The sequence below is a fragment of the Carassius carassius genome, chromosome 41 (assembly GCF_963082965.1).
Source record: "Carassius carassius chromosome 41, fCarCar2.1, whole genome shotgun sequence".
Classification (NCBI taxonomy): domain Eukaryota; kingdom Metazoa; phylum Chordata; class Actinopteri; order Cypriniformes; family Cyprinidae; genus Carassius; species Carassius carassius.
In genome coordinates this window covers 24,094,332-24,344,427 of record NC_081795.1, presented here as the reverse complement: position 1 = coordinate 24,344,427, position 250,096 = coordinate 24,094,332, and the positions used below count along the sequence as shown (strand labels likewise).

The window sequence follows — 250,096 nt, the reverse complement described above, 5'->3', positions numbered from 1 at the left end:
GTCCATATCGATATTTGATTCATTTTACAGCCCTAGTGTAGATGTATTCATTCAAAAATAGCCATATTCCGTGACGTTCTGTTTTATATAGCCAGGTCCATTTGTGACTGGATTCTGCGATTCTATCCGTGTCGCTTCGCAAACACAGACGGGGTGAATTTATGAATGAAAGTGTAAAAGTTCAGACACAAAACCAAGTTGTTATGTATCCTCACACTTTTTTAATGGGTATACGGAAATCCTTGGTCTTTTCTAGTGGTATCACGTAGACTACAGCTCTTATCAGACGTGTTTTCATGCGAGTTTAGGTTCGACACTAGGCAAACGTTACATAGTTTTGCTTCAGGTAGAATAATAAGGCTAATTATATATGCATGCCACTTTCTGAAACAACTTTACACAGTTTTGATAACGTTATAATGAACACAATGTTAATATAGCCTGTCTGTGATGAATGCCGACTGCACACATACACATTAGTCTTGGGATTCCACAACTTCCCTTGATCATCCTCACAATTTATTGTTTGTAGCCATTTTGTCCTCCTTTCCGGTTCTGTATGTTTATTAGGAAGGATGTAGAACTTTAATTAATAATTTGTTAGTTTATTGGAGGTACAGAAAACGACACAGCAACTCTTCGGCATGATTGTCACATGTATTTCAATTGGCGCCAAGGCAATGTTTTCCCCCACGGGCTAAATTCACATCACGTGACGGGGCGTTCCCAGGGGCGTTCCCAGACCGAAAGCGAATCTTTGAAAAACATTAAAAAAGAATGAAGCATATTTGAAGAGACTGTTAAATTTGTGCGACTAAGTTAATTTTTTTTTCATTTTCAATGTGTTTTTCTTCTTTTGTAATGGCATATTTTTAATAGTTTCTGAAAAAGTTACGTTCAGTTTTATAAAGTTTCGTTCATTATTATTAAAACAAATGTAAGTCCATATTTTCCTAAAAGAAGTGGAAAACTATTTGAATGTAATCTCAGTATCTACTAATAAGAAGGCTATAAGGACTGATAAGAATTTGCTTTGCCTTTGATCTCATTTTGTTTAGATTTTTGCCCTCTTTTCTTTTTTCTTTAGTTCTATTTTATTCTTTATTGTGTTTTTTATTATTATTATTTTTATTTTATTTTTTGTGGTTGATATTATGTTTATACTTTTGTATGTTTTTGTTTTCTGCATTAATAAAAAAAAAAGAAGAAAGAAAATAAACTGCGGCGGCTGAGTCAGTAGCTGCTCTCGAAACACTCTCGCGGTACTTTGATGCCACGCGTGACGGTCATGTGGCGTCGGTGCTGTCTCAAGTCGGACAAAATTTCTAACCGGCATGCACTGCTTTATGGAAGCATATGGGTAGCGATATTCAATTTGGGATGTAATATGCAAAATGACAATGCAATATGTAAAATGACAATGCATTTCTGTATTTACATTTACATTTTCCAATACATTTGTGCAACGTTTGGTGCAAAATGAAAATGAAAATTAAATTACATAATTTTTATTTGCCATTTCATACACCAGTTTTAATATGTAAAATGAAAACTAATTTTAACGCTTTATAAGTTGCAAAATTAAAATGAAAATGTATTACAGAAATGATTAGATATGTGTAACATGTTCAAGCAAAAACTGTGGCAAAATTATAATTTAAATGCTATTTTTCTTAAATGCATTAACACTCACAGTTAAGACACTTACGATAGCATTTTCATTCAATGTCCCGCAATGAATGTAGCAAAATTCAATGTGCACATTGAAAATGCATTCCGAGCCGATCACGTGACCACCCCCCCCGCCCCCCTCGCGCCGCGTCAATCACTGCGTGAACAAGGCGGGGCTTGCAGAAGGTCTGAGACTCAAATCTCAAGAAGAGGATTCAAGTGAGAGAACATGGACAAGACAGTTGGTCCATGTACGTTTAGATCATTTCAGTTTATGGCTTTAATATTTCATTCACACTGGTGGGCGGAGCTGAAACGCTCCTTTCATCTGATTGGTCGAATCGCTCCAGCTTCAGCTCGGTCTTTTCATTCTTTCAGACAGAATAAGAGTCAGTGCGAGTGAAGCACTGTAATGTCTGAAACCACCGCTCACTGTTAATTAGCATAATATTTGAATCAGATGATGCTGGGCACATAATTCGTGCTGCTGAGACCTGCAAATTATTTCTAGGTTGTAGTATTGTATGAATATTGTTCCACTGATAAATACAGTGCAAATAGTTCTGTCTCTTTGGATAAAAGTGAAGTGGAAATAAAAATCAATAATAGACTGAACAGTTCCATGTCTGTAACATTTACCACTCTCATCTTTTAAGTCATAAGGCACTAGGTATGTGTGTGTGACATTAATAAATAATTGTAAAAATTAATATTGTAACATTTCTGAAATAAAAATAGTAAAATTAGCTCTATGCTGCTCAGTGCTCCTGTAGCCTACCCCAGAGCGCCCTCTCGCGGCTGTAGACGGTAATGTTTTCTCTTGGTTCTGAACAAATGCGACTTAATAGTCCAATGCGACTTATATATGTTTTTTCCTCGTCATGACGTATTTTTGGACTGACGCAACTTATACCGAAAATACGGGTAACATTATTATTATTATTATTTATTATGAGAGTAATTGACACAGACTAGAACTTTAATGTTTCACCAAATTCAGCTCAGATCTTCAGACTCGTCTGACTCGTGTTGCTGTATAACTGGCCAGACTTACCTTCCCAAAAAATCCTATTTAATTGTATTTCATAAATTTAACTATATTTATTTCCACTTCACTGTTATCCAAGGAGACAGAACTATTTGCACTGTTTTTATCAGTGGGACAATATTTATACAATCAATACTATAACCTAGAAATAAATTAATGGGGTCTCTTGCAAGTCGCAGCAGCACGAATTATGTGGCCAGCATCATCGGATTCAAATATTATGCTAATTAACAGTGAGCGGTGGTTTCAGACATTATAGTGCTTCACTCGCACTGACTCTTATTCTGCCTGAAAGAATGAAAAGACCGAGCTGAAGGTGGAGCGATTCGACCAATCAGATGAAAGGAGCGCTTCAGCGCCGCCCACAAGTGCGAATGAAATATTGAAGCTATAAACCGAAATGATCAAACCGTACATGGACCAACTGTCTTGTCCATGTTCTCTCACTTGAATCCTCTTCTTGAGATTTGAGTCTCTGACCTTCTGCAAGCCCCGCCTTGTTCACGCAGTGATTCCCACTGGGCAAAGTTATGTCCAGTTGACGTCTTGTGGACGTCTTTTTATGTCTTTGCAGACGTTGAAAAGACGTCCACTGAGGAGCCAGAATGAAAGTTTTTATGACGTCTTTTTTTGACGTCTTCTGTACGTCCGATTTAGACATTCACAGAACCTCCTTACAAGGTTAAAAACTAGTTCAAAAGTGGTCAGTGGAAATATTTCAACATCATTTAAGGTTCATTTAGGCATAATTTATACTGTTTCTGGACCAAATCAACAGTCTCAGGATGCATTAGATTTAGACTCATGTTATTTCAATGTAATTTCCAGACACTGTGTTTGTCCTAAAATCAAGAAAATAAAATATTCTTCATGAAATAATGAAATAACTGATGATTGAGCATGTGGTCAAATCAACTGCAAATCAAAGACATTAAATCTCTGAAGATCTCAGCAGAGGAGGATCAAACATCTCCACAAACATTGAATCATTAGATTGACTTTATTTCTGTCAGATATCTAGAGAAGCTCTTATTGAGAATTAACAGAGGTTTAAATGTTAATATTTGATTCATTTGAAGTCACCATTGTGGTGGACAGTGTTTGGTTTAGTTGGGATCTTGGTCCTCATTCTTCTTGTGTTAGCTTGTCTCTGGCTGTCATAACTGTGTGTTTGTGAAACACTGTTGTTGTAGCAAAGAAAGACAAATTTAATAAAGTCATCACATTACAAGTATCTGAGGTCATGAAATAAGTGTTGTTTTGTTTGTATATATCTCCTAAACCATTTGACTCTTGACAGTACAGGCACCAAGAGCAAAATACTTATTTTGAAGTTGGACAAAATGCATGCGTTTGAAATATTTTGAGCAAAATACTTATTTTGAAGTTGGTCAAAATGCATGCGTTTGAAATATTTTGAGCAAAAGCATCATGTACTCACACACAGACATCTAGATTTAGCATATGCATCACAACAATGGTGACAAACAAAACTGCTTCATAGCACAAGCTCATCCTTATTTTCCAGACTTTTGTTTTAATTGTCACCATTGATGTGATGCATATCCACAATCTTGATGTCTGTGTGTGACTAAATGATGTTTTTCTTAAAAATAAGTACATTCTTTTTTTCTACAAGGTGTCTGTCCATGCAAACAAATACATAGTTGCAACAAAACATTAATAACTTATTGTGCTGTAGTTTAATCACCATGAAAAGCAAGATGATAACACTTGATTTTAATGCTCTCTGCCACAATAAGAGTGTTTTATAACACACAGTTACAACAGCCAGACACAAGCTGACACAAGTAGTATGAGGACCAAGATCCCAACTAAACCAAACACTGTCCACCACAATGGTGACATCAAATGATGTTGATGTAAATGATGTAAATTGATCCTCCTCTGCTGAGATCTTCAGAGATTTAATGTCTCAATCATCAGTTATTTCATTATTTCATGAAGATTATTTATTTTCTTGATTTTAGGACAAACATAGTGTCTGGAAATTACATTGAAATAACATCTAAATCTAATGCATCCTGAGACTGTTGATTTGGTCCCGAAACACGTGATCGGCTCGGAATGCATTTTCAATGTGCACATTGAATTTAGCTACATTCATTGCGGGACATTGAATGAAAATGCAACCGTAAGTGTATTGACTATGAGTGTTAATGCATTTAAGAAAAATAGCATTTAAATGATAATTTTGCCACAGTTTTTGCTTTTTTTTGTATTAATTTTACATATTAAAACTGGTGTATGAAATGGCAAATGAAAGTTATGTAATTTAATTTTAATTTTGCACCAAACGTTGCACAAATGTATTGGAAAATGTAAATGTAAATACAGAAATGCATTGTCATTTTACATATTGCATTCCATATTGAATATCGCTACCCATATGCTTCCATACTGCTTCCAGTCCGACTGCGATCGGTTTGCGCAGTGCTGCGTGAAGTCGAACGCGCCCTGCTAAAGGTTAAGAGATTGAAGAATATGACAAATTTAAACGTCATATGAAACATAAAGGAGGACAAATAAAATAAATTATCTTGCTCTATCAGTGCAGTGACAAGTGAAACTTGTTAAATTAGTTTATACATTTGAAAATATATAGTGATAGAGACTCGAACATGTATGGTCATTTTTTATTTTTTAAACAGTGCTCATTAATATTACATGATCTTCATACATTAATATTTAAAATAAACGATTTATAATAACGGTTTAACTAAAATTGCTTGTGTGTAATAGATAAATAATAACAATCACAATAATTAGATCATAAAATGACTCAGTATTTATCATTAAAGCTAGTCTTCTTCTATATATATATATATATTATTTTTTTTTTTTTTAGCATAAGTGACCTTTTATTTTGGAGCAAGATAAACTGGAGTGACTTTTTCAGACATGTGTCACTTCTCTCACATCTGATTGGTCCAGCTTCAGTTTGAGATCTCTAACCCAGAACATAACCTGCCCCAGAGCAGGTCAGCCGTGGACTGTATGTTACTTTTACAATTAACTTATTACAATTAATTTATTTATATAAATGAATACCACTTACGTGGTACTTAAAACCCAGGGTTGGTGCAAACTAACCTGAAACTTACCTGGCTAGCCAGCTAATCTAGCTTCATGATACAGGCCCCAGGTCTTCTCATCCTGATAACTGGTCTCTGGCTAATTTGGTTCTTCAAACGATTTTGCGGATCTGATTAAAATATCTGAATTAAAAGCGAATTTTCACAATCAGCAATCCAGCGATTGGCTGGCAACGTAATGACATCATATAATTAAAAGACATCTGACGAAACTTGGCACATTTCTGGACCTTTAAGGAAACAGCCAAGTGAACAAAACTACATAAATGTTGCAATAGATAACTTAAATGTGCACTTGTTTTATTTTACTTATTACGTGATTCCCAATAACTTATATTCATAATTACTAGTATTTGTACGGTCTTTACATTTTTAGTTCAATGTTGTAATTAGCAATTCATGTAATTTTATCTTTGAAGCAGATTAGTTATGACAGGATTAATAAAAGTGTATTTAGTATCTGTGTCTCCTGTACTCCCATTATAGCTGTCACCACTCAAATTAATACACGACTCAGATTAATTATTCAATCATAAATAAATCTTTCAATGAGTAAAACTGTCTGTGTATATAGTATGATAGATTACACATCATTATAATATTGTTTTCAAATTAATTTATTTAATGATTATTTTAAATGATTGTCCCCAGATTGGTAGGATACTCTTGTAATAGTTTGAGAGCGATGAAGACCGAGCCCTGATCTGATGCACTTATGTCAAGTAGATTTACAATCTGTTCAATTCACATTAAGTAATGGTCTACATAACCCAGTACTTATAATGATCGAATCTGCAGTGCTGCTGAAATGATTTACCTTTTTATTAAATAGATCACGGTTTGATAAATGGTAATATTAATAATACCATGTTTTTAAACCTTGATTTTTTTCTTCTAGACCACACCACACCACACCACAGGTAACCAAAATTATATGTTTATATATGTATACATGTACATACAGTTACATTGCAAACCAAAATTCATTAGTTCTATTGGGTTGAGTTGGTTTAAAATGGCGACCTGAGTGGATCAGGACAGTTTCCTTTCCATCTGCCACACTCAGTGTGAACAAAACCTCACATCTCTCACACAAGACTACATCTCCCAGCATGCAACATTCAGATAGTGACTGGCAGCTATCTGAACCCAGAACAGCAGATACAACCATCCATCTTTTATTATCCTTCAACTATTGTGATGAATGACCAGGAATCAACTATACAATACAACAAATGACATTGAATCAAGCTATATAAAAAAAAAGAACATTTTTTTTCATTTTTTTTTAAATGCATGGATGTAAATTCCCTCCAGACGGTGAACAGTAAGATCAGGACGTTGCTTTCCGATCCCTAGGAGGAGAAAATAAAGTGGCACTAGCCCACTGGACTACACAGATAGTCATATTCAAATATGACCGAAATAAATACATTTTTGGGAAGGATTTGAACGTCTCTCTGGGTAGGGAGCAGAGAAGAGTAGTACAGTGAGATGACTCTCCTCCACGGCTGACCCACGGCTCGCTAGCCAAAAAGCACCACAAAAATACAGTAACCCGTCTCCCCCAGAACCAAAGACTCCTGGCGTTTGTGCCAAACTGGGAAAGAGGAAGAAAGAGATGATGAGGGAAGCTAAAAATATGGTAAGATAGAGAGGAGTGGCAGCTTATTTCCTGTGTGGGGTTTCCTGCTCGGGATCACTCTGGGGAAGAGGGATCGTCTTCATCATCCTCCTCCTCTTCCTCGTTGAAGGAGCTGGGCGTCTGGCCGCGGGACTCTGAGGTGTGTGACGGGGCAGTGCTGCTGTGACTGTGAACAGAGACAGAGTCAGCTCAACCACTGCAGCCTGATTTCAGAAGATGCTCTGCTGACTGACATACCTTGTGAGGCTCAGAGGTTTCCTGTTGGAGTTTGTGGCCATGGCTGTAGGGACCGAATCACAGGCTTTATTTAGAAACCGTATTAAAGACAGCAACTCAACTGACAAGCAACACTGCTTTATTTGAACAGGAAGGAAGTCTGTGACTGAAGGGTAAAACGGAGACTGATGCAGACGATGATACGACAGAGCAGGTTTTATCAGAACATAGATGTGTGTCATGAGTTACTCACTGGTCACATACGCTTCCAGAGATTTGGGCACCAGAGATCTGGCCACGCTGAGGTTCTCTGGAGAGCACGTGCCGTTCTCCAGCCCCAGAGACATGCCCATCCGCTTCAGGATCTCAACGTCATCATGGATTTCAAACGTGTTGTCAAAGTTAAAGAGGTATTCACACCTGTTTGAAGGAACCAGTTCGTTTTACGTCAGAGATACTATTATTACAGCTGATGCATAAGATGTAGGTAAAGTAAAAGTCCAATAACAATTTGAATGTTCAGCAAGAATGCATTCATTTGATCGGAAGTGACAGTAAATCAGCATATTAGAATGATTTCTGAAGGATCATGTGACTCTGAAAACTGGAGTAAAGATGCTGAAAATTCATTATTTCTTTATTTCATTTTTAATTTGTTTATATAAAACGGAGAGTTCCGCTCCTTGATTCTGATTGGTTGAGCCGCGTTTGAAGCTGATGTAAATTACTCCACAAACACACACCTTTGTTTTTTTCTGTGTGTTGCTCAGCAACCACTTTTTTGGAACCACAACTGTTTCTAAGGAACTACATTGTTTGGTGGAAGAATACTAGTTTTATTCAGATCATTACACTTTGTTTGCTCTGTTTTATTGTGTGAAACCTTATTAGGTGTATGGAATAACCATTTTATAAAAGCAATAACCCCCATGAAACTGTGGTTTATAGTGAATTTATAACAGCCTTACAACGCCCCTTAGCTGTTATAAATTCCCTGTAAACCACGGCTTCTTGGGGCTTATTGCTTTATTAAACTAAAGTATGAATTATATGACCCATTTTAGTTAAGCAAAAATCTGTTTACCAGGTTTATTTATCGATTTTACTAGATTTACTAGACCTGAGCAATGATGTTGAAAATCCAGCTTTACTGTCAGAGGAATTCAATTTATTTATTCATTTATTCCTGTGATGGTTAAGCTGGATTTTACCATGAAATAAATAAATAAATAAATATATATATATATATATATATATATATATATATATATATATATACACACACACACACATACATATTCACATAGAATAAATCTGTTTATTTTACTAGGTTTATAAAATCAGTGGAGGATATTTCTACGAAAGAGAGAAAGGGAGCGAGAGACTCGAGAGAGAGAGAGAGAGAGAGATCTCGTACTTATCACTGGAGATGGAGCAGTCGATGACGGTGCGGACGTCAGTGTTGAGGATGATAAAGGGAAGCTGAATGACAGATCCTGGAGGAGGAGCTGACTGGGACGAGGCTTCGCTGGCCTGGTTCCTCTGCACCAGATTCTTAAAGGCGATCTGCTGCTCACGGAGAGAGACGCACAAATCAGCACACGTATACACAGAGTGTTTCATCCCTTTAGGCTCCACTCATTAACCTTAAATCAGTCAGCATGTTGATAAATAAAAGCTTAGTGTGGTCCTAGCACTAACACATGCACACAGATTCTAGCTGGGTTCAGTCTCGGGACGTGTGGGGGTGGAGCCAAGCCAATGCATTTAATTAAGCGATGCTGCAGAAGGCCTCCCAGCTTGAGGACAAGTCCTGATCGATGTCCCTGAAGGACCAAAGCCTCTTCTGATCCCTCCACACATCTACAGCTTCATCGCTGTTATCGGTTTCACTGCATGCCGTATCATTTACAGTCATCTATAGTAACGTCACACAGTGATTTCCTGAGATTCTGTGTGTGGGCTTTCATTTGACTGCATGAGATGGATGGTGTTCTCATCTCGCTTCAGAAAGAAAAATCTATCAATATTAGTGGTTTGCTGCTTTTCCACAGCTGGCCACAGTTAATGAGACCCTCCCACTCTCATCCGCTGTTTTCACTCATCCTTTGCCACTGATTTTGCAGCACATTGGCCATAAGGATCAATGGTTTGAATTGTGTAAAATGACACAAACTAATCATAGACTCACAAACTAAATCAGCCCGAGTGATTTTCATCATAGTCAATCATTACTTTCTTCATTCTCAACTAGAAATGAACCAAAAAATGTACTTATATTGGTGGGTGTTTACTCAAAAGCACTAAAATAAATAGATAAACAGTACCAGGACCACTAAGTGGAATCAGAATGATGTAATTCCTTTTCTACAGATGATTCCCATGTGTAGTGCTGTTTGGGAGTTTGGGTGAGAAAACACACACAAAAACACAAACAGGTGTGGCACAAACCTGTAATATTAGCTCCTCTAGCTGAGCTCTTTTCTGTCGGATTCTTTCCAAACGCTTCTGTTTTTCCAGCTGAAACATGACCAGACACATACATGAACAGCATTAGATGGTTTGAAGGTGTGTGAGCTTCCTCTCCATCATCATCCGTCACAGATGTGACACAAACAGATGCTGTCAGAGGCTCTTCAAACACACATTGTGCCCTCATTAACACAAAGCAAGGCTAGTATTAAAGCATTTACTTGTGTCTCACATTTGATCAAACAAATCAGTGGTCTAGTATTTAGTAAATCATGATTTTCATCAGTTGATATGTTCACATGCATTACAATACATTTTACAGGTTTACATGCAAATCAATAAACTGGCAAAGAACATCAGTATGTGAATGTGATTTTTAAATGATCAGGTTATTCCACCTGTTGCACGGTCAGACCTGCAAAAAAAATAAAGAGTTCACTTGTTAAGCACAGTCTGTGCATTAACTTAAATATACCCCAGTTAAACAATATTCTGGTTCATCAAAATCTGAATAAGATATGCTTGTATGAATCTGGATTATTTAAGATGAACCAGTCAAGCATGACTTTTGTTTGTTCATTGATTAGGAATATGTTGAGTATGTGTTGAACAGCAGATAAGAGAGATTTGATTGCCCTGCTAATGTTTTTACTGGCCCCACTACAAAAAATTATTTTATTTGTACTTTATTTTGTATTTAATATATTTACTTATATGAGAAAATAAGTAGATATAGAAAAAAAGTGTTTCTCATGTTTGAAATCTGGAGATTTCTCTTACATAAACACATGGATTCACTACAGTAGGCCTTTATTCACCCCACAGAGGCGTGTGAGGGAGGTTTTATTAGATGGACGCACTTTATGTCTCGTCTTCTGAACGGTTGATAACAAACACCCGCTTACCCCCATCGAAAGGTTTGGAGGGCCAGGACAATTTTTTTAATAACTCAGATTGGATTTGTCTGAAAGAAGAAGTTCATATACACCTAGGATGCTTTGAGGCTCATTTTCATTTTTGGGTGAATTAACCCTTTGAAAGTCTGGGCTCTGATGAGGCCATGCAAGGACATGCAGCTTTTTCTCCTTCCACCACTGTGTGCTCAGTTGTACTGTGTGCTTTGAGTCATCGTCCTGTTGGAAGGTAAACCTTCTTCCCATTGACAGCAGAATTTCCTCAAGAAACACCCCAGAACAGGGACATCAGCAGCTCCATGGTTTACTGGAGGAATGCTGTTATTTGGATGGTGAGCTGAATTTGATTTCTGCCTTACATATCGTTTGGTGTTGAGGCCAAATAATTTTATTTTATTCTCATCTGCCTGGCTATTTTGATTACACTTTACAGTTAGTGCTATCATACAAACAGACTTACTTGTAGGTTTAAAACTCTATATACGTCACATTTATTGTCCAACTACAAATATTTCAGCAAAGTGTTATTTTAGTCAGAGTTATTGCGCTCCTATTTCATTGAGCTCTGTCTGTTTTGCATGCATGTGCGCGGCTCTCGTTCTAAATGAAGTCCGTAGAGTTTAGCGGAGAATCCCTAAAGCAGAAACTTATGCACTTCTGACAGCAAAAAGGATATATTTCCATGGATATATTTTTCTACAGATGGAGAATATACCTGTGAAATCTAAGTTATGCATTAAGGAATAAAGCATATCTCAAACACATTAAACAGCAAGTTTCTTTCAGCCTCAGAGCATCTGACGTGGCGAGTGCGAGGCGCTTTGAACTGAAACTATAAACTATAGACTACTGGGAGAGAAATAAAATGCAGAAATTATTTAAATGCAAAACCAAAAAAAATTAAAAAAAACACCCGATAACCGATTGGTTGATCTTTTGACAGTGCCTTGCCACCCATAGTTGATTGTTTGCTTCAGCTGCACTACCTGAAAGACTGAAATGCTCCAGGAAAGCTCTTTTCATGCTAAACAGATCAAAATGAGCACAGCTGAAAGTCAAATGGCTTTGTGTGACATTGAGAAGGAGATCAGCTACACCTGACTGAGTTTACTAATCATTTTTTGGAGGGGGGTGATCCTTTATCCAAATCAGATTAGGTTTATTTTTACAATTTTTTCTGACATGTTGGTGTTTTATCTTTCACTTGGATATTATGGTTTGCTTTGCTTTAAATACATCTGGATAAAACAAAAACTATACTATACATACATTTTTTTTTTTTGACATTCTGCAAGATGTACACTATGTAACCTTTGGATCTCAAGTGTATATGTGAATATTGCAGTTGTTTTCAGATGTTTTCTTGACACCTGCGAAAGTGAATTTGTCTTTCACCTCTAAGCTGTGGCACTCTTGAGCTGAGTTAGTGGGCAGGCCGATCCAGCGGATCTCCTTCTTCTCTTTGGAGATGATGTTCATGGCCATCAACACGTTGAGTGCGTCGTACACACGTCGACGGATGTTCTTCTGGTCGTACACCTGCTGCAAGTGCAAATACATCACCTCTGTTAATGACACAAAGCACATGGAGACGAGCCATCTTCCTCCCAAACCCCTGCATCTGTGCTAATGTCGCTTTTAATTAACCTTTTAGCATTCCACCAGGGTCGAGAGATTAATACATCAGGTGGACTGTCAGAACTAATAGCGGAAAATATTCACATCAAGCAGCGCTCACTCCAGGTAGAAACAGTCCTTATGAAATGATCCAAGGCCAGCGTCCAAACCCGAAGTCTCATTATAAAAGAGAAATTATCTGAGAACAACATTAAGAGTCTGTTCCAGTTTAGGGTTTTGGGACACAGCCAGACGAGAGCTGGACATTGAGCAGAACTACAGGAAGTGCTCAACGTTCTTCCTAAACCACAGACAGATAAATCACAGCTCATATTAACATGAGAAGCTGCAGGAGGAACCTGGGGAACTTTAACATCTTTTACCGCTCCAGATCGGTTTTATTCTGCTGTCTGAACAGACACAGATTAAGAGATGGCATAATGGTGACTATATGCATATTTCATATCTGAAAGACCACTCCGAGACCATGAAAGTCTTAGTAACTCAATAGCAAATGATACTCTAAGAGAGCATTGGGTAAAATCTATTATGACTTTTAAAAGCTTTAAATGCGAGTCGTGAAATTGAATTTTATGGCTGGGTATTTAGACAAATTCAGCGGTTCAATTTCGATTCACAAGCTTACGATTCAAATCAATTTATTAATATAATTTGATTCAACATCCATTTATTTGGATATATAGGCAATCAGGTACAGTACACATCAGTTTTTTCCCCAATGAACAAAATCTCTCTCAGCTAATGCTGTAAACCATACAAAAACCCTGTCAGTTGGTACAATACTATATTAAACTGATTTGTATATTTAGCAAAATACTCCTTTTGTAGAGGTTTAAAACACTAAGTGTTGAAACACTAAGCAGTTACATGACATTTCTTTCATGTTTATTCAGTGCTGTAGCTAGTAGTAAAGAAGAAAAGATGATCAGTTCACATCACAGCACATTAAAGAGTGCCAAAACTGCATTTATTGGTTGAATTTCATAATGAAATAGACATCATTTAAAAGCTGATAATTTGTTTCCTTTTTTGGATGGGAGGCACGCTACAGGTGTAGTTTCATTAAGTTTTGTTCATGCATCAACTGAAAAGAGCATAGATCGATTCTTGGGATTTAAAGAATCGATATTGCTTCATCAAAATTAGAACAGATTAAAACCAAGATATCAATATTTTCAACCTAGCCCTATTAAGTGTAATGCTTCTTTCTATCTCAAAGTAAGAGCAACAGTAGAACTGTAAGGGATCCCATCAGGGCTGTGTTATTGTGTGGCACTCACCGAGTCGGTGGGCATCAGGCTGCTGGCGTGAGTGAACTCCGTCACCAGCTCATCTGCCACCTCGTTGTAGGACGTAGTGCCTTTCTTTTGTACCTTCTCACACACCTTCATGGAGAAGTGCCTGAGGCCTTTACCGTTCTTATCTGCCCTCTTCATTCTCTTACTGCACACACACACACAGAAAGACAAGAGGTTTCATTTCTGGACCATACGTGTCGTTTTTAGGGTAGTTTTTTCTTCACTTTTAAGAAAAAGATTTTAAAAGAAAATTGAGCAAAAATGAAGATAGTTAAGATTAGTAACATGAAGATTTAATGCATTATGTGCATGATTTTTGTGACAATTAAACGCCTTCCAATTCTCACTACTGTAATCTCATTACTGTCATGATAAAACAAGCCAACTGTCAAAATGTGTATATTAATATAGCCTTGGCTATACTTTTTTAATTTAGGTTGATTTGATTTTTAATTAAAAATGAAAATGTTGCAGCAAAAGAAAAAATTAAAAATCTATATTGCAGCAACTGGATTACTATTAAGAATTAAAATAATGTCACAACGCAAAACAATCATAATCATAATAAAATAAGATTAATTTCTTCATGTAAAATTTAGTTTTTTGTTTTTTTTCTTGGTAACACTTTACAATTAAGTCCATTAGTTAATATAATTAACATTAATAAATAATAATATTAATAGTAATAATTAATATATTAACTAACATGAATAAATAATTATTAGTAAATGTTGAGATTAACATTAGCGAAGATTAATAAATGCTGCAGAAGTATTGTTCATGCTTAGTTCATGTTAACTGAAGTAGTTAACTAATATCAACTAATGAACCTTATTGTAAAGTGTTTCCTTTATTTCTTAATGTTTTTCAGGTTTGGGATGAACATCTTGCAAATATGTGTCCAAGAATAACCAGCTGGTAAAATGTGTATTCCAAACACACGTCTGGGATAAAGATTAAGGGGTTTCCATGAATTCGATCTGAGTTCTCGTATACACATCCACACACTCTCTCTCAGGATGTTGTTAAAGTGGCTCTGTGAAGCAGCAGACTGAGCTCTGTTCTCTGTAACTGTAGATGACACGTTTCAGAGTAGTTTACATCCATCATCTACATGTGCCATTCGTTAATTCCATTGTGTGATTCTTTCTCTGAGAAAGACACACAGCATGTCTGGAGTGTGAGGTTAGTGAGTGTATTTGTGCTCCCAGCATGCACACGCGTGTGCACACATCTTCATGTGTGTTTTGTGTTTGACTGGGTCTGTGGTCCGGGGTCATGTCACTGTAGCTTTACTGCAGGATGTGTCGAGTTAGACACACACCAAGAGTGTTCGAGAGAAAGTGAGTGACTCAACATGACGTCAATGCACGGATACAAGCTCATCCATTCACTCGATTCATTCATCTCTGCCACCAACAGAATAAAACACATAGAAAGGGATGTGAGAATAAAGCACTAGCCTCTAAAAACACAATAAAACCAGACAAATCTAAAGCTAGACTCCAAAATTAACTCGTTTAAATAACTGGATAAGTCTGACATATGTATATTATCAATAAGATCTATAACCTGCATTTACAAAATTTACTTATATGACCGCCATCAGCTCGTAGCAGTGAATGAAGATGTATCCTATCGATCACAAGTGCAGTATGGAGTACCTCAAGGCTCAGTACTAGGGCCGCTACTCTTCACGCTTTATATGTTACCCTTGGGAGATATCATCAGGAATAAATGCTTGTAATAAACTAGAACACTGTCTAAGACTTGATGGTTGCTCTGTCAATTCTTCGTCATCAGTTAGGAACCTAGGTGTGCTATTTGATCGCAATCTTTCCTAAGAAAGCCACGATTCTAGCATTTGTAAAACTGCATTTTTCCAACTCAAAAATATATCTAAATTACGGCCTATGCTCTCAATGTCAAATGCAGAAATGTTAATCCATGCATTTATGACCTCAAGGTTAGATTATTGTAATGCTTTATTGGGTGGTTGTTCTGCACGCCTAGTAAACAAACTACAGCTAGTCCAAAATGCAGCAGCAAGAGTTCTTACTAGAACCAGGAAGTATGACCATATTAGCCCGGTCCTGTCAACACTGCACTGGCTCCCTATCAAGCATCGCATAGATTTTAAAATATTGCTTATTACTTATAAAGCCCTGAATGGTTTAGCACCTCAGTATTTGAATGAGCTCCTTTTACATTATAATCCTCTACGTCCGCTACGTTCTCAAAGCTCAGGCAATTTGATAATACCTAGAATATCAAAATCAACTGCAGGCGGCAGATCCTTTTCCTATTTGGTGCCAAAACTCTGGAATAACCTACCTAACATTGTTCGGGAGGCAGACACACTCTTGCAGTTTAAATCTAGATGAAAGACCCATCTCTTTAACCTGGCATACACATAACATACTAATATGCTTTTATTATCCAAATCCGTTAAAGGATTTTTAGGCTGCATTAATTAGGTAAACCGGAACCGGAAACACTTCCCATAACACCCTATGTTCTTGCTACATCATTAGAAGAATGGCATCTACGCTAATATTAGTCTGTTTCTCTCTTTTTCCGAGGTCACCGTGGCCACCAGATCCAGTCTGTGTCCAGATCAGAGGGTCACTGCAGTCGCCCGGATCCAGTACGTATCCAGACCAGATGCTGGATCAGCACCTAGAAAGGACCTCTACATCCCTGAAAGACAGCGGAGACCAGGACAACTAGAGCCCCATATACAGATCCCCTGTAAAGACCTTGTCTCAGAGGAGCACCAGGACAAGACCACAGGAAACAGATGATTCTTCTGCACAATCTGACTTTGCTGCAGCCTGGAATTGAACTACTGGTTTCGTCTTTTCAGAGGAGAACTGGCCCCCCAACTGAGCCTGGTTTCTCCCAAGGTTTTTTTCTCCATTCTGTCACCGATGGAGTTTCGGTTCCTTGCCGCTGTCGCCTCTGGCTTGCTTAGTTGGGGAAACTTCATCTACAGCGATATCATTGACTTCATTGCAAATAAATGCACAGACACTATTTAACTGAACAGAGATGACATAACTAAATCCAATGATGAACTGCCTTTAACTATCATTTTTGCATTATTGACACTGTTTTCCTAATGAATGTTGTTCAGTTGCTTTGACGCAATGTATTTTGTTTAAAGCGCTATATAAATAAAGGTGACTTTGACTTTGACAAAACAGGTAAAAACCTTGAAAGGGTTTTATCGCACTAATTAGTTTGTCAGCATCATTTTCAGTGTCACATTTCACCTTAGTTTAAACGATTACGAATACATTTTTATTGCTCATAGCATCTGGAGAGAAATACAAAGCTGAAACGTTCTAGTGTGCACATGTCGAAAGTTGCAGTGTGCATACATAGGAGTCTGCGTCAAAAATGAAGTATCCTTTGGGCTTTATATGCACCAGTGGCCTACATAATCCAACTGTGATCACAAGTTAGTGTGCCGCACTTACTGGAATTACACTATTGTTACAGATGTCATATGCATCTGTGGTGCACACAAACACTTGTGAGAGTTAAAACAAAGTGCTGGCTCAGGGTTCAATGGTGTGCCAAGTACACAAACGTGAATGGTCTGTTCATTCTCTCTCTCTCTCTCTCTCTCACACGCAAGCAGCAGAAATGCAACTGCACTGTGGGGTGAATTATATAACCAGCATTCAATGAAGGAGAGAGGTGCGGACAAACAGGAGGAACACGGGGAGAGAGGGGAGGGTGCAGCACTGGCTGATTGGGGTTTCAGTCGTCAGGACAAATTAGTTCCAGACCCCCAGCTTACCACAATTTGCCCCTAATTGACTGAAAGTACTGCAGTGTTGTACGAGGGCCGCTCACGCAACTCTGTGACAGAGAAGAGCGCATGCATTCACACACACACACACACGCCAGCGGGTCCTCGTGTGTAACATACATGCACACACTCTGATTTCTGCTTAGCAACACTGCCAAGATGTGATCCCCCCTGTGAAGAGTGCTTCAGCATCACAGAAATGCAGTCTCACGACAGAAAACAGAGAGAGAGAGAGAGCGAGGGAAAGATGGAGGGGGGGCCGGGGAGGGAGATTCATCTGACCTTTCGCAGAAGACGACACATCTGCCAGAATGCAGCAAAAACGAGAAGAGGCTCAGGAGAGTCACAGAAGGGTAACGATGTGTGTCTGTGCTTGTAACTGTGACTGACTGCAAAGCAAAGCTATTCAGAAATTATGGGGACCTAAAGAGGAAATGACTATATTAAATCAGAATACAAAAATGCTAATTTAGTTTTTATTGAAGAAGTGTAATTTCTGCTCCATTAAGCCAAAGTGTAAAATGAACAACTGTTTTCAAACAGGTTTCCTGAGCACCCCCTCGTCTGCATAGATCACAGAGAGTATGTAGGGCAGCTCAGAGTCCCCACAGTGACTCATCAAAATGACTTCTGGGTTATAACCTGAAGTAGAAGACAGAATTACAAAATTAATTAATCTTTAGTTATTCAAAAATATGAGTAAAATATAGGAAACTGTAACAATAAAAGAGGGTTTAAACCATGAAAAAGCAAAAGAAAAAAAATCGTAAAAGTCTAAAATATTATAGAAAAGGTGATTGAGTTAATTACACTTAAAAATCAATACTTTAGGTAGGTGTGCTTGAGAAACTATTTAAATAAACTCGCTCATGGGCCTATTTACACTCAGCAAGCACTGAGATCGCATAAAAGCAAGTATATTTACCCTCCGAAACAGATCCAAGATGGATTGCAACAATACACACTACCGTTCAAAAGTTTGGGGGTCGATACACTTTATATGCCTTTTTTTTGAAGGAAACAAATACTTTTATTCAGCAACGATATGTTAAATTCATAAAAAAAATTTAACTACAAGTGATAAAGACTAGACATTTTTAATAAATGCTGTTCTTTTTAACCTTTTTTCATTAAAGAATCATGAAAAAATGCATCACAGGTTCAAAAAATAATATTATATATATATCCACGACATTATCATCAGGGACACAGGAGCCTCCTGAATCAGAGTGAGACTACAGCACCCTCACACACACACACACACACACACACACACACACACACACACACGTCCATGTGTGGCTACTTATCCAAGCGTCCCCAACTCAACTCATTTACCTGGACGAGGAATCACTCGAACACAGTCTGTCCCTGCAAAACACAAAATAAGCATTTTTTTAATATGATTTTGTTTTTTTTATGTAAAATGCAGCTTCAAATGTATTTCAGTTTGAAAGCAGATGCCCACCTGTCCGAGTAATAGGAATCAATGTAGTCATGTGTCCTTTTTTTGTTTCTACGAAGAAAAGGCCACAATTAGACAACTACACAAGGTCTGAGTTTGTCAAAATATTAGCATTTTTATTCTGCATAAAATATCGATGGCTTATAGAAGGTTCATTATCCCAATGTTCTCCAAAACTAACGCAAAAACATCTTTTGATTTTAAACTTTCACTACAGAGTCATAAAAACAGAATTGACAGTACAACACAGAAAGTCACAGGATTTGGGTGAATAAATCCTCCGTAGGGCTGTGATTTGATAAAGATGGACTAATGTCTGTCGAAATTAAACTATGAAAAGACTGTTCTTTAAATATGAAGTGTTTGTTCCGTGTTGTGCTTGTGTTACACATACTCAAGCGTTCGTGGTGTTTTCAGCATTATTCATTAAAGGACTTAAACTTTTTTATAAGCTAAATCACAGTTTTACTTTCAAGTTTTAACTTCAACAGTAACCCCCTAAAAAAGTCACTGCAAAAAATTCATTTGATTCTATTTTAAATAAAAATAAAACAATAACTCTCTCTCTCTCTCTCTCTCTCTCTCTATATATATATATACACTGTAAAACCCGACAAGTTAACTTAACTCAAACCGTTTGAGTAAACAGATTGCCCTGATTTAAACCATGTAAGTTTTAAAACTTTGCATTCAAGTAATTAAGTGATTAACTAAGTGCTGATTGAGAATTAGTGATGAACAGCTGCTGTTAACAAACAGAATCACTGAAGAAAAGAGAAACACAAGAACTACTACAACTGACTTCAGACACAGTCTTAGATGAAATCAACTGAAATAAAATACATGAAATCTCTCAAGATCTGATTAAACAACCCCACAAACAGCATCACCAGCTCCACTTATTAATAACCAGACTGACTTTATTTCTGTCAGACGTCTACAGAAGATCTTATTGAGAATGAACTAAGGTTTAGATGTTGATTTATTGTTTCATTTGAAGTAACCATGTTAGAGATCAGTGTTTGCTTTAGTTGGGCTCTTGACCCTTGATTTCTGTCTTAGTCTTTTCTCTGGCTGTTATAACCATGTGTTTCTAAAACACATTTGTTGTAACTCAAAAGCCCAGAAGAAATGCCATCAGGTGTTAACCTGTACCTAGGTGTAGGTTATTATACTTTATATTGGTGATGATAATCATCAATTATTGAACTGTACTGAGTCTAATCTCCGATGAAATAGGTGTTATGTAATTTGATTGATTATAGTAAATGGATGCTAAGAGACAGTGGTTCTGTGATAATCAGATAATACAAAGACTTTCCAAACAGTTTGGACTTCTGTGGTGTCTATTAGTCACACACAGACATCAATAATCAGCATATGAACCTCAACAATGGTTACCATAAATAAAAAATGCTGCAGAGCATGCTGGGAGCCATGGATGAGTTTTGTACTACAATAGTACCCAGCATGCATTGCAGCATGTTTTTTTGTCACCATTGTAGAGGTTCATATTCTGATTATTAATGTCTGTGTTTGACCAACTACTGGCATAGAAGAAAAATGTATGTGTACAAAATGTTTAGAAAGTCATTTTTATATTAATTGATTATCACAGAACCACTGGCTCTTAGTGTCATTTTTTACTAGAACCACTTCTACAAATTACACTACACCTACTTCGTCAAAGATTAGACTCCATACGGCTCAATAATTGTGAATAATAATGAATAATTATCATCACCAATATAAAGTATAACAACCTACACCTAGGTACAGGTTAACACCTGATGGCATTTCTTCTGGGCTTTTGAGTTACAACAAATGTGTTTTTAGAAACACACGGTTATAACAGCCAGAGAAAAGACTTAGATGGAAGTCAAGGGTCAAGAGCCCAACTAAAGCAAACACTGATCTCTAACATGGTTACTTCAAATGAAACAATAAATCAACATCTAAACCTTAGTTCATTCTCAATAAGATCTTCTGTAGACGTCTGACAGAAATAAAGTCAGTCTGGTTATTAATAAGTGGAGCTGGTGATGCTGTTTGTGGGGTTGTTTAATCAGATCTTGAGAGATTTCATGTATTTTATTTCAGTTGATTTCATCTAAGACTGTGTCTGAAGTCAGTTGTAGTAGTTCTTGTGTTTCTCTTTTCTTCAGTGATTCTGTTTGTTAACAGCAGCTGTTCATCACTAATTAACAATCAGCACTTAGTTAATCTTAATTGCAATGTACATCTTTCAGTGAACTCAACTGAATTAAGTTCAGAGGACTCATAACTGTTAGTTTTTTCAACTTAAATGGTTTAAGGCAATCGGTTTCCTCAAATGGTTTGAGTTAACATAACTTGTCAGGTTTGAGTGAGGCTGTGTCTGAAGTCAGCTGTAGTTCCTTTCTCTCTTTTCTTCAGTGATTATGTTTGTTAACAGCAGCTGTTCATCACTAAACTCAATTATCACTCAATTAATCACTTAATAACTTAATTGCAATGTACATCTTCTTTAAGTGAACTCAACTGAATTAAGTTCAGAGTACTCATAACTGTTAGTTTTTTCAACTTAAACGGTTTAAGGCAATCGGTTTACTCAAACGGTTTGAGTTAAGTTAACTTGTCGGGTTTTACAGTGTATATATATATATATATATTTTCATTATCATTAAAATGTAATAAAACCATAAAAACAGATTGCAGAAAAATTTCAATTGAACACAGAATAAAAAAAAAATACAATTTAAAATAAAATGGTTTTCACATGGCTTTAAAACCATAATTTTAATTAAACTCCCAATACATTTTGGTTAAATTGAATAAGTTTGATGATTTCAATTAATTAGATGTGTTTTGCTTTTTAACAACATGTACTTGAATCATTAAAATAAGAAAATACAATAAAAAGAAGAAAATAAAAATAATAATATAGATTTTGCCAGGTAAGAGAAGCGTGTGTGTGTTCTCTCACCCCGGGGTGCACTCGTCGCCCTCAGGAGGGTGCGCTGGAGTAACCATGGCCAGCGGTGTTGTGTGCGGCGTGAACGGGCTGCCGATGAGGATACCTCCAGGATGAGACACTCTCTGTGGTGTGCTCAAAATCTGCAGAAAGAGGAAAAAACACTGCCAGGTTATGCAAATGATAACTGCAGTTTGTTTGATGACGAGTTAACCCTGTTGAAAGTGGTTAGGTGTGTTTTGAAGCATGGCAGCTGGTCATGATCTGCTCCAGATGCTGGTTAAGGACCAGCTCAAACCAGCTGACATGCTTCAAAACACACCTAACCAGTATATGCTGCTTTTTCAACAGGGAGCACTAGGAGAGCGCTTTATTGGGCTTGGCTGATTAGTTTCAGCAGTCGCCCCCTCCTGGCGGATGCTGTAACCGGTTTCTCTCCAACAGTTCAAAGATGGCAGTGTCCAGGCAGTGCACTTCCAGTGAATGGGAATGGGACTGGGGCTCTAGTGTTGCACTGTCCTGTTCTCATGCAGGAGTACAGATGAGCTATTCTGGGGTACGAGGGCCTGCCTGAGTGCATTTATATCCAGCAGTCTCTGCTAACCTGAATGTGTGCTGCAGCCCCGGGGGACAGCGAGGACATCCTCCTCATCCATCAGCACTGCCTCACAGATCATTTATCCTCCTGCTGTCTCTCTGGATGCACTGGGAATGGCACGTTCCCACACTACTGCTAGCATTTCTGCACTTATGCAGTGCATAGTAGGCTAATTTTGTGGTACATCGGATTATCTGCTATTTCTGCCAAAATGTGCTGTATACAGCATACAGTATTGCATTGAATACTGTATCCCACAATGCAGCATGGTCAAACTGATTTCAGTCTGTTTGCAGTGAATAATGAATCGTCAGGAAAGCCATAATTTGTAACATTTATTATTAATTCAACTTATTATAAAAAAAAAAAGAATTAAAATGCAAATATTTACACATAAATTGCATTTAAATATAAAACGGTTTCATTTATAATGTTAGAACCAACTGATTTGACATAAATTGAATAAAGCATACCGTGTAATGTGGTCACATAAATATTTTACCATTATTAATGTATTATTGTATCATTTTTGGAATATAATTGATATATTTTCAGTTTTCAATTTGATTTTAGCATAGGTTGTTAAAATGTTCTTAAGTGCTTTTGTCAATTTATTTATTTATTAACTATTTCTATATCGCTTTATGTACAGAAACGGTCAGTCTATCTCCACAATCAATACGCAATTAAAGTACAGACACAATTCTCAACATTATTAGATCAAATTGATTTACATTTATTAAATGAATCGTTATTGTTATTATTATTATGATTATTTAAATTAAAAAAAATATTCAAATAAAAAGTTAAAACATTTATGCATGAATTCCATTGAAATTTTATATGCTAACTTCGACAAATTATATAAGTTATGCAGCATAATACTGACAGACAAGTGTAATTTTAGAATTATTTGTATTTACGTATTAGTAGTTTTATTTTTTATATAGAGTATTTATATTATTATTATAGTATTTATTTTATTTTGAAATAGCTTTTACTTTTATATTTTCATTTTAGTAATTTTACGCTTGTGTGTCATTTTGTCCATTTCTAAATATATTCTAACAGTTTAATGCATTTAATTGAATTATTCAATGTTATTTAATTCACTTTTATTTTAGTTTTTGTCATTTTACTACTTAAACTTATTTTAGTACTGAATAGTATTTTCCGTCACTGGATCACGCAGCATCCTACTCTTTGAAAAGTGTCTCGCTGCATATGGTTTCACTAGATTTAGTGTAATCACAGCATCCTGTTACTGTGCTCTTCATGTTAATGGCTATTCATGTGACATTGAGAGTGGAGGATGTGATTGTGTGTGAGAAATAATCAATCAGAAAGGAATCTGTATGCATCTAAACAACGAGCCACACATCTCTGTAACGAGTGAGAGAGGGTCTTAACGAGGGTTTCTCGTGCCATCCAGTCGATAATAAACTCATTAGCAGAGGTGCAGCACAGTGGCGCTCTGTTCTCCTCTCTCCTTTGACAGCCCTTCTGCTCTGCCATCAACATCCGTCCATCACTGGACTCGCAGAAATAATGGCTGCTTCCAAACAGGTTTCCCCAAACACTCCTACTGCCATTTCTAAGACTAACAGGTCACGGTCTAAACTCAGCATCACGTGAGTAGTGCATGCAGACTAGTGGTCGACTGATATTGGTTTTTCGACAGCCGATGCAGAAATCTTCATAATTTGAAATCACGAGTTTACAGTTTACAGCATTCAATTCATAGGGACCGACCGTCACAGAGCACATGCGATCAGGCTGGATACACACTTCACAAGATCTCACAGCTGGATTCCACTAAGTTTGCGAAATTAAATGTTCATTAGTCATTCAAAGATTTGTTTAAATGATATAAATGCATATTTGCATGAATGTTTGTCTTTCTATTACTAATAAAATAAAGGCAATAATACCTTTAATAATACTTTCTGTATAGATCTGTTAAACCGTTCTATCTGATTATTAGACAGACTTCTGTCTGTATTAGACAGAACTGTTAACAACGACAGTAAACAAGAGAGAGAGTGTGAGCACTGTGTGCCGCTCTCAACGCCGTCAAAATAGAAATCCTGCCTCGAACACGTCGGCCAATCAGAAAAAAATTTCGGCCAATGCCGCTATTTGGAAAAAGACAAACATCGGCCGATATATCGGCCTTGGCGATATATCAGTCAGCAACTAACGCAGACAAAGCATGAAAGATTAACAAGTGAACATTATTTAGGAAGTCGACTTTAAATTGGCTTACTTGTAGTTTGTTACAGGATGAAACAGTGTAGCACAAAAATACACATTTGGCCTTAACAAAAAGATACTTCCTGGCAGGTATTGTGTTGTTAAGCTTCAGTTCATCAAGGTCTCCTCAAACTTCCTTCCCTCACAGCAATCCTTCTTTCTCTCCCTTTAAACCCATCTTTTCTACATTCCTCTCTTTTGTTACGCTCAGTGCAGCCATACTGACCCATAAACACCCTGCTCTCTCCATCTACGGTCTATGTACAGCGGACGAGCACATGCAGTAAAGTCAGTCTAGCACTGTCAGGATTTCACTGCCGACTACTGGATACAGCATGAACCGCAGCACAACCGTCCCATCTGCAAACATAACTCACACAAGCAGCTAGAACTTGTGAACTTTGCTAGAATGGGTGTTTATTATAAAGCACATATTATTGTCTTATTCTGCATGATCATATTTTAGATCAAATTTAATGTACTGAGTGAGAAAATGGTCCCCAAACTAAAGCGTGACCGTCATTATTAAACTGTTAAAGTTAGTTAATAAAAATAAGGGGGGAGAAATATATATACACACCGGTACACACACAGTTGTGCACATAAGTTTACATACCCCTTGCAGAATATGCTAAATGTTCATAAGTTTAACAAAATAAGAGGCATCATGAAAATTGCATGTTATTCTTTTATTTAGTATGGTCTTGAATTAGCTTCTTTTTTTAATGTACTGTTTTAGTAAATATCCTAAAAAGCCCTACTTATTATTAGCTCATGTTCGCTCAGGTCCATTAAATAATATTCACTTAATAATGTGCTAGCAAATGTTAAAATGAACATCTAAACCTGAAGATATTAATATCTAAAGCTGAGATGAATAAATGCTTTATTAAGAAGTATTTCAAGTTCAAGTTAAAAAGGAGCTTTATTGTAAAGTGTTAATATTGATTTATTTTTTGTGCATGATGTTGTCATTTTATGTTGCAATTATATCATAAAAATTCAAGCGGTGCATTTCAGTGAATCAGTTCACTGATAAAACAAACTTAAACATACCGGTACTCACTGAAGAATTTTAGATACATTTATGCTTTCGTGAAATATACATTGATAAATATAGATGTTTATTACAATGTTTCCGTAGATCACAGCATTTCAAATAAATATTCCTACTTGTGTTCATCAGATTTACAGCATTCCTTTGAGCATTTACTTGCATTCTAGATTCTCAAACATTGTTCATCTGAATCATTTCAAAGCTTTACCAAACAACCAGAAATGCTTATGGAATAAAATGTGATGAAAAGTTTTCCAGACTGATGTCAATGGTGAATACATCAAGTTGTTTTTACTTTTTTGTTCATTTTGTCACTTTGGCGACCATTTCAGTCAGTCATGAGCCAGCAGCCTGAGTTTAAAGTGTGAAGTGCATGTGTGCCGTGTGTGTTGGTGTGACACTAACCATCTGGGCTCCCACATTAGAATTGACCATTCCTAGTGTGATCTTGGTGACTGGGCTGTAGCTGGACGGAGTTACCAGGGAAATGTTGCCTGCAAACACAAACACAGTCAAATTGATGCTCATAAATAAGAGCTGAGAGTTTCTGAAAGGAAAAACACATTTCACCATCCGGCAGAGGCGTGAATGGATTACAGAATTGACAGAATGGAAATGGTGACTTGTTCACAAATCTCAAGGTGATTAAGTTTTACAGCCTGTTAGCAAAGCATGAACGCAATTCAGATGCTTTGCTATTTCAATGCATCACTGAGAAAAATTGGCGAATCATGCTAGTTACTCATTTAAAGGCTAAAAAACTAATAAATCACATTCTGATGAAATTGCACAAAGTTGCATGTACAACTTTTATGATGTGAAGTATGTTCTCAAACTCTATGAGGCAAGTTGTCAAGTGAAATGTTGTTGTTTTTTACTTAAAATATGATGTATGACTATATCAATAATCAAAATGATGATTTTTTTTCATATTGGATGTCTCCATACAGGCTGTGTGCCTTCCAGGTGTTTTCCACTAGACAGTACCAGTGAACTTGATTGAACTTTAGCTCGGTCTTATTTTGACATCTGGATCTCTGCTTCCTGAACTTCATTTACTACACTGAGAAGACCACTGTTTGCTCCATGACATAAAACCTGACATCAATCCGTCCTTTACAGGGTTTGCAGTAAAAAGTCAAACAAAACTACTAAATCATAACACTGGTCAGTGTATCAAATCTAATTAAATTGGTCTGAATTGACAAAAAATGCTTTTAAAACTAAAATGATTTGCAATTTCCCAGATTCAGATTTTCAGTCATTTTCAAAGATAAATGTGTGGCCCAAAAACATATCTGTCATTTAAGCCAATTAGAAGTATGAATAATGTTGATTTAGATAATAAAGCTATCAGTTTTTGATTTTATCTTAAATGTGTTTTTGTTGATTATAATATTTGACACATGAGGCTTTTTGGCTCATATAGCATGACGCAAGATAATACGGAGGTCATACTCATTCATTCTGAGGCCCAAATTGAGTAAAAATGTGCAATCTGGTGCAGATGCTGATATTTAGGAGACTAAAAAATAAGATTCTGATAGCTTGTAATGAAAGTCAGTGAGCTCTTTATGAAAGATTACTTGCATCAAATGCATATAAATATTAGTCATCACTCTATAGCTCCTAATAAAATGTCTAAGATTATATTTAAACACTTAGCTTCATGATCAAAGCTGTGTAGTTTTAATGTGGGGAGCAAAACATATAATGCAATACAATAATGATTGAGAAAAGCCTGATGGATCGTGAAAGTTGTTTTAGTCCAGTAAGTGTTCATCTTCAAATATTACTAACAATATCAAAGTTATTTTTAGACAACAAAAAGACATGTGAACCACAAGCTGAAGGAAGGCATTTTTATAATGATACTAAAAGGCATGCAAAAAAAAAAAAACCTATCAATCAGACGACAGAAAGCATGCAGTAGATTGTTTTTCAGAACAGGTTTGAACAGGTTTTCCCTTTAAAAATGCACATCAAATATGATAAATCAGGTTTTATTGGGTAAAAGTAATTCTCTACATGTGTGGTTCCTCTAGGACTCCTGTGTGAACACATCCTCTAAAATCACTGCAGCATCCGCCAGTTAAATCTCACTGCAAAACGTTTCTAATAAGTGAAGCTCTAGTATAATGTATTTACACTTAAGTATGTCACTTAATTTTATCTCTTGCAGCGACATGTTTAGGTGTAGCTGAAGTGACTGTTGTGTATGTGTGAGAAGGTTACAGTATGGTGATCGAGGCCGAGACACTTGAAACGCTAACTTTGAATTCTGTGGTGTTTTCTGAATGAAAATGCAAATCATGTAAAAGGTTGTGGCATACCAGATGCAAAACCATGCAAATGGCCTCGCAATCAGGCACAAACACGCAATAGTGAACACACCCAGTACTGTCTGAATGAGACGACACATGCCAACAACTCCCACTCCACACATGCCTGTGTCCCGTCCCACTCACACAGCCCAAACGACTCGGTCCTGAACATGCTCAGATCATCCAGCAGTCCGTGACACTCACAGTGTGTCTTTGTCTGTCTTCAGCTGCAGTCGAGATGTAGTACTGTGTTTACAATGTTCGACTGACATTATAGACCAAACACCAACACTAAAAGTAGTTCTTACTTTTCATGAAGTATATCAGCAGATGCGGTCTTGACTCACTGAAATAAATGAAATGTGGTCATGATGACTGCTACTGAAAGTGACCAAACATAGCACGGCATACCACACACATGATTATGCTATAAGCTGTTAAATACTTTACTGAATACATCCAGACACATCTTTCTATCTACTTTACTGATCATTCATCAATGTCCTTTACTTTCATTCTAGACACACAAGATTCAAAGCTGTCTGGCATTAATGCAGTCAAACCTGGTGCTATACAAGAACATTCCTGTCGCATGTGCAAATATAAACAAATTATGAAGAAATTATGATGGTTCTTTCACGGGACGGAACTCGGTTTTGTTTCTCAGGAACTGACTGGATCATTGTTTCCTAGTTGTGATTGTCTCATGTGCGTGTGACTGCTGGAGGATAATGACTGAAACTCGTCTGGCTTTTAGAAAGCCTTATTGTTCTGCACTCAGGTTGGTGCACACGTCCTCTTTAAAAGAGGGGACTTGCACATTATTATTTTCGATTTATGATTATAATGGCAATGGCAGATGTGCACAGATAAATCATTTACAATAAATAGGGATGTCCCGCGCCGATCTCAAGGTTCGAGATTGGGACCAATCATAGAATCTTTTTAAGTGATCGGTATCAATCTGGCTTTGGATTTGACTGATAGACTGGTGTTATGACACCATGGGCTTCATGCTTTCTAAACATATCTCCCCTTTTCAACCTTTATATTGCAATTATTTAGCTAAATGTATATACAAAAAAACAAGTTTACATCAGTAGTCCCATAATCTTTCAATATCTTTATACAGGAAGTGCAAAGATATGCATAGAGAGACACACACACACACACACACACACACACACACACATTACTTTTACTCTCAGCAAAACTCTGTATACATTGGATTAAATTGCTTTAATGTATTTGAATTGTGCATCAAATTCTAGTAATATATAGAAGTATCGGATCGGGACTCTGTATCGGCAGATACTCAATATTCAATGACTCGGATCGGAAAGAAGCAAAAAAAACCTGATCGGGACACCCCTAAAATAACTGCAACATTCTATGAAAACGATAAGATTTGTCCATTTTGATGATGATAAATGATATAAAAACTGAAATATTTTCCCATATTTAAGCACTTTTCTATAATGGGACATCAGTTCTGTAGTCAGAGCCACCAATAAAAGCACCATATTTGAGTGTTTTGATAACTGCCATTACAGCTGTTCACAGCTAAAGATACTTGCTTCAATTAATAAACATTATTTAACATAACAGCCATTAATGCACAAATGAGATGTGTTACATAAACACTCTTTAGGTAGTTTAAGCTTGAGAAATAGAGACAAACTCGCTCACGTAACCCGTCAGCTTTATATGAATTAATTAAAACAGCCTCGAATGAGTGCATGTTGGAAATAAAACTACTTTATTTAATTCTCTCTCTGCTCTCTATGCTCATAATTATAGTCTCTTATTGTCCCAACCACTCACCAGGTTCATGCTCAGAGATGTCCCAGCATGGCCACCATATGTAGCATTTAAGAAGATCCACTAATTCAAAACTCCCTAAATTACATAAATATTTACTATACCATCATTTTTTTTAAATTTGTACAATCTTGCATTTAAACAGTTTTTTTTTTTTAGTTCAGTGCTGTTTTTAATCGCTGTGACCAAAATAATAAATAAATATCGTTTCTGCATATCGGTTTTTAAATAATCGGTATTGGTTAAAAAATTAAATCAATATTGGTCGATCTCTTTTTAGAAGCTGCACTGGAGTCTGCAACAAATTTCATTCCGTTCCTCAAACAGGTATTCAGAAGACTTATTTAAATTATGATTTTTACTCTTTTTGGAGCTTGACAGCTTTCGTTTATGGAAAAGAGTGGTTCAGTAATCCGTTCTGTGGAAGTCAGTCATAAATGACTGTGAGAATGTACAGAGAGTAATTTTATTCTGCAAAATTTCAAAAGCAGTTAAGTGTTTCATACTGAAAGGTAGGGAAGTGTCAGTGTAGTCTGAATGAATCTTCACAATCTGCTCCAGATGGTGTGTGTACAGCAGAAGGACTGGCTGCAGTCTGAAGGGGTTTTGTGCGAGGCCCAGAGCAGAAATGCCGCAGTACCACAAGCTCTTTACAGCAACAATGAGCAAAGCCACATTAGAATACAGCTGAGCAGTGGCCCGGGACACACACACACACACACAAATATTGAGCCCAATGTGTGTGCTATATTTTATAAACCACACACTTAGCGTGCTCAGTGTTACACAAATGCCTGATACACACAGATAAATGCAAGTGCATAACGGAAAACATCAAAAAGAAAACACTGCTACACAAGGGCCAAGACAACAGGAGGAAAACACACAGTTACTTCCTGGGGCAGCCCAAACAGACTCCAGCACTCGCTCAACACGACTCGAAACCACATCAGTGCTTGAGAAACATCAGAGAGAATCTCACCAAAGACCAAACACAACAACCCAGCTCTGCAGCAACAAACACACTTGCTTATGCACATATTTGCTCTCTGGAATCACATTACGCTTAAAAATAAAGCTTTCATTTTTGGGCTCCCAAACAGTTTTTAAAACAACAACAACAATTATTATTACTATTATTATTATTATTGTTGTTGTTGTTGTGAAGAACACTTAAAAAAAAATCAAATAACCTTTTTGAATGCTGAAGAATATTTAGTGCATTTGAAAGGTTCCATTGATGTTAAAGGTTCTTTTAGAACCATCGATGCAAATAAAGAACCTTTACTTTTAAGAGTGTAGAAAGAAAGAAAAAACACCTCTTTATAAACCTATTTGAAAAGTTATTATAAAATGATACCACATAAGTTTGTACCTTCCTCTTTACCTGTTTGTTTACGAAGCGGCACGACAAGCACTTCCATACTTCACCTTTAACTATTCCTTTCCTTACAAAAATGCTCAAGTTCTAGTCCCGCACATAGACTGGGACGTCCACTTCACCCCTCCCCCTGAACACAGAGCTGTGGAGGAACGTCCACAGTGACCCAGAGCAAGAGAGAGAGTGTGTGTTCCTCTCAGCATGCCGTCCCGACACACGTGCAGCCTTCCCAGCTGCTCCGACACAATCCCTGAATGCGCGCAACAAAGAAAGCACCAGAACGAGAGAAAAAAAATAGGGGTGCAGAATTTACCTGAAGAGGAGTGACGAGCATGTTCCCAAAGCAGGCTGGGACCTGGTGTTCCTCTCTTTCCCTGAGTGTCCCTTTTGTTACTATTCAGTGGAAACTTGAGAGGCTGGCCAGGCATTGCAGAGCGAACACAGAGGGAGTCCACCCGCCCGCGCTCAGACTTTCACCCGTGCTGAGTGGAAAACGCGCTCACAGCAGCCGCATTCAGTGAAAGCGTAAGAGCACCTGCTGCAGAACTTCCTCCCACAGTACGTGCACAGACGCCAGCTTTCTCACAGCTCCTGCGGGCCGCTCAAAGAGCAGGTGGGCGATTACTCTGGCCTGGACTGATCTGACAGCAGTGGGAAGCCCCAGAGAGCAGGAGAACTGAATAGATGCTTGGCTGCACAATGGAGAGGCCTGAACACATGTTGTCACGCTGAGCTTGCGCTGTACGACCGGTAGCAACAGTGGAAAGCACAACTGGATGTGCGCACAAGTTTTATTAGCCAACCGAGTGACACTGGAAACTCACAACTGGATGAGTGCCAATGACAATTAAAAAGTGTTCAATCACACACTGACTTGAAAAGACTTGACTGATGTTAAACAAATTGTTGTCTTCAGACGCTCCAACAGAAACGCTTCTTACTGTAACATCAGTTGTATTAATGGGCAGCTGAAGAGCACCATTAGTTGTACCATAAGTCGCACAGGGTCAAAACAGCGTTTCATAAAGTGAAAAACATCAGAGTATTATTTGCATTTCTTATTAGATTAAGAAGTAATGTACAAATAAACATTCATTAAAGGGGTCATATGATGCGATTTCAAGTTTCCCTTTCTCTTTGGAGTGTTACAAGCTGTTCATGAATAGATAAGATCCCTAAAGTTGCAAAGACTAAAGTCTCAAACCCAAAGAGATATTCTTTTTAAAAGATAAAACTCATCCACGCCCCTCTAAAATGCCTCATTTAAACACGCCCCCATGTTTACATAATGATGTGAGAAGATTTGTATTACGCCGCCCAAATGTTCACGCAAAGAAAGAAGTCGTAGCTTTATTGTTGCTGCCACCGCCGGCACCATGTTGTAGAGATGCTGTGTGTTTGATTGTGAAAGCAAAACTACTTTGTTTGGCCTTCTAAGAGAGGACACAACTAGAAATCAGTGGTTAAGCTGTATTTACAACACTGTTCTAGAACAGTTCAAACCAAATATTTAGAATTGTGCAGCGAATTTTTACAGAGGACTGTTTCCTGATCCTGGGAGAGTAGACTAAAATGCCGTCTCTATGTTCTGACTCACAGACTGTAAGTACATTTTCATATTTAAAGAATTTGCCCATGATGGTTCTGATGGTTGTAGAATAGTGCTTGTTACTTGTAGTTTCTCAGATCATGTTGTTTCTTTGATGTTGTCAAAAGACCCAGTACTTCGATACCAAGTTGGTACTAAAAAAAATGTAATGTTACGGTACCAGTTTTTTAGCGTGTACCCGGTCAACCCGGTTCTTGACCCGCTTTTCAAAAGGTGCGCAGATGCGCTCTCTTCATAAAAGCACTGAGAGATGGCAACATCAAAAGGAAGAAACACACCAAACTAATAAAACACTTGTCACAAACATGATACTTATACACATGTAAAATGAGATATAGCTTACACTTCAAAAGGCTATGGTTTAATTGACTAAATATGAGCGCTGCAAGTTTCAAAGTCAGGTGTTGCGCTGCTTTTTGTTTACTGCGGTCATTGGGAAAATGGCTATATTTCTGCCGAAAAGCACCAACTGCTGTCAGAGAATGAATTTGCATTTTTCAATAAGCCCTTCTGCTCTTTGTTTTAGGCCGAAGCCAGAAACGACGCAGAGAACATGCAGTTGTAAATGTTAAAATGTAAAAAACAAGAAGACAATGAATTATAAAACTCTAAAGATGTAGCCTACTGTTCACAAAGATATATTTTTGTTACTAAATGAATATTGTTACTAATTCTTTAAACTAATATAAAAGTAATATAAACATTTTTACTTGTGACTTTTGAAATTGGAAAAAAACAAATCAATATTTCACAGTATTCATACAGTTAGTACTGAGGGAAAGTCTCAACAGTTAATTAAACAAGTTATTGTATTGTATAAGTATTATGGTAACAGGAGCTAATCATATATATTTTAGGTGTCACTGTTAATTTGCTGTCACATGACATAATTAAACCTACGAGTCTCAATCAGTCACTTAACGCTTGTCCGTGTAGTGCAATTCTTGAATGTGTATTGTTCAATGCCCGGACCCCTCCTTTTCACTTTGAATGCAGCCGTTTCAAGACACTGGTATGTAGTACATAAAAGTTTACTGCCTGCCAGTAATTGAATGTAATTTATTTTACTGCCAAACTGAAAAATGAATGCATAAATAAATGGTTTACTGCACTCGGAATGAACCTGCGCTTGAAGAACCAGCCCTTGTACTAAGATAATTCATTAACTTGTTCATTTCTGATCTTATATTTATTTGCAGACACATTTGTGTGAAGTATATGTTATATTTTACCTTTGGAGAGGTTTTGGTTCAGAAAAGCCTTCAGATCTCCACACAGAGCTGCTGCGCCAACCTGAGTGGAGAAGAAAGTAGGGAAGCGTTCAAATGAACTGAAATATTAGTTTGCAATATACAGTGACTCCAGAAAGTGCATGTATAGTTAAGTCCAATGTTTGAATGTCATTGTATTTGGTAGCAAAATATCAAACCTATTAGTTATTTACTTCAAAGAAAGACAACACCTTTCAAGTAACACAAAAAAACATGATCACTTAATGATGATTTCAGGGTGTTCAAGATATCCCCGACCCCTACAGTAATCCTGTAATTGTTGTTTAAACGATACGTGATTTGACATGGAGTATACCGCAAAAACAACATGCCCACATGCACTATGAGATGAAGCTTAGACAACTGCACAAGTCCACACTTCTACTGTGTGATTTAGTCTATTAAAATACTTCTAGAATGTAATCAATCAGCTGCTTGAACGAATCGATTGAATGAATGGCTCACTCATGCAGTCATCATTTTCCCTTTTTTCCTCAAATTACTTCAAATATCAGAAGCCTATTCAAGTTTTTTTATTATTATTATAGAAGTTACTTTCTGTTATCCCTGCAAACTAATCAAGAATATGAAAAACACACTCAGCAAAATACTGTCTGATTATCGCTAGACAAAATTCTAGAAAATATTAAGATATCATTTTTTATCATTATCGCCCACCCTAACTCTCACATCTAATCATGATTGTGATTGAATGAATCATGACATGTTTATTATATTGTTATTGGTTGGCAATAGCCAAATTTAACAGATATTCTGTTCAAAATTCTGAATAAAAGTGTCTGAAACCTTAAATGACACAATAATGCATGTCACCACATTGTAAAATCAAACTATGTGGCATCTGCAGACAAATGATGTTAGGCATGTTCTCAACTAACTTCACTTTTCTAACAACTTATTTTACTGGATGAAGTCAGTTCTCCCCGCAGGTGTCTAGCAGAGTAACCTTGAGTAGTTTACCACATTAATAATAAACAAGATCCACTCTTGACAACCACATGTTGATTCTTTTATTTTCTTTTTGAACAGCACATTACATCTATTGTTTTATCTTTTTAATCCAACAAACATTTTTGTGAAATGCTTTGCTTAAGTTTTTCAAATTACAAACTTGCATCCAAAGAGAAACGTAGAGTATTCAAATAAAAAGAGGTTTTTTTTTTTCTTATAATTTGCACATTTGTCTGAAGTGTCAGTACTGTGAGCCAACTGTATTTGGACAGCGGGCTGTTTCTGAACTGATAGTGTGATATCTCACTGCAGCAGCTGCTTCTGCAATAGCTCACAACTTTAGAGAAAAAACAACAACTCCAAGCTCCAGCATATAGGATACATCTGACTTTATCCACCTTTTTCCTCAACGCGGAAGTAAGCCTATGGGTGAGACTTCCGTTTCATTAACCGCTACAGGTAAATAACGAGGAGAATAACAATGTGCAGTAAACGGTAAAACTGTTTCCAGTATAAACCAGTGTGTTCTTAATATAGATAACAGATTAAAATAATATGATAGGACACATCAATTGTCAATATCAAGCAGCAAACAAACTGTTTTGTACAGCTAAAAATAGCTGGACGCAAATGAGACCGGAAGCTACACCCATAGAATTTACAAATGCGACGCCTATTTTAACGTCAGGAAAAAGGTGGATAAAACGGAGAGTTCCGGTCCTTGATTCTGATTGGTTGAGCCGCGTTGGAAGCTGTTGTAAATTACTCTACAAACACACACCTTTGTTTACTTCTGTGTGTTGCTCAGCAACCACTTTGTTGGAACCACAACTGTTTCTAAGGAACTACATTGTTTGGTGGAAGAATACTGGTTTTATTCAGATCATTCCACTTTATTTGCTCAGTTTTATTGTGTGAAACCTTACTACATATATGGAATAACCGTTTTATAAAAGTAATAAGCCAACAATGGTCCTTAGGGGTTATATATTCACTGTAAACCACAGCTTTTTGGGGCTTATTGCTTTATTAAACTGGCTAAAACCAAAAAAAATTTCAACGATTTCGTCACCATGTATGTGGCACCATTAAAACACTCGGTCAGAGGGCTACATCAAATCAGTAGTGTTAGCCAGTGAAAGACTGCCCAAATCTATAGCATGAAAGGCTTTAAACGGACAAGTAAACAGATGTCATTGGAGTTTACGGAGACGTCTATTCAAAGGGGTCGGAGGTCATGGAGCATGTCACCATGATTTAATCAACAAGACATCACTGAGGCATTTAAACTAAATGAGAAATGTTCTCTCAGGGAGCACTAGATAAAGGTCAGACAAAGTTTCATACAGGTCGAGATCTGGAAATGTTTTTGAAAGGAAAACTTAATCAATGGCCTGATAAACTGTTCTAGCACCTCACATCTTCATGCCATCACATGTAGTTTAACAGAAGCAGATTCTCCTAACAGCGGGGCTCTAATTTGCGACTAAATAGTTGCGTTTTGCAAACCTATTCTCTACCAGACTAAAGTGTGTTAGACATCACACATGTGCCACTATGGCTGGGGGGTATGATGGTATATATCGTTACTGCGGTAAAAAATGGCAACTGTAATAGATTTTTTGTTTTATTCTGTGTAGAGCCCGACCAATACGGGCTTTTGAGGGCTGATGCCATTACCGATATTAGCAAGTAAAAAAAAAAAAAAAAAAGGTTGATATCAATATATAAGCCAATATTCTTTATGTGTACAGTCAAAAATTTGGACACTTTCCCATTCATGTGTCCAAACTTTTGACTGGTATTATATAGAATGCAGTATACACAAACACATTTTTTGCAATGATCACTCAAATGTGGTAATGAAACACTTATAATGACGTGACAAAGATATGTAATGGAGGCAGGACATTTAACAATTTAACAATAAACCTTATTATCCAAAATTAGTCTGACATCAGTGCACTGACCAGTAAAGCTGAAGTTTATTCGACTTTATTTCAATTCCATTCAACTTTATTCAGTAGAAGTTTATTTCACTTCGGAACATTCATGCGGATTTGCACTATGCCACGGTCTTCTCTAGGGATGCATGGATCTGATATTGTGCCTACAGTATATTATTCTGTGTTATTGTTAAGCCCCATGAAAGCACAAACACATTATAAACTCTGTCTGTCATCCTCCATTCAGCATTCAAACTGTGTGTTGCGTTCGGTTACGACAGTTAAGACCATTATACTCTCTGCAAGAGCGCTCAATAACTGAGATTTAAGATTGTTAAAAGAAAAGGCTCAATATACGATCATACAGATTTAATAAACTATGCATCAGTATCTCTTTCCTTTGTGCTTTGAACTTCTCTATACGGAGCTGCGCACTGTAACTCTATGTTGCTTCAAGCGCATCATTCTGTGCACGGGATGCGCAAAAGCACTTTCTGCCACTCTCTATTGGAGCTTTTCATATTATATAATACTTTTGCGCAATGACAGTTTCTTGTTTTGTCCTATAACTCTTTAATTAATAATCTAATGTATAGCACAGTAATGGAGGCAGATAGGACTCCTCTATCTATCATATGTTGCTGCCTTCATAACTATGCTATACATTTAAAAGAAATGTCTTTTAATTTTATAGTTTATATTTAAATATAAATACATTTACTTGTTTTCATTAATGTATTTTACAACAATACAGAAAACAATGTATAACATTTTACCAGATTTAGTCCTACACCTATTCACTTTTATTAGTTCCCCACTAAATAATTTTATTTCATTAAAGGTGCTATAGAATGCAAAAACCATTTTTAGAAGGCAACTGAACACAGTTGTGTTGCCGCAGTGTGTGAAAACAACCAGCTTATAATGGTAAAAATCCACTCACTCTGTTTTATAATCCCAAAAAGCTAATAAACAGTCTCTCCACACGGGCAGTTCCAGACTATGACGACAGAGTCGGTGAAAGTCCCGCACATTTGTGACGCTCTCTGCTCTATTATCATATACACAGCCCTGAGTGAGAAGCTGCGGTCCACCATTACTGTTCTCTTGCTGTAGCTGCTGGAGGTATAATGTCAGCACCAAAGAGCCATTAAAAGTGTTGTGTGTTGGGATGCCCCAACAAACAGAAGAGTCTCCATAGAGCGCTGAGGACACGGTGGCTAGCTTTCATTTTAGAAGGAATTGTCCCATAAAAGTCCTATACTATACGGGTCAAACGATGTTCAGTTCAGCGCTGGAGTTTGACATGGAGTATAAAAAAAGAATGTAAAATAATGTAACAAAAATTATTCAGAAACACCTTATTTAAAGTTTAATTGCACCTGCAATTTGCATTTAATATTGATCAGTTGGGGGCAGTTAAGATGAGTGTTTTAAATAAATAACTTACCAAAAAAAATAAAAATAATAATAATAATAATAAATCAGACAAGGTGAAGTACTTTTCATTTATTATATAAAGCTCATTTTGTCAATTTTCTAAATAACTACATGTATAAATAACTATATTGTAAAATATATATATATATATATATATATATATTAGGGGTGTAACGATACGCGTATTCGTATTGAACCGTTCGGTACGAGGCTTTCGGTTCGGTACGCGGTACGCATTATGGACCGAACGGTTCGTTGGACTAATTAATTATATTTGGAAAATAAAAAAAATTGTGAAATATAATGATATGCTTTCAACAAGGTAGCCCAATAACCCAAACGACGTAACAGGCAATGCCCCTGACACCCCCGAAGAAGAAAAAAACACCAACTTATATGTTTATGTTAGGCTACTCAGTCAGGCGCTCGCTCACTCAGTACGCGCTGAAGGCTCGTTGCAAAATGGCCAATGCGTTTAACAGACCAGAAATAGAAGATCCTCCAATAACTAACAGGTCTGGTGTTTGGGTGCACTTTGGATTCCCTGTAAGCTATAATGGTGATGGCAAGAGAGTGGTGGATAAAAAAAACAACGATATGTCGCATCTAGGGTACACCAGCGGGAATAAAAAAAAAAAAAAAAAAAAAATTCCACCAGCGGGAATACTTGAAACATGTCTCATTTACTCATTTACGCCGACATCACCTTAGTGTGTCAGTATCTGGGAAAAGACGGAAAAAAGGAGAAACATACACGCAACAAACTATCCCCACAGCATTTAGACAGACATTTCCAACGGATTCAAACAGGGCAAAAGACATCACCACGGCGATTGGTAGGCTACATTTACGTTATAGCCGCGGATATGAGACCTTACTATTTACCATTGATTCTATCATCACCATTATAGCTTACAGGGAATCCAAAGTGCACCCAAACACCAGACCTGTTGATTATTGGAGGATCTTCTATTTCTGGTCTGTTAAACGCATTAACCATTTTGCAACGAGCCTTCAGCGTGTACTGAGTGAGCGAGCACCTTACTCTGTAGTGGAAAACGTAGGTTTTAAGAACATGCTTAATGTAATTGAGCCCCGTTACAATATTCCTTCACGAGCCCATTTCAGACAGACCGTAATTCCTGCTTTGTTCCAAAAAACATAAGCCCTATAGAGAACCAATTGAGTAAAAACACACTCAATATAAAGAGTTATAGAGTTCCATATAAAAAGTTACGTCTTTGTATTTGTTCATAACTAATATAACATTTTAATTTTTTTTTTATAAGGAGCTGTTTTTGTTTTATACAGTATGCTGCTAAGAAAACACCATAGAAGATGGGTAAAGAATAGCTCCATCATTGTTCAATGTAAAAAACAAAACAAAAAATAAAACATTTTTTAAAAATCAAGGAAATTTATCTGCCAACTTTTTCTTTTTGCTGTATCTAAAACGTACCGAACCGAACCGTGACACCAGTGTATCGTATCGAACCGAACCGTGAATTTTGTGAACCGTTACACCCCTAATATATATATATATATATATATATATATATATATATATATATATATATATATATATATATATATTTAATATATATCATTATTGTTAAATAAAATTAGTCATATTATTAGTCATTTTTGCTCCTAAGTGAAAGCTGTAGAAACCAGACCAGTAAGTGTTGTTTTAAACTACTCTTTAAGTTCAGAACATGACAAACACTTCACATTTTTGAATTGTTTATTCTTTTCCAGTCATTTGTCATTAACATAATGAATATTTTAATAGAAAAAAAATATCCTTAGTTTCTGCATGTTCTAATGAGTGATATTTTTCCAATCATGGAACAGCTTTCTGTTGCTTTTGACGATGTGTATCTTCAGCACAGTTTGTAGTGCAGTCTGCGATATTATATTTTCTTGTCTCTTAGAAATGCACATTTGTGACCTGTATTGGCAAAATGAGTCGGAATGAGCTAATTAAAAATTAGTTATCTTCATTTTCACATTCTACATTAAAGTACCTTCAATAATAATAATAACAATAATAATAATAATATAGCTTCTTGTAATTCGGACAAAAAAAAATGGCTGAGCTAAAGCTGTTTGAAGGCGATAGAGTCAGCAAAGTCAATTTTGAGAAAAATCGAGTTAAAGTTCTCTGAAGATACCAAAACAATATCACCAAGCAACTTTGCATATCTATTTTCTTAATAATTATTACTATATTATTCAAGCACAATATAGCCGTTTTTTATTTTATCTTTGTTATTAAAAATAAGTACAAAGACGCAAACAAACTGTAGTTTAATCAAAAGCAACAAATGATTCTGTCTTTTCTTTTAAAGGTCCCATGACATGAAAATTTCACTTTCACATTTTCACAATGTTTTTTAACTTATGGCCACCCAGTTGATAGGTGTAAACCCAGCCCTGGGTGTCCTGCTCTGCCTGTCGTCATACGGGAAAGGTTACCTCCCCTTTCTCTGCTTTGCCTGCCTAAACATTTACATTTAATTCAGTCGCAATGTCAGCACAGGCGTAACAAACAGTCTTCTACGATATGGATTCGACAGCACCTCCACAAACAGTGAGTAACAGTGTTCATTAATGCCTGATCTGTGATCAGTGATTTCTGATGTGTAGATCATTATTTAAGTTCACACAGACTTTCTTTCTAAATCGTTTAATACTATTTATGCATCAGTGAATCAAGCCAGTGACTAAACGATCAACTTCACGTTGTTTCTCTTAGTAGCATGAAACAAATCTGTTATTTAAATTGTGATTAAACTACAGAGAGCGATCAAATAATGCTCCCTTTATATTGTTCGCAGCTGTCAGTCACACATCGTGAGTATATGTACAGCTGTAATAGTAAAAAATTAAAAAATTAAAAACCTTGTAAAAGTATTTGAGAGGGGTTCCACATGTAATAGGCTTTTCGAATGCAAAGATGTCAGCCAATCACAACAGTTCTCCGAGTCTCTTCAAACAGAGCATTCAAGCCAGAGGACTAAAATTAGGATAGAAAAATACATTTCTAAATTTTCAATGTAAAAATCATACTAACAATATAAGTACACCTCAGGAAACATTAAAAAATCATAAAAGAAAAGAAAATAATCCACGTTATGGGACCTTTAATGTTTGATTAATATCAAGACAGATCAATATATTGACTTGCTGTAGTGCATGGATCTAATACAATGCTACACGTCAGATTGTTCCCCAAACAATAACTAAATGTTCATGTAAGACAAAACTGATCATGTTTGTGTGAATCTCACCAAGACATATTTTGTAATAATGTCCTCTATAGGGAAATCGTGCGCTGTTGGAGAGACGCGTCTTATGCAAGCGATTTGCAAATTTCAGTCAGTTTCCATAAGCATGGGTTTGAAACTCATACATTATTTTACTTGTTCAGACTCATGTCATACAGAATTCACTATGAATATTCATAAAGCTGGAATGCTGCGCTTTGAATTGCAATAGCATTATTAATGTCACAAAGTGATATGTGTGTTAGTAGTGCTATATGAGCAGAATTCAGCAGCTCAAAAGCCCATTTTCAAAAGAACTCTTCTGCTTTACTTTTTGACAACAGTGGAAACAAAGTGATTTTAACATGTGGACAGTCGCTCTGTAACAGACTTGACAAAGACCTGAATGTCCTTTTAATTATATAACTTGATGTTCACACATTACCAAAACGCACTCACCGTGTCGGCCATCATACTGACGATGACGGGCTCTTTCTGGTCAGATCCCCTCACGCTCAGAGCTGCACGGCCCCTGTAGACAGACACACACACACACACACACACACAGGTGGTCAGGTATGTGTGCACTGTGGCAAACACACACATTCAGCCTGTCCTGGTGGCCATGAAGAAGACCGTTAGAGGAGAGGCAAGCTCTGGATGATGATGATAATGATGGGGATACACTGATGAGCAGAGATGACAAAGACAGGGAGGATGGATGAAAGTTTTTCCCCACTGGAAAGTGTGTGTGTGTGTGTGTGTGTGTGTGTGTGTGTGTGTGTGTGTGTGTTCTATATAGTACTGTGGCCTCATGGGACAGTAAAGTGTCCATCAGAGGCACTACTTCATTGGAACTAGTACGACATCCAGGTACATTTTATTTTTTACAATGAATTTTACTTATTTACATAATTTTATACTGTTTGTCTACTGGATGCTGGGCATGAGTCTATGAAAGCATGTTTGTTTGGAGATTTAGAAGTTTTTATTTTTTTTAATTCATTTTAATGGGGGTTCAGTGCCTTGCTCAAGGGCACTCCAGTCATGAGTATTGAGGGTGGAAGAAAGCACTGTTCATTTACTCCCCACCACCACCTACAACTCCTGCCAGCACCGAGACTCAAACTGACAACCTTCAGGTAACTAGTCCGTCTCTCTTACCATTAGGCCGTGTATATGACAATACTATATCAAATGAACTGCCAGTGAAGTGACTCTCTGAGCAGCTCTGAAGATGAAGTTCATGAGGAGTATCTCCATACAGCGAGACGGAAGATGCTGAAAACATGAGCAAGTGAAACATAACCCGTTCATTCACACAGAGACACACCTCCGTCCTCAAGGGGGTCCATCAAATGGATGCGTTATGATCTGATCAGCGAGCTATAAACATGTTGATAATTTAACTTTAGGAAGATTCAAACTACTTCACTCCATCAATATAGATGCTGCTTCTATTACATTATATTTTCTCACTAACACGCAGTGTTGGGAATGTTACTTTGGAAATGTAATAGGTTACAGATTACAAGTTACCCTGTTTAAAATGTAATAGTAGTGTAACTTTTTCAATTACTTTATTAAAGTAATGTAACTAATTACTTTTGAGTACTTTTTGATTACTTTTCTAAATTTGTGAAATTTAAAGAATAATAAATAAAAGCATATACATCAACTCAAATACAGTTATCTAATAAGCATGTGACGTATTCTGTGTAATAAACTCCTGAAACATTGGTGTTTTTTAAACTGCTGTCTCTGTATATGATGATAGTTTTCTCAAAATAAGTAAAATGCACATGAAGTGACACAAAGCAGTTCTAGGAATTATGTTTATGTGCTCGTGTACTCCTATATTGAGGCAGCAGAGGTTGAAAACACTGCGAGCTTCAGTAGGCCTATGTGTAGTAAATGAAACCATGTCTTTGCCATTAATTTACAGGAGGGGCGGACTGGGAAAAAAATTCAGACTGGAAAATTCAAACTCATACAAACAAATTCATGGACAAAACTATTTTTTGTATGGACCTGACATAAAAAAAGTTTAAATCTTTAATTTGGGGACATGCAAAATAATTAAAAGATCTCTCCTGAACTGCACCTTCACTTCCATTTTTCTCTTCAGTCTCTTTATTTTGCCCTGTTATCCATCTCTCTCATGACTTTAATACTCAAGATTGAACAAAACTATACTTTACAATACAATACTCTACAATACTACAATATCTTTATAGAAAAATCCTAATGTACTGTACACGAGTCATGTTTTTCCCTTACAAAAATTAACCTTGCTTTTATTAGCCTATATAAAAGTAAAATAACCTTGTTTTGTTTTTGTTTTTTTGCAAATGGATTTGTATTTATTTTTAAATAAATACATTTGTAAAATAATTTTACATTTTTGGTTATCACATTTAAACAATATTAACCATCTCTGGATTTATAGTTAAATATTAAAATGTTAATTTAAAAAGGAATTTTTTTCAGCTAAATTCCTACTGTAACATTACAACAGATAATAATGATGTCCTTTATACAGTATTTTGAGTGATGACTGATGAGCAACGTGCTGCTGCTTGATTAAATAAATAAAAAAACAAAGACAAAAAAGCATCTTTACAGATGAAACTGACCTGAAACCCTGAACACTAGTTCTGCTTCTCTGCTCCAGCAGTCCACTCTATTCTCTCTCTCTCTCTCTCTCTCTCTCTCTCTCTCTCTCTTCTCTCTCTCTCTCTCCCTCTCCCTCTCCCTCTCTCTCTATTCTCTCACTCTCTCTCTCTTCTCTCTCTCTCTCTCTCTCTCTCTCACTCTCTCTCTCTATTCTCTCTCTCTCTCTCTCTATTCTCTCTCTCTCTCTCTCTCTATTCTCTCTCTCTCTCTCTCTCTCTATTCTCTCTCTCTCTCACACTCTCTCTCTCTCTCTATTCTCTCTCTCTCTCTCTATTCTCTCTCTCTTCTCTCTCTCTCTCTCTCTCTCTCTATTCTCTCTCTCTCTCTCTCTCTCTCTCTCTCGCATTGATTACTCGGAGTCTGATCCAAACCGTTTGGCGGAGGCGCGGAGAGCGCGCGAGTCATGACTAACACTTCATGACTTATTAGAGATTTAATTCTCTAATGATTTCCACAGACACGCAGAATGTGCAAGTCATATATTGCATTTTTGGGGCTTAATATTCACAGACACTAGTCGATGTCATGTTTTGATTCAAGTGTACTGACCTACTTTTGATTTAGTCATCCAAAATGTGGGCTATTCCGTCCGCGTTAGGCATTTCGTTTTTATGACTGGATTCTACGAACCAGACTGTATTTCCGCATCCCGGAAATTATTAGGGCGGTATGTCTCAGAATAGTCAGTGCAATTTGGGAAAGAAATCAGTTAAATCTGTATGTGGATGTGTGTAAATATTCAAATGTAATCCCCTTTGTAATCTTTAAAAATTTCATAAGTAACTGTAATTTAATTACTCATTTTTTCGTAGTAACTGTAACTAATTACAGTTACAATAATTTTGTAATTAAATTACGTAACGCCGTTACATGTAACTAGTTACTCCCCAACACTGCTAACACGGCCCCTTAAAAACTTGGTGCTTAAAGAAAGTTTGGAGTTTCCCAGTCGTAATTACAACACTGTGGTAGCATCAATTCAACAACTTGAATACAGAATGTACTGAGCATGCTTGTGTAGTCTTATTGCAAAATATTGCAGTGTTACACCAACATACTGGAAGCATTTCTTCGCACCACTAGAAACTTTATACACTAGAGTTCTTATGTGTGTAGATCAGGGCTATTCAAATCTTGTTCTGGAGGGCCACAGTGCACTGCAGAGTTTAGCTCCAACCCTGATCAAAACCACCTACCTGTGATTTTCTAATGATCCCAAAGACATTGATTAACAGGCTCACGTGTGTTTGATTAGGGTTGGAGCTAAACTCTGCAGTGCACTGGCCCTCCAGGGCAAGATCTGAATAGCCCTGGAGGAGATGAATGCAACACAGTTGCCAAAATAAACCTCTTCAACACGATTCACTTTTTTTGACCCTGCATAGACATTGCATTATATATGACTTGCATAACTGTGACAAATGTTTATGCAAACACATTGGCAAAAGTAAACCAATGTATGCAAGTGCGCAAAGGTCACACCACAAATTGAAGGTCAACCACTGTGAAAGCGCTTTGATGTTTCTGTTATCATGCTATATGCACTCAATGGTCTCATGCATGGCTCCATAAATCTCCTTTAAGCCTTGGGTCCAATAAGTATGCTAATGCCTGCGCCCATATGATGTGTGTATGTCTTTGTGGCCGGGCTGGAGAGGCGTAGAGCAGACAGCTGGTAAGCCTGGCTCTGGTGGAGGGGGTGAGGCAGAAAGGACTGTGCAGATCAATAGACGAGGGGGGGATCTAGCCCTGCCGCCCACCGCCCCAGTCCCACAATACCCCCTACAGCCCCCGCCTGAGCCACATATAAAGGCCTTTTGTCCCACGGGGGAGAAGCCCAACACAGGAACCAGAGAGAAGCTTCAAAGTGGCTGGAGGTCTCTCCTTTTCTGGGTCATTTGGCCTCCCCCAATCTCTATTTCTCTTTTCCTGGGGGAGGGACAGGCCACCCAGTAAATTTAAGGGAACTTGGGTCACCGTGGTCCGCACATTGCTCCGGTGACATGACACTAAAGAGACAACTTGTTGCTGAGTAAGAGTAGACAGGAGTGGAGAGGGGCAGCACAGCACAGTGAAAGAGTTCACTTACGCACTGTAAATCAAGTCATGCTTTTTACCCATTTTGTGGGATGGTCCTCTTGAGATCTCGGGCAACTTATTGAGGATCTTCCTCATTGGGCTTTATCGCCCTCCATTTAATGAAACCTATGTGCCTGCTCTCAATCAGAACAAATGGTTTGTTTGTCTAATTAGTGTTGCTTGCGAAGGAAAGCTTCACCGTTTATAATACTCATACTTGAGTTCAAATGGTTCAAATGTTTAACCCTAAGTATTGAACTTAAGTATAGACAAGAACGATGCTGCAAATCAAGTGGTGCGCTGACGAGAGCTGTGCTTTTTGCTTTTCTAAGCAATCTAACTTCCGACGGAGTATAGTGAAGGAGGGACCACATATCTAAAGACACACAAAACCCAATAAATCCTACTCTATCATATCCAATACACACTTTTCTAAAGTAAATTATTTTTTATTTTTCTGGTTAACCACTGTACCAACACCATGACAATCTCTCCTCCCACTAGTGGGCGGTTTCAAGTGTCATATTACAAAATTTACTACAATACTCAAGGTTCCATAATAGTTTCCATATTTTGTGATAGAAGTAATTTTGTGACAGAAATGTATAGTCTTGTGAAAGGAATAGCGCCTAAATAAAATCCCACAGGAACCTGTTTTTTTATCAACTTCAAATTTGGAACATAACTTTATTAGAAGTTTTTTTTTTACTCCAAAGAGTTCATCATTTACAACAATTTAAGGATTGTGCATTTCTATGTTCAAAAAGGATTTCTTAATTTCGGGGTTCTGGAAAATTTAGCAAATAATATTAAAGAGACTTAAGATGGGCTTCTTTGACTTGGGCCAACAAACAGCCATCTAGAAAACACCATACAACAGCCTGACAACTATATAGACTACACAGAATACTTTTGCAACTGCACAGCCCTTGCAACCACCAGTACAGACTACATTTCCTTGAAAATGTAAGTGTTAAGTTCTCAATGCACCACAATTCCCTCAAACCCATAATCAGATGTAACAGCATTTACACATGTTTGAAAATGGCACTGTAATTGCTTCATGTTGATCTTTTACAAGCTTTGATTAATAGGTTGGATTAGGTATTCGTCCAAACTATCAGTCAAATGACTCTAGTCCTATCTAATTGAACTTTCTGCATTGTTGTGCTGTTTTCTGCACAGTCATGTTGTGGTTTCCACATGTTTGAATGCGCAGCAGCAGAACGGTTATGTGCAGGATAGCGTGATGCATTGAAAGCAGAACACTAAACAGATGAGGCGGCATTTAAATGTAAACATGCATCATTGCTCTGCGGTGTCGAGCTGCTCACTGGCTGAATGCAAAATCATCACTGAGAAAGCACATAAATGTCACACAAATATCGATTGCATTCTGAATGTAAAATTCTCACCGTTACCGTTAGGGTCCTTTTACTTAGTAATAAACTATGACCAGGCTGATCAATCAGATCAAGACCTTGCAGCATTACCCTACCATCACAGTGTCAAGTTCTGCATGGGCAGTATATAAACCTACAGCACATACATCTGCATTATATGCTTATCATCCTCCTCGTTTCTAGATTTCTAGAGTTCAGTGGATCTCTGCTAGCAGAAAATGCAGTTCTTCCCATCCACACAAGTGGTCTTTAGACACAGTCACCCTCCCTGACTCCTCTCTATTGTCATTCTCTTCCATCCCTCAGCTGGCCTGCCATAAATCCCCAAGCTCTTCATCCGTCAGCCTGACCTCTGATTCTCCCGTCTTTCATCCTCTTTTCTCTCTCTGCTCGTCACTGTCCTCTCTTCCTTCTCTCAAACTCTATCATCGATAGACTGAAAAGCACTGACCTGGAAGCGGTGATCCAGTTTGAGGCTCACACAGTAGTGGGGGGGGCCTAAAGAAACAGGCCGGCTTTAATAGTTTTAGGGTAGTTTAGGGGGATGGGGGGGGTCATCGACTCAGAGAATGAGGTTTATGAAGCACAACAAATCACAGTTTTTCTGTACTCCAGGTTGCATACTAAAGCACAGTGATCATGTTCCTAAACATCTGTTACTCAACAGGACCCAACGGTGCAGGATAAATATATAGAATTTTTTTTTCTTTCTTAAAATAAAAAAAACTTTTCTATCAAACGATACCAACCTTTTGCTTCACCTTGCTACGGTTTTGGGAGTTAGGAGTCATTATTTTTGTGTATGTCACACCTTCAGGGTCAAAAATGCCTTTTGGGCTTAAAAACAAAGATATTCCAACGCTGTTTAGTGCTAAGTTGAGGAAAAACACAGTTTTTGCATTGCTTCCTTCTAGAAGTCGACCGATATATCGGGCCGATATTTGTCTTTTTTAATATATATCGGCATCGGCCGATATCTGTGTTTCGTGGCGCTGATTTAAAGAAAGGCACATCCGCGGGCAGCCCCGTTTTTTTTTATTGCTTGTTTAATACATTTAATAATTGGTCAGTTTATTGATTTGTTTGGTTAACTTTGGATTTTTATTTTATTTTAATACCGTGCAGTGCACAAAATTAAGATTTGAGAGATGGTTCAAGTCAGTGTTCAATAAATTATGATGTTAAGTTTAGAAATGTTGCACATCCACTTATTATTAGTGTGACATTTTAGCATGCAAATGAAGGGGAAAACTTCAAGATATTGGCCCTAAAAATAGGCAGCACATATCGGCCATCGGCTGACCCGGACCTCTAAACATCGGCATCGGTTATAGAAAAACCCATATCGGTCTATCTCTACTTCCTTCCGATCCCAACTAGGGATGTTGCGGTGACGGATTTTTTCCACCGGTTAATCGACGTGTAAAAAAACCGGTAATCCCGGTGTCACCGGGGTTGCGTGTCGGGGATTTCGGGAGGCCGAAAATGCGGTCGTGCAGACGTGCACACGTCTCAATTTACTTTCACTTTAATTAGTGGCAATTCAGTAGCATTTGTTTGAATTAATCATGGGTTAATTTATTTTATTCTTAATAAAAATACACAAAACAATAAGACACTCGCTTTTATTACACACATCTTTATTGCAAAATGAATAATAACTTAACACACCATGCAAAAACTAAACGAAAGCACTTATGAAACACCTTTAAAGTGCATTTATTAACAAAACTAACCACTGCACACATCGTGCAAGTATCAAACAAGACTCGTTAAATAATTATAAATATTCGTTAAATAAAGTGCCTGCCTTTTTCAGCCAAAAAAAAAAAAAAAAAAAAAAAAAAACACCGCACAACCATCGAATATGAAACGAACGAACATCAAAAACTTCGTTAAATAAGGTAGCCTACCCGAATAATCACTGGACACTTAAGTGCAAAAAAAAAAACTAATATAAAAGTTAAACTCACGTTAAGCTGTTAAAAAAAGAGGTAGGCCTATTAACTGCATACATCGTACAAAAAAAAAATATAAATAGGCTAAATGAGAAACAATAAACGAAAAACCTTCATTTTACATTGCAACAGTTCGCTTTGAAACCAGATCTTCTGCCATCCTTTGCCAGTTAGCTCGCCTCACTCTCCTCAAATGATAAATGAAATCGGACACCTGCTGCTTTACTGCGGCGCTCGTTCCGCTTACGCTAAATTACGAAGGCACGTAGTCACTAACTGAATTAAGTGCTTTATCGCTATAGGCTAAAACTTCAACACGATGGGGACGGTGCCGGTGGTCAAGTGCTATGACCGGTAGGTGGGTTAAACACCGTGTATCACCTGTAACACCGACTATCGCAACAAGCCTAATCCCAACATTAGGAAAGAGTGGATGAAGTTTATTTTTAATGATGTTCCAGATCGCGTCAGTAAGAACTCTGTAAATTCATTTACAAACAAGGCACAATTTGATCCATTTTTATTTGTTTTATTTTCAGAAAGACTGAAACTAAAAGACAATGCTGTGTGAATATATTGATTCAGACAGTAATGTCACATGACAAGTGTGAGTAAAGTAGATTTTATTATGTGGACACTGTTGTCTTGTCTGTTATTAAAAGATAGTTCGTATGGTACGGTGTATTTAAGCATTTTTTTGGATTGGTCCCGTCACGTCAGGACACTTTTACTGGGCGGGTTTGGGCTATAAGCTTCAAATGCCTGTTCAGACCTGCAGTCCTGCTCAAGGACTGGGCTTCACACCGCAACAGCCCTCGTACTTCAAGGATTGGGAAAGTGCAAGTCACAATATGTTGAGCTGACGGTATTACATCGGTTTAATTAGTGGTTCATTGTTCAAGTGAGTTCAGTTATGAGATCTGCTGCCTGGTAGAAGCTGCCGAGCTCTAATCCACCAGCACAAGCCGCATGTTTCACAGATCCACTTTACAGGACTTCCCGATGGTGTGGTGGGGGTTTAGTGTCCTCGAAGACAGACAGACCCCCCCCCTTCGTCCTCCATGACCCCCTCCATCTGTCACTCGTGCGTCTCCATGGCAACAGCGAGGTCATCCACCATTTATTGTGGGACAGGGACTGAGAGGTGCACAGCGGCTAAGCAAGATGATATTAACGTCCCAAGTACAAAATAAGTTTGACACTGCAGATCTGCATCCCCCATCAGTCCTTCGGTCAAAGCTATAAGAGCAGCTCTCTCCAGGAGGCCTCTGCGACTGATTAGCGTGGGCTACGCCGAGGACAAGAGGAGGAGGAGGGTGACATTTGGTCTTCTGAGGGAGCGTATGTGTGTCTGAAATACAAACAACCCGGCTCATGCTGTCATGTAAGGTCACTGAAAAGAGCAAGCACTCACAAATACACTGTGTGACGCTATATTCACAACACAAGTTAGCCTCCACGAAACACTGCCTCTATTCTTGAACACAAAGAACTACAGGTGTACAACTACACCTCTGCAGAGCTAGATTTCATGAACTGGTCACGATAGCTGCACAGCATCACTGAAGACTTCCTCTAAGGTCAGTGTTTTCAAGTCTACTACCGTAATAGTAAAAGGAAATAATACATCAAAATATAAAAATAATACCCAAAATACATCAAAAATAAATAAATACATTATATATATATATATATATATATATGAGATAAAATATAGTATTTTTAATATCTGCATTGTACAAATACAGAAACTGGATTTTTTTTATGTCAAACATTCCATATTTCAGATGCCAAGGATTCCTACAACAGGAAATGCAGGAAGTTCTAGGCTAATTAGTCTCTCCTTCATACAAACACAGTCAGTGTTCTTTAAACTTGTAACGTTCTGACAGAAACATATTGACTGCTTATGTGTTTATCTCTTGGATAAAACATGCAGAAGAAGTTCTGCAGAATGTTCAAGATGCTCTTTTCCACACAACAAAATCAAAAAGTGACCACAAGCGGTCAAAGATGCAAGCACATCTTTTGAAGCCATTTGATTCATAACTAATTATAATAATAATTACATTTAAATGTATTTATGTCCATGTTGGATCTCGAAGTTCCCGCATTCAAAGTTCTCCTTTCTGTGGCCCACAGAGAAAAAAAAAAAAAAGTCACAAGGGTTTGTAACAACATGGGTGGGTACACAGACTTTCATCAGATTTGGAGAAATGTAGCATTACGTCATTTACCCACTAATGGATCCTCTGCAGTGAATGGGTGCCGTCAGAATGAGAGTCCAAACAGCTGATAAAAACAGTCCATCAGTTAACATCTTGAGAAGCCAAATGCTGTGTGTTTGTAAGAAACAAATCCATCTTTATGACATTTTTAAACTCAAACCGTTGCTTCTGACTAAAATACTCTTTCCAATAATATTGCCAAGAGAGAAATATACACAGATCAAGAACCGTTTACAAGCAAAAACAGGCTGAACCAGTTCAAAACAAATATGTGGGTAGAGTCTGATATGAGAGGACAACAGATAGACTTTTTCACTGGAAGAAGCATTATTATGGATTATAGCTGGAAGCAATGGTTTGTTATTGAAAACTCGCTGATGGATTTGTTTCTCACAAACATGCAGCTTTTCATGTGTGTGTGTTCATATTCAGATTCAGAAACCAATGAAACAGGAAGTGAAGTAAACAGAAGAGAGTGTCAAAATAAGGGTCCACATGACAGAACTGTTAATTGTCAGCCTATAGATATCAGTTAGTTCTGATCCTCTGACTGGACGGGAGTGTTTCTGTCCATGTTTCACCTGTGAGTTGTAGACGGGCTGTCAGTCAGTGCAGTTTGTTACGACACAAGCTGAAATCATTTTGACTTTGAGCACCACTTTAGTAGGCTCAGCTGACCAGCAATGCATAGATGCGAAGACAGAGGTTTCACTCTCTTTGGACATGACAACCTTTTTCATGAATATGACTCGACCTGAAGGATCTGTTTAGGATTGTTAAACGCAAATATCTGAAGCCTTTGCTCAAATTAGCATGTTACACATGTGTTATAATTACTCATTTATTTGATATTCAGTACACATAGACGAAGTGTAAAACGAGAATGGCATAACCTTACGAAAACAAGCAAATATTGCAGTATCGCATTTATCGCGACAGCTGTAAAATGACATAATGCTACATTTCTCCAAATCTGTTCTGATGAAGAAACAATCTCAACTAGTTTTTGGATGGCCTGAGAAATGTTCATTCTGGGGTGAACAATTTCTTTAATTTATTTATATCAATGCTCTCAGTTAATATATATATATATATATATATATATATATATATATATATACACACACATATATGTTTGAAAACATTCAGCTTTGTCATGATTGATGACCACATCAACAGGTGCCTTTGAATCAAAAGGACTGAGATCCACCGCCTCACTCTGAGCAACTAGTGAAGCTACACATGAAACTAAATGTAAAAATAAATTCTGACATGAAAGTGACTCAATCCAAAGTGTGAATAACCTCCTGTGAATAAATGCATCCTTGAAGCGATCCAGAAACCTGACGCTGAGTCTCCAGCTTCCTGGAATGGAAAGTGCAGTGCTGCAACACGAATGGAGAAGGTTAAGTTTAGTCTCCCTACACACACACACACACCTATGCTCTGTGAACACACACCGGCGGCGGAGCGCTGACTGTACGAGCGTCCCGTGGGACATGTTACAGTGACACTGAGCACACACCAGCGAGAAAGACAGCTGGGAAATGGTGCCAAAAAGGATCCGTGGTGTGTGTTTTCTCCGTCCTTCCACTCTCTTTTGTGCGTGTGCAAATCCAAACACACAAAGAGAGATCGCAGCCTCTCACGTGACAGCTGCGTCACAACAGAGATCAATACATCTGAACTCCACATTCAAGAAGCGCGGCTGCTTCATTAGCTGACGTTGAGTTTTTCTCCAGCACGCCAGCAGAGATGCAACCACAGACAGAAAAACACACACACAAAAGCCTCCACTTCTCACACACACACACACACACACACATACACACAGGAGAAGTAGTTTGAGGTGCTGAATGGCACGGGGACACCTGTCACAAAAGCTGTGAGCTCTGGGACGGGGGTCTCTTTCCCTCCTCCTCCTCCTCCTCTGGAAGGATTAAATATCCCGAGCGTTTGTGCGGGACAACAGATGTCTGCCTGGCCAGATCTCAGCACACCAAGCCAGCAAAACGCCCACGGCTCTCTAGTCCACACAATAAACACATCTCTGTTTCAGCCTCTTCTTGCATATTTCCTTCAATGTTTACGACACAACCGAGTGAACAAGCCTCAGGTGTTTCTACACAAAACAGTGCACTGCACCACAAAAACAGACCGTCTCAAAGGAGAAAGAAACCACAGACAACACAGAGTGTTCAAAAATGCTAAATATTCTCAGAAAAGTAACAAAAGTAAATGGTACTGCTATATTGTGTTTCTGGACCTGTACATTGCTAGTACCATGTTTTTAAATACATGCTACCATGGCAAAATTATGTTGTTGTTGTTTTGTTTACACTTAACCTATCAATAAGATGATTTTTTGTACAGTATGGTACATGGCACATGATTATTGCAGTCTCTCAGCACCTGACACATCACTTTACCATGGTACTCCTCTTTGGTTTCACAGTTTGAGAGATTATTAAGAGGATTCTCACCGCACTGTTGTTATATTTGATTGTTTTACACATAAACACACGTTCAAATGTATCACTGGCAGGTAACAGTTATATAAACACTGAGGTAAAACCGCTCTGACATTTTCGCCTTTAGGCAAAGGTTTTATGACGTACCTGACTATACCTAAAACCTTAATTTGAAACGATGTTAGAAAAAAAATAAAAAATTATTTAGTACTTCGCACCGAAACGCGACGATGTTCTCGCCTGAACCGAGTTTTCGGGGCAGCGGAAATGTGCAGAAATCTGCAAAACAAGCCCGAAGCACCACAGAATGACAACTTCACACGTTTTTTAGCTTCGGACGGGAAAAGTACATACTATTCTCTACAGTTTATTAGTTGATATTATACTTATTCACATAAATGTTTCCAGCAAACTACATGCTGCAGTCAAAAGACAACGCTTTGGGGGTTGTTAACTGTCAATTCCTCAAACCTAATTATGAAAGTGAATAATAAAAGTACTTTCTAGGACACGTAAACACTTGTCAGAATATGTCTACAACGCACTTAATCATGATATACTTCAAGTTCAGCATTTTTTAATCACACATTAGTAACTTATCTCGAACAGGGGAGCACCTTACCTTGAACTTCGGGGCAGAAAGCGTCGAGCTGCTCCGTCAAAGTGAAAACAAACCGTTCGTGAGTGATGAAAACAGCTCGGCCGCGCGCACTTCCTGACTGCCGCTCAACTCCGCACACAAGCTTGGCGGTGGCAGACAACCGCCGCCTCTGATTGGTCACACCTGCCCGTGACGTCAGACGCCGGGCGGAAGGTGATTGGCTGTCCTGAGGGAAATGTAAAGTAGGCGTGCATAAACGATGCTTGCTGTGCTGGTTAATGAGAGGAATATAAAGTAAGTTCAAGGCTTTACACTGACTTTAATTAGTGCACGCAGACAAAAGAGCACAATGGGAGTTGCTGTGCTGTTTTTGTGGCGTGGTGCGACTTCGGTTCGCCATCTGGAAGGAATCACGTGTTGATGACGTATATTAATGTGACATTTAAATTTTAAATATGCGTTTTGGTAAAAAACGATAAAGACGCACTTATAAAGCTCCTCGAGGACATTCCCCGGTTTAGCCGAAGAGTGGACCGCAACAGCTGTTTAAAAGTTACTCAATTATTATTGAAACAAGCCATGGGCGATTTCCTGTGGAAAGTTTTTGTTTCTATCGAAGACATCGAAAGCACATTACCACACTGCACATAATTACACATTACACAGTGACTGGAAGGAAGACGATGTGACAACAGCTTTACATCCCTAAAATGTGGCCTTAAAAAGGTTTAGTTGCTTATCAGCCATATCCCTGGATCAAATAACACGAATCATAAACCTTTATGACTTTATAGGTCACACTTCTATGAAATATATGAGTTTAAGTGTGACCAGGGCTTGCTGAAACACTCTGAGATATACAGTATACAATATTGCATTATTTGTAAGTCTCTCTCTTTCTCTCTCTCTCTCTCTCTCTCTCTCTCTCTCTCTCTCTCTCTCTCTCTCTCTCTCGATAGATAGATAGATAGATAGATAGATAGATAGATAGATAGATAGATAGATAGCTCAAAGTCAAAGTGTCAGTTGCTCATTTGAATGTGCAAGAACTACAAAACTGTGCAGATTGGAGTTTGCTAAGAAACGGTCAGGACAAGCCCTCTGCATCACTCCGGGGACACACCTGCTCTCTGCACATCTGCACAAGCTGTTAAACAGCCACCACACATGCGTGTCATGACAAACATTCATTCATTTGTTTGTGAAAAACAAATACTGTCAGCACTGTCAATGCACATTTCACATCTTGCAGGAAACTTGAGATAAAACTTTTGGAACATCACTGATGTTTCATTTAACACTTTTAGCTGAATTAGCAGGGGACCATCTGTGAGGTTCATTCGTGTCTGAAAACGTGGCACTTGAAGAACAGCGAATGAATGATAAGGCAAAGCCTCATGGGACGAGCTCACAGCAGCACATCCTCTCACACAGGGCTGGAGAGGATTTCCTGTGAAGACAAACCCTGATCTTTACAGGGCGTACACCCTCGATGCAGAGCGGGCTGACATCTGGCACCTCTTGAACTTATATAAGCCAATCTGACACTGTTTTCATGTGACTGGTCAGTCTATGACTGTTACTGTTTCCAATAGTATGTTCTTTAGCGCCCACTCATGTTTATACACATTATATATACACACACACACACACACACACACACACACACACTGTATCCTGCTAAATTTCGAATGCATTGCATTCACAGCACAAGCTGCAGACCAGTTTCCCAGAACAACACTTACATCAGATGTAAATAAAGAACTTGTGGTTTAAACATGCAGTCTTTGATCTTTTTGACCTGAAACCAAAGAAGAAGCAATTGCTGCAAAACATTACATCAGACAGCCACACTATTAAAAATAATCATCTTAATAGAGCAGCAAGAGGAAATGATCAGGGTCAAGTATTCTCAGTGGAGAAAATTATCATTTGGCAAATTTAAAAGGACACAATGTATGGCTATTCCTGTTTTAATGGACAATCTCTTTAATGGATGGTTGAAATTGAATATGAGAGGTATGTGTAAATCACTTTTATATTGTATATATAATACTTCCAGCTGTATTTTCTCAATGCAACGTATAACATCCAAGTGAAAGATATAACACCTACATGTCAAAAAAAATAATAATAATTACATATATAAATAATCACTGAATTTTAAAAAGGTTTACCCCCTTCTGTCAGTATTTTGTTAAACCACCCTTTGCTTTATTGACTGTCTTTGCACATCTAGACTTTGCAATATTTGCCCACTCTTCTTTGCCGAACTGCTCAAGTTCAGTTCAATCTGATGGTGAGTGTTTGTGGACTGATGTTCAGTTGGTTTCAGTCTGGGCTCTGATGAGGCCATGCAAGGACATGCAGCTTTTTCTCCTTCCACCACTGTGTGCTCAGTTGTACTGTGTGCTTTGAGTCATCGTCATGTTGGAAGGTGATTCTTTTCTATATACTCTTTTAGTAATGGCCACAATTTTTTTATTATTTCAGTTGTTTTATTTTGTAGTTATGTGACTTTAATAGACTCAATGTAGTAGCAAATTACTGTTCTTTTATTGAAATTGAGTCTTGCATTGACATATAACTTTAGATAACCTTGATATGATGTCATTCTGTTAAACATTTAAACATATTTAGAACTGGATGTAATAACATGTCAGATGACACATGCTACACGTTCCTTATCACATGCTCTTCGTGGGATATCTGCTTGATTTTTGAAATCCTGACCTCTGACTAGACTTGACTTGATACTCTTGCCCAGCAAGTTAGAGAATAAAGCACATCAGCAGTGTGTTAAAGGAATAGTTCACTTAAAAACGACTGTTTTGTCATCATCTACACACCCTCACTTCATCCCAAATCCCCATGACTTTCTATTCTTTAGGACACAACAGGAGAAATTCTGAAGACAGCCTTGCAATTTGCAGAAGCATCACAAAATCACAAAAACGTATTGTAAAAGTGGTCTAAAGGGCCCTAAACATCACCCGTTATAGATTAAATGTGGATTTGATGGTGTTCATGTAATACTTTTTGAAAATGTTGAAATGCAAGATAAGTAACCTCTGAACCTACATTAAACACACAATAACTTGACAGTTTATGCTACTGTTAGCATTCTGCAGCAGAGCAGTGATAAAGAGAGGAAGTGAGAGAAAACGAGACGCTCCTGACATCTGTACAACAGGACAGAAAAGTGAAAAATACAGAAAATACAGAGGCATAAAACAACAACAACACCAGTGTCCCAGTTCCTCATCTGAGTCAGAACAGTCTGCAATAAATCCATCTGTATTTCACTTCAGATGCCGCTTCTGTCCAACATCTGCAGGGCAGTAATGCATTTACCTTTTATTTGATCAAATCTGTTGCTTTTTTTTTTTAAACATCCTTACTTTAAAGTATAAAGTGTTTAAAGGTTTGCACAGTGCTGAATCTGCTGCAAGATTTGGTGTATCTTGGAGATGCAGTTCAGCTCTCTTATGGATCTCAGTTGCTTCTGAATCCAGACTGACTCCACAGGACTCCTTGTTCAAGGAAAGAAAGAAAAAATCCTAATGCGTTTAAGACTTTTGCATAGCACTGAATATCAGAAATATGAAATATTAGATTTGACAAAGCTCTTAAAAGTCTTATTTTGCTGATCTGAACTACTGAGGCAGAGATCTGATATGGCAAGGCACATCACGTGTGGATAATGATAATGATAATAAATTAAGATCACGTGCACTGTCACAGTTGGTTGGGGTTCATTTTTAATCCACACGAGGTCACTGTGAACCTTGATGTTCAGAAGATCTCTTTCATTCAGAATAGGACTTCTGCATTATATTCATAAATACAGTTAGGATTAACATAAAAACAAAAAATGTTAGGATCGAATCTAAGCTGTTAAAATGTCTTCAGATTATTAAATAGATTTATATTGAATGCAATAATGATTAAAATGCTAAAAAATGTTTAAAAGTGAATAATAATAATTCTAACAACGGAATCAAAATCTGTGCTTTAGACTAAAGCTAATCTAATAATTCACAACTCACACTTCACTGTGTTTATGTAAATATGTAAAAATGTATTTTGTTTGAAAATGAACAAGAATGCCACATTGTTAGCAGAACCAGAGTGTTTCAGGGTTGAAGGCCCGGTGTCGAACAGCTTCGTCATGCTTCTGCACGTGTACTTGCTTTATTACTCAATAACAACACCCGTCTCGTGAGAGTCCTCGGTCCTCTGACAGAAACACGAACGAGCCGCGGGCGCGCGCAAACCGCTTCCACAGACAAAACAACCAGACAAACATGTTGGAAATATATTTTAATACAAAAAATATATTTATTTTACAACAAACAACAGCCATTCTATGGATGTAAAATATCTTTTCAGTTCTAAATAAGAAACTGAGGCTGGTTCAGGCAGTTAAACACATCAGTCCTGAAAGTGAAAGCGTTCCCTTCTTCATATTCACATATCAAACATTAACAGGACTGACAGCATTGATGATTCCTTGAACGACTATCAAAGGAAACTATTTCACAGTGACACTAAATCATGTTTAAGTCATCCAAAAGTCTTTCATTTAAGCAATGTTAGGTTTTTATTAGCTCCTCTTGCTCTTGAGATTTAAATGCAGATGTTTTTTGAAGAGCCACACTTTATTTATTTATTATTATTACTACATTTATATTACTTTTCTCTTTGGTGATGGCGATTCCTGGAAAACTCTTAAGGCAACCCCGAGGAAGAAAAAAAAAAGTTGGCAAGCCTTATAAAACGAACAAACATACAGTGTTGGGGAAAGTTACTTTTAAAAGTAATGCATTACAATATTGGATTACTCGCTTAGTAACCGACTTAATATACACACACGATGCGATTAAATGCATCAAGTATATTTGTGTTATTAAAGATAATTATTAGAGGTTTTGCATGTTCTAAGATTGCATCTCTCTGTTTTAATGCATTTTGAGGAATAATGAATGCTTCAGTGCAAGTGAATGTTCTGATTCAGTCTAGATCTACAGCTGCATCATGTTCACACAGCGCTCAGTCTGTGTGTAATGAATGAATATATTATACATGTTTCACTTTTTGAATGCAATTAGTGAAATCAACTTTTTGATGATATTCTAATTATATGACCAGCACCTGTATTTTTAGTCGTTTAGCAGACGCTCTTATGCAAAGAGACTTACAAATGAGTACCAAAGAAACAATCAAAAATAACAAAAGAGCAATGATATAGAAGTGCTATAACAAGTCTCAGTTAACTTTAACACAGTACACGTAGCAAGGGCTTTTAAATAATATAACAACTAAAAAGAAAACAGATAGAACAGAAAAAGAACAGAAAGCTAATTATTTTTTTAAAGAATAGAATTAGAATAGTGAGTGTTAAAGTTAGAGGGTCAAATAAAGATGGAAGAGATGGGGTTTAAGACAATTCTTGAACATTTAATTTAAACGTCTGTAAAATGACTTTGTGCTTCTTTGTGATGGCACAATCAAGAGGATTTCTCTCAACATGGCGCCCGGAGAGATGCCAGTCATCCATGGGAAAACAAAGTAATGCAGATATTGTCTTATGAATTAAAACGTAAGTAATCTGATTACATAACTCACGTTACTCGTAATGCTTTACCCCCAACACTGTGTGTGTGTATATATAAAATAAAAATGCTTCACCCTAATGTCATTCCAAGGCTGTATTTTTAAAAGGAGATATTAGAATGTTCAAGCTTCCAGCTTCTATACAATTAAAGCAGATGGTGAATTAAACTACAAAGCTCCACAAAAGAACAAATAATAATGATAATAATTCTTATAAAAGTCCACAGGACCTGTTCGCTGATGAATTCCAAGTCTTCAGAAATCATTTCATCTCATATTTCAAATCTCATTTACAGTCAGATATATTAACTTCCTACATAAGTCGCAAAACATGCCTCACATGTGTCAAACCTCGTGTATAAGGCATCTACAGACAACACGAGCCTGAATGAAGTTGATGAAGTATATTCTGTGTGTGTGTGTTTCTTAACAATATATAAATCAGAAACCATGAGATTGGAGTGACATGAGAGTGAATAATTCCTGTGAGGTACTGATGTTAAAGACTCCTAACTAAGAACAGAACTAGTCAATGCTGATCAAGTTGAAAAGCTTGAGGGAAGAGAGGCGCTGGTGTTTATTAGCAGGCCTTTACTGGTCCAGTGAGGCACTGGTGAAGTGAAGAAGAGGGTCCTCCGCTGATGAGGCTAAAGTGCTGCTAATGCAATCCCTGCAGGAAACTGAAACACCCCCTTCACATTCCAGCTCGACTTATTTTTCACACCAAAAACAAATGTTGGATCTAATTTGTTGGATCAAGGTTTGTCTGCATGAAAACATATTCTTGACAGTCATGACATGGACTGGGCCAGATCTGGAGAGATTGATCAGGTGAAGTCGGACAGGGCTGGAATGAGAATCAGTTCGGTTTACACCATCCACGCTTCCAGAAGGCACACTTTAGAAGTTACTTGAAGAAAATTAAACTGAAGCCAGTACAGTTGTCACTCGAGAGATCTTATTTGCTATTGTGTAAAGTGGCACAAGATAACCGTGCATGAATTAAAGGCCACCTGATGGTTTTCTACAGTAAGGATTGTGGGAGTGGAGAACGGCTCTTGATGCTCAGGATCTGAACACGTGCACTGCTCGCACCACGTACTGTCGGCAGATGGGACACTCGCTCATGCGCTTGCCACACTTTGTGCACGTGACCATGTGTCCGCACTCCAGAAGAACACAGTCGATGGGCGAGTCCATACAGATCTTACACAGGCTCTCGTCCACGGCCGGCCCAGCGCCAGCGTCTGCACACAACACACCACCAATAACAGTCAGCAGGAAAACACGTAGTGTCATGTTTGTCAGGACATTACACACGCAATTTATACGTTTACTTCAAAACCTCTTTAGTTTTTGTTTTTATATAATTGTGATATTTTTGGGAGTGAGTTAAGTCAAAATGTCCTCATTTGAAAATGAAAAAAAAAAAAAACCTAGTTTGGCATAGTCTTTTATTATGTCTTTAAAATAATAATAATAATAATAATAATAATTCATTCAGGGTTAGGGATCGTCATTAAAATCATGTGGCACAACCAACATGCAAAAATGCAGTGCATACAAAATAAATAAATGACTACATTACACACAGACACAGACACACACACACACACACACTATGGGGATGACGAATGCTTGACTCTGATTGGCTGAGGAATGCTTGACTCTGATTGGCTGACGAATGCTTGACTCTGATTGGCTGACGAATGCTTGACTCTGATTGGCTGACGAATGCTTGAATCTGATTGGCTGGGGAATGCTTGAATCTGATTGGCTGACGAATGCTTGAATCTGATTGGCTGACGAATGCTTGAATCTGATTGGCTGACGAATGCTTGAATGTGATTGGCTGACGAATGTTCTAAGGCATGCGATTATTTTCAGGGAGACGCACAGCTGAAGTAGTTCCAGGCAGGTCTCAACCGCATTACATTTCACTTCGCCAAACGATTTCGGTTATCACAGCCTTTGAGTGCAGAAGAACCAAACACACAAATACACTGAGCAAGCTAATAAATATAATAAACAAGGTAAAAACTATTTCCATTCTTTTGTCACAAAATTACATTGTATTATTATGAAAAACTCGTACTCTCTTCCCCCGGCTCTCTCTCACACACACACACGCGCAGACACACACACACACACACACGCAGACACACACACACACGCAGACACACACACACGCGCAGACACACACACACACACACACGCAGACACACACACACACGCAGACACACACACACGCAGACACACACACACGCAGACACACACACACACACACACGCAGACACACACACACGCACACACACACACGCGCAGACACACGCGCAGACACACACACACGCACGCAGACACACACGCAGACACACACGCAGACACACACGCAGACACACACGCAGACACACACGCAGACACACACGCAGACACACACGCAGACACACACACACGCAGACACAGAAACGTGTCATCAGCAATGCTCTGATGATTTTATCATTAAAGCTCAATAACTTCACAGACAGTTAAAGGCGCAATATGTAATTTTTCTGCTTTAAAAATAGCAGATATCACTATATCTATGTTATATATATTTTTTAGTTGTGTACTTACATTATCCCGAAAGTTTCCACGAACTTTCAAATCCAGAGAAAATTATAGTTTAATTAGAAGACACGGCACGTTTCTTTATTTCCGTTTTGTCGCCCGTCTATGGCGTCATATAAACTTTGACCCCTCTAGTTTATCTAACTTTCTGCGGAACCGCCAAATACAAAGGTGAACAGAAGCAAAGACGAGACGAAGAAGAAAAAGTAGTAGCTAGCCTTGATCGAGACTATTATATTTTATATTTATATTGTTTATATTCATATTTATACCTCAATCAATAACTTAGTTATGGGTCATGATTATGCTTTGCCTGCACGTTCTGTGAAGCGCAAACGTACGGGTGAAATAAATGACCTGAGAAGGTTTTGGGACGAGAGAAGAAACGAGACACGGGTAAATATTGGAGTTGCATTTCCAAGATAGAGAGAGCTTCGTGACAAGCTGAAACTACAGAGAGATGCTTGCATTCTAATAAACAGGTATGCATCCATTCAGCTAACTATATCTATCCGTATATTTTGTGAAACGATGATGTCGTGTGTAAAATGCAGACGGACTAGCTCTCATGTAGAGTATAATGTAAATCTACATGTGTTCTATATCTAGCTGGATAAAGTAGCTTCAAATGCAGTTCACTATCTTGTTCGATATCATAGTATAAACGTAGCCTAATTATAATTATTAACGAAAGGCAACCGTGTTTTTTTAAACATATATTACTACTAGCTAAATGGAATATTGATTTGATAGGGGTCTGATAATTCATATATCTCTCCGTTCGAAAATACGTGATTGTCAAAATACCAAGGCCGGTGACACACTGGCTGCATGGCGTCTCTGCTGCGTGCCAGAAGCGTCGCGTCTCTGCTGCTGCTGTAGATGACACAGAGGGAGACCGCTGACAGACCAGGCTCTTGTCTTCATGACAACAATATCTATACTTCATGTTGAACATAAATATAAAGCCTACTGATAAAGGACACCGTCAACAGTATTGACGGCAAAATAGACTATGTTTGACAGGTGCAATATTTGAAAATCGATAATTATTATTTTTTTTAAATTACATTTATATCTGAATTTATGTCAACCTATAGACTTCAAACATCAAAATGTCATGAATTAATATGTATTTGTGTACAAAATTACATATAAACATATTTTCCTATTATATTTTGCCTGGAAACGCTTCCAACACGCGTGCGTGTCGCGTGAAAAATAGGCGTCGCTCTAGCAAGCACGCGTTTTCCGCGCGGCTCACACAGGCAGTCTGCAAGCTCTAACCTGTTAACATGGGAGCCGAATTAAAAACTGACACGCCACGCAGCTGAGACGCTTGCGCCACGCATCCAGTGTGTCACCGGCCTCAGTTAAAATAAGTGAGGACAGGGGGAGCGACAGAGCGCGTGTTCCAATGAACAACAACTCCCATGAGCCTACGCTCTTTCCCGACATCATCAAAGTACGTCTCATGTTATTATTTTGATTGATGACCCCTGGTGGCCAAAAATTCCATACTGTGCGTTTAAAGTCTGTCTACACTGGGGGCAATGCGACTCTTTCAAATCTATTGAATTTCGTGTCAGTACGTCATGAGGCACTGTATATTAATGAAAACTATTAACTTATCTTTGAGCTCATAAGAAATCAACCCACCTGTGCCTTCTGTGGCGTTAGACACTGTAAAAACAAAATACAGTCCATGTTAATGTCATCAACAGTAATACTACAACTTTCTACTTCACTTCAGACGATGTGGTCATGTCTGCCCAGGGCACTAACTGAAATGGCACTTAGCAGGAAGAACCACATCACTGAAAAACAGCAGAAACCAAACATCAGCGTCAGAAGTGCTCCATCTGATCACACCAAACTCTTTACCCATGTTCTGCAGGTCCTTCTGGTCGTGGTACAGACGCGTCACTCTCTCCATCAGCTCCCATTTCTCACAGCAGCCCTTATAGTCCACGAAGTTCCTGGCCAGGATCTCCTTCAGCTGCCGGACGCTCAGATCCTCGATGTCCTCCACTGATCGGAGGTCAGAGAGAGATGCCCGTCGCCCCGGAGCCAGCACTTCCTCCGAGTCTGAGGACTGACACAGAGACAGACAGCACGCAAACATCAGAGACCTCACAGAACAACAATCTGACAAATCATTGTCATTATTTTCACTTTACTGATTTAAAACCGGTTTAACCGGTTCAAATCAAATCCAAGATCTTTTTGTTTTTTGTAATGCACGTCACAAGATCTGTTGCTACTTCCATTTATTGTTGTTTTCCACACCAGGACTGTTAGCTCCATCAGTGCTGAGTTGAGACCCGGCACATTCTCTCAAGATCAGACTGAATTGACCAAGGAACGAATCGTTCATTTGAGCCACAGCTTTCAAACGAATGTCTCATTTGCTGCGTTCACTGAGAATGGATTAATCCAGATCTTTAACTAGTTGACAGAATCGTTTATGCATGAACTATGTGAAAAGATTAGACTCAAAGCAGCAGTAATTCATCCCAGCCTGCAGCCAAGCTTCTTCCCTCGCTCAGAGCAGCCCAAGAGGCAGAAGACATTTTCTAAACTGACTCATGAATCACCAAGAGGCCAAATCTTTCACTGCAGATGAGCGACAGAGACTCCTCTGCCCCAGACAGCGCAGCAGCAAGAAGAGGAGGAGAGGTACCTGCGACTCCTGCTCCTCCTGCAGCTCAGCGTCCGTCTCGCCTTCAGCTGTCGCCTCAGCCAAGCTCTAAGGGTCAAAGGTCACAGCCAACAGTTTAACACCGCTGCGGTCTCTGTCTAACTCACTTGAAGCTACAACAGATATTATGCACACTCTGTAGTGTTCTTAAGAGACAGTCTGTGTCAAAAGTGACTCGAGATGAGAAAACAAGAAGAGTTAAAATAGTTTCAAAAATAGACGAACGGTTTCCAAAAAAAATTATGTTTTCAACATTGGTAATAATAGGAAGTGTTTCTTGATCAAATCAACATATTCAGTGACACTAATGATGCTGGAAATTCAGGAATAAATTAGATTTTACAATCCATTGACATAGAAAATGGTTATTTTAAATTGTAATAATCTCTCACAATATTACTGCTTTTACCGTCACGTAACGATACGATATCGATTCTCATTACCAGCGATATTACTTTTTATGATTTTTTTTTTTTTTTTCAGATAACCAAATTACAAGCAATAGCAGAAAATGAATACAACACAACAAAGACACAAGTTCAATAAACAGTTCTTTTCAGGTTTTTCAGCTCCGTCTAAAATACATTTAAGGTACGCTACAGAAATGTAATACATGTAAATTAACTGCAGTCTTCACTGTATAAATTAAATATAGATTAATAATTTTTTGATGTTACAAATGTTACTTAGTCAGGTGCAGTGAGCACTTGTATTTTTCTTTGACAGCATTAGATTTATCATTAGTTTGCTTTCACTTTAAGAACAAAGCATGGATTTAATATACTGACACCCATGCCTTTTCTTTCTGAACTGTTTATGTTAAGACACATAACCGACACATAACGCCTAACCGACTGTGTTCACTAGGATATTCGCCAAAACGTGCATTTTGATGTAATTTTGTCTGTATTTCTTCATCCATGCACAAAAAAGTGGAAGAGAGCTCAATGTAGTATTTGCGTGGTGCGGCTGTCTGTGTGTGTGCGCGTGCTGAAGATGTGTGCGCTGAAGACTTCACACGGTTCCTCAAACAATCCCGAGCGTCTTTTATGCTCACCTTGTGTCTTCAGGCAGTCCTTATACTGAGTCCTGAAACATGAGTTTGAGCGAGAATGCACGCGTTGGCGGTAATGCATAGACGGACATTGTGAAAATGTGGACCGTGCCAAATAAGGTTCCTATTTACATTGCAGACATCGATATTTTACATGTGACATCGATGCATCGTATCATCATCGTTACACCCCTAGCTTTTACTATATTCCTTAATCAAATAGATCAAATAAAAAACAACAACATTTAATTATTCCAAACTACTGACCAAGTAATAAGTAGTGTATGTGGGACAGTTAGTTTGTCACTGATAGAGTGTTTACCTGTGCATCTTCCGCCGCTCGAGTCCAGAGGTGGGTAGTAACGAGTTACATTTACTTCGTTACATTTACTTGAGTAATTTTTTGGGGTAACTAATACTTTTCGGAGTATATTTAAAGATGGGTACTTTATACTCTTACTTGAGTAAATTTTGTGGGAAAAATCTGTACTTTTACTTCGTTACTGTGGGCGACGCTCCTCTCGTTACTTTATCTTAATGCAATAAATGTTATAAATGCTTCAGTTTATTCCAAACGCGCCGTCTATTTTTCTCTGGACAATTAGCGATTCCCATTCGCGAATGATTCATTCTTTTGAGTCAATTCTGTTCAAAGGCTTGATCAAACCAATTGGCAAACGAGTGAATTGGTTCATGAATCAGTTTGAATGAGTCGTTCAGTTCCCTGCCGCACGCGCTGAGAGTCTGAAGTGGTTCACTCGGAGTTGTAACGTTTAAGAACAGAAAGAGCGTTGAAAACGTGGCTGGAACTGCACTGAATTGAAAGCAAATCTGCAAAGGCTATTATTTGCTTGCGATGGAGATCCTTATTAGATGAACACCGCGTGTGCTGTCTACTGTTTAACAGGTAATAACTTGGGCTACATTCGATTACAGTACACGATAGCACTGTGACATTAGTTTGTTGTACGTGTGTGGCTCATAACAGAGGGGAGTCAAGTTGAATGCAGCTTCCAAAAGACAAAAAATAGCCGATTAAGATTTTATTAATTTTAATACAATCACACCTGTGCGAGTAGGCTACGTTCAGCATATCATAACATCAGCTGATAAATTCAGATCTGTGATCGCTTGCTGGCGCTGAGCCAGAGATAGATGCGTTTATACAGCGCTGGGCATTATAACAAATCACACATGATTCTTTTGAGCTTATTAAAGCATTGGCCAATCAGAGGCGTTCAGATGAGTCATCCTAAAATGCCGGTTGTTCCTTCACTCGCTCGCTGACTGAATACCTCTTTCTGGCGAATTCTCTCGTCAGAAACAACAAAGTCCAGATGTGTGTACGAATCTTTAATTAAGATATTGATTTCACAGTGTTAACAGTTTCAGTGATTTTAATGGGAGTTTCTGAGAGTGATTGAAATCTAGACTGTCAGTGAAAATGATCTTTAATAATGTAAATGTTATTTGCTCTCTTTCTGAACAATGAAAGATTAGTAGCAATATTTATATCACATTAACTTTCAATGTTAAATTCACATTTAATATAAAGTCAGTCGTATTAAAAATATGTTATGGCATGACACCTATATCTGTTACTTAAGTAAACAGACTGGGTTTTATAATAAATTACATAAATTGGAGTAAAGGCTGATGAAATATATACATTTATACACACACACATACATTACATACATTTTATCTATATATCTAAATAAAAATAGGCTCAGTATATATGACCCAAAGTAACTAGTAACTAACTACTTGAGTAGATTTTTTATCCGATACTCTTTTACTCTTACTCAAGTAACTATTCAAGACTAGTACTTTTACTTTTACTTGAGTAAATGTTTCTAGAAGTACTTTTACTTTTACTTGAGTACAGTTTTTGGATACTCTACCCACCTCTGCTCGAGTCCGAGGTCCCAGTTCAGTAGTGCTGTTGTCCGCCAGCGGGCTCACGGTTATGACTGGGGTGTCAGGGGGTCCCTGTGTGCTCACTAGGGGTGGAGGAATGTGTGTGTCAGATATAGGCGTCTGCTGGCCGAGGACCAGCTCCACCAGCTCCTCTTTCTCGCGGCACATCTGCGTGGGGATCCCGTGCAGGTGGAGGTAGTCCCTCAGATCCTTCACCTTGAGCTTCATCAGCTCGCCGCGCTCGAACAGGATCCCCCGGAAACGCTGGCATGTGGGGCATAGCCATGGCTGGAGGTCCTGCTGCGTGGAGCAGCGGCTGCAGAAGCTTTTCTTGCAGTCCATGCACATGTGCTGCAATGAATAATGGGAGGGGGAGTTTTACAGCCAGGTTAAGACTGGAACACAATGTCTAATCCTCCTTAAGGAGTGTATAACGCTATCAAGAACACTGCATTTTACAACTGACCAAGACAGCTGGGTCAGAAGCTACACTCATCTACATCATCCTCTGTTTACATCATTATGTACGACAAACACAGAGTTGTACTGGATAATGCCAAAGGAGTCTGGGAAGCTTCTTCAGGAAATATAAACATGTGACTCAAGTGTTCTGGAAGTCACAATGCCAATCAGTCAGAGCTGTTACGCAATGGACTGTGCACATGCTCAGGATACGCAACAGCTGCTGGCTCAAGTCCCGATCTCACCCTCCTCCTCTCACTACTATTTACTGCACCAAATCCTGAAAAACAAATGCCCCCGAAATCATTCTCTTTCATTCAATATTCAATTTCACGGAGAGAGTAAAGTCGGTCTAAACATTATGTTCACATAAACTTTAAAAGTGCAGTAAGTGATTTCTGAGAAACGCTGTTGATGACCAAAACAAACACACTCCTACTAAATAATAAAAACACCTCTATCTTGATAGCTCCGCCCCCTCATGGACGTGCCTCTTACTGTTGATTGGCTACAACTTTGTTTTGGTGCTTCCAATTCACTGTCAGCAGCTTTTCTCAGAAATCGCTTACTGTTTCAGGCCATGACTCGAGTCGGCCAACATTGGTCTGTCTCTGAGCATCTGTCGGCCTAGTTTTTGCGGTTTTTGCCACCAGTTCTTTCATGTTGGTTTGGTGCGCAACAGCCTTTACGTACTGTAGGTGAAATGTTTTCTGAGCTCTAAGCCTGTGGAAGCAATACATCATTGGAACATTCCGGCTCCATTAATAGAAAATGGTTTTAATCAGCAAATTACTGGTGAAGCACTACACCACCCACAATTTTAAAGTGTAATCCTCCTGAATGCAAAAAGAAGTAAAAAAAAATGCCATTGATTTTCTCAACAATAGGCGAACAGATTTTTTTATGAAAGCCTACAGAACAAACTATTAAATACAAACCTACTGTGAGTCCCAAGGTTGTTGATCAATTGTTTTGTTGAAGCCATGAAGCTACATTATTTCATTATTTCAGAAGCCATGAGAAAAAACTACATTGCCCATGATTCCACAAAGAGATCTCCAACAATGGAGTAAATCTCAATAATCAAATGTCTGTGTATAATTTGGAATACATTTAAAATACATAATTAACATCTGTAAATCAATAGTTTTATATTTCTCCTTTGTTTTTGTTTTGTCATTTGCAATGCTTCATGGGATAGTAGTTTGTTCCCTCATTTAATCCATTAACTACAGTGCTGAACCTTCAAATTCTTGTCCACTTTTGACATACTTCTTTAAATCAAAGTTTGTAATGTTGTGATTCATGTAATGTAATGGCATATAATGACTTATGGGATGAATAACTAAATTCATTTAGCTGATTTTCAAATACTTTCTTCAAATCAACTGCTGTAATATTAGTTAATTGTGGAACCAGTTGGTTTGGTTTAAGGCTTGGAAACTTTGTGAAATATGTATTGACACAAGCTGAAAAGCTGGGTGGTCACTATTGAGCTCTAGTAACAATACTGGATTGCTTTGTAGATGTCCTACCCACTAGTATGCATTCAAACATCAAAAACTTCCAACCTGATAATGTCAAAACACACCTGCTTGGGAAACCAGATCCCAATGTGTCAGGTGTGTGTGCGGGAATGGCATGAACGTGACGTGACAGCAGCACTACAGTAAGGAAGTGGTTCAATGGCTGTGGCATCAACATGCAGCATCATGCTGTCATTCGAGCCACAAAGAGCATTCTGGATAATTCTCCTCGCGAGGCGGCCAGGTATCACGCTGGATGCGAACGCTCACACAATGCCTCCTGGATGTATGGCAGCTTGACAATGTTAATAATGTTTTCTCAGCGACATGAGGATGATGTTAAATGCAATGCATCAAAATGGCTCCAGAAGGCTCCAATAAGTGCATTAACAATAAAGTACATTTGTTCCCGTATTTGACAGCACTGCATAGAATTTAAAGTGCAGCATTATTTTACATTTAGCAGATGCTTTGCTCCCAAATATCAAAAACATATTGGACTTTTAGAGTTCTCTCTGGCGGTCTTCTGTTTTACAGTGTATTCAGGTCAGAAAGGCCCTACAGTGCTTTAAGATGCTGCCTTAGTAAGCCGCTCACAAGGTGTAGGAGATGTGTGTCTAGCAAATTCAGATTCTCAGTAGGTTAAGACCGTTGTGGTTTTTTATAACACTGAACACAGGGGAATCTACAGTGAAACCACTTGAGCACAGCCTTATGATCTTCACCATCACGGCCAGTTAGAACTGGAATAACCTCGACCAGACATTCTGACCTGAATAACTGAACCTTCACATGTGAACATCTAGACCTGTTTACAGGCTTGCTTTAGTGTGTTGCAATTGGATTCAACTTCAAATTTAATTACTTATAGACTTTCATACACTATGTTATCAGTGCGATTTATGTGTGCTAAGAGGATAAAAGATAATCTGAAAATGAACATTATGTCATCGTTTACCTTGCTGTTGTTCTAAACCTGTAGGACTTCATTTCTTCTGTGTAACCTAAAATAAGACACTAAAGAATGGTTTAAATCTTTTCGGACAAATACAATTCTACACACAGTGTAAATATCTTCCTTAATTCTCCACAGAAAAGTGTAAAGGATGTGGTAAAAGATTTGTGTGCAGTTTTTCACAGGCCTTTTGTGCCTGGCAAGGCTTCATGAACTATGGTTGCAGCAGCACACAGATTCAGTGATGCAGTAAAACTGAAGTAATGAGTCCACGGAGTATTCATATCACTCTGTGGACTCTTTACTTGTTTTTCTGTGTTTGACCTGTGCTGCAGTGTGGAATTAAACCACACCACGGGTTTTTCTTTCTCCATTTCTGTCACCGATGGGAGTTTTGGTTCCTGGCCATTGTCGCTTTTGGCTTGCTTAGTTGGGGACACTTCATTTCTGGCAACATTGTTGACTCGACTGTACAGACATTATAGAAAGATAACTGAACTGAGCTGGACGATGACGTCACTGATTCAACAATGAACTGACTTTAGCTGATAAACTGACTTTCTTCTATTGTCCTCACTCGTTTTTCCTGTTTGACACACTCAAGCTGCTTTGACACAATCTGTATTGTATAAAGCACTATATAAATAAAGATGTGTGCTATGACTAATTTCACCGGCGTTTAAACTGACATTTTGTAACTGACTAGACTAAAAGTAAGAAACCTTCAAAAGACATTGAGTGTATTTGAAATACTTAATCAAATAGTCAAATAATTCCAGCTACCTAATCAGAGTAGTTCTTATTTTCCTTCAGATGGTTACAATTTACAACAGTGATGGCAACAAAAGCAGCAGACGCAGCTGAATGATGACGTAGCTTCCGCGCGCTTCAGAAAGCATCCGAAATCAACATTTAAGATAAGCCAATCCTCTTTTTTACGCATATCACTGTACGTGACGCGTGGTGTGCCTAATTAATTTCTAAATGAGCAATCATAAACCAGTTTAAACTAAGTGTCATGTTGATTCATATTTACATTGTGAGGAAGATTCTTAAAAAGAACTTTGATTTCGAACTCTGAATTGAAATTATTTTAACTGAAAGAGACAAGTTAACATTCAGTAATAAAGTAAGAATAGATAAATGACAATCAACATCACAAACAAATACAATAAGACGGCTAAAATGAACTGTTAATTACTTTTTTTCAGGGAGGTTAACACTATACACAATCTATTACAATAACTATTTAGGTTGCTGTTTCTAAGACCTCATGCACGGATCTGTTAACTTAAGTTTTGTTTCTCAACTGCTTACGTGAATACTCATTAAGACGGGTATTTTGACATCTGTTTGAATGTATATGGCAGTTTACATGCAATAAGACGCAACACAACATCATTCTGTAGTCGTGCACTTGCTCTGTGTAGGTGCTTTGGGTATGAACTCACAGAAAGACGTCTCACAGAGAGCGCACAAGTACTGACTTGAGCACTTGTGCAGATGATACATTTCGTCACTTTGCTGTGCGTGTGGTTACGAAAACGTAATGTTTGCATGTGTTGAAACACCACCAACAGAGCTATATGCGCACACTGTCTCGGTCTCTGTGTGAGAGGAGTAATCATCTGCTAATAGAGTTTGTGAGCATTTTAGCCAATTTACTGGCTTTGAACGAGTGCATAAACACTTATATGCGTCCAAATGCAAGAATCCTCATAAACACATTCATTTAGGTCTTAAGGCAATGTAAACAGTTGCGAGAGAAAGCGCATATGTAATAGTATATTGGATCTGGACTTCAGTCTTAAAGAGGAAGCTGTCCAATATACGTCTTGTCTGCCATTCATGAAAATCTCTCACTGCTCTTGACTAAATCACTTTTGTAACTAGAACAAGAAGAAAATAAATAAATAATGCTAATGATCATTGATATATACAGTATATATATATATATATAGATAGATAGATAGATAGATAGATAGAGATGAATGGATATAACTCACACAGTGAAGACTAATTCATTTACACAATGTATTTCTTATTTATTGTAGTATTTTGTCCAATTGCTTGTAATAGGGCTGGGCGATATATCGAATATTAGCAATAATATCGGAATAATTTTGACGACGATGTACAATTTGCATATATCGGGAATATCGAATATTTCAAATTCAAGCATACTTTCCCAAAAGAACGCGCCGAATGTCCAAAAAAGGAACCTGTAACTGCTGACTGCTCTACGCCCCTCTACTACGAGAGCTGTAATGATAGCGGTTGCCAGATAACAAGAGTTTAAATCTCCCAATCAGAGCTCCACTGTTACAAGGATACATTTTCTGCCTGGTGTTTGCTTATTTTAAGCAATCTGGCAACCATGCGCACGTGCTCACTCCTCATTGCGGAAGAGCCGCTGACGATAATCTGAAAACACTAACAAGCTGGAATTGAGCGATCTAATGAAAGCGTCGTTCAGCCGGTCTGTGTTCTGTCATGAGATCTCAACTGTATTGTTTGCATTTGTGGATCGCAAAATAAAGGCACTTACTCGACCGCTGATGTTTGAATAGAGAAACATAGGCTATGGCCATTTGGAATTACTATTGGGGAATTTCACTGATATGTTTACCAGTTTCCATAATATAGACAGAGAGAATGCAAAAGTCTTTGGTATTCATTTATATATATTTATATATAAGAAATAGCTATGTGCTTCAGCAACTAGCTCCCCATCTAAGAGGGTTTTTAGTGTCAGTAGGAACATAGTTTCATGCCACAGAGCTTCTCTTAAAACCACAGACAGTTGACAGACTTGTGTTCTTAGCTTAAAAACTTGTTAAAAAAATTAAAATAAAATACTTATCCCAGTTGCATAGTTTAAATTGTGAATTGCATGCACTAAAAAGTTGACAGAATGCACTTTCTGTAACTGTTACTTAATTTGCACTGCTTCAGTTACATATAGGCCTACATGTATTCATTTAATAAAAAGCAGTAAGTGATCTCTCGGTCTAGATTCTTTAACTGCTTAAATTAGCTGTTTAATCTAAATAGTTTTTTTTTTAATGGGCAAAAGAAAATCATGTTTTATTTTGTATTATTTAAATGCAAATGCAAACATATCGAGATATATATCGAATATCGTAAAAATTTTGACAATATCGAGATATCATTTTTTTTAATATATCGCCCAGCACTAGCTTGTAATTAAGTTTCTTATTCTTATTTCATCACTGACTGTTTATGTATCTTCAGTGAGCTTGAGGGGTGTTTTTTTATTTTATTTCCATTATTATTTTGTGTTCCTGTGGCTCAAGTGGTAGAGCATTGCATTATCAGCACAAAAGGTTGTGGGTTGGATTCCCAGGGAACACGTTAGGTAAAAAATGTTAGCCTGAATGCACCAAGTCACTTTGGATAAAAGCGTCTGCTAAATGCATACATTTATTTTACATTTAATTGTAATTTATTTTCTTGCATTAGTTTGATATTGACATTGGTGACAAGAATTATGAAACTTCCAGGGTATCAAATCTTAATATCATAAAAAAAGCTTTAAATAACTATATCAAGATATATATCGTTATCGAGATTTCTCAAATCTTGATATAAGATTTTGGTCATATCGCTCACTCCTAGTCACCACGGTAAACAAAGCAGCGCTGCGATTAGAAACACTAATGTGCATAGTTAGGCATCTGGAAGCAGTCACCTGTCAGTACTCTGTATATACCGCTACTAAAGTATCAATTTAACTACTGAAGTACCAGTACTTTTGACATCACTACTCCAAACCTTGAAAAAAACTGCCATTCACAAACTCTTGCTATAACAAGGTTATACTAACGTTAGTATAAAAGTGATTACCTTTCTGGCTATGCTGTCGAAGCGGCCTCCACAAGCCTTGCAGGTGTGTTCTGGAGCAGTGGGAGATGGGTAACTGCTGAAGCCCGAGTTGGTGAAGGCCTGGTGACGTGTGCTGCTCCTGGTGTCGTCCACGGTGGAGTCATCCAGACAGAGCCAGCCGCAGCAGCTGGCCCACATACTCCACTCCTACTGCCAGAGATCGAGAAACACTCTCAGATTACAACTCAATCAGGTCTTCAAATACGATCAATCATACAAGACAAAAGATGTACTTTCTAAAAAAAGGAAGAGCGGTCTGCTCTAATCAATACCCCTGGAGGTGAATTAGCAGCATGAAAAAGTTCTTCCAGCATGAGTCAGGATGGCCAGTAAGCTCTCAGCTGGAGAAGTAGCACTTCCATCATTTATTCAAAGGCTGTGTGCCGTCTAAACCACAGAAGCTTTGCAATACTCCAACTAGGATGACACTGTATCCTTCTGTCTCACACACACACACACACACACACACACACACACACACACACACACACACACACACGCACAAATAAAGGCTGGCTGATCCAGTAGCACGACCATGGTTACACCTCTCACGCTCGGGGCAGTGTTTGAGTGAGCTGATAAGATGAATGAATCACTCAGGATAATAAAACATCAGACGTGGATAACTCCCACACTGTCCAAAGTATTACCATCATACACTTATTACTCCAGCAAGGGATGCTGGTACAAAACGGTCTCGACTGAAAGCCAAATGCAAATTAAAAACCTGTATGATTAGCATTCACACGGTACAAAGTTACTGTCCACATTAAAGCAACCTCTTCGACTTTTGGTCTTAATGTGCATCGTTTAACTGAAGGAAATTCTTCCTATGAAAAAGGTTTGTCTTTCTAAAGTTTCATCAAACCAGCTTGACCTCAGAAATGCATCAGATGGAAGTCTCTAGACATTGCATTCGAGTGTCTTGAGTCACAAAGGTCACATTCTACGAAACTGTGCCAAGTGAAAGAGTACAAAACAAATGTGACTGCAATACGCCGACACTGGTATTATTATTTTTAGAGTGCACATTAGCTTTCTTTTCCGTCAACTGGTTAAAAAAAACTGGTTGTGGTGCTGCGCAATTCTCTATTTCTGTTGAGGAGAAGTAAGAAAGGAAGTCAAACAGTACTTGCATGATTTCAAACAGTCATTCTTGATTTCTGCATTATTTTTATATATATTCTTTATTTTCATAACTATGAAAATTGTAGAGTCACACTGAAGGCATCAAGGGCTATTTGACCAAGAAGGAGAGTGATGGGGTGCTGCGCCAGATGACCTGGCCTCCACAGTCACCGGACCTGAACCCAATCCAGATGGTTTAGGGGTGAGCTGGACCGCAGACAGAAGGCAAAAGGGCCAACAAGTGCTAAGCATCTCTCGGGGAACTCCTTCAAGACTGTTGGAAGACCATTTCAGGTGACTACCTCTTGAAGCTCATCAAGAGAAAGCCAAGAGTGTGCAAAGCAGTAATCAAAGCGATGAAGAACCGAGAATATGACATATTTTCAGTTGTTTCACACTTTTTTGTTATGTATATAATTCCATATATAATTCCACATGTGTTAATTCATAGTTTTGATGCCTTCAGTGTGAATCTACAATTTTCATAGTCATGAAAATAAAGAAAACTCTATGAATGAGAAGGTGTGTCCAAACTTTTGGTCTGTACTGTGTGTGTATATATATATATATAGTACAGACCAAAAGTTTGGAAACATTACTATTTTTAATGTTTTTGAAAGAAGTTTCTTCTGCTCATCAAGCCTGCATTTATTTGATCAAAAATACAGATTTTTTTTTAATATTGTGATATATTATTACAATTTAAAATAATTGTTTTAAAATTGATTATACTTTAAATGATCATTTATTTCTGTGATGCAAAGCTGAATTTTTAGGATCATTATCACATGATCCTTTAGAAATCATTCTAATATGATGATTCAGTATCAAAGTTGGAAACAGTTCTGCTGCTTAATATTTTTTCAGAACATGTGATACTTTTTTAGGATACTTTGAGGAATAAAAAGTAAAAAATAAAAAAATAAAGAAGCTATGTTTTTAAAATATTCATATTTTTTAATAACAATATACACTACTGGTCAGTAATTTGGGGTCAGTAATTTTTCTTTTTTTTAAAATAAAATCAATACTTTTATTCAGCAAGGATGTGTTAAATTGATAAAAAGTGATAGTAAAGAAAATATATTATTAGAATTTTTTTTTTGAATAAATGCAGTTCTTTTTAACCTTTTATTCATCAAATATATTAGACAGCAGAACTGTTTCCAACACTCATAATAAATCAGAATATTAGAATGATTTCTAAATGATCATGTGATCGACTGATGTTACATGTGACACTGAAGGCTGGAGGAATGATGCTGAAAATTCAGCTTTGCATCACAGGAATAAATTATTTATTAAAAGTATATTCAAAGAGAAAACTATTATTTTAAGTTGTAATAATATTTCACAATATTACTGTTTTTTCTGTATTTTTGATCAAATAAATGCAGGCTTGATGAGCAGAAGAAACTTCTTTCAAAAACATTAAAAATAGTAATGTTTCCAAACTTTTGGTCTGTACTAATATATATATATATATATATTGCACAATTTTCAAAGACGTAATATTTCATTCTAAACATTTGCCTGCACCTACATTTTCATCTGGACCAATAAAATGTCATTCCAGAAAATATGGTATTTAGATATGAGTTACTATTCTTTATTATTTGCGGTAACAGTTGTTATATCTTACATTTTTATTGTTTTGTCTTATCGTACTTAAATGTTCATGCTTCTTTTAGTTATTTGGAAAAAAAGTTATTATAATGTTTGTTTTTAAGAGGAAAGGATGCCACTCTTTTCAACCTGTTCTTGTAACGCAGCTCATTACCATGAGAATACAGTATACACACTTCAGCAATTATTGTCTCAAAACCACATCAAGACCTTCAGTTTCATTCATTTGCAACCTAAATCTAATCAACTTCAGTTCTGACGGCAAACACTAGAGTGAAAGTGCTGAAGCAGATTGGTGTCTGATGAAAACAGAGTTTGATTGTGTGTCTAACTGAAGGAACACGGTGACAACTATCTTACTATCAAGAAGAGCAAATCAAGAGATTATTGAGGAGAAACACTCAGTGTTTAAGTATGACCTGATCTGTTCCAAATCATTACTGAAATATAAACCGTGGCTTTCATAACTTTTCATGACAGATTTAATCAAACATACAAGAAATGAGAAATCAAGAATTTAATGAACATGTAACACACTGCATATATTTATCAAAATGTGCTTCAATAGATATAATTCTTTTTTAGTTGACTAATGACTAATAAAATGCCATTTTATTTCAAAATAAAATTGACAGAACTCCGACTACGCTTCGAAAGTAGCAGCACAAAGTTGGTTGTGATTACTGGATGACAGATGCGCAACAAAAACCTTTAGTGAATAAACCGAATGGACTAAAAGAACGATATCAGGTGTCATCCCAGCTTTAATATACAACATATTCTAGATTTTAAAAGTCTGTCATTGACTCTATAGCTACAAAATCTTCCATTTTTAGAAAGAAAACCCAAACTAGCATTCACATTGAAAAAGGAAAACCCCCACAACAAAACCCATCCAGTTCAGTTCAGAGTTTAAGTTCAGCATCTGACAGAGAAACCAACCTGCAAATAAATAACACTGTAACAGACTAGACTGACAATCTCTGAGGGAAATGCCAACGTTTGTAAAGCAGCAAAAGAATATGAATTAAAAAAAAAAAAAAAGCTTGAAAAATATTGGTCATGGGGAAAGAATTCTAGCTGACATCAGCAGCAAGACATAATGACATCATCATCATGACTTGACATTTTAATGGAATAAAAAAAGTTACAATTCTAAATGTTTAAAGTTTGAAATTCTAGTTTAGAACACACGTGCTTTCATGTTGGTTTTGAAAAACTCAAAGTTTCCGTTGTCAAGTGTCAATATATTATTGCATGTATGAAACAGCATATCAACTCTACATTTAGGATCAAATAGTGTGAGATCAGTTTAATTGGTGTCCTCACCTTGAAAATGAGTCAATGACTTGTGAAGAAGTGTGAGGATCAGAGACGGATAGCCTCGGATAGAAAATTCAAGCCATTGACATCTATAAAGAGAAACCAAATAAAGTAACATGTATGAGTAACATTTACTGCGCTTGGAGTAAAACACACTAAGAAGCAAAGCAGTGTGCTGCTGATCACATCTTCCTCATATAATGACTCTTCTAAAACTTCCTCTTTAAAACAAGAAAACTTTTGTTGACCAAAACCTATCGTGTAGAAGAAAAGCAAAACGAGCACGCGCATATAAACGCGTCACACTTAATACAGAACTGAAATTATTCAGTATATACAAGCATCGTATCAGGATTATATACAGCTGAGATGACTTGTATAGACATTTAAAGTGTAGGATCATGCTTCACACATTAAGTATTTGCATATTACAGAGTATTACTGCAGTCACATTGAGCTGAACGAATTCAAGGCGAAACGTAGTGACGAAAATAACATTAAAGCGTTAAAAACTCTGAAGAGATGTATTAATGTGCGCTTAATTTCTACCCTGTTTATTCATCTTGAAGGACGTCATTAAACTCACCTCAAATGAAACGACGAGAAGCGCCCGCAAACCGCAGAAACGTTCAAAACTCTGAACGGATCAATAATCCTCCCGAGGAATTACAGAAACCAGGAAGAGACTTGAGAAACAAAGCACCCGCTCTTAATGTAATGGTTGAACTTGGTCGAGTTTACACAGGTTTGATGTTCTGGATTAACTTCAGCAGAGAAGCTCCGGTTTGCAAGGTAAGTCGTCAGTAGGAGCGCGAGCACGTCGACTTGTTCAAAACACGAGAACGCGCACGTTGACGCATTGAATTCTGAACCACTGGCCATTAAATACAAATCAAATTAGTATAAGATGGTTGTCTTTGTGAATTTTCTTTGTTAAAATAAGTTGTGTATATATATATATATATATATATATATATATATATATATATATATATATATATATATACAGTGTTGGGGAGTAACTAGTTACATGTAACGGCGTTACGTAATTTAATTACAAAATAAATGTAACAGTAATCAGTTACAGTTACTAAGAAAAAATGAGTAATTAAATTACAGTTACTTATGAAAATTGTAACGATTACAAAGAGGATTACATTTGAATATTTACACACATCCACATACAGCTTATACTTTCCTAAATTGCACTAAGACATATGGCCCATAATCTCCGAGACGCGGAAAACACATTCGTAGAATCGAGTCATAAAAATGGAATTCAGCCTATAACAATATGCAATATGCCACATTTTGGACGAATAAATCAAAAGTAGGTCAGTACACTTGAATCAAAACCCGATATGGACTGATGTCTGTGAATATTAAGCCGCAAAAAGACTGAATATGAATCCTGCACGTTCTGCGTGTCTGTGGAAATCAGGCGCTGACTGGACATCGGGAGAACCGGGACTATTCCCGGTGGCCTGGCAGACGATTTGGCCTTCTACTTTAATATTGTTATTGTATAATTGCAGGCCGAATATACTAAAGCGATTATTTCCGAATCCGCTCTCCACGCCTCCGATAAACGGTTTGGATCAGACTCCGAGTAATCAATGCGAGAGAGAGAGGCCGGAGTGAACTGTGTAAGCGCACAGCTGGAGCAGAGAAGCGACACTTCTGTTCAGGGTTTCAGGTGCAGGTCAGTTTCATCTGTAAATATGCTAATGTAGTTTTGTCTTTGTTTACTTAGTCAAGCAGCAGCAGCACACTGCTCGCAATCACTCAAAATACTGTATAAACGACGTCATTATATCTTTTGTAATGTTACAGTAGTAAGTTAGCAGACAAATCATCATATTTTATCATAGGTTTAGGGGGAGCTAGTGGATACAAGAACACAACCCTTAGGAAAATTAATATAGCCTATGGTATGGCACTAACCGTGGTTTAATTATGGAATTTGTAGTAAAATTAAATACAAGTGGTAATTCATTTGCCAAAAAAACAAAATTGCACTTACAAAACATGGTAAAAGTCAAATAAAAATCTTCAGTATTAAAGTCATGAGAGAGATGGATGGATAATGGAAGTGAAGGTGCAGTTCAGGGGAGAACTCTTAATTACGTTGCAAGTCCCCCAACCTAAGGATTCAAATCTTTTTCATGTCAGGTCCAAAAAAAAAATAGGGTTGTCCATGTTTCAGAATGGGTTGTGGGTGTATGAGTGTGAGATTTCCCAGCCTATTTTTTTCCCAGTCCGCCCCTCATGGAAATTAATCTCTAGAACAGTCACTTCATGAGCATTTTTCACTTATTTTGAGAAACTATCATCATATCATATACAAAGAGACAGCAGAGTTTCAGAAAGACACCAATGTTTCAGGAGTTTAGTACACAAAATAGGACACATGCTTATTAGATAACCGTATTTGAGTTGATGTATATGCTTTTATTTTTTTATTAACTATTTTTCCCCAAACCATTGTTAGATGCAGTTAGATGCCTGTAGTTATGCAAAGATTTGGTTTCAAAAACAGTATCTATAAACTATTTCTTTTGATTTTAAATCTGCTTTGAACTTCAGATCAATCTCTAAGTAGAAGGCAGTACTAAAGTCTGATTGTGTGGTGGATGTGTTCAAATTTGATCATCTTAATTCAGGTGATGAAGAATGATGAAAGTCTGACAGTATTGAGCACTACTTTAAGGTTAAACCTGCATGGTGTAAAATAGTTGAAGATGATTAACAGTTGCAAATTAACATTCATTAGAAATTTATAAAAGTAATCAAAATGTACTCAAAAGTAATTAGTTACATTACTTTATTAAAGTAATTAAAAAAAGTTACACTACTATTACATTTTAAATAGGGTAACTTGTAATCTGTAACCTCTTACATTTCCAAAGTAACCTTCCCAACACTGTGTATATATATATATATATATATATATATATATATATATATATATATATATATATAGAGCCTTAGCAACTTGCCAGGCTTAAATGCATTAATATTTGATACATAATAAAAATATAACAATCAGTTTTATTTTCTCACTATATGCTGTCATCATTTATATTATTTTATATCTTCTTGACTAGCCTAATGACATCCCTAATTAGTTGTTTAACCACATTAAGTGATAGAAAGCACAAACATCAGTAGGATAAGTATTAGCAAAGAATTTGATTATCCTTATTTTCATTTTCTGTGCGTGTGTGTGTGTTAATACAAATAACAACTTGTAACTATTAAAATTAACATATTAACATAGGCATCTTCCTGTGATCTGAGAAAGTGAATTTAGATCATATAATTTTAAGGCAGAAGGCAGCGACCTCTGCTGAAATAAATCATAATGTGCAAGGGACTGTGCATGAACTAAGTGAAAACCCCAAGACAGCATATTAAATCGACTGTGGAGAACTTACCTTGTTTTCTGTTCCCTTTGCTTGAGTGATAGATGATCTTTTATCAGTTTCTTCAGTTCATAATCATAGTAAAGCTCAGTGTGTAAAGAAGTGAACCCTTGTTTCCTCGTTCACTTCAAACTAAATGAGACTCACTGAAGTCACTACAGATTTAAATCATTTTCATTCTTTCACACCACAATTTAAAACTTAGAATTTACAACAAAGCAAGCATTTAATTGTTTTTTTTTCTTCAAAGAATGAGTGTGATCCAGATATATTGACCACAGGCATGTTGCTCAGGGGTCTACGTTGATCAGTTATGGTGCATTACGTTCACCGTGAAAAGAAAAACATCCAACGGTGGATCTTGCAAAACCTTTCCAGGTCATATTTCCCCAACCAAATGGGTGAAATATGTGCTGTGCAGAACTCAATTTGCATTGAGACATTATTTTCATGAAAACTAATAACACTCCAATATTACTATTAATGTGAGAGAAAATTTATTTATTTTTTATATTAAAAAACCTCATTATTTCAAATGTAAATATTTACAAATTCAGGCATACACAGGTGCTGGTCATATAATTAGAATATCCTCAAAAAGTTGATTTCACCAATTCCATTCAAAAAGTGAAACTTGTTTATTATATTCATTAATTACACACAGACTGATATATTTTAAATGTTTATTTCTTTTAAGTTTAATGTTTATAACTGACAACTAAGGAAAATCCCAAATTCAGAATCTCAGAAAATTAGAATATTGTGAAAAGGTTCAATATTGAAGACACCTGGTGCCACACTCTAATCAGCTAATTAACTCAAAAACACCTGCAAATCCTTTAAATGGTCTCTCAGTCTAGTTCTGTAGGCTACACAATCATGGGGAAGACTGCTGACTTGACAGTTGTCCAAAAGACGACCATTGACGCCTTGCACAAGGAGGGCAAGACACAAAAGGTCATTGCAAAAGAGGCTGGCTGTTCACAGAGCTCCGTATCCAAGCACATTAATAGAGAGGAGGAGGGAAGCAAAAGATGTGGTAGAAAAAAAGTGTACAAGCAATAGGGATAACCGCCCCTGGAGAGGATTGTGAAACAAAACCCATTCAAAAATGTGGGGGAGATTCACAAAGAGTGGACTGCAGCTGGAGTCAGTGCTTCAAGAACCACCACGCACAGACGTATGCAAGACATGGGTTTCAGCTGTCGCATTCCTTGTGTCAAGCCACTCTTGAACAACAGACAGCGTCAGAAGTGTCTCGCTTCAAAAAGGACTGGACTGCTGCTGAGTGGTCCACAGTTATGTTCTCTGATGAAAGTAAATTTTGCATTTCCTTTTGATATCAGGGTCCCAGAGTCTGGAGGAAGAGAGGAGAGGCACACAATCCACGCTGCTTGAGGTCCAGTGTAAAGTTTCCACAGTCAGTGATGGTTTGGGGTGCCATGTCATCTCCTGGTGTTGGTCCACTGTGTTTTCTGAGGTCCATGGTCAACACAGCCGTATACCAGGAAGTTTAGGAGCACTTCATGCTTCCTGCTGCTGACCAACTTTATGGAGATGCAGATTTCATTTTCCAACAGGACTTTTGGCACCTGCACACAGTGCCAGAGCTACCAGTACCTGGTTTATGGACCATGGTATCCCTGTTCATAATTGGCCAGCAAACTCACCTTACCTTAACCCAGGGGTTGGCAACCTACGGCACGCGTGCCAACAGTGGCACGCAGAGGGATAATCGCTGGCACGCAAGCAATAAGGAAAACTGTATAATGACGTACAGTTTGATGTAATAACTTCTCATAGTCACACAGCCTGTTAGGAGCTACAAATACTATTAAAGTGTGAGAATTAACTTGCATGGATGCACGTGCAAACACTGCACATACTAGGTGCTTCAGATCAAAGCCTTGGTCTAACAGCACTCGTCAATGTCAAAATGACTGAGATGGCCAATCAGATCAAAGTAGGCGGGGTTTACTGTTCACAGAAGCAGAGCGCGAAGCGTCAGTTTAACGTTAAAGAGAGTGAGGTAAGATGAAGCTGCAAATCAATTAACATTAGTCAACTTTTAATAATACGTTTTACCATAGAAATGTTAAATGACCTAAAGCTATATTCAGTGATGAAAAATTTTCTGAAATATGGCCATTTTGAGAGAAAGAAAGTGGGGGGGGGGACAATGAAGCGATTTTGCCCCTTTGTTGTTGAGAAATATAATGTAGCGATTCAGTATCGATTAATAAAAGTAGCGTGACAACACTCTGAATGCTACTTTTTGCACAGCACGATCTCAGATCTCTGTGTGCGATTGGTGTGTGTTGTGTGTGTGTGTCTGTGTGTGCACGTTCATCAATTAAAGCAGTGCATTAACGTTGATTAAACGTTAAAAAAAAGTTTTTTTTATCGTATAATAGAAAATTGTGTATGTACCGTTTAAATACAGAATTATATCGGGGTGTGTGGGGGGGGGGCTGTGTTGGCACAGTGGTTAACCATAAAAATAAAAAATGGCACGTCATGCCGAAAAGGTTGCTGATCCCTGTCTTAACCCCACAGAAAATCAAAGGGGTATTGGGAAGAGGAAGATGCGATATGCCAGACCCAAGAATGCAGAAGAGCTGAAGGTCACTATCAGAGCAACCTGGGCTCTCATAACACCTGAGCAGTGCCACAGACTGATCGACTCCATGCCACGCCGCATTGCTGCAGTAATTCAGGCAAAAGGAGCTCCAACTAAGTATTGAGTGCTGTACATGCTCATACTTTTCATTTAAATACTTTTTAGTTGGCCAAGATTTCTAAAAATCCTTTCTTTCTATTGGTCTTAAGTAATATTCTAATTTTCTGAGATACTGGATTTGGGATTTTCCTTAGTTGTCAGTTATAATCATCAAAATTAAAAGAAATCAAAATTAACTATATCAGCCTGTGTAATGAATTGATATAATATACAAGTTTCACTTTTTGAATGGAATTAGTGAAATAAATCAACTTTTTGATGATATTCTAATTATATGAACAGTACATACATGCATACATACATATAGGTGTAAAAATGTATTAGATTTTTCTCACAATACAGTACTAAACCTTAGTCAGGGTGGACAGCATATTCAGTTTTTACAAACAAGGCTCTGAGGAACAGACTTACAGTCTGAGATCACCTCATTTTCAAAACACACTTCCAGAGTTCGGAGGAGTTTTTTCTCTACTGAAAGGTTTTTTGGAAGCATGTTTTGTCAGTTAAACTATTACTGTGTGATCATTAAATGTGGTCTTATTTTAATTTCTGCTAAAGTAAATACGGCACTGCTGTGACTGAGGTCTGTATGAACCGATGTCCTTATCGAAAAATGCACGGTGCAATAAATAACACTACGATTATTTTTAGGGTGAAACATAAGTGACGCATTTAAAAATGAAAATTGTCATCATTTACTTTCTTTTGTTAAATAACCTGTAGCTGGTGTGTGGTGCACTCTGGGTATACAACAACACACAAAGCGCTGTATAAATGCTTCATACATTCGGTTGATATCCAAACAGCTGACTGTATCTTCTGACTTCTACTAAATGGATAATCATAAGAAGTCGATGACTAACGTTACCAACGTTCTTGAGATATCTCTTGGAACAAGTAGAGCGTGACGACCCTAAATGGTCCATATCTGCCATGCATGTAGATTATGACACCCAAAGCCAGGGTCTCTTCAAATCAAATCTTTTATTCTTTACATATGCAAAACAATCACTCATCACGTGTCTCTCATGTTGAGAATAAAGACTTCCCGTGTTAACCCAACAAAGATAAGACTGTGTGTCTTGCAATGACAAGATCTGGGACCTCGTTCTCGAAGCTTACGACACAACTCCTGCGTCCAACTGCCAGGTCTTCAAACACCATAGAGCTTCACAGGACACAGAATAGATTCATCCTGTTGTCCTAATTCAACACATTCATTTCAAACACTGTAAGGTGATACAATTTATTGCCATAAACAGTGTAGGAAAATGAAAAGAAAAACAGCGGACCTCCATTATACAGTAAGAAAAAAAACCCCAGTAGAATGCGAAGAGAAGGTTCGTGACATGTATTTCCATGAGGATCTACACTGGATGAAACTATAGCGCCTGGTGTGTGTGGAAATGTGCAAGCAGATCATTTTTGTTCAAGAAGCTTCATGTGGAAAGGCAGTACTGATGCGGTTATGGATCATAGTTTCTACTATTGTTTTTTTTTTCGTGTGGAAAGAAACGCATTGCCATCAAGCTGTGGATATGTCTGTAAACTGTAGACCCTTGTGTCACCAACCAAACCTATCATGCATGCTCTTCTAAATGAACGAAACATGTGGCACATTGTTCCCGAAAGCTCTGGATGAGCCAGGATTTGGTCAGGGTGGGAAAATCTTTCGTGAAGACGAGGCAAGAATTCAAAAATACTTTTTCACTTTGAAATTGTTTAATAATTAAGAATCATGCTCAACGTTTTAATCCTCCAATACAGAAAAGAAATTTAAAGAGCAAAATATAAAAAGGACATTCGAATTCGAAAAAAATAAACACAAAAGATACTTTGGGAAGGGAAAGAGATGCTGAAGTCCTTAAACGCATTCAACCTGGAGATGCCGTCCTCCAAGTTTGGGTTCTTTGAGGCGTGTGGGAGGAGCCAGAGAGGACAGGCAGAGGCGGAGTTAAGACTGTGCCCCTCCCCCTTCCTAGAGACCCCACCTCCACTTGCTTTTTTAAGCCAATCGGATGAGGGCTCGTTCAGATTCGAGAGGAGAGCAGCACCTCGTGCCCCTGCCTGCATTTCACTGAAGTCTTTGAAAGATTTTATGGTGATCAAAGCCAGTAGAATCCAGTTTAGCCTTCCGGAAAAATGCAGCCACACTGACACAGATACTAATTCTTCAGAGAACGGAAACATAAAACAAGAACAAAATGGTTACACAGGGTCCACTGTAGGAGACGGTAAAATTTTGCACATGAACATTTTGACAAAGCAATAGCAGAATCAATTCAACTCGAACGGGAAGATCGCAAAGTGTAGATCTAAGACTCAGGGCTCCCAAACCTAACAGCTGGACTACATTGTGCTTTATCGCCAAATTACACACACCATGAGGACAAGGGAGAGCACAAGCACCACATGTACAATCCAGTGTGCGTTCGAAGGTTCGAAGGTACATGAATTGGCGAAGCTCGTGCCATTGCTGGAAATCACACCAAAGAGAAAAATCTTCATAGAGGTGCAGTCCGTCAAAAATCCAAAGAACAAAATACAAATCAACCTAATACTGCTTTTCGTGAACGCTATTATGAAAGTCAACCGTGGAAACGTTAGCTAGCTGCCCCGCAAGAAAAGCGCACAAACCAAATCAGTGTCGTCGTTATTCCCGTGATAAAAGGGCTTGATGCGTGTAGTTTAGTCTACAGCTAGAAAACAAACAAAAACATTTAAAATCAGTTTTCCATTCCATTTAAGAGAGCAGTCTGAAAAAAAAAGAAAAAACCTTCGGATCTCACCAAGGATGTGAAAGATCTTTCCCCTGACGAAAACTACAGTACAGAGCAGGCACTAATTACAGGGAAGCAAAGGTGGACATGAAACCATTGTTGAACAGTTTTGCCATGCATTCACGAGCTGCTCATTGGTGTGTGCTAGTGTCATGATCATGTTCACGATCGATTGATGTGGGTGTGGTCTTATTGTATTTTTTTCCCATTGAATAAATATATAGTCACGCGATCTGAATTCGCAGGGACTCTGGTCATCTCTAACAGGTTAAGAATGACGACAGAGGGCTTATCGCGTTCCTGTTGGCATGATACGTTTTATCTTCGTTGTTTCTCATCCCGGACCTCGCCCTTCCCTCCCCGTGTATCCCTCCCCTTCATTCTCTCCTCCCTCCTTTCCTTTCTTCCTTATGGAGCGCCGAGGGAGGCTGCAGTCTCTTAGTGTTTGTCTTTGGGAATTACCTCCTCCCTGGGTTTGGCGCCCCCAAAGATGGCCGAGTTGGGGTTGGCCACTTGGTTCAGGGGAGCTGCCACTGTACGCGGCTTCAGCTGTAGCCTCGGTCTCTGCGCTCTTTCCTCTGGGAAAAAATGAGAAATCGAGACATTAGATGTTATCGTATAATTTACGCAAGAGTCAAAAACATCATTTAAAGTCAACGTGAAATGGTATGTGCAACCCAGTTTACTTCAGAAATGGTAGTCAACTGGGAATTGACTGGATCCGAAAAAAAAAAATAATAATAAAAAAAAAAAAATATATATATATATATATATATATATATTTGGCATTCAATTATAACATTTAATTAATAGATTATTTCAGTTGCATTTTATCCTTAATACTAAAATAGTCGTTTGGCTTATTAAAAATTGGTGATATTAAAAATTAAGGCCAATAATTACACTAACAGATAACTGATATGGTACAGATCTAGTTAACATCAAGCAAATTGTTGATATTAACAAATTGTTTTACTTTGGTGTACATTGCAAAGATTTTTTTTTTTTAAATAACCAATTACATCCAGAAAACCAACCCTTTACACACACCTTGGCAACAGATTTGTCATTGGCTAATAAATGTTAAATATATATGGCAGCTTTTTTTTTTTTTTACAAAGATTCATTCACATATGATATGATTTGAAAGCACAACTAAAAAAATAAAAAAAATAAATCAAGCATTTCCTAGGTTAGAACTAACGTGCTGGTCGTGTTTCAATAAAACAATAACACTATTAAAATACTACTACTACTGCTGTATAAATCAGGTCTAAGGTCTGATAAGCTGCTCATGAATAATAATTACATTATCTGTCTCGCTCAAATGGATTCGTTGAAATCAAACCATGAATGGAATATGATGAGCATTAGCCAATGAGATCGAAGTTTGAGCATAAGCTCCGCCCACTACAGAAAGAACCAGCCAGCAGTGTCTTCTCATAGCTCTTAAAGACTAAATTCTGAATGATCAGTTATTTTAAAGGTATGCAAGACTCTGCAAGGATGAAGTGAATGTTAAGTGACCAGTGTTCAAGTGCAGGTGAATGAAAAACTTACTCTTAGCCTCTAAAGCCCAAAGTATAGTTTGTTTTTGTATGTGTATGTTAGTGTATGCTTTCAGACAAGCCATTCAAAGTGTATTCCATTTGATATCAAGCACTCGACACTTGAGCTCTAGAAACCAGTTTAGTAGCCAATGGCTAACATTAGACATTTAGTTGCCTACACGGGAACTTTTTCCACATATGTGAGTGATGTACTTGCACTGTAGAGGTTTGAGCAGACATCTGTATTGAGATTTCACGTTGACTTTGAAGCACATGTATAAAGGTATCTTTTTTTTTCAGCATGAATAAATGTGTGACACCGTCGGAGGGTTCTCTGAAGTCTGTCGGGCCTCCTCGAGGAGGTCCATCTCTGAAGCGTCCCATGCCTGGTCCTCCTCCTCCTCCTCCTCCCGCCCCCCTTCTGTCACCAGGGCGACCGCCTCCTCGACTCCTCCCACCCATGAAGTCTTCATCTCTAAATCCTGTCAATAAAAAGAAAGCGTGTGAGTAACTGGTCCATCATTCTCCCACACCAAAACACTGATCCGGGGCAGGCTCTGGGCGATATATCAAAGTGCTTAAGCTTTGCAAGACTGTATTAAGTCTGATCCCAGATCAGTGTTTATCTGGGAGGACATCTGACTGCAGAAGCAGGGAGACTCCACTGATGACATGACTGATGGCAATGAGATGGAGTCCCCGAGAGATCAATGTTCAGAAAATTAACTTAAAATACATGAAAAAGCCAAAACATAGATATGAAAGATCACTGCTTTTCAAAAAGTCTTAATGAAATATTCGGGTTTATTTTTAACAAGGTTTCAAGCACTTTTTTGACTGCTTCCTCAGTTTATAAAAATGAACGAAAAACATTTACTGTTACCGGGTCACAAAAACAAAGTGACGTCAATCGTGTTTCACCCCAAAATTTAATAAATACGTAGATACATCTGCATGTTCAAAAAGAAGCCAATTTTTTTCACTGATTATCACCTTACCACCGTTACATGAAATCATACTTAATTCTATATACACATGATAGGATTGTGTGATGATTTCATTAACATTATTATTTTTAAATTAATGTGATGAGATTGACTTCCGCTAATGCATAACTTTACAGTGCATACTTGGTAATGAATATATCACAATAATAGCATTAATAATAATAATGATTCCATTTATTTATTGCATTGTTAAAATATCTTGTCCTAAAACTTTCATTTTCATCTTCACGTCCCCTTTGCTTACTATGATTTCATGGACTATATTTATTGTAAAGATGTTTTCTGTTCATTTTTAACAAAAAGAGGAATGTCTGAGGTCATATAGCACAGATGTGTCTTCAGACCTTTTGCTATAATTATTTTCTAGAGCCAACACCCCAAGGGTTGGGGTTTTTGCCCAATTCACACTTCGCACCTCCTCCAGACTGGTCGAAGTCGTCTCTGGAGTCACGTCCCCCTCCTCGGGCCCCACGTGAGCCACCACGGCCTGAAAGGGACAGGGGCGGTTTAATAGGGGCAACAATTCAAAGCTGAGATCAGGGTGAAGGAAAGGAACGGTTCAACTGAACCAATCAGATCATCTGCTAACAGGAAGACAGCAGCGGGACAGGGACGTGCAGCCTACAGGAAAGCCCTCCGAGTGTTAGAGGGGAAGGAAGAGGAGCTAGAAAGGGGTTTCTACTGAGGGTTGAAAAAACAGTACAAAAATATCTGAAGATGAAATATGTACATGAACAATGACTGTGAGAAGCCAGGCTTAAAGGGATAGTTCCCCCGAAACATCAATTCTGTCATCATTTCCGCACCCTCAAGCTGTTCCAAACCTGCATGAGTTTCTCTCTTCTGCTAAACTTAAAATAAAAACTATTCTGAAGAGCGTAGAAACCAAACATTCCCCATTCACCTCCATTAGTATGGAGAAAAACACCACTGAAGTCAATCTGATTACTCACAAAGCTGGAACAAATGGTGGATGAGTAAATAACAACTTTCATTTTGGGGTGAACTATCCCTTTAAGAAATGCTTTGTGTGTGTGTAGCATGAGAAGGGTATTAAATATTTACAGCCATATGCAATATAACCAAATCAGAACAGCTCAGAATAAGAGACAGAGGACGTAAAAAAGAAGAGCAAAAGAGCAGAAACTAATATTGAGCACTGCTTAGGGCTTGGCAGTAGGACCCAAATCTGGGTTATGGCACATCATAAAGACTGTACATTAAACAACTATATGGTATTGCAATTCATATGGTAGGGTAATTCAGTCAATTTATTGTTTAACAAATGAGTCACGACATCATATTTTCTCTAAAATAAGAGATAAAATCGAAATAAGGTGTACAAACAACAACCTCAAAACGGATGTTAACATGATAGCTATTTTTATCAGATTTTTTAAAGTTAAGTACATTGTAAAATTACAGTGCAAGTTGCTTAGCAATCGTGAGAATTTACTGAATTTAAAAAACAAAACAAACAAACAATATTGCAATCCGACTATTAAATCAAACGCAGAAACTACTTAAGGTAAAAAAAACCCTGATACAACTGTAAAGACAAGACAAGCGCACCGTCGATCCCTAGCATTGCTCATTTCTGATACTATAAAGACCACAATATCTGGAAGGACACAACGTACAACACACTATATCAACAGACAAACAGACTGAAATGTGAGTAAACCGCAGTAACAGATAAAAGAACGATGGAGATATTTGGATACACTGGCACACACACAGTACCTCTGTCGTCTTTCCGGAAGCCGAAGCCTCCGGCGCCACGTTCCTGCTTTCGGCCCTCTGCGATGTCCACCCTCAAAGACCGGTCCCCTAGCAGCTGATCAAGGAGAGCGTGCACACACACACACACACAATACATCAAACACTACACTAGCCTTCAAATGTTTGGGGTTCGTAAGATTGTGTTAAAGAGTTCTAAATGAACACCTTGCATTAAATTTGATTAAAAATACTAATACTAGTGTGAAATAACATTTATAATAACTATTTAAAAATGCATCCAGTCTCGCATCACACGATTCTCAGGAAAAAGTTCTGGAAATCTTTTCTAACAATTTAACAAATCTTTCCACTCACTTCTTGTCAATGTAATACATCCTTGCAGAATAAAAGCAAAAATCTTTTGAACATGCGGTGTCAGATAAAGTATTAAACAGCTGTCAAGCTTTTCTACTGTACATGTATTGTGTTAAATGAATATTTCACTTTTACCAGCTATAAAAACAAATGTTGGTGTAATCCCAGTCAAAACGACAAGGCATAACCCCATCAATCATCTCCTCCTTTAAATGAATGAATGTAGTGTAATTAAGTGACTTACAGCGCCATCATACGTCAAAGCCTCTTTTAGAGATTCCAAGTCATCAAACTCTACATAACAGAAACCTGAAGCACGAAAACAAACACAGTTAATCATTCAGCAAACGCTGTTCTTCACACTGATTTTCAAAACATTCATTCAGGTCATCGGTTTCCCTGAGATCGAACCCATGACCTTGCTATTGCTTGAGCCAAGGACAATAAACTAGCCACACATTCTGAGATCTGATTCAGGTCATAGTGGAGTACTTTCTGGGCGATTCCTGAAACCCAGTATGAACCATGTTCCTCATTGAGCATGCACTGTTGGGAAGAGCAGCGCACCTTTGAACTTGTCTGTCTCTTTGTCTCGCACTAGTCGAACGCTCCTGATGCTGAGGTCTTTGAAGATGGCATCTATGTCTCCTTGCACTGTATTGAAGGGCAGGTTGCCGACGTACGCCGTGTAGGGCGGCTCTGTGGGAAGGTCCTTCTGCTTTCGGGGTCCACCTGGGCCTCCGCCGCCGCCGCCTCGGGGTCTACGGTCCAAAAACAAACAACCTGATCAGCTCTACACCTTCTAGAAATAACACCACACTGGTAAAAGATTGATCTAGAGGAGCAGGACTCGAACACTGCAAATAAAAGACACACTGACCAATAACGCCCATCATGACCACTTCTGAGTGTCTGAATCATCTGTGGTACTAAAACCTTTAATCAAATTTAATTACAATACCAAGACACTACAGGCTAATCAAATTAAATCAGTACCATCAAAACCCCTTTTTTCTCTCTTACAGATGTGGTATATATTAACTTTAAGTGTCTTTTTTAGGTTCCTTGGAGATGAAAAAATACTTTTACACAAGTGTAAGAGTGAATAAATTATGAAATTCATGTTTAAAAAAAAACAAAGTAATGGAAACACTATGTATGAAATAAAAACCACCAGAATTGACAGTTGAAATCATTGAATCATTCACTCAACCAATTCATAAAAAAAATAAAAAAAACACCGATTTGTTCTTTAGTCTGGAACTATTTTTATCTGTGAAAGACAAAAAATAAAATAAAAACAATATTTTGTACAAAAAAATAACTCATTAACAGTTTATTAAAAAGTATCAATATCACTTTTGTAATTGTGCTGATATTCTAGAAAACAACACACTCCTCATGTGATATTGCATGTAAAAAAAAAAAAAAATTATATATATATAAATTGGTGGCACTTAGCCCCAAGTCCCTATTAATTTCCAGGGCTCAATGCTATAGATTTTTTCTAAAGCGGTTAACATTTTTACTTTACGTTTCTAAACAAAGAAATCCTGCATTCTAAGCTTAATATGATATCAAAATGTTACATATCAGTTTAATTTTACAGTTCTCAATTCTAATTTCAACACCACAGCAAAAACTACTACAGCCTAACCAATATAAAGTTCAAACAAGAAGCGAAAAAGAAATCAGAATAAAAACAAATGAACAAATGACAAGCAACAGCACAAATAAATGCAGAACAGAGAGATATGAGGTGTTCTGCTTAAAATTACTAATAAAATGTAAAATAACATTGCATATTCTTCACTGTATATATTAGATTTAAGGTTATTCAGTCAATAGCAGTGAAAGATTTATGCTCTTTTACATAGTCTTGATTTTGTTTTGGGGGTGTACTAGAACAAGCTCTCATACTATATTGTTCGATAAACTTTTTATTCCCCCTTATATTTTACATTATTATAACACCTCCCTCCCCAGTCTGAACGTTTGAATAATTCCTGTACAAAATGTGCTGTGACCTGTTAGTTGCGCCAGTGTGTGCTGTGACCGGTTAGCCGCCGGGCCAGCGTGTGCTGTGACCGGTTAGCCGACGGGCCAGCGTGTGCTGTGACCGGTTAGCCGCCGGGCCAGCGTGTGCTGTGACCGGTTAGCCGCCGGGCCAGCGTGTGCTGTGACCGGTTAGCCGACGGGCCAGCGTGTGCTGTGACCGGTTAGCCGACGGGCCAGCGTGTGCTGTGACCGGTTAGCCGACGGGCCAGCGTGTGCTGTGACCGGTTAGCCGACGGGCCAGCGTGTGCTGTGACCGGTTAGCCGACGGGCCAGCGTGTGCTGTGACCGGTTAGCCGACGGGCCAGCGTGTGCTGTGACCGGTTAGCCGCCGGGCCAGCGTGTGCTGTGACCGGTTAGCCGCCGGGCCAGCGTGTGCTGTGACCGGTTAGCCGCCGGGCCAGCGTGTGCTGTGACCGGTTAGCCGACGGGCCAGCGTGTGCTGTGACCGGTTAGCCGACGGGCCAGCGTGTGCTGTGACCGGTTAGCCGCCGGGCCAGCGTGTGCTGTGACCGGTTAGCCGCCGGGCCAGCGTGTGCTGTGACCGGTTAGCCGCCGGGCCAGCGTGTGCTGTGACCGGTTAGCCGCCGGGCCAGCGTGTGCTGTGACCGGTTAGCCGCCGGGCCAGCGTGTGCTGTGACCGGTTAGCCGCCGGGCCAGCGTGTGCTGTGACCGGTTAGCCGCCGGGCCAGCGTGTGCTGTGACCGGTTAGCCGCCGGGCCAGCGTGTGCTGTGACCGGTTAGCCGCCGGGCCAGCGTGTGCTGTGACCGGTTAGCCGCCGGGCCAGCGTGTGCTGTGACCGGTTAGCCGACGGGCCAGCGTGTGCTGTGACCGGTTAGCCGCCGGGCCAGCGTGTGCTGTGACCGGTTAGCCGCCGGGCCAGCGTGTGCTGTGACCGGTTAGCCGCCGCGCCAGCGTGTGCTGTGACCGGTTAGCCGCCGGGCCAGCGTGTGCTGTGACCGGTTAGCCGCCGGGCCAGCGTGTGCTGTGACCGGTTAGCCGCCGGGCCAGCGTGTGCTGTGACCGGTTAGCCGCCGGGCCAGCGTGTGCTGTGACCGGTTAGCCGCCGGGCCAGCGTGTGCTGTGACCGGTTAGCCGCCGGGCCAGCGTGTGCTGTGACCGGTTAGCCGACGGGCCAGCGTGTGCTGTGACCGGTTAGCCGCCGGGCCAGCGTGTGCTGTGACCGGTTAGCCGCCGGGCCAGCGTGTGCTGTGACCGGTTAGCCGCCGCGCCAGCGTGTGCTGTGACCGGTTAGCCGCGCCAGCGTGTGCTGTGACCGGTTAGCCGCCGGGCCAGCGTGTGCTGTGACCGGTTAGCCGCCGGGCCAGCGTGTGCTGTGATCGGTTAGCCGCCGGGCCAGCGTGTGCTGTGATCGGTTAGCCGCCGGGCCAGCGTGTGCTGTGATCGGTTAGCCGCCGGGCCAGCGTGTGCTGTGACCGGTTAGCCGCCGGGCCAGCGTGTGCTGTGACCGGTTAGCCGCCGGGCCAGCGTGTGTTGTGACCGGTTAGCCGCCGGGCCAGTGTGTTCTGTGACCGGATAGCAGCCGGGCCAGTGTGTGCTGTGACCGGTTAGCCGCCGGGCCAGTGTGTGCTGTGATCGGTTAGCCGCCGGGCCAGTGTGTGCTGTGACCGGTTAGCCGCCGGGCCAGTGTGTTCTGTGACCGGATAGCAGCCGGGCCAGTGTGTGCTGTGACCGGATAGCCGCCGGGCCAGTGTGTGCTGTGATCGGTTAGCCGCCGGGCCAGTGTGTGCTGTGATTGGTTAGCCTGCGCCAGTGTGTGCTGTGATCGTTTAGCCTGCGCCAGTGTGTGCTGTGACCGGTTAGCCTGCGCCAGTGTGTGCTGTGACCGGTTAGCCGGGCCAGTGTGTGCTGTGATCAGTTAGCCGCCGGGCCAGTGTGTGCTGTGATCGGTTAGTTGGGCCAGTGTGTGCTGTGATCGGTTAGTTGGGCCAGTGTGTGCTGTGATCGGTTAGTTGGGCCAGTGTGTGCTGTTACCGGTTAGCCGGGCCAGTGTGTGGTGTGATCGGTTAGCCGCGCCAGTGTGTGCTGTGACCGTTTGGCGGCGCCAGTGTGTGCTGTGACCGTTTGGCGGCGCCAGTGTGTGCTGTGACCGTTTGGCGGCGCCAGTGTGTGCTGTGACCGTTTGGCGGCGCCAGTGTGTGCTGTGACCGTTTGGCGGCGCCAGTGTGTGCTGTGACCGTTTGGCGGCGCCAGTGTGTGCTGTGATCGGTTAGCCGCGCCAGTGTGTGCTGTGATCGGTTAGTTGGGCCAGTGTGTGCTGTGATCGTTAGCCGCCGGGCCAGTGTGTGCCGTGGTCGGTTAGCCGCGCCAGCGTGTGCCGTGACCGGTTAGCCGCGCCAGCGTGTGCCGTGACCGGTTAGCCGCCGGGCCAGTGTGTGCTGTGATCGGTTAGCCGGGCCAGTGTGTGCTGTGATCGGTTAGCCTGCGACAGTGTGTGCTGTGATCGGTTAGCCTGCGCCAGTGTGTGCTGTGACCGGTTAGCCGGGCCAGTGTGTGCTGTGATCGGTTAGCCGCCGGGCCAGTGTGTGCTGTGACCGGTTCGCCGCGCCAGTGTGTGCTGTGACCGGTTCGCCGCGCCAGTGTGTGCTGTGACCAGTTAGCCGCGCCAGTGTGTGCTGTGACCGGTTAGCGGCGCCGGTGTATGCTGTGATCGGTTAGCCGCGCCAGTGTGTTGCTTTGATCGGTTAGTTGGGCCAGTGTGTGCTGTGATCGGTTAGCCGCCGGGCCAGTGTGTGCTGTGATCGGTTAGCCGGGTTGGTGTGTGCTGTGATCGGTTAGCCGGGTTGGTGTGTATGAAAATGATTTAAAAATTGACTTAAAATGAATTTAAGACCCTTTAAAAATAGAAAATGATTTTACATAAAATAAAGTGCAATACATAAAATATAGGGATGTGCACGGATAGTCGAACATTCGAATATTCGTTCTGCTCTAATTATTCGATAAATAAAAATGATATTTTTTTTTCCTGAGGCGACGCGTTCTCTCCATGAAGACGCGGAAATTTACGATAAATGGATTTGCAGCACAAAAAAACCGCTTTCAGTAGCTCTGCTACTAAATTTATTTCAAAATGGCAATCCATATACAGCTATGATCAGCTGTTCCTTCATCTTGGCTGAGCTTTCAACGTTGTTACAGGAAAGGATGAAGCTGAATGTTTAGTTCTTGTCACATGACCAGCGGTGCGCTTGTGGTATTCTGAAAGTTGAGATGTTTTTAACTCGATGCTGTGCGGACGCGCCTGGAAAAAACGCGACCGCGTCGCTTCCATTATGAGCGCGCATACCGCGCGCCTACATTGGAAATAACGAACTTGAGCATGCAAAAGACGCGATATGTGAACGCCCCCTAAAAGAACTGCGGTCTTCTACAGTACTTCAGATATGCCGTGGAGAATCACAGAAAGTGACCTTGTTGCGTCATCTCTTAAGCAACGAATAAACACAGCTAACTTGGAGAATGCAGTGAAAACTCCTCTTCTCGCGTCTGCCCTAGACCCTCGGCACAAACATCTCAGGTTTCTCGATGAAAACATGAGAGAAGTAAGAAAAAAAAAAACTTTTTTGAACATTATCAGAACATTTTCCTTGATGCGAGTGGTGCGGATGCAGTGGCCACGATGAAGAAGATGCAACGTCTGTTTCGTCAGAGCACGTTTTCTCCGCGGCCGGCCTTATTGTTAACAGACTAAGGAGCCGACTTTCCCCCAATCATGTTTACATGCCCGTATTTCTTAACAAGAACATTTGAAACAATAGAAAAAAAGCAAAAAAGATTTGCTGACAGTTTAAAAGTTAAGTGTAAGCTACATTCAGTACAATAGCCTAATTGCTGCAGGCTGCTTTACGTTTTTTCTTTGTTCACTTTTTTTTTTTGGCTTTTAATCTGTACTTTTGTTTGTTTGCACGCATTGTTAAAGGTTTTCAGCTACAAAACACGATGTGTAATGTTCAAGCTTATTGTAAGCTTGTTCAAAATGACGAAAACAAATGTTGCTGAAAAATAACGTCTGACTCATTAAACTTAATTTAAATAAACGAATATTCGAATATTCGTTTTTTGTGAGCTCAAATATTCGAATGTGATATTTATGGAAAACGCCCATCCCTAATAAAATATAGTGTAATCAATTCGGATATCGCATAGTGCTCATTCAATAAATGCACAGCTAAACAATGAGCAATAGCTACATTTACTATAGAAGTTATTAATCTTTGTTAAAAAATACAAGTCTAAGTTAATGTTAGCTCATTAAATAACAGCTGCAACTTTCAATTTTAACAATGTGTTATTAAATATTGGAATACCTAAGATTAATGAATGTTTAATTCATTAAACATTAATGATTTTAAACATGAGTAATTTTAACTAATGAAGCCATAATGTAAAGTGTGAATGAACAATAAAAGATCAAAACACTTTCAAACAATATATAGGGCATTTCTAGTCCAGATAAAAAAAATAAAAATTAATGTTTGAAGATAAATAGCCTATTAAGTCTAAATATTTCAGTAGTTGGCTCTGTAATAAACACCATAGGGAAAACACAAATCTGAATGGTTATTTAAGATTATTTTTGTTTACAGGGTAAGGGCTGCAGTTTGCTGTCAGAGATTGAATGTGCTTTCATTCAGCGCGTCTCTCACGTGTTCCTCCATGTGCTTCTCATGCGCGCTTGTTTATTACATTAGAGCGCATGCGCACTTTCAAGCAGCATACAGCGATGTTGTGCATTTTAAGCAGCTGATGGGAATACTATTCTTAAAATGCATTCCAAATTCTGAATAATTTGTAATGTATATTCACGGTATTTAGAAGTGCCCACGATAACAATATTGTGCATATTAATCACCGCAATATATCGCATTACCGAATACCGGCACAAGTCTAGCCGGGCCAGTGTGTGCTGTGATCGGTTAGCGGCGCCAGTGTGTGCAGTGATCGGTTAGTTGGGCCAGTGTGTGCTGTGATCGGTTAGCGGCGCCAGTGTGTGCAGTGATCGGTTAGTTGGGCCAGTGTGTGCTGTGATCGGTTAGCTGCGCCAGTGTGTGCTGTGATCGGTTAGCTGCGCCAGTGTGTGCTGTGATTTGCACCACTGCACCTGGTCCCGAAATATCACGCCCCATTACCACAGCCACTTGCTCCCAGCTTCAGTGTAAATATTGGATCAAAATCAAATAGATTTTAGTGTGATTTAAACCTGGATGATTGTAACCAATCTAAGTTTGTCTGTCTTGGGAAAGCTAGCGTGTCGCTGACATAGTGATAACACTTGTTGCTTTCTCTAGTGCAGCTCAACCACGTCTCATCCCATTCATTGATATTTGTGATATCGTAAAATCCCAGAAAATGTGCATTGTAGTCTAATCGAGTCGTTCGTTGTAGTATTTAAAAGTAATTTCCTTTTAAATAAAATATCTCCTTTTGAAATGTACTTAGAATTTTACAGATTATTTTTTTATGCCCACACAGCTGCATTACAGACTAACTAAAGGTGAAAAAGTGAAATACCATAATAGGACCCCTTTAAGGAAGCTGACAGCTGCTGGTAAATGAGCCACGGTCACTTTCAGAGACAATGTTTGGATCAAATATAATCTACACATCCGATGTCTTTCTCAACTGTTTAAATTCACTTGAAGACTGTTTTTGGCGATACTGGCCAAGACAGGTATTGAGACTTTTGTATGCATTTGTCCATTCAAGTGCAGGAAGACGTGAAAAACACAATACGAGACTCTCGGTCTTTTTGCTGGTGTTGTCAAAAGAAAAAGGAAAAAGAAAGTTAGTGCTTTAGTCAGTACTAAAAAAATGAAAATGTTACTGTACCAGATTTTTTAAAAGTACCGGTGGTACAGAGTACCCGGTCCTTGATGCGCTATCCTAAGGAGCAGCTGTGGCCTAATGGTAAGAGAGTTGGACTTGTAACCCGAAGGTCGCTGGTTTGAGTCTCGGTGCTGGCAGGAGTTGTAGGAGGGAGTGAATGAACAGTGCTCCCGGGCGCTGGATCTGTAGCATGGTGTGTTCAAACTAACAAAACACTTTAATGACAGACACGCAGATCAAATGAAAGTGTTCAGGTAAGCTTCATTGTGTTTCCCATCCATTGATTTATTTGTGGCACCCGCCACAATATCAAAACTGACCGGCACAAATAGATTTTCCAAAAGCATTGACTTTGAATAGACATGAGCACTGTGTTGGCCCCGAGGAAGCCCCAAACGATGGCACGATCAAGCCCCGGAAGTGACAGTGGAAACACGACTGGCCCTGGCAAACATTAGCACGCCCAGTTTAAGCTTGTCAGTGGAAACTAATCACTTTCTGCCACAAGGAAAAGAGATTGCATCTGTGTAGACCAGAGAAGCCCAAACTAGGGCCAGTGTGTGCGCTCACAATTAGTCACACCGGCAGAAACAAAGTCACAAAGTCACAACCAATGTTTTAGGCATTGAAATATAAATGAGATTGTTTCTATGTTTCCATTGTACTACAAGTTTAATTGAACAATGAAACTCTAATGCAGCTTTATTTTCGGAGTAATGTTCTCTTTTTATTAATTCATCTTGAAATATGATGAACTCAAATGATAACCATGAAAACTTTCATTTTTAACTATTAAACTTTAACCGTGGAAAATGTAACTTTAATTTTAATATAGCATTTTGGTATAATGCAATTCTTATTTTCTGTCCACAGCCCTTTAATTTTTGGCCCTTCATAAGAAAAAGTTTGTGCACCTCTGGCTTAGACCCTGATGAGGATCTCCGCACTTTTCCACATCAAATGGACGTTGACTCTGTCAAAGTTGGCATGGATTTTAGCACGTTTTATAAATGAGGCCTCGGAAACTAAAAATGAGCATTATACGAAGAGTTCATTTGATAAAACGTAACTCAGTTGTTTAAAATTTCCAAAAATCATGTTTTTAATTTTAATTGTGATTTTTTTGTGTTAGTGTTTTTTTTAACTAGTCCATATTACCCAGCTGCAGTTAGAATGAGATTTCTGAAAATGCACAATGAAAAACACATGATTTCTGAGAATTGTTAAAATCTGATTTATCTGTTTTTTGCTAACAAACTCTTCATATGTTGACAAGGCTGTCTGTGTATTTTGAAACTGCCTTGAGGATGTGCAATCACTTCTGTTAGTCTGCACACTGGACAGTTATGAGCTAATGCCAATATTCTTAAAGTTACCAAATATGATATTGGTTTGGCCCACACATTAGTCTACTGTTGGTCACAAAGTACTGAACAGATGCCAAAAGTGCCCTGGACAGAACTATTACAGAAAGCACCTTCTTAATGTATTTTCTGTCTGTATGTAATAGTAGATCAAATCATCTGCAGGGATCCAGTGTGCTGGGGACATTCCTCAGGGGTCAGACCAGAGCGTATAACATGACCAGCTGGGCGTTTTCACACCTGTGCTGTCTGCAGCAGATGAAACATGACTGCGACTGGCACAGAAACATTCATCATCAACCCCAAAACTGACATCAAGTGCTGTGGTGGAAATACCACGGTGCTCTACACAGATGATAGGGCTGATATCAGGAGACGTAATCGGAGCAATACAGAAGTATCTGTCCAGTGTGTTACTTCTTTTCTCAACAAGGGAACCGTGTGTGTGTGTGTGCTCCACTGTGAATAAAAGAGCTAGCTTTCTGAAAACACCCGCAAGCTCCAAGTTTAGCAATAGTGTCTCCAGTTGAGTTTTCTATTCACAGAAATGTCTAATATTTCAAGTCTGTGTTCATTTACGTGCCAGAGAGAGAGAGAGAGAGAGAGAGAGAGAGAGAGAGATCTTTTATGTGTGAATTACCACCTCTGTCTTCATTTTGTTTCTCTGTTAGCGGTGAAGCTTCAAATGCAGTCAGTGTCTCTGTTTGCTATGAATGAGTGTGTGTGTGTGTGTGTGTGTGTGTGTGTGTGTGTGTGAGCTACAGTGATGACAGCGCATTGCTTTACAAAGCTTTCATTTTTAAATATGCATGTCAAGTTTGTGTTGATTTGTGCATTGATAACCTAACGACAATTTAAAGATGAATAAATTAGTATATTAGAATGAGTCCGTTAATATTTATGGGCTTAAATACAAGATGCAAACCTGTTAAACCGTTATGTAGGCCCTTCATAATGCAGAGGTCAACTGCCTTATAGTTAACAATGGCCCTATAGTACACCATGTTCAAAAGCAGCTGTTTTACTCCGTTCTGCTGAGTGCAGACCCTTATTGTGAGATGAATCGTACAGAAGAACAGCATTTGTTTAAAAGAAATCTTATGTAAGATCTTCATGAATGCCTTTCCTGTCACTTTTGATCCATTTAATGCATCCCTCCTGATCAAAAGTATTAATTTCAAAAATATAAATCGCAGGCCTCAGTATTATATCACAATACTAGAGCATCGCTGTTCTTCTGTAACATTACACACTCGTTCAAAAGTTTCGGTTTAGTCAAGGTTTCCAACATTGATAATCAGAAACATTTCTTGAGCAGCAAACATATACATCACAACAGAAAACGGTTACATCAACCTGCAATTAACTTTCACAATATTACGGTTTATACTGTATTTTTGTTCAAATGAATATGACATTGGTGAGCATAAGAGACCTTTCCTTCCTTTAAAAACAAACCTTCCTTTAAAAACAAACTCTCATTACAAACTTCAGTTTGAGCGTGGTTTTCCTCATTAGGATTAAGGCATTATGGTACATTATGGCCTGAATGCAAGATCTTCACACATCAAATAAGCACGCGCTTTCTGTTTCTATATTCAATAAATGATAAACGCCACGCATGTGTGTGAGAAACAGCACACCTGTGTGCAAATACAGCCATCTGCTCGATCTGAGGCTCGGAAACATCATAAACTCCGTTTATCAAACCGAATATTGGCTGAAGCTGCAGCAGTGCAGTGGGCTTCAGAACAGCAGGAGATACAGACGGGAGTGAAAGCCCTGCTCGAGGCCCAGACACGCTGCTGCATGATCACAAAAACACGCGTTGACATCACTAACTAAATACTATAACAGAGATCAGCGAGCAGGAACGTGTTATATGACGTCCGCGGGCACTGAGATGCTGATTCGGCCGCGAGACATGAAGCCCATGTGGGCTGAGTTTCGTGCCCGGCCTTCATTCATCTCAGCGGGAGCGCACCGCTGCTGCGTGGCCTACACCCGCTCGATCTCCCGCAAACACGCGCGCACCCGCGGCCTCCCGTCACACACGCTCAGACGCACCCTTCACCTCGCCTCTCGTGCGGGCTTGCTTACCCTCTTCCCCCGCCGAAGCTCCCGTAAGCCCGATCCCGGTCATCGTAGTTATCGTAATCCGCCATTGACGAAGATGCTGTCCAGAGAAAGCAGCAGTCTGACTCTGAAGGACCCCGAGATATACGGCTGCGAGCTTTAGCTGTCTTCTGCGTGCCTGAGACGTGTCCCTCGGAGATTTATAAAATACATTTGAGTAATGATCGCGTAAACAGGTCTGAAATATCAAAATATGACGTTTGTGTATTTGTTTTGTTATTTGGATCCAAATATATATTTTTTAATGTGAATAATGGACGGGTTTTTAATCGGGCAACATCAAGTAGACTCGACTTGCGATCTTTAATGTGTTACCAGCTAAATCTTTTGGAGGAACATAGGTGGGGATTTTGATTCAGTTTAGAATCAGTTTAGAGTTTAGAATCTTTTAAATGAGTTCACCAAAACGATTCATTTATAGACGAGAGCTTGCAATAGGCGCGCGAGTAGTCGAGTAGCCAGCGAATCGATTCACGATTCATGTTCGATTCGATTCAGGAGAGGTTTTGAAATGAGTATTACATTTAAAACAAATGTTATTCGCGCATCCAACCAAAACGTTTGAGGCACATTTTCCATGGACCATACCATGGAGGTAAAAATAATATTTATTTTAGTTTTTTCATCATTTTAAATCACCATTTGGATTTTCTTTGCAGTTCACTTAAATAGCCCTGTAGGGCATCAAATTAATTTTTAAAAGGCAAATATTCCATATATTTCTCAATTAATATAAATCACTTAGAAGTACAATTCTTATAATTAGATGAGAATAAGTAACAATGCTAAAGTAGTTTTAGGATAAATACATATGGTAAGCCATGATATTATAAATAATAATAACAAATAAAAATGACTATAATTATGTTTTAATACACCAAATTTGCTGAAAATAGATAATTGGTAAGAAGACGGCCTTCAGGTGGCTGTGAAATTCACAGTGAATATAGAGAACGAGCCGTACATCAGCCTTGTAAATAGCAGTGATATCTATGTCATCTCCTCTCATTGCAATTATGTTAGTTTAATGTAAATGACAGAGTACAAGAATTTCAAAGACAAACAGACAGCGAAACCACTTCCATCTAGCCATCATTACTATTATTAGTTCACCAATCCAAATCTATGGCACCAACCATGTAAAACTCCTTTGCACAGACATTTATCTATCTGAGATTTGCATGAAACCTCCACTGGATGGAGACAGAGTCTGATCTTCCAAACGTTTGTTAACGTGGTGGGTGGAGCAAAACCACTTTCCCTCCCACATCATGAACTCCTCCACCTGTAACCACCATTTACATTGAGAATCACAGAATTACAGCATAAATCTGCTCCACAGACAGAGGGAGCATCACCTGACTCTGTATTTAAAGGGCACACTTACATGTGTTGTGTCCTCCACATTGATAACTGATAGCAGAAGAGCCTGAACACTCTCATGAACTCAGAGCATGTCATTATATACTCTTAAATATAAAGGTGCTTCAAAAGGTTCTTCACAGGGATGCCATAAAAGAACCATCTCTTTCTTACCTTTTCATAATCTGAAGAACATTCCTTCGCCACAAAGAACCTTCTAAAGGTGTTCCATGGCATCTTCAAGCACCTCTATTTTCAAGAGTGTATGCACTAGAGATGTATGATTGATTTAACTGGAAATGGGCTCTTTATAGCGCCGAAGGCCTCTCACAATGTTTGAACTTTTAAGATTGATGAGGGGACAATAACAGCAGCATGCAGAGAATGCTATACAGAGTCATGTCATGGCTGTGTGGGGATGGAAACTCCTGAAATGTTTAGAAAAATAGAGGTGAAAAAAAATTATATCCGTATCAGAATGTGTCACTATGCTATCAAAGAGCTAGCATTTAATACTATGGTTTCATATGAATTATTATTATTATTGTTTATTTATAAATCACATTTAAAAAGACCCAAAGGTTGAGCAAAGTGCAGTACAGAACATTAGAAACAATACATAAAATAGAAATCACAATCCGCAAAGTAAAATACACATTACAATTAACTTATTCAAAAGCTCAGTCCCCTCTATGTTTTATCTTAGACCTGCAAACAGAGAGTAATCCAAGAATGAAGAAGTGAATTTCAATAGTCAAAACGCGTGTTGCTGAACGCATAAATAACTGTTTCAGAGTTCTTCAAGTAGAGAAAATGGAGTGGTGGTGTAAATGGAAAAAACATGATTTGACCACAGAATTAATCTGTTTATCGAAACGAAGTCCCCAGTCAAATAAAACACCAAGGTTTATCGCACACTGAGTAACATGAGAACTTAAAAATCCTAGATCCAGATCACCACAGTCATAAAAACCACTTGGTCCAAACAATACAACTTCAGTTTTTTTTTCTCTCATTTAATGCCAATTTTTTTGTGAAAGCCCTGAGTTCAGATCCTGTAAGAGTGCTAGTAGAACCTCATTATGAACACGAGTCTTTACATGTTTAAGTGGGAGGTACAATTGGGTGTCATCAGCATAAAAATGAAACATTACTCCATGTTTGGAAAACGGTAGCATGTATAAAGAGAAACGTATTGGAGCAAGGATTGATCCCTGCAGAACACCACAGGAAAGATGTGACTGAAACCATTTTAAAACGGTACCCTGAATGCCTACATAATCGAGAAATTAAAATTTTGTGATCGACCAAATCAAATGCTGAACTAAGATCTAAAAGGACCAAGGCAACAGCATTCCCATTATCGGTAGCCAACACATTATTTGTAACTTTCAATAAAACAGATTCAGTACTATGCAATTTCTATAACCTCACTGAAAGTTTTTGTATAATGAATTTGAAGTCAGAAAAGACTGTAGTTGAGTGAGAATTACCTTTTCTAAAAAAAATAAATTGTTTAAATAAACAGGAGATCAGAAATCGGTCTAAAATGAAACATCAAGATAGGATTTCTTCAGAAACCGAGTGAAGGAAGCATGTTTTAGACAGTTGAGGACTGTAGCAGTACTCAGATTCTGAGAAAAGACAGAAGATCAGGCCCTAATCTATCTACAATTTGATTTAAAGAATGTAATGGAATAAAATCATCATGACAAGTGGTGGGTTTTTAATGTTTAAAGGATTATTCATATATTGCAGGCTATATTACATTTATATTATATTACATTTTTATATCTACATTAAAAATAATATATATATATATATATATATATATATATATAATATAATAATAATAAAATATGACACCTGCATTCTGTTCAGTTTAATTCTGAGTGCCGCACAACCCTGATCTATTAAAAGTTTGGACACAGTGGACTGAATTTATGTGATCTTAGAAAAAAATTAAAATTCTCTGAAGGCCTATGCTTCATAAAAAATGGAACTGGATGAGATTGACTGGATAGGAAAAGCATTCAGCGAATGAATGTCCAGGATAAATGTTAACTCTGTGAACAGAAAAGCCTTCAATGTGTAGTTTTAATCTACATAACATATTATTAACCTACCTGAAGTCATTTAAAAATATATATATTTAAAGCTTTTCACAATTTACAGAACATGCCTGCAAATATAGAAGTGCTTGAAAGTGCTGTCTACCATTAACATCATATGCAGCAGTCCATAACCATAATCAAGGCATCATTTTAATTCAGAACCTTTAGTGCTATTACTTATTGCTTCAGTCTCCATCTCATAAAAAGACACATTTTTGACTATATGTCAAAGCAGGTTATTCTGGATGATAGGACAACACTTATGTCCTTGAAGTTGGTCTTTTAAAGTCTTTCAAAAATTAAGGGGCTTGTCAACCGTGCCCACCCCAAAATCTCCACAATATTCGGATCTCTGGATCTGACTGGAGTACCCTGTTCAATTCACAGTCAGTCTGAGATTTAAGTATGCTATTTTTATTTTACACCAGGGTGAAATTCTACACTGTAATGCTGAAATTATTAGTTTGGTCACTCCAACGATTATCAGAGGGACTGGATTCTGAAAGATTAATCGACAGAGGATGCTGAGCAGGTGGAGCAGTAATGGAGGTCACTTTGCACGTTTATGGAGCACAGTACAAATGTAATTCATCTCTACAGGGATTGAGCATGTCTTTGGAATAGATTAGTGGCCAATTAAAGTGCTGTCTACACTGTAAAACCCGACAAGTAAACTTAACTCAAACCGTTTGAGTAAACAGATTGCCTTGATTTAAACCATGTAAGTTTTAAAACTTTGCATTCAAGTAATTAAGTGATTAACTAAGTGCTGATTGAGAATTAGTGATGAACAGCTGCTGTTAACAAACAGAATCACTGAAGAAAAGAGAAACACAAGAACTACTACAACTGACTTCAGACACAGCCTTAGATGAAATCAACTGAAATAAAATACATGAAATCTCTCAAGATCTGATTAAACAACCCCACAAACAGCATCACCAGCTCCACTTATTAATAACCAGACTGACTTTATTTCTGTCAGACGTCTACAGAAGATCTTATTGAGAATGAACTAAGGTTTAGATGTTGATTTAGTTTCATTTGAAGAAACCATGTTAGAGATCAGTGTTTGCTTTAGTTGGGCTCTTGATCCTTGATTTCTGTCTTAATCTTTTCTCTGGCTGTTATAACCGTGTGTTTCTAAAACACATTTGTTGTAACTCAAAAGCCCAGAAGAAATGCCATCAGGTGTTAACCTGTACCTAGGTGTAGGTTGTTATACTTTATATTGGTGATGGTAATCATCAATTATTGAACTCTACGGAGTCTGATGAAGTAGGCATTGTGTAATTTGATTGATTATAGTAAAAGTGATTCTAATAGCAAGTGGTTCTGTGAAAATCAGTTAATCTGAATGACTTTTCAAATAGTGTGGTCTTCTACGATGTCAATTAGTCAAACACAGACATCAATAATCAGAATATGAACCTCAACAATGGTGACCATAAAAATGCTGCAGAGCATGCTGGGGGCCATGGATGAGTTTTGTACTACAGTATTACCCAGCATGCATTGCAGCATGTTTTTTTACATGCATGGATAACCATTATGGTCTCGATTTTGAGGATAAACTTCAAAATAAGTAAACTGGCTTCCAAGCTGCAAAATTGGTATCAAAATAGATTTGGACAACAAAACATGTTGAACTGGAATTGAAAAAGTATGCACAATATGGAAATATATTGACATCAACATTTTGAAAGTAAAGAGAAAGTGTAATTTTATAATTTAAAAGTGCATATAAAATATTGAGCTATAAACAATCATCACCATTCAATTTACTAATAGCAGATGGTAAGTTGGAATCAGACAGCCTATTATTCAAAAATAGACACACAAAAGAATTTGTGAAACAGCACAAATAGAAAAGTCAGCATACATGTCATATCTTGTTTTGGTTACTGATTTCATCTAAGTGCTGATAATGCAATTTAGAATTTATAGACCTATACATTTATATCCGTTGGCCTATTAAATTAAAAAACTGCAATTTTCAGATCTGCGCACCTTATTCATATGTGTGTGTAGCATCACTGATTATCATTTCACAGCATGCTTATGAGCATAAAATACTGAAAACAAATGTAATTATCATAAAAAAAATGCATTCCATTCCGTAGATTTGAATTCAAATGAGAATTCTGTTTGCAGTAATTGAATCGGAATTTATAAGGCATTCTGAAGTCAGTTATGAATGGCGCACGTGCAGCCCAGCTGGAAATGGCAGTCTAGTTCAATCACGCGCTGCTTGTGCTGTTATGTGGTTCATCACGTGTGGTTATGGGAATAATGATGGCGTTCTCATCTGAGCACAAAAACGCTAGGAAGTCTGTTCAAACAAAACAGGAACGGCCCTCAGGTTAAATTCGTGACAATAAACATTCACTATTAAAAACAGTCAACACTACGCTTCGGTGGTGTTTCCAAACGCTTCATTAAACACATGTTAGTACAACAATCTAATAGCCTAGACGCCAGACTGTCCCATTCACCTGAGCAACCTTACGCTTTCAGTATCATTGCTATCAGTTTTAGACTGTTTGTGACGTCATGCTAGATTTACATTGCAAATACATCATGCAAAGTTTTGTTTAAAAAATGATTCCATCGATAGACGGTTAATTATTTATTCCTAATGCTATATAAAGTTGTCGCATCTAATTACCTTATGCGTAAAGTTATCATAAATGCGGGTGCAGTTCTCTGGTAGCATTGAGGGGATGGGTGTTGACAAAACCCCATACATTCGACTCACAAAGCATGCATAGTCCTCTAGGTTGCTGGAGCGTGGTTTGTCAGAGGCGATACGTCATTGCGAGCAGCGGCGATTGGCTGGATTCAGCTCCCTTTTCTCCAGAATTTGCGACACGAGCAGTCTTCTCCTCCGGAGCAGCGACATCCCACAGTAGAGGCAGGTAAACTACGGCTCTTATCTAGATCTTCGCATGCTCATTTGATTGACGAGGCTAGCTGTTTCTTTCTGTCGTATGTGCTGCTTCACGTGTTTCTTCAGACAGCTGCTGCTGCTCTGAAGGAATGCGCAGTTCAGGAATGAATGCTGAAGCTTGAGAGATGAATGCTTTTTGTAATTGGAAAAGGCTTGGGGCGAAAGGAGCACGGGCTGAGGGAATATAACTCCAAATTGTTTGCGCACGTAAGTTCGCGACCAGCGCGCGCGCCCTTCAGAGATGCGCGAAATAGATCGCTTTTGTTCTTAAACGGATCGTGTGTGTATGCGTCAAAGGTGTGGATTTGAAAGTGTTTTAAAGGACGGGTTCTACGTCAGACTGTAACGTGACTAGAAATGCAATTGATCTCTCTGCGCACATGCTCTTCTCTAACGCTGGATTTCTCTTTGGATCTATTTTAGGTGGACTTATTTCCCTCAAGAGAAATGAATGCAATATAGCGCGTGGACATTTCTATTCGCTTTCGTCTCCTCAATTCTTCCCTGCAATACAGACACTGCCCGACCCGGACTAAATGAGTTCCCGGACCTCGGAGAGACTGGCGCTTTCTATTCCCCACTGTGCCTTGAACGGAACCGCTCGGAGCAGCAATGGCACGTGCTTTGACCAGGTGGACCAACTGTTCCAGGCGTTCTCCTCCACCGCCGTGCTCTTCGTGCTCATCGCCATGATCATTGGGATAATATTCGTGTCCGTCACGACCTTCCACTTCCACAAAAGCAAGATGAAAAAGCGCAAGATCCAGAAAGCCCAGGAGGAATACGAGCGCGACAACTGCAGTCCCAAAGCGGCCAAAGGCAAGCCGGCTGTCCGGCAGTGCATCATGGTGAGACCCCCAACGGGAGCGCGCAAAAGTGATCCAAACACGGAGGATCCGGGCGTGACAGAGGACATGAGACACTCGGGACAAACCAAGGATGAGGACTTGTTGGAATCGGTCGCTGTGTCTTGATAACGCAGTGCCAGCCTTTGGAGGACGCTGTAAATAACCTCTGTATTCTTATGATATCACCTACGGAATATACCTATTCTTCGTATAAGCATAAGAATTGATGAGTTTTCATAATAGATCCCGGAGGAGGCTTTCTTCACTGGTTTTTGAGGAGGACTGAGGAAGACTAAGGAATGCTGACGGAATTTAAATCATAATTGTTGTTCAATCATAATGAGATCGAAAGAGATTAAAATGTAATAAATCAATCTATCAGGATTTTGTTGATGGGATCAAACGAGAATTTCATAAAAATGAAATAATTATAATGAATAAAAGAAAATTATTGGGGGAAAAATCTAATAATAAATTGAAAAGGATCTTATTGAATATTAATGGATTTTATATTAAAATTAGGAGTCAATGCCAATGAGATCAAACAGAAACCCTTGATGAATCAAATAAACACATGCATTCTGGGACAATAACATTAATCAGTTTATCCAGTAGGACTTCAGTGAATACTTGTCATCTTATTGATGGGATAAAATGAAAATGTTCTAAAAATAAAATAAAAAGTAATACAATTCCTGGGGGGAGGGGGGAATCAGTTCATTCATCTAAAAGTATATTACTGAATATTAATGGGATTTCTATCATAACTCAATCCAATTGTAAAATCCTGGGCAAAAAAAAGACATTGATCATTCAACCCAATAATGGATTTCAAAATGTTAAGCAAACAAACAACAACAGCAGCAGCAACAACAAAAAACTAAGAATCAAATTCAGTAGGATTTTACTGAATCATAATTTGGAACCAATCCAAACAAATGTATCAAATGTGAACCGTCTAAGAATCAAAGAACATCCTTCCGGATGAACTGAGGTGCCTACTCTTTTTCTCAAGCCTCTTTAGCTAATGTTTTTCAGAATTTCAGTAAATCCAGTTGGATTTTGTTTTATACCATTAGGATTGTCTACAAATTATGATAGATGTGCCATTAGCGTTTGGAGGACAAATTATGGACATGCTGCCAGTACTTCAAAGTTTATTACTCACTGGTGAAGGAATTATGAGGTTCTCTTGTATAAAGTCTGTACAGACGCTGTCCAGTGCTGAAATAAGGACAGAGATGACGGTCTTCTTCATGTAGAACTTAAACAATACTCGCAACAATTACCTTTGTTTTGGGGTTCAGAAACTCTTAGGTGTTACTCTTTGAGGCAACATTGTTGTTGTTTTTTCCGACAAATATTGGGATTTTCCTTTATCTCAGTTGCTTTTTTAAGATAGAAGTGCAATTCGTGCCATTCTGGCTTGGCATGAATAGGTTTAGTGTTTTAACCCCTTTATCCCTGAGACTGTTAATGTGCAACTGCAGCTGCTAGTGGTAGTATAGCCTATACTTGTTTTGTTCATGACACTGTATAATCATAGTAAAACTTATGTAACTGAGGCGTTTCGGTTTTGTGTTACAGCTCTGTATTAATGCTCTCTTTTTGCATTTTTGCTCTAGATTAAAATAACACTAATGATTGAGTATTATATTTTTATCATTCTATCCTATAGTGTAACAATCAATTAGAAATAAGAGTACATTTTAAAAGTCATTTTATATATTTCCTTGACGTTGTGTTGAACTGGAAATGGAAGTTAAAATCACATATTATAATAGATCGCAGTTTGAACTTTTGTTTTTATTTTGTTCAGTGCATTTGATTTTGAATTACTAATAAAGTATTGTGCAAATTGGTGTGTGGTTATTAGAATTCAAATGCACTCTTGATAACATCACCTCTGTGGTTAGGCCCTGCTGAAAACCAGCCTAAAGTGGTTTGCTGCTCTTAGCTTAGATTAGACAACTAAGCAGGTTTCATGCTGATCCGCTTTTCCCAAAAGCAACATAAGCATGCAGATAGAAACATTTGTATGAATTATCTTAGAAATATGGGCTGTGTCCAAAAATCATCATAACTTATGAAATAGTTGGAAATCACTGTAGCTCTATGAGTTTTCTCTGTGAATTTACATTTATTAATATCTGTTTATTTTAAAACAATATTTCAATGTAATGCAGATATTAAATGAATGCATTAAATTAATAAAATAAGATTGGTGTAGAGGCTGTCTGGTACAAACAAATGACCTTGCCTATAGGACTTTATAAATGAAATTCTGTGTAGGTGATTTTAAGATTAAAATGTTGGCTTTTGACGCTGATGAAAAACTGGTCATATATCACCAAAACATTGTCCCATGACATCTTCACCCTCTTAACAACCCCTTCATCTTCTTCTTCTCAGTCATTGGACTGCTGTCTCCACTGACCCTGGATGCTCTTTCCTCCATCCCTCCATCCATCCATCCATCCATCCATCCATCCATCCATCCCTCCATCCATCCATCCCTCCCTCCATCCATCCATCCATCCATCCATCCATCCATCCATCCATCCATCCATCCCTCCATCCCTCCATCCATCCCTCCCTCCATCCATCCATCCATCCATCCATCCATCCATACACAGGGTCATCCATTCAGAATTTTAAAACAAACCATCACTCATAGTCTTTCTTGACAGAATTCACTTTTCTAGTTAAAATGACAGTTCTGTGAATTTCTTTTGTTTTCAACCGTTTTAATTTCAGGAAATGAATTTGAATGTAAAAGTCACTCTCAGTTCAGTCCTGAATGGTGCACAATGAAACACAATACTGCTGTTGGCATGTTCCTGACGGAGGTGTAGGATGTGAAACACAGGAGTAACGTGCAGCTGTCAGCCATCTAAACCGTACTTCAGAGCCGAATCCAATCACCCTTCACAAATCAAATAATCCATCTACTGTATGTTAAAAGGCTAATTGCTTGCCTGCGGCACTATCTACTTTGTGTGGGACATGAACAATACTGACAGAGGAGCACCGCTGGCTAGGGAACAACATCTCCTCTCCTCTCGTCTCTGCTCACTGTTTTGCTTTCTTCTTAAACTGAATGTTATGGTTAGATTTTGTGATACCTCTGACAAAAGAGAAAAGAACAAATAGAAGATGTGGGAGATCTTTGCGCCTCCCCTGCAGCCAATCAGAGAGCGTTTGAATAAATACACCTGTGTGTTCCTCACTGAGCCAAACTTGTGCCCACTACACAGCCCACTCTCCTCTCTATGTCTCAGTGTGTGTGGGCTGCGCTCTGTACACGTAACGGCTCTCTCAGCCCACGGCACATTACTGAGTCAATTTATTATTCGCTATGATTAAGAAGATTATGGCTGGATGACTGTAATAAATCTGAAAGTTTATAAAATGTTTTCTTTTTGCTGAATCCATATGTCTTCTGTACGAAAGCTACTTCATCCCACATAGTGGAAGTGTTTGGTGATTTATCACGGTGATCTTCAAACCCCACATCATAACACAACGTTATTCCAGACGCACATCTGTATCAAAATGTCAAGGTCGGTAAAGGTTTTTTTCTGAATTAATCTATCACCACATTTGGCTTGCATGGAGTATAGCAGCATTGAGAATGGAAGGAATGCTCATATAACCACAGCTCTCAGCATTAAAGGAGTCATATGACGTTGCTAAAAGAACACTATTTTGTGTATTTGGTGTAATGCAATGTGTTTATGCAGTTTAAGGTTACAAAAACATATTTTTTTACATAGCCCTACTGTACATTATTATTGCTCCTCTTTTTCCCTGCCTTTCTGAAATGTGCCGTTTTTTACAAAGCTCATCGTTCTGAAAAAAGTGAGGTGTGCCCTGATTGGCCAGATATCCAGTGCATTATGACTGGCTGAATTCCTCAAGTGTGTGATGGAAATGTTACACCACTTACCATACTGTGATGCCGTCTCCCGGCACAACCAAACAAAACCAATAAAACCCATTACAAACGAGGCATTTGTTGCATACAGAGAGGACATAATTACTGATTATAATGACTCATACAGTCTTTTTACACATTGTGTATAGCGCTGCATAAACATAAAAACATGTCTGCATTGTGATCGGAGAAACAACGAACAACAAGCACTGCTCTGCACTGCTCAAAACTCAAGATTGAATAATCAGTGGCAAATTCTTTAAATATGAAAACGTACTTACAGACTGTGAGTCAGAAGCACCAGACTGTCTTTGGAAAGTTGTAACTGCCACACTTTATAGAAACAGACAACACCACTGTAGGCTACTCTCACAGGAAACAGTCCTCATCCTCTGCAAAATGTGCTGCACACATCTGAATATTTGGGTTGAACTGTTCCAGAACAGTGTTGTAAATACAACTTAACCACTGATTTCTAGTTGAGTCCTCTTTTGGAAGGCCAAAAAAATGTAGTTTTGCTTTCACAACGAAACACACAGCATCTCTACAACATGATGGAAGTAGCAACAGCAAGAATAAAAGTTACGTCTTATTTCTTTGCGTGAACATTTGGGCAGTTTTATGCAAATCTTCCCACATCGGGACGTAGACATGTGAGGGCATGTTTAAACGAGGCATTTTGGGGGGGAATGGACGAGGGTTCATAAAGAAGATCTGTAAAGTTGCAAAGACTAAAGTGGCGTGAGCGTGGCGTTTCTGCTGCGTGTCACTTGCGTGATGGCTGCTTCGCGTTTTCTGTGTCTTTACACACCAGAATCGTGTCTGACGTGGCGCTGGCGCGCTGCTGCTACTGTAGGTGACATAGAGGGAGACCGCCGACAGACCAGGATCTTGTCTTCACGACAACAATATCTATACTTCATCTTGAGCATAAATATAAAGCCTACTGATAAAGGACACCGTCAACAGTATTGACGGCAAAATAGACTATGTTTGACAGGTGCAATATGCCAGTGTGTCACCGTCCTAAGGTTTTCAAAAGGCATCACGCGAGTGTGTACATCACTACAACTAGGAAAAAAACGATTGTAATTCAAACGCAGCTCCCGTCAGCATTTAAACAGACCTTTGCTCTTAATTCCGATCGGTCCAACGCAATAACGAAATCTGAGCAGGTCGAAAAACTGAAACTGTTGATGCTGCACTTTACACTTTGGAAAAGTTATATATATTCTTTAAATATGAGCAGGCCTACAAGCTGGGATTGGTAATGCTGCACTTTAATCATAGTTATTTATTTATATTTTTCATTATATTTTATTATATGATATTGGTTTGACACTGAGAGTATTTTATTTAGTGGAGAACTTTGCAGCAGTATTTTATTTCTTATTCTTTTTTATTTTATATATATTTTATTAAAATTTATTTAAAAAAAGTGTAAACAAATAGTTCAAAAAAAGTTCATAGTAATAAACAACCTGCAGTTTAATGTTTGCATTTCTTTCCCTTACTGTACCGAAAATGTACCGAACCGTGACTTTAGAACCGAGGTACGTACCGAACTGTGATTTTTGCGTACCGTTACACCCCTAATATATATACATATAATACATTCATACCTCAAACATGAATCATTAACTACTACAACTAAATAATACACAAACATGCATTCGCATGCCCAGACATAAAACACAAACGGATGGTTCATGGCCATAGCTTAAAGCTACTTAATAACAAAAGTTAATATAAGTGATATTTTAAACTAAAAGTGATAAACATTATTGTGACGAGTGGGGCGGGGCCCAGGGACATGGGAGCGAGGCCGGTGGAGTGATTGGAGATGAGCTACACCTTTTCGACCCACCGATCTCGAGGCCCACGGAGGAGATGGAAGGATATAAAACTGGAGCGACGACAGTGAAGGACGAGAGAGGACCAGGCCTGGGTTTTGTGTTTGTTTTGCTTTATTAAAATGTTGTTGATTGTCCGCCGGTTCCCGCCTCCTTCTTCCCGGGCTTCGGCACCACTGTAATGATAAAAGACTTCCTAATCGTTTAATTTTTCAACCTTCAAAAACAAGTAAACAAAATGTAAACTTGCAAGGAAACTTAATATAAACTTGATATAGCTACATTTAACTGCTGTATATCTATCTGTCCATTATGTCCAAATGAATGTCTGCTGATGAAATATTAACATACAGCATTTCAGCTGTGTGAAAATAAATTATATTATTTTGTATCTGAAACCAGCTGCTTCGCTACTTAGAAAATGGTTTCACAGAAAGAGTTTCTCATGAAAATACTTCCAATTAAACTGATTTCAGACTGATTTCCAGAGCACAATAATGTCATGTCTAATAACCTAGAATAAATTCAAGTGAGCTTTAGAGATAAGCAAGTAAATATTTTATAACAACAATCTTACTGTAGAAATGGAATTATAAGTGAAAAAAAAAACAATTGGCAAACATTTACAAATTAGTTTTCTTCTCTCAGATGCTCCATTAGACAGCATTCTTATTCTTTTAACCTATAGAAAACAGCACACACAGGGTATTATTTTATTAGGTGCAGCAAAAGAGCTTAGATTTATACTGTCTTCAAAAACCAACTATTGTTGATGAAGATATCCTGTATTACACACAGAGCTGGGTCGATTACTTCCACATTGTATTCAGTTACTGTTTACTATGATTGCTGTGATTGTAAATGTCTTTACTGTCACTTCATCAGTTTAATTTGTTCTTACTGAATAAATGTATTAATTTCATAAATAAATGAATAAATAAATAAAATGGTGGGGGGGGGGGGGCTAAATGCCATCAACTGCGATTTAATTCTTTAATTAATCGATTAGAACAGTTCTACTTTATCTTCATTTAACTTGCACCAATCATTGCACATAGAAATGAAGCTGAGAAAATTTTCAGTCAAAATGATGCTCCGAGTTTATCAAAATATTGGAAATTCTTGATAAACAGAGACGCCATGACCACAGGAAGTTCAAAAATATTGAAATCATTGATCCCTGAAGCAATGATATAAGCACAGCTAGCATGATATGATGAAACCATCCCTTAGCACTGACAGTCGTGACTGATACACTTGATATGCTTCACTCCCAAACACATTTCATCTTGCTAGAGGGAAACTAAATGAGAGAAAGCATAATTACCCAGCAAGACAAGGCAGCATGTCTCATGACTACTGTGGCAATCTGTCAGTGTCAACAGTATTGTTGTTTTCCTCTCTCTGTTGCACTGGGAATATGGCTGGCTGTGCATTTAAGCTAATTAAGCAACCAATGCATTTACGTTTAGCATTTACTAACCCAAATGCTGAATAGCTGCAGCTCACTATCTAATGTAACCTAGCCTTTTCTCTTCAAGACTGACATGAAACAAAAGTGGTTAGTGCTGAGAGATGCTGAGCGTCCTGCCTCAGAGATGAACACCAGATCTGCTCCCTCAGTCGCCCGCATTGATCCTGCTGTGGCTAAATTTAGATCTCTTTGACTTATGGTACAGCGGGTTATTGCTTTTCGCTCTATAAAAGAAAAGTCCAATATCATATCTTTGTAATGGATAATGGACATGATAAAATCACACTGGGATACATTAATTCAAGCGTCAACTATGTTAACGAAAGGGCTACATTTTGTAATGCTGGCTGAACAAGGGCAAATGAGGTGGATCCAAGTGCAAATAAGGTTTGATAACACAAAAGACCAAAGACCATGGGTACAATATGAAACACAGAGCTGGAGCAAATTGGAAAATCAAGACAAGAGCATCTACAGAGAAAAAACAACTGACACCCAAGTATAGGTCTCTGCAGGAAAGTAATGGCAGTTACCAGATCAGGGTGTTTTTAGACCATGATACTTGATTGGCTGACGTCATAGTGATGTTAGGTTTAGGGGTGGGGTTGGGTAAGGGGGATCATTTTGACTGCATGATTTAGAATGTAGTTTGAAAACACCCACAACGTCATAAACGCCCACTTTTGCTCTGCAGAGACCTAAGTCCCACTGACACTGAACAAGGCAAACACAAGAAGAGGCAGGAGCTAATGAGTTACCATGGCAACTAATGAGGGAAGCTATGATAACACACAGGGTGGTGTTCAAGTCATGTCGGTCAGATCATATTTATGAGTTGAATGAATATGAACATTATTATGATTGGGAAACTCAATCATAATATTGGGAATGATTGGGAATTTTCTTTAAGTCCCAAGTTTCCCACCTGGGAGCGTGACAGTGATGTCAGATGCAGCGGATGCAGCCAAAGACAAGAGATATGCAGTGTCTATTGACAGTAAATTTGTTTAAATTAAAATAAAATTATATATATATATATATATATATATATATATATATATATATATATATATATATATATATATATATATGGCCGTCAAAAGCCAACCACCACCTCCTCGCGGCGTCGGCTGGAACCGAAACATCTCTGACCGCCTAATCTCGATTAAGATTGTTTCCGGCCCAACCACCCTCAGAGTCATCTCATGCTACGCCCCTCAAGTCGGCTGCACCGAGCAAGAGAAGGATGAGTTTTGGGAAACCCTCGGTGCTCACCTACAGATAATCACCACAGACGAACACATCCTGGTCGGAGGAGACCTAAATGGCCATGTTGGCGAAGATCGTGGAGGATATGACCAAGTCCATGGAGGACAAGTCCATGGAGGACAGGGGCTAGGTACACGCAACGACGAGGGAGCCCGCATCTTGGATTGCGCCGAAGCCCATGACCTCGTCGTCGTCAACACCTTCACCAGTGGCGGCCACAGAACCCAGATTGACTACTGGATGATCCGACGCGGTGACCTGAAATTGGCGCTCGACGCCAAGGTGATCCCCTCAGAGAATATCGGCCCCCTACACCGGCCACTCGTCCTCGACTTCCAACTTAATCTGCAGCGACAACCCAGACCGAGAATCACTGGGCCTGAGCGGGTCAAGTGGTGGAAATTGAACAAACAAAAGCAGAGAGATGGCCCTCCAAGCACTGGATATCAATTTCGACCAATCAGTTGAAAAAATCTGGGACGATATCTCCTCCAGCATTCGTGATGCTGCCACCGGTGCCCTTGGCTCGACGAAGCCAGGACGGCGATTTATGGACAAGCAAGTCTGGTGGTGGAGTGAGGACGTCCAAGAGGCAATCAAGGCAAAGAAACTGGCGTTCATGACCTGGCACCGCACACGGCTGGATGATGATTTCCAACACTATCGGGCACTTAAATCAGCCGCAAAACGGGCAGTGGCCAAGGTGAAAGCCGTGCACTATGACGATCTATACGAGAGGCTAGGCACACCTGAGGGAGAAAAGATGATCTACCGCATTGCTAACTCCCGCCACCAAGCGACCCAAGCCATTGGTCGAGTCATGCACATCAAGAACGCCAATGGGCAAGCCCTGCGAGACCCGTGTGCTATACTCACCCACTGGAGCGAGTACTTCGCAGCCATCTCAAATGAAGAGTTCCCGCATCTGCCTATCCACAGCCTGGATCCCACCCTTGGACCTGTACCGCCAGTCACCATCTCTGAAGTCACGAAGGCCGTGAAGAGGATGAAGAATGGCAAAGCCACCGGCCCAGACGACATTCCTGCTGAAGCCTGGAAGTTGATGGGGCACAGAGGAGCCGAGGTCCTTTCCACCTTATTCAACAAGATCATTATTGAGGGCAAAGCCCCACACGCTTGGACGATCAGTACCATGGTGCCGATCTGGAAGGGCAAGGGGGACTTTGCTGAATGTAAGAACTATCGGCCGATTCGACTCCTATCCCACTGAAGATTTTTGAAAGCATCCTGGACAGCCGCCTCCGCAGCATTATTAAAATCAGCCAAAATCAATGCGGCTTCGTCAAAGGACAAGGGACCACAGACGCCATCCACGCTGCCCGCCTACTGATGGAAAAACACCGGGAAAAGAACAAGCCAGTCCGCATGGTCTTTCTGGATCTGGAGAAGGCTTTCGACCGCGTTCCCCATGACCTCATCTGGGCCTCCCTCTGACGTCACCATGTACCCGAAACCTACATCAGCTGGGTGCAACTCTTATACCAAGACGTCAGGAGCGTGGTTCGATGCACAGCTGGGATATCACCTCCTTTTAACATCAATGTAGGAGTCCACCAAGGATCGGCTCTTTCGCCCTTGCTTTTCATCACATGCATGGACACAGTGACACAGGACCTCCAGACGCCCCAACCATGGTCCTTACTCTATGCTGATGATGTGTTCCTTGCCGACAGGGAGCGGCAAGACCTCCAAGACCAAGGGCAGCAGTGGAAAGATCGCCTGGATGCAAATGGCTTGCGACTCAACCTCACAAAGACGGAGTACCTGGAGTGTGGCCCCCAGACTGATGGTAGCATTTGCATCGACGGAACGGATTTAAAGAAATTTCAACACTTCAAGTATCTCGGATCAATACTCTCATCGAACGGTGACACCCTCCCAGATGTCCGCGCACGTGTGAGTGCCGCCTGGTCAAAGTGGCGCCAAGTCACGGGAGTGCTATACGATCGCCGAATGCCCATCCGCCTAAAGTCCAAAATCTATAAGATCATTGTACGCCCTGTAGCCCTGTATGGAGCTGAATGTTGGCCAGCGACTGCCAAACATGGCCAGCTTCTACACGCCATGGAAATGCGTATGGTCCGCTGGTCACTTGGGCTGACAAGGCTAGACCACGTCATGAACATCGACGTCAGGAAGCGGATGGGAATAGCGCCGATTACGGAGAAGATGCTTGAGGCTCATAAATGTCTTTACTGACACTTCATCAGTTTAATTTGTTCTTACTGAATAAATGTATTAATTTCATAAATAAATGAATAAATAAATAAAATGGTGGGGGGGGGGGCTAAATGCCATCAACTGCGATTTAATTCTTTAATTAATCGATTAGAACAGTTCTACTTTATCTTCATTTAACTTGCACCAATCATTGCACATAGAAATGAAGCTGAGAAAATTTTCAGTCAAAATGATGCTCCGAGTTTATCAAAATATTGGAAATTCTTGATAAACAGAGACGCCATGACCACAGGAAGTTCAAAAATATTGAAATCATTGATCCCTGAAGCAATGATATAAGCACAGCTAGCATGATATGATGAAACCATCCCTTAGCACTGACAGTCGTGACTGATACACTTGATATGCTTCACTCCCAAACACATTTCATCTTGCTAGAGGGAAACTAAATGAGAGAAAGCATAATTACCCAGCAAGACAAGGCAGCATGTCTCATGACTACTGTGGCAATCTGTCAGTGTCAACAGTATTGTTGTTTTCCTCTCTCTGTTGCACTGGGAATATGGCTGGCTGTGCATTTAAGCTAATTAAGCAACCAATGCATTTACGTTTAGCATTTACTAACCCAAATGCTGAATAGCTGCAGCTCACTATCTAATGTAACCTAGCCTTTTCTCTTCAAGACTGACATGAAACAAAAGTGGTTAGTGCTGAGAGATGCTGAGCGTCCTGCCTCAGAGATGAACACCAGATCTGCTCCCTCAGTCGCCCGCATTGATCCTGCTGTGGCTAAATTTAGATCTCTTTGACTTATGGTACAGCGGGTTATTGCTTTTCGCTCTATAAAAGAAAAGTCCAATATCATATCTTTGTAATGGATAATGGACATGATAAAATCACACTGGGATACATTAATTCAAGCGTCAACTATGTTAACGAAAGGGCTACATTTTGTAATGCTGGCTGAACAAGGGCAAATGAGGTGGATCCAAGTGCAAATAAGGTTTGATAACACAAAAGACCAAAGACCATGGGTACAATATGAAACACAGAGCTGGAGCAAATTGGAAAATCAAGACAAGAGCATCTACAGAGAAAAAACAACTGACACCCAAGTATAGGTCTCTGCAGGAAAGTAATGGCAGTTACCAGATCAGGGTGTTTTTAGACCATGATACTTGATTGGCTGACGTCATAGTGATGTTAGGTTTAGGGGTGGGGTTGGGTAAGGGGGATCATTTTGACTGCATGATTTAGAATGTAGTTTGAAAACACCCACAACGTCATAAACGCCCACTTTTGCTCTGCAGAGACCTAAGTCCCACTGACACTGAACAAGGCAAACACAAGAAGAGGCAGGAGCTAATGAGTTACCATGGCAACTAATGAGGGAAGCTATGATAACACACAGGGTGGTGTTCAAGTCATGTCGGTCAGATCATATTTATGAGTTGAATGAATATGAACATTATTATGATTGGGAAACTCAATCATAATATTGGGAATGATTGGGAATTTTCTTTAAGTCCCAAGTTTCCCACCTGGGAGCGTGACAGTGATGTCAGATGCAGCGGATGCAGCCAAAGACAAGAGATATGCAGTGTCTATTGACAGTAAATTTGTTTAAACTAAAAAAAATTATATATATATATATATATATATATATATATATATATATATATATATATATATATATGGCCGTCAAAAGCCAACCACCACCTCCTCGCGGCGTCGGCTGGAAACGAGGACCCTCGGGGACTCGGCTAACGGTGGCTCTGGTCCCAGCGACAGATGAGGCGACACATCGGCTGGGTCTCCTTGGTCGCATCAAATGGCAGCAGCAAACCAAGAAACCGATCAAGCTAGGGCGTTCCCCCTAGGCGACGCGCGTCATCTACGCCCGGATGGTGTGAGAAATGGACGAGGGCTACCTGCTCAAGGACGGGGCAGGCTAAAGAAGAGAGTCCACCGAATCCGATTAGCCACACTTAACATCGGAACCCTCACTGGCCGTAGCCGTGAATTGGCTGATACTCTCAAGACCAGACGCATCGACATCGCGTGTATCCAAGAGACCAAGTGGAAAGGGAGCAAGGCAAGAGACATTGGAGAAGGGTACAAACTCATCTATGATGGTGTCACGTCGAGCCGAAATGGAGTTGGCGTGGTCGTCTGTCAACAACTACGAGACAGCATTGTCGAAGTCGAAAACATCTCTGACCGCCTAATCTCGATTAAGATTGTTTCCGGCCCAACCACCCTCAGAGTCATCTCATGCTACGCCCCTCAAGTCGGCTGCACCGAGCAAGAGAAGGATGAGTTTTGGGAAACCCTCGGTGCTCACCTACAGATAATCACCACAGACGAACACATCCTGGTCGGAGGAGACCTAAATGGCCATGTTGGCGAAGATCGTGGAGGATATGACCAAGTCCATGGAGGACAGGGGCTAGGTACACGCAACGACGAGGGAGCCCGCATCTTGGATTGCGCCGAAGCCCATGACCTTGTCGTCGTCAACACCTTCACCAGTGGCGGCCACAGAACCCAGATTGACTACTGGATGATCCGACGCGGTGACCTGAAATTGGCGCTCGACGCCAAGGTGATCCCCTCGGAGAATATCGGCCCCCTACACCGGCCACTCGTCCTCGACTTCCAACTTAATCTGCAGCGACAACCCAGACCGAGAATCACTGGGCCTGAGCGGGTCAAGTGGTGGAAATTGAACAAACAAAAGCAGAGAGATGGCCCTCCAAGCACTGGATATCAATTTCGACCAATCAGTTGAAAAAATCTGGGACGATATCTCCTCCAGCATTCGTGATGCTGCCACCGGTGCCCTTGGCTCGACGAAGCCAGGACGGCGATTTATGGACAAGCAAGTCTGGTGGTGGAGTGAGGACGTCCAAGAGGCAATCAAGGCAAAGAAACTGGCGTTCATGACCTGGCACCGCACACGGCTGGATGATGATTTCCAACACTATCGGGCACTTAAATCAGCCGCAAAACGGGCAGTGGCCAAGGTGAAAGCCGTGCACTATGACGATCTATACGAGAGGCTAGGCACACCTGAGGGAGAAAAGATGATCTACCGCATTGCTAACTCCCGCCACCAAGCGACCCAAGCCATTGGTCGAGTCATGCACATCAAGAACGCCAATGGGCAAGCCCTGCGAGACCCGTGTGCTATACTCACCCACTGGAGCGAGTACTTCGCAGCCATCTCAAATGAAGAGTTCCCGCATCTGCCTATCCACAGCCTGGATCCCACCCTTGGACCTGTACCGCCAGTCACCATCTCTGAAGTCACGAAGGCCGTGAAGAGGATGAAGAATGGCAAAGCCACCGGCCCAGACGACATTCCTGCTGAAGCCTGGAAGTTGATGGGGCACAGAGGAGCCGAGGTCCTTTCCACCTTATTCAACAAGATCATTATTGAGGGCAAAGCCCCACACGCTTGGACGATCAGTACCATGGTGCCGATCTGGAAGGGCAAGGGGGACTTTGCTGAATGTAAGAACTATCGGCCGATTCGACTCCTATCCCACTGAAGATTTTTGAACGCATCCTGGACAGCCGCCTCCGCAGCATTATTAAAATCAGCCAAAATCAATGCGGCTTCGTCAAAGGACAAGGGACCACAGACGCCATCCACGCTGCCCGCCTACTGATGGAAAAACACCGGGAAAAGAACAAGCCAGTCCGCATGGTCTTTCTGGATCTGGAGAAGGCTTTCGACCGCGTTCCCCATGACCTCATCTGGGCCTCCCTCTGACGTCACCATGTACCCGAAACCTACATCAGCTGGGTGCAACTCTTATACCAAGACGTCAGGAGCGTGGTTCGATGCACAGCTGGGATATCACCTCCTTTTAACATCAATGTAGGAGTCCACCAAGGATCGGCTCTTTCGCCCTTGCTTTTCATCACATGCATGGACACAGTGACACAGGACCTCCAGACGCCCCAACCATGGTCCTTACTCTATGCTGATGATGTGTTCCTTGCCGACAGGGAGCGGCAAGACCTCCAAGACCAAGGGCAGCAGTGGAAAGATCGCCTGGATGCAAATGGCTTGCGACTCAACCTCACAAAGACGGAGTACCTGGAGTGTGGCCCCCAGACTGATGGTAGCATTTGCATCGACGGAACGGATTTAAAGAAATTTCAACACTTCAAGTATCTCGGATCAATACTCTCATCGAACGGTGACACCCTCCCAGATGTCCGCGCACGTGTGAGTGCCGCCTGGTCAAAGTGGCGCCAAGTCACGGGAGTGATACATTTCTGTCAGATCAGATATCAAAAGATCCTCCTGAGAATTACAGAGAATTAGATGATGATGTTTTATTATTTCGTTCGATTTTACCATTGTGGAGATCAGTGTTTGATTTAGTTGGGCTCCTGACCCTTGAGTTTTGATCGGTCATTATTTCTGTGTCTGTAAGATACACCTGTTATAGGAACATTTGTGTGGATGATCAAGTGATTATGGCTGTTTTTAACAGTCAAAATCTTTTAATCTGATTTAAAGTGTTGCTGGTTTAATATCCAGCAATATTAATTTCTTTCTTTGATTTGCACCATAAGATTGAACAGTGACATGACTACCAGACTACAAAGATTTAAGAACAGTTTGTAACAGTTTCGGTTTATTTATTTTGTGGATTGTCACCATTGTTGTGATTCATACGCTGACTCTTGATGTGTCTGTCTAAATTACAACAAAAGCTATTTTTGTGATATTTTCTTGACAGTCTTTCATGGCTCAGCATTATCTAGTATCGATAAGAGAAAGGACACAGGATTGGATTAGAAATAAGGTAACGTTTGTTCTCATCACTCTATAAACAACAATACCAGACTTTTTTTCTTCTATGCCAACATTTTTGCTATAACAAGTTCAAAAGACACTATGTTATAGCAGACAAAAAAAAAATAAAAACAAATAAATAACTTTAGTGTTGAAAAGTCACGGTTCAAGAGCCCAACTAAAATAAACACTGATCTCCATCATGGTAGTGAAAAAACACCTAAACCTCTGTAACTCTCAATAAAATCTCTGCAGACATCTGGCAAAGTCATGCTGGTTAGTACTGTGAAGCAGTTTTAGTTTTTTAATCAGATCTTGAGAGATTTGATGTATTCTTTAATTTAAGTTGATTTCATCTAAGGCTGTGGCTGAAGTCAGTTGTAGTTCTTGTGTTTCTCTTTCCTTCAGTGATTCTGCTTGTTAAAAGCAGTTTCATCACTAATGCTCAATCATCAATTAATCACAGAATTATCTCATTAACTTCACTGATTCAGTGTTACTCAAACACTCTGTAGTGTGCACACATTATAAGTGTTCATTTAAAACTGAGGATTTTGTTGTGGGGTTTAAAGGGTTAAAGATTTAAGATGAAGAGAAAACAGCATGAAACATAATTTAACAGTAATAAACTGTAATTATTTAAATTAATGGTTGCCAGTAAATAACTGTTTTTTTGACAGTTTGCTGTCATCAAGGAAAAAAACAGTAATATACTGTAAAATGTAAAAGTCAGATTTACCCAATGAAAAGAAGTTAATTTGACTAAAATATTTGTGAACATCCATAGAAAAAAAGTTATGCAAAGTCATACACTGATAAAGAGAGTAAATACTGAACTCAACTGTATTGATGTGTTTTTGGACAAGAGAGATCTGTTAGTTTAATGTAGTTTTGTTGTTCACCATTGTGCTGGAGAGTAGAGCCTGTGCTTCAGTCAATGATGAGCCACAAAATCTGATTTTCTCTTGCTTTGTATAAAGACAGTAAATGTGGAGCCACTGATGCAGTGGTGATCTCTGTGTTGATTACTTCAGCACATACATGTGTGCTATAGCTGACAATGAACTGCAGTGATTTGAATAAAAGTCATGCTTTTAGTTTCTTTACTACTACACATTGTGTTTGCAGTTTTATATTAAGAAATATTCCTTCTGAAATGAAATATGTTCACAGTACTTACATCATATCTATATTAGTTTTTAAATTTGAAGCAGTGGGAGTGGAGTTAATTTCCATGGTAGAATTACGGTAAAACACTGTAAAAAACAAGTTGTAAATTAATGGTTAAAAGCTGTAAATTAACACTACCTTAGCAAAAGTACGTCACATTCAATTAAATTTTTTATATAAAATTCTAATGAAATGCGTTATTCCTTACATGAATATCCCCTACATTTCAATCCAAAAATAAAAAATGTTAAAACAAAAACATACATATATTGTTTAATGGCATGTTTTTGTTGATTATTGTTGGTATTAATTGTCAATACAAACTGTTAGTAGAACATTTAAATAGTAAAAGAATGAAAAATGTGTTTTAAGAGAGTTTACTTTGACATGGCCAAAGTGTCCATAGTTGAAGAAACACTCAGACACTAGATTAAAGATATTATATCTCATCACGTCTGTCTGTGAAAGCTGTTAAGAGTGAACAAAGTGGAATAAGGGGGCGTTTAAAAGATGAAGAAGCACTTGAAAAGCCAGAATTGATCTTTAGGCCTCGACACCCCACTGCATCTCAACTGCAGAAAGATGTAAGGGAGATGATTGCCTCTCATAAAATTAGAATATTCTCAGGAAGCAATTATTAAAAAATTGGTATATCCTCCCCTGGAATTCATATGATAAAACCCACACAAGGACATGAACTCCCTTCAAGTCATACAAGCCTAAAAAATTGTACAGGATCACTAATGGATATTCCTTCTTCTGAGTGTCAGTTAAGATCCTATTGGATAAACCGAACTGATTCTTATGGCACCTGTTCTCTTCTTGAATAAACTGGCTGTACTCTGAAAACAACAACAAACAAAAAAAACAAAAAAACTGTAAAATGAGTTAAATTAAATGATTGTAATTAAAAAGACCACCCTCTGGCTGTCTGTTTATATATATATATATATATATATATATATATATATATATATATATATATATATATATATATCGCCTTTCAGAATACCTTTCCCATTAAATCAGCCCCTAATGAAGAATTATGAGGGGTTTACTAGCAATGTGGTGTCATCCTACTGTGATTATTCATCTTCATCAGTTGCCCGAAAGATACAATTCTATTATATGCAGATGCCTATTCAGCTTTCAGCTGCGACTGGGTATTCTGGGAAAACAGCAGAACTCTATTCCAGTGATAATTACAATGAGAACACCAAAAGAAGCGAATGTCTCTTCTCCGTTCTTCTGCAGAGAGCCGCTTATTTTATCTGTCTGGGGACGGAGATTGAAGAAACAAGCCAAGCACTTTCAGATACAATTTAAAGTGTATCCCGGGACGCTGCTCTCAATTCTAGAATTCCAATAAAAGCCCTTGGCGGATTTAAGTGAGCTTGATCCTTGTGAAGTGGTGACTCGAACACATGTCACACAAAGACAAGTCTTTTGACCAGTGGCATAAAGTCTGGTCCACACTGTGGCTTATTCTGGCCAAAAATCGCCTGCTTAGAGAGGAAGAGACCATCTCATTGACACAGACCACAGGATATTTGACTTACATTTTAGTCACGCGTCTATCTGAAATAGATTATACCACAACAAAAGATCATAAAAATAGCACTGCATTGATTATGTATTTTTCTGGGCCAGTCTGTAAGTTTCCGTCGCTCTGGTTTCTTCAACTAAAACCCAAAAGGATTTTTCCACTGGCCTCTGGATTATAGAAAATAAACATGACAAATTATAATCTTCACAAATTAACACAAGTTTTATGAATTTTGAAGCATAAATACATTTGGCAAAAGTAAAAATCTAAATGTGACCCTGGGGCACAAAAGCAGTCTTAAGTTTCTGGGGTGTATTTTGTAGCAATAGCAAAAAATACATTGTATGGGTTAAAATTATAGATTTTTCTTTTATGCCAAAAATCATTACGATATAAAGTAAAGATCATGTTCCATGAAGATATTTTGTACATTTCCTACTGTAAATTTATTGAAATGTTATTTTTAATTAGTAATATGCATTGCTAAAAAAATTCATTTGGACATCTTTAAAGGCGATTTTTCCCTCAGCTGAATATTGTCCTCCTAACAAACCATACATCAGTGGAAAGCTTATTTTTTCTTTCAGATGAGGTACAAATCTCAATTTTGAAAAATTTACTTATGACTGATTTTGTGGTCCAGGGTCACATATGTAGGTTATAAATGAACTAAACCACAGTCACATGACTTCAGTGTCACCACCATTAAGCTTTCATACTCTTTCAGTGTTTATTGAAAAATGTTCACTGAAAGTGTGAAATTAAATACATTCCAAGAGTGTGATTATAAACACAATGAGGCTGTGAAAGCGACGAATGAGCAGATGAGTTTACCTGTTCAGTGTTTAATATTCCACACAACACCATAAATCACTGGGCTACCAGTGAAACCCTTCTTGAAAATTTTATAAAATATTTTTTATTTAAAATGAACAAAAAGTATATTTCTTTTTTTTGGTGAATACTGCACTTCCTAAATGTGTACGGCTGGTCTCCATGTTGAAGGATAGTTTGTACATTAAAAAAAGTCAAATAGACTAAATAAAGTAATATTACTGAGAGGCTTGCAGAGAACTCTGTTGCCTCCATTATTTGTCTAACAGCTCCTTTTTTTACAGTATGCATCAGAATTTATGCACTTTGTATTTAAAGATTTGTCAATGGCTTTTGACCGTTTCAGTTTCACTCTTTTTTTTCACACACTTAACAAGCATTTCTTTACTGTACAGTCTTTAGACTTTGGTGAACAATTCTGATCTGGCCTCAAAACTAGACATCTTTATTGTAACCTACTCTTGCTCTCGAGACAGCGCTGCTCATTTCCATAGAAACAGACCAGATTAGAACTCAGCCTTGTGTATCAGAGCTATCTCAAATATATAAATGCATCTAAGAAGAATAAAATACAGATGAAAATGTCAAAATGTTTCATAATTTCTGCATGGTGATTAATTAAAAGGCGTTAGAAATTGCCGTAGTGAGGAAAGCTCAGACTCACGTGTTGGGATGAGGTTGTCTGTGATGATCTACATTACAAGTGGATGAAATTTTAATCTATGGAAACGTGTCTACAGCGGTTCTTCTAAGAGCCATTAATGAGGACTGAAAGCAGGAGAAATGCTCCAACCAAACCTCTTGCAAGACATAAAAGCTGCATCAGCAAAACGTGCAGGATTCGAAAAAACAGACGGATGGAGAAGAGAGAGAGAGAGAGAGAGAGAGAGAGAGAGAGAGAGAGAGAGAGAGAGAGAGGGACAGTGAATGAGATGCAGTAGTCACTGATATGAGGCAGAGGAGGGCTGATGGAAAATAAGAGGGATGTGTGTGTTCAGTATGTGTAGTAGACTTAACTAAACTGCTGAGTCAAATCAAACCAAACCAAACCAATAAAACAGGATGGAGACTCAAACAATGTGTCAAGTTCATGGCCTGATTTACACTTAATATGTTAGGACCATATTCCTTCTTAAAATCAAAAGAAAAAATGGGGTTTCTTCTAATTTTTCTATAATTAAATTACAGTTACTTCGGATGTACTGTAATTGCATTAAATAATTAACAATTACTGTAATAGAACTATTCTTTATAAAACAATAGTAGATTTAAAGTCAAAATGTAAAATCTAATGTTAAAATATATAAATAGTTTGGTCAGTTCAAAAATAACCTTTATATTTATTTGAAAGAATGAACTATTCTTGCATTTCTGAATGCAGTACTTGTACAGTAATCTAATTACACTTTTGAAGATGTAATTTGTAGCTTTTTAAAAGTAACTTTACCTAACACTGGCACTTGTATGCACTAAAATTCTAGTGTTTAGAGAGTGGTTTGTTCATTTATCATTTGCTTGATTTGTGTAACACGCCGTCGAGGAATGAGAACAGCAAACAAAGTTATATTATTCAAAATAAACGGAGACTAAAGACTTATATCACATATAAGACATATCACAAACTAATAACCGACAAAGGATAGAACAGAATCAGGCCTATAAGTACACACATGGTAAATGAGAGAACTGAGGAGGAACAAGGATTAACTATGGTAATCAGAAACCATGGAAACTAATGAGAGCTCATAACAAGACAGGAACTTAACTGAACTGAAAGTAATTGTGACAATTTACTACAACATTTTTTTTTTTTTTCTGGTGCAAATTATTTTAGTAGTAGTAGTAGTAGTAGTATTTTCTAGCTGTTGACAGTGTATTCTGATTAAAATCCTGCCTGTAATTTTTTTTTTTTATATGTCGACAAAGATGGAGATGAAGATTTTCCAATTTTCATATTTCTGTTAGATTAAAATTAGTGCATATTTAATTTGATAATGCCTATATATTCACATATTTAAACAATATTTTAGAAAACTTGTATAACAAATTAATGCATTTCTTAATGTAAGTATCAATTGGGAAAATAGGGTTATATAAATTATTATTATTATTATTATTATTATTATTATTATTATTATTATTATTATTATTATTATCATTTTTTTTTATCACATTCACCTGCGGTGTCTTGCCTTAAAGAAGATGTCATGTCATATCCTTTAAGATTGATTCCAAATTGATGATAGAAACTCCATTAAAATGCCATTAACATTCTTTATTAGTGAAGAAAGGACTTGTTTCTCTCGTGCACCTGTTCTCTTCTTGAATAAACTGGCTGTACTCTGAAAACAACAACAACAACAACAAAAAAAAAACTGTAAAATGAGTTAAATTAAATGATTGTAATTAAAAAGACCACCCTCTGGCTGTCTGTGTATATATATATATATATATATATATATATATATATATATATATATATATCGCCTTTCAGAATACCTTTCCCATTAAATCAGCCCCTAATGAATAATTATGAGGGGTTTACTACACTGAAAACCCTAATAAGTTGACTGAATTAAATTGATTGAGTAAACTCGTTGCCTCAATTTAATTGAGTAATGGAGTCTCCCAAAACGTACATATTTAAGTTTATTTAACTTGACCCTTTTGTAGACTCTACCTAAATCACTCAGAGGTTTTAAATGTTGATACTTGATTCATTTGAAGTCACCATTGTGGTGGAAAGTGTTTGGTTTAGTTGGGATCTTGGTCCAGTTGCTGCTGGGTTGGTGTATTTTAAAACGCTGTTTTTGTGGTGAAAAAGACTAATTTAAATGAGCTCAGGTGTTATCAGATGTTTTTTGTTGATGAGAAAGTCATCACATAATACGTATTTGAGATCATAAAATAAGTTTTGTTTGATATTTTTAACAGGCACCAAGAGCAAAATACTTATTTTGAAGATGGACAAAATGAATGCATTTGAAATAATTTGAGTAAAAGGATCGAGTACTCACACACACAGACTTCTAGATTTAGCATATGCATCACAACAACGGTGACAAACAAAAGAGCTTCATAGCACAAACTCATCCTTATTTTACAGCCTTTTTTGTTCTGATTGTCACCATTGATGTGATGCATATCCAAAATCTTGATGTCTGTTTGTGACGATGTGATCTGTTTTCAAAAAGTAAGTACATTATTTTATCTACTAGGTTTCTATCCATAAAAGTGAATCCAGTTGCAGCAATACATTTTATTTTAACTTGTCACCATTACAAGCAAGATGTGCACGTCTGATCTCAACTCTCATTGCCACAATAACAGTGTTTTACAACACACAAGTTACAGCAGCAAGAGACAAGCTAACACCAATAAAGAGCTGATGACACCTGAGCTCATTTAAGTTTGTCTTTCTTTCTTTCTTCAAAAACAGTGTTTTAAAATACACTGTTACAGCAGCAAAAGACAAGCTTACACAAGAAGTAACTGGACCAAGATCCCAACTAAACCAAACACTTTCCACCACAATGGTGACTTCAAATGTATAAAGTATCAACATTTAAACCTCTGTTAATTCTCAATAAGAGCTTCTCTAGATGTCTGACAGAAATAAAGTCACAGAAAACCTTGTAAGGAGGATCTGTGAACGTCTATATCGGACGTACAGAAGACATAAAAAACATTTGAAAAAAGACATCATAAAACATTCTGCCTCCTCAGTGGACATCTTTTCAACGTCTGCAAAGACATAAAAAGATGTCCACTGGACGTAACTTTGCCCAATGGATTAGGTTGATGTTAAAATACGCAAACATAGTAATTTTTTGTTAAGTTTACTCAAAAAAGCGCTAGCGATAAGTTGCCTTATTTTTTTAAGTTGACACAACTTTTTTTTTTTACAGTGCAGTATAGGGTTTACTGTATTGTGACATTTTGTCAAAAGGTCAAAGTTTAAATATGCTGTTATTTGTTTTACTTCAGTGTGCAAAAAGTGTGCGGTCAAAAATAAGAACATAATTTTCTGTTAAATTTACATCTTGAGTTAACTTAAATATATAAGTACACTTGAAATTAATACCAAGTTAAGTGAACATAATCGTTTAAGTACATTAAATAAGCACCAAGTTTGGTGAACTGAGTGATTTAAGTACAATCTAAAAAACCGTCAAGTTAAATAAACTTAAATATGTAAGTTTTGGGAAACTCCATTACTCAATTAAATTGAGGCAACGAGTTTACTCAATCAATTTAGTTCAGTCAACTTATTAGGGTTTTCTACAAAAGCGTCAAGTTAAATAAACTTAAATATGTAAGTTTTGGGAGACTCCATTACTCAATTAAATTGAGGCAACGAGTTTACTCAATCAATTTAGTTCAGTCAACTTATTAGGGTTTCCAGTGTATTGGTTTAACGAGTTAAGCAGTAACGTTAGCTGCCATGTTCTTTCTCTCAAAGGAAAACGATTGGGCCACTTCATCAAATACTATAAGTTGTCGTTTCAATAATCATACCATATCAAAATCACGTACCACAAGGATAACATATTTCACTAGTAGAAATCATGCAAAACAACTTTATATCTACATAACTTTACTCACCTAACATAATACACTAAAAAAAAAACGTCATCTTGAAATGTAGTTCAGCAAACCAAACAGACCAAAAGGACGAATTTTGTAATCCACCAATCAGTGCTTTTGTTCTCTTGTTGCTAGGCAGAATTCCTCCCATGGCCAATCACATTAAAAGAAGAACAGAGTGACGTTGAGTTTTTCCAAAGGATTACTCATGATTTTGAGCTCACCACACTTGAAATCTTAAGTTTATGCATTTTGAAGGTAAATTAGTTAAATTAACTCATATTTTTAAGTGGCAGGGCCAAAACGCAAAATTTTAAGTAATGTTTAGTCAACATTACTTGATTTTTTAAGTCAAGACAACATTAGGGTTTACAGTGTAGCAATGTGGTGTCATCCTACTGTGATTATTAATCTTCATCAGTTGCCCGAAAGATACAATTCTATTATATGCAGATGCCTATTCAGCTTTCAGCTGCGACTGGGTATTCTGGGAAAACAGCAGAACTCTGTTCCAGTGATAATTACAATGAGAACACCAAAAGAAGCGAATGTCTCTTCTCCGTTCTTCTGCAGAGAGCCGCTTATTTTATCTGTCTGGGGACGGAGATTGAAGAAACAAGCCAAGCACTTTCAGATACAATTTAAAGCGTATCCCGGGGCGCTACTCTCAATTCTAGAATTCCAATAAAAGCCCTTGGCGGATTTAAGTGAGCTTGATCCTTGTGAAGTGGTGACTTGAACAGATGTCACACAAAGACAAGTCTTTTGACCAGTGGCATAAAGTCTGGTCCACACTGTGGCTTATTCTGGCCAAAAATCGCCTGCTTAGAGAGGAAGAGACCATCTCATTGACACAGACCACAGGATATTTGACTTACATTTTAGTCACGCGTCTATCTGAAATAGATTATACCACAACAAAAGATCATAAAATAGCACAGCATTGATTATGTATTTTTCTGGGCCAGTCTGTAAGTTTCCATCGCTCTGGTTTTTTCGACAAAACCCAAAAGGATTTTTCCACTGGCCTCTGGATTATAGAAAATAAATTTTCCAATTTTCATATTTCTGTTAGATTAAAATTAGTGCATATTTAATTTGATAATGCCTATATATTCACATATTTAAACAATATGTCAGAAAACTTGTTGTATAACAAATTAATGCATTTCTTAATGTAAGTATCAATTGGGAAAATAGGGTTATATAAATTATTATTATTATTATTATTATTATTATTCTTTTTTTTATCACATTCACCTGCGATGTTTTGCCTTAAAGAAGATGTCATGTCATATTTCAGAACAATTATTTGCATGGTGACATTATTTTCATGACAATTTACACTCTAATTATGGCAATGCGATTTCCTGTACAGTGTTTAGTTTACAATGTATGTCATACTATAAAGCGTGCCAATGCTTACGTTCAGTAACCTTGACACTTCTTAGATATAATCAAACACTGCTAGTCCTGCATGACTTCATTATGTAATATATTGATATTTAAACACATCTCCAGTCAGTGTTCTGTTAAAATGATTAAATATGCAAGCAAAGATTTGTAATTTTTCCGTTCCCTGTATTATTTTCCACCCAGTGAATTAGAGATCCAATTTCCAATTGAGTGCTTGATTCACTTTTGTGGAGAGGCTTTTGTCTGTAATTGGTTTTAATTATGAGTTAATTTTATGAACACATAATCAGCATTTCTTCTTTTATATGGTTTTCAGCAATTCATTATTAATGTATAATTGCCCGCTTGGAGACACAATACTCCGTTCACTTTATTATCATAAGCAATCCGCAGGATTCAAGACTTCATGTCAAGTCATGAACAAATGAATGTGTCATAATTTACATATCAATTTTATTTGCATATCACACATTATCATTTGTGTTTTATGAAAACAAACGAGTACAGTGAGATAGACTCTATTAACTGATCAATTATTAAAATGCCTTATTGAAAGGGTTATTGCTAGATTTTTTTGCCTGATGAACAATAAAATGGGCAAAATTTCCATTCTTTACACTAAATAAGGAAGCCAATGTACAGTATTTAGTGCTCAGAATATCATTGAGACTTTATAGTGAGCTCTTTTTGACTCCCAGAAGTTAAGGCTTGCCAACTTTGTAAAAGATTAAAGAGGAAAAACTGGCCATCATAAGCTAAACCACTGAAGATCACACACTTCCAGACTTTCAGGTCTTTTCAAACACAACGAATTTATGCAGAAACATTTGCATAACAAATGAAAACAATATGTGTTCTAAAACCAGCTCAAAATATCACACATGATTTATATCCTCTGACTGGAAGGAATCATAATCAAATATGAGTCTGTGCCCATCATAAACGAAGTGAATTTCTGTGAAGTCTCTCAACTCAGGCCACCCAAACTGTAAACTGGCTCTGACATTTGGCAACTATTCCTGATTCTTCCAAATTCCACATCGGGGAAAAAAAATTGCTAACACCTTTAGCAATCTGCCAGTAACTATACTTGTGGTGGTGAGTCTTGCCAAAGTAAGTGTGCTGACATTTTATAAAAACTCTTACTTTTACTGCTGTATCTTTGAATGAATTTGTCAATTGTAGGCTCTGAAACAAAACAAACACACAAGCATCAACAACAACAAAAAGGTTATTTATCCCAAATATCCTTACAAAACATTCAGACTGGTGGTATTACAGTTTGTTTATTTATTTAAATGCCATAGACACTCATTACACTGAATATTGGGGTCTTACATCATGAATGGTTCAACTTCAGGTTGTATTCGGGTGTTACAGTGCTTGACAGTAGAATAACAAAGTGCACAGATCTGACATTCATTATCAGAGCCTTATAATAGTTCATGTTGTATAACAGCAATTTCTGTGAAGTTTCCCTGATGTGGGTGATCATGTCTCAGGTAAAGCTAGGCAGGCACGTTTCATAATACTTATGTAATTTGCATATTTTAATAAAAAAAAAATCACATTTTGTGGGTGTTCATGAATAGTTCTTATTCTGTGTGCAAAATGTTTTATGGTAAATAACATGATACAACACATAATTCTCCAGAGGACTCATGGCAGAAATGTAAAATAAATAAATAATAATAATCATCTTACATCCAATAATTCATGTTTCTATGAATGATTAATAAAATGTATGTATGCAGAAAAGCTGTTATGGTCAAAAAGAAGGAAATGTGCAGCAAAGCTGTTATCTTTATGCTGCAGAAGCTTCCCACATGAACAACTCACTTAACCCACTAAAACATTTTAGTCTATAAATGTCTAAAATAAACACGTGCAACTCACAACTGAATACAGTGGGTACGGAAAATATTCAGACCCCCTTAAATTTTTCACTCTTTGTTATATTGCAGCCATTTGCATTTTTCCTCATTAATGTACACACAGCACCCCATATTGACAGAAAAACACAGAATTGTTGACATTTTTGCACATTTATTAAAAGTAAAAATAAAACTGAAATATCACATGGTCCTAAGTATTCAGTCCCTTTGCTCAGTATTTAGTAGAAGCACCCTTTTGATCTAATACAGCCATGAGCCTTTTTGGGAAAGATGCAACAAGTTTTGGATTTGGGGATCCTCTGCCATTCCTCCTTGCAGATCCTCTCCAGTTCTGTCAGGTTGGATGGTAAACGTTGGTGGACAGCCATTTTCAGGTCTCTCCAGAGATGCTCAATTGGGTTTAAGTCAGGGCTCTGGCTGGGCCATTCAAGAACAGTCATGGAGTTGTTGTGAAGTCACTCCTTCGTTATTTTAGCTGTGTGTTTAGGGTCATTGTCTTGTTGGAAGGTGAACATTCGGCCCAGTCTGAGGTCCTGAGCACTCTGGAGAAGGTTTTCGTCCAGGATATCCCTGTACTTGGGCGCATTCATCTTTCCCTCGATTGCAACCACACTCTCAGAAAATAAAGTATATAATTGTACCTTTAGGGGTACAATTGCTTGTCACTGGGGCTGTACCCTCAAGGGTACAGCTTTTGCACCCTTGGCATAGGGTACAAATTTGTACCCTTGTGATTTGTACCTTAAGAGACCTGTTTTGTACCTGTGGTGACAATTTTGTACCTTTATTTAACAGTACAAAAATTCACCCTTCAAAAAGGGTACAATCGTTGACTATGATGAGATATGATTTTATATATATATATATATATATATATATATATACACACACACAGACGCTGAATTAAAATCAGAATTTACTAAATCCTTTTCATTTTAAAAACAATGTCTAACTATAACATAGAAATGATCATCTATTGAGTGAGTGTAATTTGTCTGAAAATCCATTTCATCACCTGGTTTCAGTATAATCCTTTTTTTATCATCCTTGACACTGCATGCATGAAAGTGATGCTCATAGGACAAAGGATCCACATGGTGTCTATGTTAAAGAGATGCTCGATTTGCCAAAAAATGGAATAGACTCAGAATGCAGTACATCTCGACGTCGGTTACTTCTATGCCTGCTTCTGATAATTTTGTGAAGGACCTCCTTGGTATAAAGCCCTGTAAGAACCGGAGGTGGGTAGTCCAGGGGCCAAAGAGTAAAAGTCCTGCCATATTTTTGTTCCACCCATGAACTCAGCAGCTGACTTCACCAGAGGAGGAACCAAGTAATTCCTTCCAAGTCATAAACGAGTCTTGAGTCAAATCCCAAGTCCTCAAAGAGTTAAAATTAATGAGATAATTAAGTGACTAATTAAATGATGATTGTGCATTAGTGATTAACACCTGCTGTTATTAAGAATTACAGAGGATCAGATGATAATGTTTTATGTACCCTATGCCAAGGGTACAAAAGCTGTACTCTTGAGGGGACACTCTCAGAAAATAAAGTACATAATTGTACCTTTAGGGGTACAATAGCTTGTCACTGGGGCTGTACCCTCAAGGGTACAGCTTTGTACCCTTGGCATAGGGTACAAATTTTTACCCTTGTGATTTGTACCTTAAGAGACCAGTTTTGTACAGAGGTGGGAAGTTCAGGGGCCAAAGAATAAAAGTCCAGCAGCCGATTTCACCAGAGGAACCAAGTAATTCCTTCCAAGTCACAAACGACTCTCAAGTTAAATCCCAAGTCCTCAAAGAATTAAAAGTGACTAATTAAAAGATGAATGTGCATTAGTGATTAACACCTGCTGTTATTGAGAATTACAGAGGATCAGAAGTTGATGTTTTATTGGTTAAAATTATGCCACCATCATGGAGATCAGTGTTTGGTTTAGTTGTGCTCTTGACCCTTGACTTGTTGTGCTAGATCTCTCTCTGTAGCTCTGCATCTGGTGTTGTGGAGAACACAGAACTGTGATATATGAAGAACATATATAGTCACAATGAGCTGGTTTAACTATATCTAAAAAAATTCTCATCACATGTTTAGGTTTTGAATAATTCCAGTGAAACTACAGCATGCACACACACACACACACACACAAAAAGCATTGCTCTAATATTTACAGGGCATGATTCTTTTTTACCTGTAACATATAGAAGTTTGCACTCCAGGGCTTTTTAGACACACACATATATCAAGAACCAGCATATGTATCTCTACAATGGTGATAATCAACAAAATGTTTCATGATGCAATACATGAATTACTCCCATAATGCACTGCAGTATGAATAATCATTTTCACCACTGTTGAGGGATCACATGATAAATGTTCATGGCTAAATGCCTCATTCCAAAACGTGTTATTTGTTCCTTAATATTAAAGCGTTATATGGTGGAAATTGCATAATGAGATTTCTCTCTTTTTTGTGAAAGTGACATACATTTAAGTATGGTGACCCGTACTCAGAATTCATACTCTGCATTTAACCCATTCAAAGCGCACACACAGAGCAGTGAATACATGGCAGATCTCTCTAAGAACTAAGCCACGAACTCTTCACCTTAAACATATGATTAAGAAATTTAATCAAGATCATACAGTAATCAAAAGCATAAGTCATCTGCTAGATCAAGAGTTGTATCAGCATTGCGCAAACGTTTGCTGCAAAACAATAATGCAATTGTTTAGAAATACATTTATAAAAACTGCTTTAAGGCTCAAGAGCTCAACTGAAGCAAATACTCACCACAATTATGGTGGCAAAGTTTTTTTTCCCTTTCAATTGATTTCATCCAAGGCTGTGCTTAAAGTCAGTTGTAGTTCTTGTGTTTCTCTTTTCTTTAGTGATGTTGATTGTAAACAGCAGGTGTTCATCACAAATGCATCTTCATTTAATTAGTCATTTAATTATCTCATTAACTTTTACTCTTTGAGGACTTGGGATTTGACTCAAGACTCGTTTGTGACTTGGAAGGAATGACTTGGTTCCTCCTCTGATGAAATCACCTGTTAAGTTCATGGGTGGAGCAAAAATATGGCAGGACTTTTATCTCTTTGGCCCCTGGACTACCCAAATCTGGTAAGAACCATGTGTAACCGTGCTATGACTTTGTCTCCGCCAAAAGAAAGAAACAGAAGAAACATTCTTTTAAGCTGAGATTCAAGCAGCCAATCAGGGCTGGCTCTACAAATTGTACCTTAACCTTTAAAAGAAACGGTACATATATGTACCTGTTAATGTTTGGCAACATACATGTATCTTTTTGACCCTCAAAAAGGTACATACATGTACCTTGAGGTCAAATATTAAGCCCTATGGGGTACGTTAGTGTAGATTGTACCTTGGGGGACAGAAATTGACTCCTACTGTACCCCTATTTCTGACAGTGCAGTCGTCCTGTCCCTGCAGCTGATAAACACCCCCACAGCATGATGCTGCCACCACCAAGCTTCACTCTTGGGACTGTATTGGACAGGTGATGAGCAGTGCCTGGTTTTCTCCACACATACCGCTTAGAATAAAGGCCATAAAGATCTATCTTGGTCTCATCAGACCAGAATCCTTCAGGTGTTTTTTAGCAAACTCCATGGGGGCTTTCATGTGTCTTGCACTGAGGAGAGGCTGGTGGAGGGCTGCAGTGATGGTTGACTTTCTACAACTTTCTACCACCTCCTGACTGCATCTCTGGAGCTCAGCCACAGTGATCTTTGGGTTCTTCTTTACCTCTCTCACCAAGGCTCTTCTCCACCGATGGCTCAGTTTGGCCGGACGTCCATCTCTAGGAAGGGTTCTGGTCGTCCCAAACGTCTTCCATTTAAGGATTATGGAGGCCACTGTGCTCTTAGGAACCTTAAGTGCAGCAGAAATGTTTTTCAGGCAGTTCCTTTGACCTCATGATTCTCATCTGCTCTGACATGCACTGTGAGCTGTAAGGTCTTATATAGACAGGTGTGTGGCTTTCCTAGTCAAGTCCAATCAGTATAACCAAAACACAGCTGGACTCAAATGAAGGTGTAGAACCATCTCAAGGATGATCAGAAGAAATGGACAGCACCTGAGTTAAATATATGAGTGTCACAGCAAAGGGTCTGAATACTTAGGACCATGTGATATTTCAGTTTTTCTTTTTTAATAAATCTGCAAAAATGTCAACAATTCTGTGTTTTTCTGTCAATATGGGGTGCTTGGTGTACATTAATGAGAAAAAAATGAACTTGATTTTAGCAAATGGCTGCAGTATAACAAAGAGTGAAAAATTTAAGGGGGTCTGAATACTTTCCGTACCCACTGTATATGGGAGCACTTTAGATTAGTGAACACACATTCCACAATCACTTTTAACATAGAGTTTTCTCTCAATGAACTCTTCATTTGTTGTTTACTGATAGTAAGTAAGGTAGTTGTTGTAGTTATGTTTAAGTATTGAGTAAGGTTAAAGGATCTAGAATATGGGTACCATGAGCTCTAATAAACAGGTTATATGCAAGTAATATGCATTTAATAAACAACTAGTTAATAGTGAATACTGTTATCTAATCTAAAGTCTTACCAAATTTTCAAACAAAAACAATTAATTAATTAATATTTGCTAATTGAACCGTGAACAAATTGTTCTAGAATACCTTGCAGGGAACATTCACTCCCATAAAGCACCGCTCATGACGGCCTTGCCATGCTGTCAAAATACTTATATATTTGTGTAGCTGTAGATACGATTTATTTGCAATAAACTTCAAATATATTGATTCTACAGATATAGGGCAAGATTTACTAAACAGGGCAAATTAGCATGAGACCACAATCCCATAAAAGCACTGAAAGGAGAGCTTCAAATAAAAGCTTGTGGTGTTATAAGCTGGTTGGCTTTGTTCATGGCTTATAGCACTTCTTTAAAAAAGTGAATAGAAGTATAATGTATATACATATGAATAAATATATGTGATCTAATGTTTGGGTAAGCTACAAACCAAAATGCAGCCCAAAAGCTGTGTGTGTATACTGTTTACATGCACTTGGTGTTAATTTCATTTGTGAGTGTAAAGGCAGTGAGGATAAAGACAAGCAGACACGTGTGGCGTCATTTCACACCCGGAGCAGTGGAGGATGACCCATCAAGATGTTCCCACCATATGACTGCTAATGTGTTACAGCATGATCCTAATGTGCTGCAAAACACAACCAATTAAGTACAAAGACTTTACACATTTATATTCCTCCATCTAACACTTGCCAGTGGCATGAAATCTTCAGTGTCTTCTTACTGTGAGGAAATTAGAAAGCCCTTTTATAGGAGCATTTAGGTTTTTTATTTGTTTCAAAGTGAGCTTTGAGTTCGTATAGGCATTCATGCGGATTTGACAAATGTGGCACAAAAAGAGTATGAATCAAGAGGAAAACTGTCATATGGAGTAGATGTAAACTGTAATAGAGTTTTTGTAATTAGTGATATGGGCCAAGAGGCAAACACCTATTAAACATGCAAGGCATCAGCTGCATCGAGTTATTTTAGTTGTACAAAAACCAAGAAGTCTCGACCATTCACGGGAAATAGCTTAAGTCTAAAATTTAAAAATGAGATTGACAGAGATCTTCTATGGTCTTGTACGCTGCTCCATGGTCTATGGTCTCATTCAGTACTCCTTTACTTTAGAATGAACTATTGTACATACGTTTTTGATAAATCATAATTTATTAGTGAAGATACCACATGCCAATTTGTGCATTGGCACACACATTTACTGAATGAGACTCAGTGTCTATGAATAACTAGTCTTAGATTGTACATTTTTTGGCTTCTTATTGAAGAATATTTGTAACATCTCTGAAGAAAATTAATGGGAAAATACTCAAAAAGTGCGTAGCCTCTCTAGCCGATCCCACAGACCCAAATCTTGTTTCTCAACTGGTAGCATATTGTACCCTTAATATCTCAGCACATATAAAAAGCAACATTTTTGACTGTGAAGTGGGTGACACATGTGTCTGCTCAAAGTGTTTTCCTGCAAAGTGAAAGAGGGTCTTTCAGGGGCTCCAGGTGCTCCTTCACTAATTCTGCTCCCACTATGAGTCAGTGACTACCCATGCTTTCCAGGACCTGCATGTTGCCAGTGATTTTGGGAAAATTTATTACTGCTGAGCATCAATGCCCACCACTGGAGAGAAATTGGATTGCCTCAACACAGGATTAGATCACAAGGCTTGAGGGAGAAAGACAGTAATAGTAATTTACTGGTACTGGGCAGTGAGAATCAATGAGCAGCATGCACAGACTCAATTCACAATGCTACCTGTTTGCCTAAACATAGAATAAATGATGCTTAAATGACAGGAAAAACTAGCTTTTTGTGTGCCAGGTCCAGTTATATGGCCTTAATAATGGCTTCTACCATGCTACTAGCTGTAAATAACTAATTTTATTTTCTTGACACAATGTCAACCTCTAAGCCTATTTGAACGGAGCCAAAAGGAAGGTAGGTGCCTCAGTAGATCAGTTTGAGTTATTACAGTCGATGCTCATGATTATGGAGTGATTACCAGTGAAACCGCAAGATGATACCCTCAAAATCACAACACAACAGACTAGGTTTTTATATATATCTGAGGAAAATGTGAGTGGTGCTGAAATTGCTGCCACAATGCAAGGGTGTTGTTGGAGGTTGCTAGGGGGTTGCAATGCAGTTCCTAAAGGAAAAATTAATCCAAAAATAAAAAATTCACCCATTTACTCACCCCAGTGCCATCCCAGATGTACATGCCTTTTTTTCTTCTACAGAGCACAAATGAAGATTTATACAATCAGTTCACACAATACAAGTGAATGGTGACCAAAACCTAAGGCTCCAAAAAAACACTTAAAGGCAGCATAAAAGTTTTTTTTTTCTTTCAGCTCAATGTCTTCGAAAGTGAAATAATCAGCATTAAGTGAAAAGAGATCAAAATATCCCTTGTGAACTACAAGTCCACTTAATTTGATCAAATATGCCCGAAGTGTACCTACAATCTTAATATATATATATATATATATATATATATATATATATATATATATATATATATATATATTTATATATATATATATATATATATATATTTATATATATATATATATATATATATATATATATATAATTACTTGCAGATAATATAATAATGAAATTAAAGGCAACTTAAGTTCACTTAAAGAGAATACACTTTCATGACTATGTTTCTTAATTTTTTAAAAGTGCAAAACAAAGTTAAAAAAGGCTCTCTTAAGTGTAAATAGAGATGACTTTTACACAGCAAAATCTCCAGTGTTAATTTAACACTCTGAGTGTGGACTCATATAAACACTGAAGCAGTGTTAAAAGTAACACTGAAGCAGAGTTGAAGTTAATGAGATAATTAAGAAATTACAAGCAGAATCACAAACAAGAAAATCACAATTTGTGTGTCACCATTATAGTGGTCAGTGTTTGCTTTAGTTGGGATCTTGGCTTGTGGCTTTTTACTTTAAAAATTTGTTTGGTAAGCCAAGAGCAAAAGTCATTGGGTGGTGACGATTATGTTTTAATGTAATTGTTGTTTGACCTGAGTTACTGAACTAATTTACAGTGTTTTCTCTAAATAAAACTTCCTTTATTGATTGTAACAGCTTTGATTCCACAATTAAAGCATTTGCATTTTATGTACATTTTGTAGACATCTCTTGCAAGTGATTCTGATATATTTTTTTTAATAAACTTTTGATTTTAGGCACACAAAGATAACAAGAATCAGCGTATGAATCTCAACAACGGTGACAAACAGCATATCCAGATAAACCGATCTACTCTGAACATCACAAAACTAGATACTAAAAATTCACATATAAACAGCAAAAATAAATTATAGTTACAATAAAAAGTTAAAAAGACAGTTCAGCTCATAATTTATTCATGCCGCAATGCATGATGGGAGCCATGGATGTGTTTTTATTGGCTACAACATGCTTTTTTGATGGTCACCGTTGTTGTGATGCTCACACTGATTCTTGATGTCTGTGTGTCTAAACAAAAGAATTTTTTCTTTATGTAGAACTAACTTTTAAAAGCATGTCAAATTATGCCAAAAATGCTGGATTTCTATCTTTTATTTCCACTTAATTTATGTATACAGTAAAGAAACCTGAACTCAGGCGTTCAGGTCACTCAATGACAATTAGCTCAAACCACAATCAATAGCACACATGATTGCCTTTGCTCTGGTCTGTATGTTATAATTCTGTTACCACAGCCCCACAAAGTCTAAAGTTAATAACTGAAGGGTCAAGATCCCAACTAAAGCAAACAATGACCACTATAATGGTGACACACAAATTGTGATTTTCTCGTTTGGTGAGTCTGCTTGTTAACATCAGGTTTCTTCAATAATGGTCAATCATAACTCAATTAATTTCTTAATTATCTCATTAACTTCAACTCTGCTTCAGTGTTACTTTTAACACTGCTTCAGAGTTATGTATATATGAGTCCACACTCAGAGTGTTAAATTAACACTGGGGATTTTGCTGTGTATATATAACATGCCAATAAAAAAAAAAAATATATATATATATATAACATCACATTCAGTTTGCACTTTTTTCTTTCTGGTGGTTGTTTGCCTCCCCAATCCAAAATAAATCTCATCCCCAGGTCTCCATGACATTCTGGTCTCTAGATATGGCTTGGGCCCCTCCTCCAGTGTCTGTCTGTGTATCTTTTGAGTACAGTTACACAAAACAATGGCTTTGTACGGTTGTGTTTGTTATTCCCTTCCTCTAATTTCTGCAGACCTCCACAGGAGCTCAAACAGTGTCTGCTCACGGCTTCTTCCCCTGAAGAGAACGCACGGCCAGCAGGGAGGGCCAGTGGAGAGGCTCCCTAGAGGATTTACAAAGCCCTGCTGGCTGGCTGAGTAATTGGGTTAGCCAGGTTACAGCTGTTTGGATCCTTGCTAGTGCCACAGACAGGCTATTAGCTCTGGCAGGAGGTTCGGCTAATGACGGATGTGGCAGGACTGCTAATGAAAACGCTGACCTGAGACTACAACACATGTCCAAGCTTTTACATCTCAGGTGTACAACTACACCCTTAAAAATAAAGGTATTTCACAATGCCATAGAAGAACCTTATTTTCTAAACGGTTCCATAAAGAACCTTTCTGTTTCACAAAAAGTTTTTTGTGGTGTAAGAAGGTTCTTCACATTAAATAAAGGTAAGAAAGAGATGGTTCTTTAAAGTGCCCCAATTATGACATTTTTAAGGTTGCTAATATTGTTTTTCGGAGTCTCCTAAAACAAGTATACATGCATGCAATGTAAAAAAAAAAGAACATGTTAGTTTTCTCAGAAAATAATAATTTGATAATTTACTTTGTTTGTGGGCAGGCAAGTTGGTGACCTAAAACATGAAAGGACATTATGCAAATGTCTTATTGGTGCCGTAGAGCCGTAACAGAATAAGATTCAAATTCCTGGTGACTCATTTAGGCAATAGAGAGCCAACTCTTTTATTTAATAGACGATAACTTTATCTATCATGCACTGTCAGCTTCACAATTTTGCAGATAGTTTATGTTCACATACAGCTACATGACACACTGCATGAAAGGTAATAGGCATAATAGGGGCACTTTGAAGAACCTTTGACTGAATGGTTCTTTCTGGAACCAAAAATGGTTCTTCTGTGGCATTGCTGTGAAGAACCTTTTGAAGCACCTTTATTTTTAAGAGTGTAGTGGACTGTCAAACTCATACAATCTTACAACACCCATTCACTGCAGAGGATCCATTGCTGAGCAAGTGATATAATGCTGCATTTCTCCAAATCTATTCCTATTCCTTTAAGAACAAAGACCTGCGGCAAAAGAAATGACAATAGCAAGAGGAAAACATGAGAGATAGAAAGAAAGATGGATTTCTTGCCTCCTCTATAATGTTCATCTGTCAGACTGCCAGTCACTCAATTCAGTGTGTAATGACAGGATGCAGTCAGCAGACAAAGTATCTTTGCATCATTTCATCACCCCCTGTTGATGATGACGGTGACCTGTTCCTGATCACAATCACTGGATTTAAGAATGCATCAAATTACAACTGACCCAAGATGTTGAAAAAATTGAGATGCACAGTGAGCAATGCCTTTGTTTCTACCATACAGGATGCAAGGGCTGTGCTGTGAACAGAATAGGACATTTTGTGAAACAGCAGCCAGATTATGAAATCATTGGAGCAATTATTTATATGAGCTGAAGCAAGGAGATTGATCACAAGGCATCGAGTGTAGGTTTGTTTCCAAACAAACCCACCTACACAAACACACATAAGCACCGTATATGTGATCGGAAAACTGTTGTTCAATCAAGCATATTTTATAGTTCTTGTATATTCCTGTTAACAATGTGTTAAGAAGAATATAACTGAAACAGTGAAACAGTAAAACAAGGCAAAATCTTTTTGATGCCAGAGGAAAGTTCTTACAACCCGAATTCCGGAAAAGTTGGGACGTTTTTTAAATTTTAATAAAATTAAAACTAAAAGACTTTCAAATCACATGAGCCAATATTTTATTCACAATATAACATAGATAAAATAGCAAATGTTTAAACTGAGAAAGTTTACAATTTTATGCACAAAATGAGCTCATTTTAATTTTGATTTCTGCTACAGGTCTCAAAATAGTTGGGACGGGGCATGTTTACCATGGTGTAGCATCTCCTTTTCTTTTCAAAACAGTTTGAAGACGTCTGGGCATTGAGGCTATGAGTTGCTGGAGTTTTGCTGTTGGAATTTGGTCCCATTCTTGCCTTATATAGATTTCCAGCTGCTGAAGAGTTCGTGGTCGTCTTTGACGTATTTTTCGTTTAATGATGCGCCAAATGTTCTCTATAGTTGAAAGATCTGGACTGCAGGCAGGCCAGGTTAGCACCCGGACTCTTCTACGACGAAGCCATGCTGTTGTTATAGCTGCAGTATGTGGTTTTGCATTGTCCTGCTGAAATAAATAAGGCCGTCCCTGAAATAGACGTTGTTTGGAGGGAAGCATATGTTGCTCTAAAACCTTTATATACCTTTCAGCATTCACAGAGCCTTCCAAAACATGCAAGCTGCCCATACCGTATGCACTTATGCACCCCTATACCATCAGAGATGCTGGCTTTTGAACTGAACGCTGATAACATGCTGGAAGGTCTCCCTCCTCTTTAGCCCGGAGGACACGGCGTCCGTGATTTCCGACAAGAATGTCAAATTTGGACTCGTCTGACCATAAAACACTATTCCACTTTGAAATAGTCCATTTTAAATGAGCCTTGGCCCACAGGACACGACGGCGCTTCTGGACCATGTTCACATATGGCTTCCTTTTTGCATGATAGAGCTTTAGTTGGCATCTGCTGATGGCACGGCGGATTGTGTTTACCGACAGTGGTTTCTGAAAGTATTCCTGGGCCCATTTAGTAATGTCATTGACACAATCATGCCGATGAGTGATGCAGTGTCGTCTGAGAGCCCGAAGACCACAGGCATCCAATAAAGGTCTCCGGCCTTGTCCCTTACGCACAGAGATTTCTCCAGTTTCTCTGAATCTTTTGATGATGTTATGCACTGTAGATGATGAGATTTGCAAAGCCTTTGCAATTTGACGTTAAGGAACATTGTTTTTAAAGTTTTCCACAATTTTTTTAAGCAGTCTTTCACAGATTGGAGAGCCTCTGCCCATCTTTACTTCTGAGAGACTCTGCTTCTCTAAGACAAAGCTTTTATAGCTAATCATGTTACAGACCTGATATCAATTAACTTAATTAATCACTAGATGTTCTCCCAGCTGAATCTTTTCAAAACTGCTTGCTTTTTTAGCCATTTGTTGCCCCCGTGCCAACTTTTTTGAGACCTGTAGCAGGCATTACATTTTAAATGAGCTAATTAAGTGGATAAAAGTGTAAAATTTCTCAGTTTAAACATTTGCTACGTTATCTATGTTCTATTGTGAATAAAATATTGGCTCATGTGATTTGAAATTCCTTTAGTTTTCATTTTATTAAAATTTAAAAAACGTCCCAACTTTTTTACTCATCCTCAGGTCTCCATGACATTCTGGTCTCTAGATATGGCTTGGGCCCCTCCTCCAGTGTCTGTCTGTGTATCTTTTGAGTACAGTTACACAAAACAATGGCTTTGTACGGTTGTGTTTGTTATTCCCTTCCTCTCCTTTCTGCAGACCTCCACAGGAGCTCAAACAGTGTCTGCTCACGGCTTCTTCCCCTGAAGAGAACGCACGGCCAGCAGGGAGGGCCAGTGGAGAGGCTCCCTAGAGGATTTACAAAGCCCTGCTGGCTGGCTGAGTAATTGGGTTAGCCAGGTTACAGCTGTTTGGATCCTTGCTAGTGCCACAGACAGGCTATTAGCTCTGGCAGGAGGTTCGGCTAATGACGGATGTGGCAGGACTGCTAATGAAAACGCTGACCTGAGACTACAACACATGTCCAAGCTTTTACATCTCAGGTGTACAACTACACCCTTAAAAATAAAGGTATTTCACAATGCCATAGAAGAACCTTATTTTCTAAACGGTTCCATAAAGAACCTTTCTGTTTCACAAAAAGTTTTTTGTGGTGTAAGAAGGTTCTTCACATTAAATAAAGGTAAGAAAGAGATGGTTCTTTAAAGTGCCCCAATTATGACATTTTTAAGGTTGCTAATATTGTTTTTCGGAGTCTCCTAAAACAAGTATACATGCATGCAATGTAAAAAAAAAAGAACATGTTAGTTTTCTCAGAAAATAATAATTTGATAATTTACTGTGTTTGTGGGCAACTTTTCCGGAATTCGGGTTGTATAATATAGGTCATAAAATAAAAATAAAAATGTTAATAAAATGTAAATTTGTATTTTTGCAGTAATCAGGAAATTAAGTTTATTATTATTCATTAGGAAAAGGGAACGCTGCTGTTTATTATTCGTTATTAGCTAAGCATATTCGTTAGTGTAACGATGTATGAAACACAATTCACACAGAAGTGACTTTCAAATCAAGCAGTTTTCCCTCAATAAACTCCTAATTTGCTGCTTATCAATAATTAGATGTTAAGTTTAGGTATGGGCTAGGGTTAAGGGGTCTAAAATATGGTCTTGCAGAATGAGGCATTATTAAAAACAAATAAATTCTATACTTTTTTGTTTTATTATTCCAACACTGAAATCAGGATTAGGTATAAAACTAAGCATTAAATGTCTTCAGACTCATTCGTACCTGTAAAAAAGAAATGGTTGTTGAAAGCAAAAATGCTATGAAAAGCACATCTTGTGAGAAACTGCGACTTGTTGGTCCAATTTAATAACATTCAAAAAAGGGTTTCATCATTAAATACGATGCAGGGTGGTGTTATCTATATAAAAGAAAAATGCATCTAAATAGATCTTAAACATAGAACTATTAGTGTGGTCACATTTACTACAGCTCTGCAAATGTTTGGAGGAAAAATCCAGTTATTTCAATAGGAATCCACACAATTTGGAATTTTGATTCTGCAGCTGGTTTAACAAAGGTTCAACAGAAAACTGCTTGATTTGAAAGTCACTTCTGTGTGAATTGTGTTTCATACATCGTTACACTATTGACAATAGAGCTTTCACTAAAATCTTGCAAACTTTACCCTTATTTTTATTGCAAACAAACCATTCTCTTTTGTATAAAGTAGGCTGATTATAGAATGCTCATCCACAAAGTCAGCACTGTTTTCCTGCTGCTCTGCCACTACTTTATTGTCTATCGAAAACAGGAAATCTGTTTGTTTCAAATAGACATTTTGTACTTTTTAATGATCATAACAGCAGCAAGTCACCAACCGATGATCAAATAATAGGAAATACTGTTATGACCTCATATATCCAAATGTTGCATTCAGTTGAGAACAATTTCAGCTTTTTTAATAGCCAATTCAGGGACCAGGACCACACCGATGGAGAGACTCAGTACAGTCCCATTAAGATATGCCTGTGTGTTTGGGCCGTTACCTGATTTACATAATTATTTTATTGAATTGGACTCTACAACAACACAGACAGCAGGTGCAGTTCATTCTTGGTGAATTGCCTGCACACAGTGTTCTAGTCTGGTCTGGATATCATGGCACCAGCGCACACCATTGCTATTAACCTGAGAGATACTTCAGCAGCTCTTGTGTAATTGTAGGAAATCGAGTAATTGAAAGGCAGACCACAACACTGACTCTCTTCATTACTGGCCGGCTGGCATCCTCTAAAATGATTTCCACTCTCCCTGACTTGCATATTATTGATAACAGACAGGCAAGCAATGTGGATTCGTAATAGCTGCTTGTTGTGTGTGGATATCTCAGCACAATCTCTGTTTTGGCTGCCATTATAATGTTTTAAAGGTGATATAAAACAGGGGAGTAATTGATGGGAAGAGGATAATGAAGTAATCAGTGTACTCTAGGATTACATCTGAGAATATCTAGTGAATGCGGTTCACTCTATAGCACTCCACCACGGAAAGGATCTGCCTTGATGTGTCTGTTGTGTCAATAAGCCCTTTCATACAGACTTTTCCGGAAAATTACCGGTAAATTGCCGTAAAGAGATCATGTGTCAACAGGATCTTTTAAAAAATACCGGTAAATTCGTTCAGGCAATTTACCGGTATGAGAAGTTGTAACATTACTAGTAAATTGCCAGAATTCTGCTCTGTGTGAACACAGAAGGAAAATTACCGGTATGAGTACGTACGAGTTCAGAACGCGGTGACGTAAGACGTCTACTCCGGGCCAATCATAACAATGTGACGCATTCACGCACCGTTTAAGAAAATTAAATAAATGTCATCCAACTGAAGCGACAGTGAAATTAAAGCGCTCCTCCTTATCCGGGCGGATGAAGAAATTTGTCGTCAATTGAGAGGAACTGTTAGTGATGCAGTGACGTATGATAAAATAACTGTTAACTATCTCCGAGAGCAATGCATTCACAGGACAAAGTCAGGTCATCAATAAACTGAAAACATTGCGTCTTAATATCTAAAAAATAGATGACCATCACAAACGTAGAAGTAGTAGTGGAAGTATTTCTTGTTCCTATTATGAATTTTGTCAATCTATTTGGGGATCCTGCTACTCCACAAATCCTGTAGCTCTAAACCAGTGGATCTCAACCCGCGGCACGTCATGAAATCACACGCGACCCATCATGCCGAACACAATAATAAAAAATAAAAACTTTTAAGTTTTACAACTTATTTTAGTTTGTACCTAGGGAAAAACACATAGGGTACAAACGAGAAGTCGGAGCAGTGACGAAGAGTGCTGGACATTTGGCATCAACTTTCAGTTTGCCCCGCAACACACTTGAGGATGTTCAGCCCGTCTTTTTCCCGTATTCTCCCAAAACAGCTAATACTGTTTCAGCTATTAAAATAGTTCAGTTTTGTATGTTTGGAGCAGTTTTTGATCGTTAAACAGGCCTATAAGTTTTGTTTTTAAAGTAACAAGCGGCCAGCACAGAGAGGGAGAGTTGATCATAGCCTGTTTGATCAGTTTAGCCTTCTCAAATCATCACGAATTGTCTAAAATAAAATCTAAAGATATAAAACAGTTCAAGCATGTAACGATGTTTTAACGTTAAACCCATATAAATGTACACTATATCGAATATTTTGTGCGGAAATTGCAAGATAAAGCACGCTTTTTTGGGACATATAGGTGCCAGCGAGATAATAATATAAAATAAAGAAATATAAAATAAAGAAAATAAACATGCTTTCTGCCGTCTTGTCTTGAACAGGAGCGCTTACAAAAATAAACCAAAACTCAGCGAATACATGCCTCACAGACATGATACATATATCAGTAGAAAGCTTTAAATTACTACTTAACGAAATAATAAAAACAAACAAACAAACAAAAAAACAATTTTATTACAATCATAATCCATATAGAATGCGTGTCTAATAAGGAGATGACAAGTCAGGCAACTTCATCCTTGGGACACAGACTCAGAAAACACTAGTTTATTAGTAAATAATTCAAATATATATATATTATATTATATATATTTCTTTCTATTTCCCTCTGTCACATTCATGGTAATTACTTTTTTCCGGTACTTTGCAACATATTTTTAACTCAATTTAAACGCAGAACTGTTTATCTGCGCTGATAGACTAGCCTATTTGATATTAATTTGGATCAGCATATAGTTTACATTTGTGAACGCACCTTTTCTGCCATGTCGCGCGTCTTACAGACTGCAATTTACAATCGCCACTTCATTGTGCTATTAATCCTTTCAAGACGAATTTCACTAAATTGGTCAGCTCCCTACAGCATCAGTTGTTTTATTAATGGTGAGTATAATTATTCAAACCAGTCGTCTATTACGATGTCTCTGTAACAAAAGCAGTTGAAAGAATACTAAAGTTTGAAACAAAAAATGAAACCATCAACAGAAATACAGACCATGTATTACCCTCCATGTTTAAAAATATGAGCGCAGCTGTTTAGAGGTTAATGACGTCACAGAATTTACTGGTATTTTGGAATGGATGTGTGAATGGTGCTTTTCCGGCAAAAAGACGGAATGTTGTTGACTGTGTGAACAGCGCATTTTTGAATTTACTGGTAAAGTCGTTCCGGTAATTTTACGGCAATTTACTGGTATTACTGTGTGAAAGAGGCTAATGTTTGCTGCTAATTAGTGTTCATAGAAAGAAATAGAGATCTCTGGAGAGAACCTTCAAGCCTTTCAGACATCCCATACCTCCACTCAAAACACACATTCACACACATTTCCTGATCCTCCAGTAAAGCATTGTCTTATGGCAGGCAGTTGTTAAGTTTAGGTATGGGGTATAAATAAGAGATCAAAAATATGGCCAGGCAGAATAAGGCATTAATATGTGCTACATGAGTACTAATAAACAGTTAATATTCTAGTAATATGCATGCCAGTTAATGGTGAGAATTGGGGTGTGTCTCAATCGGCAGTCTAATAAGGAGGTTGAAACCTTGTATTTTGAAAATACTGAAAATAGTAAAACAATAATACGATTTTCAGTAAATATGCATCTCATCCAGTGCTCTTTTTGTTTTCTGTTTTATAAAATACGCTGTCACTATTTTGGTGTGAGAAACCACCGTAAACAATGCAGTACATGCATAAACTGTCCTAATAAGTTTAAATGAACTGCAAACAATTTCAGACCTTTTTGCAAACCTGTTTGATCGATTAGATCAAAAGAGTGGTTAATTCACAAATCGGGAATCACTAGATCTTATTCTAAACAACCGTCAGAAAAACTGGACATAACAAACAAACAAAAACACATGAGTTGATTGCTGATATATTATCAGATATTATCTTCATTGACATATAAGGATTTATCAATAATATTTTACTGGGTCATCTCTGTATTTTGCTGGGGCTTGTGAAAATTTTTCACAAATGCAAGGGAAAAACATTCTTTAGAACATTGTCATATAAACATACCTTTACACTTGGATATGGGCTCTTCTGTCACGGGCCTATATTCAGTCATCTTGCAATGGCTTTAGTGAGTTTTGTACGGAAAAGCACAACTCAAATTTTACAAAAATGTTTAACTCAATATCCACAAATCCTTTTGCTCTAAGTGTCAGATGACAGATGGCACTTCTAAATAAAAAGTCTAGTCAAACCGATAATGATAATAGATGCTAGTATGCCAGAGCTGTAGAACTGAATCCAAATGATCAGAGGATTAAAGAAGAAATTCACAGAAGGGAATCAGCTATTCTCAGCAAGTTTGTAGAGCAGTCATTCTCAGCTAGTGAGTTGCAACCTTGTCTGATAGGGTGGTGGAAAACACGAGAAAAACTATGCTGGATGCTAATAATAAAATACTATTATCATGCAATGCTTTTGTGATTGAAGGTTGTGTGTCCAACAAGGTCCATGATATTTTAGTTAAAATCCATCGCTTAACTGTTAATATGGCTAGTACTAGTATTTTCCCCAATTTTTTCTGTATGTTAACTATAAGCCATATTTATTATAGTATATTTACAAAATAGTCAGTTTAATCAGTTGTCCTATTCAGTATACGTCATGTTAAGAATTTTGCAAATTGTTGGGTCTATGATAAGCAATTTTTGTGTTGAGTCACCACTTGATCTACAGTGTAAATCCTGATTGAAAACCAGTTGAGAAACACATATAGAGATGAACATAGTTCTACAAAACCTATAAAACAAAACAAAAAGGTCTTAAATTTTAATGTTGTGTCGATGGAAATGTTTCGGGATCTGTAGTGGAGGGCTTTAATCTGCAGTTTTTGATAAGCGATGAATTAAACATGGCTGCTATCCAGTCCAACAATCCATTATTAATTGAACCTTGTTAATCTGATAAAACACAACCCGAGCACAACCGTGAGACAAGACAGATGAGGAAAATGCTCTGTGCTAATGGATGAAGCAGTGAGTGTTATACACAGAGGGAAAGAGAGGGAAGGACTAAAGAAAGTCTGCTGTAGAAAGAAATAGACTAAAGAAGAAAGGTTGAGAGGAAAGACATGACCAGAGATGACAATTCATAAAAAAAAGAAGAAGAATTTTTTTTTTCCAGTTTGGCTCATGTTCTTGCACCCATACTCTTGTCTCAAGTAGGGTCTGATTAATTTATTTATATTTTAGTGAATGGGCCATGATGTGAATATATTATATTCATGATCTTGCATTGTTCAGTGATGTTCACATACCAAAGCTTCACCTATTTGAAAGAGCGCAAGCCACTTAGTTTCATTACATTATAAAAGCAAAGAGATTAATTAGAGATTAATTAAGAGAGCTTATTTTATTACAGCTTAACATAATTATACAATTAGAAAAGATGTAAAATTCATTTAAACAACTAGAAATGTTAACATCACAGTAGTTTTAATGACTAGCATAAATAAATGTCAGATAATGTAATACCTTCAAAGTCAAATTGAACGTTTATGTATGTCATATACATAAAAATTCAGCTCAGAGCATTTTATGTTTTCCTCATTTGTCCAATACGGTCAATGTTCCTCTCTGAATAAGTGCTTTCTGTCCGGAAGTTAGTCAGTCTGTGAACAGAAGCTCTGATCAGACATCCTTCTTTTTTTCAGTGCATGTTTGAATTAAATACATACATTAAATAAATATATAAAAAAACATTTCAATTTATGTTCTAGGTAATCTGTGTTACATTGAAGCCAATCCGCAAATGGCAGGATACTCTATTAGTTTCAATAATGTTGCCATAAGATTCAAATGTGGTCAATTTTTTTCCCTGATATTTTCTGTTTAAAGTTATATTCAGTTATATTCAAGTTATATTAAACATAAAAATAATTTTCTGTGGTAATCAACATTATGCCACCAATGCTGTTGATTGAGCTTAACCTGAATGGAAGCAGAACTATTCCTTTAATGTGAGTCAAGAGAGGCACATCTTTAAATATCAGTAGACTGGGATGTGAAGTGCCCCCTCCTCCTCTGTCTGACTCTTTCTTCTCATATTAGGATCTTCAGTAAAGGTGACAGATGTTGTGCTGTGGTGGTTTGGTGGAAATTTGAGAGCACTAATGAGGAACAGTCCCTGTTTGTTGTTGGCGGCTGTACTTGCTTTTGAGCTCCGTCACTATATTCTTTTCATTGACTATTTTTAACTTAAAAATCAATTTTTATACATCATCGTTTCCGTTTATATAACGTGTGAATATATCCTCTATTGTATTCTACAACAAAAACAATCAGAGTGCCTCGCTATCACTAGTTTTATTTTGATCTCCCGGGTCCGCTATTAGCTTTTAGCCCGTTAGCATCAGCAAGAGTGATTGCTGCTAACTGCACTTACATTGCTACAGTAATACTCTATTCACACACATTACCACTGCTGTACTCACTGTTACTTGCTTTAATGGCGGATGAATGTCTCCACTCTGTGCAGCTCGAGCTCGAGGCCGTGGGGAAGCAGATTCACGACCTGGAGGTAAGGCAGGCCCAGCTGAGAGAACGCAAAGCCGCGCTGGAATCATCCCGGGCTGACGCTCACAAGTCCGAGGTAAGTATACAGTGCCCGGTGCACTGTAAGTATACAGTGCCCGGTGCACCCAGGACGCGATCTTCCCAGATGTCTTTCACTGCGACACCGGGACACCACGGACCCTGGGTGCATCCACAGCGGAGGACGCAAGCCGGGTCCCGGGCGACGACTTCTCCCCCTCCTGCCTTCGAGATCTCCATCCGGAACCGCTTCGCTTCCCTCCGCGAGACAGGATGCGACGCTGTGATCATCGGAGACTCCATCGTCTGACACGTAAGTGCTACGTTAGCCGAAGGTAAAGTGCACACTCATTGTTTGCCTGGTGCTCGTGTTCTCGATGTTTCTGCGCAGATACCCGCGATCCTGAAGGCCGACGAGAGCCCCAGAGTGGTCGTGCTTCACGCCGGGGTTAATGACACCACGCTGCGGCAGACGCAGACGCTTTTGTCAGGTTTTAGGCCCCACCATAGCACAGAAACTGCACTTGTTCAAATTACAAATGACCTGCTCCTTGCGTCAGATCAAGGCTGCATCTCATTTCTAGTCTTACTTGATCTTAGTGCTGCGTTCGACACCATAGATCATGACATACTCATAGATCGATTACAAAATTATACAGGTATTCAAGGGCAGGCTCTAAGATGGTTTAGATCCTACCTGTCCGATCGCTACCATTTTGTTTACTTAAATGGGGTGTCATCTCATTTATCATCAGTAAAATATGGAGTGCCACAAGGATCCGTCCTAGGTCCCCTTCTATTTTCAATATACATGTTGCCCCTTGGTAATATTATTAGAAAATACGGAATTAGCTTCCACTGTTATGCTGATGATACTCAGCTATATATCTCAACGTGACCAGATGAAACTTCCCAATTATCTAAGCTAACAGAGTGTGTTAAAAATGTAAAAGATTGGATGACAAATAATTTTCTCCAATTAAATTCGGATAAGACAGAGATATTAATTATTGGACCAAAAAACACTACACAGAATCTTGTAGATTACAATCTGCAACTAGACGGATGTACTGTTACTTCCTCTACAGTCAGAAATCTGGGTGTTATATTAGACAGCAATTTGTCTTTTGAAAATCATATTTCCAATGTTACAAAAACTGCATTCTTCCATCTTAGAAACATTGCCAAGCTACGAAACATGTTATCTGTTTCTGATGCAGAAAAGCTAGTTCATGCATTCATGACCTCTAGACTGGACTATTGTAATGCACTTCTAGGTGGTTGTCCTGCTTTGTCAATAAACAAGCTACAGGTAGTCCAAAATGCAGCAGCTAGAGTCCTTACAAGGTCAAGAAAATATGATCATATTACCCCAATTTTACAGTCTCTGCACTGGTTACCTATTAAGTTCCGTATCAGTTACAAATTATCATTACTTACCTATAAGGCCCTAAATGGTTTAGCTCCTGCGTACCTAACTAGCCTTCTACCACGCTACAACCCATCATGCACCCTAAGGTCACAAAACGCTGGACTTTTGGTAGTTCCTAGGATAGCAAAGTCCACTAAAGGAGGTAGAGCTTTCTCACATTTGGCTCCCAAACTCTGGAATAGCCTTCCTGATAATGTTCAGGGTTCAGACACACTCTCTCTGTTTAAATCTAGATTAAAAACACATCTCTTTCGCCAAGCATATGAATAATGTATCTTTTAAATTGTGAGTGTAGTTGCATCTGATCAAATGTGCATTTTTATTCTTTAGCTTGGGTTAAACTAATTTTACTTTGTTGGATCAGCAGCTATGCTAATGATGTCTCTATTTTGTTTCTATGTTTTGCTAGGATTTACACAAGCTCCAGTCTGGATCCAGAACACCTGAGAAGAGATGATGCTGACCCTCAGAGGACCCCAGATGATGCTAACCTTGAATCAACAAACAGAACTAACAATTATTGCTACATGTGTGACTGCATCATATAATAACTATAAATTAATAATATTGATAGTTCATCGTCTAGCTGACTACGTCTTGTATTATTATTATTATTTTTTATTTTTTCTAAAATCCTGTCAAACGTGCACAAACTACTAGCTACTACTAAATATTGTAGAAACATAATTTTCTGTAAAGTTGCTTTGTAACGATTTGTATTGTAAAAAGCGCTATACAAATAAACTTGAATTGAATTGAATTGAAATAATGAGTAAAATAAAAGCTGAGCGTTTAGTCACAGAGCATGCCGTGGACCTCTTCCTGTCTGTGAGACCTTTCTGCATGCTATACCCAGCCTCATTAAAAGACTGATTACATAAGCTATTCATGTTTACAAATGATTTATTTCTTATTAGAAATCTGCACACAGGTACAACTAGGTTAAAAAGTAAACTCTGTGAAATGACACTGACTATCAGGTGAATTTATGTGCTAACAAGCCTTTTTACAATTATTTTTATAGCCCCAAGAGCCAATAGATGTTTAGCGTGTGTTCGCACACACCGACCAATGCAGTTAATTAAACTGCTTATTATCTCAGGGGAGAGACTCCTTTTTGTTTGCATGACAAACAGGCACATGCTCGCAAACTACCTGCCAGCTGGTTGCAAAATAAAAGTGATTGGGGCGAGAGGAGGGAAGATAAGATAAAAAGTTATTTTGAGAGACAGAACAGGCTAACCCATGGGAAGACTGGAGAGGCATAAAAGAAGAGCACAGTGACCCCTGTTCTATTGCACAAAGCCACAGCTGAAATGGGGATTTACATCACATTTTTACCGGCAAAGAAATTCACAGACAAGCTCAGAGAAGATTCTGTGTTATGTAATCAGAGGAGAGTCACTGTAATCTCTGAGAAACAGAGCTGGAAAGATAGTTCTGAAAGTGAGTGAAATCACAACCTGAACAAAATCTCATTTAATTACATTTTAGGACCACACAAAATAAAAACTACATTTTAGCCTGTTAGCTTTCGGATCATCTGTTACTGTACTTCGAAATTTTTAAAAAATTAAGCTTTTAGCAGACACAGAGCACAACATATTCATGACTCATCTTGTCTGCAGGGGCTTATGCAATTTTTTCCCATGAAATGCTCTTCAGAAGGACACATGCACTGCCCTCAATTATTAATAATACTTTCAACTGTAAGCAAACAACAGCTCAGATACACACTCATGGGCAAGTAATTTGACAGAGTGCCATTTGGACACATTAATACTCCTGATATTAGCTGTGAATTTGGTTCTTTACATCAGTTGTCACTTGGATGGAGTTCGATTTGAATTCAAGCTTGACTGTATGCAAGTTTATGCAGACTAAACGACTGGAGAAGTCTGTTGTTTCATCAGAACATCAAGTTTTGACTTTGATTTTAATTACAAATGATTGGGACAAAAACTAAACAAAAGAATGAATAAATAATGCACAATTAGATTAGTAACATGCATTTAGAAACAAATAGGGTGAATTTTCAGTTAATGCCAAGTTGGATATATTATCTGGAATAAATCTTTTTGAAGAGACAAGTGCCATTTTGCCAGTAATGAATGATAAAGAAACACCATATATGACAATACCCACCATCCACCCAGTGCATTTCCTTGTCTAAATAAGACATATTGCTTAAATGTTTTGAGTCTGTGCAGTCAGTATTTGTATTTGAAGTTGGTGGAGCGTCTCAAGGAAGAAGCTGTCATGGTGACAGGAAGTCCTTGTACATATGGACTAGCAGACACTGTGTACCGGACGGGAGTAATGTGAAGAGATAATGCTCATGATGCGGAAGGTACAAGGAGATCCTGCAAGTTCCATTTGAAGTTCGCAGGATGTAAGGCTCCTAGCTACTGATGCTAAGTGACAGCCAGTGATCTTCCCAGCCGAGAGAATGATCTACTGTATCCTGGCCAACAGAGAAAACCACACTGTGGTGGATGAGGTGGAGATCCTCTCAGGGACTGATAGGTTGGAGTCTAAATTTCCTTTTATGCAATTTTAGAAACATTTATTTTTATGTCCATGAGACAAGTAAAAAATCACATTTACATCTCTGTCCAGTGTCTTTATATTTATGGTCATTTATTTTACAGACACATTAAACATCTTATTAGGAGACTCTCAAGCCAGACTTAGGTTTTGCACGTAGTAAAGGGTTCATGAACTGTGGATTTTTTCTCTCTCCAGTAAATAATTTTTTTTTTAATTATTTAAGAATGACATAAGCTCACATCTCATTGGTCAAGTTAAAATCTCCCAACTCTAATTTATTTGTATTGCATTTTTCACAATATGCATTGTTTAAAGCAGCAAACAGAAAATCATTATAATGGTTATTTTTTTATTTTTTTTGTGACAATGCAAGTAATCAAGCAGTTGAGATATGCTATTTATTTCTCCGTGCGAGTATTTTCTATGCACAGGATAAAGTTAGATATACTACCAGTTAAGATTTGCTATATAGTACATACCACTTAATGTATACACAGCAAAATCCCCAGTGTTAATTTAACACTCTGAGGCCCTGTCCACACGGACACGGGTATTTTTATAACCGTGCCTTTTTTTACGCGGTTTGGCCTTTCGTCCACATGAAAACGCAGTTTCAGGGCACCGAAACCGAACATTTTTGAAAACTACGGCCAGGGTGAGCATTTTCAGAAACGTCGGTTGCAGTGTTGTCGTGTGGACAGTATAACCGGGGTTTTTGCCTTGCGACGTCAGAGTGTGCGCCGTTATCCGCTGTGTTTGACGTCAGATTGTTTGCTGCTGACTGCTTCTGATTGGCCAAGGTGACTTTACGATTTGGGTTATATCACCGCCTGATGGTGTGGCATGCTCTTGACAGCGCTTGATAGCATGTTTTTGTGTTTTCATGTGGACGGGATTTTTTTTTTAAACGCAGGAGGAAAAACTCTGGTTATAAAAATACCCGTGTCTGTGTGGACTAGGCCTGAGTGTGGACACATATAAACACTGAAGCAGTGTTAAAAAAAAAACACTGAAGCAGAGTTGAAGTTAATGAGATAATTAAGAAGTTAATTGAGTTATGACTGACCATTATTGAAGACACCTGATGTTAACAAGCAGAATCACCAAACGAGAAAATCACAATTTGTGTGTCTCCATTATAGTGGTCAGTGTTTGCTTTAGTTGGGATCTTGACCCTTCAGTTATTAACTTTAGGTTTTGTGTGGATGTGGTAACTGAGTTATAACATACGGACAGACCAGAGCTAAGGCAACCTTATGGTATTGGTTGTGGTTTGTACTAATTGTCACGGATTAACCTGAATGCCTGAGTTCAGGTTTCTTTACTGTGTACATAAATAAGGTGGATAAAAAAGCGATCCAGCATTTTTGGCATAATATGACATGTTTTTAAAAGTTAGTTCTACATAAAGAAAGAATTCTTTAGTTTAGACACACAGACATCAAGAATCAGCGTGAGCATCAAAAAAGCATGTTGTAGCCAATAAAAACTCATCCATGGCTCCCATCATGCATTGCAGCATGAATAAATTATGAGCTGAATTGTTGTTTTAACTTTTTATTCTAACTATATTTTATTTTTGTATCTAGTTTTGTGATGTTCAGAGTAGATCTGTTTATCTGAATATGCTGTTTGTCACCGTTGTTGAGATTCTTATGCTGATTCTTGTTATCTGTGTGTGCCTAAAATTAAAACTTTTTAATAATAAAAAAAAAAAATCATAATCACAAGAGATGACTACAACATGTATGGAAAATACAAACTCTTTCGTTTTGGAATCAAAGCTGTTACAATCAATGAGAAGAGACTGTAAACGAGTTCGGTAACTAAGGTCAAGCAACAATTACATTAAAACATAATTATCAACACCCGATGATTTTTGCTCTTGGCTTGACAGGCAAATTAGAAAATTAAAACGTTACAAGCCAAGATCCCAACTAAAGCTAACACTGACCACTATAATGGTGACACATAAATAAACATTTAACTTTAACTTTATGCTTATTAATGCTGAAAATTTCTCGTAATAAGCAGGACTTCATAAGATAAATGTAGTTAGAAAATAGTAGGAAATAAAACGTATAATCTTGAAAAAAAACTTCTAAATAATTCACTCCATAGGACTGCACGGATTAAATAAATGGTGTCAAAATACAATATTTATAATATACTGTAAACACACATAAATATATCTTTTTTTTAGAACGGTATGTAAATAAACAAACCATTTAGATAAATATATTTAAACAGTGGGACTATTTCTATCCACACTGTTTGTTTCTATACATTGATTCAATTTCAGATATTGTTTTTGATTGTTTTGACACATTTATTGAAGAAAGGAATTGACATGAGCCTGATTCATACTAATTTGCCTGCATGGTCACCACAGCTCAGTGTGTTCAAGCACATACACAGCAAAATCTCCAGTGTTAATTTAACACTCTGAGCGTGGACTCATATAAACTCTGAAGCAGTGTTAAAAGTAACACTGAAGCAGAGTTGAAATTAATGAGTTAATTAAGAAATTAATTGAGTTATGATTGAGCATTATTGAAGACACCTGATGTTAACAAGCAGACTCACCAAACAAGAAAATCACAATCTGTGTGTCACCATCATAGTGGTCAGTGTTTGCTTTAGTTGGGATCTTGGCTTGTGACTTTTAAACTTTTTTTAATGTGTTTGGCAAGCCAAGAGCAAAAGTCATCGGGTGGTGATGATTATGTTTTAATGTAATCGTTGTTTGACCTGAATTACTGAACTCATTTAAACTCTTTTCTCCAAGTAAAACTTCCATTATTGATTGTAACAGCTTTGATTCCACAATGAAAGTGTCTGTATTCTCTATACTGGCTGTTTTGTAGGCATCTTTTGCAAGTGATTCTGATTTTTTTTTTCTATAAAAATGTTTTTGATTTTAGGCACACAAAGATAACAAGAATCAGCGTATGAATCTCAACAACGGTGACAAACAGCATATTCAGATAAACAGATCTACTCTGAACATCACAAAACTAGATACTAAAAATTCACATAAAAACAGCAAAAATGAAATATAGTTAGAATAAAAAGTTAAAAAGACAGTTCAGATCATAATTTATTCATGCTGCAATGCATGATGGGAGCCATGGATGAGTTTTTATTGGCTACAACATGCTTTTTTGATGGTCACCATTGTTGTGATGCTCACGCTGATTTTTTATGTCTATGTGCCTAAACTAAAGATTTTTTTTTTATCTAGAACTAACTTTTAAAAACATGTCATAATATGCCAAAAATGCTGGATTGCTTAATTTTTTTCACTTAATTTATGTATACAGTAAAGAAACCTGAACTCAGGCGTTCAGGTCACTCCATGACAATTAGCTCAAACCACAATCAATAGCACACATGGTTGCCTTTGCTCTGGTGTGTACGTTATAATTCAGTTACCACAGCCCCACAAAGTCTAAAGTAAATAACTGAAGGGTCAAGATCCCAACTAAAGCAAACACTGACCACTACAATGGTGACACACAAATTGTGATTTTTCTCGGTTGGTGATTCTGCTTGTTAACATCAGGTGTCTTCAATAATGGTCATTCATAACTCAATTAACTGCTTAATTATCTCATTAACTTCAACTCTGCTTCAGTGTTTATATGAGTCCACACTCAGAGTGTTAAATTAACACTGGGGATTTTGCTGTGTATAGCTTTGAGTGTCATGAATAGGCTCTCATTTTCTCTCAAGGAGAAAGAGAAGAATTTCATTTACATTCACATGCACAACATTGTGCTTTTGAAGCCACTCAACCAAAACAATATCTTGTAAAAGGACTTATCTCGCCTAAGCTTTCTCAGAAGTTATTGAGGGATGAAGTTTATTGTAGAGCCCCCCACTGATACTGAAATTCTAAAGAGTTGAGTGAGATGTTGTCTGCAACAATTCCATGGCACATTACACTCTGGTGACAGCAGGTGGTTTTGCCACTGAGAAACAAGATTTTATGAAGTGTGGCTGAAGCCTTTATGAATGAAGCTGCTCAGAGTCTGACACATTGACTTGAAACTGAAATACTAAGTCGGTCAAACAATATATATATATATATCTATATAGTGTCCCAATCCCATTCTCCTCTGTTTCACCATTACTTCTTGTTATGTTTGTTTCAACAAAAATACATAAATAAATAACCGTGACAAAACCTTGCTGCAAATTGTAAATTAAGCATTTAAATAATAATAATAATATTAATAATATTGTATATTTAATCTATTCTTATCACTGATTTCATAAGCAGCATTATGCAGTCATTTACTGGTATTGCTGTACCAGTCTGAAATTATTCAAATATATGATAGAAATCATTTCTTTAAAACTTTATTTTTTGCCATGGCCAATTTTGTCCCCATCATTTTATGAAATAGCTCACAGCAGCAATTCATAGCCATGCAATAATCTATTGCTTTTTCAAACACCATGAATTTAAAACTTTATTTTGTGTAATTGCTGATTTATATCTCACAACATGCCTTTGTACACAGCAAAAAAATCTGAGTGAAATTAACTCTGCTGGGAGTACATGTGAGACCACACTCAAGAGTGTGAAAATGTTAAAATAGGAGTGTTAAATTAACACTGAAGCAGAGTTAAAATTAATGAGATAATGAAGTGATCAGTTGAGGGATGATTGACCATTATTGACGAGACCTGATGTTAACATGCAGCATCAACAAAGATGAAAATCACTATTTTTATGTCACCATTATAGTGATCAGTGTTTGCTTTAGTTGGGCTCTTGAGCCTTACATTTTTAATGTCAGATTCGGTTTGGCTGTTACAACTGAATTGTAACAAAAAGACAAGAAAAAAATCTAAACATGGGCATTTGACCTGAATCACCAAACTCAATTAAAGCCTAAACAGATTTGATTGACCTCATTGATTATAACAACCATGTTATTGTACAGTACCCACTAATTAAAATGATTTCTTGAAAGTTGTTCTGATCATAAGAAAAGCTTGCTTTAGGCACACACATACACCAAGAATTAGTTTAGGAATCTCAACAACGGTGACAAACAGCATATTCAGAAAAATAGAGCAACTCTAAACATTAGAAAACAAACTACTAATAGAAACATAAAAAAACAAAAATAGAATAGTAAGAATAAAGGAAATTACTGAAACAATTCAGCTAATAATTTATTCATGCCGCAATGCATCATGGGAGCCATGGATGAATTTTGATAGGTGGCATCCAGAATGCACTGCAACATGCTTTTTGGATTTTCACCATTGTTGAGATTGACAGGTTGATTCTTGATGTTTGCATGTATAATTGAAAGACTCTTTTGAAAGATTTTTGAACAAACAACTTTTAAGAAATTCCTCAGATTGTATTTAAAATGCTGGAAATACTTCGTTGAACAATCGTAGGGCTGCAATAATCAACAATGTAACTTTAACTCAGTAATTCAAGAATAACAACAGTCTTTGCTTGTCCATCAGTTTTAAAACTCCGTTATAACAGCCAATTAAAATCTGACTTTAACACTTTAGGGGTCAAGAGCCCAACTAAAGCAAACATTGACCACTATAATGGTGATACCATTAACATTTTCTTTGTTGATTCTGCATGTTAACATCAGGTCTCGTCAATAATGGTCAATCATCACTCAATTAATCACTTAATTATCTCATTAACTTTAACTCTGCTTCAGTGTTAATTTAACACTCCTATTTTAACACTTTCACACTCTTGAGTGTGGTCTCACATGTACTCCCAGCAGAGTTAATTTCACTCAGATTTTTTTGCTGTGTATATGTGCAACTTCATTCGCATAACTTACAATTGCAAGTTTACTTCTCATAGTTTGGCAATTCTTATAATTGTGATTTCTGTGTCAGAATATTCCTACTTCCCTACTATATGTGAAAAACAGTATATTCATTCATATTATTCATAGTATAAGAAGTAAGCAAAAAAGACCCGAATGAATGGCAGTAAAGCAACACAAAATGACGCTGTAAGTTACAAGACAATATGTGTGGATTTAATTCATATTATGTGGAATAAATTTATTTTTTAATGGTAGCAAAGTAAGTTTCTTATCAAATGTAGTAGCAAATAGTATACAAACAGTGACTTTGTTTCTCATAAGTTGCAACTTTATTTCATAATTTTGAGTTTATATTTACCAATGTGACTTTCTGTATCAGTGTATCTTGATTTCTTATTTTGAGCTTTATCTTACTGTCACCTTTTCATTTTTTTTTACTCAGAAGCATAATGCAAAGGCTGAGTTTCATGACAGGCCTATTGTGATTTCTTGCAGCTCCACTGCTTTCCTGTCAAATTACATGACTAAAGTTTTGGGACTTCAACCAACAAATTATATAATTATGATCTTGTGGTTTAAAGAGTAATGTGGCAGAGCTGTGTGGCACTTTACCCTGAAATTATATATTTATTATTTGCAATCACTTTTTTAATCTTATGACCTGTTTGTCATAGTTCTCAGGACCCTTTGGAAAATAATTATCAAATAGCTGATCACATATTTCGGCCCCACTTAATATTTAATACTTAAGTGTCTTTAAATATTGCGATGAAATATTGAATTGTTAGGTACAGTGTGTTCATGTTCATTTGTAAAACTTTCAAGGTGGGATTTATTTCTCATCCCACCCACATAGCAACATTGTGTCGGCCCAGATCTGGCCCACATCTGGCACCAGTGGAAAGATGATCTGGCCCACATGCAGCGTGGAATGATGGCCCTTGGGCGGACCACTCCTGTTTGCCAGATTTGAGCCACAAGCAGGCAATAGCAATGCCACATGTCAGCCAAGAGTAAAGAAATTAACCAGAACTGGACCTTATCTGAGCCACAAAATCTGTGTATATATTAAATATGAAGTAATTTCAGCCTTAATAAGCCTGTTAACAAGCAGAATTACTGAAGAAAAGAAGAGAACAGAAAAAGAGATGAGCAGAAACACAAGAACTACAACTGACTTCAGCCACAACCTTAGATGAAAGCAATTGAAGATAAAAGAAGACATTACATCACTGGAGATCTCACCAGAAGGAGGATTAAACAACTCCACAAACAGCTTTACCAACTTAACTTATTACTAACCAGACTGACTATATTTCTGTTAGACATCTACAAAAGCTTTTATTGAGAATTAACAGAGGTTTAACTCTAATATGTGTCACCATTACAGTGATTAGTGTTTCCATTAGTTACACTATCAACTCTTATACTATCTTTTGTCATCTTTGGCTGCTGTGACGGTGTGTTTGTTAAACACATTTGCGGCATCAAAGAAAGTTAAAATGAATTGAGGTCAGGTGATGGCTGTTATCTGTTGATGGTTTTATAATCATTATGAAACAGGCTGATTTGCTAATTTTTTCAATCTATCAATTGTTTCATTAATATATTCACATCAAAAACCATGTGTTTCTGCAGCACGAGATCCAGCAATATTACAACAATCAGTTAGAAGATTTCAACGAGCATGAAAAAGTCAAACTATGATGACACACACAGACATCAACAGTAAGCACATGAATCTCAATAATGGTGACAATCAAATGTATTTTGCTGCAATGCATGGTGGGTACTAGCATAATACAAAACTCCCAGCATGCATTGCAACATGAATAAATTATGCAGCTGAATTGTCCTATTATTTTGTTTAGTTCTTAATATTTTCTTATATTTTTGCTGTTGTTTTTGTTGTGACTTAGTAGCTTTTCCGTGTTTTTCTGAATTGATCAGTTTATTTAAATATTTTTGATTTTCACCATTATTGAGATTCATGTTCTGGTTGGTTATATCCGTGTGTGGCAGCATAGTTTAAGTTTTTTTTTTACCGCATGTTTGTTAAGATTTTAACTGATTGTTTTAATACTGCTGGATCTCATGCAGAAGAAACACAGGGTTTGTAATATGAATGTATAATTGGAACAACATAATTGTTAGATTAAAAAAAACATCAGTGAACCATTGTACTTCATGATGATTATAAAACATCAACAGATAACAGCCGTCACTTGATATCATGTCACTCTAGCTTTCTTTGATGCTGCAAATGTGTTTAACAAACACACCTTCACAGCTGCCAAAAAAAAATATATATATAATAAGAGTCAAGAGCCCAACTAATGAAAACACTAATCACTGTTATGGTGAAACACATTAGAGTTAAACCTCTGTTAATTCTCAATAAAAACTTTTGTAGATGTGTAACAGAAATAAAGTCAGTCTGGTTAGTAATAAGTGAAGCTGGTAAAGCTGTTTGTGGAGTTGTTTCATCCTCCTCTGCTGAGATCTTGAGCGATTTAATGTCTTCTTTTATCTTCAATTGATTTCATCTAAGGTTGTGGCTGAAGTCAGTTGTAGTTCTTGTGTTTCTGCTCATCTCTTTTCTGTTCTCTTCTTTCCTTCAGGGATTCTGCTAGTTAACAGGCTTATTAAGGCTGAAATTACTTCATATTTAATATACACAGATTTTTTGGCTCAGATAAGGTCCATTTCTGGTTAATTTCTTTACTCTTGGCTGACATATGGCATTGCTATGGCCTGCTTGTGGCTCAAATCTGGCAAACAGGAGTGGTCCACCCAAGTGCCGTCATTCCACGCTGCATGTGGGCCAGGTCATCTTTCCACGGGTGCCAGATGTGGGCCAGATCTGGGCCGAAACAATGTTGCTATGTGGACAGTGCCAGGACTACCAGATTAATCTTTCAAAAGCATGGGAATCAGTGCCCTCCTCTGCAGGACTTATACACAGTCTAACACTTTGCTTGGCGAATGCAGTGGACTGAACTCATATGCCTTGACCCGCTAATGTTAGACCAGCAAAAGTTTAAAGGCTTTGCCAACATGGCATTAAATATGTGTACAGGAGAAACAGAGGCCTAAAGTGGTGCATTAATCTGTCCGAAAGGTAAGAAAACATAGAGAGATGTTCACGTTTTCACAATTTTGGACAGATATTCAGATATTCTGATCTCAGTCAAAGGCCTACAACAAAGAGAATGGATTTAATAGTGTAACCAACAATCAAATGTGCTTACCCTACAATAAAAGAAGCACCAAAGAAGAAACTACTTTCAAAGACTGTATACAAGCCACCAGGGCACCATACAGACTTTATTAAAGAATTTGTTGAATTTATATCCAAGTTAGCGCTGGCTGCAGATACATTTTTATTTATTGGTGATTTTAATATCCATGTTGTTAATGAAAAGTTGCATTGGGATCAACATTCATAGACATTTTGTCAACACGTGTCAAGCCACTGCTGCAGAATGTGAGCTGCTCCATCTCTCACGCAGCCAAGGCCGGTGTCACACTGGCTGCTTGGCGTCTCTGCTGCGTGCCAGAAGCGTGGTGGCTGCCTCGCGTTTTCTGTGTCTTTACACACCAGAAGCGTGCCTGACGCGGCGCTGGCGCTCTGCTGCTGCTGTAGGTGACATAGAGGGAGGCCGCCGACAGACCAGGCTCTTGGCCTCATGACAACAATATCAACTTTTTTTTTACACACCTACAACTACGCCTACTGATAAAGGACACTGTCAACAGTTTTGACGGCAAAATATACTATGTTTGACAGGTGCAATATTTGAAAATCGATAATTATTTATTTAGTTTTTAAATTACATTTATATCTGAATTTATGTCAACCTATAGATTATAGATGTATTTGATGTATTTCAAACATCAAAATGTCATGAATTAATATGTTTTTGTGTACAAAATGACATATAAACATATTTTCCTATTATATTTTGCCTGGAAACGCTTCCAACATGCTAGCGTGTCGCGTGAAAAATAGGCGTCCGTTCTATTTCTAGCATGCACGCGTTTTAACCTGTTAACATGGGAGCCGAATTAAAAACGGACACGCCACGCATCCAGTGTGTCGCCAGCCTAAATAAGAGGGAGCTTCGCGACAACGCTTAGCTGCCCACCATGCGCCTGCCTATAAATCAGCCTAATCTGCAGCACAAATGGCCAATTATTGTTACTCTACTTCATATGCTAAAATTGTAAATTCTACTCCTTGATAAAAGTATTGTAGAACCATCTCTTCTACCACAAAAGACTGCTTTGTAAGTAATCTTCCTGGTTTATTTCAATTCCTTAGCACATCCAAAAACAACTTGATGATGTAACAGAAAATATAGACTCTCTCTTTTCTAGCATTTTAGATACGGTTGTTCCTTTATGCTTTATGCTCAGTCTAACACTTTGCTTGGCGAATGCAGTGGACTGAACTCATATACCTTGACCCGCTAATGTTAGACCAGCAAAAGTTCAAAGGCTTTGCCAACATGGCATTAAATATGTGTACAGGAGAAACAGAGGCCTAAATATAGACTCTCTCTTTTCTAGCATTTTAGATACGGTTGCTCCTTTATGCTTAAGGAAGGTTAAAGAAAACACCAGTCTGACACTGTGGTACAATTGAGTGCACTCACACCCTAAAGAGAGCAGCCTGGAAAATGGAGCACACATAGTAAAAGCCAGAGTGTTAAATTAACACTGCTTGGAGCATATATGGTCCCACTCTAAAAGAGTGTTAAAGTAACACTGAAGCAGTGTCAATATTCATGAGATAATTATGTAATTAAGTGCTGATTGATCATAAGTGATTAAATGTTAACATTGGATGTTAACAAGCAGAATCACTGAAGAAAAGAGAAACACAAGAAGTACTGACTTTAGCCAAAGCCTTTGAAGAAATCAACTGAAATAAAATATATTAAATCGCTCAAGATCTCAGCAGATGATAAATCATCTCCACAAACAGCATCACCAACTTTGCGCAAATACTAACCAGTTTGAATTTTATGTGTCTAAAAATATTATTATGAATTAGTAGAGGTTTTGATGTTACACAGCAAAATCTCAAGTGTTATTTTAACACTCTGAGTGTGGACTCATATAAAATCTGAAGCAGAGTTGAAGTTAATGAGATAATTAAGAAGTTAATTGAGTTATGATTGACCATTATTGAAGACACCTGATGTTAACAAGCAGAATCACCAACCGAGAAAATCACAATTTGTGTGTCACCATTATAGTGTTCAGTGTTGGCTTTAGTTGGGATCTTGACCCTTCAGTTTTTAACTTTAGATTTTGTGTGGCTGTGGTAACTGAGTCATAACATACAGACAGACCAGTGCTATGGCAATCTTATGATATTGATTGTGGTTTGGACTAATTGTCATGGAGTGACCTGAATTCCTGAGTTCAGATTTCCTTACGGTGTACATAAATTTGGTGAAAAAAGACATAAGAGATCCAGCATTTTTGGCATAATAAAACATGTTTTTAAAAGTTAGTTCTACATAAAGAAAGAGTTCTTTAGTTTAGACACACAGACATCAAGAATCAGCGTGAGAATCACAACAATGGAGACCATAAAAAAAAACTCATCCATGGCTCCCATCATGCATTGCGGCATGAATAAATTATGAGCTGAACTTTCTTTTAAACTTTGTATTCTAACTATATTTTATTTTTGCTGTTTTTATGTTATTTTTTTGTAATCTAGTTTTGTGATGTTCAGAGTAGATCTGTTTATCTGAATATGCTGTTTGTCAACATTGTTGAGATTCATACGCTGATTCTTGTTATCTGTGTGTGCCTAAAATCAAGACTCTTTAATAAAATAAAATAGGAATCACTTGCAAGAGATGCCTACAAAATGTAAAGAAAATACGGACGCTTTCATTGAATAGTCAAAGCTGTTACAATCAATAATGGAAGTTTTACTTAGAGAAAGACTGTAAATGAGTTCAGTGATCCGGGTCAAACAATGATTACATTAAAACAAAATCATTATAACCTGAAGATTTTCGCTCTTGGCTTGTCAAACTAATTTTACATTTAAAAAGTCATAAGCCAAGATCACAACTAAAGCAAACACTGACCACTATAATGGTGACACACAAATTGTGATTTTTTTTCGGTTGGTGATTCTGCTTGTTAACATCCAGTGTTCATCACTTATGATCAATCAGCACTTTAATCACAATAATTAATCACATAATTATCTAATGAATATTGACACTGCTTCAGTGTTACTTTAACACTCTTTTAGAGTGGGACCATATATGCTCCGAGCAGTGTTAATTTAACACTCTGGCTTTTACTGTGCAGCTGGAGGAATACAAAAATAGAAGTATTTCATATTGCTTGGCGGGAAGTGCCCTATCCAACAGAAAAGCATTAAAAACTACTAGATCTGATTACTCTTCTTCTCTTTTAGAAGAAAACAAACATAACACCAGATATTTATTCAATACAGTGGCTAAATTAATAAAAAACAAAGCATCAACAGGTGTTGACATTTCCCAACAGCACAGCAGTTATGACTTTATGAACTACTTTACTTGCAAGATTGATACTATTAGAGATAAAATTGTAACCATGCAGCCATCAGCTACAGTATTGCAACAGACAGTGCACTATAGATGCCCTGAGGAACAGTTTTACTCATTCTCTACTTTAGGACAGGAACAATTGTATAAACTTGTTAAATTATCTAAACCAACAACATGTATGTTAGTCCTAAAAGAGGTGATTCCAGAAGTCATACACAGCAAAATCCCCAGTGTTAATGGGGTGTGGACACATATAAACACTGAAGCAGTGTTAAAAGTAACACTGAAGCAGAGTTGAAGTTAATGAGATGATTAAGAAGTTAATTGAGTTATGATTGACCATTATTGAAGACACCTGATGTTAACAAGCAGAATCACCAACCGAGAAAATCACAATTTGTGTGTCACCATTATAGTGGTCAGTGTTTGCTTTAGTTGGGATGTTGACCCTTCAGTTATTAACTTTAGATTTTGACCAGAGCCAAGGCAATCTTATGGATTTGATTGTGGTTTGGACTAATTGTCATGGAGTGACCTTAATGCCTGTGTACATAAATTAGGTGGATAAAAAAGTGATCCAGCATTTTTGCCATAATATGACGTTTTTAAAAGTTAATTCAACATTAAGAAAGAATTCCTTAGTTTAGACACACAGACATCAAGAATAAGTGTGAGCGTCACTACAACAGTGACCATCAAAAAAGCATGTTGTAGCCAATAAAACTCATCCAAGTGTTACTTTTAACACTGCTTCAGAGTTTATGTGTGTCCACACTCAGAGTGTTAAATTAACACTGGGGATTTTGCTGTGTAGATTCTCTTCTGACTATCATTAATTTGCCATTGTCATTAAGATATGTCCCCAGAACCTTCAAACTGGCTGTTATTAAGCCTCTCATCAAAAAAACAAAAACAAAACTAGACCACAAAGAACTAGATCCTTTTCTGCCCGTGATACTACAAAAGGCAGTATCTTCACAATTATATTCTTTCTTAGAGAAAAATGGCATCTTTTGAGGATTTCAAGTCAGGATTTAGACCATATCATAATACTGAGACTGCTCTCCTTAGAGTAGACTCTCCTTGAATAGACTAGAAAACTTTGCTGGCATTTATGGAAATGCATTAGCATAGTTCTTATCTGATCGCTATCAATTTGTTGTAGTGAATGAAGAGTTATCATATCAATCACAAGTGCAGCATGGAGTACCTCAAGGCTCAGTACTAGGGCCGTTACTTTTCACGCTTTACATGTTACCCTTGGGAGATCTCATCAGGAAGCACGGTGTTAGCTTTTACTGTTATGCTGATGATACTAAGCTCTATATTTCTTCTTGGACTGGAGAAACATACCAATTTCAAAAAATTATGGAATGCATAGTCAATATAAAAACCTGAATGAGGAGTAATTTCTTACTGCTAAATTCTGGAAAAAGAGGTTTTAATTATAGGACCTAAAAACTCTGCATGTAATAATCTAGAACACTGTTATTACATGAAACACAAGACTTGATATATGCTCTGTCAGTTCTTCATCATCAGTTAGGAACCAAGGTGTGCTATTTGATAGCAATCTTTCGTTTGAAAGCCACATTTCTAGCATTTGTAAAACTGCATTTTTCCATCTCAAAAATATATCTTAATTACAACCTATGCTCTAGGTGGTAGACTAGACACCTGACTGGCGGAGGAGCAGAACCACTTCTTCACCTGCTTCGAGGTGGAGCCAGCAGAGATCGCCAAAACACATCCATCAGCCCACAGCAGCCACATCCTCATGTGGGAGGAGCATGAGGTGAGGCGCGTGTTGAGGGCTGTGAACCAGAGGAAGGTGCTGAGGGACTGTGCAGGCGAGCTGGCAGGGGGCTACAACCAAAATCTTTAACCTGTTCCTCTGTCAGGCTGTTGGTCCATCCTCCCTGAAGACCTCCACAATCATCCCAATCCCGAAGAAGAACACCATCAGCTGTCTGAATGACTACTGGCCTGTTGAACTCACACCTGTCATTACGAAGTGCTTCGAGAAGCTGGTCCGGACCCACACAGTCTCAACCCCCCCACCTAGCTTTGATTCTTACCAGTTCGCCTATAGAGCCAACAGGTCCATGGAGAAAGCCATCGCCACGTCTTTTCACACGGTTCTATGTCACCTGGTGAAGCGGGGAGCTATGCGCGGCTGCCCTTTGTCAAGTCAAGTCACCTTTATTTATATAGCGCTTTAAACAAAATACATTGCGTCAAAGCAACTGAACAACATTCATTAAGAAAACAGTGTGTCAGTAATGCAAAATGATAGTTAAAGGTAGTTCATCATTGAATTCAGTGATGTCATCTCTGTTCAGTTAAATAGTGTCTGTGCATTTATTTGCAATCAAGTCAACGATATCGCTGTAGATGAAGTGACCCCAACTAAGCAAGCCAGAGGTGACAGCGGCAAGGAACCGAAACTCCATCGGTGACAGAATGGAGAAAAAAACCTTGGGAGAAACCAGGCTCAGTTGGGGGGCCAGTTCTCCTCTGACCAGACGTAACCAGTAGTTCAATTACAGGCTGCAGCCAGGTCAGATTGTGCAGAAGAATCATCTGTTTCCTGTGGTCTTGTCCTGGTGGTCGTCTGAGACAAGGTCTTTACAGGGGATCTGTATCTGGGGCTCTAGTTGTCCTGGTCTCGGCTGTCTTTCAGGGCAGCAGAGGTCCTTTCTAGGTGCTGATCCACCATCTGGTCTGGATACGTACTGGATCCGGGTGACTGCAGTGACCCTCTGATCTGGATACAGACTGGATCTGGTGGCTACAGTTACCTCGGAATAAGAGAGAAACAGACAAATATTAGCGTAGATGCCATTCTTCTAATGATGTAGCAAGTACATAGGGTGTTATGGGAAGTGTTTCCGGTTCCGGTTTACCTAATTAATGCAGCCTAAAAATCCTTTAATGGATTTGGATATTAAAAGCATATTAGTATGTTATGTGTAAGCCAGGTTAAAGAGATGGGTCTTTAATTTAGATTTAAACTGCAAGAGTGTGTCTGCCTCCCGAACAATGTTAGGTAGGTTATTCCAGAGTTTAGGCGCCAAATAGGAAAAGGAACTGCCGCCCGCAGTTGATTTTGATATTCTAGGTATTATCAAATTGCCTGAGTTTTGAGAACGTAGCGGACGTAGAGGATTATAATGTAAAAGGAGCTCATTCAAATACTGAGGTGCAAAACCATTCAGGGCTTTATAAGTAATAAGCAATATTTTAAAATCTATACGATGTTTGATAGGGAGCCAGTGCAGTGTTGAGAGGACCGGGCTAATATGGTCATACTTCCTGGTTCTAGTAAGAACTCTTGCTGCTGCATTTTGGACTAGCTGTAGTTTGTTTACTAAGCGTGCAGAACAACCACCCAATAAAACATTACAATAATCTAACCTTGAGGTCATAAATGCATGGATTAACATTTCTGCATTTGACATTGAGAGCATAGGCCGTAATTTAGATATATTTTTGAGATGGAAAAATGCAGTTTTACAAATGCTAGAAACGTGGCTTTCTAAGAAAAGATTGCGATCAAATAGCACACCTAGGTTCCTAACTGATGACGAAGAATTGACAGAGCAACCATCAAGTCTTCGACAGTGTTCTAGGTTATTACAAGCAGAGTTTTTAGGTACTATAATTAACACCTGTTTTTTTCAGAATTTAGCAGTAAGAAATTACTCGTCATCCAGTTTTTTATATCGACTATGCATTCCATTAGTTTTTCAAATTGGTGTGTTTCACCGGGCCGCAAAGAAATATAGAGCTGAATATCATCAGCCTAACAGTGAAAGCTAACACCATGTTTCCTGATGATATCTCCCAAGGGTAACATATAAAGCGTGAAGAGTGGTGGCCCTAGGCCCTTTGTGGACTTTAGTTCAGCATTTAACACCATCCTCCCCGACAGACTGGTGACTAAACTGCTAGACCTGGGAATATCTCCATCTGCCTGTGGATTAAGGACTTTCTGTCCAATTGCCCACAGAAGGTGAGGGTAGGGTGCCACTCCTACTCACGCCCTTGCCTCAGCACCGGCTCTCCCCAGGGCTATATGCTCTTATTTACACTCTATACACCCATGACTGAACCCCGACCCGCTTCAGCAACACCATCATCAAGTTTGCTGATGATACCACAGTGGTAGGACTCACCTCTGAAGGAGATGAGTCCGCATACTGGGACGAGGTGGAGCAGATGTCAGTGTGGTGTATAGAAAACAATCTGACCCTGAACATTACCTAGACCAAGGAACTGGTTATTGACTGTAGTAGAAAGAAAATGGACATTCAGCCCTTTTTAATCAACAGGGACTGTGTGGAGAAGACTTCCAACTTTCAATTCTTGAGGGTTCACCTTTATGATGACCTGACCTGGAGCACCAACACTACTGCTACCATCAAGAAGGCACACCAGAGACTAGGGGTGCAACAGATAAAAAACTCGTGGTTCGGATAGTTTCTCAGATCAGAGTCACGGATCTGACAATTTTTCAGATCAGCAAAAAAAATAAAAAATAAGACAAGACAAATAAACATAAGTTTTGTCTTTTTGTTTATTAACACTTTTCAATTATTAAATTAAAATATATCAAATCGACTTGAAGTTCACAAGGCATAATATCTTCTTATTAACATAACAACCGGACTTCTCCATCTCCGAGTCTGCTGTGATGAAGTGAGCAGTTATCGTCACATAGCTTTCCTTTCCCCTGGACGTCCACCCGTCTGCCGTGAGCGCAACAGAGGATGCTCAGGATAGTTCATCCACAACTTTTTTCTTCTATTGTTTATAAAGATCTGGCACACTCTTTTTGCTGAAGTGGGTGTGCGACGGGATGTTGTAAAGTGGCTCAAGCACTTTTAGCATGTGTTTAAAGCCCTCATTTTTGCGGTTGTTGAGCAGCCTTTGTTTTCACTCCCATCAGTGAAAGTGATGTTGCTTCAAACGCGTTGCCATGCTTGATGTGTTTCCACTGTCATATGGTTTTCTTGTGCCACAATGCCTACACACTGTCACAGTTTTATCCACTAACTTCTTTCCTTCATTATTATATTTGACAGGGAAGCCAAAATGCTCCCATACAGGCAATTTAAATGACGTCGGGTGTTCAAGTTCCTCTGTTCCTATGCTCACCATGACCACGCTGAGTGTGGACTGAAAATGCGCACAACTTTTTTTTTCATAAATCAATCCACGGATCATGTGTGTGCCGAACCGAAGATATTTATCCGAACGGATCACGGATTCAATGATGATCTGTTGCACCACTACCAGAGACTGTACTTTCTGTGAACTCTTAGGAAAAATCTAGGAAAAGTCATGGCCTAGTGGGTAGAGAGTTTGACTCCTAACCCTAAGGTTGTGGGTTCTAGTCTCGGGCTGGCAATACCACGACTGTGGTGCCCTTGAGCAAGGCACTGAACTCCCAACTGTTTAATGTAAACAAGCTTAAATTGCCAGATATAGCTAACAGATTTAAAAGTTCGCTATATGACTCATTAAAGTTAAAGGAAGAAGAATGGAAAGGTCAGAACATTAAAAATAAGTGGACCATACTGAAGGCAGATACTTTAAAAGTTATGGAAGATGTGCTGGGACTGAAGGAAAGATTTTGTAGAGCAGATTGGTTTGATGAAGAATGTAGGGCAGCCATGAAAGAAAGGAATAAAAACCAGAATATGTATGTTACAATGGAGAACAATAATTACTGTTGAAGAATTTAAGAATAAAAGAAGAGAAGCTTCTAGAGTATGTAGAAACAAGAAAAAGCCTTTGAAAAGAATAAATTAGAGGAGATGTCACGAAAGAGGATTGGTAATAGAATTCTATCAAAAAGTAAAAGAAGAAAAGAAAGGTTTTCAGTTCAAATGTAGAGAGCCAGGAAGAAACAGAAAGAGGAGAAGATGAGACAGACCAGAAGTAAGGTGAAAATATTTTGACACCTGTCAGACTCCTTTGACATTGACTAAATTTTAGACCAATCTCGAATCTCCCTTTTCTGTCCAAGATACTAGAAAAGGTGGTATCCACATAATTATATTCCTTCTTAGAGAAAAATGGTATATGTGAGAATTTCCAGTCAGGATCTAGACCGTATCATAGTACTGAGACTGCTCTCCTTAGAGTTACAAATGATCTGCTCTTATCATCTGATCGTGGGTGTATCTCTCTATTAGTTTTATTGGATCTTAGTGCTGCGTTTGACACAATTGACCACAAAATTATTTTGCATAGACTTGAACACTTTGTTGGCATCAGTGGAAGTGCATTAGCATGGTTTAAATCGTACTTATATGACCGCCATCAGTTCGTAGCAGTGAATGAAGATGTATCCTATCGATCACAAGTGCAGTATGGAGTACCTCAAGGCTCAGTACTAGGGCCGCTACTCTTCACGCTTTATATGTTACCCTTGGGAGATATCATCAGGAAACATGGTGTTAGCTTTCACTGTTATGCTGATGATACTCAGCTCTATATTTCTTCGCAGCCCGGTGAAACACACCAATTTGAAAAACTAATGGATTGCATAGTCGATATAAAAAACTGGATGATGAGTAATTTCTTACTGTTAAATTCTGAAAAAACAGAGGTGTTAATTATAGGACCTAAAAAGTCTGCTTGTAATAAACTAGAACACTGTCTAAGACTTGATGGTTGCTCTGTCAATTCTTCGTCATCAGTTAGGAACCTAGGTGTGCTATTTGATCGCAATCTTTCCTTAGAAAGCCACGTTTCTAGCATTTGTAAAACTGCATTTTTCCATCTAAAAAATATATCTAAATTACGGCCTATGCTCTCAATGTCAAATGCAGAAATATTAATCCATGCATTTATGACCTCAAGGTTAGATTATTGTAATGCTTTATTGGGTGGTTGTTCTGCACGCTTAGTAAACAAACTACAGCTAGTCCAAAATGCAGCAGCAAGAGTTCTTACTAGAACCAGGAAGTATGACCATATTAGCCCGGTCCTGTCAACACTGCACTGGCTCCCTATCAAGCATCGCATAGATTTTAAAATATTGCTTATTACTTATAAAGCCCTGAATGGTTTAGCACCTCAGTATTTGAATGAGCTCCTTTTACATTATAATCCTCTACGTCCGCTACGTTCTCAAAACTCAGGCAATTTGATAATACCTAGAATATCAAAATCAACTGCAGGGGGCAGATCCTTTTCCTATTTGGCGCCCAAACTCTGGAATAACCTACCTAACATTGTTCGGGAGGCAGACACACTCTTGCAGTTTAAATCTAGATTAAAGACCCATCTCTTTAACCTGGCATACACATAACATACTAATATGCTTTTATTATCCAAATCCGTTAAAGGATTTTTAGGCTGCATTAATTAGGTAAACCGGAACCGGAAACACTTCCCATAACACCCTATGTACTTGCTACATCATTAGAAGAATGGCATCTACGCTAATATTTGTCTGTTTCTCTCTTGTTCCGAGGTCAACGTGGCCACCAGATCCAGTCTGTGTCCAGATCAGAGGGTCACTGCAGTCACCCGGATCCAGTACGTATCCAGACCAGATGCTGGATCAGCACCCAGAAAGGACCTCTACATCCCTGAAAGACAGTGGAGACCAGGACAACTAGAGCCCCAGATACAGATCCCCTGTAAAGACCTTGTCTCAGAGGAGCACCAGGACAAGACCACAGGAAACAGATGATTCTTCTGCACAATGTGACTTTGCTGCAGCCTGGAATTGAACTACTGGTTTCGTCTGGTCAGAGGAGAACTGGCCCCCCAACTGAGCCTGGTTTCTCCCAAGGTTTTTTTCTCCATTCTGTCACCGATGGAGTTTCGGTTCCTTGCCGCTGTCGCCTCTGGCTTGCTTAGTTGGGGACACTTAATCTACAGCGATATCGTTGACTTGATTGCAAATAAATGCACAGACACTATTTAACTGAACAGAGATGACATAACTGAATCCAATAATGAACTGCCTTTAACTATCATTTTTGCAGCATTGACACTGTTTTCCTAATGAATGTTGTTCAGTTGCTTTGACGCAATGTATTTTGTTTAAAGCGCTATATAAATAAAGGTGACATTGATATTGACTAAAGGAGCATTGATGGAGGGTTATGAAGTAATAAAACAAGCAACAAATGAGTTGGATCTCTAGAAAAACCAGGAAAAGACAAAGTACATGTTAATGACCCACAGAGAAAATGGAGCACCTCAGGTAGAGGTAGAACTTGGAAAGGATAGGTTTAAAACTACAAACCAATTTAGATATCTTGATGCACAGATAACAAACAGTAACAGTGTGACAGAGTAGGTGACAACAAGGTTAGCAGCTGGAAACAGGAGCTATATTTCCCTCCTTAGATTTTTGAAAAGTAGAACAATAAGCCAGGAAAAGTGAGGGCATACCATACCATGATATGCTAAGTTGTCCTGTACAGATCAAATTAAAAATTTTATTAAATTAAATGTATGCATTTAGCAGACACTTTTATCCAAAACGACTTACAGTGCATTCAGGCTATCGATTTTTACCTATCATGTGCTCCCGGGGAATCAAAGCCCCAACCTTGCGCTTGATAACGCAATGCTCTACCAATTGAGCTACAGGAACACAGATCAGAGACATAAACACCAACAACCCAAGATGAAGCACTGTTACACCGCTGGGAGTGAAAAGTGCTACGTCGTATTTTCGGACCTGTATGTGTGGAGGGTAAATTTGATGCAATGCTGAAGTTAATGAATTATATGGAAGGCCAGATTATAAGGAAGGCTAGTCAGCGAGATCTGCAAAGGAAAATTGAGGTGGCTTGGCCATGTAGAAAGGATGCCGGATGAAAGAGCAGCAAATTAGGTTTACTAAGGAAAGCCAGGAGGTAGATGTTTAAGAGGACGCCCCAGACTGAGGTGGGAAGATCAGGTGGAAGACGACCTCAGATGTATGGAAGTCAGAAGATGGAGGACTTTGGCAAAGGACAGGGACCTCTGGAGGCAGACAGTGTTGCAGCCTGAGGCTTTCCGAGAACTGTAGCGTCTGGGAAGACGATGATGACTTATTGCATTATAGTCCTCCATGTCCGCTGTGTTCTCAAAACTCTGACAATTTGATAATACCTAGAATATCAATATCAAGACCCTTTTCCTATTTAGTGATCAAATTTTGGAATAACCTACCTAACATTGTTCAGGAGGCAGACACACTCTGTCAGTTTAAATCTAGATTAAAGACCCATCTCTTTAACCTGGCTTATACATAACACACTAACACATTTCTAATATTCAAATCTGTTAAAGGATTTTTGGGCTGCATTAATTAGGAAAACCGGAACCGGGAACACTTCCCATAACACACAATGTACTTGCTATATCGTTAGAAGAATGGCATCTACGCTAATATTAGTATGTTTCCCTCTTATTCCGAGGTCACCTTAGCCACCAGATCCATTCTGTTTCCAGATCAGATGGTCACTATAGTTACCCGGATCCAGTATATCTCCAGCCCAGATGGTGGATCAGCACCTAGAAAGCACCTCTACATCCCTGAAAGACAGCGGAGACCAGGACAACTAGAGCCCCAGATACAGATCCCCTGTAAAGACCTTGTCTCAGACGACCACCAGGACAAGACCACAAGAAACAGATGATTCTTCTGCACAATCTGACTTTGCTGCAGCCTGGAATTGAATTGCTGGTTTCGTCTGGTCAGAGGAGAACTGGCTCCCCAACTGAGCCTGGTTTCTCCCAAGGTTTTTTCTCCATTCTGTCACCGATAGAGTTTTGGTTTCTTCACCTCTGGCTTACTTAGTTGGGGACACTTAATTTCCAGCGATATTGTCAACTTGATTGCACAGATACTATTTAAACTGAACTGAGCTGGATGATGACATCACTGAATTCAATGATGATCTGCCTTTAACTCTCATTTTGCATTATTGACATACTATTTTTCTATTTAATGCTGTTCAGTTGCTTAGTCACAATATGTATTGTGCAAAACGTTATATAAATAAAAGACTTGACTTGACTATGTTTTCCCCTTAATTTTTGGGGTTCCTTTTTTGTTTGCAGTGGGGTGAATGGCAAAGCCTCCATCCTTAAGCTTAACAACTACTTATTAATTACCTATTAATTAACTATTAATAGGCAACAAATCAGGAGTTTATTAAGGCAAAACTCAAAGTTAATAGTCAATAGTGAGAATTGGTCCCCAAACTAAAGTGTGACCCATAATTTATTATTATTATATTTTAAACCATTAAACTGTACTTCCCTGTCAACTGTTTGAAATGATCTTTGTCATATTTTAGTTATTTTGTGTGCCTATCATCACCTTGCCTTACCTTATATTTTATATTTCCTGTGCTCTTGATAAAACACTGTAGTCAAAAGTGCCCAAGTGTTCGCATGCACTGAATTTGCTCCTTTGTAATGAGGATAAACTATGAATAAAGAATACAGCAAGGCATTGTGAGGTACTTCTACTCTGATCACTTTAACCTAAATACTTGTTTTTAGGACATAACACATTTGGGTCAGTGCATTGCCTGCAGCACAGGTCTTTCTTGCTTTACTCCGTCAAAAGCAGAACATCCAGGACTTGTGCTCTTGAGTGTCCTTTAGAAGATAAGCACATTAGAACAGTCCAAAGAAAAGCAGAAGGTTATCAGTCTCAAAGACAAAAGCAAAAGCTTTATTTTAGTCCAAGTGGATGTTTGTGAATTAAGTGAAGTCACGAGGAACAGGGCTATTCCCAAAGAATCCCAAAGGATTCTTTCAAAATTTAATTAGCAAAAAAATCAGATGTTCTTTTAACCTTTGGGTTAGATTAATTCTACTCTATGAATTTTTCTTTCGTCTGCATTCAACCAGGAGATTAATGTGTATTAGCCCCTTGCTGAATACCTGCTGTTTACCTCTGAGCTCTAGCATTCCTTAATCTTTTCCCTTTGAAAGGAAGAGAAAAGCCAGTGAGTGGGTTTCTAAAAAAGGCACATCATGGCAGTGCAACCACTAATGATAATGCAGAACTATCCTCAAGCTCAAGATAAAGGCAAAGATTCCTGTATTTGTGTCAAGCTAAAACAGATTATTTCAAAGCATGAGTTACTGCCATCTTATCTCAACATAATAAATAGTAAATTCACACATCTCTGCTAAGATCAGGGGCCTCAAAGGCACAGCATATTACCCAAGTTTTATGTGGCATTCACAATATAATGAAATAGACAGGTACAAGGAAAACATTAGATGTAAAATGTACATTAACTGTTTTTTAAGTTAAGGTCACATGTTCCACCAAAAATGAATCTGACACCCTTTGTGTACTTTATTTTTTTTGATGATAAAACAGCTTTAATTCAAATTAATCCAGCTCATTCAAAAACATAATCTTGACTTCAGTAGATTCTGAACCACATAACCTTTATTCAGATGGAGGATTATAAAAATGTTCTGATAGAACGTTTTGTTCTGTTCTTGTATAGACTAAACCCAGCTGACCTACTGATTGTGAAGCTCCAGAATAGTGATGTTGCTGGTCAATGCATTTTTTGGCTGTTTATTTCACCAGTGGTCAGTGAGTAACATTGATTATCAAACCAGGCCCCTTACTTCCTTGTGCCTTGGTTTGACCCTTGTTTTCTGTGTTTTTCTGTTCTCCTGCCTTGTTTCAGTCATTTTACCTAGTATTCCTTAGTTCCCTTGATTAGTTAATTCTGTTCACCTGTGTTTATTTTGTCATTAGTCCCCCATTTGTGTTTGTGTCTCCCCGTTCTGTTCCTTCAGTTGCTAGTTATTAGTTGTGTATGCTAATTGTGTTACCCTATGTTTTGTATGAATATTCATCATCTTGGATTACTATTAAATGTTATTTTTGATTACCTTCGTCTTCGTGCGCCTTCCTTCAACAAGAGTGTGACACCTTGATCAACAACTTCACACACTGATGCTTGTGTCATTTTGTCAAGTCACGTGATCTGCAAGAACCAATAAGGTTTGATGTTATTGAAACATTGCCATATTTGAGGTGGGCTTTGTATACGTATATTAATTAATTATTTTATTTGAAATTGAACTGATAAAATCACATGTGGCTGAAAATCACAAAAGTAGGACTGGCTTTAAAAAAAAGAATATACAGTATATATATATATATATATATATATATATATATATATATATATATATATATATATATATAGCTAACACACTGGATAACACATTGAAACACTGGTTGAGTGATTACATGAGACATGGTTGTAACAAAGTTTGTAGATTGGGAACAAGGGTGCAGGAACCGATGAATATTTAAACATTATTTTATTTAAATAAACACAAACTAAAAATAGTATGACAGCCCCTCACGGATGACAGAACCAAACAGAACCAAAACAACATAAAAATTCCAAGCCTGATTCTCTCTCGTCTTGCACTGTTGTTACTCCTCTTTTTATCCTTCTGGAGCTCCTCCATGGGACTTAAAACTCACATGTCACAATGGCACATTTTGGTAAGTTGTACCCACTGATCTGGTTGTACCATATCTTTTAACTTACCTTCTGATGTTAATACATGTTTAGTTTGTGCTATATCTTGTATTAAAGTGGAAATGACTCACTCTGCGCTGGCACTTCAACCAGGGGCGTAGATTACGCGGGGGACGTGTCCCCCCCACTTTTAAGTGGGCACTTTTTCAGTCAAATGTGTTCGCATAGATGTTTTCAAGAGCTGGTGTGAATAAATATAGATTTAAACTCAAAGAGACAGGATAGTCTGCGCATGACCTGATATTTTATTCGGACCCAGAAGCGCTAAACGCTCGTGCAGTGTGTGTTTCATTCATCCTCGAAGCCGGAGCGTGCTCTCGCGCAGAAAGCATTAACAGGAAACTCCTAATATGGGCAACAGCGTCCAGCTATCGCTGTATGAAAACAGTTGTTTTGACAGAAGAACTGAAACTTTTGGAAACACGAAGACATTAATATACGATTGCGACAATATATGTTCTTTCAAGTCATCTCCAGCAGGTCATAAATACTGTGCAGTATATCAACAAAATAGTGCTAATTGACATAGATTTATTACAGTATAGATTCTGCCTTACTATGTGATAAATAAGTGTTTGTAGTATATTTAAAAAAAATCATTATTATTTGTTATTGTCAAGCAGTTATAGATTTCTAAGCAAATTAAAAGCTAGAAATTAGAGAATAATTAAAGTTGCCTATAGTATCCACTACCAGTCAAGTCTCTTCTGTTCACCAAGCCTGCATTTATTTGATCCAAAGTACAGCAAAACAGTAAACTGAAATATTGTTACTAGACTATTTAAAATAACTGTTTTCTATTTGAATATATTTCAAAATGTTATTTATTGAGATTTTAAAGCTTGCTAAATAAAAGTATTCATATCTATAATTTCTTTTCCAAAAAATATATATTTTTGAATGATATACTGTATAATGTTGCAAAGGCTTTTTATTTCTCATAAATGCTGATCTTTGGATCCATCTATTCATCAAAGAATGCTGATTTTTTTTTTACTCATGTTTTAAATATTAATAATCAGAAAATCAGCATATTAGAATGATTTGATTTCTTAAGGATGTGACACTAGACTGGAGTAATGATGCTGTCTCGAGAATTTCTGTCCCCCTCACTTCTGAAAAGTTGGCTACGCCCCTGACTTCAACTGCAGTGGCTACAGCGATCTGCCACTTCATCATAACGTAACATAATTCCATCCTAAATTCCATGTGCTATTACTCATTTTCAATTATATTTAGGCAGATATGGTGGATAGTCCTAGTTGATAATCCACAATGGGATGCAGGAAAAGTCTCCATCTGAATGGATGGAAGGTTCAATCACTGGCTCACTCGATTAATTCAAAAAGTGATTAATTCAAGGAACGAAACACCCTGTTGCTATGCATGGTTGTATAAAATTAATAGGGCACTTGTGCTCATGCATGTACTGATATTCAGAAATTCACACTGCTTGTTCAATGAATATTTAACATAAAAACTCATACATATTTTTTTCTTTAATTTCTTGAATTAATAAGGTTAATTTACCTGTATTCTAATATGCTTCACCATGCAGTGAATGCATTTGGACACTCAAGACGTGTTTTTGTTTGGTTTTTGCAAGGTCAATGACTCGATCATGTCAGCTCTCCTATCGTCTCTCAGTCCCTCACAGTTACACATACAGCACAACAAAATAACATGTCAAGGGAATCTTTAAATTCTAATGAAGGAAAAATCCCACCTTTTCTGTTGTTTTTTCTTTTAAAGAAATTCAAAAGTTGCGCTAGAACCATTTTGCGATGAAATGAAGAAAAACTTGTTACAGAACCGAGTTCTGATTGCCAATCACCGTTATTTGTGAAATATCTTATATAATTTCAACATTTAATTTGCATGATAAGTTTGACATAATACACATTATTAATTTAAAGGGGATGGTCATGGGGATGGTAGTTTTACTGAGGGAATGCTTTTTGTCATTATTTTCTACAAGGGGGATGCCGTCCCCTGCATCCTCCCTCAATTTGAGCCCTGTTTGTAGGGTCAGATAGAACCTGAATTAAAGGTAGTATTTTAAAGTGAGATTGTATTCATTTGACATCCCTAAATTCTACACAAGACACATTTTCTTCACAGATTAGTTGCAGTCTGACATGTTTTTCCACTCATTTTTGATTGAGAGGATTAGCCTTGATGATCTGCTGTTTTTGTAACAATTTGCCAATGGCCGATATAGTGTAGATAATTTTTAAAAATTTTTACGTTTTTATCAGTCAATAATAAATCGGTGTCCCTGTGTCATACCCAAAAATCAAAGTTATCCCTTAAAATAACAGAATCAGTGTTAACCAAAAATGTTAACTAAACCAAAGAAAGCCGTTTTGAAAGCTCCGATATGGTAGCAATAACTACTTATGTTACCAACAGAATATATGAACAATTTACAGAGTGTGAACCACCATAAATGAAAGCTAGTTTATATGTGTCATCATTTAGCTCCAGCACCAATTCTTTTCTTCACCTGCTAAATCATAATGCGATTGGTGCAGATGTACAGGAACAGGAAATAAGATTACCTGGCCCAGTTCTTCCCTCAGAACTGCTGTTAGATGACTGTGCTAAACTCTTATTACTGCTGAACATTTGATGCAAGAAGTATTTCTCAGTACCCAGTTTTTGTAACAGATAATAGCACACACAGAGCAAACAATTATGCTGTTCAGCAAATTTCTTTACTCTCTAAGTGCCTTAACAAGGCCAACATGATGTGAATGAGTTGTGCATATACTGACAATTGTCTGAACCCTTGATAGAAAACAGGGCAAGTCATTTCAAGCGAGAGAATGTTAAACCTTCTGAAAGAGAAAAATTTACTGAGATGGAGAAGATGATAAGATCCTTGTGAAAAGACAGGCAATAAACAGACCAGGAAAAATAAGTTAGAAGGGAAATTGGAAGCCATCAAAAAAACAAAAAAAAACAATAGAGAGAGCATAAAAAGAGTGGAAAAGGTTGATAATAATTGGTGATAAGAACAGAAGAACAAAAGAAGAGAGCTGGCTGAGATGAGATAGGAGGATGCATTCTGTCTGTCAGGTTTCAGATGGATACGAGAGGAAACTCTCAATGGTGGGGCTCACAGTTGCTAGATTTATTCATTTGCTCAGAGTTACAAGGTGCCAAATCCATCTGACATGTTTGATGACTCTGACACATCACGTTGTGTCGAATGCTGCATTCAAGGCCGGAGTCATTCTACACAGCAAAATCCCCAGTGTTATTTTAACACTCTGAGTGTGGACTCATATAAACACTGAAGCAGTGTTAAAAGTAACAATGAAGCAGAGTTGAAGTTAATGAGATAATTAAGAAGTTAATTGAGTTATGATTGACCATTATTGAAGACACCTGATGTTAACAAGCAGACTCACCAAACAAGAAAATCACAATTTGTGTGTCACCATTGAAGTGGTCAGTGTTTTTGCTAAAGAAAGATGTCTATTTTGGGGAAGACTTGGGTAATGTTGTCACTGTTGAAAAATCAACTGGCCTTCAGCTTATGCTTTGTTTTGGATACTGGCATGGACAATAGTATACAGGGATAATACAGAAGGTGCAGGGGTTTTTGAAAAAGTAATTTTTGAAATTCTAAATGCACAAAACAGCATACTTCACTTAACCGGCAAGACTTGAATTGAACAGCCACACCACTGAACTCATAGCAGCTTGTAATAAATTGTACAAGATGACAGATGTGTACCACTTAATTGAAGCAAATATATAAATACATAAAATAAATAAAAAATTATATTTTAAAAATAAAAAATACAAATATATATATACAGCAAAATCTCCAGCGTTAATTTAACACTTTTAGTGTGGACTCATATAAACTCTGAAGATTGTTGTGTTAAAAGTAACTGAAGCAGAGTTGAAATTAATGAGATAATTAAGAAATTAATTGAGTTATGATTGAGCATTATTGAAGACACCTGATGTTAACAAGCAGACTCACCAAACAAGAAAATCACAATTTGTGTGTCACCACTATAGTGGTCAGTGTTTGCTTTAGTTGGGATCTTGGCTTGTGACTTTATACTTTTAAAATGTGTTTGGTGAGCCAAGAGCAAAAGTCATCGGGTGGTGATGATTATGTTTTAATGTAATCGTTGTTTGACCTGAATTACTGAACTCATTTAAACTCTTTTCTCTAAGTAAAACTTCCAATATTGATTTTAACAGCTTTGATTCCACAATGAAAGAGTCTGTATTCTCCATACTGGCTGTTTTGTAGGCATCTTTTGCAAGTGATTCTGATTTTATTTTTTATTTGTTAATTTTTTATTTTAGGCACACAAATATAACAAGAATCAGCATATGAATTTTAACAAAGGTGACAAACAGCAGGTGTTCAGGTCACTCCATGACAATTAGTTCAAACCACAATCAACAGCACACATGGTTGCCTTTGCTCTGGTCTGTATGTTATAATTCAGTTACCACAGCCCACAAAGTCTAAAGTAAATAACTGAAGGGTCAAGATCCCAACTAAAGCAAACACTGACCACTACAATGGTGACACACAAATTGTGATTTTCTCGTTTGGTGATTCTGCTTGTTAACATCAGGTGTCTGCAATAATGGTCAATCATAACTCAATTAACTTCTTAATTATCTCATTAACTTCAACTCTGCTTCAGTGTTACTTTTAACACTGCTTCAGTGTTTATATGAGGCCACACTCAGAGTGTTAAATTAACACTGGGGATTTTGCTGTGTAGTATGTTTTAGTATGAAGCAAATCTAGTTTTCTTTCAATTCTGCTTTCTTTACAAATTATTAAGACTTCATACAAGAGCTAGTTGAACTCAACTTAAATTAAAGGCTGAATCATAATTTATGCAAGTATATGAACAGAGCAGCTTTAATAATGCATTGCATTATCAATGTTGCCACAAGGGGTGCTATAATGTAAATTGGCATAACATTTCTTCTGAGGCAAATTACTCGCTTGTCTCCCAAGCAATTTAAGAATATTTAATCTAGTTTAAATGTCAGAGATGTTTGAATGTTACTCATTCAATCCCTTGATTATGGAGGTTTGGACCCACCAGACCAACACAAGTACACTTGCCAAATATGTTCAACCAAACTGAATGCTGGCAGTGTGTTGGCCAATCTCGTGTGTGTGCCCTTGTGTAAATGCAGAGGCCCACACACGACAAGTGGAATAAAATAATGATATTGTGGAATTCAATAATTAATTCACTTCCACAAATTAAGAATGAATTCCCTCATTTTAGTAAATTGTGACCACATTTTACTAATTTGTTCCTTTTAGTGAACTGATTATTTTGAGTTGTTTGATAAACACCAATGTGAATAAAATATCTGAATGGCTGTTTGAAAATAAGTTAATACTGTTTGACTTCCTTTGGTCCTGTAACAAGCAGATGTCAGAAATAGAAAGTTGCATTTTGCAAATCATATTCACAGGGGCTTCACTCTTGTAAGCAAACTTTATCAAAGATATTGTTACCACATATTACTGTCTGAACCCCTGACCTGGGGTCCCCTGAAGGGCCGCAGGGCCATGTGAAGCTGCTTATATCTCTTATTAGATAGGACTGGCTCTAACATAGACCAGTTTAATTAAAACGAGGAAACAAATTCTTAATTTGTGACCACAATAAACATATTTTTGTACAAGCAAGCAGCAAACTTCCACTAAGCTGAAACTTTCAGGAGAGGTGGTTTTACTGTATCTCAGTGCATCTCTGTACATAAGCAGATACACTAAAACATTTCCACTACATAAAATCACCAGTAAAACATATTTAAGTGACATTCATTTAGCCTTTGATAAAGTCTTACTGAGAATATTTCAGATGTTTGAATTACAAGATGCTGGCTGAAACTATTCACCCGAATGTACCACTGACTAAAGACTCGCTATTCACAAATACTTCCATGATTGACTGACAATACCTCTTCAACCTGAAGGAAAGACTCAAATGCTTGCATTTTATCTAGAATATTTGATTAAGACTTTTTGATTTAATTACATCTGTTCAGTGTCACTTTTCAATAACAAGAATGTAGAAAAGAATCCATGAGCACAGGTCAAGTGAGATTGCAGATGGAGGGATTTGATGAGCGTTATTAAAGGACAGTTGTTCAATTTCTCACATGCTTAAGCAAAAGCCAGTTAGAATATGTGCTCATTTTCTATGAGGAGACCAGGTTATATTAAAACTACGGTATGGCACAAGCTTCTCCCCCTCCCTTTAAAAAAAGCATTGCTAAGAGTTCCCACAATACTCAAAGGACGACCTTAAGGAGAATTTCATGTTCCTGGCTCTGCACTATTCAGCTCAAGTCAACAGCTCTCCTTGCCATTTCCACCCAGCCTAATTAAAATATAATCTTCTCTGCAGTGGGCTGCTACAAGGAAAAGGCAAGGGACGGAGATGGCAGATTCTATAAATAACAAACTGAAATTTACGTTATTGTGGGAGATATCTGCTTTGATATCTGATATCAAAGTTGAGTAAATCCTTGCAGTTGTTTATTTATTCATTTGTTTATTTCTGTATGTCTGTATTTATGTATGAATACTTGGAACATATGATTTTTTAATTTATTGGAGTCCATTCTTTGTTGTCCTTTAAATTCAAACAAACAAACAAAAAAACAAACTAATTAAAACAAGATAAGAGAGGTGAATAAGAGAGCTGAATTATATCTGTGACTGTTAATTAAATTTGTTAAAAAGACCACATTAGGTGAACTTGATGACTACACAGCAAAAAAAATTAACTCTGCTGGGAGAACATGTGAGACCACACTCAAGAGTGTGAAAGTGTTAAAATAGGAGTGTTAAATTAACACTGAAGCAGAGTTAAAGATAATGAGATAATTAAGTGATTAATTGAGTGATGATTGACCACTATTGACGAGACCTGATGTTAACATGCAGAATCAACAAAGACGAAAATCACTATTTTAATGGTATCACCATTATAGTGGTCAGTGTTTGCTTTAGTTGGGCTCTTGACCCCTAAAGTGTTAAAGTCAGATTTTAATTGGCTGTTATAATGGAGTTTTAAAACTGATGGACAAGCAAAGACTATTGTTATTCTTGAATTACTGACTTAAAGTTACATTGTTGATTATTGCAGCCCTATGATTCTTCAACAAAGTATTTCCAGCATTTTCAATACAATCTGAGGAATTTCTTAAAAGTTTGTTCAAAAATCTTTCAAAAGAGTCTTTCAGTTATACATGCAAACATCAAGAATCAACCTGTCAATCTCAACAATGGTGAAAATCCAAAAAGCATGTTGCAGTGCATTCTGGGTGCCACCTATCAAAATTCATCCATGGCTCCCATGATGCATTGCGGCATGAATAAATTATTAGCTGAATTGTTTCAGTAATTTCCTTTATTCTTACTATTCTATTTTTGTTATGTTTCTTTTAGTAGTTTGTTTTCTAATGTTTAGAGTTGTTCTGTTTTTTCTGAATATGCTGTTTGTCACCGTTGTTGAGATTCCTACACAAATTTTTGATGTATGTGTGTGCCTAAAGCAAGCTTTTCTTATGATCAGAACAACTTTCAAGAAATCATTTTAATTAGTGGGTACTGTACAATAACAGCGTTGTTATAATCAATTAAGTCAATCAAATCTGTTTAGGCTTTAATTGAGTTTGGTGATTCAGGGTCAAATGCCCATGTTTGGATTATTTTCTTGTCTGTTTGTTACAATTTAGTTGTAACAGCCAAACCAAATCTGACTTTAAAAATGTAAGGCTCAAGGGCCCAACTAAAGCAAACACTGACCACTATAATGGTGACATAAAAATAGTGATTTTCATCTTTGTTGCTTCTGCATGTTAACATCAGGTCTCGTCAATAATGGTCAATCATCACTCAATTAATAACTTAATTATCTCATTAACTTTAACTCAGCTTCAGTGTTAATTTAACACTCCTATTTTAACACTTTCACACTCTTGAGTGTGGTCTCACATGTACTCCCAGCAGAGTTAAATTCACTCAGATTTTTTTGCTGTGTAGGAAAGTATATATATATATATAAATTTTAAGCAATTTCTTTGCATGCTAAGGTAAGTTCAACCAGTAAGATTTTATAGTAAGCTAAAATTTATCATCTTATAGCAGTTTTATGGTGACTACCCACTTTGACAACACACTGTAAACCCTAATGTTGTCTTGACTTAAAAAATCAAGTAATGTTGACTAAACATTACTTAAAATTTTGCGTTTTGGCCCTGCCACTTAAAAATATGAGTTAATTTAACTAATTTACCTTCAAAATGCATAAACTTAAGATTTCAAGTGTTGTGAGCTCAAAATCATGAGTAATCCTTTGGAAAAACTCAACGTCACTCTGTTCTTCCTTTAATGTGATTGGCCATGGGAGGAATTCTGCCTAGCAACAAGAGAACAAAAGCACTGATTGATGGATTACAAAATTCGTCCTTTTGGTCTGTTTGGTTTGCTGAACTACATTTCAAGATGACGTTTTTTTTTTAGTGTATTATGTTAGGTGAGTAAAGTTATGTAGATATAAAGTTGTTTTGCATGATTTCTACTAGTGAAATATGTTATCCTTGTGGTACGTGATTTTGATATGGTATGATTATTGAAACGACAACTTATAGTATTTGATGAAGTGGCCCAATCATTTTCCTTTGAGAGAAAGAACATGGCAGCTAACGTTACTGCTTAACTCGTTAAACCAATACACTGGAAACCCTAATAAGTTGACTGAACTAAATTGATTGAGTAAACTCGTTGCCTCAATTTAATTGAGTAATGGAGTCTCCCAAAACTTACATATTTAAGTTTATTTAACTTGACGCTTTTGTAGAAAACCCTAATAAGTTGACTGAACTAAATTGATTGAGTAAACTCGTTGCCTCAATTTAATTGAGTAATGGAGTTTCCCAAAACTTACATATTTAAGTTTATTTAACTTGACGGTTTTGTAGATTGTACTTAAATCACTCAGTTCCCCAACTTGGTGCTTATTTAATGTACTTAAACGATTATGTTCACTTAACTTGGTATTAATTTCAAGTGTACTTATATATTTAAGTTAACTCAACATGTAAATTTAACAGAAAATTATGTTCTTATTTTTGACCGCACACTTTTTGCACACTGAAGTAAAACAAATAACAGCATATTTAAACTTTGACCTTTTGACAAAATGTCACAATACAGTAAACCCTATACTGCACTGTAAAAAAAAAAGTTGTGTCAACTTAAAAAGATAAGGCAACTTATCGCTAGCGCTTTTTTGAGTAAACTTAACAAAAAATTACTATGTTTGCGTATTTTAACATCAACCTAATCCATTGGGCAAAGTTACGTCCAGTGGACATCTTTTTATGTCTTTGCAGACGTTGAAAAGATGTCCACTGAGGAGGCAGAATGTTTTATGATGTCTTTTTTCAAATGTTTTTTATGTCTTCTGTACGTTCGATATAGACGTTCACAGATCCTCCTTACAAGGTTTTCTGTGACTTTATTTCTGTCAGACATCTAGAGAAGCTCTTATTGAGAATTAACAGAGGTTTAAATGTTGATACTTTATACATTTGAAGTCACCATTGTGGTGGAAAGTGTTTGGTTTAGTTGGGATCTTGGTCCAGTTACTTCTTGTGTAAGCTTATCTTTTGCTGCTGTAACAGTGTATTTTAAAACACTGTTTTTGTGGCGAAGAAAGACAAACTTAAATGAGCTCAGGTGTCATCAGCTCTTTATTGGTGTTAGCTTGTCTTTTGCTGCTGTAACTTGTGTGTTGTAAAACACTGTTATTGTGGCAATGAGAGTTGAGATCAGACATGCACATCTTGCTTGTAATGGTGACAAGTTAAAATAAAATGTATTGCTGCAACTGTGGATTCACTTTTATGGATAGAAACCTAGTAGATAAAATAATGTACTTACTTTTTGAAAACAGATCACATCGTCACAAACAGACATCAAGATTTTGGATATACATCACATCAATGGTGACAATCAGAACAAAAAAGGCTGTAAAATAAGGATAAGTTTGTGCTATGGAGCTCTTTTGTTTGTCACCGTTGTTGTGATGCATATGCTAAATCTAGAAGTATGTGTGTGTGAGTACTTGATTCTTTTACTCAAAATATTTCAAATGCATTCATTTTGTCCATCTTCAAAATAAGTATTTTGCTCTTGGTGCCTGTTAAAAATATCAAACAAAACTTATTTTATGATCTCAAATACGTATTATGTGATGACTTTCTCATCGACAAAAAACATCTGATAACACCTGAGCTCATTTAAATTTGTCTTTTTTCACCACAAAAACAGCGTTTTAAAATACACCAACCCAGCAGCAACTGGACCAAGATCCCAACTAAACCAAACACTTTCCACCACAATGGTGACTTCAAATGAATCAAGTATCAACATTTAAAACCTCTGAGTGATTTAGGTAGAGTCTACAAAAGCGTCAAGTTAAATAAACTTAAATATGTAAGTTTTGGGAGACTCCATTACTCAATTAAATTGAGGCAACGAGTTTACTCAATCAATTTAGTTCAGTCAACTTATTAGGGTTTTCAGTGCATGAGACTTAAAGCAAATCTACACTGTAAACCCTAATGTTGTCTTGACTTAAAAAATCAAGTAATGTTGACTAAACATTACTTAAAATTTAGCATTTTGGCCCTGTCACTTAAAAATATGAGTTAATTTAACTCATTTACCTTCAAAATGCATAAACTTAAGATTTCAAGTGATGTGCACAGCAAAATCCCCAGTGTTAATTTAACACTAAGTGTGGACTCATATAAACACTGAAGCAGTGTTAAAAGTAACACTGAAGCAGAGTTAAAGTTAATGAGATAATTAAGCAGTTAATTGAGTTTTGATTGACCATTATTGAAGACATCTGATGTTAACAAGCAGACTCATCAAACGAGAAAATCACAATTTGTGTGTCACCATTGTAGTGGTCAGTGTTTGCTTTAGTTGGGATCTTGACCCTTCAGTTATTTACTTTAGACTTTGTCGGGCTGTGGTAACTGAATTATAACATACAGACCAGAGCAAAGGCAACCATGTGTGCTACTGATTGTGGTTTGAGCTAATTGTCATGGAGTGTCCTGAATGCCTGAGTTCAGGTTTCTTTACTGTATACATAAATTAAGTGAAAAAAAGTAAGATATCCAGCATTTTTGCCTATTATGACATGTTTTTAAAAGTTAGTTCTAGATAAAAAAAAAATTCATTAGTTTAGACACATAGACATCAAAAATCAGCGTGAGCATCACAACAATGGTGACCATCAAAAAAGCATGTTGTAGCCAATAAAAACTCATCAATGGCTCCCATCATGCATTGCGGCATGAATGAATTATGATCTGAACTGTCTTTTTAACTTCTTATTCTAACTATATTTCATTTTTGCTGTTTTTATGTGAATTTTTAGTATCTAGTTTTGTGATGTTCAGAGTAGATCAGTTTATCTGAAAATGCTGTTTGTCACCGTTGTTGAGATTCATATGCTGATTCTTGTTATCTTTGTGTGCCTAAAATTTTAATAAAAAAAAAAATAAAAAATCTGAATCACTTGCAAAAGATGCCTACAAAATAGCCAGTATGGAAGATACAGACTCTTTCATTGTGGAATCAAAGCTGTTACAATCAATAATGGAAGTTTTACTTAGAGAAAAGAGTTTAAATGAGTTCAGTAATTCAGGTCAAACAACGATTACATTAAAACAATCTAATTAATTTCAACTCTGCTTCAGTGTTACTTTTAACACTGCTTCAGAGTTTATATGAGTCCACATTCAGAGTGTTAAATTAACACTGGGGATTTTGCTGTGTGAGCTCAAAATCATGAGTAATCCTTTGGAAAAATCTCAATGTCACTCTGTTCTTCCTCTAATGTGATTGGCCATGGGAGGAATTCTGCCTAGTAACAAGAGAACAAAAGCACTAAATGGTGGATTACAACATTCATCCTTTTGGTCTGTTTGGTTGCTGAACTACATTTCAAGAGGAAGTTTTTCTTTGTGTACTATGTTCTATGTACTATGTAAAATCATGATATAGTTGTGTGCTTATCATTTGCAAAGGATTGTTGTGGCAGGATTCACGCAAAGCACAGTGTTCACACATGTAGCTTACACTCTCAGAAAATAAAGTACATAGTTGTACCTTTAGGGGTACAATAGCTTGTCACTGGGGATGTACCCTCAAGGGTACAGCTTTTGTACACTTGGCATAGGGTAAAAATTTGTACCTTTGTGATTTGAACCTTAAGAGACCAGTTGTGTACCTTTATTTAACAGTACAAAAATTCACCCTTCAAAAAGGGTACTATCGTTGACTATAATGGGATATGATTATATATATATAATTTTTTTATCAGCCTTGACACTGCTTGCATGAAAGTGATGCTCATTTTTTTTTTTTTTTATTAAATCCATACACTCATACAAATTTACAAATAAATCACTTGTAACAAAGGCATACATATTTTCTGAACATACATGTCCCAAGCCTACAGAACTCAAAAATCATTCCGAACTCAAAAATCATTTCATAAAGTGAAGATACAACACATTACAATCAGAACCTCATAACCAGTACTAAATTTTTAACACCAAAGACTTTATCCCACCCCTACCCGAGGGAGTCCCCCCCATACAGCCCTCATCCCCTCCTCCCCATGAACGACCTTATACCCATTTACCTCTTTCACCAAACTAGCCAAAAGTGTTGAAAATAACTTTTGAGGTTCTAAACCAGGCAACTGCTTCCTCAGGCACCTTAGTCGCCAGTCCCATAAGATACACTTCCCTTCTGAGATAGTAGCCCATACTACTCTTCTCTGATCGTTCTCTATATTTCCCAACCCTACTCCATACAACACTAAGTCCCGGGTAATCAGTGGTCCTCCCCACTCTCTCCACCACCCACTGACTGCTTTCCATAAAGCCACTGCTCCTGGACATGACCACAAGGCGTGCTCAATTGTCTCTTCTTCCAAGGATTCCCTTTAATGATGTCTGCCGCCACTTTATAATGTTCAGGCCTATCCAGTGACCAAGGTACCCTATTACTCCACCCTGTTAAATGCCTCAAAGGCCAGCCCAACCAAAAGTGAGCCAACACATGTGCTTTATGCTCTAGAGCCTGTACCACTAGGCGAGCTGCAAAATCAATAAACAAAGCCGTAATCTTCCAAGGGAGGCATGGCACCCCTCTGCCTCCCTCACCCAGAGGACGAAACATCTGCGCTCTTGATACTAACTCAGTCCTCCCTCTCCAAATAAAAGAAAAAAATCAACTTCTCCATTCTCCCCCCCTGCCAAAAAGGTATGGGAAAAACATAAGACAGATAATTAATACTGGGCAACACATCTGCCTTCACTACCTGTACTCTACCCCATAGTGACAGATCCCTTACACTCCACCGGCTTACTTTAGACTGTAAAGATTCCAACAGCCCCTCCCAATTTTGTTGTGCACTATTCACCTTGAAAAAGCGAACACCCAAAATTTTAATGCCATCCTGACACAAGGTATACCCTCCTGGAACCACAGTCCTCTTACTCCACTGTCCTACAAACATCACTCCTGATATCTCCTGTCACTACAAAATCTTTTTCAGTGGTCATAAAGACTGTCATATCATCTGCGTAAGCTAACACTTTTGCTCTTATCCCTCCTCCACCTGGCATTACTACACCAGTCAAAGCTGCTGTTAATCGTAGCCGACTAATCAGAGGCTCTAAAGACAGTATATAGCACAAGGGTGACAAAGGACACCCTTGCCTCACACCACCCAACTGTTTCACTGGTTCAGAAAAGAACCCGTTTATCCTAATCTGACTGAAAGCCTCACTATACAAAAGCTGGACCCAGTCTATGAACCCTGGGCCAAACCCAAGCTTCTCCAACACTGACCACAAAAAAGAATCGCTAACCCTATCAAAGGCCTTTTCCTGGTCAAGGCTCAGGATTGCCAAAGGAAGCTGACGTTGCTCAGCCCAACTGATCAAGTCCCAGACCAAAACTAAATTGAGGCTGCCTGATCTTCCTGGGACCCCACAAGTTTGATCTGGATGAACCACCAAATCTAACACCCCCTTAAGCCGTATGGTTAAGACTTTTGCCAGAATCTCAGTGCCTACTAAAGGCAAAAAGGCTTGATAAAATTCAGCCGGTAGACCATCACCACCTGGAGACGTGCCTCTCTTCAAGGACTTAATTGCTACCTCTACTTCCTTCAAGGTGACCTCCTTCTCTAACCTGCCTGCCTCCACTTCCTCCAAGGTCCTGTCCAGATCCTCTAAAAACCCCTCCGCTGTTGACTCTCTTACTTCTCTATTCGCAAACAGCTCCTTATAAAAGGCAACTGAAGCCTTCAGCATTCCTTCAACTGAGTAGACTTTACCCTTCTCTGTATTTAAACATTCCATACTGCTGCGCTTCTGCCTGCCCTTCACAGTAGAAAAGAAAAACTTTGTAGGCCTTTCATCTAGCACACGCTGACATACACCTGACTGCATAACAAACTTCTGTGCTTCTCCTCTATAATGTTCATTCAAAGAATCCTGCAAGAGTTTGGCTTTCTTCCACCCTTGCCCAGTGCTCAATAGACCTTGAGAGCATAAAACTTGCAATTCTTTAGTCCATTGACGCACTTGATTCCTCTTAGCCTTCCCCAAAGCTAAACCCCATGCCCTGCAAAAAAACCTAATACTCTCCTTCAACCCTTCCCACCAGTCAGAATGTGACTGGTAGAATCCTTTTAAATTACACCACCCAGCAAATAATACCCGGAAAACCTTACAAAAGGTTTGGTCTTGGAGGTATGTTACATTCATCCTCCACTTCCCCCGACCCCTTTGCCCTGCTTCCACCTCTGCCCCAGCCCCAACTAAACAATGATCTGAACACCACATTGGCTGCCTTGTGTAGCTACTAACTTTAACAGACTTTGAAAAATAATCCAACCGCGATGCCTCCTGCCTACTGTTCCACCATGTATTACCTAAACCCTCCCCTCCAGCAGTCTGACCTGAATCTTGTAATCCAAAATTTTTAATAACCCCTGCCAATTCCCCCCCAGAACTTTTCTCTAAGGACATATTAAAATCCCCTGCCAAGACCACCAGCCGGTTCGTATATAATAATGGAAATTTTTTTCCCAAAAAACCTTCCCTCTCCTCTCGCTTACTGGGCGCATACACATTTATGAACCGTAAGGCCACCCCCCTCCATCTTGCATCCACAAACATCACCCTCCCTGGAACAATCACCCCAGATGTTTCAACAATTACCTCCCAGGAAAAGAATAAAATCCCCACCCCGTCCGTCCTCACATTCCCCACTCCCCAAAAGGATGGTCCCCAAGTCCAATCCTTCGAGAACCTCTCCACATCCCTTTCATTCTCCAAGTGACATTCTTGTAAAAACAAAACATCATAATATAAATCTTTAACAGAAAAGAAAACTGCTGTCGGGCGTTCTGCCATTTTCAGCCCTCTTACATTAAAAGTTGCCACTCTTAACAGTCCCATTGAAAACCCTTAGACTCCCTCCCAAAGCCCCCTTATCCCCCACAATACTTCCCCATCCCACTTCCCCCCTTATTCCTTCCCATTTTTCCCACATTCTCTTCTTCCCCTTCCTCCCTTTACCCTCCTTGAAACCACTTCAGACCATTCCCCAGATTCCGCTATCATTTCTTCCCCTCCCTCTTCCTCTTCAATACTATCCCACCACCCAGTGCTTGTCCCCACCTCCTCATTCTCTTTACCTTCATAGCCCTCCTCATCACAATCTTGACCCACAGAGTCCTGACCTCCAGAGTTCTCCAGTTTGCTGAATTTGCATATTTCCCCATTATCAGGGTCACAAGCCTCAATCCAGGCTCTGCGACGGCCAGTCCCAGATGCTGACTCTGCTGCAATCTCCATCTTTGACCCACTATGTACTGTCTCTCGTTGGTGGGTTGATCCAGTTGCAGGTTCCAAAATGGTATTCTCCTTATCCACCTCCAACACCTCAGAAAGCACCTCTGTGAAGTCCAGATCTGTCCATCCCGGAGACTGATTAAGCTGCTGCTCCGATCCCACTCCTTTTACCTCCTTTCCATCTAGGGACAAAGTTATCAGATCCCCCACGGCTCCATCCGCTTGTTCCTTCATACCAGTACACTCCTGACTTTATGCACTCATACTTCTCTGATCATTCACACCTGTCGCTTGTTGAAGATACCTCTCCCTTTCTGCTGGTAGACTGCTAAGAATGGCATCCAGGTCCGCCTGCAGATCATCACCTTCCTTCAATATGCTCGCATATGATTTGTTTCTTGATGGACAGGTACGGTAAAGATGATCGGCCTTGCCACAAAGGCTACAAAGCTTTGGTGCGGGGCAGGCCGAAGCAACGTGGTCTGCCTTCCCACAAAACCGACAGCGCTGTCCTTCACAGTCTGTTTTAACGTGTCCTTCTCCACCACATCTCCTGCAATACACGGGCTGCCCAGGGTAGTAGAGAAAGCCCCTGTTAGGCCCAATGGAAATGGACCCTGGTAGGTGAACCAGGCTTCCAGGGACTGCTGAATCCACCCGGAGCTTCACAAAAAAACACCTCTTTCCAGTCCAAATCCCAAACCGCTCCCTCACACGCTCACCTCCTTTCACAGCCTCACAGTGCCTCTCAAGGAAAGCCATTACCTCCACATCCTCAACAAAAGGATTATACAGATGGACTGTGAGAGGTAAGTAATCCTGTGCAAACAAAGGGTGCAAACTCAATCCTTCCAACAACTTGTGCTTTTTCTTCCCCCAAGACTCAAAAATACTCACACAGTCCGTTAGATTGAAGAAGGTCAGATCCATAAATCCTAGTGCTGTGAAATCCTGAAGACAGAACACTGAAGAAGCTGCTACATTGAAGACTCCTTTCAAGACATCCACGACCACAAATTCCCTCCTGAAGTTTTCCTTTACAAACCGGACAGCATTCTGAAGCACTTGAATCCATACAGTATTCTTCAAACGCGCCATCATGGCCAGCAAAGTACCATCTCCTCTCCATGGAGAAAACACAAAGACTGAAGTCAAGGGGTCAAGAGCCCAACTAAAGCAAACACTGATCTCTAACATGGTTACTTCAAATGAAACAATAAATCAACATCTAAACCTTAGTTCATTCTCAATAAGATCTTCTGTAGACGTCTGACAGAAATAAAGTCAGTCTGGTTATTAATAAGTGGAGCTGGTGATGCTGTTTGTGGGGTTGTTTAATCAGATCTTGAGAGATTTCATGTATTTTATTTCAGTTGATTTCATCTAAGGCTGTGTCTGAAGTCGGTTGTAGTAGTTCTTGTGTTTCTCTTTTTTTCAAAGATTCTGTTTGTTAACAACAGCTGTTCTTCACTAATGCTCAATCAGCACCAGTTAATCACTTAATTACTTAATTGCAAAGTTTTAAAACTTGCATGGTTTAAATTAGGGATGTCCAGATCCGATCACGTGATCGGAAATCGGGCCCGATCGCGTGGTTTCAGACTCGATCGGAATTGGACGTTACCTCCCGATCAGGACTCGGATATATATATATATTCTCATTAATTTTTAACACATCTTTTGTTATGCGGTGGCACAGAGTTAGACCATTTTGACTCCACACAGAAACAGCAACGCGTGCGGCATGACATCACTTTGTTTTCAAGAGCTGGTGTGAATAAATATAGATTCAAACTCAAAGAGACATGATAGTTTGCGCATGACCTGATATTTCATTCGGACCCAGGATACAGCGAGATGAACATCACAGAGCGCTAAACTCTCATGCAGTGTGTGTCTCATTCATACTCGAAGCCGGAGCGCGCTCTTGCGCTGATATCAGGATATTCCTAATATGGACAAAAGCGTCCAGCTATGCTGTGGTGCGCACAGGAAAACAGAAACTTATTCAAACACGAAGACATTAATATACGATCACGACAATAAATTGTTCTTCAAGTCATCTCCAGCAGGTGATAAATAAAGTATGAACAATGCAGTGCTGATTGACATTGTATTTATTACAGTATAGAAAATATTCTGCATTATTATGTGATAAACAGTGTTTGTAGTATATAAACAAATCATTATTATTTGTTATTGTCCAGCATTTATAGATTTCTAAGCCAATTAAAAGCTAGAAATTAGAGAAAAAAATAAAGTTGCCTATACTACCAGTCAGAAGTTTTTGAACAGTAAGCTTGTTGTTTTTTTTTTTTTTTTTTAAGAAGTCCCTTCTATTCACCAAGCCTGCATTTATTTGATCCAAAGTACAGCAAAACAGTAAGATTTTGAAATATTTTTGCTAGCCTATTTAAAATAGCTGTTTTATATTTGAATATATTTCAAAATGTAATTTATTGAAGATCCTGGATCTGTTTTATCGCTCTTCTTTATTCTTTTTTTATGTATTATAGAAATATCGGATCGGGACTCTGTATCGGCAGATACTCAAAATCAAATGACTCGGACTCGGACTCGAGGACAAAAAAACCTGATCGGGACATCCTACAGCACAAGAAATTGACGATGCAGAACAGGCAGAGATGTATAAAGTACTAGAGACGCAGACTTCAGTAAAAGTACAAGTGCTCTATCAAAAACATGACTTGAGTAGAAGTTGAAGTGCTCTTTAAGCACCACACTTAAGTAGAAGTACTAAAGTATTCAACATTTTTTGTACTTAAGTATTGCAAGTAGTCTATTTGAAAATTTACTACTCAAGTACTGAACGTAAAAGTACAAGTATTGTGTTATGTAGTTATTAAAGAAAGTAGTCAAAAGTTTGAACATATTGTTTTACTATTTCAAATTATTAACCTAAAGGACAATCACAATTCCTTCGACTGTAACTTTTTGTAAACAACAAACAGATTAAAGGGTTAGTTCGCCCAATTTGCAAAATTATGTAATTAATAACTTACCCTCATGTTGTTTCAAACCCGTAAGACCTCAGTTTATTTTTGGAACACAATTTAAGATATTTTAGATTTAGTCCCGAGAGCTTTCAGTCCTTCCATTGAAGCTGTGTGTATGGTATACTGTCCATGTCCAGAAAGGTAAGAAAAACATTATCAAAGTAGTCCATGTGACATCAGGGGGTCAGTTAGAATTTTTTGAAGCATCGGAAATACATTTTGGTCCAAAAATAGCAAAAACTACGACTTTATTCAGCATTGTCTTCTCTTCCGTGTCTGTTGCAAGACAGTTCAAAACAAAGCAGTTTGTGATATCTGGTTAGCGAACAAATCATTCGATGTAACCAGATCTTTTTGAAACAGTTCACCAAATCGAACTGAATCGTTTTAAACAGTTTGCATCTCCAATACGCATTAATCCACAAATGACTTAAGCTGTTAACTTGTTTAATGTGGCTGACACTCCCTCTGAGTTAAAACAAACCAATATCCCGGAGTAATTCATTTACTCAAACAGTACACTGACTGAACTGATGTGAAGAGAGAACTGAAGATGAACACCGAGCCGAGACAGATAACGAACAACAGACTGACTCGTTCACGAGTCAAGAACACTGATCTATATATATAACTTATATTATAGATCAGTGGTCAAGAACCGTTTCTGTCAGACGTGTCCGATTCGAGAACCGAGGAGCTGATGATACTGCGCATGTGTGATTCAACATGAAAGCAAACCGACACACAGAGCATCTGAACCGAACTGATTCTTTTGGTGATTGATTTTGAACTGATTCTGTGCTAATGTTATGAGCCCAGGTAAACCGAAGGCTTGCAGTCAACGACAATGACGCCATTACGTCGAGCGCAAAAGAACCGGTGAACTGTTTTCTTCAACTGGATTATTGAATCGAACTGTCAGAAAGAACTACTGGTGATTCGAAAACCGATGCAACCGGTTCTTGACTCGTGAACGAGTCATTATCTGGCTCGGCTCAGTGTTCCTCTCTCTCTTCACAGCAGTTCAGTCAGCACGCGCAGTCTTTTTAATCGCTTGATTCGCTCAATGATGTGCCAGCTTCATCAAACCTGCCATCTATAGTTCTGTTTGTAATGGAATGATTCGTAACATTTTTATAATTGTAACGAGTAACGATGCAGCACATAAAAGAAATATAGGATTAAAAGTATTAAACTCGTCGAAAATATGTACTGAAGTAAAAGTGGATGTAGGAGAAAAAAATAATACTCTAGTAAAGTACAGATACCGCCTTTTAGTACTTAAGTACAGTAGTGAAGTAGTTCTACTTCGTTACTATACATCTCTGGGAGCAGGTTATCCCATCACAGCAGGCTGATATAGCTAAGCATGTTTAAGTTTCTGCACAAGTACAACAACTTCAGGTGGGCGCAGATACTAAACAGTTCCCAGACATTAGAAGAAGCTAGCGTGTACGCATGCTTACTGAAAAGGGTAAAACATTGCAAGACACTAGACTGAACAATCTGAAATGAAATTTTGAACAAAAGTATAGAAGATGGAAGTATCACATCAATGGGTTGCAAAGAGCCATGAAGTACAATGATGATTTAGATTTGATTTCTGAGGTTGTGAGCACCATTAATGTCATTCAGTCTGAGGTTGACCACATTTATGGTGACATAAGAAGCCTCACAAGCCCTGAGACAGAAATTCAGAGAAAAAAATGACACTTGTCTTGCCATTACTTGCACAGCAAACGAAAAGGCGAAACGTTTTCTTTGTGGAGATCCTGAGAACATACCCTGGCCTGATTCAGATGCAGTGTTTGAAGCCACTGTGTCCAGCATCATCTCTGCTACTTCCAATAAGTCAAAGTCTGTTTCTAAGATGTCCAGTCAGTCTTCCTATGATTCCTTGCAGAAAAGACAAGTAGCAGCGGCTGAAGTAGCAGCTACACATGAGGTGATCAAAATAATGAAGACACAGCATCAATATGAAGAGGAAATCAGGAAACTTGAGGCAGAGGATAAAAGTTTAGCGGCCGAGAGAGAAGCTCAAGAAAGGTTAATAGAAGCGGAGAATGCAAGAAAAAGGGCCCAATTTATCTCAGAAAGTAATGTCAGAAAAATAAAGTTGGAAGAGAAGAAAAAGGAAGTAGAACGATTGGAAGAATTAAAAAGACATAATGCAGCACAAGCAAGGCTACAAGTTTATACTGAAAGCATTGAAGAGGATGAGGGGAAAATGCGTTCTGTTCCTCTTCAACAAAAACAAGACTATCTCTCTCAACCAAACCAACACTGTTATTCTCCTCAAAGGTTTCCAGTTATTCAAGCTCATGTATCTCAGTCAGATGCATCAGCTTCTCCCAATGAAGCCTCTAATGACCTCGTGAAGGCACTTGCTGAAGCTATTACAACCAATAGGATTCCAATTCCAGAACCTGCTGTTTTCTCAGGAGAACCTATGAAGTATAATGATTGGAAACTGTCTTTTCAGACGTTAATTGATCGCAAGAACTTACCAGCCCAAGAAAAGCTCTTCTTTCTACGCAAGTATGTAAGTGGTCCAGCCAAGAAAGCTATTGAAGGACACTTTCTGATTGGAACAGAAGCAGCTTACACGGCTGCCTGGAACATACTTGAAGACAGGTTTGGCCATCCATTTGTAGTTGGCAAGTCATGCCGCGACAAAATACAGTCATGGCACAAAATTGCTACCAAGGATTCCCTCCAGGAATTTGTAGATTTTTTGAGCAGCGTTGAATCAGCCATGCCTTATGTTCAAGGTTTACAAGCTCTGAATGACTGCGTTCAAAATCAAAGGATATCAGCTAAATTGTCAGAGTGGTTGAGTTCACCTTGGAATAGAGCAGTCACTAAATTCCAAGATGAATATAAAAGATTCCCTGATTTCAAATACTTTGTTGAATTTCTTAACAAGGAAGCTAGAATTGCATGCAATCCTATCACTTCACTGCAAGCAATAAAGCCAGTAGAGCAAGAGAGATTCAAGCAACCTGATCAAGATCACTCCAAGTTTCAACAAAATCGCAACTCAAGTGCTAAGACATTCACTACTAGCACCAGTGAAAATACTAACATCACGTGTGTCTTTTGTAAGAGACATGGCCACTCTCTTCATAAGTGTCGCAAGATTATGGAAAGACCAGTTGAAGAAAGACTGAAGTTTGTACAGTCTGAGAAATTGTGCTTTGACTGTCTTAAGGCTGGTCACAACTCTAAAGGCTGCACCTTTAGGAGTGTGTGTGAAAAATGTGAGAAGTTTAATCCAACGTGCTTACATCAGGATCGGGTAAATAAAGACCCAGGACAAAGAGTTAGACTCAGTCAAGATCAGTCAAGGGCTAATCAAGTCTCTGCAGACATAACAACTGAATCACAGAGGATACAAGTGTCTATGTCTGTGACTTCAAACAGAGTGGTTCAAGAAAATAATGGCACTTATAATTCATCCATTGTTCCAGTATATGTTTCAACTACAGCTGAACCAAGGAAGGAGATTTTAGTGTACGCCTTACTTGATACACAAAGTGACACCACTTTCATTCTAAAGGATTTTGCTGAGACACTTGATATTAAAAAGGATCCAGTCAAACTCAAGATTTCTACAATAACTTCCAAGACAAAGGTTGTGTCCAATCACAAATTGAATGGACTACTAGTAAGAGGCATCAAGTCTGAAGTGAAAATCCAACTTCCGACGACTTACACTAGAGACTACATACCTGTCAATAGATCTCATATACCCACATGTGAAACTGCAAAGAACTGGCCTCATTTAGAACATCTAGCAGATGAAATGGCTCCTGCTCTTGATTGTGAAGTAGGTCGGTTAATAGGCTATAACTGTCCTCAAGCCTTACTTCCCAGAGATGTTCTCAGTGGTGATGACGACCACCCATTTGCACAAAGATCTGTGTTGGGTTGGAGTATTGTTGGGTACAACCAGTACAATGGTGATTATGAAGATGAAATAGGGGTGAGTCATAGGATTATATTGAAGCAAGTTCTATCAGCTGGTGAACCATCTCACAAACTCAAGTCTGAAGTCTGCTTCATAAACAGGAACAAGGTTAAGGAGATGACCACTCCAGCAGAGATACTGAAGGTTTTTGAGTCTGACTCTTGACATTGAAAGGAACAATGAGGAAGTCTCTGCATCACAAGAAGACTTAAGTTTTTTTGGCAAAGTTAAACGAAGGCATTAAACAAATGCAAGATGGGCACTATAAAACGCCATTGCCATTTAAGGGCGAGAGACCGGACTTGCCAAACAACAAAGCGTGTGCAGAGCATCGACTTAAATCCTTAAAGAAGCGTTTAAAGATGAATGAGCAGTACCACAAGGACTACCTGGCTTTTATGAAGGACATAATAGCAAGAGGCGATGCTAAAAAGGTCCCAGAGATGGAGTTAAGCAATCAACCAGCATGGTACATCCCTCACCATGGGGTTTACAATGCGCAAAAGCCAGTCAAGATTCGCATTGTCTTTGATTGCTCTGCAAGATTTCAAAATACTTCTCTGAATGACCATCTACTGACTGGACCTGACCTCACATATTGTTGGGGTCTTGTGTCGTTTCCGGAAAGGGCAAGTAGCCATCATGTGTGATGTGGAACGTATGTTCCATCAGTTTTATGTTGTCTCAAAGGATTGGGACTACCTCGGGTTCTTGTGGTGGGAAGAAGGCAACATGGAAGCTCCACCATCAGTTTTTCGCATGAAGGTCCACTTGTTATGAGCTGCCTCCTCGCCTGGATGTGCAAACTTCGGGCTCAAGTACCTCGCCTCACAAGGTGAAGGCAAGTTTAATCAAGCCACAGTGAAGTTTATACAACAAAATGTTTATGTTGACGATGGCTTAGCAAGTGTGGACGCTGAAGCAGAGGCAATCCAGCTTGTAAAAGAAGCCAGGGATCTCTGCAATACCGGGAAGCTCCACTTGCACAAATTCATCACCAACAGCAAGAAGGTAACTGCCACAATTCCAAAGGAGGAATGTACTGAAAATGCAACTGACTATGACTTGGCCCTAGGAGAACCTAAAATAGAAAGGTCACTCGGAGTCCATTGGTGCATAGCTTGAGATGAGTTCCATTTCAGAGTACTAGTAAAGGAAAATCCTTTTACCAGAAGAGGTGTGCTGTCTACAGTTGCTTCCATTTTTGATCCTCTTGGATTCGTCGCTCCCTTCATTTTAGTTGGGAAAAGAATCATACAAAGAATGTGTCAAGACAAGACAGGCTGGGATGAACCACTTCCTGATGACTTCAAGCCGCATTGGGAACCATGGCTGCGAGACCTCCATAACCTTCAGTCTTCAGTAAAGATACCACACCGTTATGTGCCATTAAAATACAAGGATGTTCAGCAATATGAGCTACACCATTTCTCGGACACCAGTGTGTCAGGCTATGGAGTATGTTCATACCTCAGATCTGTGACTAAGTCTGGAGAAGTCTATTGCACTCTCGTTATGGGTAAAGCTAGGGTTGCCCCAACAAAAGTAACAACAATTGCCAGACTGGAGCTCTCAGCTGCTGTGGTCGCCACAAGAACTGGCAATCTGATCAAAAGAGAACTAGATTTGGATGGCATTCATGAATACTACTGGAACGACTCCAAGGTTATTCTTGGTTAGATTTACAATGATGCACGACGGTTTCATGTATTTGTAGCCAACCGAATTCAGCAGGTCAGGACAAGCACTGAGCCTAGTCAATGGAGATACGTTGCTTCAGATCAAAACCCAGCTGACCACACCTCTCGGGGGCTCACCGTAAAGGAACTCATGGGATCAAACTGGTTTACTGGTCCAAGTTTCTTATGGCAAAGAGAAATTCCTAAGGAGGACATTACGGTGGGAGAAGTTGATGAGGAAGACCCAGAACTCAAAAGAGTACAGGTTCTTACAACCAAGACAAAGGAAGAGCGGTCTCTGTCAGATCACCTGCAGAAGTTTTCAGATTGGAAGAGGGCAGTGAAGGCTGTAGCGAGACTCAAACGTTGTGCAAGGAGTGTAAAGGGTTAGTAGAAAGACCCAGTGAAGCCACAACACTTGAAGAAAGAAAGGATGCTGAGTAATTCATTATTTGTACAGTCCAAAAAGAAGTGTTCAGAGATGAAATAAAATCTCTAAGAAAAGGGAAGGAAGTTAATTCAGACCAGTTCAATAAGTTGCACAAGTTAAGTCCATTTATTGATGATCATGATATCTTACGAGTGGGAGGAAGACTGACTCAGGCTGAGCTTTACCCTCATGTCAAGCATCCGGCCATTCTTCCTAAGGTTCATCATGTATGTCGCCTACTCATAAAACACTTTCATGAGAAGGTGCAACATCAAGGTCGTGGCATGACTATTAATGAAATCCGCTCCAATGGTATTTGGATTCTGGGATGCAGTAGTGAAGTGTCTTCTCACATCTACAAATGTATTAAGTGTAGGAAGCTAAGGAAATGCATTCAGGAGCAAAGGATGGCTAACCTGCTGCTAGAAAGGATGGAAGCTACTCCTCCATTTGTTTATAGTGGCATGGACTGCTTCGGACCATTCTATGTTAAAGAGGGAAAGAGAGAGTTGAAGAGATACAGACTCTTGTTCACTTGCATGTGCTCACGAGCTGTTCATCTTGAGGTACTAGATGATCTTAGCACTGATGCTTTTCTTAATGCACTGCGATGTTTCATTACGATACGTGGCAATGTAAGTCAGCTGCATAGTGATCAAGGTACCAACTTTATCGGTGCAAAGGGAGAGTTCCTAGATTTGATGAAGAAAATGGACCGAGAGCGTGTGAAAGAATTAGGCTGTACCTTCGTTATGAACCCGCCTGCTTCCAGTCACATGGGTGGTGTCTGGGAGAGACAGATCCGGACTGTAAGGAGTGTTCTGACATCCATTCTAGACCAGTCTGCAGCAAGACTGGACACTTCTGCCTTAAGAACATTCATGTATGAAGTAATGGCGATCATAAATAGTCGACCATTGACCTCAGAACACCTCAATGACCCTGTGGGACCAGAACCATTGACGCCGAATCATATACTAACAATGAAGTCCACTATCATTGCAACACCTCCTGGAGAGTTTGTAAGGGAGGATCTCTATCTTCAGAAGAGATAGAAAAGAGTTCAGTATCTGGCGAATGAGTTTTGGACCAGGTGGAGAAAGGAATATCTGTTGAATTTGCAGCAGAGAAGTAAGTGGAACAAGAGCAGGAGAAACGCTAAGATAAATGATATTGTTCTGCTCCAAGATGACTTGGCACCAAGAAATCAGTGGAAACTTGCCAAAGTGATAGAAGTCTTTCCACACAGCAAAATCCCCAGTGTTAATTTAACACTCTTGAGTGTGGAGTATAAACTCTGAAGCAGTGTTAAAAGTAACACTGAAGCAGAGTTGAAATTAATGAGATAATTAAAAAATTAATTGAGTTATGATTGAGCATTATTGAAGACACCTGATGTTAACAAGCAGAATCAGAATGTTTTAATGTAATCGTTGTTTGACCTGAATTACTGAACTCATTTAAACTCTTCTCTCTAAGTAAAACTTCCATTATTGATTGTAACAGCTTTGATTCCACAATGAAATAGTCTGTATTCTCTATACTGGCTGTTTTGTAGGCATCTTTTGCAAGTGATTCTGATCTTTTCTTTTTTTTTTTTATTAAAATTTTTGATTGTAAGCACACAAAGATAACAAGAATCAGCATATGAATCTCAACAACGGTGACAAACAGCATTTTCAGATAAACCGATCTACTCTGAAAATCACAAAACTAGATACTAACAATTCACATAAAAACAGCAAAAATGAACTATAGTTAGAATAAGAAGTTAAAAAGACAGTTCAGATCATAATTTATTCATGCCGCAATGCATGATGGGAGCCATGGATGAGTTTTTATTGGCTACAACATGCTTTTTTGATGGTCACCGTTGTTGTGATGCTCACGCTGATTTTGATGTCTATGTGTCTAAACTAACCTTTTTTTTATTTTTTATTTTTTTTTATCTAGAACTAACTTTTAAAAACATGTCATAATATGCCAAAAATGCTGGTTTGCTTACTTTTTTCACTTAGTTTAAGTATACAGTAAAGAAACCTGAACTCCATGACAATTAGCTCAAATCACTATCAATAGCACACATGTTTGCCTTTGCTCTGGGCTATATGTTATGATTCAGTTACCACAGCCCCACAAAGTCTAAAGAAAATAATTGAAGGGTCAAGATCCCAGCTAAAGCAAACACTGACCACTACAAAGGATGACACACAAATTGTGATTTTCTCGTTTGGTGAGTCTGCTTGCTAACATCAGGTGTCTTCAATAATGCTCAATCATAACTCAATTAATTTCTTAATTATCTCATTAATTTCAACTCTGCTTCAGTGTTACGTTTAACACTGCTTCAGTGTTTATATGAGTCCACACTCAGGCCTAGTCCACACGGACACGGGTATTTTTATAACCGGAGTTTTTCCTCCTGCGTTTAAAAAAAAATCTCGTCCACATGAAAATGCCAAAACATGCTATCAAGCGCTGTCAAGAGCATGCCACACCAGCAGGCGGCGATATAACCCAAATTGTAAAGTCACCTTGGCCAATCAGAAGCAGTCAGCAGCGCACAATCTGACGTCAAACCGCATCAAACACAGCGGATAACGGTGCACACTCTGACGTCGCAAGGCAAAAACCCCGGTTATACTGTCCACACGACAACACTGCAACCGGCGTTTCTGAAAATACTCAACCTGGCCGTAGTTTTCAAAAATGTTCGGTTTCGGTGCCCTGAAACTGCGTTTTCATGTGGACGAAAGGCCGAACCGCGTAAAAAAAGTCACGGTTATAAAAATACCCGTGTCCGTGTGGACAGGGCCTCAGAGTGTTAAATTAACACTGGGGATTTTGCTGTGCAGGAACTGATGGTAGGGTGAGAAGACTTAAACATCTTGTTAGTAATGCGACACTGGATAGCAAGGTTGCAAGCACAAGCAAGTTAGTTTATCTAGAAAGACCCATACACAAAACAGTGTCATTACTTGAAGCTGATTAAAGGGTTACGATTGATGGGTGATTTCTCTGTGTATACTTATCGTGTACAAAATACCCCTTTGAATGTTAAGTTCATCATGTGTTACTTGAGTATTCATAATTTCTATTAGGAATCACACATAGTGTGATGGTGGGAGTGTAATTGCTGCCTCAAAGTTTCTATTTTCTGTCACAAAGGGAGTTGATGTATATTTCCTCTAGATGGCGCTTGTGTACTTCAGCACTAATTTACTTAATCTACTTTTGATTAGTTCAGTTTTTTTTTCAAACTTTGTTCAGTTATTTTGTTTATTTTTTCATGTTTATTGTGATTTCTATACTCAACTGTTGTTTTTTTGAGCAAGATTGAATTTTTCTAAGAGTTTCTTGATTATATTTTATTTTATTCCCAACATGCTTTTGTATGTCACTTCCTGTTTTGATATACACATGAAGAGATGGAACGATGTAATTAATCATCGCAAAATTAAAAGGTGTTTTAATGTATAATCGTAGGTCATCTAATCAAGAATCATCCAAGATATAATCCTCTCTTAGCACAAAAGCAGGCAAAAGTGGTATGTGGATGTATTTCCGAGTTTAATGTGACGTGTGTTTTACATGTAACTGAATGTGTGACTGGTGTTTGTTGTATATTTTGTCCTTTTTACTCAGTTCTTCGGTGTTGATGTTGATGTTGCTGTCTATGTTTGGCATCTATATCGATGAGTGCACTAAACATCTGTGAAAAAAGGAACCTCAGCCTTCGCATTGTGACTAAGGGCGGCATAATCATGTTCCATTAAGATATTTTGTAAATTTCCTAGCATAAATATATCGAAACTTAATTTTTGATTACTAACATACATTACTAAGAACTTAATTTTGACAACTTTAAAGGCAATTTTCTCAATATTTAGATTTTTTTTTACGCCCTTAGATTCCAGATTTTAGAACAATAGTTGTATCTCAGCCAAATAGTGTCCTATCCTAACAAACCATACATCAATGGAAAGCTTATTTATTCAGTATACATCACTTAAGACTAGTTTTGTGGTCCAGGGTCACATATTATTAGCCGCTGTTTCATGTCATTCAGTTTGGACTTTGTTTTCCTCTTGCACCATTCCCCCTCATTGAGTTAATTATGTCATTTTCTTCAGGTGTGTGTTGTCATATGATGCAATTTCAAGTTTTCCTTTCTCTTTAGAGTGTTACAAGCTGATTGTACACAGATACGGTCCCTGAAGTTGCCAACACAAAGAAATATACTTTGAAGTTAAAAGTTAAGAATCTGCCACGCCCCCCTAAAACAGCTTATTCAAACATGCCCCCACATTTCTACTTCACAATGTGGAAATATTTGCATAATGCTGCCCAAATATTCACGCAAAGAAAGAATGCGTGGTTTCAGTAACCGTAATTAGTGTTGAAACCATGTCAGGGAGATTCTGTGTGTTTCTACGCAAAAGCAAAAGTACTTTTTTTAGCCTTCTGAAAGTAGATGCCTTTAGGAATCTTTAAGATTACTTACAAGTTACAACAGGACAGCAACGCATTTTATGGACGACCGTTTCGTGAACCTAGGAGAGGAGGTAATTCTGACTTTGCTATACAATCTGCTGCTTCTGGATCAGCTACTGTTAAGTGTGTTTTGTTATTAGTTTAAGTATTTGCTATTGACTGTTCAAATGCAGAGTTTTGCACATAGTGTGTGTGTGTACGCGCATGTGTGTGTATGAGAGAGAGAGAGACTGGGTCACATCACAGTGTAGTCATCTACCCGTCCATGGCTTGTGTTATGCAAACACATACAAGCTTCATCACTGTGTCTGTCACATGACTCTGTTCCCCATTCAGGCTTTAACTAATAGTAAAACTAAGGACATTATTAACTGTCTTATTTTGAAAGATGAAGCTAGCGATTATGGAAAGGGGCATTACATTTCTGACGAGTGCTTGCAGTGTTTGGCCAATCACAATGTCAGTTGGCCAATCAGAGCAGTCTGCTCTTGTTGGAAGGAGGGACATTATTGGAAATGTTTAAGTCAAGTCAAGTCAAGTCACCTTTATTTATATAGTGCTAGTGTCAAAGCAACTGAACAACATTCATTAGGAAAACAAAACATTTAAGAGAGGCGGAGCATAGAGGACCTACAATAATGCACAGTATTTGAAAAATAATGTTTTTTGAACATTAAAAGCATATCAACATATTCTGTTACACCTAAAAAAATAATAATATTTAAAAAAGCATCATATGACCCCTTTAACTATCCTTTTTTGGTCTGTGTATTTAAGTTCTGTAGAGTGTTCAGTTCTAGTTTGTCTGGTCTCATCAATGCCAATGTTTATGCTACTCTGTGTATTGGATTAAATACTTTATAAACCTTCTTCTTCATCTTTGAGTGTTTGTGAGCAGCGTAGCCGTGACAGCCGTTAACTCTAATCATCTGAGCCCCAGTGATGCATTTGTCCTGAGTTATCATGGGTACATTGTTGATTAGAGTGATTGTGGTATATTGGTATGCATCATTACTTTAATATAATTTATTTATGCTTTATTTTAAATCAGCAGAATCAAGCTAATTCTTTTCATTTCTAATACTGTGTCTGTAAGTATTAATTTCCCACATCTTTTCAGTCCAAACAAGTTTAAATCAATAAGAATATTCATGCACACAAGCAGGTGTTTTCAGGGTCAAAAATATTCACACAATGTTCTTTTTAAAAGGAAACCCTCTATTTAATGGTGCTTTAATAACTTGTTTCTGTAAATCACATCAAGGCCACAAATCCTACCATTAACCAGAAATTAAGCTGTGCTCAATTTAGAAACTGCCATAATAAATACATTTACATAATGAGACAAATTTCTCTGCACTCTCTCAGTGCTTAAAGCCCCCCCCCCACAAAAAAAAAAAAAACCCTATCCACAGTTGCTCATAATGGCACACTTTGATTTGCATTCTGGAAAATGCAATTTTATACTCATTAAGCTGAACTTTTCCCCAAAATCACCAGCTCAGTTGATAGATGCTATGTTATTATTATGCTCCCTATTGCTTCTCTTGCTCTACTCTAAATCCAAATTAAATGCAGTCTTTGGAAAATTCTCAAAAGAATAACACTGAGCCATGATTCTCATATTTATTGCTGTGTTGATGGATAACACTGTTCCTTAGACAAGTGTTAGTGTTACCACAGCCTCCATGGGCATGATTATAAAAAATTAGAGTCAGAGACAGTAGGTTGGATATGACACACCGGCTGTGTTCCAAAACATGCTGTGAGCTGTCAAAGTTTGCAGCATTTTGAGGCATCATAGTCTCACTCACATCATGAAAGCTGATGCAGAAACCAGGCTCCCCTCTAAGAATCCTTCTGGCCAAATGTGATTTTTTTTATTTTTTTTTATTAAAGTATCACATCTAGGTTTACCTGGAACGTTATTTAAATAATTCATGCATTTTTCATGATCATGAATTTAACAGAGAACATACATTAAGAGATTATGACAGACTGTATTTTTGGGAACCAAATACTTTTCATTAGATACACCAGGGATGCTTGCTAAAAATGGATTTACTTTTGGACCTGAGGACATCACACTACACTCTCCCTTGCTTTTATGAAGTCCAATTATTGTATCCGAGGCTGTGAGGCAGTACAACGCCTTCCTACTGACAGCATTTAATTAAATGAAATTAATGAAAGAAAGTCTTCTTTATTTTGTGTAGGTCCTTATGGTGACTGTCACACTTTAGCTATTTTAGGCTTGGCGATCTCTCAAAGTATTGAAGAATATAGCAGATCGATGAGGTTCAACAAAAGTTTCACTCAGCTAAACGCTGATTAATTTTTTAAAAACTTTCCTTTAGGTCAGGTATCAGCTGAGAGCCATTCCTGTACTTCTATTATAAACATCCACAAGCCGGTCTGGCACAGATTGACTTATCCATATTCAAAACATAATAATCACTTTAATTTAGCTTGCGCTCACAGTTGAAAACGGAAGCAGTTCGTACGAGGTCAGCTTTGCACACGTGTCGCTCAGAAGTGACCACTAATTAGAAGTACAAAATGAGGATTTGTAAAAAAGAATGTTGGAGGATTTCGATATAAGCCAAGAGGAGACTGGCTTTCCCTTGCTAAAGTAAGAAAACTTTGTTTCCTTTGCTCCTGTTAACATTCGTTGGTTTTCACAAGACACTTTTTTAAACGGACGGGCACTTTTTATTTAACTTCATTTGGACTGACACATGCAACATCCCGCTGAGAGCCACAAAACAGCTTGAAAGATCAAAGACAATTTTGAATATGAATCAGACTGATTTGTCTGAAAGAAGAAAGTCATATACACCTATGATGACTTGAGGGTTCGTAATTTATGGGCTAATTTTCATTTTTGGATGAACTAACCCTTTCACCTCAAGAATGATTTTTCTTAACTCCTCTGTGATTGTGTGAGGAGCAGATTTCATCGTGGAAATTTAACTGGAATCGTTTGAGAAACTGGAACACTTCCCATGGTCAAGTACAAACAGTGCTCCTAAATTTAGGCAGATATATTCAGACACACTGGGCCTCACCTATCAATATAATATAGACACGAGCGCAGATCTGTGTGCACAAATTAAGACAGAGTTCACGTGTGATTCATGAAACATTTATATGCCGCTGATCTCATCGTATAAATGATCGCACGTTGATAAAAGTGGCAGCAGAAAACAACTGTCATTTGGATATCACGCCCCTAAAACACCCCGGTTTAGAAGCCTCACCCCTAGAATTTATGGCACAGAGAAACGAAACCTGGCCAAAACAAGGATGCAAACTCATGAAAGAGAAATAGATTTTACTCCAAAAATACCTGTTAACCTTGTTATTGCAAACAATTAGGCTAAATTAATTTTTATTAATTATTCATTATTTAGCTTAAACATTGTTTCATACTTCACTGCTCTAATATCATTATAAAATCCTTCACAAGTGCAAAACATGTTTGTTTGGGAGCTGCACTTGGGAGCTGCATTTTACAGCGGACATTTTAAAATAAACAGTGTAACTTTTTGTTTGGTTGACTGCATTTTAGTTTGATGATGAATGGCTGAAATGTCAGGCAATTCTAGAACTAATGTTGTTTGTATGTGCGTGAGGCACCTGTGTGATCAGATGAACTTAATCAATTAAAGATATAAAGAAAATAAATTAAAATTTAAAATGTAACTTACTGCATTAAAAGTGTCATAAAAAACGTTGCACAGTTATTTTTTTCTTCTTTTGTTAATATGTTATCTTATCTGTTAATTATATTTTAATCATAATATATAATCATATTTTGTGTGATCCTATTTATTTTATTCCTTTTATAGACTTGATTTCAGTTTTTCTTCTTTCACAGAAATGCTGCAGGTGCATGATGTGAAGATTGAATCCTCATGTTCTTGTTTAAGCTGTAATTCGTGCATATAAAGCTAATGCCCTGTAAAAAAAAAAAATTAAACTTACTGGTTAACGATTGGCTAACAAGCTTTGTTTGGTGATCAGGCAAATAAAAACGACAATTCTACAATTCTTTTCCATATTTACTATGCTGCACGCATGTTCATGAAACTTGAAACTTGCATACACGAGCTGAGACCAGACGTGAGATTTGATCATATCAAACGCTCACGTTTTGTGCTAAAACAACTTTCTGTTGTACATTCGTTCCGTAAATGAGGCCCACAGTGCAATGCTTTAGACCATAGAGATAAGGCAAACCCACTTTCAGAGCAATCTTTTACATTTTCCGAAAGAAATGTGAGTGGTGCTTTTCCTTTAATGGCTCAAGGCTAAGCCACCGTGTGTGATTGAAGGGTGTTGTTGAGAAAACAGAGCCCAGCCTTTAGTTTCAATGACATTATTACCCCTTCAGTGTAAGTTTGTGTGATTTTTGCATCCATTTTATAGCCTGCCATACCAGAATTACAGACTTAAAACCATTTTTGTTGGTACTGTATGGTACTGTGTGTGTATGAATGAGTGTGAATCTACAATTTTCATAGTCATGAAAATAAAGAAAACTCTTTGAATGAGAAGGTGTGTCCAAACTTTTGGTCTGTACTGTATATATATATATATATATATATATATATGTATGTTTACATACAGGCCATGCAGCTGTTTACTTCTTTATAGCTTGACTGGAACTGGTATAAATATCTTTTTTGCAAGCTGTTTGTGAATGGCCATATGTCAGCACAAACCATTCCAGCCCAAACCCCATCCTAGCCAAATGACCAAAGCATACCTATTTTCTGACTGTGATTATGGATGATTCTATATTTTGGAAATTAGGAAAACACAGACAGATGTATTTGCCAATTTAAAAATATGAGCAAACTGTGAACTTAAAAATCTCAATGAACTTAAGCAAACAGCTTTTCAAGACTTTTTGGCTGAATATAAGCAATGGGGGCATTTACTGTACCTTGGAAGGTAATTACATCACAGGCTGTTTAATTAATAAAATAACATTTGCTAAGAAAAGTTTAATGCAGGTATTTCAGAGAAATTACAATATTGTGGCAAACATGTAAAACACTGAATCAACATCATCAACAACAACAAAAAAAGGATTTAGATTTTTTTTATTACATAAATATAATGTATGTGTCAGCAGGAATGATTAATTATTATTATTATTATTAAATATATTTTTATATGGTTTATAATATTCATTTTAATCCACCAAAATTAACGTTGCGAGCCTTATTTCTAGCAGTGAGGAATGACTTGCTGTTAGAAGGGACAACATTGAGACAAGAATCTGCAAGTAAACAATAATATTTTAGTGTTTCTATTCATATTTGGAACACTTTATTATATGACAAATACACTGTGAATTTAGATCAATTGCAAAATTAAACTTTGTACAGCTTCTACTGTTCAGGAATGACAGAGCAAGACAAGGTGCATGACTTTCAGTGTAGCTTTTTAAGAGAAAAAAATATAAAAAAGCAGAAGGTAAGATGTGTAAGTTTGGTTAAGTCACGAGGGACCATGCCATCTGTTTCTGTAACAGCTGAATATATTAGTGCGTACTGGTGAGTGTCTGTTTGGGAATCATGTCTGTCATTTAAAATAAAGAAAGTGGGAATATGTCCTGATGGAGGGTCGCAGCTAGCAATTCTAACAAGTGATCAGTGAAAGTGTTTAACCTTTAGAAAATGTTGAGCAGCCTCAGGAGGTCAATCTAAATATTACATGACATTTTATTTTCTGTTCATTTTATGAGATTTGCAGATTGCCTTTTAGAATTGCATCCCTGTTAACAAAATGTTATAACATTAAATAAATATAAACTATAAATGGACAAAATGTATAATATTGAAAAGATAAAAGCATTTTTCTTATAATAAATTCAGTAAAAGTTCAATTAATTAATTAATTAATTACGAAATAAACGAAATTGCATTGAAACTTCCCTCCTAAAACGCCTCATTTAAACATGCCCCCACATGTCTACGTCTGGATGTGGGAAGATTTGCATAACACCGCCCACATGTTCAGGCAAAGAAAGAAAGCATGACTTTAATTCACACTGTAGTATTGTTGCTGCCGCCATGTTGTAGATATGCTGTGTTTTATCTTTGTGAAGGCGAAAATACTTTGTTTGGTCTTCTAAAAGAGGACTCAACTAGAAATCAGTGGTTAAGTTGTATTTACATTCATTCAGCCAAGTATGGTGACCCATGCTCTTCATCCAAAGTGCACACACACACAGCAGTGAACACAACACCCGGAGCAGTGGGCAGCCATTTTGCTGCGGCACCCAGGGAGCAGTTGGGGGTTCAATGCCTTTTTCAAGGGCACCTACCCAGTGACCTACCCAGTGAGACTCGAACCCACAACCTTAGGGTTAGGAGTCATACTCTCTAACCACTAGGCCACGACTAATAGTTAGTTAACAGTGAGAATTGGTCACCAAACTAAAGTTTATTTTTGGTTCTAACTGGGACCTGTGCTTTTGAGTGGTCTGTATGGCTTCAGAATAAATCTGGAGAAAACTCCATGTCAAATAGCAGCTTGGCCATTCTGCTAAGCGTCTACTTTTTTGTTCCACTGAAGAAATGGTCACACTTTATTTTAGGGTCTTTTAACTATTTACGTATTAGCATGCATATTACTAGAATATTAGCTATTTATTAGTACTAATTAAGCACATATTAATGCCTTATTCTCATTGACATTATTCTACATCCCCAATCCTATCCAATACCTAAACTTAACAACTAACTTACTAACTATTAATAAGCAGTAAATTAGAAATGTATTAATGGAAAAGTCATAGTTAATTAGGGTGGCCACATGCGCTGTTCATATGGGACACGTTGGTCCAAAATTCATTAGTATGCTCTGGAGTGTTGACATTTGCTCCAATAAGAGATAATCAAAATCATGGTGGGGGCAAACGTATGCCTCTGGCAGACAAGAGCTGGTTGACTCTGCACAGGTTAGTTTGGGATGAGGATGAGTAAGGCTACTGAGTGCTTAGTACTTCAGCTGTGAAGAGCACATGATGACCCTTCAAACCTGATTTTCTTTTCTCTAGGATGGAAAAGATTATATCACTTTTACTATCGCTGTTATGTCAAAACTGTCCTTTTTGAAGCAAGAGTGTATTATTGTAGATGACAAATAATGTTGTACTGTGTAGATTACTGGTTATGTCATTGGTGTTACTTGTTCAGACGGGTTCAACCTCCATGTCTTTGATGTAAATTAAAATCATACAGTGATTTTGTTTGCAATTATAGCAGTAACTAATGAAATCCTATTACCAATATTCCACCATAAAAAAAAATAAATAAATAATAATAATAATAATAATAATTAATTGATTAATTAATTAATTAATTAACCATAATACATTTGGATTATGACACCTCCCAGTAAGAGGTAGGAGCCTACTAAAAGATTTTAAAGTGCAATTTACATGGTAACGCAGTGTCCGATTTCAAAATGGTTTTCACAGGATGAATTTGGAGTTTTTAAGCTTTAAAAAGATATATTAATTTATGATGATTACTAAAGCATGTCATAAGGAAAAAGGATACAAATAAGATTTTTTGTGACAAAGGTCAGAGCTCCTGTTATGATGTATATGTTTTGAGGTGTTTTGAGGTCATAAATTAATCTATTACTTTTCCTACATAACTTTTAACAACAAACAGTGGTAAAATATATATTTAGGAGTCTTAGAGCTTTCCAATAATATATAGTTTCTCATAATTAGATTAGGATTTAACTGTAATATATTGAAGTAAACTTAGGCGACAGTATACAGGACTGTGACAGTTAAGGTTAACTAATAGGTTAACATAAATCTCCTGAATACTATATATCCAAAAAAGGGCTGGAACTCCTGATCTCAGTCTTCAGTAAATATTTTTCAAAATATTCACTGTTTGGTTGCACTAAACTAATTACTAATTACTACCTAATTACAAATAGGGATGATTTTCCACCCAAGTTTAATGGTGCAACCCTCAATTAAGTAGTTTAGTGCAACCACAACTAGTTACTATTTACCCACTAATTTGGACTACTTTTGTGGTACTTGTTTGTTCTTTTAGGAGCAACAGTGAATTGCATCCCCTTTTGTTGTACAGAATAGATACGTTTTGGAATTTTGTGTATATTAGTTAATGGAGGAATCCATTCATATGATGGTAATCTTTAAATTCTGTTGTCATCAGGTATTGGTCTTGCTGTATTTAGCATATAAAAGCTGATTCACACCACTTTTTAGGTTGTTAAAGCTTTTCTACTGAGAACTCTCAGACGAACATCAAACATCCACATTTGCATGGAACATATCCCAATTATGTAATTTCATAAAAATTTTAAAGGACTCATCTAAAAAGTTAAACTTGCCATTGGGAATCATTCCAGTACTAGGATTAGCCGAAGCCAGGAATGCTTTAGAGCCAAAACTAGTTTATACAGCTGAACAGTGGCTTTGCTTTATTTTTAAAAGTCTTAACAGCCCTTAAAGTCCATTGGAAATTGCATGACTAGGGCAGTTTTCTTCCCTATGATAAAGAATTTCCTTGAAACAGGAAGTAGTGCTTTTCCCTTTTAAAAATACATTCTTATCCTTGGGAACAATTTTTATTAAAAAGTTATACTGCAAAATGAGATAATAAACTCATATATGGTTCATTAATAATAGCTTTAGTACTACTAAGGTTATCATTATAAAGCTATGGACTATATACCACAACATGGTGTCGACTGTTACTGCATAATTTCTCTTTCTCAGCGCTGTAGATTCTAGCACCAGATGAAGTGGTCAGTGTTTTGTGCTGATTGGGTCTTATCTTCCTGCTGACTTCTTGCATGCACAAGAATAGACACAATTCCTTCTAAATAGCACACACAGTACTTAATCAAATCCTATATATTCAAAAACACAATATCTCTTTTTACAACTATGACAATTTTTTTCCTCCACCAAAAATACTAGGAAGTAATGAAAAAAAACTAAATTAAATGACACCCTTTTAGCTGTCAAAGACACATTGTTTCTATGTTTTCCTGTCTTCTGTTTTGTTTTAGTTCCTGTATGCCATAATTTTGCCCAGGTTATGTTCCCGGGGGGTATTCCAGAAAGCAGGTTATGTGACATACCTCAACCTCAACTTACAGTTCCAAAAACGGAGGTAACTTTCAGGGTATGTTAGTAGTCAGAGCAACTCACTCTCTGAACTAAACCTGCTCCGGAGCAGTTCCTGGGTTAGTTCACTTCAGTGAGCTTTCAGTTAGTGCACAACATTATATAATATTACAATATGTAATATAGCCTATTATATAGATATATATTTGATATGTTAATGAAGAAGCGCTAATATAAGTAATAAATAAGGTAATATATTATTCTTATAGGATTATTTCTTATATTGGCATATATGAGTTATCTGTATAAATTATAAAACACTATGAAAAAGGTAATGTTTAACTTATATTTATTTATTTTATTTATTACATTTTATATTATCTCACACATGGATCGGCATTTTCTATAATGTCTAAAATTTAAATCAAAATACATAATATATAATTAGCATAAAACAAACAATATAATTCACATTCTCAATGATTAAAGTTTAAATGGAAATAAATAAAAAAATTATTGCACAGCCATCAGTTAGGTGGCGATATGCACTAAGCATGTAAACAACTAATAAACACAGGAAGAAGAAAGAAACAGCTTGGTGCGCTTTTTCTTAGCGTCTGTTTCAATAGTGACTTGTCGATTCGTCACTCTGTTAAGAATGTCTTGAGTCTTAACCAGGAACATACTCTGAGTTGAATGAACTTACTCCCAGACGCGTTTTTGGAACCAAATACCTCGAGTCAGCAAGGTTTGGAGTTAATCAACCGAGAGTTCAGGGTTTAGTTCACGGTAAGTTAACCCTGCTTTCTGGAATACACCCACTGTCTCGTTTAGCCTTATTAGTTTACCTTGATCACCTGTGTTTAGTTAATTATCCTAATCTGTCTATGTATTTAAGTTGCTCCCTTTCTGTCACTCGGGTTGAGTTTTGAGCCCATTATTAAGCTGTGAATTTTGGACTTTACCTGCTTGTCCTTTGCTTGGTTTAACACAACCTGTGACAATAAAAAAAGCTTGTTTCTTCTAAATTCTTTTCTTTTCTTTTTCTATCAGTTATTATGATTCAACTCTGTCACATGGGCAAAAATGGTGAACTGCATATCCAATCAATATTATTTATACGGACAGCATTCGGTTTTGATGAAAAATGCACTGAGATAACAGGATGGGTTTTAAATAGCTCAATGTAAGAAAAACAAAAAAGATAAAATCTGACAGAAAAAAACCAAGCATGTTGCACACTTCACATTTTAAAAGCAGTATCCAGTTTACTGAAGCCCTGCGACTAGCAACAGCAGCTTCAAAATCCTCAGTACTCATCTTACTGGACCTGTCTGCTGCTTTTGACACTGTTAATCACCAGATTCTCCTGTCCACCCTAAGAAAGATGGGCATCTCTGGAACTGCACTCCTGTGGGTTAAGTCCTACCTCTCTGACAGATCCTTCAGTGTGTCTTGGAGGGGTGATGTTTCTAAGTCACAACACCTTGCTACTGGGATTCCTCAAGGCTCAGTACTAGGACCACATCTCTTCTCCATCTACATGACGTCATTAGGATCTGTCATTCAGAAGCATGGCTTTTCTTATCACTGCTACGCTGATGACATCCAACTCTACTTCTCATTCCAACCAGATGACCCGACGGTAGCTGCTCACATTTCAGCCTGTCTGAGGGACATTTCTAGCTTAACCTTATGAAGACAGAACTCCTGGTGATTCCAGCTAACCCATTGCTTTATCACAACTTCTCTATACAGCTGGGTTCGTCAACCATTACTCCTTCGAGGACAGCCAGAAACCTAGGAGTTGTGATGGATCATCAGTTAAGCTTCACAGACCACATTGCTACAACGACCCAGTCCTGCAGATTTGCCTTATAAAACATTAGGAAGATTAGACCCTTCCTGTCAGAGCAAGCCACCCAACTTCTTGTCCAAGCTCTTGTTCTCTCCAGACTGGACTATTGTAATGCTCTCCTGGCAGGCCTTCCTGCATGTACTGTCAAGCCTCTGCAATTGATCCAGAATGCAGCAGCGAGGGTTGTCTTCAATGAGCCAAAAAAAGCTCACGTTACTCCTCTCCTCATCAGGTTACATTGGCTACCAGTCGCAAACATCTAAAGACTCATGGCTATGCCTTCTGTACTAGACTAACTGAGACTTGTCATGGCACTTGTATACTGTTGTTGTTCTCTTGTTGACCTGACTGCTTCTATTGTTCTCATTTGTAAGTCGCTTTGGATAGAAGGGTCTGCTAAATGATTAAATGTAAATGTAAATGTTTATATCCCCTTCTCCCCTTCTGCTCGCCACAATACATACATATATATATATATATATGTGTGTGTGTGTGTGGGTGTGGGTGTGTGTGTATGTGTGTGTGTATGTATATTTGTATATGTATAGATAGATAGATATGCTTTTTAGATAATTTAATGAATACAAATTTGTTTTGAAGTTATGCACATTAGTAATATATTTACATAATTTAATATATTTTTATGTGCATACATTGTATGTTTTATATTTATACAAAAAATATGTTGTTATTTATTCACCCTCAGTGTTGTTTCAAACCTGTGTGGCTTTCTTTATTCTGCAGAACACAAAAGATTTTCTTGAGGTGAGGTGATGAGGTAAATATATGATGATAGAATTTCCATTTTTGGCTAAACTATGCCTTTAAGACTCATACAGCTATAATGCATAACAAAAAAAGAAATGCAGAAGCCACCCATCAGCACTAAACCCACCCCCACAATTTTTTCTCACTTCACTTTGGGAATAACTCTCAAACTCCTCCACTATTCATATTATCTCTGATATGTTTTCCCAAATAGAAGGAGGAATGCAAGGAGGGAGTCTGATGAGTTAAGCAAATTAGCATATATATTACACTCTGATTCAAAAAGTGACAAGAGACATTGTTAAACATTGGTATAATTTGTATAATTTAAATTGTATAATTTTAGCCCGTACCGCTGAGTAGAAACCTGAGTCCACCTGTGTTTCAGTTTAAATTCCCTCCCTGGTGCTATGATGGACAGATGGTTCAGTTAGCAAAAGGTACTAAATAGTTTTAGTAATTCCTGTGTTGACAGCTGATTCAGTGATTTGTCTACAAAGCCCTATTCCCCCTCTTCAATTTCATTTTAATTTTCTTTCTTTCTTTTTTTTATTTTCTTTCTCACACCAATGAAATGTGTTTTTGGGCTGCTAAGGCAGGTGTCACAGGTGTTGACAGACTGTTCAGACTAGCAAGTGCAGCTCTACAGATGATTTATGGTACATCAGTCTACTGAAAAAACGTGCTCAGAGTACTAAAGAATCAATTATTCAGCCTAAATATTACTGATTTTGTATAGAAGTGCAATTTTGCGCCTGTCAGTTTGACTAGGCGACATGGAAACACGTCCATTAATAGCAGTGATGGAGGTCATAACATTGAACTGTTTCTGAATATTTTACAGTTACAGCCCCAATTACACTATGATTTATTTGGGGTTAGTGCATGGTCGTAACTGCTGGATGGCAGGTGGTTTTCTGTTTATTTATTAATTTATCTAAATTTAAAAAGATGTGTATTGTGTGTGTGTGTAATAGGAAATGTTAGAATCTGAATCCAAAATTTATAGAAAACTGCAATACACAAGGCAAAGAAATCGATATCAAGATGACTATGGTAGGATAAGTCAATATAATATACACAAGAAGAATTCTGTATTTTTACAGTCAAGAACGACCTTGAAATGACTTATGACCTCCTTAGATACAGGTGTAGAAGAAGTAAAACACAGGTGAACCAGACAAACAGGGATATGTATTACAGCTGGTCTTGATGAGTTTTTTTGAATAGAAATGCTTCTCAAGTTTTGTCAAGTCAAGTCACCTTATTTGTATAGCCTTTTATACAATACTGATTGTGTCAAAGCAACTTTACAGTGTCAAACAGAAAAATAGATTGTTAATGATGCAAGGAGATATTTTTTTCCAACTAAAGTCAGTTCATTGATGATTCAGTGATGTCATTATCCAGTTCTCTCCCAATAGTATCTTTGTAATCAGTCAAGTGTCCACAACTAAGCAAACCAAAGGCGACAGTGGCAAGGAACCAAAACTCCATCTGTGACAGAAATGGAGAAAAAACCTTGGGAGAAATCAGGCTCAAGTGGGGGCCAGTTCTCCTGCTTTTGTGTACAGACAAAAGCGTTGTCAATCCCCGTTCACACAGATTTGCGAAAATGACTAAACAGCACTGTACTATGCATGCCAGACCAGTAGTTGGCAATGTCACTAATACTAAGTGTCTACACAAAGTTACTATTACTACACATCTGCACACATATCTATAATTGTCATAATTTTCAAAAATCATTGTTTTCAGAGTTTACACAGAGATGATAACGGCGTGGTTTTCAAAAACTTGCAATTTGAAACTTTCGAAAGTTAGCATTTTCAGGGTCCCCAAACACCACTGTCATTTCACGAGTTCACACTTACATATAATTAGCTGAAGTATTGTAATGCATATTTGGCATGCTGTCCAGGGAAGGGCTCTGAGCTCGGGAATGGCCCGAACCTAGAGTACCCCCCCCCCACCGTATAAGTATAATACACAGCAAAAAAATCTGAGTGAAATTAACTCTGCTGGGAGTACATGTGAGACCACACTCAAGAGTGTGAAAGTGTTAAGATGAAAATCACTATTTTTATGTCACCATTATAGTGGTCAGTGTTTGCTTTAGTTGGGCTCTTGAGCCTTACATTTTTAAAGTCAGATTTGGTTTGGCTGTTACAACTGAATTGTAACAAACAGACAAGAAAAAAAATCAAAACATGGGCATTTGACCCTGAATCACCCAACTCAATTAAAGCCTAAACAGATTTGATTGACCTCATTGATTATAACAACCCTGTTATTGTACAGTACTCACTAATTAAAATGATCTCTTGAAAGTTGTTCTGATCTTAATAAAAGCTTGCTTGAGGCACACACATACATCAAAAATTTGTGTAGGAATCTCAACAACGGTGACAAACAGCATATTCAGAAAAATAGAACAACTCTAAACATTAGAAAACAAACTACTAAAAGAAACATAACAAAAATAGAATAGTAAGAATAAAGGAAATTACGGAAACAATTCAGCTAATAATTTATTAATGCTGCAATGCATAATGGGAGCCATGGATGAATTTTAATAGGTGGCACCCAGAATGCACTGCAACATGCTTTTTGGATTTTCACCATTGTTGAGATTGACAGGTTGATTCTTGATGTTTGCATGTATAACTGAAAGACTCTTTTGAAAGATTTTTGAACAAACAAACTTTTAAGAAATTACTCAGATTGTATTGAAAATGCTGGAAATACTTTGTTGAAGAATCATAGGGCTGCAATAATCAACAATGTAACTTTAAGTCAGTAATTCAAGAATAACAATAGTCTTTGCTTGTCCATCAGTTTTAAAACTCCGTTATAACAGCCAATTAAAATCTGACTTTAACACTTTAGGGGTCAAGAGCCCAACTAAAGCAAACACTGAACACTATAATGGTGATACCATTAAAATAGTGATTTTCGTCTTTGTTGATTCTGCATGTTAACATCAGGTCTCGTCAATAATGGTCAATCATCACTCAATTAATCACTTAATTATCTCATTAACTTTAACTCTGCTTCAGTGTTAATTTAACACTCCTATTTTAACACTCACACTCTTGAGTGTGGTCTCACATGTACTCCCAGCAGAGTTAATTTTTTTTGCTGTGTATGAACTCCAAATGAGGAGATGGGGTGGAGGGGGGATGATGATTAACCATCAATGGATAGAGGTAAGTCAGCTGTTTTATACCATAGTGTTGATTAACTTGAGCGTGTTCCACCAGAGCTAATTAGGCTAAGTATCTGGCGCGCTCCTCCTGAACCTTGTTAATAAAACATCATGTAAATGAATAGCCAAAACACATATGTTTTCTGTTTTGAGTTGAAAATGATGTCATGTAAACATCCAAGTTCAAGTTTTTGAAAAACGATACAATTATTGTTTCTGTGTAAACTACAAAAATGCTAATCTTTGGAAACTGTGCCGCCATGTGCACACATATTATGTGTTTCGTCTATAGGTAAATGCACGCGCAAGGTGACATCGGCAACTAATGGCCTGACATGCATAATTCAGCCTTTTTAGTCATTTTCATATATAAACTTTTAAATTTTTCAGCACGTTGTTGTCATATTAAAGGAACACTCCACTTAAAAAAATAAACAAAAATAGGCCCATTTTCCAACTCCCCTGGACAGTTGTGTTTAACGTTTTCTAATACTTTTAGCTTAGCTTAGCAACTGATCATTGAATCTGATTAGACCATTAGAATCTCGCTCAAAAATGACCAAAGAGTTTCTATATATTTATAGAAATTTATAGAAATATTTTCACCTCTTTAAAACTTGACTCTTCTGTAGTAACATTGTGATATAAATAATATACAAAAATATAATGTAATATAAACCTGTGGTACTGTCATGATCCGGGTTCCTCCTTTCTCTGTCCCCCTCTTGTGGTCATCCTACACACTCTTTCTCTACACCATCACTTTAACTTCATTAGTCCCAGCTGTTCCCACTCACACTTATCTCACCCAATCCTCTCACCTGTTTCCCCTTTTCCCTGATTCTTCCTGCTATTTCTACCTCCGCTTTCTCTGCCCCTTTTGTCAGTTTATTCCTAGCTATCAATGCTGAAGACGCATCTCCTACCTGCTGAGTCACGTCACGTGTCATGTTTTGTCCTGTGTGATGTGTCTGGAAACCTTTCTCCTTCACGTTCCTTACTCTGCTCTACCAACTCAGACGCTGTGATCCTGAACGGACGCGATATCCAGCCTACGGTACCCACTCTCTCCGCGGGCATTGCCTCTCGCCGCATTCTCTATTGGGATCCTCCACAGCACCTGGCACGGCTGCTGCACATCCCGAATCCCAGTAATTAGTTTCTCTGCTACCTTTTGTTAATGCTCAGGGTTTACAAGTGAAGAATTCTGTTTTGACTGATACCTCTGTTTCCGGAGTGGATTTATGTTTCCCATTGATTCTACGACTGTTTCTCATTTTCATTAAAAAGACTGTGATTGAGAATCTCGCCTTTTGGTCCTCTGTCTCCCACCTAACAGGTATGGCAGCAAAGTTATTGATTATTATGCAGGAATGAGAGTAGTACACAATGTAACTACAGAAGAGTCAAGTTATAAATAGGAAAAATATCTAAATTCTTTGGTCATTTGAGCGAGATGCTAACAGTCCTGTTCTGAGCTCTTCTAATTTTTAGATAGTGTCTAGATTGATTGGTCTCTCTTGTTTGCCCACAGGGCCCAACAGATGCTGCATGACACAGATGATTTGATTACAGTATTTTGTAACGTAGTGACAGGCATCCAAAATCCATATTGCAGCCTGAGCATAAAAAACACTACACTGTCACGCGTTAGATTTCTATGCTCTTAACTCTGTGTCATATCCACCTGGCTTTTGACAGATTTTTATAGTCAATGTCAGAAACTCCGGCAAAATCTCTTCACTCAATACAGTGCACCAGAGTTGAGAAGGCAGACGAATTATTAAAGAAGTTCAGATAATAGATTGTTTTATATATTTAGATAAATTAGATTACATTTCACCAGACTCAGGATAAGACTTTTGAAAGAGTCTCTTGTACTCCATACATGAGGCGAGTCGCTGTGGACAGAGCTGTTTTTGATAAGGTAAAAAGGTAAAAAAAACTTGTTGTATCATCTCATGAATATTCATAAGAACAGTTTTAATATGTTATAATATTTACTTATTTGTGGTTATAGCTTTTAAGAGTATGATTATTTATAACACAATGAACGTTGCATCTACTTTTACAATGGATTATATTTCTAATAGATATAATGTGTTATAAGTCTTAAATCTTATCATCATTTTTCTTATGCTACTTTACTTAAAAGCGGACAAAGACCAATTATAAGTAGTAGTAATAATAATAATAATACAAATAATAATAATAATAATAAATTATATCAAACAGCCATTAGATCAGATATCAGATCAGTTAAATGTGTAATATGACACATTTGCTTTGAACTTTTTTTTTATTGTAAAATCAGTGTGATTATTTTGATGATATCCTTTCGACAGCTGCTGATAAGTAACTCTGCAACCACATCTCAAATACCGGTCATTAGAGTATTAGTATGTCTCCTACTGTAAATATCAGTAGTGTACCGTGAGGTTTCAGTCAGGGCCTTGAGTAAGCAACTGTAAACTACATACCCTTACACATCTAACTTACACATCTCTGTAACAGCTAACGCAACCATTTGCATGTAATTCACATATTATGCCACACACAGGATCTCAACAACAATGACAGCTAATTAACAATGTCAACAGTAGGCTCGATTGGTGTGGGTTAAATGCAGAGTGAATTTTTTTTGTAGGATATTCCTGTTCACCCTCAACGAAACTAATTATAGGCCATTTTGTGGATTTTACACAAATGAAAATGATACCTAAATAATAATAATAAAAATTTCACACTATTAATTTTTTATAGGGCCAGCAGAAAAGGCCCTGCTGACCCTGACGGCTCATCACTGGTAAATATATGCTAAAACCAGTATTATTTTGATGGTCAACCAACAGAAAAACTGACTATAAGTGTCTTTGGAAGTACGTCAACTTATTCTACCATACTAGATTCTACCATTCTTGAGCATACTGATACTTTAATCAAAGTTAGTTGGCATGTAGTTGCAAAGTTGCTTATAGTCGATTGATTTGAGACCATCAAAATAAAACGTAAACATATAAAACATTGCATTTTTTCAGTTGAAGTATAATGCTCTTATCAATTAATTTATATTATAGCTCCACAGGAAACACTCAAATAACCCTTAACATCTAACCACTCACAGCCTGTAGTAAGATACTGTGTAGATCTTAAATAATCTCAAGATATGATACAGTCCATTATACTGTACATAAATAGATATAATAAGGTGTTCATTGTGTTATAAATATTCACACTCTTAAACTTATAACCACAAATTCGTAAGTATTATGATGCATTATAATTGTTGTTATGAGCTGATATAACATATTATACTTTTTTTTTCTTCTATTTTTTTATAATCTATTATGCAATCATAATAATATCTTAAGTATACCCTTATAATGTATTATAAATACAGGCTTCATAGAAATTGTTTTTAACCCCATCAACCCCGCCATCTAAATCCAATTCATTTTAAGTATTTGAATTTTTTTAATTCCCAAAGTGTATGTGCACAGCAAAAAAATCTGAGTGAAATTAACTCTGCTGGGAGTACATGTGAGACCACACTCAAGAGTGTGAAAGTGTTAAAATAGGAGTGTTTAAAATTAACACTGAAGCTGAGTTAAAGTTAATGAGATAATTAAGTGATTAATTGAGTGATGATTGACCGTTATTGACGAGACCTGATGTTAACATGCAGAATCAACAAAGACGAAAATCACTATTTTAATGGTATCACCATTATAGTGGTCAATGTTTGCTTTAGTTGGGCTCTTGACCCCTGAAGTGTTAAAGTCAGATTTTAATTGGCTGTTATAACAGAGTTTTTAAAACTGATGGACAAGCAAAGACTATTGTTATTCTTGAGTTACTGAGTTAAAGTTACATTGTTGATTATTGCAGCCCTATGATTATTCAACAAAGTATTTCCAGCATTTTAAATACAATCTGAGGAATTTCTTAAAAGTTGTTTGTTCAAAAATCTTTCAAAAGAGTCTTTCAGTTATACATTATACTATTTTTGTTATGTTTCTTTTAGTAGTTTGTTTTCCTAATGTTTAGAGTTGTTCTGTTTTTTTCTGAATACGCTGTTTGTCACCGTTGTTGAGATTCCTACACTAATTTTTGATGTATGTGTGTGCCTAAAGCAAGCTTTTCTTATTATCAGAACAACTTTCAAGAAATCATTTTAATTAGTGGGTACTGTACAATAACAGGGTTGTTATAATCAATGAGGTCAATCAAATCTGTTTAGGCTTTAATTGAGTTTGGTGATTTAGGTCAAATGCCCATGTTTTGATTTTTTTCATGTCTGTTTGTTACAATTCAGTTGTAACAGCCAAACCAAATCTGACTTTAAAAATGTAAGGCTCAAGAGCCCAACTAATGCAAACACTGACCACTATAATGGTGACATAAAAATAGTGATTTTCATCTTTGTTGATTCTGCATGTTAACATCAGGTCTCGTCAATAATGGTCAATCATCCCTCAATTAATCACTTCAAGATTCAAGAGCTTTATTTGTCACATACCAAATTATATATGGCATACATAACCAGCAGTGAAATGTCAGGGTCAGAGTCAGAGTCAGGTCCGCTCCATGGACAGTGCAATTATTAAAGAAAACAACACAGATGAAAATATACATAAATATAGCTATGTAAGAATGAAATAAAAGTAAACAATAAAAATATAAGAATACAATATAAAAAAGATGTATATTGTAGAATTAAATAGAACGCAAAATAATGTGCATGAACGTAAACTGAAGTCTTAAATATTAAGATGTACAGGGATGTACAATGTGCATATATGCATTTTACTGTGGTCTTAAATATAAGATACACAGGAATGTACAAGAAGTAAATGTGCAAACATGGTGACACTGTCAGTGTGTCTATGTGAGGTAGTGAATAAAATGAAAAAGATAAAGTGAACATTAAGTGGAGGCATGAGGATGTTAAGGGGCTGGTTAAGAATTTAGGAGCCTGATGGCCTGGGGGAAGAAACTCCTCCTGCAGAGGATTTATGTCCAAAGGCACAGATGGTCCTTAGTCTTTGCCACATGCGTCGGGAGTCATTTAGCTGGAAATGTGTCTCTATGCATTCCCTGTATCTGTGTTTGGCGGCTCTTACTGCGCGCCGGAGAGCATAGCACGATGCTTTGTACTCGCTCATGTTTCCTGACAGAAGACCGGCGTTGTAAGCAGCAGTTCGTTTGTTTACTGCTGCACGGATTGATCTGTCCACCCACGGTTTCTGATTTGAGAATGACCTTGTAGTTATTGTATCCGTGGCTTGTGCGGCTAGCATGTTTACAAAGCTTAACGTTACATCCGTGAACTCGCTGACGTCAGATGAACTTGCGCGAAACATGTCCCAGTCTACGTCATCAAGAGCCGCCTGTAACGTTGCTTCTGATTGGGCGGACCATCGCGTCACCACCCTCTGCACCGGGGGATCTTGAACGAGCCGTTGTTTATATTCCGGTGTGAGGAAAATGGCGGCATGGTCCGATCTGCCGAAAGCCGGTAGTGAGCGAGCTTTGTAGGCATTCTGAAATTGAGTGTAGCAATGATCCAGTGTATTCGGTCCTCTGGCTGGACAGGATACATGTTGATAAAAATTAGGCATAACTTGCCTGAGTTTGGCTTTGTTAACGTCCCCAGCGATGATAATAGCAGCGTCAGGATGTTTGTTGATGTTGCCGCTGAGCGCATCGTGAAGCTCAGACAAAGCCAAACCGGTGTGGTGGGATGTAAACAGCAGTTATGATGATCGATGAAAACTCCCGGGGCAGATAGAATGGGCGGCAAATAATGGTTAAATGTTCCAGATGAAGCGAGCAGGAGCGCGACAGTGTGGAGATATTCCTGGGATCACACCATTTCTTGTTAATCATGAAACACACTCCTCCACCTTTGGATTTGCTGGCCTCGGCTGTCCTGTCCATCCGTAAAACAGATAAGTTTTCAGACGGCGTTACAGCAGCGTCCGGGACCAAGGGCGTGAGCCACGTTTCAGGACAAACAAAGGATGTTACAGTCCCTAATGTCCCGTTGGAAACTTATCCTGGCTCTAAGATCGTCCATCTTATTCTCCAGAGACTGGACATTGGCGAGCAGGATGCTCGGTAGAGGAGGACTGTGTGCTCTTTTCCTCAGTCTGTTGCGAATCCCAGCACGTTTCCCGTGGTGTTCCTTGATCCGTCGCCTTGGGTGATTATTCAGGTGGCCATTGTTCATCTCGGCGTTCCGGAGAATCTCAGATGGCCACGATGGGTTGGAGGATAAAGTTTCCTGAAACAGGTCAGTTAAGCGGTGTCCAATGTCCAAAAGTGTTTCTTTGTCGTATATGATCAGTGCAGAGGTAATGTGTGTAAAAAGAGAAAGCAAAAGTAAGTAAAAAAGTAAATAAAAACATAATCTAAGCGGAGCGACCTGGACGGCGACCGGACTCGGCGGCGCCATCTTGTAATTAACTTAATTATCTCATTAACTTTAACTCAGCTTCAGTGTTAATTTAACACTCCTATTTTAACACTTTCACACTCTTGAGTGTGGTCTCACATGTACTCCCAGCAGAGTTAATTTCACTCAGATTTTTTTGCTGTGTGAAAAGAATCAGTAGATGATAACTGTGGTTGGAGGATGGGTCACACAAGAATCCAAACAAGCACAAATTCCACTATTTTATTTATTCATTCTAAAGTGAGCAAGGTAAGTATGGATAACAGAGAATTTGGAGTAATCGCACAGCTGAGATGGCACATGTTATATGCTTCTGATTTCCACATTCGATAATCAATTCATTTTACTTCTACATTGAATTACAATGTAATCTTACTAGTATTCATAAGCACTCCTACAAAAGTGTGGTTCAGCACACAAACGTTACAATAATACATAATGTACAATGTATACTGAGCATCTAAATCATAAACCCTTTAATGTACAAACAACTATATATATTATGGATAATGCAGTAAGAAAGTAATTAAAAAATAATAATAAAATAAAGAGAGAGAGAGAGCGAGAGAGAGAGAGATTAATATATATATTCATATCATATATTTAATATTAATTGATATAGCCCTTTCAAATTGCGAGGACAATACAGTGCCGAGTCGAGGGTAACCGCAGTGCTCTTTGTATTCTTTGAGTATTTGCTCACCTTTTTTTAATCAGAAATCCATATTCAATGAAAAGCTTTCAGGAGAGAGAGCAAACCAATGTGTGTTAACTAAGCTCTTTAGATGAGTAGGTCAGAAAAAGAGCCCACTGTCTTTAGTCATTCTTTTGATTTAATGCAGTTAATGTCTAATGCAGTTAGTTCTTGTCAATGTTTCTGCGGTCCTCAGACATTCAGACTCAGCTTTGATCGGCCTGCATTAGACATGCTCTTAGGAGCCTTCTTTTTAACTGAAGGCAACAAGACTTCCGATGAGGTCAAGAACACTTAGAAAGGAAACATCAGACTGCATAATAAACATGACCTGGACCTCCTGTCTAAACGGGTCACTTTATTGCCCCTCAAGTCCACTTATAATGTTAGTCAAGGTTTCTTGCACCAAAAGCCTTTGTAATTTAGTTTTATACCACAGTTTGCACCCTTTGTTTGACCTTTTTAATTAAATGGTTAATTAAATAACATTTTCTGCTGCTCCACTTTTAAGACATAAAGACTGGGTAACTACACTATTGTCAGGGCGATATATATACACTTACCTAAAGGATTATTAGGAACACCTGTTCAATTTCTCATTAATGCAATTATCTAATCAACCAATCACATGGCAGTTGCTTCAATGCATTTAGAGGTGTGGTCCTGGTCAAGACAATCCCCTGAACTCCAAACTGTCAGAATGGGAAAGAAAGGTGATTTAAGCAATTTTGAGCATGGCATGGTTGTTGGTGCCAGACAGGCCGGTCTGAGTATTTCACAATCTGCTCAGTTACTGGGATTTTCACACACAACCATTTCTAGGGTTTACAAAGAACGGTGTGAAAAGGGAAAAACATCCAGTATGCGGCAGTCCTGTGGGCGAAAATGCCTTGTTGATGCTAGAGGTCAGAGGAGAATGGGCCGACTGATTCAAGCTAATAGAAGAGCAACTTTAACTGATATAACCACTCGTTACAACCTAGGTATTCAGCAAAGCATTTGTGAAGCCACAACACGCACAACCTTAAGGCGGATGGGCTACAACAGCAGAAGACCCCACCGGGTACCACTCATCTCCACTAAAAATAGGAAAAAGAGGATACAATTTGCACAAGGTCACCAAAATTGGACCGTTGAAGACTGGAAAAATGTGGTCTGATGAGTCTCGATTTCTGTTGAGACATTCAGATGGTAGAGTCAGAATTTGGCATAAACAGAATGAGAACATGGATCCATCATGCCTTGTTACCACTGTGCAGGCTGGTGGTGGTGGTGAAATGGTGTGGGGGATGTTTTTTTGGCACACTTGAGACACCCCTCGCTGCAGACTGTAGCATGGTGACATCACGTACGTACGTCACGTATTTACGTCACGTATGTGTTTACCGCGCATGCGCTTGTAATTTGCATTGCGTGATGACGTTAGTTGTTTTTGCATTGTACATGCATTAAAACGATGCGCATACTTAACAGAAAACTCTAATAAAATGTTAAAGTATCAAAAAACATTAAGGTGTAAAAAAAGATGGGAAAAACAACCATGTTTAACCATGTTTCATTTGAGGTAAAATTATACGGAATTAAAGTTTATTCTGTAATATCTGTGTAGTATCTTACTTACAATATATTAACATTCTGTTGCACTTTACTTCACTGTGTATATTGTAATATTACACTTTAATGGCACCTTATATTTCTTATTGAGCTAGTCAAAATTACAACAGATAAAGTACAGTCATCAGCTCCATGGCTGGACTGGCCATTGGGCATACCGGGATCAGCGGCCCATTGGCTCTTTTCTTGATTGACACTGGGCTGGCCCAATCACAACTTTAAACGAGTGAGTGAGCGGCAGCAGTGTCAGTGTGTATCTGTAAAAAAAGATGGAGAAGAAACGCAAGGAATGTGCAGATAAATAGCGTGAAAAAATAGAACCAGGCCCTTAAAGCAGACACTGTAAACTGTGTCAAAATATATGTTTTCTGACCTTCATCAGCTCCTGTGGCAGATGATGATAGTGAGGACGGAGGATCAGGAGAGAGATGAGAAAGTGTAGAGCCTGCGGTAAGCATAACTACTTTCAAAACACTTAGGCCATGTCATGAGTGTAGATTATTTCCACATCTGCATAGTTGACGATTACCGCAATTCACTAGAAATTTAATAAGAGGCGTTTGTAAACCATGTTTTCCGCCAAAATAAAAGCTTGATGCAGTTTGCGTCAAAATAAAAATATCATGTGCTTATCTCTTTCAAGTATAGAAATTGGTACAACTAATTAAGAAAGTTTCCTTTATTTTTATCTTTATTTGTGCATTTGTTTTACAAAATATGGCTATTACTGTCATTGGATTAATATTATAACTATTATTATGTATAGGTGTAATGCAAATAGACACTGTAACTAAAAGAGGTTTGAATTTTTCTTTGTTTAATTTGCACACTGAATATGGGTTGGAGCTTTTAATTTTGAACTCTCAAAGTGCACCAGATTAATGAATTTAACATTGAAATGCACAAAATTTTCTCATGGGGGGGCATGCCCCCCAACCCCCCTAGAAGGACCGAGGACACACCACCATAGTTTTAACAAAAATCCTGTAAGAAACACTGGTATTGCTATGCCAGAGCAGCTTATAGCTTGTTTTAGGATTCACCGCTGTGGAGTATAGTTCAACTGTATTAATAAATATAACATTTTGACTTATTTCATCTGTTAACTCTCACTCGTTCCTATACTCACTCATTACATGGCATTAGTGGTTTTAATGAATAGGAGTTGGTATGCATATAATTAAGGGCGTGCAAAGATGGGTGGTGTTTATGATCATATAGTGGGCCGGGCTGGGCAAAAATGCCTGGGCCGATTTTTTGTCCCAGTCCAGCCCTGATCAGCTCTAATAGTGATGTGTTGTTCACAATTTGATGCAATCGATCCGGGTCCAAATCTGCCTTTTGACAGTTTTTTTCTACCTTTTCAAATTTCAAATCACATCAGAAAAGCATTTATTTTAAATAAAAACGAAGGAAATAAGCAAAATGTTGTTAAAAAAAAAAAAGCAAAAGCGAGGGCTTTATTGTCCTAATATGGTGGCATCCATTTAATAATTTGAATTAAAATTATAATTTACACTCAGTAATTATTGCATACTGTTTTATAATGTACTACAATACTGAGGTGCAAATAATTGCCACTGTTTGCAATAAGTAATATAAATAGCAGAAAATCTTGCTTTTTTAACATAGTATAAATAGAATCTACTGTATAGCCATTTGCACTAAGTGTAAATAGCCACTGCCTTTCTTATTTTAATCTTTCTTTTGCTATGGTTCTTGTTTATCTATTTTTTAAATATAAATTTGGAGATTTTTCTTTTGCTTTGGCAATTCTGCATGTGAAACATTTAAGCCAATAAAGTAGTTTTAAGTTCAGTCGACTACATACAGTATATTTTCAGTGTCTGCATCCCATTTTATGCAAGGTGTCTCCAAAAAACCAAACAGATGACAGTGATCTTTTTTAATTTATTTCAAAGAACAAAACAGAAAATATAATTGTATATACAAATATAGATTAAGACTATAGACATGACACAAGAAAAAAAAATCTGAAATTCAAAATCATTGATAAAACAATAAGTCAAGCAGTAGCCCTCAAATTCTTTGAATGGATAAAACCCACACAGGACTCTCCTCCTGCGATTCCTCCCACAGCCAGGTGGACAGTCTTTAAATATCTCACTGCACCGTATGCAATGGGTCAGAGAACATGACGCCCGGAACTCAGGTTGTATTGTTCAGACAATGCACTCCAGTTCACGACACCTAATTTACATAAAAGAACAAACAATACTAAAGCAATATTAAATAATTTTGAAGAAAGGCAAAATTTTTAAATATATTATAGCATGGTGTTAGAAAAAGTGTTATTTGCTTGGTAAAGAGATTTAATTTATAACCAGCATTAACATCAACTAATTTAATAAAGTTTTTCAAGTCAAAATTTTGGTTGGCTTGGCTTGAGAAAGCACCGCCTGAAAGTTTGGAGTTTTTTTCAATTTGAAAATTTTACAGTTGAGGGCTATATATTCTGTCAGAGAAAGAAAAACAGATAATTACAGTACTCTAGCCACATGAAGTGGGTCTCTTCTCTGAATTTCTTCTCACTGACAATGTCCCCAAAAAGTCATATTAAGACATATGAAGGTCAATTTAAGAGGTAACACTTTACAATAAGGTGTCACTGGTAAACACTAGTTAATGTATTAATTGACATGAACTAACAATGAACAATACATGTGTTACAGTTTCTATTAATCTTTGATAATGTTAATGAAAAAGATTACAAATATGATATTTTTTTGCAATGCATGCAACCATCAATGGCATTACTTACATTAATAAAGTCTTTCTGCTCTATATTAAGACATCTTTAATGGTTCATTTTAGACGAAATAAGACTTTTAAAGACCTGCATTCGAATACTATATCATAAAACATGTCATAAATGTTTGGAATCGCACACATTTGCAATGACACTCTCTATGATTATGACCAAAGCATTCTTACAATTAAAAGCAATTTAAACGCAATTTAAAAAAAAAAAAAAAGTAATATCTCATATCCACCATACCTTACGAACATCCGGAAGTGAATGAAACTGGATATGCGCATTAATGACAGTCAGTACGGCACACAATCGTATTTACGGTAAATACACATACGTTACTGCGCATGCGCGGTAAAAACACGTCATGTACATAGGTGACTTACATACGTGACGTACATACGCGTGACGTACATACGTGACGTCACCGCGCTACAGTCTGCGGAGAGGAGTACTTGACTTTAGGCACCTTAGTGCCAATTGGGCATCGTTTAAATGCCACGGCCTACCTGAGCATTGTTTCTGACCATGTCCATCCCTTTATGACCACAATGTACCCATCCTCTGATGGCTACTTCCAGCAGGATAATGCACCATGTCACAAAGCTTGAATCATTTCTAATTGGTTTCTTGAACATGACAATGAGTTCACTGTACTAAAATGGCCCCCACAGTCACCAGATCTCAACCCAATAGAGCATCTTTGGGATGTGGTGGAATGGGAGCTTCGTGCCCTGGATGTGCATCCCACAAATCTCCATGAACTGCAAGATGCTATCCTATCAATATGGGCCAACATTTCTAAAGAATGCTTTCAGGACCTTGTTGAATCAATGCCACGTAGAATTAAGGCAGTTCTGAAGGCGAAAGGGGGTCAAACACAGTGTTAGTATGGTGTTCCTAATAATCCTTAAGGTGAGTGTGTATCATAAAAACACAGTCATGGTGTCAAGATGGCTAAAGGAGATGTCACCCCCTCCTTTCCCTTCTCATGCCTGTCTAATCTCATACCAGCGTTGCCAGGACAGCAGGAAAATATTTCTCTTTGTTCCCCAAATGGCCAAGAACCCCTGTGGTGACCCAAATGCATAAATCCCCAGCTTTATCAGGAATCAGGAAGGATGTTAAGGCATTCCTTTGGCCCAGGATCACCAAAATCCTTAAACCAGGGAACACCTCCTTGCTGCAGCTGTAAATTCTAGATACTTTGTCTCCACACTGAAATTTAACCCACTTGTGGTTTAATAAAAACAACGGTCTCAAAATTACCAGTTTTTACCTCACATATATTTGAAGTATCATGTATGTTTTGTATAACCTGTGGAATTATTTCTGTGTATTTAACTTTATAGGAACTAATCACCAGAAGTTGCCTCATACATGTGTATTCTCTGTATTATGCATGCTTTATATTACTCAAGTTAATTTTGTGTGTTAAACACTTCTTCTTCTTCTTCTTTCTGCTTTTCCCTTCAGGGGTCGCCACAGCGAATCATCTCTATCCACCTATCCCTATCTTCTGCATCCTCAACACTTGCACCCACTAGCTTCATATCCTCATTAATTCCATCTATATACCTCCTCTTTGGTCTTCCTCTTTGCCTCCTGCCTGGCAGCTCCATGTCCAACATTCTTCTTCCAATATACTCGCTCTCCCTCCTCTGAACATGTCCAAACCATCTTAATCTGGCCTCCCTAACTTTGTCCCCCAAACGTCCAACATGAGCTGTCCCTATGATGTACTCGTTCCTAATCCTGTCCAATCTTGTCACTCCCAAAGAGAACCTCAACATTTTCAGCTCTGCTACCTCATGTTCTGATTCCTGTCTCTTCCTCTGTGCCACTGTCTCTAAACCATACAGCATAGCTGGTCTCACCACTGTCCTGTACACCTTCCCCTTGATCCTCGCTGATATTTTCCTATCACACAGAACTCCCGACACCTTTCTCCACCCATTCCAACCTGCCTGCACTCGCTTCTTTACCACTTTTGCACACTCTCCATTACTCTGGACTGTTGACCCCAAGTACTTAAATTCCTGTACCTTCTTCACCTCTTCACCCTGTAACCTTACTGTTCCACTTCCCTCCCTTTCATTCACACACATGTACTCAGTCTTACTATGACTGACTTTCATTCCTCTTCTCTCCAGCGCAAACCTCCACCTCTCCAGGTTTTCCTCCACCTGCTCCCTGCTCTCACTACAGATCACAATGTCATCTGCAAACATCATTGTCCAAGGAGACTACTGTCTGACCTCCTTTGACAACTGGTCCATCGCTCTTTCTGGGTATGAAGCCATACTGCTGCTCACAAATTTCCACTACCTTCCTTAACCTAGCTTCCACTACTCTTTCCCATAGCTTCATTGTATGGCTCATCAACTTTATCCCCCTATGGTTGCTGCCACTCTGCACATAACCCTTATTCTTAAAGATCGGCACTAACACACTTCTTCTCCATTCCTCAGGCATCCTCTCACTCTCTAAAACCCTGTTAAACAAACTAGTCAAAAATTCCACAGCTACCTCTCCTAGACACTTCCAGACCTCCACAGGGATGTCGTCAGGACCAATTGCCTTTCCACTTTTCATCCTCTTCAAAGCCTTCCTGACTTCATCCTTTCTAATCTTATCTACTTTCTGTTCCACAGAGTTTACCCCTTCTACTCTTTTTTCCCTCTCATTTTCCTCATTCATCAGCTCCTCAAAGTACTCCTTCCATCTCCTCTGTACGTACACTCTCCGCACTTGTGAGCACCCTTCCATCTCTATCCTTAATAACTCTAGCTTGCTGCACATCCTTCCCATCTCGATCCCTCTGCCTAGCTAACCTGTACAAGTCCTTCTCTCCTTCTCTAGTGTCTAACCTAGTGTACAACTCGTCATATGCCTTCTGCTTGGCCTTAGACACCTCCCTCTTCACTCTGCGCTGTAACTCCTTGTATTCCTGTCTATTCTCTTCAGTCCTGTCCATGTCCCACTTCTTCTTGGCTAACCTCTTCCTCTGGATACTATCCTGAACTTCTTCATTCCACCACCAAGTCTCCTTATCTTCTTTCCTCCTTCCAGATGACACACCCAGCACCTTTCTCCCTGTCTCCCTGATTACTTCTGCTGCAGTTTCCCAGTCATCTGGCAGCACTACCTGACCACCGCGAGCCTGTCTCAACTTCTGTCTAAATTCCTCACAACATTCCTCCTTTTTCAGCTTCCACCACTTGGTTTTCTTCTCTATCTTTGATCTCTTCTTACAGACCAACAAAGTCATCTTACACACCGCCATCCTATGCTGTCTGGCTACACTCTCTCCCACTACCACTTTACAGTCACTAATCTCTTTCAGATTGCCTCTTCTACATAGGATATATTCTACCTGTGTTCTCCTACCTCCACTCTTGTAAGTCATTCTATGCTCCTCCCTCTTCTGAAAATAAGTGTTAACCACAGCCATATCCATCCTCTTAGCAAAGTCCACTACCATCTGTCCTTCAAGGTTCCATTCCTTAACTCCAAACTCGCTCATCACCTCCTCATCACCTCTGTTCCCCTCACCAACATGTCCATTAAAATCGGCTCCTATCACCACTCTCTCACCCGTGGGAATACTCTCCATCACCTCATCTAATTCATTCCAGAATATCTCTTTCTCCTCTAACTCACAACCTATCTGTGGGGCATAACTACTTACAACATTCAACATCACCCCTTCAATCTCTAACTTCAGACTAAGTTAAACTCTTATCACGGCTAAATCCTTATTTACTTCCACCTCAACTATGGGAAGTATATGTATTTTGGGACCTACTTGATGTGTAAATGATTTCTAGAATTTTGAAATAAAGTAGATGTGTGTAGGATGCACCATATTTAAATTATTAAGTTTGCGTATTAAAGCACTTAAACTAAACTCTCAGAAGTTTGGACACACGCGATCACATGGACATTACGCTAATTACATGCAAGAACCGGAGAACAAAGTAACAAGCAAGTGTAGGTCCCGCCCAAGACAATATCTGATTGGCTGTCGCACTAAGAAGGACGGGTCAGATGGACACGCTTATAACCCAATGACAGGCTTTTTGCTGTTACTTTTTGCATTTGCTTTTTGCCACTGCTTGCAGTGACTTGGGCTCTTGCCTATGGTTTGTGCTGACCTTTCCATCGTCCAGTGTGCACTCTTCAAACCACCAAGAGCTCACTCAAAACTCATTAACTCTTCCGTAAGATCCTTCGCTGAACTTCGTCAAAGAAAGAGTCTCTCCAGACTTAGAGAAAACTCAGTTGAAAAGCAACCCGCAATCCAGGAAGTCTTGCGAACGAAGCACCACCCGGCAAAGCCAACCAACCACTCACCATCGTTTGCTATCCCTCAGAACGCATCATCGACCGACTGCCAGCCAATCAGCGCCAGAGAATCCCTCTTCAGCAACTTCGTTACAGAAGGGAACGCATCCAAAGCCAAAGGAGCATCCAAAACGTAAGTAGACAATATCTCCTAATTCTGGCTGAAACTGGTGCAAATCTTATTAAGAAAATGAACTAAGATTAAAGTGCTAGTAGATTGATTCTCTCAGGTTGCGGTCAAAAAATAGTGTCTAATGCTAGACACTTGGGACTCCATTCACCCTCCGTTAATAACATAACTTTTTTCTGTCACTGTTTGAATGAATGTTTGTGTGTATTAGAGTGGTTCAATAAAGCCTTGTTTTACATACTAGTCTCTTGTGCTCTCTCTCTTGCTTACAAGTTACTGCCTTAAACTGTAGATTCTATTACCTTGCTCATAATCAGTTATCATAATTTTATGATATTATTACTGTAGGCCACGGTTTGTCCAGAATTGATAAAATACCCTAATCTCAATTTATCGGTGGATGAATAGTTGATAAAGTGTTAAATATGAATTCTGAATAATTTGCATACTAATTCTTATTCACTGTAATTCAATCCCCTTTGATTTATATTGATCTTAATTCCCTTATTAATCTTAAATAGCGGGTAAGTTGAATCACGGTATTGAACAACAAGATCAGACACTGCAGTGGTGATGGGCAGGTGGTTTATGCTCTGACTAGATTGATGCCGACAGATGAAGTTCATCAGAATTCTGCAGATTGTGAACGAGTGGGTGGAGCTGAAGGATATATATCCCAATAAGTTTATTAGTTTATGGTAAAGCTGTGAAATGTAAATGGAAGGAAATTTCACATGCAAATCAAATACTATTTTTTTTGTTTTGAAGTTATTTGTTTTTTTCTCATTTAT

The 250,096-nt window shown here is 38.1% G+C and overlaps 5 protein-coding genes across 9 annotated transcripts; 2 read left to right on the top strand and 3 right to left on the bottom strand.

Annotated features, from left to right (window-relative positions):
- Positions 1-6,890: 6,890 nt before the first annotated feature.
- On the bottom strand, positions 6,891-55,772 carry LOC132123079 (transcription factor Dp-2-like). 3 transcript variants are annotated; one of them, XM_059533619.1, is made up of 14 exons: positions 55,635-55,772; positions 42,657-42,729; positions 34,532-34,592; positions 26,570-26,658; positions 22,269-22,399; positions 19,307-19,354; positions 19,177-19,209; positions 14,001-14,163; positions 12,478-12,624; positions 10,148-10,216; positions 9,114-9,265; positions 7,950-8,116; positions 7,718-7,760; positions 6,891-7,646 (listed from the first exon to the last, which is right to left on the bottom strand). In XM_059533619.1, the coding sequence occupies exons 2-14, from the start codon at positions 42,669-42,671 to the stop codon at positions 7,535-7,537; spliced, it is 1,230 nt and encodes a 409-aa protein (XP_059389602.1). In that variant the 5' UTR covers positions 42,672-42,729; positions 55,635-55,772; the 3' UTR covers positions 6,891-7,534. The 3 variants fall into 3 exon arrangements, with proteins under 3 accessions (XP_059389602.1, XP_059389601.1, XP_059389603.1); XM_059533618.1 differs by lacking the exons at positions 34,532-34,592; positions 42,657-42,729; positions 55,635-55,772 and adding an exon at positions 32,004-32,133; XM_059533620.1 differs by lacking the exons at positions 34,532-34,592; positions 42,657-42,729; positions 55,635-55,772 and adding an exon at positions 31,697-31,828.
- A 6,347-nt stretch (positions 55,773-62,119) lies between these two features.
- Positions 62,120-81,287, bottom strand: LOC132122976 (E3 ubiquitin-protein ligase rififylin-like). Its single transcript, XM_059533515.1, has 7 exons — positions 81,024-81,287; positions 76,322-76,507; positions 69,491-69,862; positions 66,520-66,585; positions 65,721-65,931; positions 65,496-65,519; positions 62,120-62,476 (listed from the first exon to the last, which is right to left on the bottom strand). The coding sequence occupies exons 2-7, from the start codon at positions 76,496-76,498 to the stop codon at positions 62,295-62,297; spliced, it is 1,032 nt and encodes a 343-aa protein (XP_059389498.1). The 5' UTR covers positions 76,499-76,507; positions 81,024-81,287; the 3' UTR covers positions 62,120-62,294.
- Positions 81,288-87,835: 6,548 nt separating this feature from the next.
- Positions 87,836-105,566, bottom strand: LOC132123084 (eukaryotic translation initiation factor 4H-like). Of its 2 annotated transcripts, XM_059533626.1 has the most exons (8): positions 105,407-105,566; positions 94,604-94,797; positions 94,281-94,345; positions 93,683-93,776; positions 92,355-92,426; positions 91,253-91,414; positions 89,845-89,960; positions 87,836-88,773 (listed from the first exon to the last, which is right to left on the bottom strand). In XM_059533626.1, the coding sequence occupies exons 1-8, from the start codon at positions 105,469-105,471 to the stop codon at positions 88,768-88,770; spliced, it is 774 nt and encodes a 257-aa protein (XP_059389609.1). In that variant the 5' UTR covers positions 105,472-105,566; the 3' UTR covers positions 87,836-88,767. The 2 variants fall into 2 exon arrangements, with proteins under 2 accessions (XP_059389609.1, XP_059389610.1); XM_059533627.1 differs by lacking the exon at positions 92,355-92,426.
- A 6,135-nt stretch (positions 105,567-111,701) lies between these two features.
- LOC132123365 (uncharacterized protein C11orf87 homolog) lies at positions 111,702-113,132 on the top strand. Of its 2 annotated transcripts, none has more exons than XM_059533936.1 (2): positions 111,702-111,832; positions 112,292-113,132. In XM_059533936.1, exon 2 carries the CDS (start codon positions 112,405-112,407, stop codon positions 112,840-112,842), a length of 438 nt encoding a protein of 145 aa, XP_059389919.1. In that variant the 5' UTR covers positions 111,702-111,832; positions 112,292-112,404; the 3' UTR covers positions 112,843-113,132. The 2 variants fall into 2 exon arrangements, with proteins under 2 accessions (XP_059389919.1, XP_059389918.1); XM_059533935.1 differs by having other exon boundaries at positions 111,702-111,836.
- A 12,150-nt stretch (positions 113,133-125,282) lies between these two features.
- Positions 125,283-126,157, top strand: LOC132123257 (craniofacial development protein 2-like). Its single transcript, XM_059533821.1, has 2 exons — positions 125,283-126,027; positions 126,126-126,157. Exons 1-2 carry the CDS (start codon positions 125,283-125,285, stop codon positions 126,155-126,157), a joined length of 777 nt encoding a protein of 258 aa, XP_059389804.1.
- The last annotated feature ends 123,939 nt before the right edge of the window (positions 126,158-250,096 follow it).

Bases quoted from the DNA above. Each gene is read 5' to 3' on its own strand.
- LOC132123079 (XM_059533618.1), bottom strand. From the start codon at position 32,118: ATGCCTGGCCAGCCTCTCAAGTTTCCACTGAATAGTAACAAAAGGGAC. The intron at 14,164-19,176 runs GTAAATGAGTTG...GTGTGTGTGCAG, and splicing joins TCGAGTGATTCCTCGTCCAG to TAAGAGAATGAAGAGGGCAG. The intron at 12,625-14,000 runs GTGAGTGCCACA...TTGCACTTGCAG, and splicing joins GCCTGATGCCCACCGACTCG to CAGGTGTACGACCAGAAGAA.
- LOC132122976 (XM_059533515.1), bottom strand. From the start codon at position 76,498: ATGTGGGCCAGCTGCTGCGGCTGGCTCTGTCTGGATGACTCCACCGTG. The intron at 69,863-76,321 runs GTAATCACTTTT...TATTCATTGCAG, and splicing joins TCGACAGCATAGCCAGAAAG to CACATGTGCATGGACTGCAA. The intron at 65,932-66,519 runs GTACCTCTCCTC...TCTCTGTGTCAG, and splicing joins AGGAGGAGCAGGAGTCGCAG to TCCTCAGACTCGGAGGAAGT.
- LOC132123084 (XM_059533626.1), bottom strand. From the start codon at position 105,471: ATGGCGGATTACGATAACTACGATGACCGGGATCGGGCTTACGGGAGC. The intron at 93,777-94,280 runs GTAAGTCACTTA...CTCCTTGATCAG, and splicing joins CTTTGACGTATGATGGCGCT to CTGCTAGGGGACCGGTCTTT. The intron at 91,415-92,354 runs GTGCGAAGTGTG...TTTTATTGACAG, and splicing joins CTTCGACCAGTCTGGAGGAG to GATTTAGAGATGAAGACTTC.
- LOC132123365 (XM_059533936.1), top strand. From the start codon at position 112,405: ATGAGTTCCCGGACCTCGGAGAGACTGGCGCTTTCTATTCCCCACTGT.
- LOC132123257 (XM_059533821.1), top strand. From the start codon at position 125,283: ATGGCAGCAGCAAACCAAGAAACCGATCAAGCTAGGGCGTTCCCCCTA. The intron at 126,028-126,125 runs GTGACCTGAAAT...CTTAATCTGCAG, and splicing joins CTACTGGATGATCCGACGCG to CGACAACCCAGACCGAGAAT.